We start from the raw sequence: 288358 nt of genomic DNA on the forward strand, positions 1-288358 counted from the left end.
AACCTCTGCCTCCTGGTTCAAGTGATTTTCGTGCCTCATGCTCCTGAGTAGCTGAGATTACAGGCACCCGCCACCACACCTGGCAAATTTTTGTGTTTTTAGTAGAGATGGGGTTTTGACATGTTGGCCAGGAAGGTCTCGAACTCCTGACCTCAAGTGATTCACTCACTTCAGTCTCTCAAAGTGCTGAGATTATAGGCATGAGCCACTGCGCCTGGCCTTATTATCCTCTACAAAGCTGTATGTTTTAAAATGTATCTTAATAAGAAGTTCTGAATATTCATATCCTCTCCCTTCATTGGGCCCATAGAGATGAACTGAGTTTTCCAGTTACTCAGCTAGTTGGTGGTACAGCTGGGATTCAAACTCTGTTTCTTTGCTTGACTCTTTCCACTAAGAGGATTGCGCTATTAACCTCTCTTAAATAAATGACTCTAAGAATCAGTGAATTAAAGACCAACTATTTTCTCTGAAAAATCTAAAGGGTAAATAACATAAAGAGAAATGAGCACAGATTGAGAAGATGGCAGAGCCAAGAGCCATCAGGGACACGTGGACACCCTCCCCAAAATCCCAGTGGCAGATAATTTGCAGTGAGCCATCCCCATTTGCTTCTCTCTAATATCACCTCACTTCATTCCTCTGAGCTTCATTCAGTTAAGCTGCGGTCTTCACTCTCCTCTCCCAGGACAGCGAGTCTCTGAGTCGACCTTTCCAATCTTTGGGAGTTGCCTTAAACTTAAACTCCTGAACTCTTCCATTCGCCAGAGCTGTTCTTGGGGTCACAGAGCTGGGAGGAAAAGCCATGCTGTGGGGAAACCTGCTTTACCACAGGCCAACATTTTCATCCAGGTGATAGGAGGATAAAATAAACATTCAGGACCTCAAAGGAAGAAGGATAATTCAATATGTCGAGACTACCTGATGTGCAAGGCTCTGAGCCAGGTGCTGTGTGTACATTCTTCTGTGTCATCAGTCCCATAAGATTGTGGAGAAGGTATCATTATGAATGAGCAATAAGGGGGAACACATGGCTTGTCAAGGGTAGAAAGAAGAGCAGGACTTGCATCAATGGCACCCCAAGGCTCACAGCTTCCTAGCTGACTTCACAACGGCAGCTGGAGGAGTTGAGAAGAGGGATCAAGAGGAGTCACATGTTGGCTGGGTGTGATGGCTCATGCCTGTAATCCTAGCACTTTGGGAGGCTGAAGTGGGTGGATCGCTAGAGCCCAGAGTTCAAGACCAACCTGGGTAACATGGTGAGACATCCCCACTGCCCCGCTTCTTTACAAAAAATACAAAAATTAGCTGAGCGTGATGGTGGTGCCTATAGTCTCAGCTACTCGGGAGGCTGAGGGGGAGGATCACTGAAGCCTGGGAGGTGGAGGTTGCAGTGAGCTGAGATTACGCCACTGCATGCCAGCCTGGGTGACCTGCCAGCCTGAGTGAGACCCTGTCTCAATAAATAAATAAATAAATAATAAATAAATAAATAATTAAATAAAAGTAGTCACACACATTTGAGCTTTCTCATGGGCAGGGGGGCCCAGGTCTTTGTTCTTAGCTCCATCCGGATGGGTTCTTTCTCCTTCCCAGCCCTCAGCATGTTCTCCTCCCTTCAGCACCCTGAACCAGGGACTCCCGTGGGGAGCATGATAGGATGAGACTGGAAGACACAGAATTTGGCAGTGACACTTTTGTAGAACGTAAAAAATAGAAAGGAGGTAAAAGTTCGTAGAAAATGGAGAGATACTGAAAATAGAAGAACTACAATCAGGTGTAACAGAAACTTGAAAAACTGGTTTGGGCTGGGCGCAGTAGCTCACGCCTGTAATCCCAGTACTTTGGGAGGCCGAGGCTGGTGGATCACGAGGTCAGGAGATTGAGACCATCCTGGCTAACACGGTGAAAACCAGTCTCTACTAAAAATACAAAAAATTAGCCGGGCGTGGTGGCAGGCGCCTGTGGTCCCAGCTACTCAGGAGGCTGAGGCAGGAGAATGATGTGAACCCGGGAGGCACAGCTTGCAGTGAGTCGAGATCGCGCCACTGCACTCCAGCCTGGGCGACAGAGCAAGACGCCGTCTCAAAAAAAGTTTTATTTTTCTCTTGGTACAAGAATTTCAGAGATGGCCACATGAAGGTATGATTCAAAGACTCACAGATGTCAGGGCCAAGTCCCAGTTCGTTCTTGGCATTTTTTTCATGGTTGTCCTGTGGTCACTTCCAAGTAGGAAGAATGGTCAAGGCCAAAAGGAGGGTCCAGCTAAATCCACCCACCTCTAAGGAGCACTCTGTGAAGTCCTGCCTGGTGATTTCCTCTTAGAGCTCACTGGCCAGAGCAGACACGTGGCCACTCCATCTTCAAGGGGAGCTGGGAAAGGTAATTTTATTTTTCAACTGGGACCTCCAACAAAATTGGATTCTGTTAGTAAAGAAGAAAGTGAATATAGTCTCAAGTGGTCTATACATTAGATTTGTTTTTTGAGACAGGGTCTCACTCTATTGCCCAGCTTGGAGTGCAGTGGCATGGTCAGAACTCAGTGTAGCCTTGACTTCTCAGGCTCAAGTGATCCTCCCACCACAGCCTCCTACATAGCTGGAACCATAGGCGCATGCCACCATGCCTGGCTAATTTTAATTTTTTAAATTATTTGTAGAAGTGGGTCTCATTATGCTGCCCAGGCTGGTCTTGAACTGCTGGGCTCAAGCGATCCTCCTGCCTTGACTTCCCAAACTGCTGGGATTAGTGTGGTGAGACACTGCACATGGCCCACAATTAGATTTTTAATTTTAAAAACAAATTCAAAATTTACATTCAATTTCATATCTGCTTGTTTTAAAATAAAACCAATGTTTCAAATTACGTATCATTTAAAGTAATTAACTCTTTCCTCCAGAAACTTTTAAGTAAAATTCATACTTCATGAAGATGTCTCAATATTGCAGCATTGTTTATAATTTCAAAGAAATGGGGGAAGGTGAGTTATCTAATAATGGGGAATTGGCTAAATAAATTATGATACATTTACTTCTTGGAATACATGCAGTCATTAAATATAATGTTTTTGATGCACATTTAAGGTATATATAATATACATATTTGCAAACATTTTATATTTTATGCTTTAGAGCTGCCCTTAGAGAAATGTAACTGTTCTAAAAACAGAGTGAAATGTTCTTGACAGAAGGACTTTTTTCCTGTAAGTTATTGATCTTCTTTAGTGTCAATATATACAGGAAACAACCACCCTCAATTGTAATAAGAGGATCTTGTGCAGGTATGACTGCAGGATTATCATCTACAGCAAAACAGCACGGCACAGACACTTTTAAAAACCTAAAAAGTTTATCTTCCTTCTTGCTTTGAAAAATCAACCAACCAGTAATGCAGTGAACACCAAGATTTGAGGAAAAATGAACTCATGAAACATTATATGAAAAAAAATCGTGTTACAGTTTGCATAGTGAGATCTCAATTTTATTTAAAAAACAAAAACTATATCCCTGTGTATGAAGATATATGTGTATGCAAAAACTGTCTGAAAAGAAATTCTTGTGTGTATTCCACAGCGGACCCAGCTGTTGATGACATCTCTGTTTTTGGGGACTTATAGTGGATGGAAAGACCAGAAAAACACATATGAAAAGCCAGACCATGACGTAGGGAGGAGTTAAACAGAGGACAGGAGTACTGGTATTTGGTGGTTAGGCACACTGCTTTCAATGCCTAACAGTCCCAGGTTCAAATCCAGATACTGTCACTTGCCAGATGAAACCTTGGGCAGGTTACTTCTCTCAGCTTAAATTTCTTCATCTGTAAGTATCATCTGAGCACAAATGTATTAATATTGTGAAGTGCTTAGTAAAGTGCTTCAGATCAGCTGGGTACAAATTTGGGGACTTCCACAAACGGGGGTCTTATAGAAAGAGCTCAGTAAATGGTATTTTTTAAATAAAAAATCTACTTCATTGAGATACTGAGGGGTACACACAGTAAAATGTACTGGGCCCCACAAATTATGTAGCTGTAGTTGGTTCTACCATCACCATAGGTTAGATTTGACTTTTCTATAGTTTCTATAAATGGGATCATATATATGTACTTCTTTCACTTGGCCTAATAGTTTTGAGATTCACCTAGGTTGTTGCATTTACCATCAGCTTTGTTCCTAACAGTCAAAACCTGGCAACACTCCAAATGTCCATCAGCAGGTGAATGGCATGTAGTGCAGAATTAACCAAACAGAGATCTGGTCTTTGTCTTGGGCCACTGGCAGGTGATCTCTAGGCCCCTGAAGTGTCCTGCAATAGGAGTGTCATTGTTTGCCTGGGGGCTTTGGCCAGCAAAAGCGTAATGACGTGATTTATGATGGGCCTTTGGAACACACAGTACACTCTGGCCTCTGGGAGGAGCTAGAGACTAAAGGTCAGTGGCTTGGGCAGTATGCGATTGAGCCCCAGTGAAAGCTCTGGGCACCAAAGCTCAGCCGAATTTCCAAGATCCACAGTACTCTGTGCGCATTGCCACATATTGATGGGAAGACAACATGTTCCTGCGGGTGTGGAAGCTTCATATTTGAAACTCTCCCAGATTCTGCCCTATGCAGTAGAAGCTTTGGCTATTTCTAATTTGTATTCTTTCACTGTAATAAAACTAATTGTAAGTATAGGGCTTTCCCAAGTTCTGTTAGTTGTTCTAGCAAATTTTCAAGCCTATGAGTGGTTGTGGAGACCTCTGAATTTGTAGCCAGCTGATCTGAAGTGAGGGTAACCCTGGGGACCCCCACACTTGGCTTCTGAGGAGAGGACAGTCTTATGGGGACTATTCGCCCAGACTTTGCAGTTTGGCAAGCTCATTGCAAATGGCTAAGCAAATTTTGGTTTATTCATGGAATACCATGGGTTATTACTTAGAGACTGAGAAAAGAGGAACAGGCTGCTGATGCATATGACCCAGAGATGAATCTCAAAAAGCATTGTGCTGAGGGAGTGTGATTTTTAATGCAGGAACTCAGCAACATATGATAAGAAACGCCATGCACTCATTGCACAAGAAATGCTGTTTTCATAGGAAACTGGAATCACCACGTTTACTCTTCTGTAAAGCAGAAGAGTGTCAGAGGGAAGTGAAACTTGCTCAGGGCCTGAGAGATAGAGATGGGGAGGTGAAGGGGGCGCTTTTTTCTTAGGGAGACAGAAGCTACCTTGGGAAGACAAGCCTGGCAGGAGCACGGGCATTGAGGAGTTATGGAAGGTGTGGCTGGAAAGGTGGAACATTGGAAGCTAATGGAAATTTGGATTTACGCTGTAGAGCATGTGAAACCCCAGAGTTTTCAGAGCTGGAAGGGGGTTTCCCTATGACAAAAATAGGTTTGGATGAATTTGTTTTATATCATTGTACCAGACTGAAAAATCTTTGAGACAAAATCTGCTTTTCTCTAATGGAGAATAATTGGAGTGGTTAGAAAAAAGGGTATTAGCTCTGGATATAGGAATAAACAATAAAACAATAAAGTGTTTTTCAAACTTTTCTTGACAGTGACCCAATCAAAAAGTACATTTTATATCAGTACTCAGTACACATGCACAAAAACACGTACACACATGTAAAAAAAATTTCGTGAGACAGTATTTCCTCTTCTTATGTGCAGTGCATCTGAAATGTTGTATTTCATTCTGCTGTGTTCTATTCTGTTATGTTCTATTCTATTTCTTTTTTAAACAATGCTAGTCATAGTTGACTAAACATATTCCCTGTCCTAATATGGCTCCCCCTCCAGAAGCCTGGGACACTCCCAGTTCTGCAGAAGCATGGCCACGGGTGTGGCAGAGAGCCTGGGATGAGGTGGGAGAGCAGGTGTGGGGACTGGCTCTGTCTTTCAGGTTACATGGCCTCAGGCGTAGCTCATCATCTCTGACCTCTGACCCCTGCTATGGGCCAAATGCGTATGTCCTTCTCCAAATTAATAAGTTGACACCTAATCCCCAGGGTGATGGTGTTAGGAGGTAGGGCCTTTGGGAAGTGGTTAAGCTATAAGGGTGGAGCCCTGATCAATGGGATTCATGCCTTTATAAAAGAGGCCCCAGAAAACAGCCTCCCTGCTTCCTCCATGGGAGGACAGAGCAAGAAAATGCCATCGATGAATCAGGAAGTTGACCCTTACTAGATACCAAACCTGTTGGCAGCTTGATCTTGGACTTCCCCGCTTCCAGAACTGCGAACAATAAGTGTTTGTTATTTACAAGGCATCCAATCTATGGTAGTTAGTGATAGCATCTCAAAAGAACTAAGACAGCCCCTTTGCCCACTCCTCGGAGGGGCTGACAAACTTGCTCAGACTTAGAGCAGCTTGGTGCCTTTGGGGGTAAGATCATGTATTTGAAAGGACATTGGGAATGGTTATGTACTACTTAAGGGAAAGAGACTGTGTCCCTGTTTTTGCTTGTCTCCCCACTGCCCCTTTTCACAGAAGTCTGGCACCCACTGCAGGTGATGCTTATCACAAAGTAGGCAAGTTGATGTCACCACATAAATAATTTTAAAAGTTCTGAGCATGCATTCTTAGCCAAGTGGTGTTACATGTTTAGATGCATGGTCTTTAAACCTCACTAAAATATTCTTAGCTGGAAATTGTTATCTTTATTGTATGGGTGAGGAAACAGAAACTCAGAGAGGGGGGCTACTTGCCTGTGGTCACAAGAGTGAGACAGATTTCAGAGCCCCATCTGTCTGCTTTTTATTCCAACTCCCCTGCCCACACCTGCCTCCACTATGTAGCCCCTCAGCGTCCAAAGGCCAGGCCCAGGATATTTAGGGGTGAGTTTTAGTACAGGTGTCCCTGTGGTGCACTCACTCCGGGCCCTGGATGCCCCACAACACTCTAAATGTTTTGTATGTGAAGGTCTTACTCTGGCATTGGAAGCTTGCTTTCCAAAATTATAATAAGGACAATCACTAACATTTAGAGAGCACCCCGGATCCCCAGTGAGGCTTTATACGAGCATTGCCTCAACCCCTTGAGGAAGGTATTGTCATCACGCCTGCAGTGCAAAAGGTGAGAGAACTCACCCAAGGTCACAGTGACCAAACAGCACAGCTGGAACTTGAGCTTGGCTTGTCCCTAAACCCGCCAGTGCTGTCAACCACTGTATTCTGGTAATTTGAGGAACAAGGAATAAGAAAGTGGCAGAGAGAAGACGATGCTCGAGTCTGGGGACATTCTGAACTCTTTCAGGGAGGCCCAATAAGAAAAGAGAAATGCAGACAAATGAAATAAAGCAGAGGCTGGGAAGCCAACTCCCACAACACGACCAAGACACCAAGTTCCCAAAGAAAGTGCTTTATTATTTTCAAAATAGCAATGTGTAAAAACGGCTTTTGCAAGAAAGAAGACAAAAAGGCTAACCTTTACTGCGCCCCCAATAATGCCAATTCCCTAGCCCTAGCTCAGCAGAAGCGTGGGCAAGCAGCCTTTGCTATATGTGTGTAGGCTTTCACTCAGGACAGGTAGATTTTTCATAAGACTTTGTTTTTAATCTAGGGAAGAGTGTAATATTGCACAGCAAGTCTTGGGGACTCTGACAGCCCAGTGGACCAGGAAGGAATCTCCATCCATCTCATCTCAGAGTCTCTGGGGTCACAGGGAGCCTACAAGCCAAGGGGAGACTGGGGAGGAGGGAGAGTGGCTGGAGAGATTTATATATAGTGCTGTTCTCCCCCTGTCTTGGAGTCACAGCACCATGAGAGGCTGTGAGGTTAAATGAAGAGCAGGCAGGGCCCTGGAGAAGCTAAAGCATCAGTGGGAACAGGGAGTGCAGCAGGTGATAAGCGGGAGATGCAGATTAACGATGATGCTGGCACATAGGTAGCCCCAGGAGGAGAGCAGAAGCCCTGGGGTGGGTGAGTTTGTGTGTGAGTGTGTTTGTGTGTGAGCGTGTGCGTGGGGGAAAGGGGGAGAGAGAGAGAGAGAGAGAGAGAGAGAGAGAGAGAGAGAGAGAGAGAGAGACCCATGATATCCATTTGTATTTTGACCCCATTCTTTTTTTTTTTTTTTTTTTTTGAGATTGAGTCTCGCTCTGTCGCCCAGGCTGGAGTGCAGTGGCCGATCTCGGCTCACTGCAAGCTCCGCCTCCCGGGTTCACGCCATTCTCCTGCCTCAGCCTCCCGAGTAGCTGGGACTACAGGCGCCCGCCACCTCGCCCGGCTAGTTTTTTTGTATTTTTTAGTAGAGACGGGGTTTCACCGGGTTAGCCAGGATGGTCTCGATCTCCTGACCTCGGGATCCGCCCGTCTTGGCCTCCCAAAGTGCTGGGATTACAGGCTTGAGCCACCGCGCCCGGCCGACCCCATTCTTTTTTTTAAACCTAATCAAATTGATTCTCCTCTCCTACATAGAGGTTTACATGCCCCACCCCCAACTCTCCTTGCCAATTCATCAATCCCTCATCCTCAAAATTTATCTAAACTACTTTATAGGAAATACTTCTTTACCTTTAAGCCCCTGCACCCCACTGGCCAGGTATGGAAGGATGATTAGACAGCCTGATCCTAAAGAAGGGGCACCAACAATGACTAGACCAGCTCTTCTAGGGAGGGTAAAGTCTCTGAGCTCTGCAGCGCCGGGGAGCCCCTCTCTGATCAGCCTCAACAAGTCAAGAAGATACGATGCAAATCCACTCCTTCCGAGTTGTGGCTGTGAGGGAGGAGACAACTCCAGGCGTTGTCTGGGGTAGGGAGCCCTCTTTGAAGGAGGGGTACTTTTTCTTTCAATGAGTTTAAGCATTTCCTTCACTAGCTTGACTCTGTAGCTGGTTCTTTGATCCAGCCTCCTCAGAGGTCCCCTTCTCTGCTGAAGCATCTCAGATCTTCCTGCTCCTTCTGCCTTCGGCCCGTCCGTGGCTCAGGCTGACCATAGGAACTACTATGCATGTTTGTCAGGCCCTTTTATTTTTAAATTTTTTTCTCTTACTTATAAATTACCACAAATGGGTTTTCTATCCAACATTGTTTTTGTTATTTTTGGCTTCTGTGTCTCAATGTCTTTCTTTCTTTCTTTTCTTTCTTTTTTTTTTTTTTTAAAGATGGGGTGTTGCCATGTGGCCCAGGCTGGTCTCCAACTCCTGGGCTCCAGTGATCTTCCCGCCTCAGCCTCCTGAAGCACTGGGGTTGCAGGTGTGAGCCACTGTGCCCAGCCTTTGTCAAGCCCTCTCAAGTCGATGTAGCATTTATTGAGCCCAGCAATGTGTTAGATACCAGGGAATGTTTAAGTCTGAGACACTGTCACTGTCTTCAAGAAACTTGGAGTCTGGTTGGTGACACAAGAATGACCATGAGGCAGAGAGACATATATGTAATAAGGTCCCTGAATGGGAGCAAGTCTGTGTGAGATCACTGTGTTCAGAGCACATCCAGCCCAAGGACCTCTATTACCAAATAAATGCACCATCAACCCCAGCCTCCCACCACACACTTTTCTTACTCCAATCCCTTGGTGGCTAAGCTGTGTGACCACAGTGGGATGAAGTTAAGACCTGCAGTCCGGGTGGATTTTCCCAAAAGCTTGCCATGTGACCTTGATAAATGGCATCACATGAGTGAAAGTCACAAAATAAACCAGTGGATCTTGCCCAGTGTCCACTGCAGCCACATGGGGAGGACACAGCCTGCTCCAGGACCTTTCCATCAATTTAATTCCAATTGAATCCAGCCTCTTTCTTTGTATGATTTTGAAAGTAGAGTTGGTTTTGTCTTCTTGCTTACTGCCCCCTTTCACTTGTTTAAATATTTACCTTACATTTTCCCTACTCTGACTAGGGGAGACATTTTGCTAACTTAAAATAGTTGAGCATCATTGTCCTTCACAGCCCCTTCTAGAGATGTGAATTTCCTTAAAACCCCTAAGATTGGGGTTTCAGCCATCTCTTCTGGAATTCTCTCATGGGGAGAGAATTAAGTTCAACTGTTCCTTCATACCAGGACCAGACACCAGTTGTTACAGAATTATGGAAAGCTATTCCAGAGAACATGTTGCCCACTTTTAGATATCTGCCTGAGCTACACAGATTCAGCCAGAGTCCATTTATATAATGCTAAATGAGAGTTTCCCACATACAGGGAACTCTAACATCCCCAGATAAATAGCTCTGCAAAGAGAAAATGCAAATTATGACTTAAAGTCAGCCTCTACCTTTGTGCAGTGCATACCAATGTGGCTTTACCCTTTAGCTAGGGCAATGGAGCTACTACTTCTTTTACGCAGATAGATGCCCTGCATGAATTTGTTTCCTGAGACTGTTGGAAAAATAAATAGACTATTAGCTACTTGGTTTCCTCTTTAGAAACCCAGCAGGCACAACAGGGAGAGACATTAGTCTTTAAGCACCAGGTCTACGAAACAACCACACCATACAGCACTTGGAGTGGAACCGAAAAAGATTAAAACACGTCCAGAGAAAGGGTGTGGGCAGTCAGTTTAGCAGATGCTAAGCTTGTGCCAGAGACTTTTATAATCAAGGCTTTTGCAATCGTGATTTTGTAACAAGTAAAGAATCCACACACATGAGGAGGAAGTGTAAGAAATCAATTAAAACTTCAGAGAATGAAACGTGGAAGGCATAAAGCACCACACACTAGGAGACAAGGGAAAGAATTAGTCACGGAAATAATCATGAGGAAAGTGCAACTGTGGGATCATATGAGCTGAGGATGCCTAGAGGGATCCCTGGATGTCTGTGAGCTATAAGGCGCAGGTGGATTCCTGCAGTGCTCAGCAAGCCTGGCCGGGCCCCATGTGCACAGGTGTGGGGTGAGACCATGTGGGAGGTGAGACTGAATGAGGTGGAATGAAATAGTTTGTTTTTTTTTTTTTGTTTGTTTTTTTTTGTTTTTTTTTCTTTTGAGACGGAGTCTCGCTCTGTCGCCCAGGCTGGAGTGCAGTGACCGGATCTCAGCTCACTGCAAGCTCCGCCTCCCGGGTTCCCGCCATTCTCCTGCCTCAGCCTCCCGAGTAGCTGGGACTACAGGCGCCCGCCACCTCGCCCGGCTAGCTTTTTGTATTTTTTAGTAGAGATGGGGTTTCACCGTGTTAGCCAGGATGGTCTCGAACTCCTGACCTTGTGATCCGCCCGTCTCGGCCTCCCAAAGTGCTGGGATTACAGGCTTGAGCCACCGCGCCCGGCGAAATAGTTTGAAATAGTTGCCAAATGATTCTGCTGCATCCAATAGACTCTTCCTCAGTCTTAGAAGAAAACAAAGGGGGAGGCTAGAAAAGGGAGCACAGGAAATCTAAGAGTGTGGGACAGAGGGAGGGAGAGGAAAATGGCACATGATGGGGAGTGCAAAGGAGACGGTGAAGGGAGAATGAACACTGGGGCCTGACAGTTTATACTAACATAAATGTAGTGTGTATATGGGGGTGTGCGTATAAAAATGTTTCCAGAACGATGGGATAGATGTACTACTCCCCTTTCCCCATGCTAAAAACAACTAGAAACTCTTGGTTGGTTTATATAAATAAAAATAAGAAGATTCTGAAAGGCAGAGAGGAGGTAAACCAGCCGGGAATTCTGGGACCTGAGGAATGACACAGTGATGAGCTTCCTGTTTCTTTTTGTTTTTGTTTTTGTTTTTGGCTCATATGCCCTGGGCCTGAAGCTGCAGAAGCCAGAAACAGGTGCAGAGAAAGAGAGAAATAATCAACAAAATACTGTTCTCTCTAGCTAAAGGATAAGGAAAGAGGCAGCCTAGCAAGGCAGAAGACTTTTAGACAATAACCATTATGCTCCAAACACTACAGTAAAAACTGTGGCCCCATCTCAGTCCATGCTAGCAAAGACCTGGTGGGGATCAGAGGCTTCCACCCTCATGAGGATGTGATGGGGTACTTCAACAACAGCTGCCAGAGTGGTGTCAGAAAAGACCAACTAGTGAGCCAAGGCTTTCATCTCCAGTAGCTGGTAACAAAGATTCTCCTGCTGCGGTGTGAGTTGAGACCACATGGAAACCTGGAACCCTAACTTTCACTCAGTAGTAACAAGGAGCCCTGCAGCTTGGGTGTCAATAGATGATAATTGTAGAACCTTGACGTCTACCCCACGAGGCAGCATCTAGGGGGTGCCTTCCCTCTCCTGCTCCAGGGCGCTGACACAGAAAGCCAGCTAAAACAGAAGGCTTACGAAAAATTCAGTCGCATAAAGTAATACAAAAACATCCAGGTTTCAATAAAAAATCAACCATCATGCCAAGAACCAGGAAGATCTCAAACTGAATGAACAAAGACATTCAACAGAGGCCAACACCGAGATGACAGAGATGTTAGGATCATCTGATGAAGATTTTAATGCAGGCACAATAAAAATACTTTAGTCAACAATTAGGAACACATTTTAAACAAATGAAAACATGGAAAGCCTCAGCAAAGAAATAGTAGATATAGAGAAGAAACAAATAAAAATTTTAGAACTGAAAAATACTGTAACTAAAAACAAAACAAAACAAAAACAAAAAGACCACAGAACTCAGTGGATGGTCTAGCAGAATGGAGGGGACAGAGGAAAGTGAACTGGAAGATAAGACATGAGAAATTATACAATCCAAATAGCAGAGAGAAAACAGACTGAGGAAAAAAAACAAACAAACAAAAAAAAAACAGAGCCTCAAACACCTTAATTTATGTCACAGGAGTACCAGAAAGAGGATGGGATGAAAATGTCATCAAAAAAACAGTGACTTAAAACTTTCCACATTTGGAAAGCAACATAAACCTATAGATTCAATAAGCTGAGAAAACCCCAAACAAGATAAAACCAAAAAATTTACACCCAATAGCATTATAATTCACTTTCAGAAAACTATCAACAAAGAAAAAGCCTTGAAGGCAGCCCGTGAAGACAGCAACTTTACCTGTAGGCGAGGAAAAATTCAAATGACAGCAAATTCCTTCTAAAAAACCACAGAGGCCAGAAAGAAGCAGGACAATATTTTTAAAGTGCTGGAAGAAAACAATTGTCAGTCCAGAATTCTATACCCAGAAAAAATATTATTTAGGATTGAAGGAGAAACCAAGACATTCTCAGATGAAGAAAAACTAGGAGAATTTGTCACTGGCAGATGTAGCCTAAAAGAACAACAAAAGGAAATTTTGATTTTGACTTGAAATCAATTTATAAAAATGGTAATTAATATGACATTGAAACACTCCTTTTTTTGGTGGCATCAGAACAATGTCTATTAATTTCAAATCAGCTCTAAATCATGCCCAGATTTGATCCAGTTGTGCCACTGTGTCATCAAGTCCTTAGTCATAGGAAATGTATCTTCTTCATTTGTGATCTCATCCTTTATCAGTGAATATGATTATTCCCTTTCTGTTATGCAAAATTTTAAACATAACCAGAAGTACAGAGAACGCTCTAATCAGCCCTCATGTACCCATCACCCGACTTGTATATGCAGCAACATATAACCAATCTCAATTTATTAGGTTAGTGCAAAAGTAATTGTGGCTTTTGACTGTGAATTTTAAATCATTATAACTAGGCTCAAACACATCTTTATTAATCAAAATAGAAACCATTACAATCAACACATTTTCGTCAACGAGAAGTAAGTTTGTTTCTTCCTGTAGCATAAAAAATCTATTCTTAAGGATTCAACAAACTCTTGGAAAGCAGTTTCTGAATCCTGCTGGCTGTGGAAGCATTTTCCCTGCAAAAAGTTGTTGAGATGCTTGAAGAAGTAGTAGTCAGTTGGTGAGAGGTCAGGTGAATATTGTGGATGAGGCAAAACTTCATAGCTCAATTCTTTCAACTTTTGAAGCATTGGTTGTGCGACATGAGGTTGGAGACTGTCATGGAGAAGAATTGGGCCCTTTCTGTTGACGAATACCAGCTGTAAGCACTGCAGTTTTTGGTGCATCTCACCGATTTGCTGGGCATACTTCTTAGATGTAATGGTTTCACCAGGATTCGGAAAGCTGTAGTGGATCAGAATGGCAGCAGACCACCAAACAATGACCATGACCTTTTTTTTGGTGCAAGTTTGGCTTTGGGAAGTGCTTTGGAGCTTTTTCTCTGTCCCAGCATTGAGCTGGTCGGTGCTGGTTGTCCACTTTTCATCTCATGTCACAATCCGATTGAGAAATGGTTCATTGTTGCTGCACAGAATAAAAGAAGACGACACTTCAAAATGACTTTTTTTTAATTTTATTTTTGGTCAGCGCATGAGGCACCCACTTATCGAGCTTTTTCACCTTCCAATTTGCTTCAAATGCGGAACCACTGTAGAATGGTTGATGTTGAGTTCTTAGGCAACTTCTCGTATAGTTGTAAGAGGATCCGCTTCGATGATTGCTCTCAATTGGTCATTGTCAATTTCCTATGGCCAGCCACTATGCTCCTCATCTTCAAGGCTCTCGTCTCCTTTGCAAAACTCCTTGAACCACCACTGCACTATATGTTCATTAGCAACTCCTGGGCCACATGCCTTCTTGATGTTGTGAGTTGTCTCTGCTGCTTTATGACTCATTTTGAACTTGAATAAGAAAATTGCTTGAATTTGCTTTTTGTCTAACATTATTTCCATAGTCTAAAATAAATACAATACAATAAACAGCAAGTAATAATTCATTAGCAAAAATTATAAAGCGAGAAATGCCCACATAACCACATTTATTTAACAATGTATTCCAATATCTGACAGCAAATTCCAACAAGGCAAAAACCGCAATTACTTTTACACTCACCTAATACTTGTTGACCCACACATTTTAGCCAGAGCATTTCAAAGCAAAACTCATAGATCAGGGTATTTTCACTGTAAATACTTGAGTGTGCTCCTCTGAGAAGACTTTTAAAATAATCATCACACTTTGAAAGTCAATAATTTCTTAATATGATATAAATATTTTGTTCACTTAATTGATTTGATTCTGCATCCCTCACAGTCTACGTACCGCATTAAGTTATGTCTTCTAAGTCTCCTTTGTTTTACAACAGTTGCTCCTCGTCTTATTTATTCCATTAACACGTACAATCAAATGTCCCACAGTCTGCGCTTGATTGATTACTCCCTCGTAGTGTACATGCAAACTTTCCTCCATTCCCTGTATGTCCTACAAACTGGCAGGTTTGGAGGACAAACTAAAGTCAGGCTCAAGTATTTGACAAATCCACTTCATATGTGATGTTTCTCACTTCCTACTGCTTCCCATCAAGGAGATGTCATGACATCCAGTTGCCTCATATTTAAGTATAAGATTTGTCAGTGGATTCAGGTGATGTTAGCCTGATCCTCATTATAAAATGTCCAATCACACTTTCCCCTAATGATTTTAGGATGCATTGTTGATTGTTGCCTAGACCCACTGTTTTATTCAGAGTTGCAAAATGTGATTTTGGGATTCTATCATCAATCTTTCATCTGTGTACTTACTAGCTAAATTCTTCTTCTTCTTCTTTTTTTTTTTTTTTTTTTTTTTTTGAGACAGAGTCTCACTCTCACCCAGGCTAGAGTGCAGTGGCACAATCACAGCTTACTGCTATTAGCTGAGTTCTTATAAAGAACTTTTCTCCTTTCAACTAGTTGTGTTCCATTAAAACATTTCTTATTGAGATAAAATATACATATATAATTTACCATCTTTACCAGTATATAGTTTAGTGCTAATAAATACATTTATATTATTTTTTCCCCTTCATCTCCCAACTTCCTGGCCTCTGCTAACCACCAAACCACCATTCTACTCTCTATTCATGACATACACGTTTTAATCTCCTGCATGTAAGTGAGAATATGCAATATTTGTCTTTTGGTGCTTGGTTTATTTCACTGAACGTAATGGCTTCCAATTGCTGCAAATGACAGGATTTCATTCTTTTTATGGCCAAATAATATTTCACTGTGTATATGTACCACATCTGAAGGGCACTTAGGTTGATTCCATATTTTCACGAATGTGAATAGTGCTTCAATAAACATGAGAGTGAAGCTATCTTTTTTATATATTAGTTTCTTTACTTTATTTATTTATTTTTTTTTGAGACAGGGTCTCACTATTTTGCCTAGGCTGGAAGACAGTGCCATGATCCTAGCTTACTGCAACCTCAAATTCCTGGGCTCAAGTTATTCTCCTGCCTCAGTCTCCTGATATGCTAGGACTATAGGCAGGCACACACCACAATGCCCAGTGAATTTTTCTATTATTTTTTGTAGAGATGGGGTCTTGCTATGTTGCCCAGGCTGGTCTCAAACTCCCAGGAGGGAGACTCAAGCAGTCCTCCTGCTTTGGTCTCCTGAAGTGCTGGGATTACAGGCATAAGCCACTGCACCCCACCCATTTCCTTTCTTTTGGATATATACCCACTAGTGGAATTGCTGGATCATATGGAAGTTCGGCTCAAAGAACATTTTTTAAACATAAAGAAAGTGATAAAAGAAACCTTAGAACCTTCAGAAGAAAGCAAAAACATGGATAAATACCATAGACTTTCCTTCTCTTATTGAGTTTTAAAAATTATGTTTGACAGTTGAAGCAAAATTATAACATTGCTTGATGTGGTTCTAAATTTATGTAAAGGAATATTTAAGACAATTATAAATAGGAGGAGAGGGGGAAGGGATACAAAAGGATGTAAGCTTTCTATATGTGATTTGAATTGGTAAAATGAAGACACCAGTAGACTGATAAGTTGTGAATATCTAATACAATACCCAGAGCAATCACTAAAAATGCTATACAAAGAGATACATCCAAAAGCACTATAGATAAACCAAAATGGAATTCTAAAAAATGTTTATGTGCCTGTAGTCCCAGCTACTTAGGAGGCTGAGGCATGAGAATTGCTTGAACCCAGGAGGTGGAGGTTGCAGTGAGCTGAGATTGTGCCATTGCACTGCAGCCTGGGTGACACAGCGAGACTCTGTCTCAAAAAAAAAAGTTTATGTAACCCACAGAAAGGCTGGAAAAGGAAAAAATAAATGAGAAACAGACCAAACAGAAAACAAAAAATAAAATGGCAGATTTAAGCCCTAAGACATCAATAAATACATTAGATATTTAAGGTCTAAACACACAATTAAAGACAGAGGTTGGTACAACAAATTAAAAAATATGACCTGCTACCCAAGTCTATGCTTCTATGAGAAACTCACGTCAAATACAATAATACAGGCAAGTTGAAAGTAAAAGGACGGAAAAATGTATAATGCAAATTTTAATTACAAGGAAGCAGGAGTGGTTATATAAATTTCAGATAAAGTAAACTTCAGAGGAAAGAAAATTACCAGAGACAGAAAGACTGTTTAATGTCAATAGGGTTAACCCTCCAAGAAGACGTAGCAATCCTAGATGTATATGCGCCAAACATTGGACCTGAAAATATGTAATATAAAAACAGAAAGAATTGAAAAGAAAAAGAGATAAATCAACAATAATAGTTGGAGATGTAACATACTTTTCTCATCCATTGATAGAACGATTAGACAGAAATCAACAGGACTATAGAAGAACTAACAATACTTCCAAGAAACAAGATTTAATGGACACGGTAGAACATTCCACCCTACAACAACAGAGTACACATTCTTTTCAAGATAGGCCATAAAATAAACCTCAGCAAATTAGTTTTCTGTTAGAATTGTTTTTCCAGGGATAGGATCTTGCTATGTTTCCCACGCTGGAGTGCAGTGACCATTGACAGGCATGATCACAGCACACTATAACCTCAAACTCCTGGGCTCAACGATCCTGAGTAGCTGGGACTACAGGTGGGTGCCACTGTGCCTGACCCTCAGCAAATTAAAAGGAAACTGATATCACACACAGTGTGATCTCTGACCACAGTGAAATCAAAGTAGAAATCAAGAACAGAAAGATTAGAGGAAGATTCCCAAATACTTGAAAACAAAATGACATATTTCAAAATAATCCATACATCAAAGAGGAAATCTCAAGGGAAATAAAAAATACATTAAACTGAATGAAAATGAAAATACAACAAATCAATTGTGGGACACATCTAAGCAGTGCTGAGACGAAAATTTATAGCACTAAGTGCACGCATTAGAAAAGAGGAAAAGTCTCAAATCAATAATTTAAGCCCCACCTCAAGAACCTAGGAAAAGAAAAGAAAAATAATCCCAGAAGAAGCAGAAGTAAAGAAATAATAAAGATAAGAATAGTCTGGGCACGATGACTTACACCTGCCATCCCAGCAGTTTGGTAGGCTGAGGCTGGAGGATCACTTGAAGCCAGGAGTTCGAGACCAGCCTGGGCAACATAGGGACACGCTGTCACTACTAAAAATTAAAAAAAAAAAAAAAAAAAAAAGAATTAGGTATGGTGGTGCACACCTGTAGTCCCAGCTACTTAGGAGGCTGAAGCAGGAAGATCACTAGAACCCAGAAGTTCAAGGTTACAGTGAGCTATGATCACACCACTAGCCTAGGCGACAGAGAGAGACTTTGATTCTTAAAAAGAAAGAAAGAAAAAGACAAGAGCAGAAATTAATAAAATTGAAAACATAAAATAATCAAGATTGTTGTGGTCTTGGTGGAGGAAGAGTCATACAGAACAGACAGAGAAGCCAAAAATAGATCCACACAAATGTGGCAATTAATTTGCAACAAAGGTGCAAAAGTAATTCAGTGGAGGAAAGACAGCCTTTCAACAAATGGTGCTGGAGCCATTGGACTTCCATAGGCAAAATGCATGCACCTCAACCTAATTCTCACACCTCATACAAAAATTAACATAAAATGGATCACAGACTTCAATGTAAAATTATAAAACAGAAAAAAAAAAAAAAAAAAAACATAGAGAAAATCTTTGGGCTCTAGGGCTAGTCAAGCAGTTAGACCTAAGATGAAAAGCATGACCCATAGAAGGAAAAACTGATAAATTGGACTTCATCAAGATTAGAAACTTTTTTTTTGAAAGACCCATTAAGATAATAAAAAGACAAGCTAGAGAGTAAGAGAAAATAGTGGCAAACCACATGTCCAACAAAAGACTAGTATCTAGAATATATAAAGAACTCTCAACACTTAACATTAAAAAGCAAACAATTCAATTAGAACGTGGGTGTAATAGGCTACATCATGGCCTGAAAGCTAGTCAGACACTAACCCATGGGACCTGGGAATGTTACCTTATATAATAGAATAAACTTTCCATATGCGATTCAGTTAAAGATCTTGAGACGGAGAGATTATCTTGGATTATCCAGGTGGCCCCTAAATGTAATCCTAAGTGTTCTAATAAAACAAAGGAAGAGGGAGATTTGACTCAGAAGGCAGAAAGCAATGTGATGATGAAAGCACAGAGAAATTGGAGGATGCTATGATGGCAGTATGAAAGATGGAGGAAAAGGGGTACAGGCCAAGGAACGCAACTCTAGAGGCTGGAAAACTGAAGTGGATTCTCCCCTAGAGCCTCTAGAGGGAGTGCAGCCCTGGCGACAACTTGGTTTGAGCCCAGTGAAGCTGTCTTTGGACTCTAGCCTCAAGAACTGTAAGTGAATGAATATGTGTGTGTTCATTTCTTTTGTTTTTGGAAACAGGGTCTTGCTCTGTCATCCAGGCTGGAGTGCAGTAGTCCAATCACGGCAATCTGGACCTCCAGAGCTCAAGCAATTCCCCCATCTCCTGAGTAGCTGGGACTACAGGTGCATGCCACCATGCCCAGCTAATTTTCTTATTTTTATGTATTTATTTATTTAGAGATAGGGTCTCACTATGTTGCCCAGTCTGGTCTCAAACTCCTGGGCACAAATGGTCCTCTGTCCTTGATTGGCCTCCCAAAGTGTTGAGATTATAGGCGTGAGCCATCATGCCAGGCCAAACATGTATTGTTTTTAAGCTACCAAGTTCACAGAAATTTGCTACTGCAGCAATGGGAAACTAAGAGAACGGGCAAGAGACACAGAGATGTTTTGCTGAAGAAGGTGTACAGGCAGAAATAAGCACATGAAAATATGTACATTTTCTTTTTCTTTTCTTTTCTTTCTTTTTTTGAGACAGAATTTCGCTCTTGTTGCCCAGGCTGAAGTGCGTGATCTCAGCTAACTGCAACCTCTGCCTCTCCGGCTCAAGCAATTCTCCTGCCTCAGCCTTCCGAGTAGCTGGGATTCTAGGCATGTGCCACCATACCCGGCTAATTTTGTATGTTTAGTGGAGACGGGGTTTCTCCATGTTGGTCAGGCTGGTCTTGAACTCCCCGACCTCAGGTGATCCGCCTGCCTTGGCCTCCCAAAGTGCTGGGATTACAGGCGTGAGCCACCGTGCCTGGACGAAAACATGTACATTTTCATTAGCCGTTAGGGAAATGAAAAATAAAAACCACAATGGGATCTCACCACACACCCATCAGCATGGACTAAAATAAAAAGTAGTGACAGCATCAAATGCCAGTTAGAATGTAGAGACACCAGATCACTCACACATTGCTGGTGGGAAGGTAATGGTGCAGCCATTCTAGAAAACTTGGGCAGTTTCTTTAAAAAACTAAACGTGCAACTACCACACAATCCAGAAACTGCACTCTGGGACATTTGTCCTAGAGAAATGAAGACTTATCTTATGTTCCTACAAAAGCCTGCACAAGAATGTTTATAGCAACTTCCTTCGTAATAGCTCAAGAACTGGAAACAATCCCCGTTTCCTTCAACAAGTCGGTAAATGATTAAGCACACTGGTTCATCCATACCGTGAAATACTACTCAGCCATGAGAAGAAACAGCCTTGATACACAAAGCAACCTGGATAAATCTCCAGAGAATTATCCTGAGTAGAAAAAGTCAATCCCCAAAGGCTGTTACATAGTCTGTGATTCCATTAGTTTAACATTCTTAGCATGTCAAAATTATAGAGATGGAGAGCAGGTTGGTGGTTGCAGGAGTTAAGGAGGAGGAGAGGGCGTTGCCAAGGGAAGGAAATGGGTATGTCTATAAAAAGGCAACTCCAGGACCCCTTGTGATGATGGAAAGGTTCTGTTTCTTAGCTGTATCAATGCCAGGGTCTTGGCTGTGATACCGTACTGTAGTTTTGCAAGATGTTACTATTGGGGGAAATTAGGTAAAGTGTGCATGGGATCTCTGCATTATTTCTTACAACTGCATGTGAATCCGTGATGATCTCAAAATAAGAAGTTTAAAACCATGAATGTGGGGAGGAGAGAGGCAGAAGTGTTTGAAAAGGCTAGAAGTTACCAAACAACAATTTTAAAATTCTACTCATAAACAAAGTAGAATTATTTGATTTCCCATTGTAAATAGAAAATGTGATTTTACATGCCCAGCACTACACATATGCTTAATAAATATTTGTTGAACAGATGGGGGTGGGGGTGGATGGATGGAAAGCAAATAGCTGCAAATCCTGTCAGCAGGCAGTGTGGGGCAGAGGATGAAGGAAAAAGAAAAGACAAAGAGAAAAAGAAGGAGGAGGAAGGAGGAAAAAGAGCAGAAGAAGAGAAAGCAGAAGAGAGAAAGGAGAAGAAGAGGAAGAGGAGGAAGAGGAAGAAGGGGAGGAAGGAAAAGGAAGAGAAAGAGAAATCAGGGGAGATGAGAAGCATGGTGCTTTATGGCTTGTTGACAGTGGGCAAGGCTGTGGATTTTTCTGAGCAGCACTTGTGTGGAGAAAGGACCTCCCAGGGTGCATGGCGCCCGCAGACACCCTGGCTTCATTGCCCTTTGTTGGGTAGAACTGCTCTCTCCCTCTGTGCTGGGCACTTCCTTTGTCCCCTGGTGGGTGGCTCCTGTATGGGTGTATGGGTGAGGTATTCCAGCTCTCTGAGCCCTTTCCTTCTCACCTTGTACCTGCACAGCTCCAGCACCAGGCCATGGTCACAGACACTCAGAATGTGTTGATGGAATTTTCCTGTTGACTTAAGCCAGTGAGACTTTGCTTGTCCTGGAAAAACTGGACATGAGAGAGGCAGGGGGAAGGGGAATTGCTTTCCAAGAATCTCCCTGATATGGGGTGCTCTGCAGGCCTCTTTTGTCATCCCCTTCTCCTTGGGAAGGGGTTCCTGGAAAGGCGCTGGTGCAGAAGGGCACTGGTACAGGTGGGGACTGGTGCAGGTGGGGACTGGTGCAGGTGGGGGCTGGTGCAGGTGGGGGGTGGTGCAGGTGGGGGTGGTGCAGGTGGGGGTTGGTGCGGGGGGGCTGGTGCAGGTGGGGGCTGGTGCAGGTGGGGGGTGGTGCAGGTGGGGGTGGTGCAGGTGGGGGTTGGTGCGGGGGGAGGCTGGTGCAGGTGGGGGCTGTTGCAGGTGGGAGCTGGTGCAGGTGGGGGCTGGTGCAGGTGGGGGCTGGTACAGGTGGGGGGTGGTGCAGGTTGGGGCTGGTGCATGTGGGGGTTGGTGCATGTGGGGGGGGCCGGTGACGGGTGGTGTGGGTGGATGCTGGTGCAGGTGGAGGCTGATACAGGTGGGCACTGTGACGGTTAGGGGCTGGTGCAGGTGGGGGCTGGTGCAGGTGGACCTGCCAACTGGGACTAGGTGTCAGCCACAGCCAAGCGAGGGGGAAGGGCAAGAGCTGTCCTGGCTGGGAGCTGGGATGCCAATTTGCAGGTGAGTCAGAAACCCCAAGACCAAACGTTTGATTGTGTGCATCACCTTTGTGTCACCTTTCAGTGCTGGACTTGTGTTCCCTGGAGACAGGGCCATGATCCTCTCTCTCCATGTGTCAAATCAGACAATGGACACTGATACACTGCACTGGGGCCTGAGGAGGAGGAAGAGGAACAGGATAAGGGCACACCCACCTCTCTCTGCCCAGAACAACTCAGGTGTGCCTCCTAGCAGCTGTGAAAACACTAAAGGATTTGCAAGGTTCCCGCTTATGTGGGTTTCGGACTCATTTCCACAGCTCTACCTATGAGTAAGAGAATCTATTTCGCAACATGACATCACGGGACAGCAAGAGTGACAGCTGCAGAGGTGCCAGAAGTTGTCCCATCTCTGTCTCATTGTGCTCTGGCTTTCTCTGGCCTCTCCTTTCTAACCCACCAACCCTGTCCAGCTGGGATGTAGGCCTGGTTCATAAGTGCCCTCCGCTATACTCCACCTTTGCCTCAGGTCTCTCATCCCTTTGGCTTCCGCCCGCCACCCACCTGGATTAGAAGCCTACCATGGGGGTTGTCTCTTGGCTGCTGAGCTCTCAGCAGGGCCCCTGTGGTCAGCAAATGCGTGATGTGGGAGTGTAGATGACATACCCTGGTTGGGCTTTTCCATGACAAAGTGGCATTGGGTATTTCTAAAATGACCCTAGTTTTCTATTGTTTTAAGTTTTCTAACCACAAAAATTTTGTGAGTTTCTCACCGTGGCAGATCAAATAGAAATATGATTCATGCTTCACAATTTAGGTAGCCAATATCATAGATATTTGGTAGTTCTATTATGTATCTGACAGGTACATATATTTTTTTCTGTAAGAGATTGTTCCGTGTAAATAGATAGAAACTACTTAAATACAATAAAGTCTGTTTATTACAGACCAAGAGCAAACAGTTTTCTACATGGAAAAATGCTGAAGTCATTTCTATTAATTCAAGAATACAATAAAGTCTGTTTATTACAGACCAAGAGCAAACAGCTTACTACATGGAAAAATGCTGAAGTCATTTCTATTAATTCAAGAATAAGACAGAGTGCCTGCTGTCATCACTATTGACTACACAGCATTGGTGGGTTTAACTAATAACAATAAGACAAAAATGAATTGGTTGGAATAAGCATTGGAAATGAAGACAGAAATGTCTTTATTTGCAGATGATTGAGAGTATACCTAGGCAACCTATAGAGCTTAATAAAATATTAAAATTATTAAGGGAATTTAGTAAGGTAGATAGGTAGATAAATATATAAATATAAAGCTTTGATCTATGGTAGCAATAAACATTTGAGAAGGGAAATGAAAAAAATAGCCCATTCATAATAACAGCAGGCACTATACAATTCCTAAGGACGCATTTAACAAGAAAAGGTAAACTATTTACAGAAGTAAAATGATAAAATTGTTTTGAAGGGAATTTTAAAAAACCCTCAGCAAATGGATATATACAAGCCATGTTTCTGGTGGAAAGATTTAACATAAAAAATTGCCAGTTCTTAAAAAACTAATATATTAAATTTAAGACATTACTATATAAATTTAATGCAATTGCAGTTAGAATTTTACTTCTAAGAACTGGATAAAGTAATTTTAGATTCTATGTAGATAAAATAATTGTAAAGTAAATGTAAAATAACTGTACATTTCAAATGTTCAGAGAAAAGTAGTGAAGAAAATGCAAATGCATGGGGACCAGTTCTAGCAGACAATAAAACTCAGACTCAAGCAACCAATACCAAAACAGTATGTTGCTGGCACTGGATCTGGCCAATGCATTAAGGAAACAGATCTGAGAGCCCAGAAATAGATGAGTAGAGAAATCTAAAATATGGTGGTGGCATTTTCAGTCAGAGAAAAAGGGTGGTTCCATCAATTGTTCAGGTACAAGTGTTTATCCAACTTTAAGAAAAGCAAAGAGATTCTACTTTAACCATATGTAGAAACAAATTCTAGGCGAATTAAATATTTAAGTGTCAAAATAAGACATTAGGATAGAATTTAGGGGCCTATTTCTATAATCATAGAGGGAGGGAGCTCTTTCTTTATTTATTTTCTTTTCTTTCTTTCTTTTTTTTTTTTTTTCTTTTTCAGATAGAGTTTCACTCTTGTTGCCCAGGCTAGAGTGTAATAGCAGGATTTTGGCTCACCGCAACGTCTGCCTCCCGGGTTCAAGCGATTCTTGTTCCTCAGCCTCCCGAGTAGCTGGGATTACAGGCAACCGCCACCATGCCTGGCTAATTTTGTATTTTTAGTAGAGGCAGGGTTTCTCCATGTTGGTCAGGCTGGTCTTGAACTCCCGACCTCTAGTGATCCGCCTGCCTCGGCCTCCCAAAGTGCTGGGATTACAGGCATGAGCCATCGCACCTGGCCAGAGGGAGCACTTTTTAAACAAGCTAGAAATCCCAGAAGCCATCAGCAAAGGGGGAGATATATGTTGACTACATGAAAATTAAACATTTTATAAGAGAAGAAATCCATGAGCAAAATCAAAGAGCAAACAACAGACTAGGAAATGTATTTCCACCACACGATCGATCTCTTAAACCATTGAAAACAGTGAATTAATTATACTTTTAAAAGATAAATTTAAAATGTAGTAAGAAAATGATAAAGAACTGTGAGCTGCTAATTTGCAGAAGAGGCAATCCAAGCACCCAGAAAACACATGTAAGGAGACTCAGAGAACACAAATTCAACAAATGAGGCAACAGGGCCACCTAAGGTTTTAGGGTGACGAACTTGTCCTTGTTTGCCCAGGAGTCTCCTGATTTTGAAACTCCTTAGTCCTGGGCAAACTGAGATTGCTGCCCTTGAGAGAAGAAGGAAAAGCCTGAATCAGGAATTTGAACTTCGAATGGACCAAGAATGTACTCAATGAGATTGAGTTAACCCCAAAAGACTTAAACCCCAGAGAGAGACTAAGTGGCCTTCAGTGAGCAGCTTTGTGTTTTCTTACCATTAAGGGATTAGGGGCTCCAGGACAAGGTGGCAGCAATTATTGGCAGTGAAGAAAGTTACTGACATGGCTGGAAAGTTTGTATACAAAGGTGGTTTAGGGTCACATGCGGGCTGAAACCCAGCTCATGCTCTGCTTGTAGAGCTGTGTCCTGCTGTTAGGCCGAGCCCGTCTGGACCAAGGGGTGCCCTTGACTCTGCACACAGGTGTGCATGGGTTAGAGGGACTCTGGTGATGGCCGTCCCGCCATCTGGGCTGCGTAAAGCCCAGGCCCAAAGCATGGTGACACTCAGAGGACACACTCCTGCATGGTCCAAGGCAGTGTTTCAGGGAAGAATCTGTCTGTGTGGAGACCTGGTGGGCTGGAGGGCTTGGAGGTGTCTGTGAGGTTGCCCTGCAGGCCCTGCCCTCTCCAGAGATTGTACTGAGGGAGTGCCAGTCCTCCTGGTTGTCTGACTGGCTGTGCCCCCACTGCCCCCCTCTCAGCCTACAGCCTCTTGCTCTTCACTCAGCCAGCTCCACAGAGACGTTTTTATATTCTGAGCTCAGCAGCTCTTCTTCCCCATGGCCAGGCCCCTGGCCCCTCCTCCCTGTAGCCCCCCTTGCCTAGGCTCTGAGAACCTGCCCTGACTGCAGAATGGGGACTTCGTTACTCTAGATGAGGGCTCAGGGGCTGAGCTTCAGGTCTCAGAATGTGCTTTCTAAGGTGGCCACCTTGAGACCCCCCATTCCATAAGCTCTTCTTACATTGTGTTGTTGACTTTCCTCCCATTGAGACGTGGGGGTCTGGGTTCCCTGCCTTTGAATTTGAGAGGGACTATGTCATACGACTATGACAAAAGTGACTGTCTTCATCTGTTGTTATAACAGAATAACACAGACTAGGTGATTGGTTTTTTTTTGTTTTTTTTTTTTTTGTTTGTTTGTTTTTGAGACAGGGTCTTGCTCTGTTGCCTAGCCTGGAGTGCAGTGGTTTGATCTTGACTCACTGCAACCTCCACCTCCTGGGTTCAAGTGTTCCTCCCACTTTAGCCTCTGGAGTCGCTGGGACTACTACGTGCACAGCACCACACCCAGCTAATTTGTGTATTTTTTGTAGAGATGGGGTTTCACCATGTTGTCCAGGCTGTTCTTGAACTCCTGGGCTCAAGTGATCCACCCACCTCAGCATCCCAAAGTGCTAGGATTATAGACATGAGCCACCACTGTGCCCACCCCAGACTGGGTGACTTATAAAAAAAATAAGAGTGTTTTTTTGGCTCACAGAGGCTGGAAAACCCAAGAGCATGGCACTGGCATCTGGTGAGGGCTTTCTTGCTGCAGCATCTCATGGTGGAAGGACAAGTGAACATGCCAGACAGAGAGAGAATGGAGGCTAAACTTAGACTTTTTATCAGGAATCCACTCCCATGATAACTAACCTGCTCCCACAATAATGGCCTGAATGCATTCATTAGAATGGTGTCCCTGTGATTTACTCACCTCTTAAAGGCTCCCTATCTTAATACTGTTACAATATCAATTAAATCTCAACAGAGCTTAGCAGAGGTCAAACATTCAAACTCGAACAGTGACATTATGTGAGGCTCATTCCTAAAAGGCAATACACCTTCTGCTTGGTTCTCTTGGGACACCTGGTCTTGGAATGCAGCCACCACGCTGTGAGGAAGCCCAAGCCTCCTGGAGAGGTCATGTGTGGCTCTTCTGACTGAACTGAAAACCAGATTGGTTATGGAAACTTCTGAGTTGGCTCCAGCCCCAGTTAACCTCGATTGTGTAAGAACCACCTAGCTGAACTCATTCAACCACCAGAACTGTGAGAGGTGATAATAAAAATATTGCTCATGTTTTAAGCCACCGTGTTTTGGGATGATTTGTAAACAGCAATAGATAACCGGTGCCACAATTTTGGCAGCAGAGCACTAAGACCAAAACCCTGTTAGAAGCTTCTGCTCTGATAATTCAACCCCTACCACTTTCCTGGGTGATCAGTCATTTGTTCAACTTGCACTGGGTGATCATTCACCTCTTGCCAGGCTCTGTGTCACACTGAGGGCCCAGTGAGGGGTGAACAAACAGACTTGGTGCTGGCATTCAGAGAAGTGACATCTGTTACTGGGGAGACCCTCATTCTCCTTATCACATGGGGTGAAGGGGATCTGGTCCCACCTGGCTTCTTCCCTCTTCCTTTCCCTGCAGCCAGTCTGGGCCTGGCAGTGTCCTAGCACCTGTCACTCCAGTGACTGAATTCTGGACATTATTATTGGCTTCCTGTGAGAACTGAAGAAGGGGCCCTTGAGGGATAAGATCAGATGAACAGGCTTGAACCAAAAGGGAGACAAAGCCTCCCCAAACTGAGAGGCAGGATGGAGTACAGGGAGACGTCCAGAAAGCAGGAACCTAATCTAGGATAGGGAGATTTGAAAGACAGGAGGAGGGTCTGTGCTGGTGGTTGGCATTGTTGGGGCGCCAAGGGGGTCACTCAGGGTGGTGTCTCTCATGTGGCCTTTGGTTCTTTCTCCAGAGAAGCTCATAGGCGAGGAGGCTGGGTCATGTTTCAGGGTTGTTAAAAATACAGCAGTAACTCACTGAGGGCCACCTTCTATGGGGTTGGCCTGGGGAGCTGTAAGGTATAAAGGGAAACCTCTTCCCCAGGTGCAAGGACCTGCTCCTGGCAGTTGATGGAGGAGCTGTGGGAGTGGTGATTGGCTGCTGTGAGGAGGCCTAGGAAGTGAGCTGTCACCTCACCACCCCAGGGGCCGGGGTGGGCTTGCAAGGGTGGGAGGGTCTCAGGTTCATTGCTGGGGCTTGGAGTCTATGAGGCATGGAGGGATGTAGTCGTCAGGTAGAGCTGCCATAATAAAGCACCAGCAACAGGGTGGCTTACACAACAGAAATGTATTGTCTCATAGTTCTGCAGACCAGAAGTCCAAGGTCAAGGGGTCAGCAGGGTTGTTCCTCCTGAGGGTTGGAAGGGAGAATCTGCTCCAGGCCTCTCCCCTGGTTTCTGGTGGTTGCCAGCAATCTTTGCCATTTCTTGGTTTGTAAAAGCATCACCTGATTTCTGCCTTGGTCTTCAGGTGATGTTCTCCCTGTCTGCATGCTTGTGTCTAAATTTCCCCTTTTTATAAGGACATCAGTCATATTGGATTAGGGCTCACCTTTCTCCAGTATTAGTGCATCTTAACTTGATTACTTCTGCGAAGATCTCTTCCCCAAGTGAAGTCACATTCTGAGGTACTGGTTAGGACTCCAGTGTATGGCTTTTGGAGGGACACAATCCACCCCATAACAGAAGATGATAATGTCAACCAGGCACCTAGTTCTATACTTGACTTCTTTATCTCAGGTAATGTGCTCAACAACTCTGTGATAAAAATACTATATATTTTTTCTAATTATTTATTATAAAATTTTAAAAACATACAGCAAAAATGAAAGAATTTTACAGCGAGCACCCTTCCCATATGCCCACTAGCTACATTCTGCTATTGACATTTTACCGTATTTGCTTTGTCACATAATCTATCCATCTATTCATCCTCAGTCCACCCATTAATCCACCTTATTTTCTGGTGCATTTCAGAGTAAATTGCAAACATCAATATGTTTTTCCCTAAATTCAGCAGTCAATCATTAACTAGAGTTCAATATTTTCCTTACAGATTTTTCTTTTGAGGTACAATGAAATGCTCAAATCTTAAGTATACATTTATTGACTTTTAAGAAAAGCAAACAGCTGTGTAATCCAAATGCCTAACAAGATATAGAACATTACCATCACCACGGAAATTTCCCTTGTGTCCTATCTCGATCTCTGCCTCCACCCCGCAGAGGCACCACCACTCTGATTTTTCCACTGTAGCTTAGTTTTGCCTGTTCTAGAACTTCATAAAAAATGGAATCAGATGCAATACACTTGTTCATTTAAGGCTTCTTCCACTGAGCGGTCATGTTGTCAAGCTTCATCCATGTTGAATGAATGTCGCGTCGGGTATCTGTAATTCATTCCTTCCTATTGCTGAGCAGTATCTCATTATATGGACGTGCCACACTTCTCCTGATGAGCCTCTGGGCTGTTTTCAGCTCTCAGCTACTAGGAATAATAATGTATTTGCATCTCCATTCTAGGGATAAGGAAGTGATGCTCAGGAAGTTTAAGTGGCTTGTTGAAGGTCATAGGTCGTGAGGGGCAGAACCAAGATTTGAACTCAGCCAGATCTGTCAGATGCCAGAGCCTAAAGCATTTTCTTTTTAATTCCTCTGTGATATGTCTGATTTCCCTGGTGTGGGGTGGCTTGGGAAGTAACGGATACCGTGGGATGTGTATTTTACCTTCAGCTGACTGATTTGCATTACAGTCAGGCAGTCTGCAGAGTGGCTTTGAGTCCCTGCTTCACCATTTACCAGCCGTGTGACCCTGGGCACATGACTAAACTTGCTTCTGTCTCTGCTTCCTAATCTGTAAAACGGGTAGATAATAGCATACATAGGGTTGTTGTGAGGATTAAATAATGAATTAATATATGAAAGCCCAGTGACTGTGCCAGGTGTATGGTAAGTGCCATATGAATGTGAGATATTTGACAATCATCTCTTGAGCACTATCTCCAGGCCACATCCACGTGGTAAGTATGCAAGGATGATGAAGGCATTGTATCGGGCCCCCCTTGTCCGCACCTCCCAACCCCTGGTTAGATCCTTCTTTTCCTGTGGCCATTGGTGAGGCCATCAGATTCCAGCAGGTGTACCTGTCAGCATCTTGCCTTGTCATGCCCTCCTCTCTATGAGGAACTGCCATATCCTTCTCTACCGCGGCTGCACCACTTTACATCCTAGCAACAGTGCACAGGGGTTCCTGTCTCCACATGCTTGCCAACATGTCTCCCTCCCTCTCTCCCTTCCTTCCTTCTTCCCTCCCTCCCTCCCTTTCTCCCTCCCTCCCTCCCTCCTTCCCTCTTTTCTTTTCTTTTCTTCTTTCTTTCTTTCTTTCTTTCTTTCTTTCTTTCTTTCTTTCTTTCTTTCTTTCTTTCTATGCCTTCCCTTATTTCCTACTTCATTCCTTACTTCCTTCCTTCAGTCTTCCTTCCCGTACTTCCTTCCTTCTTTCCTTCCTTCCCTTTTTTCCCTTCCTTCCTTTCCTCCTTCCTCTTCATTTCCTTCCTTCCTTCCTCCTTTCTTCCTTCTCCTTCCTCCTCCTCTCCATCTGCTGAACAGTATCTCATTGTATGGACGTGCCACACTTCTCCTGATGAGGCTCTGAGCTGTTTTCAGCTCTCGGCTGTCATTCTTTCTTAATATTAAATTTTTAGCTATGGAAAACAGTATGGCTATTTCTCAAAAAATTAAAAATAAAGTTGCCATATGATCCAGTAATACCTCTTCTGGGTGTATATCCAAAAGAATTGAAAGCAGGGTCTTGATATACTTGTACACCATGTTTATAGCAGCATTATTCACAATGGCCAAAAGCTGGAAGCAACCCAAGTGTCCATTGATGGATGACTAAATAAGCAAAATGTGGTCTGTCCATATAAAGGAATATTATTTGACTGTAAAAGGCAAGGACATTATGACACAAACTACAACTTACGTCAAGCTGCAACTTGCTGGATGAAACTTGAGGACAGTATGCTAAGTGAAATTAGCTAGACACAAAAAGACAAGCACCATATGCTTCCATTTCTTCGAGGTACGTGGAATAGTCAAAGTCATAGGGACAGGAAGTAGAATATGGTGGTTACTGGGGACTAGGGGTAGCAGGTAATGGGGAAATATGGTTTCATGGGTATAGGTTTTCACTTTTACCAGATGAACGGTTCTGGAAATGGATGGTGGTGATGGTTGTACAACAATGTGAGAGTACCTAATGCTGATGAAATATATACTTAAAAATGGTTAAGATGGTATTATGTTACAAAGTGCATATCAAAATTTTAAAAAATTTAGAAAATTTTAAAATTGGAAAAAAAAGTCTGTGTGAATTGTTTCCTTGTCTACTATTGAAGTCAAAATAAAAAGAAGTAGACATGAACCAAAATAAAAATAGAGAGATGAATCTCTAAATACAGCATTTTATTTGGGAAGAAAGAATTGAAATTCATGGCATACACACAGACAGAGTGGTCTTCCGAAGATGGTACACCTGAAGAACCAAGAGTAGTTTGGGGGTTTCATAAGAAAGGGAAACGTGACACGTGTTCTTGGGAGAAAGTTCACTGGTATTAGCAAAGCCCTGGGAACTGCAGGCTCTGACTGGTGCGCCATGAAGGTGGGCAAAAGCCATGAAGGTAGTCCCTGAGTTGCAGCAAGTTAGCTCAGCAGCTATGTATACAACTGGCCTCAGGTTACAACCAGCAGCTTCAGCAGCCAGACTTGTAGAGGTGTACATTCTTGGAGCAATGTGTCCTGAGTGCTTTCCCCTACTGGTTGTTTCTCCTCCTCCTCCTCCTCCTCCTCCTCCTCCTCTTCCTCCTCCTCCTCCCTCTTCCTCTTCCTCTTTCTCTTCTTCTTTTTTTTTTTTTTTTTTTACAGAGTCTTGCTGTCACCCAGGCTGGAGTGCAATGGTGTGATCTTGGCTCACTGCAGCCTCTACTTCCAGATTCAAGTGATTCTCCTGCCTCAGCCTCTCAAGTAGCTGGGACTACAGGCATGTGCCGGCACACCTGGCTAATTTTTGTATTTTTAGTAGAGACAGGGTTTCACCATGTTGGCCAGGCTGGTCTTGAACTCCTGGCCTCAAGTGATTTGCCTGCCTCAGCCTCCCAAAGAGCTTGGATTACAGGTGTGAGCCACGGTGCCCAGCCTCCCCTCCACCCCGGATTTCTTGACTGTTTTAGTTGGGTATGACAAGAATGATCCACTTCCTGTGATCAGCTTTCGCACTGCTGACACCTGGTTGCTGATCTAAATGACGCTCTCACTGTGCAAAAGGTTAGGCAGCAGCCAGGAGATATTTCTGGGCAAGAGAGAACATCATATAGCCCACTTCACCTGTGGGTCTGGATGGCCCTGCAAGAGGAGGAATGTGTGTGTCTTCCCAGGCCCTTCCTGGTAGCCGGTGAGAAGAGGACCCGCCTAGACAAGAAAGTGTAGCCCTGCCTTTCCAGGATAGGCAGGAAGTTCAGGCCACCTTTCTTTATTCCTTCTTTTCACCTGCTTGCTGTGTACTCCCTGGCTCAACACTCAATAGCCCATCCTTTTCATTTCTGTCAGGGGAGAAGCAGAAAGGCTCTACTACGTGGGCCTAAGTCACGCAGGCTCCGGAGATCCTGGATGACTGGTGCAGACTCCTCACTCAAAGCAGAGTGGGAAGGTAACCCCTTTCTGGAGAGGACAGACAGATCTTGGAATTGTTTGATGTGGTTATGTGATATCTGACTCAGTCTCCAGTGAGTCCCCAGATGGAAATTGAGTCTGGGGACTCAGGAAATTGTCATCATCTATGACAATTTCCACAAGTGTCTTGTTATTTGTAATAGATCCCTGGAAGCACACAATTACTTATTCATTCAAAGAGCATAAATGGGACCCCACAAGTATAGATCTGGTGGAAATTGACCTGGTGCTGCCTTCCAGCAGCTTCCAATCCAGAGGGGGAAACCAACATGGGACAAGCAGTGACACACAACAGGGAGGGCTCCAGGGACAGAGGGCAGGAGAGACATTTAGTGATGCATAAATTGAGACCTGAAGATTAAACAAAGTTGGCTAGGCAAACGGGGAAGTGGGGCAAAAGGATTCCAGGCAGAGGGACAGCATGTGCAATGCCTAGGGGTCTCCAGGGCAGGGAGCATTTGAGGAGCCCAGAGAGAGACGTAGAGTTTGGGCGGAGTGTGGAGTGTGAGGGAGGAGGGGTGAGAGCTGGGCCTGGCTGGGGAGGGCCTGTTGTGTGAAGTTTGGTGTGTTCCTTGGGTGACAGGAAGGCCCTGCAAGGTCTGAGGTAAGGCTGCTATGCAACTGGCTTGGACGTTCCATCCAGTGAGGGGACGCAGCCACAGCTGGTTGGCATTTGGCAGGTTGGCAGCCTGGGTTCTCAGTATCACCTAATGGGCAGCTGTCCAGCCTTGCTGCCTCCCTGTGCTGGCTTGCTCCCCTGTCCAGCCAGTCTGGGGAGGAAGAGGCTGTTTGAATTGCTTCATCATCCAGGGGCCTCTGAGCCCAGAGCCAGATGGTGACCTCAGCACCTGCTGTATGGAAGCATGTGGAATTCCAAGGGATTCTGACTTAGCTGACATCTGATTGCTTTGAGCAAGTCCACCTGGAGCAGCATCTCTGTGACCTGGTGTGGCAAAGTGTTCCCCAGGACCGTGTTCCTTTATGCTTTTGACTAAGACCCAGGGCTGATGAGAACATGAGGTCAGTGGAATTATGCTGGAGTCACTCCGCAGCCCACCATCCTCCCCGACGTATACACCCAAGATCCGGTCCACCTCAGAAGGTGGGCATGGCTGTCATGCTCTAAGGACTAAGAGGTTCTGCTTCTGTAAACAGCAGATGGTCCTTTGATGGGACTTGCAGACACGGCTTAGAGAGGGGAGTTCTGGGGCCAGGAGGGGCAACAGCGCTCATCTGTCTACTCCAGTGGTTCCCAGATGTCACTCATTTACCATGCTCACATCTTTGAATATGCTATTTTGCTGATTTTTTTCTTTACTTGATTCACTTAAAATTGTTTGAGATGATGGATATGTTAATAACACTGATCTGATCACTATATATTATATGGATCAAAACATCATCATGTACCCCATAAAATGTGTACAATTGTGTGTCAGTTTTAAAAATGTTAAATTAAATGTACTAATTTAAAAAAGACATTGTATTTATATGCAGTGAAAAATATTTTCACTTTTCATCAATGGAAGTAAAAAAATAAAGCCTAAATATTAAGGTTGCCCACATACCTTATAACATTATCTCATGTTCCACCAGCAGGAAGCCCACTTTGGGCTTTTGTTTGGATCCAAGAGCACTTGGGTGAAGCCCCTGACACTACATGGGGGAACCAGAGCCACACCCACATTCCCATACACAGCAGGGCTGATGCTGCCCTGAAGCTGCAGGAGTCCATGGTTGTGGCCTGGGGTGGTGGGCCCTAAAGAGGGCAGCCAACCAGCAGGTGAACTGGTCTGGGAAGACATCCAGGGAGTGGGGCTCCAGCGGCACCTAAGGACAGTGGGGTTATGCAGAGCTGAGAATATGCCTTGCTGAGGTGGGAACTGAGGGGCCTGGTGCCAGGGGGACTGGTGGGCATCTGGAGAAGCTGGCAAAAGGGCCACAAGGAACAAGGGACCTGGGAACCCTGGGGTCTGACCTTGGTCCCGGGGATGGAAAGTCTAGGATGGGTTTGAGTTTGGTGTGTTTGCCTCTTGGAAGGATGATTCTGATGAGAGGATGGGGATCAAGGGAGATGATCACTCTAGTGCAGATCCAGCTGAGGGCCGACAGGGTGAAGATGGGGGTCACAGGACCCACCATGAGTAAGTGGTCCAAGAGGGAGGGTTGCTAGATCTCCTGGCTCCCATCCAAGCAGCAGGGCTGTGAGAGGCCACTCATGAAAGCAGAGATGAGAAGGGCAGGGTGCAGGGGAGCCCTTTATGCGGGCAGTGCCTGCAGGAAAAAGTTACACTGCAATTTCAGAAACTTCGTAGAAATGACCTCTCCCATACCAGATACAATGACAAACTGTGGCTCTTCCTCTGTGGCCTTCTGCACTACAGGATGCTCCTCTACCTATCTCTGCCTCTGCCAGGTGACCCCCTGGTTCCTCTCCACCCTCTGAGCACTCTCTCCCAGCCCATGGATTGGATGATGTTCCTCAGGGCTCAGCGCCGCTGTCTACTCCTCTCAATCCCCACACCATGGCTGGGTCTTCCCGCCCTTCATCAGACCGAGATTTGCTCACCGATGACACGCTCTAAGGGCTAAGTGACTCCAGTTTTCCATGCAGCAGATGGTCTACTTATGGGCCATGGAGATGGAGAGGGTGGGAAATGGAGAGAGTGGGGGATGGAGAGAGTGGGAGATGGAGAGTGTGGGGGATGGAGAGGGGTGGGGGATGGAGAGGGTGGGGGATGGAGAGGGTGGGAGATGGAAAGGGTGGGAGATGAAGAGGGCAGGGGATGGAGAGGGTGGGAGATGGAGAGGGTGGGAGATGGAGAGGGTGGGGGATGGAGAGGGTGCGGGATGGAGAGGGTGGCAGATGGAGAGGGTGGGAGATGGAAAGGGTACCATGTCCATCTCCAGCCTGTCTTGCTCTTGTGCTTCACACCCATGGCCTCTTCTTATTCTCATTGCTAAGCCTTTCAGGTTCTTCAAACTCAAAATGCAAAGTGGCCACCCAAAGACTTGCTGCTCCCAATCACTGTGACTGATGCCCACCACCTACTGCTCCAGCCGTGCACTGGGAAAAACTCTTGGCCTGCTCCTCCGTGCCCGAAGGCATCAAGCAAAACAGCCCATCAGTGCTGCCTGAAGATTATCTTTTCAGTCCAGTCCCTTTCCCACGTGCCTTGCCCAGCCACAATGCCTCTCAGCACAGACCCCTCAAGGCTCCCCTTCCCCAGTCTTGCTTCATGCCACACTGTGCATTGGGGGAGCTCCCAAAACCCTCCCATGGTTCCGTGCTGCCCTAAAGATGAAGCCCACCCTCTTCAACATGGCCACAAGGCCCCCAGCAGGCAGCAGAACGCTTGGGGACCCTGTTGGAGCCTCCCAGGGCACACCGTTTGTCCCCTACCATCATGCATGGTATATGGCTGCATTTGCCCTGTGCTTGTCTCCTCTGCTCTCTAAGTGATCTAAGGGCTGTCCTTGTCACTCTCATTCACTCCGAACCCCTGTATTTCTCACAATGCCTGGCACACCAAAAATATTGTCAAATAAATACATGATCAAGGAGAGCTAACACAGGAGCCCTCTGCATCACCTCCTGTGCCCTGGTGCCAGGTGGGCATGACATGCCTTCCTCTAGGCGCCTTGGGAGCCCAGCCTGAGTTCAGCTTTATGAGGAAGACAGGACAGCTCAGACTTGCCAATTCACAGGAACTTTTGCCACTTTTAGCCGATTTAATGCTGACAGAGATGGGTCTAGAATCAGGAAAAGTTGAATTCAAGTACAGCAGGGTGGGTTTGACCCAGTCACAGGACCTCCAGTGACATTATTGGATCATTGGATTTTGCAAGATAGTGAATGTCAGGGAGTCCCACAGTGGCATCATGAGGAGTCAACCCACAGTTAATTCCTCCTCTCACTTTCTCTTTCTCAGCTCTTTGCAGACATAGTATCTTGTTCACACTGTTAAAATACTGCACTTTCGGCCGGGTGTGATAGCTCATGCCCGTAATCCCAGCACTGTGGGAGGCTGAGGCAGGTGGATCACTTGAGGTCAGGAGATTGAGACCAGCCTGGCCAACATGGTGAAAGCCCATCTCTACTAAAAATACAAAAATTAAATAATAAAAAATAAATAAAATACTGCACTTTCCAAATGGTTTGCTTTGACCATTTTACCAATGAGGAAACTAGCTTACGTAGGAGGGCTGGAGGCAAACCTTTTTTTTTGCCAACATCCAAGTGGGATGCCTCTTCCCAGAGCAACCCTGGATTTTCCCTCAGGCCATGGGAAGACCCAGTGTGATGGGCACTGGGCTGGTCCTACACTATGCCTGGCCGCCCCAGCTCAGCCGACACGTGACTCTTTCTCCATGCTGATCCTTCATGTTTCTTCATCATCACCCAGAGCTCCCAGACCTAACAGCTTGCTGCTAGTGGCACGCAGGTGTTCAGAGGCTCAGAAATTATACTTTGAGCTACTTTGGCCATGTTATGTTCCTTGTGCTCATATGGACCACACACTGAAGGAAGTAGAAGCAGAGAATGTCAGAGCCAGAGGGACCCTAGGAGCCATCAGTGTTCACTCTTCTTCTCTCCTGATGGGGAAACTGAGGCCCAGATAGCTGAACCAGGGTGGGAGTCTTTTCCTGACTCCCCCTCCCTTGCTCTTCCTGCGCCCGGGGTGCCTTCCTGGCTCCTTTATGAAGCACCAGATTGCCCTGGCCTGTGGGGTTGGGGAGAAGGAAAATCAATAGAGACAATAATGGGCCAGGCTCTTTCTGACCTCTGAGGAGTCCAGCAGGAGAGGGCTGTGTCTCTCTTTCCAGCCAAAGCAGCATTCAGAGGGAACTTGGCAGGGAATCAGCCTCCCAGCCATGCCGCCTGAGTCATGAAGCATGGTGCTGCCTTGGTGATCATGCTTGAGAACAGGGATTGACCAGCATGTTGAACAGGTGTGCAGGTGGCGAGGTGGGGGCCAGGGTACCTGTCTGTCCACTGTGAGACTGCCAGGTTGCAGGCCGCCCCTGGGGTGGTGGGGGCTCTTTCTCCTGCCAGGTTCCACCTCTTCACCATATACCACCTCCCCTTGCTTTTTCCCTCCTCCTCCAGCTTTGCCCTTTCCCCTCCCCCTCTGATCCCTCACTCTCCTTTCCTACTGCTCCCAGCCTGGGCTGTCCAGGTCATATGGAATTGCATTTAGGAGCCGCTGTCCTTTGGGGATTCCTCTGATACTCTTCATCGAGCATCTGCTCCTTTCTCCTGGGCGCAGGTTGTGCACTGGCCTTTGCCTCCTCCACTGTCTGAATGAGGAGCTCCAGGTGCGGCACGCTGTACTCCATTCCCCAGCACCATGGGGGGCTCTCCGAGTCCCTGGGCAGAGGCAGGGATGGGGAGGGGAGGGTGATGGGGAGCCTTCAGGAGTTGAAGCTAACGGAAGGAGTAGGAGTGGGGCAATGCGGTGATTTGGGAGGGAAGTGGGCCAGATGGGACCGTGGCCAGGCCCTGGCCAGCGGGTAGGTGTAAAGAATGGAGGCCCTAGGTAATGCAGCTCCTGGGCAGAGTGGGCACTCTGTGCTTGTGCGTGGGGGGGAGGAGTGGGAGGCAGACTCCCACAGGTGGTCAGAAGCCAGGCTCCTGGCTCAGGGCTCTGTCCATTTCCACCAGCTCTGGGCTCCCCAGGGCTGGCTCCATGGTGCAGATCCGCCTAACCGTCCTATAGCGCCTTATCAGCCCCTTGCCTGGGAGAGGGAGGAGAGAGCTTGGTCAGTTTGTTCATGCTGCTGTTGGCATTTCCGGAGCAAGCCTTGCAGGTGTCTGTGTCCCCTGGAGTCAGTTCACTGACTCCGCTGTCTCTGCTGAGGAAGAGTAGAGAGCCATGTGGTGCAACCTCAGCACTAACTGTGGCCCCGTGCCCAGTTCAGTCTGGCTCTGGATGCTTTCTCTCTGGGGTATGTCTCACCACACTGAGCACACAGCAGGCCTGGCAGGCAGGTACTGCTCCCAGTGAGCTGGTGCAAGGCGCCTTCTGAGGGCAGAGTGAGGTCATGCCCTGAAATATCTGCAGAGAGGGAGTTAGGGGTCCTCACTCTAGGGGCTGTTTCAGCTGGAAGTTATCCAGTCTCATCAAACTTGCTCATCCGGTGGGCCTGGGAGAGTGAGGGAGGTGAGGATGGGGGTCGGGGAGAGGAGTGAGAGAGGACTTAGGACCAGAGAGGGAGAAACTTGCATTTCATGACAGACCCAGGCCCGGAAACCAGGCCTCCTGGCCTCACCAGAGAATGCCCTTTGTCTAGTAAATAAACAAACTAGGTAAATACTGGCAACAGCTAACTGAGCACCTGGTGCCCTTGAGGCCATCGTGGGGGCCCAGAGGAGCCCAGGCTGAAAGCGGAGAGTGGGGACGGCACTAGCAAAGGCCAGAGGGACAGGTCAGGCCATGGAGAAAATGCAGCATGTTGATTTTATTACTCTCTCCCTTCCTTTTTTTTTTTTGAGACGGAGTCTCACTCTGTCACCCAGGCTGGAGTGCAGTGGCCAGATCTCAGCTCACTGCAAGCTCCGCCTCCCGGGTTTACGCCATTCTCCTGCCTCAGCCTCCCAAGTAGCTGGGACTACAGGCGCCCGCCACCTTGCCCGGCTAGTTTTTTGTATTTTTTAGTAGAGACGGGGTTTCACCATATTAGCCAGGATGGTCTCGATCTCCTGACCTCGTGATCCGCCCGTCTCGGCCTCCCAAAGTGCTGGGATTACAGGCTTGAGCCACCGCGCCTGGCCCCTTCCTTTTTTTTTTAAAAAAATGAATGTATTATTCAGGCCCGTGGCATATTTACAGACCTACCCCGGAGTTGTTAGGAGAGTTGGAGGAGATAATGGAATGAAAATGCTGTGAAAACGTGATAGACTCTACAAATGTTAGTCCTTATTATCACCTTATTATCAGGCTTATTATCCTCACACCTGGGTATTATCGAGGCTGATAAAATGACAGCACTGGAAGGAATCCCACAGGTCACCCAGACCATCCTTTGCCTCTCAGCCAGGGTTGGGTGGGGTGAGAACAGCATCTTGGAGGGAGGTCCTCTTTAAGAAAAAGAACGAAAACTACAAGCAACATTAATACAGAAACGAAGATTTATTCAGAATGAGAAATCACAACAAATTATACATTTCAAAAAGCTGAAAGTTGATATATAGACATCACAAAAACCCAGAAAAGAATAAAAATATATTTTATAAACAATTATTGATCCTCTGCTGGCACTCATCTACAATATTTTTACCTTGCATGTTTTGGCTGTATATTCTCTGATTTCTTCACAGGACAATAATTTTGTGTTATCATTTTCTATAGGGAGAAGAAAAGGTAATTCCATCTTTCTTGTAAACATGGTTGGTCCAAGTTTGGTTTTTCATCCTCAGTAGTTTGAAAACGTGCATCTTTTGGCTTCTTTGCTTGGCGTTGGTAATGTCACACCTCAGCCATTCTCTGTCCAGCTGTGTGAGCTCCTGATCAGCCTCCCAGGCCTTTGTCCCTCAATTCCCCCTCAGCCGCAGCAGCTCAGTCACAGCCTTGCCCACATGGGCACCTGCCCCTCGCCTGCCTCTGCTGCTCCAGTCCTGGGGTAGGGGATAGAGTGACCTCTGAGTGGGACGCTGAGCAGGGTCTTATTGGCTCTTTCTTCCTGGAGTTGAAGTGTGTGGAGCTTTGGTGAGTGAGGCCCCCCAGAAACACGTGGGAGACCTGCCATTGAAAGTGGGGTGCACCTGTAATCCAGGACCCTGCTGGGGAGTGGTGTGTCATCTTTGCTGGGGCAATATGCCCTGCTGAGGCCACTGTGGCCTCCCAGCCAGCTCTCAAGTATAATGCATTGAGGCACAGAAAGGCCAGTTTTGGGTGTAGGGCCATGAGGTGCGGGCTCTGGTGGCCTCATGGTCAGTCCCCCTCTGGTCCTGGGTTAGCATTTCCCAGAGGGGCCTGGGATGCCCTGTAAGAAGAGGCTCCCTGGTTGTCTTAGTTCAGGCTACAAAGTACCTTAGACTGGGTGGCTTATAAACAACAGTCATTGATTTCTCATAGCTTTGGCGGCTGGAAGTCTGAGCTGGAATGCCAGCACCATTGAGTTCTGGTGAGGGCTCTCTTCTGGGCTGCAGACAGCCAACTTCTTCTATCCTTGCATGGTGGAAAGAGGGCAACAGAGCTCTCTGGTCTCTTCTTAAAACGTTGGTAATCCCATTCACAAGGGCTCCACCCTCATGACCTAATCACCTCCCAGAGGCCTCACCGCCTAATGCCTTCATTTTGGGGATTAAATCTCAACATATAAATTGGGTAGTAGGGGACGCGATACATTCAGTCCATAACATGTGGGAGACTCTATATTACCATTACCATGTTAAATGCTCTGAGAAGCCCTTTGGTAAAGAAACCTGATTGGGTGAATGAAACTTTCCCCCAAAGTTTCCCACAGAACCCTTCTTTCATCCAACATGTATTAATATCTCGCATTTAAGAAAACACCATCACATAGAGACTTCCTGAGAGAGAAGTAAGGGTAATGAAGGTCCCAGACCCCACAGGAGACCCCACAACTGGTTTCCTCCTCGGGATATAAGACGTTTTTGTGGCACATCTTTCTCAGTGATGTTACATTCAACTCGGGCTAGAAGGAGCCTGACACTCACTGGACACGGGCTTGAATTGGATTTAATTTAACATAACCAGGCCAGGCATGGTGGTTCACGGCTGTAATCTCAGCACTTTAGGAGGCCAAGGTGGGAGGATTGCTTGAGCTCAAGAGTTCAAGACCAGCCTGGGCAATACAGTGAGACCCCCATGTCAATTAGAAGAAAAAAAAAAAAAAAAAAGAAGAAGAAGAAGGCCAGGCACGGTGGCTCACACCTGTAATTCCAGCACTTTGGGAGGCTGAGGTGGGCGGATCATGAGGTCAAGAGATGGAGACCATCCTGGCCAGCATGGTGAAACTCTGTCTCTACTAAAAATATGAAAATTACTTGGGCACGGTGGTACACGCCTGTAGTTCCAGCTACTCGGGAGGCTAAGGCAGGAGAACTGCTTGAACCCAGGAGGTGGTAGTTGTAGTGAGCCGGGATCGCGCCACTGCACTCCAGCCTGATGACAGAGCAAGACTCTGTCAAAACAAACAAACAAACAAAAAAAACGAAAATAATTTAACATAACTTTTCAAGTTAGTTAAAGAAAACCTAGCTAGGCCCATACGAGGAGTGGAGGGAGCTTGGGTAAACTGGGGCAAGAGGGGCATCCAAGCATGGAGGACAGGGATACTGTTCAGAGTTTAGAAAAACTGAAGACAGAAAATCAGAACTTGGGCTGGGTGAGGTGGCTCACACTTGTAATCTCAGCACTTTGGGAGACTGAGGTGGGCATATCACTTGAGGCCAAGAGTTCAAGACCAGCCTAGCCAACATGGCAAAACCTCATCTCTACTAAAAAATACAAAATTAGCTGGGCACGGTGGTGCATACCTGTAATCCCCACTACTTGGGAGGCTGAGGTGGGAGAATTGGTTGAACCCAGGAGGCCGAGGTTGCAACGAGCCGAGATTGCACCACTGCACTCCAGTCTGGGTGACAGAGGGAGACTCTGTCTCACCAAAAAAAAAAAAAAAAAAAAAAAAAAATAGAAACACTACCTAAAAACCAAACTGCTTCAAGCACAGGGCAGTCCATACAGCCTCAGACTTACCACTGAGAATCCGGACGAGCCATGCTTTGAGTGGCTGAGCTCCAGTCATAAACACTAGACCTTCCCAGAGGAAAGATGTGCAGGTATAGGAGACACACACAAGTTAACCTGTAGCTTTGGGGGTAAAAGGCCCTCTAGGGATTTATATGTGGATAACAGGAGAGGGGAAAGGAAGGATTGGTGCAGAATTCATGAAAAGCCGCTTGACCCGGTGTGAGAAATGGATGATGTGATGGACATCAAGCAGACACCACAGGTCGTTATTTTAGCTCTCTGGAATCTTGTAGAAAGTATTATTCAGCTCCTGACTTCCCTTAAGAATAACAATTACCCATGGTACATTTGCGCCTTTGGAAAGATCTGAACAAAATGGGCCTAATAAATGGCAGGTGGATAAAGTTGGTACATAGGGAACTGGTTAAACAAGTTCTAAAAAGCCTCCTGCTTCCCGCAGAGATAGCCATAGTTCATATAAATGGCCATCAGAAAGGAAACACTATAGAAGCTGTAGGGAACAGGCTTGCAGATGAAGCTGCTAAGCAAGGCTCTATGAAGGAAGAAGTTAAACCGTTTAGCCTAAACCCAGTATCCCTAAGGTGGCATTATAACTTCAGTTTTCTAAGGAGGAGGAGGAAAAACTGGGCAAAATAGGGGCCACTCAAACTAAGGATGGGAGGTGGATGCTCCCTGATGGGAGAGAAATAATAAGCAAACCCATAAGAGAATCAATGTCTATACTGCATAAGGAAGTCACTGGGGTCCCCAGACCATGTGTGATGCAATACTCAAGAATTAGGGGTGTATAGGGATTTATACCCCTGCTAAACAAGTGTGTGGGGGTTGTGTAAACTGCCAGAGAATGAACAAAATGGTAGTTAAAAAACAGACTACCGGGCTGGGCGCAGTGGCTCAAGCCTGTAATCCCAGCACTTTGGGAGGCCAAACGGGCGGATCACGAGGTCAGGAGATCGAGACCATCCTGGCTAACACGGTGAAACCCCGTCTCTACTAAAAAAATACAAAAAACTAGCCGGGTGAGGTGGCGGGTGCCTGTAGTCCCAGCTACTTGGGAGGCTGAGGCAGGAGAATGGCGTAAACGTGGGAGGCGGAGCTTGCATTGAGCTGAGATCCGGCCACTGCACTCCAGTCTGGGTGACAGAGCAAGACTCTGTCTCAAAAAAAAAAAAAAAACAAAAACAAAAAAACAGACTACCGGAAGAAGACCTCCTGGGTTAAGGCCATTTCAAAGCATTCCCATATTTAGGTAGGACAACTAACCTTCCTATTGTGGAAATCAAGAACCAATTTTTAAGAAATTATGTACTGGCCATATCCTCCACCCTGTCATCCCTTAGGTTAAAAGAACTTCTAACTCAAACCCTGCCTCTTAAGTTCACAGCTCACCACTTCCAGCCTGGCATCTCGGTGCTAATTAAGACTTGGAAAGAAGACCAGCTCCACCCAAGCTGGGAAGGCTCCTGTCAAGTGCTCCTGATCACTAAGACAGCCATAGGAACAGCTGAATGGGGGTAAACACATGACACTCAGTCAAAACACTGATAAAAGAACTCCCAGAAGGAAGGGGAAAGGGTAGATGGGAAGTGTATAAATCACCTAAGGAACGCTTAAAGCTAACTCTAAGGAAAACCTAGAAGGAAGCTATAAGCCGGCGCCATCACTGGGGGCGAAAATATTTACGATTAATCCTAACACAAGGGGTAAAAGGAGACCTAAAAATTAAATAGGGCCCAGTACTAGCGGTGAAAAATAGGGAATATCCAATCAAACTAATAGTCAACATGATTAGAACCTCTACCCCTAAGACCAGACAATAAAGTTCAATGCCTGCCAAATCTTACATTGAGGGAATTTAGGAAACCAAAGGCAGCTGTCACAAGCAAACAAATATCTATGTCCTGAAACAGGTCGCTATTAGGGAAAGCCCTGTGCTAGCTGGAGTGAGGTCTGATGGACCACCCAGTGTCAAGGCTGGGTAAGTCATTCTTCCAAAAACAAACTCTTAAAAAATAAAATACATTTGTATAAGGGCCCTACACCACCTAACTGTAGAAAATTAAAATGTGATCCTATATTAATTACCATAAACAACCCAGCTACTCTAGACCAGGGACTTTAGAGGTATGGATTAGGAATAAATATCTCAGGAAGGGATCCCGTGGGATGGTTAGCTTTTAGGCTAGTCACCAACTCCACTCCAAGCCCACTCAGGATTACTATAACCCCCTATCACACTACTTCCTTTAATTCACCAAACACTAACCCTAAAAAAGTAAAGATAATTAAGGTGATTAACTTAAGGCAAACTTCAGAAATTAAGACTGGATATGGGATGTAAATGCCTGGGTCGAATGGGTCAAATTTTCGGTACTAGCTCTTAATAAAGGTGACTGTTATGCATGCTCTGCTGGGCAGCTTCAGGCACAGGTAGTTCTGTTTCCACTTGGAAGGGATACCAGTCCCAAAGGAATGCGTTGTATGTTGGCTCTATACCAGGACAGGGATGCATGGAGTAATAAGATCTACAAAAGTCTACCACTGCTCTTTCCTGCATTGCGGAGGTCAGTTCCTAAAGCAATCCCCTCGTTCTCCATAGGAAATATAAACCATTCCTCTTGTCTCTCTAGGCAGGGTGCAGAATTCAACTCTCAACTTGTACTCACATTCTAAACGTTACTGGTAAGTCAAACAAAGGCAACTACTTGGCTCTTCATATAGCCCTGCTAATGTCTGGTGGTATTGTGGGAAAAGGAACCTCTGCGACCTGTTACTGTCCAATTGAACCGAGACTTGTGCCTTAGTTTAATTGGTCATTCCATTCACCTTGGCATTCCATAAAATTCCCAAAAATCCACATGGCCACCAAAGTTGGAGAGATCTAACAAATTCCTTTAATCCCAACATTTATATTAACTCAATAAGAGCCACTAAAGGAGTATCTAATGAATTTCAGGACCAAAGGACACAAAAATAAATGTGGAAATGGGACCAGTAGAGGTAAAAAGAAAAAGAGGAGGGAGGGAATTGAAGGAAATAATGCATACAGCCGTCCATTTCCAAAACAAAGTGCCTTAAACGGGCTTAGGATAGCAAACTACAAAAGAAACTGAATATACTAGGTCCCTGCTTGAATAGCCAATGCCTGCTTGTCAGCCTCCCCTTCCCCCTACCACCCCACTTAGTTGCCGTCACCGGAACCAGAATAGTTTGGTCTAAAATAAAAGTTTACTAGTCTGCAAAATAGCTCACTTTGTCTGTTCTTATCAGTCTGCCCAGCTACTTAGGTCATAAATCAAATACTTGAAGAGCCCCTGAGCTAACTAGGATTGCAATGCATTGTGGGCTGCAACAAAATGTAGCAAGACAACCCTAAAGAAAACACCTAAAGCCCCTGCCTAACAATCAATAGGTGGCATCTGTCTGGGAAAATCACAACCCTATAGTACTCAGCCTATGAAGAACGGCGGGGAAGGACCTGCAAGCTAGGGGATAAATTGCTTGTTAAAACTGTGCTGGGTGTGCCTGCGTGCCAAACACAGTCTTGCAAAGCTGTCATTAAAAGTCTCACTTTGCTGTTCTCTGGGTCTCTAAGTCCATTCTTTCAGTTTGAACAGTTAAGTTTGTTTCTCATAGTTTGTATGCTTATTTTTGTACTAAATGTTGTATTAGGTATCTTATGTTTGCTGCCTTATTTAATTCTCACAACAAACCTACAAAGCAGTGGTATTCTTTCCATTTCATGGATGAAGAAACTGAGGTTTGCAGAGGTTAAGCAACTAATGCAAGCCAAATGGGTAGTGGATGATGGAGTGGACTGTGAATTCAGGTTTTCTTGTATCACCTGACCACAGGCTAAATGACAAGGGCTACTCTGGGGCCAATGGCAGCTCATAAGAACCAGAACCCATGCACACCTGTCAGGGTAGAGAAATTGAGTCTGTTTGGAAGCCAACTTAAGCCTTAGGAATATAGCCTTTAGAGCAAATGGTTTTAACCCAGGTCAGCAGATGGAATTCATGGGGTCTATGAATTGGATGAGAAACACTTCCGTGTCATTTTCACTAACCTTTCACTGAATTTAGCACCTCCCTCACCTATCACATAGGCAATAAATCAGTGTTGGCCAGACCTGTAACTCTGCCATTGAAAGAAACTACAGATATCTGCATTTCACATTACAGTGTTTACCAGTATCTCAAAATACAGTTTATGCAATTTGTCATGACTTTGCATTTATAATGGTTATTAGACCTGCCGTAGACTTTGTTATTTGTTACTCATAATATACATATATATATAATTATGTTATGTATTAGTTTTCAAAAGTGTTTTGATAACTGTGGTTTAACATAATTCATTGGTCTTATTTTATGCACTTAAAAATATTCTTCTGGGAAAGCCTCCATACGCCCCACTAGACTGTCAGAGGACTCCAGCTACAGAACAGTTTCGATGCCCTGACTCAGCAAGAGTGGCTGAGCCAAATCCTGACTATATCATTTACCAGCTGGAGGACATTAAGTTCTGTAGCCTCATGGGATGTCTCTCCTAAATCAGGGTTCCTCAGCCTTGGCCCTGTTCATGTTAGGGCTGCATAGTTCTTCGCTGGGGATGGCATGGGGGTGGTTGGGGCTAGCCTGTGCGCTGTGGGATGTGTGATATTCCTGGCCTTGACCCACAAGATGCAATAGCACCCCATCCCCCAGTTGTGACAACCCATAATGTCTCCCCCAGACGTTGTCACATGCCCCTGTGGGCAAGATGGCCCAGCTGAGAATTGCTGTGCTAGATGTGCAATGTGATATTAGAGGATTCTTGGGAGTTCACTGCGATCATGCCTCCACGCCTGAGTGCTCAATGAGGTGCTCTATCCTGTTTTCGTTAGGACAGCAGATTTCAGTAAGGTCAGGGTCAAGAGGGACTGGTCTCTCAGCCTGAGAGTCCACAAGAAAGTCCCTCTGGAGTGTTGGCAGCCCGCACCATGGCGATTCCAACTGGGAGTCCAGGGGAGCCCAGTCCTGGCGAGCTGACGATGGGATGGAGAAGAACAGTGACTCATGGGTGCCTATGAGTGCCCCAGATCTGAAAGATAGAGAGCAGGGGCTAACCTCAGATAGGCAGGCGTGTGGAAGATGCCTTCTCCAACCTCAGGGGACTCTTGGTTCTTTCAGAGCCAGAAGAATAAAGATGGTAGGGCCGCAGGCTGCCCTAAAGGATGGTGCAGTGCTGCAGGAGATGAAGAGAAAGGGGCATGTTTAAATTTCTTTGGAGTACTGAAGGGGAAGTAACAGAATGGTGAGAGCAGCTCCTGGTTTTGAGTGCTGACACCATGCCAGGTGCCATTCTAAGCAGTCTGTGTCATCATGGTACTTAATTCTTACAGCTAACTAGGAGGTAGATGCTGTCAATGTCCTCATTTGGCAAGGCTCTGAGGCTTAAATGTCCACTGTCTTGCCTGACTTTGCTTCTGTAAACGACAGAACTGAAATTTAAGCCCAGGTGTGTCTAATTTCAGTGCCCATGAGTTAAACCAGTAGGTAGCACTGCCCAAGTGCCATTCCAGATACCCAGAAAACCCAAAGCTGATATTATTAAACATAGGTTAGGGGCCCGGGAGAAACTACAGAGGTCAGAGCACTCTTAAGAGACCGGAGGGGCTCATCTGGGACAGTGTTTGACAAAAATGGAGGAGAAGGTGGGCCTTCTGTGGACCTCCTGTGACCTATGGACTTGTGAATTCCTTGTCTTGTGAATTCCGTACTGATGTTAGACAAGCATCTGGATCAATTACTAAACCTATGTCTCATCAGCCCTTAGATGCCAAATGCATGGTTGATAAGAACATTGTAATTTTTTGACTTTTTAGTAATAGCCATTCTGACTGGTGTGAGATTGTTCTGTATTTTTATTCTAAACAAATATTCTTTTTATAACAACAACAAAAGAATCACTGTAAGATCATAAGTTAACAAAGAACAAATCGTGCCAGACCAACTTTGTTCTTCTTTATGGCTCTGCTCTCCTGATGGCTTGGGTGGGAGGTAGGGGTGGAGGGGAATCTGCAGATGGCTTTCCATAGAGCATCTGCTCCCAGCTGTCGTGAAATCCATGAGGATAGATTTGGAAACATGAGCTAGACAATACCAGGGCAGGCTGCTTTCTGGTGGGTTAAAGACCTGTGCTCCAAGGGAACTGATTAGCCAATAGGGGCTTAGAGGAATTCTCAGTGGCAAACTGGAGATGATTCAACAATCAGAATGAAAAATGTCACCGTGACATACTTGTGGAGAAAAGCAAACGGCACGAAGCAAGTAGATTTTCACTATATCTGAGATACCAGGGAGGGGAGCCAGTGTTACAAAATTGTCTGGATTTAATGATGATGATAATAGCTAACACCTTTAAGTATGTACTCTGTGCCAGGTGTGGTTCTAAGCACTTTACACAAATTAGTTCCTTTAGCACCTCCCAACAACCCTACGAAGTAGGTTATATTATTTTCCACACTTTACAGTTGAGGAAACCGAAGCAGAGAATGATTTCATAGCTACCAGATGCCTGAGATTTAGAGTCCCATTTAGTTCTGAGATTGTATTGGAAGATGGGGAAAGAGTGGCTTGGATGTGCACAAAAAGAAGATAGTCACGGTGTGCCAAGGGGCTCAGCTGTCCCTTTCTCTGGAAGATTTTCTCTACCTTCCAGGTGGAGTTAGCAGCCTCTCCTGTGTACTCGCAAGGCACCCCGTACATGGCGCTGTCCCTGTCCCTCCCCGAGGTCTATAATTTCCTATGTGCATGTCTGCCTCCCCTTTAGATTCATTTCATCCACACGGGACCCTCAGCTTTGAGCAGAGTGGCAATGCTGAGGTTTCCATAAGTGTTGGTAAGGGGATTGAAATGAATGTAAAGATTGTAGAGTATGAAGAAAAGATAGACGGCCCTGGAGTCAGGGGGCATGCGTGCGTGACAAAATCTCAACTAAACGCCACAGGAGATGGGAGGATAGAAGGAAGAAGTTGTCATCCCCTGGAACATGGTATTGAGGGAACCTGTGGGATGGTCTTTCCCCAAGTCCTCGATGGCCTCGGTGGGAGTGACCATGGTATAGAACCACTGGCCTCTCATAAGTTTCTCCAGCTGCACAAGCCAAGAAGCCTATGAAGTCTATGGAGTTTCAAGTTCTGCACACTGGGTCGCTCTCCTTTTCCTTTTACAGTAAAGAGATCAAGAAGACAAGGAGGAAATGTAAACATATATTGGAAAGTATGTGGTATATTGACTAAAGTCAGTAGTTTACATTAGGTTTGGCTCTTGACTTTAGTCAATATTATATACCACATGTTGGTTAATCAATTGTAACAGTTGTACCACACTAATGCAAGATGTTAAATTAAAAAAAGGTGTGTGTGTGTGTGAGACAGAGAGAGAAAGTGAAAGGCAGAGACAGATGAGGTGTATGGGATCTCTATTTTTTTGAGCAATTGTTCCATAAACCTAAAATTGTTCTAAAAAGTAAAATATATTAATACAGAGATCTCTGTGATCGCACCTAGAGCATACCCAGGAAATGCTGCTGATGCACTCACAGGAATCGGAGAACTATACAGAGAAGGGTGCCCTCCTCAGTCCTTGGGGTAGACAGACGTAGAAACAGGCTCAGCCAACATCAAATGTAACGTGTTCACTTTCTTTCCACTTCCCTCCAATAAGTATGCAGTAGGTGAACATGCTCCATAGAATGGGAAATGCTACACAATTATTAAAAACTTGTGGGCTAAATCAATCTAAGAGATTTATTTGGGCTTTTAGTTGCTTCAAGTCATTATACTCAAGTGTACTCCAGGAGGGGTAGCCTTGGCATCTGCTTCTTCTGGCCAAGGACTAAATGGATTGGGGTCCTGAGCACAGTCACAGGAGGCCAGAATGGCTGTAACTGGTGTCTCTTGTCCTGATCAGAGGGTGAGGGCGGCTTCAGAGTTTCTAGAGTGTGGACCCATCCTAAGGGGGCACTGGGATAGGGCTGCTCCTGAGCTGGGAGAAGGCAGTTGCTGAGGGGTAGAGGAGAAGGAGTGAGCAGCTGCTAAGAGAGCTGGCAGGAGTGGAGCTGGGTGATGTTTGACTCTGGATTACAAAAATTTTTTAAGCAAGCAAAGAGAATTTCCACCCTGCCAGAGCTGGGAGACCTTTGAGACCATCTCTTCCATCCTCTCACTCCATAGCTGAGAAAACGGGGCCTGGAGGGATCCCCCAGGGACCCAGTGGCAGTCCCATGCTAGGCTGGGCTGTCCCTGACTCGTAGGCTCATGCTTTGCAGACTGAATGGGCCTGCAAAACAGCTCTCAAGCCTGAGCACTTCTCCCATCTCACCCAAGTAACTCCTGCCTTGAGCCTTTTAATGGCTTCTCATTCTGAGAGGAACAACTTACCTCCCCTCCCATGGTATCTCAGGCCTTGACAGGCTGTCCTTCTCATCTCTCCAGTCCCATCTCTCTCCCCTTCTACCTACCTCCCCACCCCCACCCAGCCTCCTCTCCATCCCCAATCCCGAGGCCCTGGAAGCACTGAACACCCCTATGTTTCCCACCCACCCAGCTGTCCTTTGTCTCTGGGACAGGATGTGTGCTCTTCCACCCCCAGTTGGTCTCCCACTCTGCCTGCTACCAGCAGGGCTGCCATTTTCAGGACAGCCTTCCCTGAAAGTCCAGGTCTAGGTCAAGTGTCCTGTAGTCCCTCTATTGTAGCTGTCGGCCTACCAGCCCTTATTTCCCACTGGGCCAGAGAACACAGAAAGAGCCTGGCGCAGAGGAGGTGCTTCATAAATATTTATTGACTGAAACAGGGTCTATAAATACTTCTTATAGGCTACAAGCAGAAAGTATTAGTCTCAGTTCCCTCAGTCTCCCTCTCATCCCCTTCCCCCACCTCTCTATGCATCTGCTGGGGTTAGGTTCCTTTTCCCCATGGCCCTGGAGAACCAGTGGGACAGGGCACCAGGGGCAGCCACAGTGGCTCTGAACATGTGGATGGGATGAGGCTCTAAGTATGGCAGGTTCATGGCTCCTATTCAGGTAGCTGGACTACTTCCTTGGCCATTTAAAACAAGGCATGACTGGTTTTTATCCCTGTGTGGAGATGGTACAAAGGCTGCTACAGCAGCTGAGCACGGCTGGTGGATGCACACACACTCTGCATTAAGTTTTATGCTTTCAACACCACCATGCTCAGTGTCTGCCCTCCCTGACAAGTGACTGCTGCTCTCCGGGGCTCTGCTCTGCCTGCTAGACCAGTCATCTTTACTGTGGTCTTTCCCCTTTATTGCCTTGGGAATGTATGGGCATTACTTTTAATGCTTTAAATCTAAAATAGATAATAAAATTAGGGAAGCAGGTTAGTGTTAATCTACAGGGTTGCCTGTGGAAATAATCGGAGTCCTTCAGAGTCGTTGAGGGGATTTCTGAGGTTGTCCTCCCCTCCCTGAGCAAAACTTTCTGTAGCATGCAGAGAAGGGTTGTGGTTGGAAGGAGGTCAAATGCCCCATGAGCCAAGGAGTGAAAACTTCCCTTTGCATGGCAAACTCAGCACATAGAAGCCAGGGATGGGCTCTGGGAAGAGGAACCCAGAGGAATGGGGGTAGCACATGTCAGTCTGTCTGCTTTGGGCAGACCCAAATAAGCTTCACCTGCAAACACATTTGAGGGGAAAGGAACCAAGGCAGGCCACAGGTGCCTGGTATGCATATGGAGTTCATCAGCCACATAAATGCTCCCACACTCTCACACGGGGCAGCGGCTGTCATTTATCAAATGCCCACTTTGCACTGGGTGCTTGACTTACATTAGCTGTCATCTTTGCCACAGCCCAGTGAGGAAGGCAGAAGTAAACTTTCTCTAATTTCTACATGAAGACATTGAGATACACAGCCAGCTGGTAGCAGAGGTAAGTTTTGAAGCCAGGCAATGAGCCCGTTCTAAAGCCCACGCTCTCTCATGATTTTGCACTGCCTCTGCAGGAATTCCTAGAGATTAGGACCATATTAGGGGAGGGGGATGGGGTCTGCCTGCCAGGCACAGAGAGTACAAAGAAGTGGGAGAGGTACCTGGAGCTGGCAGGGCTGTAGCCCACCAGCCTTTGCATTTGACAGTCCTAGGCCTGCTGTGCGGCCAGGGGCAAACACTTCTGCAGGGACAGGACAGGCAGCTTTTGTCTGTGTGCCAGCTGCTGGGTAGGGTGTAATTAGGTGGGAAACGCTCTAAATGTTCCACATGGGCAAATCACAACCTTGCGATTAAAAAAAGCTACATGGAAGTGGAGTGTGAAGGCGCCTGTGACTTCTGCTGTGCTTGTCATGGGGAGCAAGTCAGCCAGAAAACTGCTGCTCTGCAGTTCCTTGGATCCAACACTGAGCTGAACCTCTCAGGCTGACTTGATGGCACACCCTTGGCTTTGCCACTGCACCCACTTGAACGCACTGCTGAGGGGCAGCCTTCTTGCCCTCTCCCAAAGTAGAGAGCACCATGCTGGGCATGGTTCTCTCACAACACACTGATAAGGCACAATACACAATACAGCCCCACCTGTTCCAAACCTCCTCATTCCTGAGCGCTGTGAGAGAGGCTGGCTCTGTTCAGTAGTATCCAGGAGGCCTCTGGGGATTTTTAAAAGAAAAGAAAATTGGGATCATGACATGCTTGGAATATCACGAGGATTTTTTCCTGCCATGTAAGTGCACTATAATGAGAAAAAACCACCACTGTAAACAATATTTGTGGGTGAGACTCTGATGTGACCCCAAAGTAGATGGATCTAGGGCAGAGGCCCAGTGACTTGATTAGACACTGTCTGATGCTGCAAGCAAGCAGGCTCTGCCTTCCTATCAGCCTCTGTTTTAGGACAATGCGGACACTAATACCTTGATGTATGTGGCACCAGTGTGCTGTAGTTTGGATGTTGGTCCTCTCTGAGTCTCATGTTGAAATGTGATCCCCAATGTTGGAAATGGGGCCTAATGGGAGGTGTTTGGGTCACAGGGTGGATCCCTCATAAATGGCCTGCTGCCAGTCTTGCAATGAGTGAGTTCTTGCTCTGTTAGTTCCCATGAAAGCTGTTTTTTTTTTTTTTTTTTTTTTTTTTTTTTGAGAAGGAGTTTCGCTTATTGCCCAGGCTGGAGTGCAATGGCACAATCTCAGCTCGCTGCAACTTCCACCTCACGGGTTCATGCGATTCTCCTGCTTCAGCCTCCTGAGTAGCTGGGATTACAGGCATGCATCACCACGCCCTACTAATTTTGTATTTTTAGTAGAGATGGGTTTCTCCATGTTGGTCAGGTGGGTCTCAAACTCCCGACATCAGGTGATCTGCTGGTCTTGGCCTCCCAAAGTGTTGGGATTACAGGCATGAGCCATTGTGCCTGGCCAAGAGCTCGTTGTTAAAAAGAACCTGGCACCTCCCTCCCTCTCTCTTGCCTCCCCTCACCATGTAATCTGTGCACATGCAGGCTCCCCTTCACCTTCTGCCATGAGTGGAAGCAGCCTGAGGCCCTCACCAGATGCAGATGCCAGTACCATGCTTCCTATACAGCCTACAGAAACTTGAGACAAATAAACATCTTTTCTTTATAAATTACCCAGCCTCAGATGTTTCTTTATAGTAACACAAAAGGACAAAGATAGAAAACTGGTGCCGAGGAGTAGGGCATCGCTATAAAGATACCTGAAAATGTAAAAGCGGCTTTGGAACTTCACCCAGTTATGGGTGAAGTTATGGGGAACTTCACCCAGTATGGGCCATACTGACAAGGTTTCAGATGGAAAAGAGGAACTTATTGGGAACTGGAGCAAAGACCAGCATTGTCATAAATTGGCAAATAACTTGGCGCCTTGTGTCCATGCCCTAGGGCTTTGTGCAAAGCTGAATTTGAGCGATGACCTGGCTGGGCGCAGTGGCTCATACCTGTAATCCCAGCACTTTGGGAGGCTGAGGTGGGCAGCTCATGAGGTCAGGAGTTCCAGACCAGCCTGGTCAACATGGTGAAACTCTGTCTCTACCAAAAATACAAAAATTAGCCAGGCATGGTGGTGCACACACCTGCAATACCAGCTACTTAGGAGGCTGAGAATCACTTGAATCCAGGAGGTGGAGGTTACAGTGGTCCGAGATCACACAGTGAGCCTGGGCAATAGAGTAAGACTCTGTCTGGGGGGAAAAAAAAGAGTGATGACCTAGGGTATCTGGGAGAAGAAATTTCTAAGCAGCAAAGCATTCAACAAGTGACATGGCTGCTTTTAACAGTTTATGGTCAGGTATGAGAGCAAAGGAATGACCTAAAGTTGAAATTTGTAGTTAAAAGAGAAGCAGAGCATTAAAACTTGAAAAGTTTGCAGCCTGGCTATGGTAGAAAAGGAAAGAGCATTTTCAGGAAAATAATCCAAGGCTAGAGAGATTAGCAAGGAGAAAGGGAGCTGGGGGCTAACAGTCAAAACAATTGGAAAAAAGGCCCCAAATGCATTCAGAAATCTTCAAGGCTGCCCCTCCCATCACAGGCCCAGGGGCCTAGGAGGACAGAATGGTTTCAGGGGACAGGGCCCTGATGTTGCTGCCCTTCACCACCTTGGGTTGCTTCTCCCTGCATCTCTGCATTCTGGCTCTAGCCAGGGCTCAAAAGGTCCCTGGTACTGCTTGGTTCTACTATAGAGATAGAAGCAGTAAGCCTTGGCAGCCTCCATGTGGTGCTAAATCTGCAACTGCACAGAATGCAAGAGGGGTGGAGGCTTGGCACCTTCCTCCTAGCTTTCAGAGGGTTTTGGAAAGCATGGGTGCCCAGGAAGAAACCCTCCTCAGGGGCAGAACCCCTGCAGGGAGACTCTGCTAGAGCAGTGCCTAGTGGAGCTGTGGAATGAGGCTGCCATGGATACCTCAGAATTACAGAGCCACCAGCAGCATGCAACCTCAGGCTGGAAAAGCTGCAGGCACTAGACTCCAATCTGCAAAAATGGCCACATGGGTTGTGCCCAGCAAAGCCATGGGGTCAGTGCTACCTGAAGCCTTGAGAGCTCACCCCTCATCTAGGATGCTGGACATGGAGTCAAGGGAGATTATTTTGGACCTTTAAGATTTAGTGTCTGCCTTGCTGAGTTTTGAACTTCTGTGAGTCCTCTTACCCCTTTGTTTTGGCTGATTTCTCCCTTTTGGAATGGGGATGTTTACCCAATGTCTGTCCCACTATTGTATCTTGGAAGTAAACAACTTGATTTTGATTTTATAGGCTCACAGCTATAAGGAAGTTCTCTTGAGTCTCAGATGAGATTATGGACTTCTGAGTTGATGCTGCAACAAGTTAAGACTTGGGGGATGAATTATTGTATTTTGCACTGAGAAAATCATGTGAGATTTGGAAGCCTAGGGGGTAGAATTCTACAGTTTGGTTTGTTTGATCCCTCCAAATCTCATGTTGAAATTTGATCCCTAGTGTTGAAACTGAGGCCTAATGGGAGGTGTTTGGGTCATGGGAAGGATCCCTCATGAATGGCTTGGTGCCAGTCTTGCAGTAATGAGTGAATTCTTGCTCTATTAGTTCCCACAAGAGCTGGCTGTTAAAGAAAAAAGCCTGGCCCCCTCCCCTTTCTCTGGCCTCCTGCCATGTGATCTCTGTACATGCCAACTCTCTCTTTCCTTTCTGCCATGAGTGCAAGCACCCTGAAGCCTTCATCAGAAGCAGATGCTGGTGCCATGCTTCCTATACAGCCTGCAGAGCTGTGAGCCAAATACACTTTTTTTCTTTATGCATTACCCAGCCTCAGATATTCTTTATAGCAACACAAGTGGACTAAGACACTGTAGTACCTGTCTCCCTAAGTGCTGTGGGCTGGAGAGGCATCCCTGTGCTTGGTCTGCCAGTCAGGCAGCTTGATGTTGCTGCTGTCTACTTTGTAGGGGAGACTATCAGAGAAAGCCCCTCATGCCTCTTCTGAATCGCCTGGTAGAAAATGAGGCACTTGCCCAGTGGTCTCTGAGACAACCTCTATTTAGACGGTGAGCACTGTCTGTGTGTTATCTCCTTCCATCTCTTGTTCTTAATCTTACCACTGAATCCCATCATCCATGATCACTGTCACCACCCTGCCCCTGCCCACCCGACTCTACTGCACTATTAAAGTCACACTTCAAACAGTCATTTTCTTTTTAATTTTTAATCAGTCTGTGTCAAGAAGAAACAGGACTTGATCAAGTTTCCAGCCCTCACCGCTCTATCAGCATAGCAATTTTATGGATCAGAGTTTTGTTTACATTTGTCTAAAACCAAGAGAAGGAAAGGAATCAACTCCACAGATCAGCATGTATTTGAAGAGACACTTCAGGACACTTTGGGAAATTTTTTAATCAATCAGTTTCTTAGGAACAACACCCAGTGGGCACCATGAGACCCTCAAAGTAGGAATGCAGGAATGATAGGCAGGTGAGGCGGCTGAGCTATCTGGGCTGGGAGGCCAGCCTTCTGGAATCTTAGGACAAATAAAAGGGGGAAAATCCAACCTCACACTTCTTTTGAAGGTGAGATATTTTTACAGAAACAATTTCTGTTTTGGAAAATAAATGTATGGTTGAATTTGGGGCTGGGGGAACAATGACAATTGTCAACTAGAGAGAGGCTCATGATTCTGAGATAAATGTTAAGTCTTTTCAAAATGCTGAAACAAAACATTACCTTGGTTACTGTCTCCATCATGAGATGTATTTAAATACATTCTGACCATGTGTAAAACCTCCCAGATTTACCCAATGCCATGGATCCATGTGCCACTCATGAATACAAACACTGATGATATGTTACCAGAAGACAGCACAGAGTTCACGAGCTCTACTTTGTGAAAAAATTTCCAGAAAGCAGAGTCTGCCCGTCTTTTTCCTTTCCTTTCTCACTGGAACTGCCACATCCTGCTTTCATCTTGCTTCGAGTAGAGTTGTCTGGATGAAGGAAGATTCTCCAAATGTCACACAAGGACCTTTCCTTTGGGAGCCGGCCCCTTGCTGAGGGTGCAGGAGGCTCTGCTATTCCTCCAGCAGCTCAACACAAACTTTATGCAGAGGCTGGCCCATCCAAATTTGGAGTCCAGAGCCAGTTGGAAGCAGGTTTTAGAAGCAAATTTACATAATGTGACATGCTTTCAAGGGGGCAGGGAGGACTTGTCAGCCAATGGGATGCGTGATGATTCGGTGGGATGTGCGTGGAATTGTCTCATGTTCCACAGCACGATACACATTTAACACCTCCATCCAAGACCGTGCAAGGGCTTCTCCGCTGCCCCTGGTTCCCCATGGGTCTTGGCGAATCCTCAAATCTCATTTAAAAGCACTGCCATTGCAGTTTGTCAGCCTCACTGTGGAGCCTGAGATGCACAATGTGAATTGCGGTCCCCATGTAGGTAAGTTAGACATTTTGCCCCCAAGCTCTATCCTTCTGTGATCTCACTCCAAGATACAAGGTCCTTTCCCCAAAGGAGGAAGAGAGTCATCTGGATCCTGCCCCATATTAGGGATCTTCTTCCATTAGAGGAATCTCTGTAAAAGAAGAGACGGTTATTAGCTTAACATAACCAGAAAACACCATGACAATCTGGAATTATATGCCTCATTAAAATATCTACAGTTTCTCAAATCAGTGAGGAGAAGAAAATGTTAAGTTTCACATACCAGTTAATAACCAAATAAATCAACCTCCTATACAACATCTTTCTGTAACAATTGTTTTTTGCCAGAAAACAATTATGATCTTATTTCCAGTTCATAAAAAATAAAATGTTAGATTTTAACCATAGGCCCTAATGGTCCTACAAGCCAGAAAGTTGCAAATTCAAGTATAGAAAGGCAGTGTGGTTTACAGAAAAGGAACACTGTGGTGGCCCAGGAGACCTCTGTTTCCATGTTGTTACTGCCATTTACTCTCAATGTAAGCCAGATTAGTGCTCTCATTTGCAAAGTGGCACTGGGGCTCCCCTTCTGTAGGAAACAGAGACCCAATCAATCTGACACATTTTCCCTATTTTACCATGAATCCACCCTTCCTTATGACAGGTACACATACATCTTTTACTTCACATCTGGTAAAAATAACTTCTATGCGCACAGAACTCTGGGGCTAGAACACACTGCTGGGCCCTAGTGCGTGCCTCTGGATCCTTCTTCCTGGCATGCATGTGCCATCCTGTCCCTAAACCCCACTTCCAGAAGTCCTACCTAATTAAGGAATAAAGAAGAAAAACATTCCGGATCATAAGGACACTACAAAAACAAAGCACCGGCCACTGTTGCCTTTCTACTCTGGATGGCTCACTGCCTTTTGGTGCCTCTTGAAATGTCCATTAATGGGCTCATTACTTGCAAGATGATGATCATTACTTGCAAGATGATGATCATTCCTTACAATAATTGGCCTTGCCCAAGGCCTCTACATGTAGAGAGAGCATGAAGCAATTTAAGCTGAGTGAGAGGTAAACAGATTGATTCGACTCTGTGCTGGAGGGTGGAGCGTGCGGAGCAAGGAGCTGGCTTGAAGATGCTGATGCGGAGGTGTTTGCAGGTGTGGCTTGGGCCTTGGGGCAAGCACTTACCATCTGCAATATCGATGCCTGGACTGGTGGATGCCACCTCCTCCACCGTGCTGGCAATTGTGTCAGGGTTGTCTGAAGAAGGATGGGTGCTCTCTTGGCACCTGGGAGGTGAATACAGACTCTGGAGCAGCTCAGAAGAGCCTGAGACTCTGTCACAGGCTTCTGACACCCCTGGGCCTGTGTCCATGTCCCCTGAGCCGGGGTATGCCGGGGGGCTCTGGTCGTCCACGGGTAAGGGGCAGCCCTGGCCTACAGAGGCCAGGTACCCGGGGCCTAAGGCACTCAAGCCACCACTCACAGCCTCGTCATAGGACGGGAGCATGACAGGCACGCCATCTACCACCACAAAGTCAGGGTCACTGCTGGAACTCCGGGGAGGCCCCCTGTGTAAAGGAAAGAAGTGCCAACATGTCAAAGCCATGCCACCCTGGGGATGAGGCCACCCACGCTCCTTCCTGCACTCGGGGTCTCAGGACCCACGATGGGCAGCAGAGCCTGGTATGGAGGATAATACGGAAGAACCAGCCTCCTTTCAGGGGCTCCTCCGGAAGATGATGCTGCCATCCCGGCTGCCAATGCTCCGGAGAGAGGAGGTTTTCTTTTGTCACTCTCTCATGTCCTCCTATCTCCTCATGCTTTTCCCTTGCTCCTCTGACCTGTGGGCTTTGGCCTTCTGACCATAAGCTCATGGGGCAGGGGACAACATAACCCTTTCTAACAGAGCATCCCAGCGCCCCTCTGCAGTGTCCTGTAGGATGGGATTGAAAGTGGGATAGCACTGTTAAAAGTATAGAAAATAGGCCAGGTGTGATGACTCACACCTGCAATCCCAGAACTTTGGGAGGTTTTGCTTGAGCCCAGGAGTTTGAGACCAGCCTGGGCAACATAGTGAAACCCTGTTTACACAAAAAATAAAAATGTTAGCCATGTGTGGTGGCACGTGCCTATAGCCCCAGCTATTCAGGAGGCTGAGGCAGGAGGATCCCTGGAGCCAAGGAGTTTGAGGCTGCAGTGAGCCATGATCGCACCACTGCACTCCAGCCTGGGTAACAGAACGAGACCTTATCTCTTAAAAAACAAACAAACAAACAAACAAACAACTGTAACTGTGGACTCTGAGTGCCCAGAGGGACTAGCTGGCCCTATGTTCATCATGTTTCTTTGTTGTTTTCTGCTACAGTATAAAAATCACTACATCTTAGTCTAGATAGAAAAAAACAAACAAAAAACTCAGGAAAGAAGGAAAAAAAAAGGAAAGCTGTAAGCACCATGTCACTACCCTGTTCGAGCTGCACAGGCTCACCTCCACCTCCTTCCTCCCACCACTCATCTAAGCAAGGCCTGGGCTGCTGCTGTGAGGGCTCCAGGAGCCGCGGCAAATCGAGTCTGCGTGTCTGCAGGGCTCCCTCGCGTGGGCGCGCACGCAGCTCCTGGCCTGCTCCCCTTGCTTCTCAGCACTCTGCACATTCAACACTGTCCGATTGGAGCCTGGGGCATCTGACGTCACAGCCTGGGCTCCGTGTGACCCCCACACTCTGCTCCTGGCCTCAAGAGGAACCCAGGGTGGCTAAGAAGTAGCCAATGGAACTTGGTTTCTTTCTTTTTTTTTTTTTTTTTTTTGAGATGGAGTCTTGCTCTGTCACCCAGGCTGGAGTGCAATGGCACGATCTCGGCTCATTGAAACCTCCGCCTCCCAGGCTCATGCGATTCTCCTGCCTCAGCCTCCTGAGTAGCTGGGATTACAGGCATGCGCCACCACCCCCAGCTAATTTTTGTATTTTTAGGAGAGACAAGGTTTCACCATGTTGGCTAGGCTGGTCTCGAACTCCTGACCTCAGGTGATCCATCCACCTGCCTCGGACTCCCAGAGTACTGGGATTATAGACATGAGACACCGTGCCCAGCTGGAACTTGGTTTCTTATTGTCTCTGCTGGGAACTGGTGCTGAGGGAGGAGGCCAAAGGTAAAATATCAGGAAGAGAAGACCCAGTTGGGTGGGCAGACCCTGAATCTCTAAGTGCTGGCAGCAGGGGCTCTAAACCCAAGAAAACGAAATGTCTGGGGATGGAGGGGAAGCAAAGGCTGTGTGTCTCTCTAATGCTCAAGTCCACTGACTTTTTGAAACATCTTGCAAAGGCTTGGAGATTATGGTGGTGGACTCCTTGTCCCAAAGCTCTTAAAAGCTGCCCAGAGAGGGCGGGAGACCACCAAGACCATGCTCTTCAGGGGGTAGAAGGCAGGAGGCGGGAGGAAAGGAGGAGCTTGCTCCGGAGCCAGACTGCTCTCCCTCCACAGCCACCACTAGTTACTGCATCCTTGACAATGATGCTCCCTTCCTCTCTGGCCACTTCGCTGTCTTGTGCTGGCCTCCTTCTCACTTGGGACTCCCTGCCTCCTCACTGTCCCTGGCACCTCCATGTTGTCTAGGCCCGGGTGAACAGACGCCTCTCTTCTCCATTCCTCACCCTAACATTCCACACCCAGGCTACAGCTCCCACAATCTGGCAGCTTCCCCTCCACATGTCCTCACCATGCAACTTAGCTCTCATACACCCCTCATCAACATCCCTGCAGGCTCTACTCTTGTGGAACCTGGAGAAAAAAAAGTCCATTCTTGGTTTGCCCTTGAGATTCTGGTCACGTATTTGGATTCATGTCATGTATTTGAAGCCAACCTTCCCAAAACAACTCAAGAATAATATAAGACAAAAGACTCAAGGGCTGAAGAACATCAGGTGAAAGGGTTTTCAGAACATTTAAAAAATAGTCTTAATACCTAGTGGATATCCTGGAAACTTTTCTTCCAACAATATGGAGAAAAATAGCTCTGAGGGCCCTTTTAAAGTACTCGAATGCACTGTCAATCACAACCCTGTGGGTTGGCTTTCTCTTTGTAATCCTTAGGCCTTCTTGAGATACTGTAATTGCTCAATGATAGAATACGGTCCCTTGATGAATATATAACAACGTGGAAGACAGAGAGTGGATGGCAGGTTGGAGAGGAAGGAAGGTTTCAGCATCATAGCAAGAGCTTGCTGTGGCACCAGGATGGCACTAACACACCTCTGGGCCTGGGGAGGGATGCAGGTGACACCCACATCTAGCACACATTTGTGGCTAGGGAAAGAGGGATGTGCCTGTGAGGTTGTGACCATGGGGAGTCCCTACTGCCAGGCAGGGAGGAATTGCTATGTGAGGAAGGCTGCCCTGTGGGGTGTGAGGTTAAGGGCGAAGGTGGGCAGGTGCTGTCTCCAGCAGCTCTGCCCGCTTCCTTCACTCCTCTCACAGCTGGAAGGTGTGAGAGACACACTGCATTTTCCTGGAAGGAAGAGAGAAGTGGTTGATTCCAGGAGCCTTCTCCTCCATGAGCAATAGTCCCTTTTTCAGGTACATATGACTCTGGGGACTAGGTTGTCCCTGTGGGCAAAAAAACAAATGCCCTTTTCTGAAGCATTAGGTTCTAAAATGAGAAGACTCTGACATGGCCACAGAAGGCAAGGAAAAGACAGCTTGTATCAGTGGCCCCTGGCTAGTGTTTTGCAGTGTTTTGCTGTCCTTACCTCCTCTTCTTAATACTCATAAACTTATCCTTTTGCTTTCTAAACTACTTCTCCCTCCAGGAACGATGACTGGCCAGCAGTAGTGCTGGGTGGCTCTTCTTTGTTCCTAAGGGTGCTGGTGCAGTTCTCGTTGGTGATGATGACTTGAGGCTGAAGATACCAACCCGAGCTGATTGGTGCAGCTGAGAAGGATGGAGAAGTGCCTTCCACATGTCCCACTTCAGGGGTTCAGATCAGACTTCATGGAAGACTCTCACTAGCCCTTTCCTGATTCTCCCTGGAATCAGGAAAGTCTTTTTTCCTTCCTGAGGCTTCTCAATGCCTAACACCTTTGTTCACACACCTCTGACCTGTGTCCCAGTCAGCTGTGTGCATGTCTTACCCTCCCTATGAACTGAGCTGCGTGGTGCCTCACTCCAGGGCCACATGCAGGGTGACCATGGTGGGAATGGTGCCCCTGGGTGGAGCAGTCCACAGCCTGCAGTCCTAACTCTGTGATCCCATTGCTTGCTCCCCATGATGCCCACCTGCGAATGGTCAACTGCAAGAAGGAAGGGGAGAGGTAGGAAAGAAAGAGGAAAATGAGGTCTGTCTCCACCTTGGTGCTCAAAATATCCCAGAACATGGTTTTTGCTCTCCCCTGTTTCCCTTAGGAGCTCCAACTTTTCACTCATCACATTCTCTCTGCTGCTAAGGGTGGCTGCATTGAGTCAGACCTCGAGCCACAGCTGCCAAGACATGACACTGACCTGGGGGGAAAGTGGGCCTTGAACTTGGTCTGGAACATCCTGGCCAGGATGACGAGCAGCAGCACCAGCAGCACACTGGTTGCCGTGAACGCCACAATCTTCCACGTGGTCAGGAGGGTCTCGTGGGTGCTGGGCCATGTTTGCTCTGCGTGAGGGAGAACAAAGCTGTATGTGAGGCTCCCAGACCATGAGAGGTGCCAAGGTTCCCCATGGGCTCATTTGCTGGATTTATTTGGCACAAGAGATGTACGCAAGGTGCCTCTGATCCCCAGCGCTCCCCGGAGATACCATGTGCCCCTGCAGCTCATGGAAATTGCATCAGGATCCACCCAACACTAAAAACCTGTCTCCGGCATGGGCTCTGCCAGGTTGCAGACCTGCATGCTCACATTCTAGTCCCAGGCGCAGGCCTGGCACAGGCTCAAATAACGCATCTGCCTCTTGAGAACAAAGGTGGGCATCCCTCTTGCCTGGAGAAGTTGCTCCGAAATGGACCAAGGGCTGGGGGAGTGGGAAGCTGGGCCCTTTGTGAGTGTTCTGGGATATGCTGTGGGATTGGGTAAAGCAAGAAACAGAGGGTAAAGAGGACCCCTGTTCCACAGTTCTGACGCCCTATCAGCTGTCTGCCAGGTCAGGGGCAGCAGGAGCAGACCCTTCCAGAAGAGACTCTTATCCTTTGGGCACAGTCCACCCTGTCTCTTAGACGCCTCCCTGCCTTGTCATGCCCACCCTCTTAGACACTCTCTCTGCACTTCTCCCCTCGCTGGCTCACAGGATCATGTGTGCGCCTCCAGAGACCCGGCATTAACAAGTACTTCCTTGTGTCCAGGGGAGACGCATGCAGTCATCAGCGCTGCTCAGGGCAGCATCCCCAGCCTGGAAAGGGCTGGGGAGAGTGGGAAGGAGACAGTGGGTGTATGCTGGTGCCCCAATCTCTATCCTGTGGTCACTACCCGGGTGCACTGAGGCCAGTGGGGAAGGTGGTTTGCAAGTAAGTCATTTGCTCTTAACTATGAAGCCCTGAAGCTTGCAAATGGCCTATAGTTTTATAAGTGAGATCAGGTGTCACCCACAGTATTATTTGTATTCTGATATGCGTCCTTGAATGGAAGAGAAAGGTAAAGTTATTCATCGCTTCGGTCCAGGGCAATGCATGTAATTCTGGTCACACCCATAGGCCTGTGTCCTTACCAGTGGAAAGGGATAAGGCTGGGAGAAAAAAGAGTGCAGAGGCTGGAGGTCCTTCCATGGATGCTAGGGGTCTAGGGACCCTGTTCAGAGGGTCAGCATTTTAACCTGGGAATGGCAGGTTAATACTCCTGACCCTCTGAACAGGGTCCCTAGACCCCTAGCCTCTATGGAAGGACCTCCAGCAGACAGGTTAATACTCTTGACCCTCTGAACAGGACCTATAAGCATCTGGCACAGAGCCCAACAGCAGCCCCATCGACCCGCAATGATATGTTTCGATATCCTGTTCATGACACTGGGCGTGGGAGGAGAGATACAGCTTGGTACATAGCCACTGCCCACTATGTGCAGATGGTCCAAGGAGGGTCCATATCATCAAGGGCGAGACCTTCAGACTTACCTGATTTGATGCAGTAGACTTGATAGGAAGGAAACCACTCTCCGTACTGGCAGGTGATATACTTGTAGTCGCTGGTGAGGCTGTAGCCAGGATCACAGTAAAACTCCACCACGGTTCCGTGGTTGTAGCGTTCACAAGGCCGTGGATGGCAGACGAAATCTCCGTGACTCACCATTGGAGGTAATGGACAAACTTGGGCAGTAGGGGAGAATAAGAGTTTCAGTATCACATGCTCACCTTTGTCTGAAGCCCTTAAGACAAAGAATGGCCTAGGAGAACTCAGTTAAAGATGTGCTTATGGATTAATCACGAGGCTACTGAGTTGTACTAGAGATGATCTCTTTTTTAGTATTTCATGGAAGGTGGAATGGAAGCCTGCTGTAATATTCTGAGCACGTGCTTTTGTGACAAGGCATTGTGAAGTACATCATAAAAGAGAGGTTCGTTTTACAATGCAAAGAGTATGCCTATTCAATAGAGAGTATTAAGCTACTCTATTAATAATGCATGCTATTATGTGCCAGATAACCTAGTAAATAAAATTAAGATATTTCTGGACAAAATCTTTACTGAAAGGCATAGTTATCCCAAGCCTGTTTCTGTGACGACAGTAGTAATTTGGGTCTATTAAAATCCAGGGCAGTGTCCCTAACCTGATCCCCTACAGCCCTGCTGAGGCTTGGCCAGTGATGAACATGGAGCAATTCTTCTAGCTCTGCCTGCAGAGCCGGGGCACAGCCTCCATGGTAACCAGAGTTAAGTGTTTTAGGCGTGAGGCTTGGTTCTGCCACCACACCACACTGCATGACCTTAAGCAGATCCCTTAACCTCTCTGAGCCTTGATTTTTCTCCTCTGTCAAATGGAAGCTTATTCTATCCTAGGATGATGCCTTAGGGTTCTGACTCGAATATTCCATCATGTTAGGGGAAGAAAAAGTTGTTTTTAGTGTCCTATCTTGGTACTGCATTCTAGGTTGCAAGGTAAGAATGGTTCCATCTCTGTCACCAGAAAGACGGCTTCAGTGGGAGTTCGGTGCCTTTTATGCCACAAGGAGCTCTTTCTTGGATGAGGACACAGAAATAAACAGTGCTGCCGCTTAAACATTCTTAAAAAAACAGTCAAACCACAGATTCTACCAATGCCAGCTTCAAACCCACACTCATGGAAACCAGTAAGAACTTTGGCCAAAAACAAACAAACAAACAAACGAACAAACAAAAAACCAACCAAAACCAAAAAGAGTTAACTTTTGATTCCCTTCCTTGGGGTAACCAAACACCCTGGCCAGTGCAGAACAGGCACTGCCCACCATACAGGCTAGAATTGGTGCCCTCTCCACACTAGCCACTGAAACTACTTATGGCAGCACTGGGTGCCCACTGAGGCTGGATAACAAGATGGCCCTCCCTGCAGAGCAGGCCACCCTGCTGGGGGTGTCCCGAGGTGTGTGAAGCAGGGTCAGAGGCACACTACAGGCACTCTCTCTAGTCCTGCAAACAAAACACTGCAGTGTAGATCTTGTTGGTTCTTTCGGAGAAGGGGAAACAGAAACTCACAGAAGCAACTAGAGTAGTGAGTAGAAGTCCAGGCATGCTCTAGACAGACCTAGGTCTGAATTCCAGCTGAACTACTCACCAGCTGAGTGACCCTAAACCAATCCCTGCTCATCTTTGAGCTTCAGGGTCCTCAGCTGTACAAGAGTCTCTGAGGGCTATTTTGAGAAATGCTGGTTCAGGGCTGACAAACTGTGATTATTCAGGGAAAACCAGGACTCGAGCATCTAAAGAGATGGAATTTAACGAGGTGATGGCAAAGTGGAGAAGCCAGCAGGAACACCCTGAGATTAGTAAGAGCAGGAAGACACCACCACTCCTGGGCTGGTGGGATGACGGGGTCTCGTTGCTGGGGTCCCTAGTGGAAGGTGGAACCATGGAGGTCTATCACGTGGGAACTGGAGCCCGGGGATACTCAGACCCTGTTGGAGATGCCCCCAGGGTAGGAACAGTGAGGGAGAAGTAGCCTGGTTCTCCACCTGCCCACCCTCCAGGCTCCCTCTGGACAAAGCCAGTGGGGAGCCAGGTGACAAGCGGATCTGGGAAACAGGGTCTGTGGCGGACAGCCTGTCTAGATCTGGTGCAGTGCAGGGAAGGTCCAGGGGAGATCTGAGGCTGGCAGGCCCAGGGTGTGCTCAGTAAATGGTGACTGTCAGGTGGCTGCTGTGCGGATCCCACAGGTGGACACTGGCAGAGATAGGCTTTGAACTCTAACTCTGAGGCCCAGGAGCTTTCTGCTGCCCTGCCCCAGGGTATCTCCTGGGCTGGCAAATGCAGTCACATAACCACTTGCATTTCCACAAACAGGGGCTCTTCTCAAATTTGCTACTACCAGGGTGCTCTGGGAGCATCCCCAGGAAATAAAGCAGAAGGAAGCAAAGGGAAGGACAGCTGATGAGGAAGAGGGAGAGAGAAAAAGGCACTGGCCGTGTTGTTGAACTGGTTCTGGGAGATCCAGAGACATGGCAGTAAGGGCTCTTCTCTCCTCAGAGGCCCTCCTCCATGCTGCTTCTCCTCTACTCAATTATTGGGAGAACACAAGGAAGGGGTCTCCAGTGGCCCCAGGACTGCCTGGGGACCCCCTTCCCTACACTGCTGAAGGGTTCCCCAGCACTGCTGTACGCTCAGGAGCGGCATCTTCTCTGGGACAGAAGCCCCTTTCTGTGGTCAAGGGTATGGCAAGTGTCCACTGACAGATGAATGGATAAAGAAAATATGGGCAATATACACCATAGAATATTATTCAGCCTTAAAAAAGAAGGAAATCCTGCCATTTAGGACACAATGGATAAACCTGGAGGACATTCCGCTAAGTGAAATGAACCAAGCACAGAAAGACAGATACTGCACGATTTCACTTATACGTGAAATCTAAAAAAGTTGAATACATAAAAACGGGGAGCAGAACAGTGGTTACCAGGGTCGGGGAGGTGGAGGAAATCAGAAGATGTAGGTCAAAGGGTAAAAGGGTGCAGTTCCATAGGATGAAGTCCAGAGCTCTGATGTATAGTATCCAGACTCCAGTTAATAATACTGTATTATACACTGGAAATTCACTAACAGAGTAGATTTCAGGAAATGGATTATGTTAACTTACTTGACTGTATTAATCATGTCACTGTGTAGATGTATCTCAAAACATCATGTTGTACACCTTAAATATCTTAACATTTTTATGAAAGAGAAAAAGGTACACAGAGCAGGAAGGCACTTCTCCTCAAAGGCTCTCTAAACAAGCCCCTGAGGGCCACTGTAGGATTAGAAAATTACCAAAACTGTTCTCAAAGCACAGAAAACGTCATGAAAGAGCCCACATAAATGTATGCAAGTATGTTATCAGCAGCATTTTTTTCTCACTGGGCCTAAAGGATGAATGACTGTTCAAATCACTGCATTCACTCCAAGGCAAATGGTCCCATGGTGTGCTCAAGAATTTCTGTACCATACAGATCAACCATTTGATCAATCATTTAATGAGCAAAGGCAGGCAGCACAGAGTGGCATATAGGGGCGTGGGCGTGGAGTTACCCAAATTTGTGTTCAAACCTCAGCTCTACCACTGATGAGCTTCAGGGTGTTAGGCAGCTTGTTTGACTTCGTGGGGTCTTAGCTTTCCCATCTGTCTAATGAGTGAAACAATTCCCAACTCCTCCAGTTGTTGCGAGGATTTGAAGATGTATGAAAACCGCATAACACAAATGCCAGGGACACAGTAGGCACTTAAGAAATAATAGCTATTAGTATCACTGGTCCAAACTTGCTGGGGTTCCCATGCTGCCCTTCCCATACTGGGGCACTACCAGGCTCTTTATGCAATTAGGATACCTGGGATTGCACCAGGGAGGCCCCAAACATTCAGAGAATGTGAACGCACCTCATCACCACATTTTCTCAGAGGCCAGATAAAAACCATCCATTGTAGAGGCTTTAACTCTGAGACTGTCATAATCGGCTGGTAATGGAGATGCATTTCTCCCCCAAGTAGAAACATTTATCTTCACACCTTGTAGTGTTTATAATGATTGCACCCGGCAGACCATTAGCTTTGTTGTAAAGGAAACTCCCGTGTGGTGTGGTGAGGGTAGAGGGTGGGAGCGTTTCTTTTAACTTGGAAAGAAACAACAACAAAAGTATTATTAATTATAAACTTTAGGGAGGTTTATTTTAAAATCCCAATATAAAAATACCCATGGCTTAGGGGACTTCCACCTCTCATCCAACGCAGCCTCTCACTATGGGGCTCAACTGAGTTCAGAGTTCTGCTACCACCTCCTCTCCACACCTTCCCTAACAGACAGACAGTTCCACACAGACAGACAGATAGATGGACGGACACACTCCCACACCCAGAGGCCTCAGACACGTGGCAAACAGCCCCGTGAACAACGGCCACGTGGCTGGCATTTCAAATAACCTGTGTGTTCCTAGAAATTCCAGTGAGTAAAAGTGGACCGGGCTATGGCACTTTTTCTGTTCTTATCTTAGAACTCCTTTAGGCTCAGCCTGTGACTCATATCCCGTCAGTTGCTAGTTCTAAGGAAAATACACCCGGGGAAAACCTGTGGGTGGCATGAAAAAAGATCCTTCTGCAACTCCATTTTTCTTAATGTTTCTTACTTTAGACATTATTAGCAACAGTTAGGGCTTTTGTGAGGCTTGGAGTCTGGACATTCAGTTACTGGCAGAATCCAAGCAAGGCTCTGCAGACACTCAGCCAGAAACGGATGATTCCTGTCCCAGTGTGGTCTCTGCTCCTTGTTTCATGACAGAGGGTAACGGCTCTTTTCAGATGAGGTGGAAAACTCCTACCTACACAAATGGCAGCAGAGTCCAGTTTTTACCATATTTAGTTTCTTACAGAACTTCCCAGAGGTGGGCTAGATGGGGGAGGCAGGACCAAAGGATGGGGTGCTGAGGCATGGGACCTGAAGTCTTCCCTGTGTTGGCCAAGAATGGCCTGAGCTAGGCTGGATGGAGCTGCTATAAGACTGCAATTTCCCCAGATAAGGCTTCCCTCCTGGTCCAGCCTCCTCTCAATTTAGTGTCCTTTCCTCACCCTCCCTCTGGCTATTTCCTCCTATGCAGATTTAATTCCAACACAAACACCAGCCACTTTGGGAAGCCTTCCCTGAGCGCACAGGCAGTGATCTTGGAGTTTCCGGGCATTTTGTGCATTTTACATGCCTAATACTTGTACAAATCCGTAAACTCTTTGAGAACAGGGGCCGTGTCTCTAGAGTTTTTCTAACTCCTATAACATCCAACATGATTCTTGATAAACATTTGCTATTTGAGTGAATGGAAATGTCAAAGTTTTCACAATAAACCAGAGGCGGTTCCCTGTCCGCTTCTCTCCTGTTGTCAATGAGCTGCAATTTTCATGCTGTGTCTGGTCTCATTTTTCAGTGGGGGAAAAAAGGTGAGACATGATAATAGTTTTTTCATAGCCTCATAGCTTCACCCGACAGACACCACACGCAAGAATCTGTGTACATTTTAGGGATGTCTTAGTGACGTGAAATAGAGCTTTGCCAGTCCCACCTCTGAGATACACACTAAAATAAAGAGGTCAACGTTTCTAACACCTTCAAAACAATGCCAGTTGGTTCTTCCCTTGATGTACTAACAGGTGTGCAGATGATGGTGAAATACGGTATACGATAAAAATGGAATGTTTAATTCAAACGTCCTTTATTGCAGGAGAACAACATTTAGAACAGAGATGTGGTGGTGCTAGTTGAGGAACAGGTAGGTGCTGGGGTGGGAGAGGACTTTAACACAGGGCAAAAATAAAGCATAGCAGCTGCCAACCTGATGTGTGGGAAATAAAGGACAGGGAAAAGATGTTCAGGTCTTCCTCCTGAAAAAAAGAAGTGTAAATATGAAAACATAAGAAGACTATTTCTCTTGATTGATTGAAAAAAAAAAAACCTTACAGCCCTTTTCTTTCTAAAAAAATAAAGACTTTATTTTTAAGAGCAGTTTTAGGTTCACAGCAATATTGAGCAGAAGGTACAGGAAGTTCCCGTATACTCCCTGCTCCCACGCAAGTACAGCCTTCCCCATTATCCACATCCCCACCAGAGTGGTGCATTTGTTACTGCTGATGAACCTACATTGACACATCATTATCACTTAGAGTCCAGAGTTTACATCAGGGTTCACTCTTGGTGTCATACATTCTATGGGTTTGGATAAATGTGTAGTGACATGTATCCACCATTCAAGTATCATGCAAAGTAGTTTCACTGGCCCCCTCCCCACCTCCGCCGCAAATCCTCTGTGCTCTGCCTGTTTGTTGCCCCACCCACCCCCAAACCCTGGCAATCACTGATCGTTTTGCTGTCATCACAGTTTTGCCTTTTCCAAAATGTCATATAGTTGAATAAGACAGTATATAGGCTTTTCAGATTGGTTATCTTTCACTTAGTAATACGCATTTAAAGTTCCTTCATATCTTTTCATGGTTTGAATGTTAATTTCTTTTTAGTGCTAAATAATATTCCATTGTCTGGATGTACCACAGTTGATTTATCCATTCACCTACTGAAGGACATCTTGGTTGCTTGTAAGTTTTGGCAATTATGAATAAAGCTGCTATAATGTTTGTGTGCAGGTTTTGCTGTGGACATAAGTTTTCAGTTTTTTCGGGTAAATATCAAGGAGAAAGATTGCTGGATCATACAAGAGTATGTTTCATTTTGTAAGAAGCCACCAAACTGTCTTCCAAAGTGGTTGTATCCCTTTGCATTCCTGCCAGCAACAAATGACAGTTCCTGTTGCTCCACATCCTCTTTAGCATTTGGTTTGTAAGTGTTCCAGATTTTGGTCATTTTAATAGGTAAGTAGTGATCTCTCGTTTAATTTGCATTTTCTGATGACATATGACATGAAGCATCTTTTCATATGCTGTTTGTCATCTGTATATCTTCTATGGTGTTAAGGTCTTTGGAACATTTTAAAATCAGGTTGTTTGTGTTCTTGCTGTAGACTTTTAATAGTTCTTCGTATATTTTGGATAACAGTCCTTTATCAGATGTGCCTTTTGCAAATATTTTCTACAAGTGTGTGGCTTGTCTTCTCATTCTGTTAACATTGTCTTTTGCAGAACAGAAGTTGTTAATTTTGACGAAGTCCAACTTATCAATTATTTCTTTCACACATCACGCTATTGGTGTTGTATCTAAAAAGACATCGCCATACACAAGGTCATCTGGATTTTCTTCCATGTTATACTCTAAGAGTTTTACAGTTTTGCATTTTACATTTAGGTATATGAGCTATTTTGAGTTAATTTTATGGAAGAGTGTAAGGTCTGTGTTTAGCTTTTTTTTGTTTGTATATGGATGCCCAATAGTTCCAGCATTATTTGTTGAAAAGTCTATCTTGTTCCATTATATTGCCTTTGATCCTGTGCCAAATATCAGTTGACTATATTTATGTAAGTCTACTTCTGGGCTCTCTATTCTGTTCCATTGATCTATTTGTCGATTATTTCACTGATACCACACTGTCTTGATTACTGTAGCATTATGGTATGTCTTGAGGTCAGGCAATGTCAGTCCTCCCACTTTGTTCTCCTTCAATATTGTGCTGGCTATTCTCAGTTTTTTGCTTCCCCATATAAACTTTAGAATTAGTTTAATAATACCAAAAAATAACTTGCTGGAATTTTGATTAGGAGTACATTGAATCTATAGAGCAAGTTGGGAAGAATGAACATTTGGGCAATATTGAGCATTCCTATCCATGAACATGGACTATCTCTCCATTTATTTAGTTCTTTGATTTCTTTCATAAGAGTTTTGTAGATTTCCTCATATAGATCTTGTACATATTTTGTTAGATTTTTGTCTAAGCATTTCATTTTAGGGGCAGCTAATGTAAATGGTATTGTGTTTTTAATTTCAAATTCCACTTGTTCATTGCTAGTATATAGGAATGTGATTAATCTTTGTATACTAACCTTGTATCCTGCAACCTTGCTATAATTGTTTATTAGTTATTGGAGGGTTTTTTGATTAATTATTTTGGATTTCTTACATAGATGATCATGTCACCTGTGAAAAAGATAGTTTTACTTCTTTCTTTCCAATCTGCATACCTTTAATTTCCTTTTCTTGACTTATTGCATTAACTGGAACTTCCAGTATGATATTGAAAAGGAGTGGTGAGAGAGAACATCCTTGCCTTGTCCCTGATCTTATGGGAAAGCTTCTAGTTTCTCTTCATTAAGTATGGTGTTAGCTGTAGGTTTTTTGTAGATATGCTTTATACAGTTGAGGATGTTGCCCTTTATTTCTAGTTTACTGAGAGTTTTTTTAAAATCATAAATTGGTTTGGGATTTTGTCAAATGCCTTTTCTGTATCTATTGAAATGATTTTTCTTTTTTAGTCAGTTGTTGTGATGAATTGCATTAATTGATTTTTAAATGCTGAACCAGCCTTGCATATCTGGGATAAATTCCACTTGGTCATGGTGTATAATCTTTTAATACTTTATTGGATTGGATTTGCTAACATTTTGTTGAGGATTTTTGCATCTATGTTCATGAAAGATATTGATCTGCAGTTTTCTTTTCTTGTAATGCCTTTGTCTGGTTTTGGTATTAGAGTAATGCTGGCCTCACAGAATGAGTCAGGAAGTATTCCTTCTGCTTCTATCCTCCAAAAGAGATTATAGAGAATTGGTATAATGTCTTCCTTATATGTTTGGTAGAATTCACCAGCAAATACATCTAGGCCTAGTGCTTTCTGTTGGGAAAAGTTATTAATTATTGATTCAACTTTTAAAATAGATATAGGCCTATTCAGATTGTCTATTTCTTCTTGTGTGAGTTTTGGCAGATTATGTCTTTCAAGGACTTGGCCCATTTCATCTAGGTTATCAAATATGTGAGCATACAGTTGTTCACAGCATTCCTTTATTATCCTTCTAATGACCATGAGATCTGTAGTGATGTCCACTCTTTCATTTCTGATGTTAGTAATTTATGTTTTTTCTCTTTTTACTTAGTTAGCCTGGTTAGTGGTTTATTGATTTTGTTAATCTTTTCAAATAACCAGCTTTTGGTTTTGTTGATTCTCTCTATTGAGTTCCTGTTTTCAACTTCATTGATTCCTGCTCTAATTCTTATTTCTTTTCTTCTGCTTACTTTGTATCTAATTTTCTCTTCTTTTACTAGTTTCCTAAGGTAAAAAGTTAGATTATTCATTTTAGATCTTTCTTCTTTTCTAACATACGCGTTCAATGCTAGAAATTTTCATTTAGGCACTACTTTCACTGCATCCCACAAATGTTGATAAGTTGTGTTTTCATTTCATTTAGTTGAAAACATTTTTAAAATTTCTCCTGAGATTTCTTCTTTGACTCATGTTATTCAGAAGTACACTGTTTGCATTTTGAGATTTTCCTATCATCTTTCTGGTGTTGATTTCTGTTTAATTCTACTGTGGTCTACAAGCAGACATTGTATTATTTCCATTCTTTTAAATTTGTTAAGGTATGTTTTATGCTTAGAATGTGGGCTATCTTGGTGAGTGTTCCATATGGACTTAGAAGAATGTGTTTTCTGCTGTTGTTAAATGAAGTAGTCTATGTATGTCAATTACTGTTTGATGATTGATGGTGCTGAAATCAATTATGTCCTTACTGATTTTCTGCCTGCTGGATATGTCCATTTCCAATAAAGGTGTGTTACAATAGAGTAAATAAATCCACTCTAATAGTGGATTTATCTATTTCTCCCTGCAGTTCTATCAATTTTTGCCTCATGTAGTTGGATGCTCTGTTAAATGCATACACATTAAAGATTGTTAGGTATTCTTGGGGAATTGACCCCTTTGTTTTTATGTAATGCTCTTCTTTATCATTGATAACTTTCCTTGCTATAAAATCTGTTCTGTTTGGAATAAATATACAGTAGTTACTCTTCCTTTCTTCTAATTACTGTTAGCAGGGTACATTTTTTCCATATACTTTCTTTTATTTTATATTAATTTGTCTTCATATTTAAAATGGGTTTCTTGTAAAAAACAGACAGTTGGATCATTTAAAAAAATCGACTCTGACCATCTCTGTCTTTTAATTGGTGCATTTAGACCATTGACATTCAAAGTTGTTATTGATATAGTTGAGTTATCTACCATATTTTTTATTGTTTTTTGTTTGGTGCCTTTGTTCTTTGTTGCTATTGTTATCTTCCACTTTTTCTTCCACTTCCAGCATTTCTTTTTAGTTTTAATTGAGCATTTTATCTGATTACATTTTCTCTCCTGTCTTAGCATATCAGTTATACTTCTTTTTTAACTTTTTTTAGTGGTTACCTTAGAGTTTGCAATTAACATTTACAATGAATCCAAGTCCACTTTCAAATATCACAATGCCACTTTGCAGGTAGTATGAGTACCTTATAATTACAAAATGATCCTAATTTGTCCTCTTTTCCATCCCTTGTATCATTGCTGTCATTCATGTCACTTATATATAAGCATAAATGTGTGTGTGTGTGTGTGTGTAATATACCTAAGTATATGTAATCAAGTACATTGTTACTATTGTTTTGATATTATTATTTTGAATAAACTGTTATCTACTAGATCAATCAAGAAAAAGAAGAGTTTTAATTTTACCTTCACTCATTCCTTCTTCAGTGTTCTTCCTTTCTTTACGTAGACCCAACTTTCTGACCTATATTACTTTCTTTATCTCTAAAGAACTTCTTTTAACATTTCTTGCAAGGCCTACTGGCAACAAACTTTCTACATTTTTGTTGGCCTAAGAAAGTCTTCCTTTCTCATTCGCTTCTGAACATTCATTTTTGCGGGGTATAGAATTCTAGGTTGGTGCGTTTTTTTCTCTCAACACTTTAAATGTTTCATTCTTCTCTTTTCTTGCTTGCATGGTTTCTGAGAAGAAGTCAGATATAATTCTTATCTTTGTTCCTCTATAAGTAAGGTGTTTTTCCTTTGGCTTCTTTAGAATTTTTTATTTTTGAGTTTTCTGTAGTTTGAAAATGATATTTATGGTTGCAGTTTAGTTTTTTTTGTTTGTTTGTTTTGCACGTATCCTGTCTGGTTTTCAGAGCTTTCTTGATTTGTGGTTTGGTGTCTGACATCAATTTGAGGAAATCCTCAGTCATTATTGTTTCACCTCTTTCTTTCTTTTCTTTCTCTCTTTCTGTCATCCCCATTACACATATGTTTCACCTTTGGTAGTTGTCCCACTGTCCTTGGATATTCTGTTCTTTTCTTTTTTTTTTTTTTTCTTCAGTCTTTGTTCTCTTTGCTTTTCAGTTTGGGAGGATTCTACTAACATATCCTCAAGCTCAGAGATTCTTTACTCAGCCATGTCCAGTCTACTAATAAGCCCATCAAAGGCATTCTTTGTTTCCATTACAGTGTTTTTGATATCTAGCATTTCTTTTTGACTCTTTCTTAGGATTTCCATCTTTCTGTTTACATTGCCCATTTTTTCGTACATGCTGAATATTCCCTCCATTAGAGCCCTTAGCATATTAATTATAGTTGTTTTAAATCCACTGTTTGCTAATCCCAACATTCCTGTCATGTCTGCTTCTGATGCTTTCTCTGTCTCTTCAAATTGTGTTTTTTGCCTTTTAATATCTCTTGTAGTTTCTTCTTGATAACTGGACAAGGTGTAGCAGGTAAAGGGGACTGCTGTAAGGAGGCTTTTGGTAATGTGGTGGTGCCATGCAGGGGAAGGAGAAGCACTCTGTAGTCATAAGAGTGGGTCTCAGTCTTTCAGTGAGCCAGAGCCTCTGCACTGTGAGCTTCACAAGTGCTTCTCAGTTTTGTTTTGTTTCCCTTCACTGCCTTAGGTAGTACAGGATGGCTAGAGGGGGCAGGAGTTGGGTATTCCCTTCCTCCAGGTCAGTTAGGCTCTTGACAACACCGCAGCAGTTTTAGCTGCGGTTAGCAAGTTTCTCTGGGGGACAGACCACGTTAAGAACAGACTGCTCCAGCGTAACTCAAAATGGCTCGTTCTCCTCCCCCTGCCAGAAGCATAAGGGGATTTCTGTGTGAGAAAAATGTTTACTGTGAGAACCTGGTAGAGCTCCTGGAGGTAAAACTCACATAGTATGGGGAGCCCCCATGACTGGGTCCCCCTAGAGCTTTTACCTCTAGAGTTGGCCACACTGAGGCTGCAACAATTCATCAATCTTACACCTTCCCCAATCACTGTCTAGTTTCCCTTGGTGGTTTTCACCTGTGAATCTCTGCTCAGGTAAGCCGTGACTCTCTGTGCTTTTCTGTCTCTCCATACTGAGAGCAGCAGTTTGCTCTGTGACCTTACTTCTCCTATGGATCCCTGAAGAGTTCTTGATTTTTCAGTCTGTTCAGTTTTTTACTCATTGTCAGGACAGACTGGTGACTTCCAAACTCCTTACATGCAGAACCAGAAACTGAAACTCCCCCCAAAGGCTTTTCAAGGGGTTACTGAAGTTTTTAGACCAGCGTTGGTTGTGGACAAGCAGTCCTCTCTGGACCGGGCCTGAGTCAATCTCTGACTTAGGAGCTAAGTGCTTGCCTGGCTGCTCTGTGTCTGAGCAGCGATTGAGAAGTAACTGCCATCCACTATCAAAGAAAGGAATGCCTTTCAGAGTCCTGGAAATTTGTTCCTTAGTCTTCTTGGGGAAGACAATCCTACCACCTCCCTTTTACAGGGGCCTGGGAAGCTAGTAATAATTAGAGTATGTATGTATGTATGTATGTATGTATGTATGTATGTATGAGACAGGACCTTGCTCTGTCACTCAGGCTGGAACACAGTGGCATGACCACGGCTCACTGCAGCCTCAACCTCCTGGGCTCAAGTGATCCTCCCAGCTCAGCCTCCCAAGTAGCTGGGATTACAAGCATACACCATTATGCCCAGCTAATTTTTGTATTTTTTGTAGAGACAGGGTTTCACCATGATGCTCAGCCTGGTCTTAAACTCCTAGACTCAAGAGATCCACCCACCTTGGCCTCCCAAAGTACTGGGATTACAGGCATGAGCCACCGAATCCAGCCAAAATTAGACTTCTTTCTTTATTTTATTTATTTAATTATTTGTTGAGACGGAGTCTTGCTCATCGCCCAGGCTGGAGTGCAGTGGCGCGATCTCGGCTCACTGCAAGTTCCACCTCCCAGGTTCACGCCATTCTCCTGTCTCAGCCTCCCGAGTAGCTGGGACCACAGGCGCCTGCCACCATGCCTGGCTAATTTTTTGTATTTTTAGCAGAGACGGGGTTTCACGGTGTTAGCCAGGATGGTATCAGTCTCCTGACATCATGATCCACCTGCCTCGGCCTCCCAAAATGCTGGGATTACAGGCATGAGTCACCGCGTCCGGCCAACTTCTTTCTTAATATTACATAGCATCTCAATGAACCCAGAAAAAGTAAGCATAAGGGTTTTAGCCTGCAGAGCTTCTCTGGTGGTGTGGTGGCATTCGGGCCAGGCACTCATTTCTTGTGTGGGACTGTCCGGTGCCCAGCATGCTGTGGGGGTTTAACAATACCTCTGTCTGCCCAGGAAATAATAGCAGCATCTCCAAGCCATTGGAACAACCCCAAATCCTCTACTGCCCCACCCTTGCTACGCTCCCAATGTCCCTGGAATCACCCCTTGAAATTTCTACTTGTTCCTCACTTTCATCCCTGGCCCAGGCCCATCCCTGTCCACCTGGCAGGATGCCTGGTAGTGACTGGGAGGCAGATGAGACAGGGTTTGAAGCCCAGCTCTGCCACTCATTGGCTGAATAATCACAGGCATGTTAGTTACCCCCTTTCATTCAGTTTCCCCATCTGTCTGATGAAGAAAATAATACCCACTCACTAGAGCTGTTGTGAGGGCTGCATGAGCTAAGGGCCTGAGCCAGTGGCTTGCTAAGGGAGGCTCACATCAGGTACCAATATTGGTTTGTTTTCTGGGAGGGGGACCCATGACCCCGACCCTGCCACATGGTGAAGCTGCTGGAAAGTGTGGGGAAAAGAAAGCATCTTCCAGTTGTCTGAGTCCCCAAATTCCTCACATCCCATTTTTAGCCTAGGCAAAAGTGTCTGACCCTGCTGCTTCTCTGTCTCAATAGAGATGCGACCGAAGGCAGATCCTCTCCTCGTCCCATGGTGTGGTCCAATTAAGTGTGTGAGCTAGAAAAGTGTCCCCCTGGCCAGATGCTCCCCATCATGGGCAGCCTGGTGACAGTGGCCACAGGGAACCCTGCAACGGGCTCCTCCCTGGAGCATAATGGCCAGCTCTGTGACCATTCCCACATGGAGACGCCACAGGATCTTCTCAGGGAGACAGAAGGTGCCTCGCTCCAAGGAGGCCTGCAAGGCACATCAGCCCCACGGGTTTAAGGAAGCAGGGCTGGGCAGCCTGCCTTGCCCTGGATGACCCTGGCTGGCTTCTTCTGGGAGGTGAACTACACCATCCTTTGGAGAGATGGGGCTTCCTGGGGACAGAGTCACCCAGCCTCCCTATGCACTGGCAGGGGACTCAGAGCCACTTTCTCCCACTGAAGTCACCCTTCTATCTGTCCAGCTCTGATCTTTTTCTGCAGGTAACTCCTGGCCCCTTTTGGTGAGTGCTGTTCACAACACTGAAGATGGGTGGCTCAGAGGGCCCACAGGGCCAGGCGGCAAAGGCCACCTTGTGATTTGGGGGTGTCAGCCGCAGAAGCCCATGCTGTCGCCACTACCAGCATGTGGCTGGAGCATTGTCATTTGCTTACAGGCAAATAAATCTCAAACACTTCTCTCCTGTCTTTAGGTACATCCAGGCCCCCATCGACACTGTCTGAGCTCAGGGAAGGGCAACTAATCCTATTGCCCAAAGCACAATGAAGCTAGAAAGCAAGGCCGATGCACTAAGTAGGAAGAAAGAATTCCTCCATCATCTCTTCCTGCTTTGCGTTATCAGCACTATGGCACCTCCTCCAGCATAGATAAGGGAGACTGTTATGCTTGGACAATTTGCATTTTGGACTTTCTGAAATAAGATCCTTTTTATTCACTTATCTAAGTATAGTAATTATGTTCTTCCACTCGTTTTAAAATTCACTTATTTAACAAATATTTTTTGGACAACCACGGATACTACCTCAGTCCCATCCTCAGATGACAAATAACTAAACACATAGATATTTACGTGGCTGGATAGGCCTTCTCCTCTATCTGCTGAGAAAAACATTAATAGCACAATCTCACACACACAGGAGTTGGGATGGAGCTCTCGGGCACCACCTCTCCCACCGGGGTTTGGAAGGCACCTGGACCAAAAGGAGGTAGATGTTCTTTTATGCACAGTAAGATCCAAAGTATATGCTGCTACTAGCAGATTAGATAACCAGGAGTCAGTAGGTTTAAAAAACTAAAGGCCAGCCCACCTTGCTTCCTCTGCAGTGGAGATGGGCCAGAGAGAACAGCTGCCATGTGCACCCCATGTGGGAGTCTCCAGACACAAGAGGAGGCCAGGAAAAGGGCTCGGGCCTCAGGAAGGTGAGAGGTGAGACTTCAAGGGGCCAGTGCAGCTGGGGAGCAATGGAAAAGAGAAAATAAACAGGAAGAAGGAGAGTCTGTGGGTGGAACAGTCTCTATCAAGAGAGGGCAGGTCACGTGGGGATGTCTCATGGTCTTGGTCCCTCAATGTAGATAATGCAGGGACCCTGCTGAGTCTCCAACCCCACCCTGATGCTACAGATTGGATTCTACCACTGAGAACTGGTGACTAAAATCTTCTTGAGTCTTGGTGTAGACTTGGGTGTTGTTTTCTGATGGAGGGTGGTACGGAATTGCTCTTTCCCCACAATCATAGACAGGTGCCCAAAGTACCTTCAACAGGGAATATGGGTGGTCAGAGAGGTAGAAGAAATTACTCATCAGCTAAGCAACAGACTGATTTCAAGATAAGAAACTGCTCACGTTACATCTAATCACAAATTCTCTGTGCCACACTGGAGACCAATAGGAGGTCCAGAAGAGAGACTAACAGCATTAGGTGTGTGTGCAAGACTCTGCTTTAGATGAGTTGTCCAGGAAAGTCCCTAAATAGATGACTTTTAAACTGAAATCTAGAACAGCCCTATTCACAGTGGGGTCCATAGACCACTGGTGCACCCTACTGGTACACCAACTGTTGGCTACAAATCCATGACAAATAAATAGAGAAATCAATTTGACCTTGTCACAACATCCATGTGTTTTCAATTTCTATTTTGATAGATATTTTCAATAACTAAATTGCATTTAAATAATGCAATTTGACTACAGTTGAATCTGATAGTTAAAAATGGGACTTGTATTATGTGTTTGTCTTTTTATTTTATCTAGAATCTGTTTTTATTGTGTATTATTGGTCTGCAACATATTGGAAAACAATAACCAAACCACTGGTCCCTTCACTACAGAGATGAGAGATCCTCATCCAATCATAAATGCATACAGGAATGCACGATGCATAAAGACTAGGAAGGACTTGGTCCAGGAAGTGCTGGAGGAGGACATGCCTGCCAGAGGGGATGGCACATGTGAAGGTGGGCTGGAGGCACTGAAGAGAGGCCTGGATGGTGGCTGAGTGTGCAGGAGACAGAGGGCTGCACAGCATGAGGGAGGGGAGGCAGGCACACACAGTGTGTGTGCAGCTGCATGGCACCACAGCAAGCAGTCGGGATTTTATCATAGTGTGAAGGGACACTGCAAAGAGTGGGGACTAGTATATTTTTTAAAAGCTAGCTGGGTGGAAAACAGGCTGTTGGAGAGCGGGGATAGACATGGCAGGACTGCCAGGATACAGCTGCCATGCCTGGAGAGATGGTGGCGGCCCAGACCAGGACAGTGACAGCCAATGTGGTGGGAAGAAGAGTGACTCAAATGTCCTTCCTCTGTTTCTACAACAGGGCTTGGTGATTAGAGGGCTAGGAGAAAAAGAATCAAGGATAACTCCCCGATTTCTGACCTGGCTCAATTGTGGTACTACTGACTATGCTAGGTTTCTGTTGGGTTTATTTGTTTCATGGCAAGGGAGTGGTACAGAGCTTGGTTTTGCACTGGTCGCGTTTGAGCTTCCAGTGGGAAAGTCATCCAGGTCAGTTAGGCAGCCAGAGAAAGAGTCTGGGATAAATGCAGAACTCAGAAATCATGAGCATAGAAATAATCTTTACAGCCATGGGACTGCATGCACTCACATGTGGGAGAGGGCAGACCCAGTCCAAACGCTGAGTCACCCTACAGGGATGAAAGAGATGGCAGAGGAGACTGGGGTGCATCACAGAAGCCGCGAGGGAAGACTGTCTCAAGGAAGAGGGAGCGGATCCTCACAAGCTGAGAAGGATGGAAAACGAAGAGTGGCCATTGGATTTGGCCATAGGGGAGTCAGTAGAGACCCTAAGAAAAGCAGCTTCGATAGAGTGGCAGAGGGAAAGCCATTCTGCAGTGAGTTGGAGAGTAAAAGAGGAGGGCAACCTTAGGTGACTCTTTAGAGAAGTTTGCTGCAGGGAAGCGGTAAAGTAGAGGCCAGAGGGCCCAGGGAGAGCCCCGCCCCCACCCCAGAGCTCTTGATCTTGTTAAGACGTTGGCAGGAGTGGTTCAATACAGGGTACAAGGTTGGTAATCCAGGCTGAGAGCAGTCTTTCAGGAGGAGAAAGATGTGATCTTCCACATGAGTGGAAGGAGGGGCTGGCCTTTGACAGGCGTAGGAGGGGCTGGAGGGAAGCATGAGTGCTGGACACAGGCCCCAGCAGATCGGTGGCCAGGGTGGTGGAGACATGAATAAGCTGCCCTCTCCGCTTTTCCGAATGAAGTGTGAGGCAAGGCCACTGCTCAGAAGTGGGAGGGAGGCTGAGTTGAGAACTGTGTATCACTTATCACAGTCCTTAACCCATGTATATGTTTCACTGCATGTAAAATAATAAAATGAGGCTTAAAACCAGTCTGTGTGCCTTCTAACTATCCATACAAATAATTCCAGGGCAGGGGTCGGGGGGAGGCAGATGAATGTAGAATATTTTAACCTACTAAATGGATATTTAGAATGTACAATGAATGAATACTAATGTAGTATTGTAGAATATTTTAACCTACTAAACCCTTCTGCGCCACTGAACCCAGGTGCTTTGACTGGGTATTTTCATTCTTACTTCTTCCAAAGGTCCATACAGCCCCCTGGGTGTTCTTCATGTAGGAAAGACTTGCCCCGTTAGTCTGTGCATTCACATCTACCCCACACAGCTGGCAAAGAGGCTGCTGGCTGCTCACCATAATCCATGTTCCACGTGCACCCAACTGGCCCATGCTGCCCACTGTCCCTTGTTTCTCTAAGTTCTAGCCAATGGAATATGAGGATAAATGATAACTACTACTTTCAGGCTTGATCCATGAAGCCCTTCCATGCTTCTGCCTGCCTAGAATGGAGATGATCCCTCCTAGGGGACCTCAGAAGCCCACCTTGAAGCCAGCAGAGCTTCCACTGTCCCCTGAATGACTGGGTGAAGAGGCACTGGTGGATCAATATTCACTCAATGCCACTACGTGAAAATAAACTTCCATTTTGTGAGCCATCACCCCTTTTTGGTAACCTTCTTACAGCAGCAGTCTACCATATACAGTTGGGATAAGGAAGAAATAACAGATGTGAATCTGCTTTGTGAAACAGCAAAACATGCACGCTCCAGATGTTTGTTGCTATTATTACTGCCACACTCACCTCCTTCTGCCATGTTAGTGCTGCATTTGAAGAGTGTAATAATGACTTAAGCCACTGCTTCCTCAACCCTGGCTGCACAGAATCACCTGGGGAGCTTTGCCTAATTGGTCTGGAGTGGGTCCTGGGCTTGGATAGGTCTCAAAGCCCCAGGGTGATTCTGACGGGTAGACAAAGTTGAGAAGCACTGCCCCCACAGTTGCAATGGTCAGGGGACGTCCTCCATCCCCTACGTGCTGAGGATGGATGGTGGAGCCAGTTTGCAAATTAAATTGTCATGGTATCTGGTCTGGGTCTTCACCTTTCACGGGACTCTTGCTCTATGAATTGCAGTCCAGGGACTGTCCATTTTGGGATCAGCTAAGTGCTTATTAGAAATTGGTAGTCTCTAGCAACACCTACTGAATCAGAAACTTTGTTTCAGCAAGATTCCCAGGTGATTCACATGCACAGTGCAGTTTGGGAAGTGCTGTTCCAGATCATGAGGAAACTCTGTAGCTGAGCTCAGTAGTAAAGCTGACTCTTCATGCTACAGTCTCAAGTCTCAAGTTGGCCTTGAAGAGCGTGGAGAAGTGGCAGGAAAGCCAGCGATCCTGTATACTGAGTGCAAAGGCATTGTCTCAAGACAGCCCAGCATGTTGTCTATGCGGCTCTGAGAGGTAATAGAAGGACAGGGACTCTGCTCCCATATCATACAGAACCACCCAACCTCTCCCTTCAGGAGTTCTGCTGAATTCTAATCATCAAAACTCTCATTGCACCAGCCGTTCCCAGTCCGACCTGAATTTGGATAATGATTCCAGGAAGTTGCACGGAACCCTCCGTACCAAAGTCCTGGCCGTCTCCAAGGCTACGTCTGAAACTTTGCTTTTAGCTCAGGGAAAATCAATAAACATTATACAGCACATTACATTTTCCACTTTTGTTCTGTTGTACAACACAGAAGGCCAATACATGTGTCTACTGAAGGAAGCCAATGATGATGAGGCTAGGGCTTTGCTTGTTTCTGAGCAGGATGGAGCATGGTGTTTACCCGTTCAGAGATGTGCTGACAGATCAAATTTAAGATCAATAGTACCCAGCAGTGCTGAGGGAGGGGCTCTCACCTGCTTTCCATCTCTGAGTCACTACGTTAGGATGTCCCTGAAGGAATACAAAATGCATGTGATGACAACTGTGAAACTTCAGTGAAAAAAAAAAAAGTTTCACATAAGAAATCTGAAGCGTGCCTGGTTTCGAAGCCACAAGGAAGCCACAGAGGAGCACACAGGTGAGGGAGCAGGTGTAAACCTGTGATTTCTTCTGGCAGCAGCGGGGAATGGCTGGTGCCAAAATCAAAAGCTGACACGTTTCTGTGTTCTGACAAGGTTGCTTGCTTTCTTTGCATTAATGGGAGCCCCGATGGCTACACTAAGGTCAGTCTTCACCACCACAAGGTGAAAATAAATCACAAGACATCCGTGGCGTCAGAGTGTTTTGACGCCTGTGAACCTTTCCAATACATGATCCCCCTACAGTCAGGACTCCTAAAGGTAATTGGGGCAACTGAATTTTTTGTAAGGGAAGGAAATCAGGGGAACAAGATTAAAATGGAATGTGTGTCCCACCATGTAACCTAGGAAGCCCACTGGTAAGGGAGCATTTAGAGTGGATCATTTCTGACCCTCTCTGCAATCAGCAAACCCTTCTATTATCAGAGATGACACTGAAGTTAAATGTACTAGTATATCCACAAACTGGATCAAAGTGCCACACAGACACACATACATTCATGTATTCAATTTTCTGAGCCTCCAGTATTCCTCCTATAGATTTTTAGGAAAATCCTTAGTGCCTTCTCATTCTTGTCTATTAGCAAGTTCTAATAGATGAGGAAATACATAATTGAGTAGTGCGTTAAGAAGAGTAGGAAGCAATTGGTCATGCTTTGTTCCTAGCTGTGCTTGAGTGTATGTGTGTATGCACTTATGGGTTCTATATTATAATTAGTTCTATAAGTTCTATATTATCCATAGAAAATAGCCACATTTTCCACTAGCAAAGGTAATTCTAAGGTTTACATGATAGAATTTTATCAGTATTTCTTAGTGTTCTGCAAAAAACAAAAAACGCATGCTATTCTGTGAAATGCACCATGCTTTTCTGACATCTGAACAAATTTAAGAAACACTGGCTTAGAAGACATGGACAGTGAAAAGAGAGGAAGAAAGGGAAAAGTCAGCTAGGAGAACAGAATAGGAGAAAGTGTGAGGGTGAGAACGTGAGAAAGGACAGGCTAAGAAAACATAAGAAAATCAGTGGATTAATGAGAGACTCTAGAGAGGCAGCTTTGCACTGCCTCTAGTGCAAAGGTGCAAGAGTGCAAAGGTGCACCTTCCTGGGTTTAAATCCTGGCTCAAACACTTAGTGGCCATGACCTTGGGCATTTTACTTTTTCATCTTATTTTCATTTTCATTCATTTTATTTTCATGTTCTTTCTGAGCTTTGGTTTCCATCATCTGTCAACAGAAATAGTAATATCTACATTGCAGGAAATTTATAAGAATTAGAAATAATACCTGTAAATCAGCAAGCACAAAGTGCCTGGCACAAAAGTAAATGCTCAATAAAAAGAGACAGCTATTACTAGCTACATTACGGGCCAGTAAGATGAAATGTGAGCAGTAACGACATTTCACAAGAACCTACTGTGAGGCAACATATGCACACTATTTTACTCAATCCTAACAACAATTTTGCAGAGCAGGTGTTACTATTGCCTCATTTGCAAAGATAAGGGAATTGAGGCTGAGAAAGGTGAAGTTATTTGCCCAAGGTCATCTAGTAAACTAATAGCGAGCTGGGACTGGACCTTATGTGCTGCTGACTCCAAAGCTGCCATCTCTCACTGAGTCATGCCATGGGGTTTTAAGTGAGCACAGGAGAAAGGGAGCATAGTGCCTCCCAAGAGCCAAGTGGAAGAGCAATGATTTCATTATCTGCTAAGACATGTGTTATGCACAATGGGATTAGAGTTCGGAAAAGCCTGAGGCCTCCAGAGGTAGAGGAAAAGAGAGCTGGAGGAACCCGGACAGATACAGGGAAGCCTCTGTTTGGCTCAGCTGGTATAAGCAAGGTGCGGCGTACTGGGCGAGAGGTAAGGTTAGCTCAGGAAAGGGCTGTGGGCAGGCCAAAGGATGCTGGCCAACTGGGGTTTGGGAAGATTCAAAGATAGTCCTTTAAACCTGGGAGCAAGAGCTAGAAGGAAGATGGAAGGGAGTTTGCTTCTTCCAAAGCTAAGGCAGGGACAGCATTTGCAGTGGATCAAATTGGGTACCCCCCAGATTCCTATGTTGAAATCCTGGTACCTGTGAATGTGGGCTTATTTGGAAATAGGGTAACTGCAGATGTAATTAAATTAAGACGAGATTACATTATAGTAGGGAGGGCCCTTAATCCAATATGACTGTTAGGTTATTCTGTTAATTGTGTTGCTATAATATAATACCCAAGAATGGGTAATTTATAAAGAAAAGAAGTGTAATTGGCTCATGGTTCTGCAGGCTGTAGCAGCATGGCTCTATCATCTGTTTTTGGCACAGGCTTCAGGAAACTTATAATCATGGCGGAAGGCAAAGAAGAACAGGCGTGTCACATGGCAAGAGTGCGTTCCAGACATGGGGCGGGGGGGAATGCCACATGATTTTAAACAACCAGATTTCATGTGAACTCAGAGCAAGAACTCACTCATCACCAAGGGGATGGCACTAAGCCCTTCATGAGGGATCCACCCCCATGATCCAGTCACCTCTCACCAGGCCACGCCTCCAACTCCAGAATCAAATTTCAACATGAGATGTGGAGGAAACAACATCCAAAACATATCAACTTGTGTCCTTATAAGAAGAAGAGACGAGACACACGGCCATGTGAAGACACAGACACCAGGGGAGAACTCCATGTGATGACCGAGGCAGAGGCTGGAGTGAAGTGGTGACAAGCCATTGAATGCCAAGGAATAAGGCAGCAGCAGAAACCAGACTGGGGATCCTTATGCTCCGGGGACAGTAGAGTCCCCCACAGCTAACCCCAAGGGCCACAGAGTCTTTAAAAATGTCAGGTAGAATGGTAGGCAAAGGTCCCTCTCGCATGCTGCTTTAGTCATGGTTGGCTATAGAATTCTTGGCTTCCCAGCTTCCTACAAATGAAATTCAATTCCCAATTCAAAATAATTTCCATCAGAATAATATACTTACAGTATGAAAATACAGACTGACATAAGCACAGGTGTTTACTTGCGATAGCTTGAACTAAGGACTAGTTTTAAAATCTGAATTTCAATATAATTGGCTTTTTAAAAATTTTATTTTTTATTTTAACTCCAGTCATGCTTCCCCTTTTTAAGGCCTGGACCAGTGAAATCCCTTCCCAGGAATGGAGAAGACGGGGTTAGAAAATACATTAGGGGCCAGGTGCAGAGGCTCATGCCTGTAATTCCAGCACTTTGGGAGGCCAAGGCAGGTGGATCGCCTGAGGTCAGGAATTTGAGACCAGCCTGGCCAACATGGTAAAAAACCCCATCTGTATTAAAAATACAAAATTAGCCAGGTATGGCAGTGCAGCCTGTAGTACCAGCTACTTGGGAGGCTGAGACAGGAGAATCACTTGAACCTGGGAGGCAGAGGTTACAGTGAGCTGAGATCACACCACTGCACTCCAGCCTGGGTGAGACAAAGAGTGAGGCTCCATTTCCAAAAAAAAGAAAAAAAAAAAAGAAAAAAAAAATGCATTAGGTTCTCATCCACCAAAGAACAAACCAGCCAGAATGTAAACAAAGTCCCAGACTTTTCTTCAGAAGCCACAAAAGATGTGCCATGGATGAAGGCACTGTCCTCTCTGCACACTCTAACTTTAGAGGAATGTGGGCACAGTTTAGAGTCCGGCATTATCTTTTTACAGAACCTAAGCCAAAAACAACAAAAACTTCCTTCAGCACAAAAAAAGAAAATGATCGTGAACATAGGCATGATGGTTACCATTTCTATGAAAAAAAATGAATGACATGAGACAAAAAGATGGGAATAGAAAGGTATGACTATCTTACCCACCCATCACTCCAAATGTCTCATTAATTTGGGAGAAAAGGCAGGGAATTACGGCAATGGTTTATGAAGGAAACTGGAGATGGGGGTGGGAACTGGGGTGGAGAAGGAAGAAAGGGAATGACTCCAAACAACCCGCCGAATATTGCCGAGTGACTCCCAGCCTGAAAAAGGCCCCTGAAGTGACTGAAGGGATTTATCACCTTCTGTGTTCCACCTGATTGCAAGAGGTTTTATTACTATGAAATACAAGTCATCTTACTTCCCAGAGAGGAAAGAAAGAAATAAATCCTGCCTGGAGCAGGAATGGAGAAGGTACTCTAGAGTTTAAGGACAAACACTGAGAATCTCCCATTTGTACCGGTCATCTATTTTCTGAGCATAATGAAGTCATGCTCGTGGCACAAGCTAGAGGCTCATACCCCTGGTCACAGCTTTGCTGTTGCTTAGCTCTGCACTTCCTTCAGTGACCTGACATTTAAGCATCACAAAATAAAAACCTCAGCTTGCACGTCTGTGGGTGTGCAAAAATAGGAGGGGATTACAGGGCAAAGGAGGATTATATTTTGGTGAGAACTGTGAACCTAGTGAAAGAAAGGGACATGTTCCCCATCCCCTGCTCCAAACAGGGAAGCCTTCCAGGCTCATGCAGGCCCCGGAACAGGCTACCTGCCCAGGTGAGAACCAAGGGATGGGGGCTTGGGTGCAGTTGGGCTTGAGCCTGGTGAGATCCCATCTCTGAATGGTGGGGAGAGGGGATTATCTGAGTCCTCCCTTGGGTGTTCTCTTCATTTCTTGATTTTGCGGGAGAAGTAGTTCAAACGAATGAAGCTTTCAGCTTTCTTTCCCCTTTGGTGGGAGAAGAATCACCTCTCTTCTTCCTTTGACCTCAGTCTAGATCTCTGCACTTACAAGAGATTAAAAAAAAGAGAGAGAGATAATTTAAGGAGTCCAGGAGAGACAAAGGGTTAATGGTTGTGTTTCCACCAAGGCTAAAAGGAAAGCAGGGTGCTGAGGCAGGAGCCTGCCAAGGGGCTTAAGCTAGTGAACAGCAGATTCGGAGAGAGAGGATGAGGACCATCGATCATGTTGGGAATCAGAAAACGCAAGAGAAAAACAGCCTAAAAAGTAACAGCAGGAATGCCTGAGAACTTGGATCTACTTGAAGAAAAGGAATAATGTCTCTTGGTTTTCTTAAGACAAAAAGATCAGTGTTTCTGGATTTGATAAATATAAAAAAAATAATAATAATGAAGCTTCTTATGCCATGGCACAATCTGTCTTGAGTACAAGAGAGATGTGTGACCAAGAAGAGGAAGAAGCTACAGTGGCAATTGCTTATTGTAAAAGAAGAAGAGAAAATTAAGCACAGTGATCCTTGAGAATGCTGTATGGCATGCAAGCAGCTATTTTCTGGTAATCACTCTGCTGTAATATACGAACAGTACATGGAAACGATATTAGAATAATTTACTATTGCTGGTGAACAATAAATTAACAGGATTGCTTGCTATTTTGCATTTCCCTCTAATAAAACACCCACCAGGGTCACAGGCAAGGTGATGGTAATACAAACAGCACCAGACACAGGGATTTTCACCGCCAGGGAACAAAATGGCAAAAGGGGATGGTATGTACTAACGTATGTGCCCAGGTTGCAGAATTCATTTTCAGTTCACAAAGGGACCTCTGTTCCAGACAGGGAGAAACACATGAGGGAAAGGGCCTGAGATTTTCTCTTTCCTAGGCCCAGGGAACGCACATTTATCTTCAAAGAGAACTGAAGATTCTTTTGTTTTTGAGAATAAGATCTAAAAATCCCAGAAGACTTTGACTGATGTAAGCTGGATTCCTAATTAGGATTATAAATTAGCCATCTACTTACATCCTCGAAGGCTGGGAGTCTAAAGAGATGGGCGGTGGGAGGTTTGTGTGACCTCCCACACAAACCTGTGGGAGGTTAATATGTAAATATATAAAACAGAGCCACTGGGGCTGGGGGAGCCTGGATCAAAGTTACCTGGGGCTTCCCAGGGAACTCCCAGGGCCTTAGAGCCTTATATTCCAGAACCCCTGGCCAAGCATTACCTAACCTTGTATTAGCTAGAGGAGGTGAGGGAAGGGCAGAGCCTAGGACAAGCAGATAAATCAGAAGCCCTCCCTCTACTGTCCCATGGAAAGAAGTCCCCCTGCTATATCAAGTAAAAAAAGGCATTTGCTGCCCTTTTCTTCCTTTTTTGCCAATTACATTTTATGCTGGGTCCAGCTGCTGGCAGGATCACGGATAAGTCTGCAGGGAGCTCGAGGGCCCAGGAGAGGCTAATCGGGACCACGCCTCTGGCCAGTGGGTTTATTCAGAACCATGGGAGGCTGAGTGGGTATTCAGTGTCCAGGTGGTCACTGCTATTATCATTTACAGAGAGGTGCACAAGACTTGAACCTCTAACAGCAATGGCCGCTTGGCACATTGTACATCCCTGGTTGGCACCAGAGCCTTACCTGGGAAGGAGGGAGGGAGGGAAGGAAGAAAGGAAAATTCCCCCATCGCTCACCATTGTATACAGTGTAGCTTGGGGCAGATCACATGGTATTTCCCTCTCCCTCCTCCAAAACCTTTTACAGGATAAAAATTCAGGTTCCTGAGAACACGAATGGAAAAGAAGTCATCAGTGGGTGGCTGTGCAGATTACTCAGGCGGCCGGGCTGGTCTCTCCCACGGAAGGCAGTGCAGCACAGGAGAAAGCACAGCCCAGGAGTCAGGTCAGGGCTGGTTTAGAATCTGGGCTCTGCAGCCCACTCCCTAAGGCCAGGGGGGTGTGACCAGGCCTGCTTCCTATCTGAAAAGAGAGGACAGTAATACCTGGAGTTGTGTAGAGGCCGACTAAAGATAGCAGGTGAAGCGCCTGCTACCAAGATGACCCTCAACCCACATCTCTTCCTTTCCTGCCACTCCCCTCCTGCAGATGGTTCCAGGCTCACAGGCTGACTATATAAACGTGAGTTTCAGGGAAACTCTGTTAGCCAGCGTCGGGGGGAGAAGCTCTCCTAGAGCCTCTCCCCTTCATTTTCCCACCTGCCTTCCAGAGCCAGCCAGGGACAGGGCAGCCTCTCTGGGAACAGTGTGAGTTCTGATTAAGAGCAGAATCAAAGAATGTGACCACCAGGAAGGAGCTTCTACGATCAACCCTTCCAACGCCTTTCCATTCTATCTGAGGAAATGGACACAGCTAGGATTAGAACCCAGATCAAAATTGCCAGCAGGTAGTCTGGGTCTTAGAAGGGCTAGAAGAGTAGTGTCAGTAGAAGGTGTAGGCTCAGGAGGCACAGGGCCAGGTTGCTGTGGACAGAGTGACCTTGGGGAAGGAGCAGCAGAGCTGTCTGAACCTCAGTTTCCTCATCTATAGGCTAGCACCACACTTGCTTCTCGTGACTGTTGTTAGAGGAGAGATCGTCAAATAAACTACCCGCAGGGTGCTTGGCATAGAGTAGGCATCCAAAAATGTCAAATTAATCAAAAGAAGTTTTAGTTATAACAGTTGCAATTTGTTGAATATAAAGCATGTGCCAGGGCTAGGAGTGCAGGGAGGAACAAGGCGCTTTCTGCCCTGGAGTCAGCTGTTCATAGGAGGAAGAAATTTGAAATATTATTTCTCCCTGTTCAAGGATGTAGATGAGGGGCTGGGTGCAGTGGTTCATGCCTGTAGTCCCAGCACATTGGGAGGCCGAGGTGGGAGGATTGCTTGAGGCCAGGAGTTTGAGACCAGCCTGGGAAACAAAGTGAGACCAAGTCTCTACAAGAACATTTTTACAATTAAAAAAAAAAAAAAAAAAAAAAAAAACCATAGGAAAGGAAGGGAGTGAAGATCAAGTGGCATGGGCCTTCCCTACTCAAGGCAGCCTGATGGTGCCAGAGCCCAGGGTGGATGCAGGACCTTGACTTGTTCTCCCAGGCTACCACTGTGGCCAAGCCCGCCACTCTCTGGCACTTTCCATTCATCTCTACGAGAATATACTGGGGTATGGCAGGTTGGCTTAGGAGAAAGGGAAATTGGTGATGTCTAAGCTCTGTATCCTATGACCAGTAATTCAAAATCAGTGGCATGAAATCCCCAATATGACTTTTCTTCTGTCATTTCCCATGTGCTACTTCAAATCCAATACAGAATAGTTTCAAGTTCATCAAAGGATGGACCCAAGCCCACGCTTTCTTATTGTGGATCACCAGGCAGGGAGCTGAGAGACCCTGCATCTCCCCCACTTGCTTGGGGACAGGTGGCAGGAGGAAGATAGGAACTCCATAGGGAGAACAGAGTGTCCCTGACTCGGGTCTGGGGAAGTGACCAAGGTGACACTGGGCCTCATCACGAACAGTAATTGACAACCTTATTGGGAACGGTGTGGACTCCTCTTTATGTCTGAAGTTTCCATTAGTAAAATGGGAGCAGCCTGTCCCAGGGTGGGCCCTCATCACATCCCCTTTGAGTGTCCCCTGCAGCCTGCCTCCAGGAGCAGGGTAGGCTCTGTCATCCAAGGAGGCCCGGATTCTCTGCTGTGTCTTTCCTGTTCCCTACACAGGATTCACTTTGAAGTTCTGAGGCACTTCTGAGTGAAGGCAGGATTCCTGGAGGGAGAAATCACTTCAGGCGTTTCTTATACCAGGCGCCTCTTGTCCCTGAACGTGTTTTGACTCAGGAACAAAGTACACTGCAAATGTAGCTTGAGAGCTGGGGAGCCCTCCACATCCAAGCTGGCTTTGAGTTTTGATCCCAAATTGGAACCTTTCAAGTCATTTCACATTTGGCCAAACAAGGTTCTTCAGTTTCTTATTCTTCCTCCTTTTCTTACAAAAGGATACAGAGCTAAAAGGACTCCTGGGCATTTGTAGGTTCTTAGGAAATCACACTGCCGCATTCCCTGTGATTGAATTGGACGCTGTCTGATGAAAACTCCATCTCTGTCTATGTGGGCTCTGAGATGAATGGGGCTGGGGGGAATCACTTGGGGCATTCTGGATTTGGGGACTGGGCAGATTTGAAAACCCAAACTTTCAGATGTTCGGCTTCCAATGGGGTCAGGTTTACTTGCTCCTGGGAGAAATGCCAGACACGAGGCTGAAAATGTCTTTTGAAAATGTCAGCATCAGGGAAGCCACCGCCCAAGTCGTTACAAATGAAACCTTAGGTACCTGCAGATCCTAGAGTGATTTATTCCCCTATTTGGGGAAAAGCAAACAAACAAGCAGACAAGACTCCCTGGGGTCTCTGGGACCATGCTCACTGCTTTCTCTGAAAACCTGGCTGCCTTCTGAAAGCAGACCAGGCATCACGTCTCAGAGCCAACCCCACACAGCAAAGAGTGACTCAGCAGCCTGACCCTCCCAGTTCTTTTGAAACCATGGAGACCTTGCTTTAGAACTCCTTCTAGGTGGCCTTCAGTGTAGGTAACAATCTTCTCTACCACAGGAGGCCCTGGATAACTTACAAATGGAATATTTAGAACTTAGCTCTGCCTGGGTGGAGAGTGCAATTTCAGGAATAGCAACACATGCTATGTGAGCCCCAGGGGTGCAGAGACTTTGCACAACTCGTTTGCCACTGTTTGCACTGGATCTTGCAAAATATTCAGCATATAGGCATAAAAATGTTGACTGAATGAATCCATACACCTCAGAGGCACTTATGTGAAATGGTATATACCACTGATTTTGGTTTCTTTCTTTTTAAACTCTAATATCCCTAAATGTTTGATTGGTCCTTTCTAAATTTGATTCCATCTTTTTATCTAGAGAGTTGTTGAAGGGAGGACTTCTGGATAAAGGATCCAGGATCCTAAGTCCTCTAATTTAGCACTTAGAGAAACAGGAATCTTTAAGTGGGTGGCAGCTACAATTAAGGACCCCAAATTCTAAGTTTTTGCTTCCATCATCTGTTCTTCTGACCCTTGCCATCATCTGTTCTTCTGACCCTTGCAACCTGCCTCAAAGAGGCACAGTGCTGTGATCTCTGCTGTTGAAAGAGCTGCCCCCAGAGATTTCTATAACTGGATACCTGGCACCTCCGTGCTGTTTCCAGGCTGTTTGAAAACCTGAATGTGAAGAGAATGTTCCAGATACTAACGGGTTGTGGGTGGTCCTATCCCCTGTAGAAAAGAGCCCTTTCTTGCAACCGCTTATAACCAGCAGCCCTCACAACCCCAAGCACACAGTGTCCAGGGGATTCTGGGCAGTTAGTGACTCTTCTTCCTAGACTTCCCGTGTGTGTCTGCGTCCGTCCCTGCAGCTATGTGCTACATGGTTGGTTCACTCACTTATTGTTATGCTCCTCAATATCCTTCCATATTCCCACCCTTCAAACCACTGGGCTGGAGCCTCTCACACATGCTAGGGCAGGCTGCGTCTACACCAGTGAGCTCCGCCAGGCTTCAAAATGCACAATCCTTCCCTAGGAGTGAGACGTTCAGACCTTTCTCTTTCCCCAAGGCTCAAGTGGAGACAGAAAAGACAGAAACATGCTATTATTTGGTCTCTGGGGAAAATAAACAAAAATGCCATAAATCCCTGGGTAGAAAATTTCATTTTACAACTGTGATATCACCCCCTGAAACTGCCCTTCTACCGTTTCCAAATGCAGAAGCCCCCGCGCGCCCCTTGGTAAAAGTAGCTGTGTGTGTATGTGGCTGCCATCTGTAACGATGTTATTCTCTAGGAAATGGACTTAGTCATCTTCTTCTCCCTCTAGACTGTAAACTCTTCAAAGTAAGGAATTATGTCCTTTCCTTTCTTTGTAATTCCCCAGTGCCCAATTTGGTGTTGCTCTGAGCCTAGCAGGTGTTCAACAATCACTGGTGACAACACAAACTGAGTTCTTAGCACTTAACAATGAGAAATTCCCCACATTTATTGTCAGAGCTTTTTTGCTTTTTAAAGATTTCTTGCATTCAGTGTGTGTATGTCTGTGCATGCACATGAAAGAGAAAGACAGAGGTGAGGGCCTCAGGGAGGAAGAGAACCCGAGAGTGGAAAGCACTAAGATACACATAGACGAGGCAAAGCGCACAGGCCCACAGCAAGACGGGGCCCACAGGGGCACACAGGGACACACAAAGCTCCTTCCAGCTCCAACTTTATACAGTCATTGATTTTAAAACATTATGGCCATCATTCTGGTTCAACGCTTTGAAATCTTGTGTGTTTTATCTGACAACACAGCAATAGGGACCCATATATACTCCAGAATCTTCCCACTATCCATGATAAGGCCTGCAATACCGCAGGCCTTAAAACATGCAACCCACACCTTCCTACTGGGCTTCGGAACTCTTGCCACCTTTGGTGAGGCTGCCAAAGTGTTTCCTTCCAAATTATCAACTCCTTCATGAAGCCAGGTATCAACTATGAGATTGTTGACATGTGAGTGTGACAGGTGTCACTCAAACATTGACCCTCACAAAGTGCTCCCCACTCCTCTAGGGAGAGGAGGTGCCGTGTGGCAGAGAGCACACACCAACAGTTGGAGGGTCGGGACAAGTCATGGCATTCTCCAAGCGGTCGTCTCCTCATCTGTAAAAGGAGGCCAACAACATCTGCCTGGCTCACTGGTTGCAGGGGGATTCCATGGCCATGTGGGAGACTAACAGGCACTGTGGGGCAGCAGCAGTAAGAGCCTGTGGCTATCCAGGGGGCAGCAGAGCCTCCCCCTGCTGCTGGGATTTCTCAGAGATGATAACAAAACTAGAAAGACAAATTCTTTCCTATGCAATAATTACTGTATTTTTTTGCTTTAAGAAAATGCCTATAAAAGTATCAAATTGCTTTCCCCCTGTTAGATTGTAATCAGAACATGTTAAATAGACAGTGTACCTTGGTGATTAAGAACATGAGCTTTGAAGTGACAAAGATCCATGCTACAGTCCCAGCTCCCCTCTTCCTAGCTGTGTGACTTTGAGCAAGTTACTGAACCTTTAGAAGGCTGGGTTTACTCAGCGGCTAAAGAGAGTTAGTAGTACCTGCTTCCAAATGGCAGTAAGAGGATTAAAGGAGACACTGTGTCAAACACTTTGAGTAGTAGCCTGACACCTATGTAGTAAGCTCTCAAAATTAATGGTGGCCGTTTTTATTGTTCAGTATTTTCTCTTGGTATCTGAGAGTCATCTTACATAGACACAGCTAAGAATATGCAAGTAACCAAAATAGCAGGTGAACAACCAAAATTGTGTGACAATATACATGTCTAAAAGCCTGGACACCGTATTCACAGAGAGTCATGCTAGATTCTCTCTTATTTATTGTGACTTTATATAAAACTCTAAGTGCATTAATAACAATGGACAAGTGATTGACCACATACTACGGGCTGGGCGCTTCATTAAATGGGTAGATTTATTATCTCACTGACTCTTCCCAGTCCCACAAGGCAAGTGGGACTCATTACCCCCATTTTACAGAGGAAGAAATGGAGGCTTAGAGAGGCTATGTGACTTGCCCCAGGTGAAGTGATTAAGTAGGATGCCAGGATGTGAAGCCAGTCCATCCGAGGTCAGCCTGCACTGGTAATTGATAGGCTACGCTCCCTCCATGATGAGCCTGGTGAACCTTTCTCCTGGCTTAGAGCAGGTTAGAAAAGAAATTGGGGGTGAGGGACAGCTGCAGCGACAGGTACTCTGAGTGTGACAGGCACACTGACAGCTGATGGATTGATAGTGAAAGAGGAATGGGAATGGGACAGAAAACTCAAACAGAAAGACTTCCACAGCAGAACTGTCCACACCATTACTGCAGGGGTCAGAGAGTTCTAATATATTCAAAAGCCCCTTAGACATCATAATTCCACAGCCCAGTGCAATAATTTTCACTGTGTCATCAAGAAAAATCAAATTGTGCAAATCGTGTGCTTAGGAAGACAGAAAGATGAGGAGTTAAAAGTGTGGGTGATCTATGAAAAGGGTCGATCCCCTTGTGACAGTTCATCTATGTTCAATACCCTATGACAATATTGCATAAATAAGGCAACGTCTTTTAAAAAGATGATACACAATTAAAGTGAGAATGAGAGAAATGCCAACCTCCAGGTACATCTGGGTAACTTTCTCATGAATCCTTACCTATTAGTTTAACCCACTGCTTAATTTAACCCAGTTGCTATCAAGTCTCAAAAAAAATAATCCTTTAGTCCCCTCTGTGCCTCTCAGTTTAGAATCACCGCTTTGTACCTTTAGCCAGTGTTGCATTGAAAGCGCTCACCAACAAATGCCATCAGATAATTTAAAGGGATGTCTATTAAAAATGGAGATGTAAACCTTATTAAAAAAACAAAAACCCTAGGGAACAAAGGCACTAAGTGGCCTTCCTGGCACAGGCAGCTGTCAGCCAGGGTTTTCCCATCTATCCATAGTGGAGGATGGCAGAGAAAAGGGGACATGTTAGACCAGAAGACTCATTTTCAACCCGAAGCCATTCTCAGCTCCCTGTTTATAACCTTAGATTTTGTTTTATGCCTATCCAATCATATTCTCTAGGCTCCATAAAGACTGCTTTTCAAACCCCAAAATAAAGCTTATCAGAACCCGACTGCTTGGAACACATTTAAACCAAATTTGAAAAGATTTGAAAACAAGCATTTCAAATTGATAAAATCATAATGACGGTACCTTTAAAGGGCCCTCTCTGTCTGGTTATCTGAGCTGGGAGAAGCCTCCAGAACTAGGGAAGAGCCCCTTCCATCAGAGGTCCACGGCCTACCAGCAGCATCCAGACAACAGGAAGGCTATTCCCACTGGAAGCAAAAGGGATGACCTTGTCCCTTGAGGCTAGGGTGACCAGATTTAGGAAACAAAATTCAAGACACTCAGTTATAAATATATTTGAATTTCAGATAAGCAAAGAATAATTTTTATACTAAGTATGTCCCATGTAATATTTGTGACATGCTCATATTAAAACATTATTTGTTTATCTGAAATTCAAATTTACCTGTGTATCCTACATTTTATCTGGCATCTCTAGGCTAGGCTCCAATTCCCTGGGGGATTTGGGATGGGTGGGAAGTGGAGTGAGGGGAGTTCTAATGACCAGTCTCAGACTATGACAAAACCAATGGGAAGGGCTGGCCTTCTCGCTCCCTGCCCTCCTTCCCCCACCCTTCTCCAAAGAGATTCCATGGCTCCAGCCAACCCCACTCCACATCCCTAGAGAGGCCGTCTCTGATCTTTCTGAGCAATAGTCATCCTCCATGACACACGTCCTGCCCTGACTTCCTCCCAGACAAAGGTGCACACTTGTAGAGATGCTGTAAACTTGTAAGAACTCATTTGCTTCCATATTCCATTGTTTTGCTTTGTTTCCCAAACAAGGCTGCAAATAGGCTTTGAAGGGGCTCCTGATTTGAGGATTCTTCACTTTTTTTCTTTCCCCATATAGACCCCTCCTATCCACTATACTCAGATGCCAAGAAACACATTGGTGTTTGTTCTCCTCAGGCATACTTTCAAGATCTGAGTTAAAGCAAGAGTTGAACCAGCATATCCAATTTGCCTAGCAGAAATGTTTATGGACTTTTCCCCTACAGACACTGCCTTGACTCTGCCAACGGAAGCCCCGTTCTCCTTACTACTTCATACTACTGATTAGTGGTCTTTAGTGAATCACAATCTATAGTCAAACAGATTTAACAAAAACAGGGAGGAAAAAAGCTCTTGCTTTCAGGCATCCAAGGGTGTGCTTGCAGCAAAACATTTACAGCTAAGCTATAAAGTGCATGGAAATATGGAAGAAACATCGACACAACAATAAAATGAGGGGTGAGATTAATGACATGATACAATCTGTTTTCATTTGGTGTAGAGAAAATTAATTTTTGAAGACATTTCATTTAACTTTGCAATATTTTGTAATTTAACCTTTGATGCTCACAACTTTTTCTTTTATCTGCTCTCCTCTTTAAGCCTAAGGATGAGGGAAGCAAGTTTTATGTCTAATTGTAAGTATGGCTTCATGGCAGCTGATCTCTGCTCTGGACAAAGGTGAGAAAGATGTACGCAGAGAAGAAAAGTTATTGCTGATCATAATTCGCAGCTCTTCCTCCTATTGATCTTCTTCCTCACTGTAATAATACAAAATACAACTTCCGAAAGAATAAGATGTGTTACCTTCCAGAGCAAGGCACCGGGGTGGGCTGGACGACCAGATGAGGTTGTGTAAGCACTCAAGATACGCAGATCCATCGAGTTTAAATCCGGGAAAGCAGCGATAGGAGATCACAGTCCCCACTGGGAAGGAGGTCTGGAACTCGGAGATGTTCACATAGCCATTAGTAGAGGCTAGAGGTCTCAGGCAGCCTGTGCAAGGTGAAAGAAAATGGGAAAGATTCCACTCTGTCATCTCTGTACATCGAAAAGTCACACCGAATGCTGGAACTTTTTAGGATTCCCCCACTGTTAAAATGGCACCACCTCTGAAGAATGAAGCACCTTGGTCTCAAATACTCAGGTTCCTTATTCTAATTATCATGTAGGTATTTGCTCTGCTATTTGCAAATGGCACCGAGAGGGTCAGAGGAGTAGCTAAGATGGATGGAGGGAAGGAAGGTGGTGAGTGTCTGACTGTGGGTTGTACACCCTCAGGCCGTGTGTTCTGGCTCTGACTGCATTTCAGCATCACCTGAGAAGCTTTTACAAAACACCAGTGCCCGGGCCCCATGCCCAGGCTCTGAGGAAAGCCTGGGGATCATTATCTTTTTTTAAAGCTCCCCAAGTAACCCTGATGTGCCGGCCAGGTTGAGAACCACCGAGGTGCTATAAGAGGAAAGAGACACAGACACCACCAATAGTTTCAGTGGTGGTGAGAGCAGCTTGGGAAGCTTGGGTTCCAAACTCAATTCCACTAGAGTGGATTTGGGGACAGAAATATGCCTGAGATGGTGACCTTAAATTTCTGAAAATCCAGTTGTGTTTTATATAAAATAGATGAGGAATCCCACAGTGTAGTAGTTCTCAAACTCAAGAATGATCCAGAGGGCTTGTTAGACACAGGCTGCTGGGCCCACCTGCAGAGCTTCTGTTTCAGCAGGTCTGGGGCAGAGGGAGCCTGACAACTGCACTGCCAACATCCAGGCACTGCTGCTGCTGCTGCCACTGCCAGTCTCGGGGCCACACTCAGAACCACTGTTGTCCTGAGTCTGTGCATCGAGCACAGCATGCTGTGTGCAATCAGCATGCAAGTGGGACCTGGATCCCACACTCCTTCTGTGGAACACTAAGCAGCCTGTTTGCCCTGAAGTCTGTGCAGCCCAGCAGAACACTCCTGGTGGCAGAGAATTCTATTGTGTGTGGCATCCCCTGTGATCAGGGCATTTCTTATTGCTTCAGCAATTTCACTGGAGGAAATAATGACACTGTAGAGCTGGTGTTCATCCAGGAGAGAACTAACTGTGTGTGAAGTAAATAATGTATAATGAAAATACCCACTTTCCCTTCCAAGTCACCAGATACAGATTATATGTGTCCCACGCACAGCAGCAGATGACTGAACCCTTCTCCTAAGCTGACTTTGTTGGACATTGTAAGTATCTTGAAGGGATCTCTCAGCAGATTGCTTTGGTTGAAACCCCAGTATATGGTGTCTGTGCATCAAAGCAGGTGAGGGTGAGGCGGGTGCAGAATTTGAGGCACTCACTGTCGGGGTTGGGCAGTGCTAATCCTGCACTGCTGTGTCCTGGGGCCATGGGGCTCTGCAGACCAAGGAGATCATAGCTTTGAACTGGCCAACATTTGGGATGCACCATACCCTAAAAGGTATGGAGCTCAGCCATCTTTGTAGACAGTCCCATAACCTTAGATTATTATTGTTTTTTTGAGCTGAAAACTGACAATGTTCATGGTAAAAGTGAAGTGTATGTGTGTTTATGTGGTGGGGAGGAAGTTGGGGATCAGGAATAAACAGACTCAATAATTGAGGAAAAAAAGAGAAGCACATTAACGTGAACAAGTGAGCACCTTAGAACCCTCAAGTGTAGTTCAAATGAGTTGGCACAAATGACTGTGCTCACTCTTCTTCCTAGGAAGGAATTGTAGTTCTAAACTACCCACACAGATAGCTGGTTTCTCTCAAATAAAAACTAACTCTGACTCAGAGTGGGGTTATAATTCGTGCAGTTAATCAGAGGAGAAGGAAAGATATGCTCACTCTTGGTTAGAGACAGCCTGTCCTAAATATAACAGTCGAAAACTGGCTTCAACTCAATAGTTCAATGTAATTTCCATTTGCACTTCTAGATAATAGAGAGAGGCCTCCTCAGGCTTTAGCTCCTGGATCTATAGGTGCAAATAAAAGTTGGAGAATGAAATGTCACTCTTAAGGCCAATTATATTCCCCCTGGGGGCTCAGAGGGGTGTCAGGCTGTCCAAAGCAACCTCAGTTCCTCATTTCCTATGGTGTGCCAGGCAAGCAGCCAGTGAGCAACACTGGAGCAGTGGCAGCTCCAGCAGGCAGGACCTATCTTTCTGTGCAGCAAGGCATGGGGTGCACTAGAGGGTAGGGCACAGGCCAGGGCACCCACCACCATCTGTGGGACAGAGGCCTCTGAGGAGGAGGGAGAGGTGGGCAGGGCTTGCATCGTTTGAAGAAGCATACCTCTTCAGGGTAACTGACTGGCTCTGTTGTTGCAGACCTAAAAAAGCTATGTCTTGACTGGGATTTGAGGAAGGGGAGGTGGAGTGGGGCAACAGTGGCCAGAAAAAGCAATAGGAAAGCCTGGGTCTAAAGCCTCAAAATGACACTTTGAGAGGCACACTAACACAGGGTATTTCTTTTTTTAATCACTGGGGAAAAAATAACTCCTAAAGGAGTATCCTGTATTTAAGTGACAGAAAAGGAAACAGAAAGGATGGGAGAGCAAAAGGTTATGTGGAAAACAGGAAGGGAAGAAGTGGCTGCAGTCTGGGGTGGTTTTCCTGGCCATCACTCTGATCGCGTCGGAGGAATGAAACAGATCAGCAGGTAATAAAGTTTGTTTGAATAAGTAGCCCAACTTAACAGCCAGCTGCTTGTTTTGTAGACATCTGAAAATGTAAATAAATCATGTCTCCTTAAAAATGCAGCAGAGAACATGCTCAGCAACACCGGCAGTTCCTGGGAGAGACCAGGGGAGTGTGATGGTCTGGGCTGCTTTCGTCCTTCTGATGCTCAAGCCTCTCTTCCTTCAAGGGGTCATGACTCTTAAGCTCTCATGTAAGGAAACTATTTATTTCCAAGAACAGGGCACCCAAAGCAATATCAGAGTCTGCCAGCTGTGATTTCCAAGCACAAAGTTAACATTCATCTCAGCTTGAGCACGCTGGTGCTTTTGGAGCAAATGAGATTGCTCTCCTTCTCTCTCAAATTATGAATTATGCATTGCCTTCTTGGTTCTTTGGTCAAAGTCACACGTCAAAAAATAAAATCAGAATTACTCTGAACTTGAGGGCTCATTTTCACAAACAGGGCCCTCTATGATGGCCCAGGCAAATTTAAAAAATGCAAAGGAATAAATATTCACCAGGTTGTTTGGATGAAATTTGAATTTGATAATTTTTCTGCTCTTCATACATTATATATATATATAAAAACACTATTAAGAGAAAACAGCCTCTGTTTAAGATTGGCTTTAACTATATTTTCACGACTGTTGACATAAGTATAAATGCTCTGTTATTTCCATTAAATATATAATAGTTCCTCATTGTGTTAGCAGCCCAGTTATAAGTCTCCTGATTCTTAAACTACTTTTGATATTTTGGAGTAAAGGAGACATCCAACATTCCAAGGAACAAGGTGTTTCCTGTTTATCCTTTAAAACTGGGTGTATGGAGCTGAGCAAGCTACAAGGAGTGGTGATGGAGAGTCTAAGAACAGAGCTTTGGCAATTGTAGTAAAGATGCAACTGGATCCATGTGGGTAGATGGCTTTGTTTATTTCCCCCATCATCACTATCACTTTATTAGATAAACATGTACACAGTCTACAATACAGTCCAAGAGAAGAACAGTCCAGCTGAGAACTGGAGCATCAGTTCTGTACCTTGACAGATGGGCAGATTATTCCACGTTCCATCATCGCGACATAATGAAAACATATTGTATAAGTCGGGGTACCGGATCTTGAATCCTTCATGACAAGTGATGATCAGCTTCTCTCCATGTCTATACGTCTTGTTATGAATCTCAGCATCTTCAATTTGAGGGATACGGCAATCTGCAATTTTGTAAAAGGTACACATTATTTTTGGAATTTTAAAACGGTTGTGGTTCACAGCTTCACGAGAAAGCTCTTATTTTCAGACTTGGTCTCAACCTACACAGCAATCTGATAAAAGGTACCTCATTTGTCACTGGGCTCAGGTGCCAATGACAAGCAGAAGAGCTGGCTTCATGGGAGTCATGAGAAGGTGGCTCAGAAAGAGGGACCCAGGGTGTGGGAATCCAACCACAAAAAGAACTTTACTTCCTGCCTGTGACACTTCAAACCGTACAGCTGATCTTATGAACAATTTTGAAAATAAGTGAAGAAAGAGAAGTGTTGAGGATTAGCCGGAACTATCTGGTTACATACTTACTGTGTTTGTGAACAGAACAGAACACAGTGTGGCCTGATGGGCTAGTCTCACAGCTGCCCAGCCATGCCACCACTGTCTATGGGTCCTGGCCCTGAGCCTGATAAGAAAATGTGCTTTGCAAAACAGCACAGGGTTTGAGCTGCAGCTGTGCTTGCCATTAGCATTTCCTGTCCACCTTATCTGTTTTAAAAGAGATAACAAATAGAGCAGCACATGCTATTGCCAATCTCACAAAGGCTCAGAGCAAGCCACTATACTGCCTCCTAAAAATGGAGTAAGAGCTAAAGGTACGTGTACAGGAGGAGAAGGGGCAAGGCTGGGGCTGGGGGCTGGGGGAGGAGAACGCCAGTGGAGGAATGAGGAGCCCATGCCATGCAGCAAATGATAAAAAGATCAAATAAAACGAACAAGTGATCATTACCCACTTCCGACTGCAGCTACTTCCAGTTTACTGTCCAGGCCACTCCACCCCTTGCTGCCTAGTTGGGATTCCACTTCCACCCTAAACACTGCCTAAGTCATCCCATCTGGTTTAAGGCACATTGATCGTGATGTATCTCTCTCCATCTCTTATGAGCACCTCTGTTTAATGTTTCTGGTTTTATATGCATACGTGTTTGTGAGCATGACCTACAGATGGGTTATGTTCCAAATGTGTTGATTCTTAACTTTTTAAAACAAGGCAAAAACCAAGAACAGCATTTTGTGCATCACAGAAATTTCCTCCAGAAATTTCTCAATTCTTTAAAAGATTGTAGGTCTCTTATCCATTCCCCAAATCCTACGAAATCCACAATATGGCCAGAACAGTACTAACAGGAACCCTCACCTTTAAGTTGCTCTAAGCTTTGAACTGTCAGATCTGAGGCACTGGGCCCTGGGAGCCCTGATGTGAGTGGAAGAGAAGGGAAAAGCTGTGGCTAGTGGGTGAGTGGGTGGCTCTGGTGGCTGGGAACTTTGGTGGCTTGAAAAAGGGAGCTACGAGGTGGGGTTGGGGCTGGGTTTACTGGGAGAAATGGGAAGTATGACACAACAGACTTCAGAAAATAGGATGTCAATGATGGGAAAGACTCAGGCAGACAGGGGCTTCCAAGTTAGGGGAGAGCCTGGCAGCTAGGGATGCAGGGGTGGTGACTATTCACTGCCTGCATGGGTCACCTGAAGTCAAATGCTTGTAAGTCCAGGTCTGCCCTTATCTCAGCCTTTGTTACCACCATTAGCTTGAGAGCAGGGACTGTGTTGCTCACTTCCTCTGACCCTCCTGCCATGCTTCTGACCTGTGCACACGCCTGGTGAAAGAGTGCTGAAAGGAGCTGTCTGAACCTCTGCCCAAGCTCGCTGTGAGTGCACAGCCCTCTGAAGCCCAGCTAACAGGCTTGGGGCACAGCCCTGCAGCTCAGCATTCCCTGAGGACACCTGTCATCAGGCCTTCTCTTTGTCCGTGATTTCAACAAAGAGAGTCTGGGCTGAAGAACTGTGTTCTGGTTTTGGTTTTACCTTTCATATTTGTGTTTCAGGCCATGAAAAGGCGTTTTCTTTTTCTTTTTAAGACGGAGTCTCACTCTGTCACCCAGGCTGGAGTGCAGTGGCACAATCTCGGCTCACTGCAACCTCCACCTCCCAGGGTTCCAGCGATTATTCTGCCTCAGCCTCCCAAGCAGCTGGGATTACAGGTGCATGCCACCACGCCCGGCTAATTTTGTATTTTTAGTAGAGACGGAGTTTCACCATATTGGCCAGGATGTTCTGGGACTCCTGACCTCATGATCTGCCTGCCTTGCATCCCAAAGTGCTGGGATTACAGGCGTGAGCCACCACGCCCAGCCTGAAAAGGGGTTTTCTAACTTCATGTTTAACCAACAGTTTTCCTGCTAGTGTAGTTGAATTTCCCCTGAATCATCCCCAGTCCCAGAATAATCCTAACTGGGGTCACAAGATCACTGACAACTCTTTGCACACTGCTGCTGCCTTCTTAATAGAAAATGTGAATTATGTTTTTTCAATGGCACTGTACAAAAATTATTCACAGCAAATAAAAACACATTTATCAAGGCATCCGTCTGTAAAATCTTGGCTGTAAATAGGTACTGCGGCAGTAATTTACACATCTAAACAACTATTTTCATGATTGATTTAAAACTTGTTCAACAATTAGCTGGTACATGCAGGAGGTGGCCAGCTATAGATAATACAGTCAATGGATAGAAGTGTTCCGTTGGGCATTATGGACACATGGACATTGGCTGGCTGGGAGCAGAAGCACCCAAGCCTTGTTTCTAAGAGTGATTTCTCATAGTGTTGTTATTGTAGGATGCTTTCAACTTCTAGTTAGAGCTAAAGTTTCCCCAAACATGGCATGGGGACTATTGCAGAATATAAGACACAGGGTTAGAGGGAATTCACAGCCTCCCGAATCCCAGTGATGATGTGCCCTGCTGAAAGAAGAGTCACCATAGGGAGTGATGCCAGGCCAATTTACTATGTGGGAGGAGCCACATATCAACTAGGGAGTAAGAAGTAGGGTTCAAATCCCAGCAAGGGGAAGAGGCCAGGAGGGGCAGTGCCCTAGGAATGAGTACAAAACAAACACAGATCAGCTGTATCAAAAAACTTAACCTTGACAGAGAAAACATTATCCAGAGCCTTTTTTATTTCTTTACCCACAAAGTCTGGCATCTGATCCTTCCCCTGAAGGAGGGTGAAGTAGGAAGAAGAAGGAATCCAGAAAAAAGTATGTGTCCAGTGAATTCTCTGTGGTAGTGAAAAACCACGGACCTTCTTTCTATAGAAAAAAAGAATCTAGGATCTTTAGTATCTGACAGTAAATGTCTAATATCCATCAATTCTGAAGTCTCAAACAGAAATAACACAATTTTCTATAGTATAAACTAATCTAGTCAATAGAAAGAATTTTGAAGGCAAATGGCTCACGCCTGTAATCCCAACACTTTGGGAGGCCAGGGCGGGTGGATCACCTGAGGTTAGGAGTTTGAGACCAGCCTGGCCAACATGGTGAAACCCCATCTCCACTAAAAATACAAAACTTAGCCAGGCGTGGTGGCACATGCCTGTAATCCCAGCTACTTGGGAGGCTGAGGCAGGAGAATCGCTTGAACCTGGGAGGTGGAGGTTGCAGTGAGCCAAGATCACACCACTGCACTCTATAAAAATATTTATCAATATCTGGTTCTGTCCTATTGAATCTGGTCAACAATTAGAACTTATGTATATGAGGCATAAATAGGCCTTTCAGGGTGTAACTTGAGGGATATCAAAGCCTTCCATTCTGGAAATCATCTTTCACCAGCCCAACACTGTCATTATTTCTATATCCTGCTTCCCATAACAATGGGAATGGGAATTCAATATAGTGAATAAATAAAAGAAGGAGTAAAAGATCCTAAGGCAGCATTGCATATTTATACCCAAGTACAAATTAATTTATCAGATTAGTTAGCAGAGAGCAGTGCCTAAGGGTTGGAGCAGAAATAGTAACAGTAAAAGAAATTTTAAAGAAAATGTGCCATACATAGGATTTACTACTCTTTATAAGTTAGTTATACTTGAAAATGAATCCAATTCCTTCAACATACCAAGTTTTGACATTAATACTCCCCCAAAACTGTTCCCAGGAACATGAATACATAATACACACTCAAGAGATTCACAATCCACAGAGTAGATTAAAGGCCTGGAAGATCTTACTGTAAAGAATTCTACTTAATTTTGCTTAAACCAGCATTTGTCAAGCTTGTTTATTCATCCAGCTGTTCATTCATCCATTTTGTGAATTACAAAGCACTCACTCTAGGTTCAGGGTGTCCTGGGTGCTGGGGATAAAGAGTCAAGGGCCTTACTCTTAACAGCACTTGCATGGAAGAAGACTGCAAATGGGCAAATTAACAGTTAAAGGTGCTAGAGAGTAGCAGGCAACACTCACTGCCATGATGAACACATAGCAAGGTGACATAATAGGGACTGACTCAGGGACTCTTTTAATTTGGGTAGATAGGAAAGGGACCCCTGAGGAAATGACATTTATTAAGCTGAGATCTGAATGACAAGAATAATTCAATTATGTGTGGCTCTTGGAGAAGAACATGTTAGGCAGTGGGAACGCTAGTGCAAAGGCCGGGAAAGAGCTCTGTGTCCTTAAAAACACTAAAGAAGACCTGCGTATTTAGAATATAGTGACCAAGAAGGGGAAGGACAGTCCAGATCACGCGAGACCTTGTAGACTAGGGCAGATAATTATTTTAGTGTGATAGGGGGGTTACTGGGGTTTGTTAAGCATGGGCCAAGGCATGATCTGATTTATATCCTCAAAGGATTTGCCATATGTATAGTAAAGGATTAACTTACCCAAGGAGAGGTTTAGACATGTGCCCTCAGCTCCTCAGAGGTAACCTTTAGCCCCTGGAATGTCTGGCCTGAGACGAGTGTCTTTGTTTGCCTGGAGGCCCTGGGCCACGCTAGACAGATTACGCCAACAGTATGCCGTATGGCAGGGGCCTTGGCCATGCCATGTGGTCCATGCTAACATGTGATTTAAGCTTTGGGCCATGGACCACACAGTATCAGCTCAACTTCTGGAGGAACAGGGAACTAAGATCAGCCACGCTGTGGTCAACCATGCCCACATGACTAAGCCCTGATTAAAACTCTGGACACTAAAGTTTGGTGAGTTTCCCTGGTTGTCAACACTGCGTGTATATTGTCATACACTGTTGCTGGAAAAAAGAGGTGCTGTCCATATAGCCCCACTGGAAGAGAACAACTGAAAGCTCATGTTTGGTGACTCCTGGACCCTGCCCTATGCACCTCTTCCCTTGGCTGATTTAATCTAAGTCCTTTCATTGTAAAAAGCCTTAGCCACAAGTAGAATTAGTTTTCCCAAGTTCTGTGAGTCTGAGTTCCTGAGTCCTAATGAATTTTTGAACCTGATGGTGGTCTTGGGGAGCCCAGACTTATAGCTGGTATCAGAAGTGAGGGTGATCTTGGGGACTCTGAACTTAGTACCATAGAATGCTTTTTTCACTTACTATCCACTAACATCCCTCAGGAGCACTGTTCAATATCAGTGCCGTTCCACACTTCTGCTGTTCTAAAGAACTGTCATTCCAGCACAGCTCAGAGAACACTGTCGCAACCACCAGTTTACTCAGGATCAGGCTGAAGAAGCTGAATGAAACCAATTGAGACAAATGATTTGACCATCAGCAATTAACAAAAGGCAGAGAAAATGAAGGGCAAGAATGGATGCTCTTCAGAGATGACTGGAGAGAGAGAATGCTTCATAGAATACGAGGCACTACCATGTGGGATAGTTTTGCTTTGGGAGCAGGGCTGGTCCAGGTTGTTTCTTTTACATTTAAAGCATATTGACTCTTTGAAACCTGAAGAAGCATTGGAACCAGACACTCAAGACCTTGTGGCTTGCAGCTGAATGTAGTTAGGCCCTGGTTTAAAACCACTGAGAAAAAGCCCCATGAAAGACACTTGGTCAAAGAAAAGTTATTATAATAAGCATGCTTCTTGTACTTAATGACTTTGTCTGGTGCATAGATTGGAATATTTTATTTATTTGTGGTTGACAAAGGCAACTAGTAGATTTGTATTTTATTATTTAAAGCATTCATTTCTATATTTAACACATTGAGGGCAATTATTTGTGGGTTCTTAGCTGTTCACTTGGAGGGACTGAGACTGCTACACATTCTTCTAAGCACACGTGGAACATTTACAAAAAATGACCATACCTGGGCAATAAAGAAAGTCTCAAAAAAATTTCAAAAGAATGAAATTATAGAGCTTTTTTTTTCTGGTCACAATGAAATTAAGATAGAAATGAATAATTAGAAAATCTCCATATGTTGGGAAACTGAGTAATACCTTTCTAAACAACCTATGAGTCCAAAAATAAATAATAAAAATGGAAAATATGTTGAACTGAGTAACAATACTACATACTGAAATATAGGCTATGCAGATAAAACTATAGCTATATTTCCCTATAAGCATAAATGTACATATTAGAAAAAGGAAAATATCTAAAAATCAAGAGTATATTGCAGTTGCTTAGGTCCACTTTGGAAATCACATTGTTCAAGTTTTCTAGATTCTTATTTCGTTTTTTAAATTTTTCCTGCTTGTTCCATAAATTTCTAAGGGAGGAGGGGTTAAAGTTCTCACTGTGATTATGGATTTGTCCTTAAAGTTTATTAACTTTTGCTTTATATATTTTGAAGTATATTATTAGATGTGTACAAATTTAGAATTATTATTAAGTATCAAAAATCAAGAATCTTGATAGAAAGTTAGAGAAAGGACAATTAAACTCAAAGAAAACACATGGAAATAAATCACAAAAACAACAGTGAGCATTAATGAAACAGAGAAGAAACATAGATGAGACAGGATCAACAAAACCAAAAGTTGGTTCTTTGAAATACAAAAAAAATTGATAAATCACTAGTGAAACTGATTAAGAAACAAAGAGAGATAAGCACACATAACCATGTAAGAATAAAAAAGGGACACCATTACAAATCCCATATTTAAAAAAATGAGAGAATGTTACAAAAACTTTGCACCAAGAAATAAGAAAATTTAAATGGAGTTAAATTCCTAAAACAAATAAACAAACAAAAACTGTATAATTTACCAGCATGGACACAAGAAGAAACAGAAAATAGTTGCACTCCTATAAAATGTTAAATAAACCAAATTCAAAATGAAAAGCCTTCCCACAAAGAAAACTCCAGGTCTAGGAGGCTTCTGAATGAATTTTACTAAATACTTAAGGAAGAAATAGCGCCAGTCTGATACAAACTCTTTCAGTGTTCTATTCTGAAGGACAACATCAATTTATTTTATGAGTGCAGCCTAACCTTGATTGTAAAGCCTGACAAGAACATTACAAAGAAAGAAAAATTTAGGCCAATCCATCTTAACATAGAAGCAAAACTTAAAATATTCACAAACAAAATCCTGCAACAAATAAAAAAGAAAATACATCACAAGTTGGATTTATTTCAAGAATGCTAAATTGGGTTAATGTTTGACAATCAATACGACTTGCTACATTAACAGAATAAAAAAAGTATCTTAATAGATGTGAAAAAGTATTTGACAAAATTTAACATTCATTCATATTTTAAAAAATCATAATGAGCTAGAAATTGAAAACACCCTTAACATAACAAAGAATGTATTTTTAAAGACTGTAACAAAAATATTGAAAGCATTCCATTTGAAATTGAAAAGAAGACTACGAAGTTCATTCTTCCTGCTTGCATCCAGCATCACACTGGAGTTCTTAACCAAAGCAGAAGTGTAATGAAAGGAAACATAAGGTATCACGATCAGAAAGAAATTAAACTTGTATTATTCACACATCACATGAATGGGTATGGAGTAAAACCCAAAAGAATTTACGCAGATAAACAGTAAAATGGTTTAGCATGTATGAATTTCTACATGTTAATTTAAAAACAAAATTTAAAATATTTATCAATGACATAAACAAATTTGAATTCCTAGGACATAAATCTAACAAAAGACATGTAAGACATTTGTTCAGAAAACTGGAAACATTATTGAGAAAAACTGTAAAGCCCTAAATAAATGGGGGAATATTCCATGTTCCCTGATTGAAAAACTCCATATTGTAAAGGCATTATTTCCCCTAATTCGGCCGTAAACTCGGTAAGTTATATTCAAAATTCAGATTTGTTCTGACAATTGACATGCTAATTCTAAAATTTATATGGAAATACAAAAGGCCAAGAAGAACCAAGACAGTCTGGAAGAAAACTTGCTCCACCAGAATTCAAGACTTATGATAAAGCTACAGTAATTAAAATGGTATGGAACTGATACAAAGATAGATAAAGACCAATGGACCAGAACAGAGTCCTGAAAAAGGAAATCTGTCTTATGACTGAGAGCAGTGGGAGAAGACAGATTTTTTAATAAATGGTGCTAGATTATATTACACACACAAATCAAGTCCAGATGGACTGCAGATCTAAACGTGAAAGTCATAATAATGATGTTCTGAGAAGATTGTATAGGAGAATGCCTTCATGAGGTCAGTATTGGAAAACATTGTTTAAAGAAGACAATAAAAAGACCAACATAGAGAAAAAGATTAATAAATTTGACTACATTAAAATTAAGGTCTTCTGCCCAATCAAAGACACTGAAGATGCAAGTAAAAACATAAAATCAGAAGATCAGCACCTGTCACCAACAAAGGATCTGTATTCAGTGTAGGTAAAAACTCCTAAAAATCAATAAGGAAAAGACAGATAACAGATAAATGGGCAAGTGAATTAAACAGGCACTTCAGAAGAGAGAGAGAGTAACAAGCTGGCCAAAAAACACAAAAAGATGCTCAACCTCATTATTCACCACGGAAATGTGCATTAAAACCAGGAGATACTACTACATACTTACCAGATGGCTAAAATATTGATAATACCAAGTGTTGGCAAGCAGTGTATTTTGCTGGTGAGGGTAAATTGGTACAACCACTTTGGAAAGAGGATAGTAGCTATTAACAAGGAACAAATGCATCTCCTACGCCTCAGCAAATCCACTCTTAGATGAATAGCCAATAGAAATGTGAGTGTGTATTCACCAAGAGGTGTATTCAAACATGCTCATAACAGCATTATTTGTAACAAAAGCCAATTGAAAAAAAACCCACAAATTTCCATTAACATCAGAATGTTCCAATTACGGTATATTCATGTAATAGAACACAATGCAGCAATGAAAATGATAAAATCACAGTTACCTGCATTAACATGCATAGATTTCATAAATGTCAAGTAATCCTTCCTCTATAATTTCATGTATATAAACTTAAAAATAAGGCAAAAGCACATTAAACTTAAAATAGTATCATGTTTAGAAACACATGCTTCTGGGCTAAGTAATTATCATAGGAAGTGACTCTTTTTTTTTTTTTTTTTTTTTGGGCTCTGCCACCCAGGCTGGAGTGCCGTGGCCGGCTCTCAGCTCACTGCAAGCTCCGCCTCCCGGGTTCACGCCATTCTCCTGTCTCAGCCTCCTGAGTAGCTGGGACTACAGGCGCCCGCCTCGTCGCCCGGCTAGTTTTTTGTATTTTTTTAGTAGAGACAGGGTTTCACCGTATTAGCCAGGATGGTCTCGATCTCCTGACCTCATGATCCGCCCGTCTCGGCCTCCCAAAGTGCTGGAATTACAGGCTTGAGCCACCGCGCCCGGCCGGAAGTGACTCTTGCTACTCTCTCCCTCTGAGAGGGAGAAGAGGCAGTGATCCAGTGGGGGCTTCTGGGGTACTAGCAATGTCCTATGTCTTCACCTGAATAATAGTGACAGTGGTGTTGCTTTGTGACAGTTCATTGGACTGTTCAGTGCTGTGTACACTTCTATATGTGTTTTATTTCATACATTTTTTAAAAGTTAAAACAACAATAAAATTTATCGAGAAAGAAGAACAAGGACATCACTGCCTATGTAGCTGTCTTTCCACCTCATCTGGAGCCTCTGGGCCTGGCAAGTAGAGAGTGCTGAACAGAATTTTGGGGAATTAACGACTAAACACATTGGGGGAGGTGCTGAAATTCTCAAAAGCAGAAAACCTCAAATATTTGCCAGAAAATTTTCAGAAGACAATTTGACCTCTGAATGTAGGTTATGTAGGTTGTTGGAGAAACTGGGTTTGATTCAGAGTTTTGTCCTAGAAGGCAAATCTAACCTGATTTCTTGCTTTTCTCTTAATAAACCCAATTTTAATTATTTTATCTTTAAAGAAACTTTAAGGTCACTTTCCACCTTCTGGAAAGTTCAACAACAAGGAAGTGACAGAAAGCACTTAGAGGCCAGAGGTGAACTCACAAGAAAAATAAAAGAAGGCAGTCAAATGCCCTTCTCATGGGCTGATGACTTCCAGAGGTTCTACCCCACGTCTTCATGCTCTGCTCATAGAGTGCACATGGTAAGCATCTCAAGGAATCCTCTAGGCTCAACAACATGAGAATCACCTGGAAATGCCTGGTAAATTCTGATTCTTTGTTGCATACAAGCATCTGAGCTTGGGGCCTGGAAATGTGCCTTTTTTTATGGCTCCCCGCCCCTCCCCTGGCAATTACCATGAAGTCAAACATTGAGAACCACCATGTGCTGGGATACGCAAAGTCAGTCTGGATGACCGAATAGACTGAAGAATAGCAATCAAAACTCAAAGGCTGGCTCGGAATTTAACAAGCCCTGGCCCATCTCTTAGCAGCTGTCTCCGACAAATGTAATAAAGAACAGAATCTAATCCGAGTAAGCTGGGACACCAAGGCACACCGAGGCCTCACACTCTTGCAGACCCAGCATGGGGTTCCATGGAGATCTGAATCAGTAAATAGGACTCACAAGATGCTGCCTGGAAGCCTCGGTCGGCCCCCAAACTGCTCAAAGACTGGTATGAGAGAAGATGAATTTCATCTGCAGTGGGTTTGGAAGGACCCCAGTGGGGGTAGGTCTGCATTTTTCATAAGTAGCCAACATAATTCTGGATAGTTTCAGTTGCAAGCTTGTGAAAAACTGCTTTCTGGGGAAATCCCCCATCAGTTTGGTGTTCAAGGTTGCTAACAGTCATTGCATGACCTTCCTACAGGATCTGACAAGGATCTGTGTATGCGCTGATGATGTTGTTGTTCTCCATTTGCCTGACAATTCTGGGATTCCAAGCAACTCCTTACCTCCACAGCCCTTGTACAGAAAGGGTGAGGTCTCGGCCGGGCGCGGTGGCTCAAGCCTGTAATCCCAGCACTTTGGGAGGCCGAGACGGGCGGATCATGAGGTCAGAAGATCGAGACCATCCTGGCTAACATGGTGAAACCCCGTCTCTACTAAAAAAAATACAAAAAACTAGCCGGGTGAGGTGGCGGGCGCCTGTAGTCCCAGCTACTCGGGAGGCTGAGGCAGGAGAATGGCGTAAACCCGGGAGGCGGAGCTTGCAGTGAGCTGAGATCCGGCCACTGAACTCCAGCCCGGGCGACAGAGCGAGACTCCGTCTCAAAAAAAAAAAAAAAAAAAAAAAAAAAAAAAAAAAAAAAAAAAAAAAGGGTGAGGTCTCAGCACTCATGTATGCAAGACTGCCTGAGGCAGCTGGTTCAGGAGTAACACTGCCAAGATCTGGACATTCCTTCTGTACTTACTGGGGGCTTGGTTGCACAGGCTTGAAAACCCTTGTCTGTGGCGGTCCACCTGTCATCTTGCAACCATGATAACTGGTCATTTCTGTCACTTATATTTGTGGGATCTACCTCGGCCTGACTTGATATTATTTCCTATGGATTTTTTTTTGCTTTCAAGTCTGGCCACATTTAAGTTAAATAAATCTTTCAGAAAACAAAAACTAAACTCACATGGAAGTCACAAGGGAGTGAGTACAGGAGAGCAGTGGCTTCTGTTAACAGCAGCATAAATAAGAAATGACAGTGGTCCTGGGGACAGGTAGAAGCATCCCTCTGCTCCTTCCCTTCTTAGGAGGTGGAAAATGAGGACAGAGTATCTTGGGGGAAGACATGCAAATACTTGCCCTTGTGGGCATAGGCTGTCGTTTCTGATAATTCACATCTGAGGCAACAAGAAAGAAATTTTAGATGATAGAGAATGCACATGAGGAAAAAAAAATCCTAAATAAAATATTTTTAAAGCATCTATCTGTTTTGATGAAGCCTCTGGAGCTGGAAGACAGCTCACTTAATATATGAGTAACTGCAAAACATGAGTATGACCACCCCACTTTTGAAAAATGTCTGCACCCCACAGTTCCAATGAATAAAGGAGTTATCTGCCAATTTTACTGCCAGCTTTAGCTTATGAGTCGAGCTGAATCTTTTAACTAAAAATTTATAATGTAATAATAATACTTAAACGCATATTGCACCTTTTCCCCGGGAAGCTCAAAGAAACTTCCTAACATCAAATTATTCATCTTTTATAGCAATCCTGGTCAGGTCTATGGGAGCCAAAATATTTTAGCGAGTACTTAAAAATAATGCTTGATGAATGAATGATTTTTTTTTTTCCTTTTTGCACTCTGCAAGAAACCGAGACAAAGAAGGGTTAAGCATGGAAACAGTGCAAACTGGAGCTGTGGCAGGAACAGCTCCTCCTTCCGTGCTCTATGCCACCATTAGCCACAATCAGGTAACCAGGGAGCCTGGGACAAAAAGCACAGTTGGAAGGGATACCTGGTTGCACACTGAAATTACCTTGGATCCCTTGAAAAGAGATCCCTGGTTGTGCCCAGGCACCAGTTGAAATACCTATGCCTGGGCTCCCACTACCCAGAACAACTAAAATAGAGTCACTTGAAGTGGATCTCAGGCACTTTTATTTTTAAAGGTTCTGCAAGTGATCCTGACAGGCAACCCGGGTTGCAGACCACCAGGATACAGAAAGAGCACTGGACAAGGACTCAAGACACTGGTCCAGTTCCCAGCTTTCCTGCTGTGTGACTTCTATAAGTCACTAAAGCTCTTATAGGCTTCAGTGTCTCCATTTGGAAAATGACAACACTGACATTTCTGATTCTAAGAATTAATCATCTCTAAGGATCTTTGTTGAACACTAGAGAAAATTATGTTATTCTCCCTTCTTACAAAGCAGTATCAGACCATATCCCTGAATCAGTGAGTCTCAAACATTTTTATGTGTAAGAATCAGCTGGGAGATTTTTTTTAAATGCAGATTCCTTGGCCCCACCCTTAGCATTCTAATGCAGAAGGTCTGAATATGTACTTTTCCTAAGTTCTGATGCAGATAGTCCTTGGCACATACTTTAAGAACCAGTCCCTTGCAGGAACAGATTCTCACCAAGTGTGTTGGTAATGAGATCCCTCCCTAAAGGGGTATGGGCCTGGGGCCATTATAATGTGTCACCTGCCTTCCCTCCCTTCCCCTCACCTGGGAAAAATCATGTTTGGTCAGGTGAGATGACCATACCGGAAAAAAAACTCAAATTTGAATCCCAACTCTGTCACTACCAAGGAGACTATGGGAAATTCACCCTCTCAGAGCCTTCACTTTCTCATCTGTAAAATAAGGTTGTAGAACCTACTTTGCAGGGTTGCTGCAGTAATTAAAGAAGATGATGTATATAGAGCATAAGCATGTTTATCGCAGCACTATTCACAATAGCCAAGATATGGAATCAACCTAGGTATTCAACAGTAGATGAATGGATAAAGAAAATGTGGTATATAAATGCCATGGAATACTATTCATCCATAAAAAAGGATAAAATGTTGTCATTCACGGCAACATGGATGGAACTGGGGGACATTATTTTAAGGCTTATTTTAATAAGCCAGGAATAGAAAGTTAAATACTGCATGTTCTCACTCATATGTGGAAGCTAACACAGATTGATCTCATACAAGTAAAAAATAGAAGAGGATATTAGAGGCTGGGAGGGATAGGGGAAAGGGTGGGAGAGATTTCTTAAAGAATATAAAGTCACAGCCAGATAGGGGGAATAAGTTCTAGAGTTCTATAGCTCTGTAGAATAACTATGGTCAACAATAACATGTTACATAGTTTCAAATCACAAGGAGGAAGATATTGAATGTTCCCAACACAAGGAAATAATAAATATTCGTGATGATGGACATGTGAATTGCCCTGATCTGACCATTACATGTATATGTATTAAAACACCACTATGTATGCCATAAATATGTATAATTATATGTCAATTTAAAAAATAAAATTAAAAATAAAACATAGGTACCTAAACCGTATGATAGACATCTCCTTAAAACACTGCAGTCTCGCCGGGGCAAGGAAAACAAGGGCAACATGCAGACCAGGAAGAGGGATACATGTTGGGGTGGGCAGGAACACCAAGGGAAGCTTTGCCTTCAGTGACTGGGGATGGGGCCAGGTTCTGGACAGATGTCTACGGATGTTCCTCCCTCTCCTTCAACTGCTGCCTCTCTGAATCCCTGTCCATCTTTGTCAGCATCCCCAAAATACATGACTTTGGACAGGCAACTCAATTCACAATGCCTCATAGAGAACTCAGATTCAACTGTACTGACAATATTAATCGTGGCCAAAGCAATTATAAGGTATGCACTAAGCCAATCAGAAATGTGGAAGGAAAGAGTACCCATTTGCTTTCCTTGTGTGTAAATGATTAACAATGGAACCCAAATGTCAGCAAAAGCAGTAAAAGGCCAGAAAACATGGTTCACATACACCATGAAATACTATGCAGCCATAAAAAAGAACAAGATCATGTTCTTTGCTGCAGTATGGATGGAGCTGGAGGCCATTATCCCAAGCAAACTAACACAGGAACAGAAAAACAAATACCTCATGTTCTCACTTACAAGTGAGCGCTAAACAATAACATGTGGACACAAAGTGGGGAATAGCACACACCAGGAATTACCTGAGGGTGAAGAGTGGGAGAGAGGAGAGGATCAAAAACTACCTATGGGGTACTAGGCTTGTTATGTAACAAAATAATCTGTATACCAAACCTCCAAGACACACAATTTATCTATATAACAAACCTGCACAGGTATCCTTGAACCTAAAATAAAAGTTAAAAACAAAAAGTCTGAAGAAAAAAATCAGCTAAAGGAACTCAGTGTGAATATCCATGGGCAAAGGCCCACCTGGGAGAAGATGGGACTACAGGTACACACCACCATGCCCAGCTAATTTTTTCTGTTTTCAGTAGAGACGGGGTTTTGCCATATTGGCCAGGCTGGTCTAGAACTTCTGGCTTCAAGTTGATCCACCTGCCTTGGCCTCCCAAAGCACTGGGATTATAGGCATGAGCCACTGCAGCCGGCCTGAGAAATGCAAATCTTAACCGGACCACCTGTCTAAAGGTTGTGGGGAGCATCAGGCAAAGACAGAGGCAATGGGCTCCAACACACTCATGGCCAAGTGACTAAAGAAGACAGGCAAGGAAAATGGAGCTGCCATTGGGCCTCCCTTTCATGGATGGGAATTGCCTGCTTGGATACGCAGGTAATAAATAATAACATTGAGCAAGTGCCTGGGGCTGGCCATCATATGTAGACTGTCTCAAGCGTGTCATTTGTGCCTACATCTCCCTTTCAGATAAAGGAACCTCTCCCTAGGGAAGCACTGCAAGGTTGGATGAGCTTGTTCTTTGCGTTGTTAGGTGAATCTCACGAAGACAAGCCATGTTTCCCTCCACTCCATGGCCACATCTTGAAGCCTTGCTCTTCTGGTTGTGTAGGTTGGATCCAGGATTTCGAGCCAGAGCCTGTGGCTACATTGGTGGGTGTCTGCTCTCAGAACAAGGAAAACCATCCCAGGGATGGGCTTGACTTACGGAGGTACCTTTTTTTGTTTGTTTTTGTTTTTGAGGCAGAGTCTTGTGCTGTAGCTCAGGCTGGAGTACAGTGGCACAATATCGGTTCACTGTAACCTCTGCCTCCTGGGTTCAAGCAATTCTCATGCCTTGGCCTCTCAGAGTAGCTGGGATCATGGGCGTGAGCCACCATACCTGGTTAATTTTTGTATTTTTAGTAAAGACGAGGTTTCACCATGTTGGCCAGGCTGGTCTCGAACTCCTGGCCTCCAGTGATGCGCCCGCCTCAGCCTGTCAAAGAGTTGAGATTACAGGCATGAGCCACTGCACCCAGCCCAGAGGTAGCTTTTGAAGGTACATTAAATGTGCAGTTTCAACAATCCTTCTGCTTGACCCCTCTGCTCCTCTCCCACTCAAAGGAATTGACTGGCCAACTACAGAGGAAGAATTTCCTGAGAAAGTCTTCTGTTTAGGCAGTTCATTTTAAAAGCAACTGCTGCTCTGTGGAGGCCCCATAAGTTCTCTTAAGGACCTTATGCTGGGATTAAGAGCCCTGCAGTGGTTTTAAGGTACTCTGGGAATCTATTTGTTTAAGACTCTCACTTAAACAAGCTGTCTGACAGACCTATGGGACTCCAGCTTCATGAAAATACTTTATTCGCTTAATATGGATTTATCTGAAGTTTACTTAAAACCAAGTGACCAATGCAACCAGTGACTATTCTCAAAACTGCTCAAGGAAAATGATTAGATAAAAAGAGGAAGGGTCTTCTTCCACCTTACAGAGAAAAGCTCTATTAAAAAGTCCTTCAACATTAAAATCTCATTTCATAAAAATTTAAGTCTGCAGCAGGCTCCAGTTTAGTCTCCAAAAGCACACTCCCCCTGCAAAGAGGAAACTCAAAGAAGAAAAGAGAGTTGTCTTTCTGCACAAGGAACATGTTGTCTATACCCAAAGGTGTTCAAGGAACACCCTGAATCTATCAAGGTGCTGAAGCCCTGCTAGAGGGATTTGGCTTTAAAAACGTCATAACCGCCTGATATGGTTTGGCTCTGTGTACCCACCCAAATTTCATCTAGAATTGTAATCCCCATGTGTTGAGGGAGAGACCTGGTGGGAGGTGATGGGATCAATGGAGCGGTTTCCCCCACGCTGTTCTCGTAGTAATGAGGGAGTGTTCATGAGATCTGATGGTTTTAAAAGCGGGGGTTTTCCCTGTGTGCTCTCTCTCTTCCTGCCACCATGTAAGATGTGCTTTGCTTCCCCTTTGCCTTCTGCCATGAGTGTAAGTTTTCTGAGGCCTCCCCAGCCATGAAGAACTGCGAGTCAATTAAACCTCTTTTCTTGATAAATTACCCAGTCTCAGGTAGTATCTTTATAGCAGTGTGAAAATGGACTAATACACCACCCTTCCCAGGAACTGAATCCTAAGGGAGGAGGAATTTGGGTGCTGTACAACATTATCTCATAGCCTACATAAGACTGTCACCCGAACCAAGAGCAGAGTGCAATCAGTTACTTGGTTCTCTATTTAAGAAACAAAACCAAAAACTCCTATCTAGCCAGTATAGCCAATGCCATAAGGGCTGAGATGAACTCTGTAGCCCAAAAGATGGTTAAATAAGGAAATATTTTCATCAATGATGACAGCGGATTTTGGCAAGACATAGGTTGATTCTTCTCTCCTTTCTCTCATATAGTAGTTGTTCACAATATAAATGAATCCTGAATTGATTCCATTTTAGTCTCTTTAAGATGTTTACTTTTTAAATGTGCTAATTATTTATGATGTACAAACCGAAGTTCATCACCACACAAAGTCTGACAGCTACTCTCTGCAGCAAGGGCTTCAGTGAGGATGCAGCATTTTTTATCTCCTGAGGATGTATGTGTTGAGTAAGTGCTTGTAAAGTGAATTCAGGAAAGGCAATCTTGCTTCACCTCTGTCTTTTCTTATGAAATGTAGGAAAGGGGTATGTTTACTCTGGAAAAGTATCCCCAAGTAGACATAATTGAGTTGGTTTTGGAAAGGAAGTGGCCCAAATGGTGGCCAGCACCCTGGCCTTTAGTCACTATACTTACTAGGTTAGCAGCCCTGTGCCCACAGGGTGTATTTTCAGTCCTTTGCCAATTCTAGGGTCTCCTCTCCACCATATATGTCACCTCCTCTGTTCCCTGGGCCATAGACATTTTCAACCATGCTTGGGGTCATGCAGGCTCCAGTCTTGCAGAAGCAGCTTGAAGAAGCACAGACATCTCTCAGGTTGGAGACTTTGGGGGCCATAAAGTGAATTCATTCAGTTCTGTAAATTCAGACCTCTATAAATTGAGTTCACTTGGAAGAAGCAATTTGAATTGGAAGGAGGAGGCCATGTGAAAAGGGGGAATGGCTGTACATGTAGCAAGATGATGCGGGAATAAAAGAGAGGGATCTGTGCGCACCCAGGAGAACAGTTGCCCAGTACCACCTTGCTTCTCTAGAGCACTTTACTGTCATAAAGCATTTTAATGGATATGAACTTAGTTTTTAAAAACTCTGCATCTCAGACAGGACTGACCCATGGCATGAAAGGAGTCCAGGTAACAGTGACAAGCCCGGGGGCTGCAAAAGGTCTTTCCCTAAATTGTCATTTAACTCTGGGAAGGCTCTTACCTTATTTGAGACTCAGTTTCTCTATAGGTCAAATAAAAACTAAATTGGAATGAGGGCTTGAATTATATGATTTCTCTGAGTTCCTTCAACTCCAAACCTGGATGATGTCATTTGTTGTAACAAGGTGCTCTTGTGTAACAGATTAGAGTGGGGCTGTTGTGTCATAAAGAAGCTTAGACTCAACCTTGTAGAGGAAAAACAATGCTGGTTTGGGATTAACTCTAGCCAGACTGCTTACTCATCAACTGTGTGACCTTAACAAAGTGAGTGAGCCTTTCTGAGCCTCAGTTTCCTAATCAGGAAACAATAAGACTAATTTGTAGAATTGTTGTGCATGAAACAATTGCGGATCTGAAAATTCACAAAAATGAAATAGTGAATCTGAAAGCACTTTTAAACTTTAATGACCTATAACAATGTGATAAATTATTATTGTTACTATTATTACCACCATTCCACAAATTCATTAGCCTTCTAAGAATTACTTGGCAAGGATAACAAATGAATTCAGCAGCCCTTACTATTTGCCCAGAATAAATCCTGAGCAGGGAGCATGGCAATTTACAAAGCAGTAAAAAGACATTCTGAAAGTTTAGCTTTTTCACTGCTATGTGACATCAGTGGTATAGACTTCTAGGTCTCCCTCCAGCCCCCTATAAACCACATAGAATAAAGAAAGCCTAGAGTGTTAACAATCATGACTTTCTCTACCATCAGGGCAACACAAACAATCTCTTTATACAGATCTTTCAAAGACCAACAAAATTACCATTCAAATTAAAAATAAATACACCATTGTACTTAGAAAGGCAGTATCTGCTCTTCCAAACTTCCAAAAACGATTGGAGCACATCATGACTGGAATGTCCTTTGGACACACGTGGTCTTATTTGCGGTTGCCTAATAAAAAAGCTAACTCCCTGCTGCCGTGCCTATGTAGAAGACCCTCCCTGCACATCTGGGGCTGAGTGTTAAGAACTATAAATGAATTCCATTAAATAAGTAGAGAAAAAAAGAAAAAAGAATGATACATGCAGACCAGTACAACAGAAGCCCCCTACTCTAAGGTGATTTCTCACTCCCTTTCTTGGAATGACTACATGGTACCTAGTTATGTATAGGGTTGGAAAGAAGCTTAACAGAAGGCCTTCATCTCTGGACAATATTTAAGAAGACTATTTTGGTTTTCTCTGTTCTCTGATGTTCCTAAGCTTGACTGTTTTTAAAGCACTGGGTAACGTAGGCCATAGGTGTTGGCAGGGAAGTCTATATATATATATATATATGAACCAAGTAAACTTTAAATAGAATCTCAGGGAAACCACAGCTTGCACAGGCTGCATGAAAGAGGAAAAAATGAACTTATTTTTAAAAACTTTAAGTCTTTATTATATTTATTATGGCTTTTTCTTATACCTTGAAAATAAAAGCAAAGATAGCAAGTACTTTAAGGGCAAGACACCATCTTATCCATCCTTTACAATTTCCAGAAGGAGGAGCAAAATAGGCACTTATAAAATGCTTATCATGGCTGGGTGCCATGGCTCATGCCTGTAATCCCAGCACTTTGGGAAGCGAGGCCGGTGGATTGCATGAGCTCAGGAGTTTGAGACTAACCTGGGCAACATGGTGAAACCTCATCTCTACAAAAAATACAAAAATTAGCTGGGCATGGTGGCGCATGCCTGTAGTCCCAACTACTTGGGAGACTGAGGTGGGAGGATCATTTGAGCCCGGTGGAGGTTGCAGTGAGCCGAGATCGTGCCACTGCACTCTAGCTTGGATGACAGAGGGAGACCTTATCTCAAAAAAAAAAAAAAAAAAAAGTTATTAAATTATTTAAAAAGTAAAAAGTTTCATAAAGGAAATATACACTAAATCATGACAATAGTTTCCATATTATTATAAAAACTCCATTCCAAAACAAAATCAGTGTTAAAAGAAACTGAAACTAATTTCTAATGAACTCAGTGAAATATAAGTTCTGTGCTACATGGAAATTTGGGACCAGAATTAATTCTTGATTCATGCCTATTCCAACTTTAGCCCTGCTGGTCTTCTGAGATTTTTCATCAACAATTTGACATTCTAATTAGTTAAACTCCATGCATTTTTTAAAAGTCTGAATGTATCTACATAAAGTAAAAACAAAAAAAGTATATAAAGTTGTTTCAACCAACAGATGTGGGGTAATTGCCAGAAGTAAATGAATATCTTGTCACTACCAATTCATTTAGGGATAATTGCTAGAAATAAATGTCTATCTTGTCAATCTGTCACTGCTTGTCACAGTTCCTTCTTTTCCTAAATGAATCACATCTAACACAGAACTGATAAGTAGTAATTGATTTAATCCTCTGAGCAACGCACATCTTCTGTATGACTAAATACAGTTTTTGCACAGTATATTTACTGCACATTTTATTGAGTAACATGAAAATGAGTGCTGAGTTGGCAGCCTAATAATAAATACCCCTAATGTTATCTGAGTTGCTCTCTTGCGTTGACAAAAATGGTGATAAATTAGATTGTAATTGAGATAGAGGAAAAAAGAGTATTACTTCTAATGCAGAGATAAATTAACCCTCTATCTCAGCCCTCATTACACACTCCTGCTTTCTGGTCAGCATGCAGATGCAGCCCTGCATCAGAGAGAAGAGCCCAGGGTATTGAGCTGTCACACAGCCCGGCACCCCTGTGGCCGTGCAACTTGAGCCAGGTAAGCGGCTTCCGTGGAGAGGTAGGCACTTTACCTGCTTGCACACAGATGGACTTATCACTTGGGATCCAGCCTAGGGTTCCATTAAAATACTTCATACACAGTCTCTTTGTAGCGCCTTTCAGCTTGAATCCGTCTTGGCAGTGAAATCGCGTTACAGAGCCTTCAAAGAAAACCCCTCCACTGGGGGTCCTGAAGCCATTCTCGGGAACGCCGGGGTCAGCACACACTTGAAGGTCATCGAACCCTACATCAACAAAGAGAGGAAAAGGTGCCTGTGAATATGTTCTTCCAATGCCAAGGGCCTTCCTACATAAATGGCAGACCCTGCATGATGTTATACGCCTTGGACACTCCAGTTACCCCACCAACAAAGCCAAGGCCATTTTAGTGCGCATTCCACTCTGCTGAGCTCTTTGCTCAGAAAAGCACTGAGTAGAGTTTTCTGCTCAATGGCCAAGTTAGCCTTTCAAAGAAGTTACAGTAGGAGGGAGAAGGAAACAGACAAAAAGGATTTCACATGACAAGGGCCATAAAAGATGTACAAAATGCTGAAGAGAGTTGAGGAGGGAAAAGTGGGTGGGAGAGATTCAAGGAGATGGCATCTGAGCCTGGCCTTGAGGAAGGGGTGAAATTTCAAGACAGAACTCTATGCAGGGAGGCATGGGTGGTTTTCTAATGGTGGAAATGGCATGAACAACGAATGGTTGGGGACTGGAAGATGGCAGGGTGTGTTTAGGGAGCAACAAGTGGAATGTAGTTATAACCCAGGGTATATGGTAGGGGTGGCTGGGAATGCCCTTCCTCTTTCTCTTACCCCTACCGCTATCTGCCAGGGGAACACTCACTCCTCAAGACCTATTCAAGTTTCCTCTCCACCCGGCTGCCTTTATTAATTCCACTCTTTGCCTGCCTCATCTCTACTTTGTTCCACTGCTGTAGCATGAACACAGCTCTGTGCTGAATTACCTGCAGAACAGCTGCCTCTCATCCCAGGCTGTAAGTCCTCCAAGAACAAGTCCTGTGACTCCATCTTGACATCCCCAGAATCTACCACAGTGTCCTCTCTATTCAGTGCTCCATACGAGTTTGCTGAATGAATAAATGAGGTTGGAGGACAGCAGCTTGAGGGACTGACTGAAAGAGAGAGAGCCCAGAAGCTCAGGCAGGAGAGCAAGCAAGGGTATGGGTAAGGGGTGATGGGCTGAGAGCAGTGGAGACACAAGGAGGATGCTGGTGTCTGGGACACCTGGGTTCTAGGCTCCCCTTGTCAACTGACTAGATGTTGGAGTGAGGAGGAGACTCAGGAAATTGTGTGCCCAGACAGCTGAGATGAATGCAGATAAGCAAACATGGATGTCATGAGCCATGGCTAGGGCCAAGGAAAAGGGAGGGTCTGCTATGTGCATAATGCTCCTAATGTGTCCTCACTCTAAATGCTCCAAACTTGGGACACTTGGGTTCCAGGCCCCAATTTTCAACTGACCAGATGTTGGGCTGAGTGAGGGATCTAAGAGATTTTGTGCCCAGATAGCTTAGATGAAGGCAGATCCCTGAAACAAACACAGATGTCATGAGCCACAGCGAGGGCCAGCGATAAAGGAGGGTCTGCTGTGTGCATAATGCTCTAACCGTGTCCTCAAAGGGAGGAATGCAAACTCCAGAACAAGAAACTCCTGAACCCTACAGAGGCATTCTACTCCATTCTCTTAGTCACAAAATCAATAGACAAATCCTTACTGAATGGGTACCAAGAACAAATATGCATAACTCTATGTAGATGGGGATTGGTGTGCCCATCCATCCCCACCCCCAGCACAGCCTGCTAGTGCCAGGTCAGGCTGGACACCATCAAGATGTAATGGGAAAGTCTCAACCCAGACCTTGGAGACAGTAAGTATCACTGGGGCTCTTGCAAGGTTTACCTGGTTTCCAGGTGATGCCCAGATATCGAACTCATAAGATACCTGGTTTTCTCTAACATACTGCACTTGCAAAAGTTCCTCAGCGGCAGGTGAATTCCCCCACCCCAGCTTTTATGTGCTTGTGTAGGATTCACTGGCTTCCCTCCCCACCTGACTTACGATGCTAGACCCTCTACCAGTGTTGCTGTGCTGAAAGCCACACAGCACAGGAGGCATGGCACTGGCAGGATGCCCAGAAGTCATTGTTACAGTGCTCACTTTGTGCAGAGGTGACAAAGAATTGGGGGGAGGGAAAAGCCATTTGAAGGCAGGCAGGAGGAGGGCACAACATCCACATCTGACACTTGTACTTACTAAGTAGGATCAGGTCTGATATTTTACCAAACTGATGATACTTTTACAAAGGAGACAGCACCCAGCCTTCTCAGCCCTCCTGCTGCTGCTCTGTTGGGACTGAATACCCCGGTAGCACAAGTTGTGTTGTAGCCCAGCAGAGGGGTATTTGAAAGTCATTAAATGATGGCTGCATGTGTTTAATTTGGGGGAAAGTATTCTAGATTATCAAGTGGTTCCTAAATGATGGATGTCAATCATTTCCTTCCATCTGGAAGGAAGGGCAATCTCATGCCCATTTTATTGCTGCTAGTTTTTCTACCTCAGTACCATCATGAATACTGAAACATGTATTTATGAATATCATGAATATTGAAATACATATTCATGATGGTACTGAGCCAGGGGTTTCAGGTTCCCCTTATCAACTGACTAGATGTTGGGGGGAGGAAGAGGTCTAAGACATTTTGTGCCCAGATAGGTGGGATGAAGGCAGATAAGCAAACATGGATGTCATGGGCTATAGCTAGGGCCAAGAATAAGGGAGGGCCTGCTGTGTACATATATTGAAACATATATTCGTGATGCTATTGAGGTGGAAAAATTAGCAGCAGTGGAATTCATGGTATTATATAGTTTAGAAGGCCTAGAAGCACAGCTATCCAGAGCCCTGAAACCTGGGTAATCTGGACGTTTCTGGCTGTCCATAGGTGAAAGTCATTCTCTCTCATACTAAGTCAAATAGAACCAGTGTCAGCTCTCATAATATTGGGGTAGGGCACATGTATCAGTCAATGGGTGGCAACAGAAGGACAAGATGAGTGTGCCATAACAGAGGATGGGAACTTCTGCAAGCATTGAGTGGGATCCTTGTGAAGAGTAGCCAGAAGGGAAGAAGGGTGCTGTGGGTACAGGTTGGAAGGTATGGAGGTGGGAAGCTGCCCAGCACCTGTTAGGAAAGAGGTGGTTCTGCCAGCTGGGGACAGGGTGCCTGCTAGGGGTGGGGCTGTGGGGATAAAGGAAGGGAAAGAGATGGAGGCAGACTGTGGAAGCTCTGTGTTAGCTCAGTGTTTGGATTCGATGTGGGAGAGAGGGGCACCGGGGTCAAGACTGAGAGTTTTGAGCAGGGAAGTGACTAGGATCAGATTCGCATTTTAGAATGATCTCTCTGGTGCCCATGTGAAGGACTGATGGCTACAGACCAGGAAAAGGGTGGGAAGATAATTTGAAATGGCTTCCAGGACACCAGCTGCGCCTCAGGGTCATTGGGCAGCTTTATCAAAGGCAGTTTGATCAATTGAGCCTGGCTCTCTCTGCATGGGGTGGGGTGAGGTTACTCTTGGACAGCCAGTCTAGCACTTGTCTGAGGGCAGACATTTGAGAACTGTGGAATTTCAAGGCTCCTGCAGTACTCCAGGTGAGTCAGAAACAAGGCAGAGACAGTGGAACCGAGAGGATTACAGAGACATTAAGGACACAGAGTCACAAAACCTGGTGACCTCCTGGATAGGGGAGTGACAGTGGGAGTGAGACAGGAGAGAGGCATCCAGGATACCTTCCTGGTTCTGGCATCAATGTCAGGGTAGACAGTGGTGCCATGCGCTCAGATTAACAGAACAAGATGAAGAGTGGGCCCAGGGAGAAGGGGGAAGAGTTCAGTGTGGAGTGTGGTGAGTCTAAGTTCTTGAGGATGCCAGGTATAGATGTCTAGCCATCAGCTGGAGCATGAGCCAGAAGTTCTGCATGCCCTGTGCTGTGCATCCACGTACAGGTAGCAGTCCAAGGCATGGGTGGGCATGCCCTCCTGGAACTAGCATAATGTGAAGGGAGGAGCAGCTGAGGACACACAAATAAGGGACACCCAGAAAGGACGATATAGTTTGGCTGTGTCCCCACCCAAATCTCATCTTGAACTGTAGTTCTCATAATCCCCACATGTGATGGGACGGACCAGGTAGGAAGTAATTGAATTATGGGGTGGTTACCTCCATGCTGTTCTTGTGATAGTGAGTGAGTTCTCATGAGATCTGATGGTTTTATAAGGGACTTTCCCCTCCTTGCTCTGCATTTCTTCTTCCCGCCGCCATGTGAAGAAGGACGCGTTTGCTTTCCCTTCTGCCATGGTTGTGAGTTTCCTGAGGCCACCCTGGTCCTGTGGAACTATGAATCAATGAAACCTCTTTCCTTTATAATTTATCAAGTCTCAGGTACGTCCTTATAGCAGTGTGAGAACGGACTAATATAAAGGGCATGGAAAATCCAGGACAATCAAGAAGAAAGACCTAACCAGTGTTCCCAAAGCAAGGAAAACAGTTTCAGGAAGGAAGAAATGGACAGCCACATCAATGTGACCCATTGGTCAACTAAGTAAAGATCTGAAAGCATCCACTAACTGAAGACACAGAACACTGGGACCACTGCCCAGGCAGCTGCAGGGACAGGAAAGGACTGTCCCTGGGGAGGAAGCCTGTCTGCCAACATGTGGAGAGGGAATGGTGACACAGTATGTAGGAAATGCTCTTTCAGGATGCTTACTGTGAACAGAAGAACATAGGGAGGCAGCTGTTCATGGACTAGGGCCAAGGGAGAGTTTTTATTATTGTTGTATTAAAATTTTAACATGAAAGAGATCTGAATGTGTCTCTACACAGCAGGAAGTAAAACACTGTAAAATAAAAGGCTGTGGATGAAGACAAGTGAGGGGGAGGCAGGTGGGGTAAGTTGTCCCCACCTGAATGTGGGCTGGAAGGTGACCCAGGCCCTGAATAAAGGGCTTGTCTCCCACTGAAGCAGGAAGGGAAGTCATGCCAGAACCTCTACCAAGGGAAAGTTTTCCCAATAATGTACTCATCATCCAGGACACAGCTGAAATAGTGTCTCTTCCAGAGAGCCTTCCAAACTCCCCTGCAGAGTCTGAATAGGAGGCCTCTCTTCTCATCAACACACCCTGGGCTCACCTCTCTCAGTGTTCGTCACTCTGACCATCATCACTGCTCTACTTAGTGGTCTCCCCCACTGGGCTGTGAACTCCTGGGGGGAAAGAGTACATCTTAGTCTTCACCTCCTCAGCATCTGGCATGTTTGTGTGGTATAAAGCAGACAGTCTACAAGTGTTGCTAATGAAGGATAAAGCCAGGGATGGATGGATGGATGGATGGATGGATGGATGGATGGATGGACAGATGGATGAATGGGTGGATACATGGGTGAATGGATAGATGAATAGATGAATGGCTGGCTGGTTGGCTAGGTGAATGGATAAATGGGTAGATGAATAGATGGATAAATGGATGGATGGGTGAATGGGTGGATATATGGGTGAATAAATGGGTGGATGGATGAATGAATAGATGAATGGCTGTCTGGATGGGTGAATAGATAAATGGATAGATAGATGAATGGATGCATCACTAGATGGATGGATGGACGAATGGATGGATGGATGGGTTGGACTGGATGGGTGGATAAACAGATAGATGAATGAATGGATGGATGGATGGATGGATGGATGGATGGATGGATGGATGGATGGGGCCTCATGCCAACTACCCTGTTGGACCCATCTGGAACCACCTCCACCCACCAAACAGTAACAACAATGGCACTGACAGTCCCAGGAGTTTATGATTTCTACAGACAAGGGAGATGTGAAATGCCCTCCTATAGCACAGACACACTCTCTCCTAACACCCTTTCACCTTTCTCTCTTCTCCCAACCTGAGTAGACTATATTCCTTAATTACTTTTTATAAACTTCTCCCAATCCACAGCTCCAAACACTTTAGGCCTCTTCCTCCCTCTCCAGTATGGGGGCCCAGAGGTGGGTCTATGTGAGGGATTTGACTGAGACATCTAAGTTCCCCAACACACACTTTTTGACCAGTCACCCTCTGCTAACAAACAAGGCATGCTGAAAACTACCTTGTTTGTTAGCAGCTTTCAGCATGCCTTTCAGCATACAGACTCCTCAGCTGGTTGTATCCCCCACTCTTTGCCATAAAGCTGTCCTCTCTCAGAGAAGGACAGACAATTCAAGGGAGAACTGAAGATCCAGCCCTGAATCCATCAGAAAAATGACTCCTACACTGATAAATAAATGATGAAAGTTTCATGGAAGTTACAACGTGACAGCTGCACAATTTCCTCATGAATTTAATTCTGTACTCTTTCTGTGCTTATTCCTTTCCCTTTAAAAGAACATTCCCATGCACTTCCTCTGTTTTCAAGTAAGCATAGTCAACCTCTGACTGTTTCTGTTCCTGACAGCACTGAGGATCAGGAATGCTGCCGGCCATGGGCTCCAATCGTTGGCACAGAACAGGGAATTAAGAATAAGTAGGGAAAAGAGAGCCATCAGAAGATAAGATGGTACAAGAAGAAAATATTCTTCATCTTGGTCAACTAATTCCATTGAGCAAGATAGTAATTTTCTAGGGCCTGCCAGAGCTTCAAATTCTACTTTTCAAATTATCCCCTAGCAGATCAATTCCCAGCCTGGGTCATTTTTCTGAAGAGCTGTTCTGACAGTGTCCTTCCATAATGATGATGATCAGCCCCCTCAAATAACATATCCATTAAGGAGTGGGCTGGTGTAGGTGTTAGGGAAGCAGAGTGGAAAATCATTTGTATGCAGGCCCATTCAAATCATCTTATCCTAGGAACCAGTATTCTCAAAGTCCCAACCTATTTCCTTCCCATTCTTCATATTCTGCTCACGCATAAGAACTAAGTAGTCACAGTTTGGAGAAGAGAAAAGAGTTCACAGAATGATTCCAATATGTTTGTTTTTGAGGGGAGTGGGAGGAGAAGAAAACATTCCATTTTAATCAGCCCTCAGAAGTGGCATCCTTTAGCAGTTCTTCCTAAATTTAATTCAGAGTGGAGCACTTATATATATAAGAGATAGCCTTTGTGATGGTTCATTTTATGTGTCAGTTTGACTGGGCCACAGGGTGCCCAGACATTAGTCAAACATGATTCTGGATGTATGTGTGAGGGTGTTTCTAGATGAGATGAATATTTGAATTGGTAGACGGAGATAGGCAGATTATCCTCCCTAAGGTGGGTGGGCCTCATCCAATTTGTCCAACGCCTCAATAGAACAAATGGCTGAGTAAGGGAGAATTCTCTTCTCTCTGCCTGACTGTCTTCAAGGACATTGATCTTCTTCTGTCTTTGGACTGGAGCTCAGACAGGAACTTACATCATTGGCTCTCCTGGGTCTCAGGCCTTTGGACTTAAGCTGGAACTGTACTACTGGCTCTCCTGGGTCTCCAAGGAGACATCTATCTGTCCTCCTACTGGTTCTGTTTTTCTGGAGAACCCAAACTCATACAGTTTCCCTAAAATACTAGAGTACTTTACAAATGTGAATGACACATATGCTGAATGTCCCTCCACCTAGAGGATGCTCTCTCTCTCTGGATCCCTGAGTTCCGGTAAGCAGTCATCTAGTGGGGAAAGCACCTGGGTCCTGGGGTCAGAGCAGCCCAGGGGCAGGGTCCTGGCCTGCAGTACTCCCTGGGGCTGACACACCCTCTCCATTACTGGCATCACCGTCACTGGCACCCATTTTCCTGCCCAGCATTTGTGACCTCTGGAACAAATCAGGGGCAGTATTGTAATTTGCACTCTGCTTTTCAATGAAGGCTGAAATCCCCTCTTTCTTTTCTCCTAACCAGAAACTGTGTGAATAACAGGGATTGAGAGTGCCCCTCTCTTCTCACGCAAAGAAACCCTCAGTTTCTTTATAAGATCTTGACACTTCTGGTTGGATTACTTTTGAGCCTGCTGAAACCCACCACCTTTACTGTGAGCAACATAAGAAGTCTTTAAAAATAATCATAAAAATGAAAGAGGTGTGAAAAGCAATCTTTTGGGTTATGATAACTGAAAAGTCATATTCTAGAGAGGAAGAGTGTATCAAATGTAGCCAAATCAATTTAGAACTAAGGCTGGGTTTCCATTTCTCTGTAAACTGCTATATGAGGCTTTGGAGGAAGAAACAGGATATACACACAAAAATTGATTTTGTATGCACTGACTTAGTGAGAGCAGGAGTAGCGAAAAAGGGCATCCCTGTGAAAGTTTAAACAGATGGGCTTGCAAATGCTCACTGGAATCAAGACCAACCCCAAAGCATGCCCATCCCCATCCCGCAATAGCACTATCAGTCACACAGTTGCCATTAAAGCCACTCTAGAGGTCATCTAGCTTGACCCCCCAGAAGAGGACACTGAGGCTGTGAACAACATAAGAAGTCTTTTAAAAGAATCATAAAAATGCAAGGTGTGAAAAGCAATCTTTTGGGTTATTCTAACTGAAAAATCACTCTAACAGCTAAGCATGGGGCTGGGACTAAACTCTGAGGCTTCTGACTTGCAGTCCAATGTTCTTGCTGCTAACGATGTTGTCTCTACTTAGCCTTTTCCTATCATATCTCAGTTTGTGAATGACTCAGATCTTCATGATATTATATAAACTCTTTAGGGAAAGAACAGTTTAAAATGTTTTTGAGTCTTTGTATCTGTTAAAACAGGGCTGAGCAAATAGCAATGCTGTAATATTTAATGATTCTATACAATACAATCCTCATGTTTCCCCCAAAGCCCACACCTCCTAGCACACAGTCTCAGTGTGATGGGGCCCAGGATCCTGACTTGTCACTTAAAACATCCCAGAATCCACGCAATCAGTTCTCAAACATCTATTGACCACAGCATGGTCTGTACCATATTCCTGGGGATGAATGGTGTTCTTGGGGAGAACACAACCTAAGTCAGATATTGGTTTCATGAAATAGAGCTAGTTCTAGAGATTGGAGTACGTATTGCCCCCAGCAGTAAAATAAAGAGAGAAGGACGTGATAAACTTGAAGAAGTCCCTTCTTGACCCACTTAAGGGCTTTCCCCTCCTTACTTTTAAACATTCTCATCTAGCTTCCCATAGACTAAGATCTGCCTTTTTCTCATCACCAGCAAAGCAGGTAAACCACCCAACTGGCAAAATATCTCTGTGCATCAATAACCCTTTATGCTGGGGAAGGAATCTTTCTGTCTCATGAGAGGAAAAACTTCAAAAAATCTTGCCTATTTTTAAAGACAAAGTTTAGTCATCTGGGCATGTTAGTAAAGGACACAAACTAAAATGAATCGTGTCGGCTCTGGAGGATCTATTGATGAGGGGCCTTTTAACCATCTCCTTACTGCCAACACACACCTCACCTTACACCACCTTGAGTTTCCCATCACCTCAAAATCCCTTGCTCTTAGAATGACCTGATATGGTTTGGCTCCATGTGGCCACCCAAATCTCATGTTGAACTATAATCCCCAGTGTTGGAGGTGGGGCCTGGTGGGAGGTGATTGGAACATAGGGGTGGTTTCTAATGGTTTAGCACCATCCCCCAGTGCTGTCTCCTGATAGAGTTCTCACAAGTTGTTTAAAAGTGTGTGGCACCTTCCCCTTTGCTTTCTCTTCCTGCTGCTCCAGCCATGTAAGACGCACCTGCTTCCCCTTTGCCTTCCACCATGATTGTAAGTTTCCTGAGGCCTACCCAGAAGCAGAAGCCTATACAGCCTGCAGAACTATGAGCACAATTAAACCTCTTTTCTTTATAAATTACCCAGTCTCAAGTATGTCTTTATAGCAGTGTGAGAACGGACTAATACAGACCTTAACTCATAAATGAACATGTCCAATGATAGCCTGACTTACCCAGAGTAAGACAAATGCCCAGCAACTATTTGAGCTAATATTGTATCTAGACCAAGGCATCAGCAATGACAAGAAGACGAAGAAAAGAGGCAACAATAAGGAAATCATATTAGGCAAAACCTATTAAACAAATAAACCAAGTCTCTAACACTAATATTTCAAAACACAGTGCTCCTGGCTGTTAGTGGTCTGACAACACAGAACTGTCTGGCATGCCAGAAATTTCCAGCCACTTTGCAGTCAACTGTACTTCAGGCTGATCCATGCTCTTGCCACCAATGTCCATCCTGACATTGCTTCCAGGTGTGTGTCTGTACCAACAATAGATGGAAGACTCCTCCTGAGCCTGAGTCTAGAGAAGTTCTACATGTTCTGGAGATTCACCCTAACCAAGGTCAGGCTCAAACATTCTGAGGGCCCCCTGCCCCAATGATAGGTAGCTCAGGGGCTGCCAAACATTTTCCAGAAAATGTTAGAAAGACTGACTAACCCAGACCCCAGGGCTGCCTGGGAATACCTCAACTGTCAAAGAGATGGAGCAGAAGAAAAGCACATCCAAACTAACCTGCCTCTGAAGGAGATGCTCGTGTGGCCCAGGAGAATAAGAGAATGTCCTAGAACCAGCAGGCACTAAAAACAGCAGGAGATACAGACACACTGTGAAAACTACAACTAACATCAATAAGGAAATGCGATTGCTTTATAAAAATTCATCACTTTGCTTAAGTCTAGGAGTTTCAGATCAGCCTCCGCAAACAAGACCACATCTCTAAATAAATAAATAAATAAAATTAAAATTATCTGGGCATGGTGGTATGCTCCCATAGTCCTAGCTACTCAGGAGGCTGAAGTGGGAAGATCACTTGAGCCCAGGAGTTCGAGGCTATCATGAGCTATGGTCTGATTTTGCCACTACACCCCAGCCTGGGCAACAGAGCAAGACCCTATCTCAAAAACATTGATAACACATATGTCCATAACAAGATCATTATTTAGTGTTCCTTGACAGCTGTTCCAGTCTAAACAATCTCTGTTTGGGAAAACTTCGGCTCTTGGTTTTTAAAAAGAAAAGGGAAGGAGACAAAATAATTTTAAAAAATAGAGATGAAGAAAGAAAAATTATAATCTGTTTATATATTCACTCCATCAACAAACAGTGCTGGGCACTGGGGGAAGGAGCAGAGAGGCATTCATTGAACCAACAATGGGAACCTGAGGCTTCCAAAGAGTGAGCTTACATCTAGGACATTCAATAGTTTTTTATCTGCAAACTGTGACCTTATAGTAGTATTGAGGGATCTGGCCAGCAGCCCGCAATGCAACGGGGCTCTTTCCTTGTTCCCAGGCAGATCAGCAGGTCGAGAAATAACAGACACACACAAGTTAGTGAAAGCTGGGTCCAGGGGGGTCACCTCCTTCTGGTCCCACGGTACTGCCAATGCACGGGATATACCAGCATTTATTATTAAGTTTAGTGAGGGCAGGGGTAGGTTAGTGAGGGATTTAGGGTCGTTTGATTATGAGGTGAGATGGTCACATGGGGATGAAGTAATTCTTTAACATAACATCTGTATGCAGAAGTACAGTATACGGAGATAGGAATTTACAATATAGTGTGTGCATCAGTAATTTCTAACAGAGCCTTAAAACAGAAACACCATCTTTCCATAACCTATGATTAGCAAGATATTTTAATCAGCAGTAACAGTTGCGGCAAAGGCTGGTTACAAACAATCCACAGTAACAGGACGTGAAGCTAGACAACCAGTTAGACCAGAAATTCTCAGAAGGGAGTATGTCTTAACCCTAAAGAGGCCTAGAAGAGCTGTGGCAAGATGAGGGCGTTTATAGCCTTAGCTTATCCATATGAACAGGTGCCCCTCATGTATCCATTTATAGGCTCTCCACAAGGGTCACATTCCATTCCCAGAGCTATGAACATCTGCTTTTTTGGGATAGGAATCCTGATGATGTGAAACCTCCCTGACTGCAGGTCCACTCATAGGCTCTCTGCAGGGGGAAGCACATCATGATGTTCCTGGGCACCCATGGGTCTAAGCAAGAGCAAAACCCAAGCACCAAATGGGAACACCAAGGATTCTAAGATTTATGGGGAAAGAGCTTGGAGCAAAAAAAGAGGCTGAAGACAAATTTTCTAACAAGAGACAATACAAAAAATTCAACAAAGAAATCAACGGTTCCCAAAATTGTCTTGTTTGTGAATTTAGTGCTATGTCATTCCTTAATTCAGTGTATTGTCAGTTACATATTTAAGATTTGGGAGGGGAAGTTGATTACTGTTACCATTTATTAGGCTAAATAGATTTTTCACTGCAAAAGCAGTGCCCCTTGGGAAATACAACAAAAGAAAACCAGAAAGCAAGACTGGGCTAGTTAGTATAGTGATACTTCTGCCATATAGCACGATATACTATTTATTATAGCAAATTTATACCAACAAGGCATATGCAAACCTAGTTTTCTGAAGACATGGGAATGAGTTGAGGGATGCAGAATTCATCTATGTGGGCTAAAGGCTTAGTATCAGGATTCTATTACACAGAAACCACATTGAACACTGCACTCATGATTGTAAACACAGTTGCAACTCTGAATATTTGGATGCTAATCAAATTAGGTAACTCTTGCCTAGAAATAGTGAGAATGCTTTAATGTTTCAAGAAATATTCAGAGATGAATATAAAGTCGGCTATGTCTGAACAAGTAAACGTCACAAAAATAAGTCTTAATAGCATAATTTAGACTTGATTAAAATGGATAAAGACCACAGATGTGGAAGTCATTGCAGTCCCCATTTGATGCCAGAACTGATATTTTCCCCCTCTTGATTTAATTCTCTTTGATTACCCAATTATTCCTAAATCCTTTCACTCAGTTTCAGCTCCAATAAAACTGATAACAATGCTAACTCATAATGTGATTTGCACTCCAGTCTCATGAAACTGCTCTATAAAAGCATGCCCAGCAACATCACAAAATTCTTCCAGATTGTGGTATTATATCATGGGAAAACAGAATAAACCTTCATCTATCCAAAATCAAGCAAGCACAGAAAACCACTCATCAGGAAGATCTGAGGATTCACTTCATCAACAGGAAGATGGCGGCAGGAAAGTCTTGCATTTGTAAGTTTTAAGATTATCAATTGTCAAAACATTTGAAGAAGGCATGGATAATTCTTTTGGGGATAGGGTCTCACTGTCACCCAGGCTGGAGTGCAGTGGCACAATCTCAGCTCACTGCAGCCTCCACCTCCTAGGCTCAAGCTATCCTCACACCTCATCCTCTTGAGTAGCTGGGACTACAGGTGTGTGCCACCATGCCTGGATATTTTTTTATATTTTTGGTAGAGACAGAATTTTGTCATATTGCCCAGGCTGGTCTTGAACTCCTGAGCTCAAGCGATCCGCCCATCTTGGCCTCCCAAAGTGCTGGGATTACAGGCATAAGCCAACAGATAATTTTTTTAACTGATTAATATGGTCAAAGATGTGGCTCTTTTCTAAAGCACATCCTTATTGAGTACAATGAAAGCTGCCTGTCTAGCTAGCCCTGTGATACTAGACAAGTAACTTGATCTTTCTGGGTGTTAATATCTTATCACTAAATGAAGCATATGTATGAGTTTTTTTGGGGGGGTCCATTCCACTTCTAACTTCTACAGTTTATAGTCTTTTCTTTTTAAAATTATTTTAATTATTTTTATTTTATTTTTATAGAGACAGGATCTCAACATGTTGCCTAGGCTGGTCTCTAACTCCAGAAGGTGGCTCCCTCCTTGGCCTCCCAAAGTGCCGGGATTACAGGCATGAGCCACCACATCCAGCCAGCCTCTTCTTGACAAAAATTGGTAAAAACCTCCCAAAGCACAAGCACTTAGACGGAAGCAGCCCAGAAGACAATGCATGGGACAATCTCAACATGCCTACGGCTATTTGTTTTGTTTTGTTTTGTTTTTTATGAAATCAAATTTCATTTCTTTTCTGTGAGCAACAGCTTTAGTGCAATACTAAAATATGTTTTCCACATGGATACACATGGGTTTTACACACACAATCTCATTTCATCCATGCAACAACCCCATGGGATCAATGACAGTTTGATAGGATTAGCTCTCACAGTTGCTTTATGAAAATCCAACTGTTAATCCCAGCACTTTGGGAGGCCGAGACGGGCGGATCACGAGGTCAGGAGATCGAGACCATCCTGGCTAACCCGGTGAAACCCCATCTCTACTAAAAAATACAAAAAAACTAGCTGGGCGAGGTGGTGGGCGCCTGTAGTCCCAGCTACTCGGGAGGCTGAGGCAGGAGAATGGCGTAAACCCAGGAGGCAGAGCTTGCAGTGAGCCAAGATCCGGTCACTGCACTCCAGCCTGGGCGACAGAGCGAGACTCCGCCTCAAAAAAAAAAAAAAAAAAAAAAAAAAGAAAATCCAACTGTTAATAGTAACAACTTTCAAACACTCTTTTTTTAGTGATACTGAATACTCCCTCCTCTACATAGCTCATTCGTAAACTAGAGTCCAGATCACATGTGAGGTTTTCAATCTCTATGCAGATTCTCAAGTGCCACTGGGACTTTTGCGGGAGGACTGGAGATGGGGAGGAAGAACAAGACACTATGTGAAATGGAAGATACCATGGGAAATAGAAAGCACTGGCTGACTTCAGAGGGTGTGTGCAAGAAGACTGTTCTTTCATTACCCGGCTTATCTGCAGTGCTTGTGACGGGTGAACCTCAGTACACGCTCAGTCAAGTAACAAGATTAGGGCTCTGGGTTTTGTTGTTGTTGTCGCTACTTTGTTTGTTTTAAAGATTAGCTTGAGGAAAATCTTGCTTCTATCACCTTTATAAATTTATCATAAAAAACTTTCCCAGATGTTCTGGTAGCCACCAGTTCTGTTCTTTCCCCCCATGCTGTCCTTGGACAACAGCAGCTACTTATTGATCAGTTATTGGGATCAGATCCCAATAAAGCAGATAAAGCAGATCCTTTATCTGAATATAGTGGGATAACTTATTTAAATAGTAACATATTTTAAATACAAAGTGTTTTCATCTTTTTCTCAAGGCTATTTAAATCAAATCGGATTTTTATAAGAAACTTCTGAAAACTATGTGATATGGTTTGGATCTGTATCCCCACCCAAGTTTCATGTTGAACTGTAATCTTCAGTGTTGGAGGTGGCGCCTGGTGAGAGGTGATTGGATCGTGGGGTTGGATTTCTCATGAATGGTTCAGCACATCCCCTTAGCGCTGTTCTTGTGATAGTGAGTGAGTTCTCTTGAGATCTGGTTGTTTTAAAGTGTATGGCACCTCCCCCGCCCTCTCGCTCCTGCTCCTACCATGCGAGACACCTGCTCCCCAACTTCGCCTTCCACCATGATTGTAAGTTCCCTGGGGCCTCCCCAGAAGCCCAGCAGATGCTAGCATCATGTTTCCTACACAGCCTGCAGACACGTAAGCTAATAAAACCTCTTTCCTTATAAATTACCCAGTCTCAGGTATTTCTTTATAATAATGCGAGAATGGCCTAATACATTAAGAAATAATATATAAGCATATATAAGCTGAAAGTGTTCAGGAATAATGAAATTACAGAATGTTATTGCTGGATAAAAATCTTAGAATTTACTTAAATAACTTCCCTCATTTTATAGTTGAGAAATTTGAGACCAAAAAATGTAAACAACTGTGCCAGCTCCCACAGCTCTGAGAAGAGGGACTAGAACCTGGGCGCCAGATCCCTAATCTGGGTTTCCTTCTATTCTGAGGGCAGCAAAACAATCCTCTGAGGTGGGCCTACAATACTTTGTCCCCTACTGGAATGGCATCTTGACCTGATGGCACATGTACTTCAGGCCACTACCAAAAGTTATCTCCCAGAAAATCACAAAGACCATGAAATATAAAGAATTCCCTCTAAACAAGGATGAAACATAAAGGATTTACTTATAAGGATGACTATATGAACTCGTCCAAAAAGACTTGTATAGAGTATGTCATTCTCTGACTATAAAAAATTGGGGAAACATTATTCTTCTGATGTAGAAAGAGAGTTGTTGTTTTTCTCCCTCTTCTAATCAACCATCTCCAAGCTTAACAGGATAAGACATAAAACAAAAACAAAAACACCTTGCTGTAACAAACCATAGGGATTCAAAGTAAAATTACAGAGGTAGCATAATTAAATATAAAGAGGTAACCCAGTACACACCCCAACTATCTTGGAGATATCTGCACACCACTACACATGGATCAGCCTCCTTCTTTTGAATGGCTGAGGATAAAAGGAGTGCACTTACACCTTCACTCTGCTGTCTACCTATTCATTATTGGTTATCTTTGTTAGCAGAAGAAAGCTTCTCGTGGGAGAAGCAGAATAGAGGACAGAGACCCTGGAGAGCTTCTCCAGGGATAAGAGGGGAGCAACAGGACCTCTCTAGGTTCTACTCGCAGGTCATAGCACCAGGCTTGAAGTGGTGCTCAGGACGGGGGAGGGGCTATCATGAGTAGGACCGAGTGCCTAAGGGGCAACCTGAGCCCTCTCAGAATAGGAGTGTCCAAGATGCTGGCTGGATCATATTTAATTTAGAGAAATACAGGACAGTAACATTTCTTGTCTCATTCTCCACACTAAGCATCAATCCTGGTGTGTAAGTTTGGTGTGAACAGGTATGAATCCTGGTGGCAGCTATTCCAGAATGCCTGAGGCCTGGATGAAAGGAATTCCTGAGGACAAGATGCATTCTACCAAAAGACTAGTCTTTTTGAATAACATCCCGACATATATTCGACTAGCAGAGACTTTTCTGATCCTATTTTACCACTCATAAATCATGGATAATTTGGTTTCTCCTGTGTGACCTCTGTGCTTAGAGAGTTCCACATCAACTCCACTGGAGTTGTGTCTCTGAATTCTAACATTTGGTTTACTCAAGAACTCCAGCACCGTGGCTGGACAGGACCAGGTTGTGCCTGGGACTGACAGGTGGGCTTCACTGATGGCCCATTGGTGATAAGTTGGACCTGGACACTTTCAGGTGCAGGCCTGAAAGGGCTGCTCATTTTATCTCTTACTGAGTCCCATGGTCCTGGAGCGCCATTTCTCTCCCTAAGCTGGACAGCCCTGGGACAGTGCTTTTAACCAGACAGAGAGGTCAGTGACCTGGATGCTGCTCTGCATGCAAGAACCAGCCTCTGAACCCAGTGCTGTGATTCTTATATAAGCACAGCTGTGATGCTATGACCTTGGGCTGCAGTAAGGATGTGGGCCCCCTGCTATCCCTCCACTGGAAAGGCTTTTATAAAATCTCATAGCACCCCGATTCCCAAGCAGGGTCAGACTTTCTCAGGAGCACCTCTTCATGAGGCACCTGAGCCAAAACAATTGCTAACCATCTATTCAGAAACCACTGAAACTATATTTTTGAAGATTCGCTAATTATTAGTGTTAATGATTACGGGACAATTCCCCATATACATGTTAACAAAACAACAACAAGAAAAGAAACACAATGCAAAAGTGTATATAGCATGATTCTTTTTTGAGTGAATACACAAAAACGATGTGTGCACATGGAAAAAAATGAAAAGAAATATACCTAAATATTAACCATGCTATTTAAGATTGAATGTTGATGGGTGATTTTTCTATTTTTCCTTACACATTTCTGTTTCTTCCAATTTTCTACAATGAACATTCATAATCAAGAAAAAAATGCTATTTTAAAAAATGAACTCTAATGGCACTGAATGTTAAATTGAGGGTGGGTCAGAAATGGCCCACGTGGACCTCTACAGACACAGTCTCAAAGATTCAAAACAAAGCAGTGAGGTGCCTCTAGAGGCATGTGGCACAGAGGACTAGCTGTGTTTTGGTGGGTATTAAATTCCACAGAGATGCCTGCAAATAACATAATGTCCCTTTAGTGGCCCCCCTAAATCATCTCCCTGCCTGAGGAGTGGTGTTTACTCTGAGTTGCCCAAGACTCTGAAGGTCTGCAGTGCTGACATGTAGAATGTGTGGGTGTGCTTTATAGCTCTCCTCCCCAAGAGGGTAACCTGCATGCTGCAAATAAATGGTGCTCACACTAGGCAGGTACCATGAGACGAGGAGAGAAATAACACAGACGGATGCCGTGGAAAAAGCAGCCGTCTGTTCAGGATTGATAATGAATCGTTACATCCTATCTGAAGCTACTTAATTTCCGAAACACTGTTCTATAAATACGCTGTCAATGGAGTTAGTCGGTTTGTAAAGAAAGGAAGTGAATCAGAAATGGGTTGATGAAATACCACCAGTTCCCAAAATAAATATGTTTCTCTCTGGTTTTAGCCTAAACACTACCTGGAGGATAAAAGGAAATGCTACATATGACATTAGTGCTCTCCAGGCAGCCTGTGCTGCTGCTGAACAGCTTTGCTTCCAAAATAATGATAATAATACTAATAATGATAATCACAGTCACTAAAGGGCATGGAGGCACTGGCCCTTTTTATCTGCAGATTTCTACCCTAATTTATGGTTTAAGTGGCATGTTACAGTAGTGATGGAGGCAGACAGTGTTTGTGAATAGTCAAATATGGGAATCAACTCATGTAAGATGAGTGCAAGGAACAAATTGCAAACAGATTCTTGTTTCTTCAGAAATAGGCTCAGATTTTTTGTTGTTTGTTTTTCTTACAAAACATTATAAATCCTCAAACCTCTACAACATAGAAGCAAATAAGTCTTCCTTTCTCTAGTGTCGAAATGCAAGCTGTACTATCATTATAGGGCAGAAAACAAAACAGAAAAATCCGCACTGAGAACTTAGGCGCAACAGGGGCTTGCATTGCATCTGTCTGTGTCCTTTCATTGCTGAGAGCAGTGTAGAACTTTATGCTCTAGGATTCAGCTGTTTGCTGATTTGCTCTAAACTCAATTCATTTTCTAATTTCATCTCTTTGATGTTATTCCAGTGAGAAGCCTGCAGGTAGTACCTCCACTAGGAAGATATTATTAATTAGCAGCCAACAGGGTGAGCAGAAATCACGTGCTCCATTTGTACAGCTAATGGTTCGGTTCATGAATGGTTCTCAAAATATTTTACACCAGCCAATCTGAAAAAAACATATGACTCTGGTTAAATTTAAGGATTCTTGGATCCTGCAGGCCCAGATATTCATACCTTGAGCAGCCATGCAAATGAGAGCATCATCATTTCAAAGTTCAATAGGAAGAAAATGAAGCAGCTGCTATTTAATTTTTTATGGAGCCTACAATTTGTCTCATTAGTGGGCAAATAGGATAGGCTAGGAACTAAAAGCTGTCCAGGCCTCAACCCCGCAGGACAGAAAAAAGTGATCTGTATCAAATCATTCAATTGGGCTCTCTGGGGATAGGGTTAGACTGGCTGGTGCTGGGGAAAGGGCGCCTGGCTCTAAATCCTGGCTGCTAGGCAGGTTCCATCACCTCACTGATACATGACCTTTGGCAAATTAGAGAAGCTTCCAGAGCCTCATGACCACATCTAAAAACAGAGGAATTTGGAATTAGCCTGTCCATCTCTCAGAGCTGTGGAGCACCTGGGAGGGAAGAATCCCTGGTGCTTTGAAAACTCCAAAAGGCTGTTCAAATGCAGTTTGAGAATGGCCTGGATACCTGGATTGTTAAACTGAGGCCCAAGGGCAGCAGATTTGACTGTAATTATGGAGGTACAGCCGTGAGGTTGGGCTCCCTCATTCCAAATTCAAGGAAAATCCCTACATTTTCCTCTCTCTCTACTGACAGTGTCACCCATCAGCCAGGGAGGCAGGTGAGGAAAGGGAGGCTGAAAGCCATTATGTTTCCCAGGCCATTTCCAGCATAGGAACACAGTGATGTTACCTGGTAACAAGTTGTGGCAACTTGCTGAGAGAAGTCAAGACACCAAGCAGAGCAAGTCTGGGGAAACAGGCAAGGGGAAAAGAGTAAATATAGCTCTACTATGTAACAAAGAATTTGGATGGCCTTGTCCCTGCTTCCTGAGCTTTGTCCAACCCTTGGAATTTCCTTATAGAAGTATCTTATTATTCATGGTGAGCCTTGATAGTTTATGCTCACAAGGCGACTGATGGCAATCTCCAGATAGTTTATGCTACAGAGGTGACTCAGGATGGGGGCTGGCCATCCATGTGATTAGAGGGTTGGGGCTTTGAGTCATGTGATATCAGCCTGACCTCTGACAAGGAGAGGGGGCACGCTGATTGAGTCCAACCACGTGGCTGATGACTTAATCAATCATGCCTATATAATGGAGGCTTGGTAGAAACTCTGGACACCAAAGCTTGGGTGAGCCTAGTGATATACGTGGATGTACCAGCAGGGTGATGCATTCTGAGGACATGAAAGATTTGCATGTGGGACCCTCCCAGACCTTACCCTATGTGTGTCTTCTTTGGGCTGGTTCTGATTTGTATCCTTTATATCCTATATATCCTTTATCTTCCTGAGTTCTGCCAGTTGTTCTAGTAAATTATCAAACCTGAGGGGGCAGTAGTGTCAGAGGCATTTGAACTAGGGTGACTCCATCTTGAATAGGAGCTGAGTAAATAAGACTGAGACCTACTGGACTGTATTCCCAGAAGGTTACACATTCTAAGTTACCGGATAAGAAAGGAGATCAGCACAATGTAAGGTCACAAAAACCTTGCTGATTAAAAGGATGCTGTAAAGAAGCTGATCAAAACCCACCAAAACCAAGATGGCCATGAAGGTGACCTCTGGTCATCCTCACTGCTCATTATTACACACTAATTATAAGACATTAATTAGCATGCTAAAAGACACTCCTGCCAGCACCATAGCAACTTACAAATGCCATGGCAACATCAGCAAGTTACCCTATATGGTCTAAAAAGGGGAGGAACCCTCAGTTCCAGGAATTGCCCACCTCTTTCCGGGAAAACTCACAAATAATCCACCCCTTATTTAGCATATAATTGAGAAATAACCATAAAAAATAGCAAAACAGCAGCCCTCAGAACTGCTCTATGGAGTAGCCATTCTTTATTCCTTTACTTTCTTAATAAACTTGCTCTCACTTTACTGTATGGATTTGCCTCGAATTCTTTCTTGCTTAACATCCAAGAACCCTCTCTTGGGGTCCAGATCAGTAACAGCTTTACTATCATTTAGTTTTGTGACTTTACACCTGTTACTAAACCTTTTCATCTCCCCAAACTCACTCTGGCAAAAGGGGAAAACAATACCTGACCCATGGAGTAATGAGGACTGAATGAAACACCACACCAAGTCCTGGATAAACATTCAGTGAGCAGAAATCTGACCTCAGCAGGGTGGGGGGAGCAGAGCTGAAAGTTACGTAGATCTACAACTTGCATCACATCTAAGACTCAGGGTAGGGTGCTCGTTGGTGAGCAGTGATGATGCCATGACCCACAGACCGAGGGAGACATGAGTGGGACAGAAAGATTTCAAAAATAGGAAGATGAGCTGAAAATGCTCCATAATAGGGTTTGGCTGTGTCCCCACCCAAATTTCATCTTGGATTGTAGCTCCCATAATTCCCACGTTGTGGGAGGGACCTGGTGGGAAGTCACTGAATCATGGGGGCGGGTCTTTCCCGTGCTATTCTCATGATAGTGAATAAGAGATCTCAAGAGAGATCTGATGGTTTATAAAGGGAGTTTCCCTGAACAAGCTCTCTTCTCCTGTCTGCCACCATGTGAGATGTCCCTTTCACCTTCTGCCATGATTGTGAGGCCTCCCCAGCCACGTGGCACTGTGAGTCCATTAAATGTCTTTCTTTTGTAAATTGCCCAGTCTCAGGTATGTCTTTAACAGAAGCATGAAAATGAACTAATACACTCCAGAAATCTTATCTGAGAGCGTTTGATGAGTTCTCTACCTGCCGAGAACTTTCTCCCCTAGAATAAAGGTTGTTTCTTTCAGGCTCTGCCTCAGATGGGAAAGAGGAGGCTGAGGGAGTGGAACTCTGAGACCACCACTTAATTTACGTTTTCTATACTAGAGTTCTATAACCACCTTTGCAAAATGATGACAGTAGAATAAATCTGTCATGGCTGACCCCATCTTGCTTCTAGCCTTACAGACTGGCTGTCTTTGCTCATTCGCGGGTGTAAGCCAAGCTACGTTTGGAAGACATTTAGTTTATAGTTTAAATGATAGCGGGTCTTCCCCCAAAGTTCAACTGCCTTTGCAGAGCTAATGAAGGGCCATCAGGTTAGGAGGATGTTAGAAGGTTGAATTCTGCTAAGGTGTAGACATAAACCATTACCAGCAATTATTCTGGAGGTCAGAAGATACGCAACTTCTCTAATTACTCCTGCAGATAATGTCACTATTGCAGAACCTAAGATTGGCCTTTTGAGATGTTTTTTCAGGTTTTTGCATTTCTGACTAACAATGGCTCCACCTGGACCTGCGGACTCCACCAACTGGTCTTGTGGCCCCACCCACAAGTGGACTCCCTGGCCCGCCAAACTATCCTTGAAAAACCCTAGCATCTGCATTTTCAGAGAGATTGATTTGAGTAATAACTCCATCTTCCATGTAGCACAGCTGGTCTTCTGTCTATTAAATGCTTTCTTTATTGCATTGCCATAGTCTGATTTTGTCTATGCAGGGGGCAGGAAGAATCCATCAGATGGCTACAATTCCAGGTAAAATTCATCTGAAAAAAAAAAATTTTCTGCTATTTCTCTTTAAGTTGGTCTCAGAGAACAGATCTGATTACTACGGCAGCTGCTCCTCAGTACCTGAGCCTGAGTTTCAAGAATTAAACATTAAAGTTAAAGTGACAAGCCCTTGGGAGGAAGAGACTGCTGATTAGAAGTCTTGATTGCAAGGGAAGGAGATGCTAGACATATACAGTCTGTCTTAAAAGCCTACACTTACAATGGCAGGTTTTCAAAAGGTCAAAGAAAAACAGTGCTGACTCTATAGTGTGACTCTAGAAGAAAAGGGGACGCACAAGTGTTGAGAAGCTCTGCCACCCAGGGAAAGTGGCTCAGATGTAAGACCTGCGTACGAAGCCTGCAAGGAAGGGCACCAAGGTGACCAAGGATGCAGAGAGGTGCAGCAGGGGCTTGCAAGGAGAATAACAGGGCAGAAGAGAGGCTGCAAGCCAAAATGACTTGGAAAAATCTTAAGCACCCAAAAAATGTAGGGGGATGGGGATGGAGAGAAACTTCACTGGCGCATTTATCCAGAAATCAGTCCCCGGCACAAGGCCAGCCACTTCTGGGGAGAAGTGAGGGAGCATATCTCTCCTTTTTATAGCATTCTGATGGGGGTGCCGAAATAATACTGCCTTGCTGCATCCCATGGCTTGCAGGGTTATCGCTAGGAATGGCTCATTCAGTCTTCAAGCTCCTCCCCACTCTCCTCCACACTCCTGGCCACATGGGAACCTGGAAGAAGGGGGTTGGAGCAAAGCCAGGACAGACACCAGGCAGGACTGGACGTCTCTCCTCACCCCTGACAACTGCCCCTGGAGAAGCCCGTCAATCTGCCTCCTCCTTCTCTGAAGATGAGTCTGTGCCAGAATGCTGCCCCATTCAAAAGGACTTCTTCCAGGTGTAGGATGGAACTACTAGGTCAGAACCATGCCCAGTGGAGGGCAAAAGGCAGACTGAGCTGGGGCTCACATTCACACACCCATTTTATAACCAAGGAGGCAGAGGCTCAGAGAAGTCGAGTAACTTGCCCAAGGTCCCTGAGTTAGTAGGTCACAGGGCAGGATCCAAATGCAGGTCTGTCTGGCCCCCTCCGCCTCCCTATACAACCATCCCTAGAGGCTGTAGGATCTGGTTGGCCAAAGAAGGCAAGCGAGGGTGTTTGAGGCAGGGAGATGCACCTAGGAGAGGAGGGGGGCCTTGGAGACGACAACGAGATGGGCAGCACGGACCTTGTAAAGGCATCATCAACCAGAGGTTAGGCTGATGGAAGTGTCAGAGGTATGTGAACCAGAGCAACTCCATCTTGAATAGGAGCTGGATAAAATGAGGCTGAAATCTACTGGGCTGCATTCCCAGATAGTTAAGGCATTGTAAGCCACAGGATAAGACAAGAGGTCAGCACAAGATATAGGTCACAAAGACCTTGCTGATAAAACAGGTGGCAGTAAAGAAGCCGGCTAAAACCCACCAAAACCAAGATGACGACGAGAGTGGCCTCTAGTCGTCCTCACTGCTACACTCCGACCAGCGCCATGACAGTTTACAAATGCCATGGCAACATCAGAAAGTTATCCTATATGGTCTTAAAAGGGGAAGCATGAATAATCCACCCCTTGTTTAGCATAAAATCAAGAAATAACCATAAAAATGGGCAACCAGCCCCTCTGGGCTGCTCTGTCTATGGAGTAGCCATTCTTTTTTCCTCTTGCTTTCACTTTATGGACTACTCTCCCTGAATTCTTTCTTGCATGAGACCCAAGAACCCTCTCTTGGGGTTTGGATTGGGACCCCTTTCCTGTAACAGACGAAGGCCGTCAGGTCAAGCAGCAGAGTCTTCGGATGTTCTTGTATCTCCACTTGGTCCTGGAAGTACTTTGTTTTGAAATTGCATTTAGTCTTTCAGAAAGTCCTCAAGAAACTTGGGTAAATGGTCTTTGCCAACAGTTCATATTTCTCCTTTACTCCCAAAAGGAAATTTACTATTATATTTGTTATTATTATTAAACTCAAATCAATGTCTCTCATGAGGCCAGGAAGCCCATTTGCCCCAGATTTGCTGTCCTGAGTTGCTGTGACTTCACTGGGAGCTCGTCAATGCTTGCCCTTCTTAATGTAAGATGAACGAGCCCAGCAGGCTCTGCCCCTCTCAGCAGGCTGGGTTAATAACCTGCTCACAATATACCCCCTTAATCCACTCCTGGGTCACCTGCATCTACCCAAAGTATACACTGAAAATTCACCAACACACCAACATGAGACAACAGGAAACACAAGACAGACTGGTTTTCACAGGTAGGAGGGGAATACAGCTGCTCTTTCAATAGGATCAGCTTCTTTTCTAGGGGCATGTTTCTTCTTGCTGAATTTTAATCCATGGTTTCTTTATGTTTGTCAATGAAATAAAAAGTTTCACACTGTCACTTCCAACTAACAAAGAAAGTAAAGCTTAGGAGCATGCTCCCCCTCCCTTACCTTTTTCATGGCACAAGTATTGGTGGGAGGGGTGGATGGTGGAAAAGGCAAGGGCTTGAAGCCAATTAGATCTGGGTTCAAATCCAGCCGTATCACTTATTAGGAAGGTGGTCTTGACTAGATAAGTTACTTTCCTCCTATGACTTCATTTTCTATTCAGCGAAGCCAGGTGAACACCCACTGCATTGTGATGAGGATTAAAAGAAGTGCTCCTAAGAGCTAGCACAATGCCTAATGCAGGGATACCTCCTAAGCCCTTCCGAAGCTTCCCTTTGTTCTTGCTCATCCAGGAGAGAGTTCTTTGTTAAATGATTTCTTCTGGGAGTTACACTTTTGTCCTTTGAAAAAAAAGTAGGTGAATGTAGAAAAAGCAATTTTATCTTCTCTCTCTCTGTCCCCAACATCTCAATAAATATTGCACATCTAAAAGAGACAGCAGTGCCTCATGCAGTATCTGCCCTGTTCTGTTTGTAATGTGACGACATCATCAGGGGAGGGAAGGTGGGAATGGAGTGGTCTTTAAGAAGCACTGTGCCTGTGAGCTGAAATGCACTCAGCATGTAGAACAAGACCAGGACACCAGGCACTCCCTCTGGGCCCGAGCTGGCTGCTCTCCTTCCACACAGGCATACCCTGGGTGGTTGTGTCCCTCTGCTTCTCAGGGTGTTGCACAGAGGCCCCTAAGGACATCTGGCTAAACACAAGTAGCAGGAATGCGGGCAATGGGTTTGTCTGCTAATATCAACATCTTCCTTGAGTGGAACAAAGCAAGGGGGCAGGAGACACACAGAAAGGGTTCCTACAAAAGAAAAAGGAAGCTGTGGGATCCAGTACCCTGTAGCTCACACAGGGAGAGTGACACCTCTCTTTAGTCTGAGACTCTCAGAGCGCTACTGTTACAAAAGTATGTTTTCTTGCTCAATGCCCTGAGTTCGGGAAGAGCTGTCCCAGGACAGTGCCTCATCTCCACAAGCCCCAAGATGAGGACCTGGCTCCACTAACAACTCTGTCATTCATAAATTTGCCCCGATCCTTTTTGAAACCAGTCAAATTGCACCTGGACTTCTGTGTGAAGTGGTATTTCCTTTAATTTTTTTCTAGATGTACTTCTTCCAAGTTTCAAAGGTACTAACCTCATTCTAACAGGCTCTCCTTCCACATGTGGCATGATCTTCTCAATTTCGATCCTGACCTCTCTCATGCCTCACCTGTCCAGACTAAAGAGTTCGAGTGTTTGCAGGTGTCTTTTCAGTGACAGCCCACTTCTCATCTGATCATCTCATCTAGTCCACAAGACGCGTCCACTCTCTGAAAGAAACGCTGACACTGCACAGCTACTGAAAAGCAGAGACAGGCCTGCTCCAGGCTCAGGTACCAGCCCCAAGGGCTCCTTCCTGCTTTTCTTCAGCATTTTGGGAGGTAGGACACGGCAAAGACAGATGCAGTGACCTGCATGCAATCCTGACTCAGTCCATTTCTAGCTGTGTGACTTAGGGCAAGTCAATAAACCTCTTTAGGTCTCAGTTTTCTCATCTATAAAATGGAGATAAGAAACTTAATCCTTATACGAAGATTAATTCATGATGGAATAGAGACTTAAATGTTAGACCTAATACCATAAAAACCCTAGAAGAAAATCTAGGTAGCACCATTCAGGACATAGGCATGGGCAAGGACTTCATGTCTAAAACACCAAAAGCAACGGCAGCAAAAGCCAAAATTGACAAATGGGATCTAATTAAACTAAAGAGCTTCTGCACAGCAAAAGAAACTACCATCAGAGTGAACAGGCAACCTACAGAATCGGAGAAAATTTTTGCAATCTACTCATCTGACAAAGGGCTAATATCCAGAATCTACAGAGAACTCAAACAAATATACAAGAAAAAAACAAACAACCCCATCAAAAAGTGGGCAAAGGATATGAACAGACATTTCTCAAAAGAAGACATTCATACAGCCAACAGACACATGAAAAAATGCTCATCATCACTCGCCATCAGAGAAATGCAAATCAAAACCACAATGAGATACCATCTCACACCAGCTAGAATGGCAATCATTAAAAAATCAGGAAACAACAGTTGTTGGAGAGGATGTGGAGAAATAGGAACACTTTTACACTGTTGGTGGGATTGTAAACCAGTTTGGAAAACAGTATGGCAATTCCTCAAGGATCTAGAACTAGATGTACCATATGACCCAGCCATCCCACTACTGGGTATATACCCAAAGGATTATAAATTATTCTACTACAAAGACACATGCACACGTATGTTTATTGCGGCACTATTCACAATAGCAAAGACTTGGAGTCAACCCAAATGTCCATCTGTGACAGACTGGATTAAGAAAATGTGGCACATATACACCATGGAATACTATGCAGCCATAAAAAAGGATGCGTTTGCGTCCTTTGTAGGGACATGGATGCAGCTGGAAACCATCATTCTTAGCAAACTGTCACAAGAAGAGAAAACCAAACACCGCCATGTTCTCACTCATAGGTGGGAACTGAACAATGAGATCACTTGGACTCGGGAAGGGGAACATCACACACTGGGGCCTATCATGGGGAGCGGGGAGGAGGGAGGGATTGCAGTGGGGAGTTATACATGATATAAATGATGAATTGATGGGTGCTGATGAGTTGATGGGTGCAGCACACCAACATGGCACAAATATACATATGTAACAAACCTGCACATTATGCACATGTACCCTAGAACTTAAAGTATAATAATAAAAAAAAAAAAAAAAAAAAAAAAAAAAGAAACTACTTACTGGCCAGGGCTGTTATGAGGTTTAAAGGAGATATTCTATGTAGCTCACGGAGAACTCTGCCTGGCACATGGTAAGTAATCAGCACCTGTTATTATCTTTACCATCATCCAGTGCCCTTAATCTCTTCTGGGGAGAATTTGCTGACTTCTCTGGGCAGCATGTGTTTCTTACTTTGCCTCTTTCTAATGTCATGTTTCTATCACTAGCCTAGAACTTACCTTGTTGCTGGAATCACGTGTTTGTTGATTCAATGAAACCTGGTATTCTAAACCTTTTTGAACCATGGCTGCCTTTGGCAATCTGGTAAAGCACATGGACCCTTTCAAAATAATGTTTTTAAATGCATAAAATAAAAAGCATAGTATTATGAAGGAAACTGATTATACTGAAATATAGTTATCAAAATATTTTTTTAAACAGATCTGTGATATGGCAGTATGTGTGCTTCTTTATTAAAACATCAAATAACAATGTTTACTTTGGGTCTAATATGGGTAGAATATCCCTTATCTAAAACTCCTGGGACCAGAAGTGTTTCAGACTTCAAATGTTTTCAGGTTTTGGAATATTTGCCATATAGTTACCAACTGAGCATCCCAAAACCCAAAATCCAAAATCCAAAACGCTCCAATGAGCATTTCCTTTGAGTATCAGGTCAGTACTCAAAACGTTTTGGATTTCAGAGCATTTTGGATTTAGGATTTCCAGACTGGAGATACTTAGCCTGTAATAACACTAATTGATAATATAAATGAGATTGTGAGATATTTATAACAACTGTAGGTGATACGAAAATATCCGTGACTCCTAGAGGTGACAAAGTCACAGGTGCTGCTCAGGTTACTCTGGTCAATTTCCTACTTCCAGAAGAAAAGGAAATGTTAAATTTCGATTAGAGATTAGTAAAATTAAAAGGTAAATTGTTTTCTCATTAAGCTCACAGACCTCTTGAATTCTGTTGAGAATCTTGATGTAGACTGTGAGTTTCTAAGCATTCATGTCCTATTTATCCAACTTCAGTGTCAAGCATAGAGCATGCTACACAGGAAAGACCTAACACATTGATTTTTTAATTAATGAATTTACGACACTGTGCCAGGTGCTACAAAACAGACAAGGCTCCTGCCCTCTAGAAGCTAAAATCTGTACACAAATAATTGTGATATAAGATAAGAGGTGGCAAATGCCATGATGTAGGAGATGAGAAGGGTAGGCAGCCCCAGGATGTGTGTGCGTGTATGGTGAGTGTGTGGCATGTGCATGTGTGTCTGTTGACATGTAGGTACATGTGTGTGTGTGCATGTGCATGTGAGGTGGGGAGTAGAAGACTGCACTGGAAATGGTGCAGTCACCAAATTATCTTGAAATTATTTGTCATGAATCTATCCCCTTGACTAGGGTAAGCTTTTCGTGGACAGAGACTATATTTTATTTATGCTTAGGCAACAGGCATGGTATTTTGAAAATATTAAACTGAAAAGTTTTTCATTCCCTTACAATCATGCTCCCTGTAGCCTTTACACAATTACAGCTAAGACTTTCCCCAAGGAAGAAGAGCAGAGCACCGAGGAGGGCCACAGAGGAGAGCAGGATATGATGGAGAAAGGGTGGCACCTGCCTCCACAGGCAGAGGAAGTAGACGGCCCTTCTGGTTTCGCCTTTAGGTAGAGACTGAAGGAAGAGAGAAAGGAGGAGCTGAAGAGCAGTGCTGGGGAGCGTGTTCCTGTTCCTCCTCTCCTAGGGGCTGATCTCACAATGAGGGAGGATGAAGGGAGTGAGGGAGAGTGACAAAAAGGAAGGAGGAAGGAAGGGAGGGTGGAAGGAAGGAGGAAAAGAAGGAAGGGAGAGAGGAAGGGATGGAGGGAAACAGGAAAAGAAGGAGAGAAAAAAAGGAAAAAAGGAAGACGAGAGGTTAAGCGAAGAAGCTAAAATCTGTTTTCTGCATCCCTTTGAGACTATGGGTGCATGAAACCACCATGCAACTGCCTCCACATCAACATGAGATGTCCCCAGTAGACAGAAAATGGTGCTGTATAGAGTTCTGATCTACAGGGACCCCAGAGAACATTCACAGGAATTACTTGCTTCCACGTGGCATGAAAGGATCCAATGAGAGACATGTAATGGAGCTGAGGACTGAGGGCAGGGGGTCCAGCCATGAAGCTGCCATGGAGAGAGGGATGGGGATTTCATAGCTAAATGGCAGGGTAGACCACCCAGGCCAGGGACAGGATGCAGGATGGGGCCAAGACTCAGAGGGTACAGACCAATCCGCCGGTGACTGTGCCAAGAGACCTCAAGACTGAGAGTCACAGCAGCTGTGAACTCCAGCCCTGAGTGCCAGCAGGATGCATGATGACAAAAGGGCAAGGACTCAGGAGAAGCACTCAAGATCAGCATGCCCTGGCCCACTGCTATGAGGACATCGAGGCTTCCTCTACTCCAGATGCCATTTAAGGAAGAAGGCAAAGGGAGAACATCTGAGAAGCAGAAACAACCCAGATAGAAAGTCTGAACCTGGAATCAATCTGCCCAAATATTTACCAAAAAGAGACCTTAACTGAAGCAGCTAATTTAGCTTACGGGAAATACATTTAAGGGGTCTTTCACCATCTGTGGATGTGAGGCTTCATTGTCACATGAAAGCCACAGGAAGTAAAGAGCACATCTATTTCTTATCTTTACTTTTTGGCACATCCAACTGAGCGCAATGCATAAGTTTCAACTTTCCTCCATCCCTCCACATCCCATTGTAATTCCAGTACATAGTATGGCATCAGACACACAGTGGGCATGCAGTAAATGCTTATGAAGATGAGCTCAGCTTAGGTACACAGGAAGCAATGACAAGTGACAGCTAACAGAGGGTCACAAAGAGAAAGGAAAACAAAACACAGAATCCAAGACATAAGGGCTGTGACAAAGGCAGAGTTTCTTGGGGCCATTGGGTGTATGGGCAAATGGCTGCTGAGACTGTCATCTATTGGCTGACAGAATCACCTCATAGTGACTGTTCACAATCAAGACCCAAGACATCAAGATTTCCATATTTAAGAAGGTAGGAAAATACATATTTACAAAGATTCCCATCCAAAATGGTTATTTTTAAAAAGGTATCTTAAAGGCTTAAAACATAGCTGATAATAATATTAATTTCCATGGAACCTACCACTCCTCCAAAGATGCTGGATCAATAAGACACAAACGCACTTTACTTCTCCTCTCTCAAGATCAGTCCAGAAACGCAGTTATCTCGCTTTCCAGGATCTATTTCCATGTGACCCTTCATGGATACCCAGCTCTATCCAGTAGGGCAGCAAACTTTCTTTAGAGGGACCTGCAGACTTCCTTTAGATGGACGAGATACCACCTACAACAGCGCTTGGGAAGGTAAAGGCTGAACCAGGTCCCTTCATGAACGAGGAAAGAGGAGGCAATGGACACTCATGGGTAGAAGCAGCAGGCAGAGCCTAACTCTAACTGCATGTGCTGTTCTCACTATCAGGGTCTTTATTTGTAAACACGTACTCACATTCCCCCCACCTCCTCCCTAATATCAATGCACTGTACTCCAGGAAGGGGTACTTTACTTGTGTTTGTCTCTGATACCCACTCCACAAAGGAGTTGAGATGGGCCTATGACTCTTCTGCCTTCATTTTGCCAAGCGGGGAAGAAACCAAGGCATTTGGAAATTCTTGTGATTTGGTTATGTCATATCCAGCCAGGACTGGAATGAAAGCCAGTTCTCATTACGTAGCTTGGCATCAGTATCCCTTCTCTCCTGTCTTCCCCAGAAGAAAAGAAACTCTTTCCAATGTGCTGAGGTCTTTATTTAAACAAAAAGCAAACAAAAAATAACCCCAAGCAAATTAAAAAATAAAAAATTCCAAATAATACCATCATTTTTTTCCCATGAGCCATGAGATGAAATTCAGAAAAGACATGATTCTAACAGAAATATATCAAGAGTGATAGGGAGATTAATTTTGGGAGTTATGGTAATTCTACCAAATTCCAAGGAAAGAAAATTCATAATTCATACCAAGTTTCATCAACACACACAATGTTCTGTAAACCAGGTTTAATTCATCCTATGGTTTCACTCATTCACCACAAAGAACAAGAGAAAATGACTTTCCCTAGAGACAGCAATTAGGCAAGAGAAAGAAAGGGCATCTAAACTGGAAAAGAGAAAGTCAAACTATCCCCATTTGCAGATGATATGATCATATATCTAGAAAACCCTAAAGACTCTTCCAAAAGACTCCTAGATTTGATAAACAAATTCAGTAAAGTCTCAGGTTACAAAATCAATGTACAAAAATCAGTAGCACTGCTATACACCAACAATGACCAAGCCGAGAATCAAATCAAGAACTCAATCCTTTTTACAGCAGCTGCAAACAACAACAAAACCTACAAATATACTTAACCAAGGAGGTGAAAGATCTCTCCAAGGAGAACTATAAAACACTGCTGAAAGAAATCATAGATAACATAAACAAATAGAAACATATCCCATACTCATGGATGGGAGGAATCAATACTGTGAAAATGACTACACTGCCCAAAGCAATCAACAGATTCTATGCAATTCCCACCAAAATACCAAAATCATTTTTCACAGAATTGGAAAAAACAACCCTAAAATTCATATAGTACCAAATAAAGAGTCCATATAGCCAAAACAATCCTGGCATAAAGAACAAATCTGGAGGCATAACATTACCGGACTTCAAATAATACTACAGGGGTGTAGTTACCAAAACAGCATGGTACTGGTATAAAAACAGGCACATAGACCAAGGGAACAGAATAGAGAACCTGGAAATAAAGCCAAATACGTACAGCTAACTGATCTTCAACAACAAAAACATAAGCTGGGGAATGGACACCATATTTGGTAAATGATGCTGGAAAAACTGGCAAGCCACATGTGGAAAAATGAAACTGGACACTTACCTCTTACCTTATACAAAAACCAACTCAAGATGGATTAAAGATTTAAAGACCTGAAATCATAAAAATTCTAGAAAACAACACGGGAAAAACTTTTCTAAACATCAGCCTACGCAAAGAATTCATGACTAAGACCCCAAAAGCAAATGCAACAAAAACAAAATTAAATAAATGGGACTTAATTAAACTAAAAAGCTTCTGTACAGCAAAAGAAATAATAACCAGAGTAAACAGACAACCCACAGAATGAAAGAAAATATTTGTAAACTATGCATCTGACAAAGGACTAGTAGCTAGAATCTACAAGAAACTCAAACAAATCCACAAGAAAAAAACAAATAATCCTATTAAAAAGTGGGCAAAGGACATGAATAGATATTTCTCAAAAGAAGATATACAAATAGTCAACAAACATGAAAAAATGCTAAACATCACCAATCATCAGGGAAATGCAAATTAAAATCACAATGAGATACCACCTTACTCCAGCAAGAATGGCCATTACTAAAAAGTCAAAAAACAATTGATGTTGGTGTGGATGTGGGGAAAAGGTAATGACATACTGCTGGTGAAAATGCAAATTAGTACAATCTCTATAGAAAACAGTATGGAGATGCCTTAAAGAGCTAAAAGTAGATCTACCATTCGATCCAGCAATCCCACTACTGGGCATCTACCCAAAGAAAAAGGAGTCATTATATGAAAGACACTTGTACATGTATGTTTATAGTAGCACAATTCACAATTGCAAAAATATTGAACCAACCTAAGTGTCCACTGATTAGATAAAGAAAATGTTGCATATATACACCATGGAATACTACTCCACCATAAAAAGGAACAAAATAATGTCTGCAGCAACTTGGATGGCGCTGGAGGCCATTATTCTAACTGAAGTAACATAGCAGTGGAAGACCAAAAACAGTATGTTCTCACTTATAAGTAGGAACTAAGCTATGAGTACTCAAAGGCATACATTGACATAATGGACTTTGGAGACTCAGAAGGGTGAGATTGGGAGTAGGGAAAAGGGATAAAAAGCTACATATTAGGTACAATGTACACGACTCAGCTGATGGGTGCACTAAAATAACAGAATTCACCACTATAAAACTCATCATGCAACAAAAGACCTACTTGTAACACAAAAGCTATTGAAATAAAAATGTTTAAAAAACAGAGAAAATGACATTCCTATTATATGATTCAAACCTGACTGTGTGACCCTGCTATGCTTGGGGCCACAAGGCTGAAGGAGCTGCTGGAGAAAGGCCCTAGATTCTGTGGACTCCATGGTTCTGATAACCCAGCAAATGGCACATGGCCACTTCCGGCCCATAGGGAGCCTTCAAGCATTTAGAAAAAGGCAGACACAATTCCAGGTCAGGATCCGGGAATGGCCCAGGCATAATGAGTAAAGCCTCTCCTTACCCGGCACCTTGGGCCAGGTGCCAACTGCATAACCCTATCACAGGCAGTTGTCACCTGCCTCAGAAATTCGCTAAGAGGTTGCATTTACATACAAAATCTCCTTGGTCAAACCCTCTAATCATCTGGAAAGCAGCAGTGCGCAGAAAATATATCTTCTTGAGGGATGATGTCTTGTTTGGCTCTGATCCCCAAGAAAGAGTACAGTAGGGAGACGAGAGTTCCCAACACCTGTCTCCAATCTCTTTAGCCACAAAGGCAACTTTTTCTTCCATACTCAAGAGTGGAGAAAGAGCACTACAGGGGTAATGTCATCTGTCATTCCTAATTAGTGTTCTCTAAAAAAAAAAAAAAAGTTTTTAAAAGATTATTGGCATTTTTCAACTCTGTTACCAGGCATAATAATCACAATATCAAGATGTCCAAGTGTGACTATTAGTAACAACATCTTACATTTGTTGGACTTGTGTTATATAAAGGGCTCTCCAGTATAGCGTCTCACTTAATCCTTCCTATTCGGTCCTTAAAGCCTCTACTTTAAAGATAAGGAAGCTGGGGCTCTGAGATGTTAAGTGGCTTGCTTAAGGTCTCACAGTAGGTGGCAGAGCCAGGACTAAGCCCCACCAGTCCCCTTCCTCCTCTCTGGCCATCCAACACTCAGGGCAGGTTTGCCTGAATTGCTCTGAAGAGAGAATACACCTATTCTGTTCCTGAGAAGTTCCCGATTCCTCTGGTGAGACTTACCAGTGACTTCTCCCTGTCAAAAGGTACCTCTGTGTTTATTTTTCCACCTGACTGCACACACCATTCAAGGACACAGTATTACCATCCAGGTGAAGAAAGACAATGCTCACTGTTGCCTCTGTTGCTCATCAAGCACCTCCGAAACCTCTCATTATTTCCCCAAGTTCTGATTTTAGGAGTGTCTGCAAAGCTCGCTAGCTTGTGTCGACCTGATTCAGCCAGTTCTACCAGACCCATGTGTCAGCAGCTACAGCTCACCGGCAGGCTCTGCTTCCTTGGCTGGTAGACCAGCAGGCGCCTCAGAATCCGTCAGGGTTTCTGCCACTAAGGGTCAAATTTGGTTCCCTGGTGGAGGCAAGTCCTGGCTGTATCTGCCCCTACCATGACTCCACAAACTTTAATTTTGGCCTGGAGTTTTATGACCATTAGCACCATCCGCCATCCACAAGATTTCCAAATCTCTCTGTCACTGGACAGCTTAGGGCCAAGAAAGCAAAAATTAGTCACTGTGTTCAGTCCTGCCCAATGACTTACAGTTGTGCAAAGCTGATGACCCCGTCCTAAGACTCGGATGTCCTAGTGCCTCCCTCCACCAGCATCTTCCCTTCCTCTCCAGCTCCCTGAACTCTCTGTGGGTAACTCACACTTCAATTTATAGCTTTATCAATGGGCATAGAGAAGAGGGAGAATGGGGGTTTTGAAGTCCAGTATTGTATTTATCATCATGGAGAAGGCTAAAACTCACATGCAGACAAAATATGGGATTATCAATGGCCTTAATTTTTACTCAAGTTGTCCTATTCTTGATCAATAATGAACAAGGATATATATAGCTGTAGGTTGTCTGCTCTGACTTGATACTTTATCATCTCATTCCAGAAACACTTTTGCCTGAAATTGCCCTGCCTTCCCCGATATGTGCACCTTCTAAGTGCAAGCCCAATGTCCCTTTTCCCAAAGTTCTAACTTTCCCTCCTCTAGCTTTTCCCAGCATTACACCTACATATTCCTTTTTGCTTTCTCTATTTTATAGTCATTTGTGTTCTGTGTTCATCTCTTCCTCTAAGCTCCTGAAAGGCACACACTCCTGATTTGGCTCCGCATCCCTAAAGTTCTCACTTCTGGGCCTTTCACAGGCGTGGAGCTCAGTGAAAGATAATTTAGTGAATGGACAGATGGACAGAACAATGGATGGATGAACATATGGACAGATGGATGGATGAATGACAGCACTGGAGTTCAGTGAAAATGATTTAGTGAATGGACAGATGAACAGAAGGATGGATGGATGAACAGATAGATGAATAGATAAATGGATGGATGGATGGATGGATGGATGGATGGATGGATGGATGGATGGCTGAATGGCAGTACAGATGAATGGGTGGATGAACAGATGGACAGATGGATGGATAAAAGGATGAATAGATGAACAAATGGAAAGACAGATGGATGAATGGACAGACGAATGTATGGATGGACAGGTGGATGAATGGCAGTATAGATGGATTGATGACAGGTGGATAGATGGAAGGAGGGAAGAAGGGACATTCCCTCATGCATGCTACTACAACCTCCTCTCCTTTTGTATTTCTTTGGAAAAGCAACTCACATTCATTCTCATTATCACATTCATTTGATTCCTAAGCACGTTCTCAGCTGGGGAGGTTTTGCGATTTCTCTACTGCCACCACTAAATTAAAAGCACGCTGGCATATTGTAGCAAGGGAAAGCTATAAAAGGTCCAAAACTTGAAGGGCTAGATTTCCAGCTAAACCACAATACACATATCACTGTTCTCACTCATATTTAGGAAATAAAAGTTTTCTGTTTGGAAAATTCCCCAGGCCTTCCTTCTCTCACCTGCTTAATATGCCTTCCAAGTTCTGCTGGAATATCTTTATTCTTCCCTAAAACTCTCATTGCCTACTTTCATCACATTTTAAGTCATAAGTAAGGAGATTCAGAAAACAACAAACGAGAAAATAAAGTCCACACGAAGAAAAATAAAATAGGTTAGTCGATGGCGAAAGGAATATCTGCCAATAACAACATCATTTGTCTTAGTTACTGCTTTTAACTTGCTCTCTCTCATGGCATTAATAGAAATAAAACTGTATGTCTCCAGCCTCATGCAGCTAATGTACAGTTAGCACCCCAGGCAACAGGAGCCACAGAGTTCAAGTACAGTGGAGACGAATTCAAGTAAACAGATTGTAGACACAATTGATTGCAGCATTTAGTGCCATGGCACTATTCACCATAGCTGGTGGGTTTCATGTAAAAACAAGGGAGTCCCATGGTGAGACAGCCCCACGTAGCCAGCTAGGGCCTCCACATCACAGAAATATTCACCCATCAGAACTAGAAGATGGAAGGATGGCAGAGAGAAGGGAACAGAATGAGGAGTGCTGTCAAATGGTGATTTGGGACATCTGTCCTAATAAAAATGCCTTGTACTTACAAACTCCTTTTGCTGCACCCTCCCTGCCCCCCTCAAACTGTCATAATCACTGGCAGAGGTACACTAGTTGTCTCATGGGTGAGGGCATTTCTCCATAGCAGGCCTACCAAGCCCTTCAGTGCATCCACTCAAAGGTCACCTACTAAACTTGTTTGTTTACGCTTTAACAGCAGATTCCTACTGTTTTCACTGATGGAATTAGCAATCATAACTGCTCAGGGTGGTGATGACTGCTAAGAATCAGAAGAGTAATAATCACAACTTAGATTCAATTTGGGGGCACTTGGAGTTCACAAGGTGTTTTCACATTCCAGCATCACAGAGAGACCTGCTCCTTAGCACAGAACATTGCCCTGGGCCACTGAGGTTACAACTGCAAGCCTTTCCTTTTTTCTTTATTCTTCTCATTCTCAGCCAGCTGTGAAACCTTGTGTGCCAACAAAGCTCTATCATTTCCAGCAAAAACACAGCTGAACCTGTGTTCCCATGTGGTTGGGGTTGAGCACAACTAAAAGGGCCTCCAAAAGCCAAATGCAAGCACAGCCTGGCAATCATAGACTTTCCACTCCACCTACTTAAAAGCCCTCGGTTGATCTCCAAGGCCTTTGATGCTATCTGCATAAATCAGAAAAGGAGGTGTTCAGGGCCTGAGACTTTTAAACAGCAACTTGCCTGACAAACTCACACATTTTTCGAGGCCTCAACTCACAGGATCTTTTGTCCCCTTCCTAACCAGAAGAGAGTGACTCCATCTGACCAAGCCGTCTGCTCCCAAAAGCAGGGCTCAAGGCTGCGCCCCAGCCTGGTGGTGTCAACTCAGAGATGCTAAGGGAGACATGTGTTCTCCTCTGCCTTCCCTAGAAATCACCCTGCAAACCCACTGAAGGCCAATGATGAAATGTCCAGGTTGTATTGGAAACAACAGCAAGAGAAAACTTTAATCCTAAAGGGATGGTTTGAAATCCCAGTTTCCCATCCTCCACACCATGCTGACCTCTCACCTGTGTTCTGCTTCATGAAATCCCAAGGTGGCATTTCTGGAGGGCTTTCTCGAACCCGTGCAGAGAAAGCTGAGTGATGGGGCACAGTGTGAGCCTGGTTACAAAGCCCCCTATCCTCCAGTTGCTGATTTCTAATCCTCTTGGGAAAATGCCAATTGCTAAGTGAAACAGCACTCAGGGTGGTGTGTCAGGAACGCTCTGTGTAGCCATAAAATACCTAAGATGTGGTTCGTAAAATATTTGGAGGGTGCTATTAGGAAGCATGGCTAGGCTACTTCAAAGCAACTTGTTTTATACATGCTCATATACACACATATCTACAGAAAATATCATAGTGTATATATAAATGGCATATCTATATTCAGACACAGTACCTGAATTTCCAACAAGCATCAAAAGGATTAAATTGCATTGGTGAGGTCTCTTACAAAAATTGGATATTTACCGCTGCTGGTATCCGTAACAATTTTCAGGCACTAGCATTACCTAACACCAGCTTTCCTAGTTCATTGCACAGAGATATATAAAGTTTCTTAGGATCTGTCCACTTAAACTAGAAGTCATTAGTTATTTTTAATGCTGTAATTTGGATTCAACATTTAAAAAATACATCTCAGGCACTGAAACATGGCCTGACCACACTGTAGCAAGTAATTCTGCAATTCTCAGTGACTGGGGGTAGCTGTGGGGAAACAGGCACCTCCTCGGACAAGTGACTCCTTCAGGGCATGTGTCACAGGGAAATTGAACCAGGGGTAAAATTCCTGCTGAGGCTTGGAGGTCTAAGGCTTGCTCCTTCTCTGTCCTGCCCCTGTCCTTTATGCCTCCCTCCAGCTAAGGGGGTACTGGGGAGGATGGGGACCATCCTGGGAGTGGCTCGCAATGGCCATCTTTCCATCTTCTGCCATGTTCTTTCTGGCGGAAGAAATGGCCACCTGCTCCTGACACTCTGCGTGGACACTGCCGTAACTGCACACCACACCCTCCTCTCCCACACAGTTGTCCTGGGGAAATCATGTCAGCACCAAGTGCAGGACCCTCAGACCCTCTTGGCCAAACTCTTTCCTTAGGCTTCTCCATACACAGCCCAGCATGGCCTTTCTTCCTAAAAGAAACCCGCCCACCCCAGGCACTGACTGTAACCTCCCCTGTTACAGTGATGATATAATGGTGCACACACCCACAGGTGCACAACCTCCTTCCTGAGAGGCAGTGTCGGGAGCAGGGCTTGCAGCTTAGATCTACGTGCATTTCAATCCACACTCCACCACTCACTACTCTGCATGGGAAGTTACTCAACCTCTCTCTGGCTACATTTCCACACCTGCAAACTGGGGCTTTCAGCACCTCCTGAGAGCAACAGTGAGGATTCTATGAGATTATACACAAACCACCAAGAAGAGTACCTAGTCCTATTAGTCAATTAAAAAAATTTTCTGAAACAAATTAAAACTAGGACTTCCCGTTGAACATGGTAGATTGAACATGTGATCATTTTCCTCTTCAAAGCTCCACTGACATAAGAAGAAATAATTAAATGGTATAAACCCCCAACAACACAAAAAGTAGGAGAAGCATCAATGCAAAAGATGTCTCTGCTTCTTTAGAAAATTAGAAGTGGATAAAGGAGTGAGCAGAACAGAGAAAGGTTAACTAGGGGGCACCCTTGCCGAGCCATGGAGTCCCAGAAAGGCTGGGGAATTGGAAGCACCAGGTTCTGCAGAAGTGGGAAGGGGTGCAGGGCTGAAAGCAGAGGGACTGGCTGAAATATATAAAGAGGTCATTCCACCCCAGGTCCTCTCTCCTGGCTGAGGCCTCCAGATGACCACCTCTTCCCCACTATAGCATGAGAGGAAAGGTTCACTCTGTGGAAGCCTCAGACTCAGAGAAAATGAAAAGCCTTAGAGAAAAGCCCTATAGATGTGGACATTAGAGAACCACCTCCCACATTTCCCTACCTCCTATCCCCAGTAAAATGGCCGAATCCCAGCCCAGTCAATTTTCAGGATTGCCCAGGAATAGACAAGACCCATCCATGAACACAGAGCTTCTCTGCTTGTCTCAGTCTTAACTGTAATGGTCAAGGAAGCTCCCCAATTTGAAAGGCAAACCATGAGAAGATACAAAACAATATAGAAAGAAAATACTATAATTAATATCCTCAGAGATACAAGACAATATAATGCATCTATGAAACAAGAACAGAATGCTGTTTTAAAAAGAAACAGAGGAATAGGTCCTTATAATTAAAATATGGTAGCTGAAAACATTCAACAGAAAAAACCTGGAAGAAAAGTTAGAGAAATCCCTCAGAAAAGACAGCAGAAAAGCACAGAGAAGGAAAACTGGAGAGAAAAGATAAGAACATTTAAGGATCAGGAAAGGAGTTCTAGCCTCCTACTTATAGAAAATCCAGAAAGAAAAGAGAAAAGTGAAGAGAAGGACATCATCAAAGAATATTTTTTAAATTCGCAGATATCAAAGGCATGAGTCTCCAAACTGACAAAGCTATAATAAATGAAGAGACCCCATACCATCTACCTTATTGGGGAATTTCAGAGAACCAAAGATAAAGAGAAAATCTGGGGAGAGACCCGGTCACATATAAAAGACTAGAATCAGGGTGACATCATACTTCTTATTAGCAAAACCAGAAGCTGGAAGGCTACAGAGTAATACCTTCGAAATTACGAGGGAAATGATCTTTTTTAAATTTTTTTATTTCCATAGGTTTTTGGAGAACAGGTAGTATTTGGTTACATGAGTAAGTTCTTTAGTGGTGATTTGTGAGATTTTGGTGCACCCATCACCCAAGCAGTATACACTGAACCCAACTTGTAGTCTTTTATCCCTCACCCCCTTCCTACTCTTTCCCCTTGAGTCCCTAAAGTCCTACCCTTTCTCCCTGGGTCCCCAAAGTCTCTTGTGTCATTCTAATGCCTTTGCATCCTCATAGCTTAGCTCCCACCTATGAGTGAGAACATACAATACTTGGTTTTCCATTCTTGAGTTACCTCACTTAGAATTACAGTCTCAATCCCACCCACGTTGCTGCAAATGCCATTAATTCATTCCTTTTTATGGCTGACTAGTACTCAATCATATATATATCCACAGTTTATTATCCACTTGTTGACTGATGGGCATTTGGGTTGGTTCCACATTTTTGCAATTGTGAATGTGCTGCTATAAACATGTGTGTGCAAGTATATTTTTCGTATAATGACTTCTTTTCCTCCGGGTAGATACCCAGTAGTGGGATTGCTGGATCAAATGGTAGTTCTACTTTTAGTTCTTTAAGGAATCTCCACACTGTTTTCCATAGTGGTTGTACTAGTTTACATTCCCACCAGCAGTGTAGAAGTGTTCTGAGGGAAATGATTTTTAACCTAAAATGCTATGCTTTGCCAAGTTATCAGTTCAGTGCAAACAAAAGGCATTTCGAACGGCCAAATCTCAAAATATTTACCCCATATCTCCTTTTCAGTCAATTTTCAGCAATACCCAGGAATAGACAAGACCCATCCATGAACGCAGAGCTTCTCTTCTTGTCTCAGTCTTAACAATGATGGTCAAGGAAGCCCCCAATTTGAAAGGCAAACCATGAAGAAATATAAAACAATACAGCAAGAACAAACAGTCATTAATATCCTCAGAGACACAAGAAGGCTAGTAAAAGATGTGCTCCATTGATTTAGGACATAATCCAAGCAATGAGAAGACACAGATTCAGAAAACAGGGAATCCAACACGGAGCAGTCAAGCATCAAGATAACGAGGCAGCAAACTTAGAGAAGAGTCAGTCCCAACTGAGACGGTGATTGGACGGCTCTGAGAAGAATGTCTGCAGGAAAAATGGAGATTTGCTAGATTACCGGTTGCATTTGACAAATAGAAAATGGTGTTAAGAAAAATTTTGAATTCTTTGGTCAATTTAGGGAAGAATTCATTATACTGCAGAAAGAAAATATTGCAAAGCAACAACACAGTGATTGTTAACTCCTGAAAGAACAAAAAGTTGTTTAAAAAAAAAAAAAAGAAAATGTCATTATAGTAGACTTTTTGGCCCAGCAGTGAAAAGTTATGTACAAAGCCAAGATGTAAATAATGAGTATCATTTTTTTTTTTTTTTTTTTTTGAGACCGAGTTTCGCTCTTGTTGCCCAGGCTGGAGTGCAGTGGCACGATTTTGGCTCAACACAACCTCTGCCTCCTGGGATCAAGCGATTCTCCTGCCTTAGCCTTCCTGAGTAGCTGGGATTACAGGCATGCACCACCACACCTGGCTAATTTTGTATTTTTAGTATAGACGGGGTTTCTCCATGTTGGTCAGGCTGGTCTCGAACTCCTGACCTCAGATGATCTGCCCGCCTCGGCCTCCCAAAGTGCTGGGATTACAGGCATGAGCCACTGCGCCCGACCAATAATGACTATCATTTTAAACAACAATTGGGAGACAACTACCTTGAGAGAAAGAAGAATGGGAAATGGAGAAGGAAACTGATGTCATCACCCATATTAAGAAATCAATAGGTAATAGCTAAAATTTTTAGTATCTAAATTTTATAAAGCAAGAAATATCAGTATAAGCAATTATCAAGAAATGTGAAGGTAGCCGCAAGACCAGTCAGAAGTATTGGAAGTGGCTGCCTCTGAGGCGTGACTAGCACTCAGGACTGGAAGGGCAGCATAGAGACTGCTCTTTCTCTTCTGAAATCTTTGCCCAGAGGTCATGGTGTCTCTGCTTAGTAGAATTCATGCCTGTGTCTTATTTAACAGGTTAAGAATTTTGGTAAATTCCTCTATGGACTTGTATGAACTGGTTTCATTTATGCAGTAGTATCTGGGTGACTGTAACAGAGTTTTAGTCCTTTTTTTTTTTCTTTTTTTAACGGACTTAACAAAATTCACAACGCTGATGTTCCAAGTGTGCCTGGAACCAAATCAAATGCTAATTCTATCTCACTGAGTCCTATCACAGCATCTGGCACCTTAGAGGTGTTCAAAGAGTATTTGGTGAAATGTGATGATTATGCTACACTCGTGACTCTAGCCCACCTTGAACAGCCCAGAAACTCTCCCTTGAAGTGCATGGAAACTGCTGAGAGCTGGCCACTAAGATGGTGGGAAAGAACACCACCACCAGCCTTCCCACAGGAAGTACTTTGTAAGTACTCTTCATGCTTTGTCATTAACTTGTTTTCTCCTACTGCACGCTGGATAAGGGTAGGAGCTGTATCTCTCATAGTCACCGTAATTGGTTCAGTTCTCAAATATAGCAGAATGCATGAATGAATGACATTTTGTAGAGATCAAGTATTAGCTGAATAAATTAATGAATGCCACTTTACAGAGTTCAAATGTTAGTAGAATGCATGAAGAAACAAATGCCACCTTGCAGAGCTCAAATGTCAGTAGAATGTGTCAAGGAATGAATGACGTCTTACATTGCTCAAATGTCAGTTGAATGCATGAAAGAATGAATGTCACCTTACAGAGCTCAAATGTTAGGACAATGCATGAATGAATGAATGAATGAATGAATGACACTTTATAGAGCCTATCCACAGACTGTGTTGAGTGGATGAAACTTTAGGCGTCTAAATTTAGCTTGAGGTGTGAGGGAGAAATATATCTAAGTAATGAACTCCTATAAATAGGGGTGGGGAGGTAATGGAAGTTCTTGCTGCAACTGGGTGTTAATACCTCTACTGCAACCTAACACCACGGGAGTAAGCCATCTGTTCAAAAGGTGGCAATTAGGACACCGCAGCCTGGAAGCCCAGACTCCAGTGCCTGCTTCTGTGAGCTGTGTACCAAATCGTCAGGATACATTGTCCCCTCCCTTGCTTGTGTCCACTGCATAGTCACCGACTACATGGTCAGTTTACAGAGCCATCCCTCAGTGTGGCTTTTGTTCTCAAGAGGAAGGGCGGTTGTTTTTAGTACAAACAGAGGCAAAAACAAGGGAGACTTAGAGGGAGAAAACGAGGCCAAAGCACACCAAACTCCTTAAGAAAGATAAGAGGAGCCCCTCAGAGTCTGACGACTGGAGGCCACCCAGCCCTCTGGGCAGAGCCTCTTTCTCAAGCAAGGCTCAATCTATTCTACTCAAGGTCTCTGGACTCCTAGGGAATAATTGAGCTATTTTTTATTTCTTTAAAAAGGTGAATGGAAATAGTACATTTATCCAGGACAGATCTGCACAGGCTAATGTAAAAATTCAGGTTTCTTTGATTGGATTGGAAACAGTGCACTGAAAAAACTTCCCCCGTGTTGAACACAGTGATATTTATGTAAACGTACATGTTTCACCAAAAATAGAGACACAAATTAACCATTGCTTCATAAAGGCAGTCAGGCTGTTTTAAAACAGGTCAGTGGACTGGAAATAATACAAGGGACCCCGAGGAGTGAGGCCATGAGCTGCTGTTCTCAGCCGAATTTCTGGGTCCTCTGCTTTGTCATCAGATCCACCAGGACTGCACAAGTACCCAGGGAACTTTCAGTCATTTAGAACAACTGAAAAAATCAGATAAACAAAATGAGGGAAATGTCTATGACTGAGGCAGGAGAGAGGCAGTGTGCGGGTCACAGAGGGCTTTGTGTGACATGCTTTGGAGTTTCTATCTCCCCCTGCATCAAGGGGCACTTAGCAGTAAAAGGATGCAATCAAATATGTGTTTTGGAACAACTCTGTTCACCACAAGAAGGATGAGCTGGAAGAGGGCAATGCCAGGGGCAGATAACTCACCAGGAAGCTTTTCCAGTGGGCCAGGAGTGGCTGGAAGAGAGGCTGGATAAGAGCATCGGGAGAAGGGATAATGCATTTATGGGAGGAAACTGCCAGGACAGGCTGCGCATGCAGCTGCAGGGTGGCTCCAGGCCTCTGATTTGTAGGATGAGGAAGATCTTAATGCCATTCACTGTGATGGGGAACTTGGAGGGAGAGGCAATTTGAGGGAAGAATATAACTCCGTTTTAGACAAGCTGAGGTATGTGGAGAACAACTCAGAGATGTCCAGTAAGCACTTACATCTATGTCCTCATCAGAGCCAGGAAAAAATCTGAGCAGGAGAACTACATCCAGTTCCAGGTGGTAATTCAAATCACAAAGGGAGATGAGGTCACGTGGGAAGACTGTGTGATGAGATGGGAAGTGGCCAAGACAGAACTCCGGGGAGAGCGTAGGAGGAAAAGCAAAGACCAGCAAGGACTGGTTAGAGGAAGAAAAAGCAGAAGGGAGTAATATCCTGACAGTCACAGGAGGAAACTGTTTCAAGAAAACGAAGTAGCCAAGTGCTACAAAGAGGCTGAGAAAGAGGAGAACTACAAGACCCATTGTGTACATGGGTTTGGTGTTTGCATGTCTCTGAAGGTGACATTTACCAGAGTAATTTCAGAGGAACGATGGGGGTGGAACCATATTGCTGTGGGCTGAAGAGTGAGTCGGAGATGAGGAAAGAGACTAAATGTGGACTATTATCTCTAGGAGCTCAGCTGTGGAGGGAGGAAAATGTCGGGGCAGGGGCAAGATCAAAGGAAAGTTTATTTGAGAGGGGAGAGGTTGTATACATTTGCCTGCAGAGCAGGAGTCAGCGGGGAGAGCGGGGAGGGGCAGGACAGAGGGACCCGTCCCTCCAACCCGCCATCTCCCTTCTCACCTGCCATGCTCCCAAAGGTCTAATCCCTCCCCCTGCCACGTCCCTGTCGGAGCTGGTGTGAGACTGAGGGAGTCACTGTAGCAGGGTTAGCAAACCTAGCGAGTCACCCATCAGAATCTCACGACACCTTTTAAAGGCATGATTTCTGTGATCCTCCCAGATCTACCTTCGCAGTGTCTATGGGGGCAAGGCCAAGGAATCATCTTTGCAGAAGTTCTCTGGAGATTTCTGAGGCATTCAGACACCACTAACATAACAAGCTTCATGTGTACACACCTGAAGCCCCATAGGAAGCAGAAGGCTGGGCCCCTGCTCCCCCAGGACTGGCCGGGCCTGAGGCCTGCCCACTTTTCCCCTTATACACACAGCCATTTCCAGCAGTCTGAAAGGCAGACACTAATTTGCCAAGTTGAAGAAAAGGGGGCTCTCATTCCACTGACTCCGCCCTGACAAAACCACGACACTCAACTCCTTATCTCCTTAAAGCCGTCTCCTTTACCCCACAGGCCAGGAAGAATTGTGGGGAATCGAGCCCTGGAAGCAGCTGCTCCAATCGCATTCCCTGACTATGACCATACGCAGCCAAATCCTGCAGAAGCATTGTGGCTGGCGCCATGGGCTTTCGTCTAGGTCCAGCACCCTGAAAAAAGCAGACCACCACCCAGAAGTTGAACACCCCACTGGCTGAGAACTAGGGAAGCTCATGTGTGCCCATCACTTCTTTGCTCAGACAGCTCAGCTCTTGTGAAATTGGTCCCATCTCCTGGAACAGACAAGAATTCAGGCAGTGGCTTGTCCATCCTTCTGAGGGGACAGAGGGCACAGATGGGCATCTGACAGATACAAAGGGATGCACTGACCCATTGAGGCCTCTGCTGGGGGTGCAGAGCTGGGCCAGCACTCCGTGCCGCAGCTGCGATGAAAAATGCGTCACCTTTGTGTTAGAGAAGAGACAGAAAAATTGTCCTGGAGAAGGGAAGGCTTTGAGAGCAGTGTGCCGCGGTCAAAGGTAAGGAAGGAGCTGTCCTTTCCATCCCCACTAATCCAAAGGCAGCTTCTGTCCGCAGTCATGATATTCAGCCTGCTTTGACGGCTGGGGAGCTGGATTTAGAGGCTCTGGGCAAAAGATCCAGGTAGAGGTCAGGTGAACTCTTCCCCATAAGAGGGGAAATGTGTCCCTTCTCAGCCCTGTGGACTAGTTAGACAGGTAGTCAGAGAGAACACATGCAAACAGGCCCTCACTGATAGAGAGTATGTCAAAGGCTGCTGAACTCCCCGGAGGAACATCTCTTAAATCTCTATTGTTTCAGAAATCTAGTAAGCGCTTAGCTGAAACTGACCTCTAGAAAAAGACACACTTGACCTCATCCACCTAATTCCCTGTGTGTTACACATATTCATTTAATGCGGTTTGCATGTTATGTGCCGATTGTTCTAATAGAATAAAAGCAACCTTGATTGCTAAAATATACATGTTTGATATGGAAAGTCCTAAAGCTTTCTTCCTCCTCTCGAAACAGATACTGTAATAATCTGGTGTTCTTTGGGGAGGTGTTTTTCTTTTTCTTTGTGTTGCTGCTGTTGTAAATTTTTTATAAAGCCCAAAGGTAACAAGAACTGTGATGGTGCTGGGCCTGCCTGGTACTCCTGTCATGGGGCGCCCATCTGTCCCCTACTATAACATGGAAACCCGAAATGCAGAACCAGATGCCTGTCTGGGTACTTGGCAGGCCACAGGCACTGCTGCAATTAGCAAGCTGGATCATGATTCAGCATCTGACGCGCGCAGCCTCCACCAGAGCATAGCGGACAGCTTAAAAATAGCAAAGCCACGGCTGCATCTCTCTAGCCCAGGCTCCACACGAGGCAGGGCAGCTGCCGCCAGCAGAGCCTGGAGAGGGTCCCACCTCCCACCCACCCCCTCTCTGTCCTCCCCAGATCCACCTTCCAGGTGTGAAGGCTGAGTGGGAAGCAGAAGGGGCCGGCTCTCATCAAGTGCCCCTACTCAGAACACCCGATGCAGAAATGCCTCCAGATCCACTGACAGGGCACCCACGTGTTCTCAGGTTCAGGTCTTGTTTTAAATATACAAATGGAGGGACAATCAGCATGGCTCCCCTATGCCCCAGGCACCAAAACAACTGCACATGCAGCTACACCCAAGGAGAGTGTTCCCAACTTTCCCTTCTCAGTTAGTGACCAGTGGTGAGGGTGAGTGAGTGTGTCACCCAGCCTCAAGAAGGGAATGGAAAGAGGCGGACTTTGTGCTCGGAGAGGCTTGGGTACAAACCCATTTCACCCGTCTGCCAACAGGGATCACCATGCCTCCTGCTCGCCTATCACCACCCAGTCTTCGCCAAGTTAAGTAACTTCTCGGGGCTTCAGAGTCTGGTATGAAACAGAGCTAATGATTGCCCATTTGCTGGTCATGTTGAGTGTAAATGAGGCAACACACAAAGCACTGAGGAGGGTGCCCAGCCTAGACAAGCCTCCAAAAATAAACATCCCTCGCCTTTCCTACTTCCTTCCTAGTCATGCCTGAGGTCTGCCCTGATGGACCACAGCCACAGTGAAACCAGGGGTGGGAGGATGGGCGAGGGGCCTGGGTACCCAAGATAGAGAACCGCAAAGGGCCCTCAGTGTCTTACTGTTTGTCTAGTGTTCACTGAGGTCATGTTCTCTGGGTCAGTGATATTTTCTACATGAAACTGCAGTGTCCTCAGGGCTGATGTTGTCTTTAAAAATGTTCTTTCTACTGAGAACCCAAAAGGAGATTTAAAATAATAGAGAGGGTTGCCATTTTTCTGAGACTACTGTTATTGAATAGATGTCCTTTCTCCCCAAATTAATCTACAAAATTAACAAAATGATTCCACAATTTATCTGGAAGAGTGATTTCATAGGACTAGCTGAGAACATTTTGAAAATGAAGAGTAATGAGTGGGGATTTGCTCTATCCGATTTTAAAAGGTACAAGTAGTAAAATAGTGTGGTTCTGGCACAGGAAGAGACATCAAATCAATGGAATATAACAGAAGGCCAAGAAACAGACCCAAATATCTATACAATGTTAGTATATTATGAAGGTGTTATTTCAAAACATTGGGAAAAGGATAGACTATTCAATAAATACTGTCAGTACAACTGGCTGACCATTTGGATAAAAATTAACAATATCCTTACATCTCCCAGGACACAAATTGACTAAATGTTTAAGTATAACAAATAAAATATGAAAAACACAGGTGGCTATTTAAACAACCTTGGGTTGGCAAAAACTTTCTAAGCATAATACCAAGTGGCAGAAACCATAGAGAAAAAAGTTGACTGCATTATCATCCATGCAATTAAAGGCCAGTAAAAACTGCAAGAATGATCATTGTTGATATGTGAAAGGTCAAATATTTGAAAAGAGTTTTTACAAATGAATAAGAAAAAGATTAAAAACATTAGCAGAAAAATGGACAAAGAACATGAATGGAATTCAAAACAATAAACACAAATAGCCAATTAAAAAGAGGAAGGCTCTCTACACTCCAGGCACACTGGCCTTCTTTCAGGTTCTTGAACATTCTATGCTACCTCCCAACAGAGGACCTATGTGCTGGCTGTTCCCTCCACTGAGAACACACTCTCCCTTGATCTTCACCTGGTTCAAATCTATCACCTCTCCATGCAAAGCTAACTTTCACAGGAAGCCTTCCTTGAGCACCTCACCCAGCTGGACCAAGTGAGCTTCTCCATCTTCTCCCTTATAAGCTCTTTCAACACTAAGTCGCTTTCCTTCATGGCACTTTTTACAGCTTGCACTTATTTTTGTGATTATTGGATTGTTTATCTCCCCCACTGGACAAACTGCTTCTGTTTTTGCTAACCAGTGCATGTGCAGCATGATGGTGAAATAAATTATAGGGTATGCACAAAATAGAATACAATACAGTGAGTTACAATGATGCTCTAAAAGATTTTTTTTTAAAGATTAATAAAAATATTATGATATATTGTTAAGTAATAAAAGTAGGTTACAAAACAATGTCTATATACTATTTGGGAGGAGAATGAAGATATATAGAAAAGAGACACACATCACTTTTCTAACAGAGGGTTAGTGTGACATTTACTTTGTTAATGTTGCTCATCCGTATTTCCTAAAAAATTCAACAACGAATACACATACTTCTGCATATATATAACTGCTTTTAGTAAGGGAAAAAGATTAAAACTAGCTATGGTTTCCCTCTGTAAACCGTGGAGTCCCTGTGCAACTGCTATAGGAACCACAGTGGGTTCCCTTTCCTTGTCTTCTCCCTGACCCTTCTCTACCCTTCCAGCTTTATTTCCACCACCAATAGAGTAAGAGAACATGGCCCAGATCCAAACCGACGTGTCAACCTCTGTTGAGCCACCTCCAAGTCCCAAGTTAGCCATTTTCAGGAAATAAAAACTAAATGTATGAGCACACAACACTTTAGGAAATCCTGAGATTTCCACTAAATAGCTAGATTCCCAAAAACAGTTAAAATGGAATGTGAGTCATAATTTTTCAGGAATCTGTCTATGCTTAGCCTTCAGAACTGTCTTCTCAATAAATATATGTAGACAGCCTGACCACCTAAGAAAATGGAGCAAGGGCATTTGCAGGTTTTAATACTGCACAGCAAAGATCATTCTGACAGTATTTCAAAGAGATGGGTGATATGATGTGTTTGGCATACATGGTGTACAAGATAAGCAAGACCTAGAGAGGCAACATTGTCAGCTGCTAGGGATAGAGTGGAAATGGCAACAAGCTTCTCAGGTGAGTGTCTCACACAAAAATAAATTTCGTGAGTGTTCGATTACCCCCACCCGCCTGGTGCAGTGAACATGGTAAGGCTGTGCTGATGTTACACTCTCCTGGGGGCCTCCTTTCCTGAGATTAACACTGGTCTGCTTATTTGTAGCTAAGGGAAGAGCCACTTTGCACTTAATGCACTGAAGGAATTGCTCAAGGATTGCTCACCCCCGAGAAAGGCTTAGCCTTGAAGGGCTGCCAAGGACAATGTTCACTTTCCCTATCAGTGTGGATTCAGTAGGTTCAGTCTGGTCAGAGTGAGACTCAAACTTCAAGCCCAGAAAAACTCTCCAACACTTCCCATGTTTTCCACACTCTGCAGCCCTCATTTAATCGGGATGGACATTTCCCACTGGGGACTGAGTGTGCTCTTCCTAAATCCAAGCAGGCCTCCCTAACACGTGTACATGTGGAGGGCAGGCAGATTGCTTTCTTGGGCCCATCTGGACAATTTTCCTGAGTTCAGAACATTTAGCACTCCTTATGTTCAAGGCTAGGAATTTGGAAACTAAAAGAAAAACAGATTCTGCAGAAATAATCAAAACTTCCTCTCTGGCCTCTCCTCACTTTCATTTATAACTTATCTACCCTTCTCTTACCCTCTCCTTCTCTATAGCTCATTGCTCTTACTTAAGGGAAAACTAAAGTTAATATGAGTAATTTGTTATTAAGTCTACATATACACTATTCCTGTCACACACTGTAAAGAAAATAGATAACTGGACATTGTGGTAACACCAGTGAGGATCACTTACATTGAAGTGGTGCTCACAAACCAACAATGAAAATGCTGTCCCCAAAGTCACTCGTGAGCTGAGAACACGAGGTGGTCTTTCATTCTCATGGATCCCCCCAACCCCTTCAGAGGTCCACACCGCTGACCCCCTCTCAGAAACCGTCACATCCCTGGCTTCGGTAATGCTGTATCTTGGCTCCCCACCAATCTCTGTGAATATTCTCTTGGTATCTTGTGAGGAAACTGAGGCAAAGAGCGGTTCAACGACATGTCCAAGATCATGTGCTTATTAAGAGATGCAGCCAGGATCCAGATCCAGCCCCTGACACTCCCTCTGATCATGTGCTTATTTAAGAGATGGAGGCAGAGTTCAGATCCAGGCTCTGCCGCTCCCTCTCCCGCATCCCTCAGGGGGATCCCTCACAGTCCCTGTGTCCCTCAGTCCTCTCCCAGGACCACTACTGAACACTGATTATAATTACCGCTGCCCATAAGACAGTTCCTACATCACATTTATAACGCCAACGTCTGGCTTTCTATCACTTATTCTCAAATGCCTGCTGGACAATTCCACCTGCATGTCAAAATTTAAATATCTTAAGACCAAACTCATCAACTTTCTAAAATAAGCTTTTCTTCCTGAAATCTCCATTGCAGTTAATGACTCCAGGCTTCTCTCCCATGCCTACACTAGAAACCCCTGGCCGCAACATCTTCCTTGGTCTGCCCTCTGCCCTCCAGAATTCAGTCTTTGAAACATGCACCCTGGCTTTCTCTGCTGCCAGTACCTCCTCCGGGCCTTCAGCACCTCTCACCTGGAGCTCTTCCTCCTGGCTACCAGCTTCCATGTCTCCCCTCAGCCTCCCCTGCATACTGCAGCCGCCAGGCCAATCACCCTAGGGCAGGGTTGCTCAGCCTCAGCCCTATGGACACTTGAGGCTGATCACTCTTTGTTGTAGAGGCCGTCCTACGCATTATAAGATGTTTCACAGCATCCCTGGGCTCCACCCTCTAGATACCAGTAGCACACACCCTCTATTCCATCCGCTTACCCCAGTTATGACAACCAAAATTGTCTCCAGACATTGCCAAATGTCCCCTGGGGGACAAAAATCACCCCATTTGAGAACCAAAACCCTAAAGTATGACTTAAAAACATGTTCCTCCATTCAGAAACTCTCAGTGACTCATCAATGGCCTCCTGAGGAATCGATAAGAAGAAAATCGTTTTCAAAGATTAGGAAATTCATTTTCCTATTTATGATTCCCTTTCTCTCGAGGTTCTGGGCTTAACCACATTTGGGCTAGGGTTCCAGGTGTACAGGAGAAAGAAGGTCTAAGAGGAAAAGCAGATGGCATTAGCTGGCAAATCCATCCATGGTCTTACATTCCAGGCTCCCATGGCTGAGTGCCCCCCAGCCTGGAAGCAGTGAGGCAAGGAGAGGTAAATATCTGGGCAGGCCCCAGGGCCAGACGGCTTGCATTTGGGACCCAGTCCCACCACTTCTAATTCTAGGACCCTCAACCTATCCTTTAGCCTGTCTCTGCCCCAGTTTCCTCCTATGAAAATAGGAATGAAAATGGTACCTAATTCATAGAGTTGTTGTGAGGCTCAGTGACTTAATATATGTAAAAAACCTCAAAAGTGCCTGGCATGAAGCAAGTAATTGATAAATGCTACCCATTCATATTATTAATATTGCTACTACATTTCCTGCTTTATTGCCAGTCTGTCTCCAAAACATGCTCTTGGTCCATGCCAAAGTCAGTCCTTCCCTGGCCATGAACCTACCTTATGCTTGCCCCAGCAAGGCCTATGTTCATGTTTTCTGCTAAATCCTCTGCAGTTCACTTCCTCCTGTTGAAATTGCACACATATTTTTTTTTCATTCAACAAATGTTTATTAAGCTCCTACTTTTTTTGTTTTGTTTTGTTTTCTGCGTGGATGCTATTTTTCTTTGTAAAAAAATGTTTTGTAATTTTTGTGGGTACTTAGCAGGTATATATATTTATGGGGTACATGAGATGTTTTGATACATGCATGCAATAAACAATAATCACATAATGGAAAATAGGGTATCCATCCCTTCAAGCATTTATCCTTGGTGTTATAAACCATCCAATTACACTCTTTTAGTTATTTTAAAATATACAATTAAATTATTTTTGACTATAGTCACCCTGTTGTGCTATAAAATACTAGGTCTCATTCATTCTTTCCAATAATAAATTTTATTTGTACCCATTAACCATCCCCACTTCCCTCCCACCCCACCTCCACTCCCCTCCCACCCCACCTCTACTCTCCTTCCCAGTGCACATGTCTTTCAAGGCCTAACTTAAATGTCATCTCTGTCACAAACTCTCCCCTCTTCAAACAAGTGAGAACAATCTTTCCTGTTCCTGAACCCCACAACCCTCTGATTATGTGCCCAACATCTTACGTCACAATTGTAGGTGACAGAATCACTTCCCAACTAAATAAATCCCAGCCCCTATGGTAGAAGCCCTATTTGGGGATCAGTAGATCCCCTACAGAACCTGGCACAGAATGCCTTAGATTAATTATTTCATGCATGCATTTAAGTGAGAATTACTAAGTACTTCCAAAGTACTTAGTAACTTAATGCTCAAATGCATCCATGAAATAATTAATCCAAGGTGCTATTTTACAATATTGTGATTTCTTGCCTGAGACAAGCATTTTAAGGCATATGAATATTGAACTTCTGCTGGACTAAGCCACATATTCTTGCTAACCTATATATGTAACAGAAAAGTTTTCAAACTTTCCCACTTGTTAAAGGTCTGAAACATGACAAATACCATTTCTCCACTTTTTAAAAGTATATAAGTGTTGCATTAATATTCTCACCTAAATCATTAACTGCTTCATCCTGCTTTTGCTTCTGAGTTGGCTTTGATGATTTCACCATAGTAAGGCATTGTAAAACCTCACAGTTTATGGTCATGAATGTGAGGTTTTGAGCATGAAGGTCCCTTGTTATGTCTGTTCCTACAAGACAGTCTGGCTCAGGAAAAACAGTTCACACTACACAGTGTTCATGAAACAATGGGCTCCTGGCCACCAGGGAACCCCAGAAAACAGCCTGAGAGTTTGGACCTCTGTCCTCTGGAGATAACAGAAACAGCTGTCAACAATGTTCTGGACAACATCAGAAAGGAACCTGTCACTCTGGCCTTGGGCCTGCCCACATGTCTGGGCAGCTGTTTGCCAGCGCTCCTCAGCCAAGCCGCAGGGGAACTGTAGAGCCCCAGCTGAGGGAGACTGAGACATACAGAAAAAATGAGGTGACAGAGGACGGGGAGTGACCTTCCTAAGGAGGTAAGTCTGAAGGACTAAAGCTTACTGAAACTCCACAAAAAAGTACAAGGCGTACCTGAGTGTTCCCTATAACCAGGGGACGCCATCTGAAGCCAGAAGAAAGGCAAATGCATTTGAGGGAATTGAAAGAAGTACTTAGTGGATCATACATATATGAAATACATTCACCAAGCAGCTACATGGGGGTGGGGAAGAGGCTATTCAAGAAGGGTTTATACAATGAGATCTCATCTTACCCCAGTCAGAATGGCTATAATGAAAAAGATTTTAAACAATCATAACAGATGTTAGCAAAGATGTGGAGAAAAGAGAACTCATACACTGTTGGTGGAATTGTAAATCAGAACAAACTCTATGGAAAACAGTATGGAGATTTCTCAAAGAACTAAAAGTAGAACTACCATTTGGATCCAGCAATCCCACTACCGGGTATCTACTCAAAGGAAAAGAAATCATTACATTAAAAAGACACGTGTACTTGTATGTTTATGGCAGTACTATTCACAATAGCAAAGATGTGGAATCAACCTAAGTGCCCATAACTGAATGACTCGATAAAGAAAATGTGGTATATATACACAGCAGAATACTACTCAGCCATAAAAAAGAAGAAAACCACGTCTTTTGCAGCAACTTGGATGAAACTGAAGGTCTTTATCTTAAGTGAAATAAGCCAGGCACAGAAAGACAAATATTACATGTTCTCATTCAGAAGTGGTTGCCAAAAAAGGAGTACACATGGACCTGGAGCATGGAATAACAGACTCTGGAGACTCAGAAAGGTGAGGGGGTGGGAAGTGGGTGCATGAGGAGAAATTACATAATGGGGTCAACGTACATTATTTGGGCGATGGAAACCCTAAAAGCCCTGACTTGACCACTCTGCATGCATCAAAATTGTACTTGTACCCCATACATTTATACAAATAAGTAAATAAGGGTTTCCATGAATTTAGGGAGAACAAGATTCACAGGCAGTAAGAATAATACAAGCATGTTGGCTAGCATTCACTGAGCTTGTGTTCTGAGTCATACCTATTGTAAGAACTTTTCCTTGTATTATCTCATTTAATCCACATAACCCTCAAGATGGTGGATCCTGTTGTGATGATTCCCAGTTGTCTGGAGGAAAGCAAATGATGTTACAGAGAAGTCCCATCTGAGAGAACATACTGGGGTCCCCGTCCCAGCTCTGCCACTAACCAGCTGTGAAACCAGCACCTCACTCTACTTTCTGGGCCTTTGTTTCCTCATCAGTTAAATAAGGCAACCTCTATGGCCCCTTCAGCTCTTACATGACAAACCCCAAGCCCAGACTGAGTGGACTACAGATCTAAACAACAGGAACATTCATTACACTTCTAATATTCAAACAGAAAAAAAAAAAAACTTTGTTCATATGCAATTAAACCATCCATTTAGAACACTAGAAGCAGTAGCATAATCACAGTTCTAAAGTCCATAATGCTTCAATATGTCATAACAACATGCTGAATTACAGAGATAACAGACAAAAGCGTCATTTTTGCCTATTTATTGGAATATTTCTCATTCTGCCCATATTTTCAGTGGGAAAAAAATAAATATGATTTTTTTCCACTCATAATTTTCTATAACTCAGGCTTTTGAATCTTACCTATCATTCATCTCTGACTCTCCTGTCCTGCCTAGCACAGTGCCTTGCATATAACAGACTCTACATACATTTGCTAATCAGTCTACCTGTTCTATATCTATTTATTCTTATGCCATGTAGACAGAAGCCACTTTGTAACAAGTTTCCAAGCCAGTTGTGGCAGGAAACTTTTCTAAATTGTAGGATGCTTTCAATTACCTTGGTGGGTGAAGGGTTAAGTTAAAGGGACAGCTCTAACACCTACCAGTCCAAATAGAGTTGCTGGCCAGCACTGCCCACTTTTTCTCTTTAGGCCTTCCTAGGATATACTACCAACCCTAGCCTAAAGGTACGTAAGCCCAAAACCTCAATCTCTTGAAACTGTTTCCTTCTCTTTGTGATCTGTATTAACAGTTTAGGTACAGACTCACTCTAAGCAGTTTGTTCTAAGCTTGTGATTTTTTTTAAAAGCTTGTTGGGTTAATGAACCCATCTGAGATTCTGCTGAAAGCTACAAACCCACTTCAGAGAAATGCACATACAAGTCTTCATACATGTTCAGATGTGGTGCTGGGGGACGGTTCAGAGACCTCCAGGAGCTGGTCCATGGGCAAGAAGCTAAGAAGTTCTGGGAGGTGCTAAGCAGAGAGGGGCAAGCAAAGAGACTGAGACCACAATAGACGCAGCCACCATGCTCTCCGCCAGGGAGCACGAGACTCCTTCTCTAACAAAAAGGCCTGCAGGTCTCATAACATGGGCCTGTTAGAACAGCACCAGCACCAAACCTGGACTCATGAATCATTCAGAGGTTTTAACTTTAAATATCAGAAAAAGAAAAAAGAACAAAGAAAATGTTTTGAGTAGGAGGGAAGAAAATGTTCCTTAAAAGATAAATTCAAAATGACTTAAAAAAATATATGTGATGGTCTCCAATTATGATGGATATTAACTCATCAGTTCTCTGCAGGATAGCTCCCCATAATAATTCAATATTTACCTGACCTAAACCAGGGTGGGCTCAACGGATGGCCTGGGGCGCCACTTGCAATTGATTTTTAGTGGCTAGCAGCTGTAATCGAATAATGTGAGTGTCTAGCAGTAGTTTGATTAGATTAGAGCAAATGTTATGGCCCTGTAATTTGGGAAATTCTGCAAATTTGAGTTTCCAGATCATCTCTGGACTCCATCATCAGTGCCCGCATGAATAGCAGACACTTAGGAAATGTTGATGAATGACTTAATGAAATGCATGAATAGGTAAGCTAATGGTTTGTAGCCCCTGTCACCTTCACCATATACAAACACTGGCAGTTTCATGTGGCTACACCTTTGCTCATGTTCTTTCCCCCTTCTTCACCTAACTGCCACTTCCTTCAGAACTGAGCTCCAGCATCATCTCCTCCTGGAAGCCTTTCCAGATTTCCCCTAGCTGGGATAAGAGCTCTGGGTTCCTTACAGTACCTTTTCATCAGCATTAACATTTGTCTTCCTTTGGTATCTGCTAAGAGCTGAATTGTGTCCCTCTAAATTCACACATTGAGGCCTTAACCCCCAATATGACTCTATTTGGAGACAGAGGTAATTTAAGAGGTAATTAAGGTTAAACGAAGTCATAAGGTGGGGCCCTAATCCAACATGGCCAGAGAGCACTCTCCCGTCCCCACTCCTGCACCCACACCAAGGAAAGGCCATGTGAAAACACAGCAAGAAGGCAGCTGTCTGCAAGCCAGGAGGAGAGCCTTCACCAGAACCCAGGCCTGCTGGCAGCTTGATCATGAACTTCCAGCCTCCAGAACAGTGACAAAATTAATTTCCACTGTTTAAGTCATCCAACATGGTATTTTGTTAAGGCAGCCCAAGCTGACGGAGACAGTATCCCACATAGGCTCGAGCTCCTAAGGGCCGGGACTGTACTGTGTTCTTATTTCTAGTCTTAGCACCTAAGGCAGCTCTTGAACATAGTTAAGTGCTCAATAAATTATTGTTGAACAAATGTAAGAGTGGATGAAGATAAGAAGCCGGAAAGACTTCCTCCCTTTTCCACCCTTAGGACTGACTGCAAAGCCATGTTTGGACCTTCATCACTGTCAGTGAAAACCTCAATACTCCAGGTGCTGTCACTCCCAAGAGAGGGGCAAGGCTCAAGTCAAGGCCAGACATCAACCCTCTCACTGTCCTCCCTGCCCATCACTGCAGATGTTGTTGCTGCACGACTCAGATGTCAGAAGCAAAGAGGAAAGGAGAGAGCGTTCAGAAATAATAAAACCCTTGGCTCATCGATGTCCTTTATTCACACAGTAGCAGGTCTTAGCTGTTCAACTTGGCTGTGGAGTCCTTCAACCCTTAATCGAGCTATGAGTACTCAACTGGGATTATGTACGTATGCTGTGGTTTGAGAGATAAACAAGAGGAAAAGTATAGTACCTGCCCTCGAGGAATCTGTAATGTGGCTGGAGAGGTCTGACATTAGGGTTTGCTCTCAGTCCTTCCCACATTTGTAAGTTGGTAGACAAAGGTTTACTGAGTATCTAGAACACGCAGGCCACAGTCAGGTGAAAAAAAGATGAATCGGCTGTGAAACCTAGCTTTAAGGAGCTTTCATAACTAAAAATATAACAATAACAATGAAGATACCAATATTTATTGAAATCTTACTACATAATACGCATTCTTCTGTATGTTTCTATAGATTTAACTTTAATCCCCACAACAGTTTTGTAACATGGGCACTATTATCCCCCATCTTACAGAAGAAGAAACGAAGGCAGAGGCAATTAAGCTGCTTACCCCACATATAAAGCCACCAAAGCAGTAGAGCAGGGATTCCAATCTACCCAGGATTGCCACATGGTGACAGGGCCCTTCTTTCCCTCATCTCTAGAATGATACAGCTGCACTATGTGCAAAATTTTCATATGTTGGTGAAAGGATATGAGGGGGCACATCGAAAGCAGGGGCACAGTCAGGTGGGAGCAGGTGGGTCCAGGGGCAGCTTGCTCAGCCAGGTGCCCTCAGTCCCCACTCTGTCCAGGAAGACCCTGAGGGGAGCAAGAGGCTCCTTGCAAATCCCAGCCCAGACCATCTCCTGGGCTCTCTCCAGCACCCCACACCATGATTCTAGTGCTCTGGGAGTTCTGAGAACACAGAGATTTCCTGGAGCTGGGGAGGAAGCCAAGGACCATCTGAGAGTCTCAGGAGGTTCTGGCAGTGAGATGGAAGCTGACAGAGAGATGCTCAGATGCAGGAACAGTTGTGGAAAGGCCAGCTGGAGGAGAGGGCGCAGAGGCTTAGGGTAGAGTCAATGAATGGGGTCAGCAGGGCTGACATGAAGGTTGCTCCATCCTTGCTTTCCCAAGTCCACGCATCATCCTGGGTGCATTCACTCATGTGAACATATGGCCATCTTACTCTTCAACCTTATGAAAGTGTGTGTAACTTAATCCAGTAATGGTACTGAAAGAATAGTTTCAATGTAAACTGAAGGTCCAGGAAGCAATGGGCTGGTACAGTCTTTTGCATTTCCATGGACGTTAGCTCAGACTACATCACCGAGAACATGACCCAGTTTAGCAACAACATCAACACAGCAGGCACCATAAGAAAATGCCAAGTATTAGAAGACCAAGGCACGTAGGCAGCAAGATGCACACAAAACATGTAGCAAAGTGAAGGTAGAGGCCAGTAGCCAACTCTGCTTTTGATTAAAGCCCCTGTTAACCACACTGCATGGAGGAAACTGAGAAACAGCAATTTTAATAGCAGCAATGACAGAGTAACAGGAGTTTACCCCTGAGTGTGGCTGCAGTATTCCACCCAAGACGCAAAGGCAACTGCTACAGAGATAGGGTAGGCTCACTCCCAGCTTTAGATACTCTGTGTGTTTGAAGAGCTCCCAAAGAACTGGGTCTTCCTTCATCTGGAGATGACAAGGGGCAAGAGCTCTCTGTGTGCTCATTTCCATGTAAATGAAAACTTCAGCAGCAGATTTTCAGCAAAGCCACTCTCGAGGGGATAGATAAATGCCCTTCTACCTCCTTAAACCATACAAGACCCTCCCTGATTAATTCAAAGCCCATTGCACAGACTGCACTTTAAGGAGCACTTCCCCAAATCAGGTCCTAGCATTCCAGGGGCCCACGTGTGGCAAAGATCTAGGAAGGTCTGGGGCCAAGAAGAGGCTGCAGCAAGGGACTCTCAGCAGGCTACCAGGTTGCTTTCCTGAAGGGCTCTGCGGCTGGACTGCAGAGGATTTCCAGGCATTCTCGCAAAGGACTAGGAATCCCAAGATCTCCAGCCCACAGACACCCAGAAGCAGCATCCTACCTGCAAAGCTATAAAGAGAATTCCCGAGAGTTAGAGATAGCAGGCAGCTGGAGGTGACAGGAGGCAGTCAACAACAAGGATAGGCATTTAGTGAGTCACTGGATTTAAATGCAACTGCCGGTTCACCCCACTGTCCTACCTGAGCCCATGGGGGCGAACTCACCATGCCCACACACTTCCAGCCACAGAAATAGCATGCTGGATGAGGGGGAGGCAGAGTGAGGTATGCATGGAACACCTCTCTCCCTCATGGACCTCTGGAGCATCTATAACAAATCATTTGCCTGCTTCACACGTTTAATTTCTTTTTCCTGAAGCTTCTGTGAGCACACAAAAGAAGCCGACTGGGCTTGGGCCAACAGCTATTGAGAAGTTCCTCTCAACGCCACAAGGACCTTCTCCATCTCCAGACGGCACCATTCACTGAACATGCCAGCAGCAGGCACTGAGAACAGACTGGCACATCCCATTTTGCAGCAAAACAGCTCCTCCAGCTGCCTGACATCATGTCCACACACAATGAGCTTTCACGGGGGTCAGGACCTGCACGTGGGAAGGCATTTACATGCTGTGTAGAGCATTCCTTACCCTCCCTTTGTACTCAGGGAGGCAAAAGGCAAAAACAGCCCTAGGTGCAGTGGAGAGATGTCTCCCTCCAGATGCGCAATAATTACTCTGTTTTGTATTTATCAAATGCCTCTGACACTGCCTCCTGTATACCAGCACACCCTATGTCCCTGTGAAGTCCAGAGGAACAAGCCTTATGGCCCCTGATTTACAGATAAAGAAACAAATGCGTGGCAAGGTTAAGGGACTTGCTTCAGAGACGACAGAGCTGGTCACAGGGGATGGGGTGACAGAGAGATCACTCTCTAACAATTGAATATTTTGAAGATGAGCTGACAGCCAGAGAAGACTGAATCTTTGAAAAACTCAAGGACATGGCTGCCAAAAAACTTGTGCAGGGAGAATCTGCATCCGGAACGCTGAGCATATTTTTAAAAATCCCAGTGCCCCAGGACAGAGGTAGGGGCAGCAGCAGGGATGACGCCCCCTGGCCACCATCACTGCAGTATTCAGGCGACAGACCCCTCTGCTCACTGTTCCCAGGAAGGGAAACACTCAAAGCCACTCATGGCCACACTGACCCTGCTGTACTCCTCCTCTTAGCTTTGTCCTCCCATTGAAAGCTAGAAAGCTACTCGGGAGGCTGAGGCAGGAAAATTGCTTGAGATGGGGAGGCAGAAGCTGCAGCGAGCCGAGATTGTGGCACTGCACTCCAGCCTGGGCAACAAGACTGAAACTCTGTCTCAAGAAAAAAAAAAGAAAGAAAAAGAAAAGGTTCTGGCTCTTCTGCAGCTGAGCCTTGGACAGTTCTGTGTGGATTCTCCACCCCCTCATCATAGGCTAGGGGGACAAAACAAAGCACTGCCCTCAGGAAATTTATATTCTAGTTTGGGCTACTTAGGAGACTCGCATTGACCTAGGAGGGTCAACTGACCTATGCGAAGGGTCGCATTAAGCTAGAACCCTTCTGGCTCTGTCAACTTTCTGTCCAGTTGATATGGGCATCCAGAATTCAGATTACTTAAACAGTAACCAAATAATATACAAATAAGTCTCCTGCCCCCAAATAAGAGGCGCAATCAATTGCCAGAATAAAGTGTTGTTGATTTCTTACAAATTCTTTTTTTTTAATTTATAATAACATAGTTTTAATTTTATTTCGTGACTGATTTTCTTTTATTTTTTATTATACTTTAAGTTCTAGGGTACATGTGCATAACATGCAGGTTTGTTACATATGTATACTTGTGCCATGTTGGTGTGCTGCACCCATCAACTCATCAGCACCCATCAATCCATTATTTATATCATGTATAACTCCCAATGCAATCCCTCCCCCCTCCCCCCTCCCCATGGTAGGCCCCAGTGTGTGATGTTCCCCTTCCCGAGTCCAAGTGATCTCATTGTTCAATTCCCACCTATGAGTGAGAACATGCGGTGTTTGGTTTTCAGTTCTTGTGACAGTTTGCTAAGAATGATGGTTTCCAGCTGCATCCATGTCCCTACAAAGGACGCAAACTCATCCTTTTTTATGGCTGCATAGTATTCCATGGTGTATATGTGCCACATTTTCTTAATCCAGTCTGTCACAGATGGACATATGGGTTGATTCCAAGTCTTTGCTATTGTGAATAGTGCCGCAATAAACATATGTGTGTATGTATCTTTGTAGTAGAATAATTTATAATCCTTTGGGCATATACCCAGTAGTGGGATGGCTGGGTCATATGGTACATCTAGTTCTAGATCCTTGAGGAATTCCCATACTGTTCTCCATAATGGTTGAACTAGTTTACAATCCCACCAACAGTGTAAAAGTGATCCTATTTCTCCACATCCTCTCCAACACATGTTGTTTCTTGACTTTTTAATGATTGCCATTCTAACTGGTGTGAGGTGGTATCTCATTGTGGTTTTGATTTGCATTTCTCTGATGGCGAGTGATGATGAGCATTTTTTCATGTGTCTGTTGGCTGTATGAATGTCTTCTTTTCAGAAATGTCTGTTCATATCCTTTGCCCACTTTTGGATGGGGTTGTTTGTTTTTTTCTTGTATATTTGTTTGAGTTCTTTGTAGATTCTGGATATTAGCCCTTTGTCAGATGAGTAGATTGCAAAAATTTTCTCCGATTCTGTAGGTTGCCTGTTCACTCTGATGGTAGTTTCTTTTGCTGTGCAGAAGCTCTTTAGTTTAATTAGATCCCATTTGTCAATTTTGGCTTTTGCTGCCGTTGCTTTTGGTGTTTTAGACATCAAGTCCTTGCCCATGCCTATTTCCTGAATGGTACTACCTAGATTTTCTTCTAGGGTTTTTATGGTATTAAGTCTAACATTTAAGTCTCTAATCCATCTTGAATTAATCTTCATATAAGGAGTAAGGAAAGGATCCAGTTTCAGCTTTCTACTTATGGCTAGCCAATTGTCCCAGCATCATATATTAAATAGGGAATCCTTTCCCCATTTCTTGTTTCTCTCAGGTTTGTCAAAGATCAGATGGCTGTAGATGTGTGGTATTATTTCTGAGGACTCTGTTCTGTTCCATTGGTCTATAGCTCTGTTTTGGTACCAGTACCATGCTGTTTTGGTTACTGTAGCCTTGTAGTATAGTTTGAAGTCAGGTAGCATGACACCTCCAGCTTTGTCCTTTTGACTTAGGATTGTCTTGGCAATGCGGGCTCTTTTTTGGTTCCATATGAACTTTAAAGCAGCTTTTTCCAATTCTGTGAAGAAACTCGTTGGTAGCTTGATGGGGATGGCATTGAATCTATAAATAACCTTGGGCAGTATGGCCATTTTCACCATATTGATTCTTCCTATCCATGAGCATGGTATGTTCTTCCATTTGTTTGTGTCCTCTTTTATTTCACTGAGCAGTGGTTTGTAGTTCTCCTTGAAGAGGTCCTTTACATCCCTTGTAAGTTGGATTCCTAGGTATTTTATTCTCTTTGAAGCAATTGTGAATGGAAGTTCATTCATGATTTGGCTCTCTGTTTGTCTGTTACTGGTGTCTAAGAATGCTTGTGATTTTTGCACATTAATTTTGTATCCTGAGACTTTGCTGAAGTTGCTTATCAGCTTAAGGAGATTTTGGGCTGAGACAATGGGGTTTTCTAAATATACAATCATGTCATCTGCAAACAGGGACAATTTGACTTCTTCTTTTCCTAACTGAATACCCTTGATTTCTTTCTCTTGCCTGATTGCCCTAGCCAGAACTTCCAACACTATGTTGAATAGGAGTGGTGAGAGAGGGCATCCCTGTCTTGTGCCAGTTTTCAAAGGGAATTTTTCCAGTTTTTGCCCATTCAGTATGATATTAGCTGTGGGTTTGTCATAAATAGCTCTTATTATTTCGAGGTACGTTCCATCAATACCGAACTTATTGAGCGTTTTTAGCATGAAGGGCTGTTGAATTTTGTCAAAAGCCTTTTCTGCATCTATTGAGATAATCATGTGGTTCTTGACTTTGGTTCTGTTTATATGCTGGATTACGTTTATTGATTTGCGAATGTTGAACCAGCCTTGCATCCCAGGGATGAAGCCCACTTGATCGTGGTGGATAAGCTTTTTGATGTGCTGCTGAATCTGGTTTGCCAGTATTTTATTGAGGATTTTTGCATCGATGTTCATCAGGGATATTGGTCTAAAATCTTCTTTTTTTGTTGTGTTTCTGCCAGGCTTTGGTATCAGGATGATGTTGGCCTCATAAAAAGAGTTAGGGAGGATTCCCTCTTTTTCTATTGATTGGAATAGTTTCAGAAGGAATGGTACCAGCTCCTCCTTGTACCTCTGGTAGAATTCAGCTGTGAATCTGTCTGGTCCTGGACTTTTTTTGGTGGGTAGGCTATTAATTATTGCCTCAATTTCAGAGCCTGCTATTGGTCTACTCAGGGATTCAACTTCTTCCTGGTTTAGTCTTGGGAGAGTGTAAGTGTCCAGGAAATTATCCATTTCTTCTAGATTTTCTAGTTGATTTGCATAGAGGTGTTTATAGTATTCTCTGATGGTAGTTTGTATTTCTGTGGGGTCGGTGGTGATATCCCCTTTATCATTTTTTATTGTGTCTATTTGATTCCTCTCTCTTTTCTTCTTTATTAGTCTTGCTAGCGGTCTGTCAATTTTGTTGATCTTTTCAAAAAACCAACTCCTGGATTCATTGATTTTTTGGAGGGTTTTTTGTGTCTCTATCTCCTTCAGATCTGCTCTGATCTTAGTTATTTCTTGTCTTCTGCTAGCTTTTGAATGTGTTTGCTCTTGCGTCTCTAGTTCTTTTAATTGTGATGTTAGAGTGTCAATTTTAGATCTTTCCTGCTTTCTCTTGTGGGCATTTAGTGCTATAAATTTCCCTCTACACACTGCTTTATATTTGTCCCAGAGATTCTGGTATGTTGTATCTTTGTTCTCATTGGTTTCAAAGAACATCTTTATTTCTGCCTTCATTTCATTATGTACCCAGTAGTCATTCAGGAGCAGATTGTTCAGTTTCCATGTAGTTGAGTGATTTTGATTGAGTTTCTTAGTCCTGAGTTCTAGTTTGATTGCACTGTGGTCTGAGAGACAGTTTGTTATAATTTCTGTTCTTTTACATTTGCTAAGGAGTGCTTTACTTCCAATTATGTGGTCAATTTTGGAATAAGTGTGATGTGGTGCTGAGAAGAATGTATATTCTGTTGATTTGGGGTGGAGAGTTCTATAGATGTCTATTAGGTCCGCTTGGTGCAGAGATGAGTTCAATTCCTGGATATCCTTGTTAACTTTCTGTCTCGTTGATCTGTCTAATGTTGACAGTGGAGTGTTGAAGTCTCCCATTATTATTGTATGGGAGTCTAAGTCTCTTTGTAAGTCTCTAAGGACTTGCTTTATGAATCTGGGTGCTCCTGTATTGGGTGCATATATATTTAGGATAGTTAGCTCTTCCTGTTGAATTGATCCCTTTACCATTATGGAATGGCCTTGTCTCTTTTGATCTTTGATGGTTTAAAGTATGTTTTATCAGAGACTAGGATTGCAACCCCTGCTTTTTTTTGTTCTCCATTTGCTTGGTAGATCTTCCTCCATCCCTTTATTTTGAGCCTATGTATGTTTCTGCATGTGAGATGGGTCTCCTGAATACAGCAGACTGATGGGTCTTGACTCTTTATCCAGTTTGCCAGTCTGTGTCTTTTAATTGGAGCATTTAGTCCATTAACATTTAAGGTTAATATTGTTATGTGTGAACTTGATCCTGCCATTATAATATCAACTGGTTATTTTGCTCGTTAGTTGATGTAGTTTCTTCCTAGCCTTGATGGTCTTTACATTTTGGCATGTTTTTGCAATGGCTGGTACCGGTTGTTCCTTTCCATGTTGAGGGCTTCCTTCAGGGTCTCTTGTAAGGCAGGCCTGGTAGTGACAAAATCTCTAAGCATTTGCTTATCTGTAAAGGATTTTATTTCTCCTTCACTGATGAAACTTAGTTTGGCTGGATATGAAATTCTGGGTTTAAAATTCTTTTCTTTAAGAACGTTGAATATTGGCCCCCACTCTCTTCTGGCTTGTAGAGTTTCTGCCGAGAGATCTGCTGTTAGTCTCATGGGCTTCCCTTTGTGGGTAACCCGACCTTTCTCTCTGGCTGCCCTTAAGATTTTTTCCTTCATTTCAACTTTGGTGAATCTGGCAATTATGTGTCTTGGAGTTGCTCTTCTGGAGGAGTATCTTTGTGGCGTTTTCTGTATTTCCTGAATTTGAATGTTGGCCTGCCCTACTAGGTTGGGGAAGTTCTCCTGGATGATATCCTGAAGAGTGTTTTCCAACTTGGTTCCATTTTCCCCCTCACTTTCAGGCACCCCAATCAGACGTAGATTTGGTCTTTTTACATAATCCCATACTTCTTGCAGGCTTTGTTCATTTCTTTTTCTTCTTTTTTCTTTTGGTTTCTCTTCTCTCTTCATTTCATTCAATTGATCCTCAATCGCTGATACTCTTTCTTCCAGTTGATCGAGTCGGTTACTGAAGCTTGTGCATTTGTCACGTATTTCTCATGTCATGGTTTTCATCTCTGTCATTTCGTTTATGACCTTCTCTGCATTAATTAGTCTAGCTGTCAATTCTTCCACTCTTTTTTCAAGATTTTTAGTTTCTTTGCGCTGGGTACGTAATTCCCCCTTTAGCTCTGAGAAGTTTGATGGACTGAAGCCTTCTTCTCTCATCTTGTCAAAGTCATTCTCTGACCAGCTTTGATCCGTTGTTGGCGATGGGCTGCGCTCCTTTCCAGGGGGAGATGCGCTCTTATTTTTTGAATTTCCAGCTTTTCTGCCCTGCTTTTTCCCCGTCTTTGTGGTTTTATCTGTCTCTGGTCTTTGATGATGGTGACGTACTGATGGGGTTTTGGTATAGGTGTCCTTCCTGTTTGATAGTTTTCCTTCTGACAGTCAGGACCCTCAGCTGTAGGTCTGTTGGAGATTGCTTGAGGTCCACTCCAGACCCTGTTTGCCTGGGTATCAGCAGCAGAGGTTGCAGAAGATAGAATATTGCTGAACAGCCAGTGTACCTGTCTGATTCTTACTTTGGAAGCTTCCTCTCAGGGGTGTACTCCACCCTGTGAGGTGTGGGGTGTCAGACTGCCCCTGGTGGGGGATGTCTCCCAGTTAGGCTACTCAGGGGTCAGGGACCCGCTTGAGCAGGCAGTCTGTCCCTTCTCAGATCTCAACCTCCGTTTGGGAGATCCACTGCTCTCTTCAAAGCTGTCAGACAGAGTCGTTTGCGTCTGCAGAGGTTCTGCTGCTTTGTTGTTGTTGTTTTTTATCTGTGCCCTGTCCCCAGAGGTGGAGTCTACAGAGACAGGCAGGTTTCCTTGAGCTGCTGTGAGCTCCACCCAGTTCGAGCTTCCCAGCGGCTTTGTTTACCTACTTAAGCCTCAGCAATGGCAGGCGCCCCTCCCCCAGCCTCGCTGCTGCCTTGCGGTTAGATTGTAGACTGCTGTGTTAGCAATGAGGGAGGCTCCGTGGGTGTGGGACCCTCCCGGCCAGGTGTGGGATATATTCTCCTGGTGTGCCCGTTTGCTTAAAACGCAGTATTGGGGTGGGAGTTACCTGATTTTCCAGCTGTTGTGTGTCTCAGATCCCCTGGCTAGTAAAAGGGATTCCCTTCCCCCTTGCGCTTCCCAGGTGAGGGGATGCCTCACCCTGCTTCAGCTCTCGCTGGTCGGGCTGCAGCAGCTGACCAGCACCGATTGTCTGGCACTCACTAGTGAGATGACCCCAGTACCTCAGTTGAAAATGCAGAAATCACCGGTCTTCTGTGTCACTCGCGCTGGGAGTTGGAGACTGGAGCTGTTCCTATTCGGCCATCTTGCTCCGCCCCCCACAAATTCTTATTATGACCAATGCTGATGGTCAGCATAACTCCTCAGCCTCCTTACTGGCTTCTCTTGACACTTAAAATGTGTCCCCTGTGCTTCATCTTCAAATTCTCCTATCTGCTCATTCTACCCTCACTTCCTGTGAAACCCAGCTCCCCCTGCAGCTCTAGCGACCCTGTCAATGTAGATGACAAATTTTCATTATCAGTCCCAATCCCTCCCCTGAACACCAAACTGAGTTTTCAGCTGTTTGATAGATGGTGCCCAAATGGATGTCCTGCAGGTGACACAAGTTTCCTCATCCAGAATGAACTCATTGGCTTTCCCTCCGAATGACCACTGCTGGAGCTCTGCTAGTGGCTCCTCCTGCTCCTCCATCCTCATGTCCAGCCAGCTGTCCAGCCTCAGTGAATTCTCCCTCTCTGTGTCTTTTACCTCCATTTATTGTTCTCCAGTGAAAGCTCTCATCACGTCCCTTCTAGGTCAATGTGAGAGTTTCCTAAATAGCCCACACTGGAATATAAATCTCCTGAGGGCAGCCCTTTGTTTTGTTCCCCCAGTGTATCCTCTATCTGTTCACTAATAGATGCACAATAAGCACTCAATGAGCAAAGGTCTCTCTACTTCTTTTCCACTCCCACATTGTTAAAGCATTATTTTCTAAAACAAAGATCAGATCACTCCATGCCCCTGAAGACATATCTTGTAGGCTCCCAGCTGTTATCGTATAAAGTTCAAATTCCTAAACATTGTAGTTAGCTGGGCATGTGAGGCCAACCTGCTTTTCTGGCCTCTTCTCTTCTCAATCTAATGGCCCTTTACTGAAGCTGCCTTGAGCTACTCCTTGTCTCCAGTACACATTATTTCTCATTCAAATCTCTGCTGTCCCAATCCTCTCTCCTGAAAAATATCACCTTCTGACACCTTCTCTGCCTGGAAAATTATTTTATTGTTCAAAGCTTAGCTCAAATGACATATTCCTTGGTAAGCCTTCCCCTACTCCTCCCTCTCCCCAGAGTCTCTGAAATAAACCTCCACTATAGGACCTACTATACCAAATCATGACAGTTAGTCCTATAGGACTATTGAGGCCAACAATCACTTCATCTATTCCACGGGTCTACTTTGGCCTGTGCCATTGGGTATTGGGATACATTGTTATGCTATACCCCTTCAGGACAAAGGAAGCTCCTGGTAGGGCTAACTCCAGCACAGTGAATGTAGCAAGAGTGCATTACAAGTTCGTTGGTGGTGATGTTGGTATCTCAAACAGTTATGATACTTCCCTCAATGATGCCCCTGATTCTCACAACCATGGAAGGCAGATGGTCCAAGTATTGTTGTCTTTTCACAGATAATGAAACTCAGGCAGTAATTAGGTTACTGTCACTCAGCCAGTTGGTGACAACAGCATGGAAAACTGGCCCTATGTGCTTTCTACAAGACCCTATACTTCTTCAAGTCTTTGCCTCAAAAAAACTTAAGTCATTATTAAAAGCAAATGATTATGCTTGTAATCCCAGCACTTTGGGAGGCCAAGGTGGTTGGACTACTTGTGGTCAGGAGTTCACCTGGCCAACATGGTGAAACCCTGTCTGTCCCCAAAAATTAAAAAAGTAGCCAGGTGTTATGGCACACACCTGTAATCCCAGATGCTCGGGAGGCTGAGGCAGGAGAATTGCTTGAACCCAGGAGGCAGAGGTTGCAGTGAGCCAAGATTGCACCATTGCACTCCAGCCTGGGCAACAGAGCAAGACTCTGCCTCAAAAAAAAAAAAAAAAAAAAAGCAAATGAGCACCTCCCATCTACAAAACAATGCTGTAAACAGAAGAATGATAAAAAAAAAAAAAAAAAAAAAAAGCCTAGTCCACCACTTAACAGTTAAGGGGAATAATCTGGGCAAGACTTTTAAATGTTACAGAGCAATTCAGACCATATTGTTCTAAATCAGAGGAACTGTACATTTCTAAAATATTACACCCCCTTTTTGTGTAAGTATAATTTAAACACTTAGGCCGGGCGCAGTGGGTCACGCCTATAATCCCAGCACTTTGGGAGTCCAAGGCAGCCAGATCACGAGGTCAGGAGATTGAGACCATCCTGGCTAACACGGTGAAACCCCGTCTCTACTAAAAATACAAAAATTAGCCGGGAGTGGTGGTGGGTGCCTGTAGTCCCAGCTACTCAGAGGCTGAGGCAGGAGAATGGCGTGAACCCGGGAGGCGGAGCTTGCAGTGAGCCGAAATCACGCCACTGCACTCCAGCCTGGGCGACAAAGCGAGACTCTGTCTCAAAAAATAAATAAATAAATAAATAATAATAATAATTTAAACACTGAGGTAGCCTTCATCAGCCACCGAGTATATGCTGTCATGCTATAACCAAAATGTACAGACGAGCCCCCCAACACACACACAAAATGTTAACTGAAAATGCATCCTTGGGTTGGATTCTAACATTGACACTCAGAGTTGGTTAACAGTGGTAGCTTAAAAGGACTGTTGAGAGCCTTTCACAAGATTAATTCTAAACCTATTACATTTTTACAAAACAAGCAGATCCTATTGTTTCCTGCCTGGAGAAAATCAGAATCTAGGTTTAAGTATTTAGGGAAGTCTGAAGCATTCTTCTACGTATTGAGAATCTGAATTTGAAACTAGTTAGAACAGCAACAATGCTGTGGATACAAAGATGTTAAAGAATCCACCATAAGAATGTATTTTTGTTTTGTTTTGTTTTTGAGACAAGCTCTTACTCTGTCCCCTAGGCTAGAGGGCAGTGGCTTGATTTCAGCTCACTGCACTTCTGCTGGGACTACAAACATGTGCCACCACACTCGGCTATTTTGTTGTTTGGTATTTTTTTCAGATGGAGTCTTGCTCCGTCACCCAGGCTGGCGTTCAGTGGCACGATCTCGGCTCACTGTAACCCCCACCTCCCGGGTTCAAGCGATTCTCCTGTTTCAGCCTCCCGGGTAGCTGGGATTACAGGTACATGCCACCATGCACAGTTAATTTTTGTATTTTTAGTAGAGATAGGGTTTTGCCACATTGGCCAGGCTGATCTCAAACTCCTGACCTCAAATGATCCACCCACCTCGGCCTCCCAAAGTGCTGGGATAACAGATGTGAGCCACCGCACCGTGCCCATTTTCTTTCTTTCTTAAAAAGAATCTCTCTCTTACTGATTCACCCAATTCAACCACATGTCTTTTATAAATGCAATCAGACCCAAAAAATAAGGTCTTTTTATATTTTGTTATTCTGAGAAAAAAACGAATATAATGCATGAGTGATCCTCCTTGCTCATCTCCACTTCCACGCTGGTAATTCTGGGAGACAAAAGTCACAAATTTCCAATAGAAACATGAGATAACCAGGCTACACCTTCACTTGCAAAGAACGTCATCCTTACTCATCCTCTCTTGAAAACTCAATGGATTGGGATGATAACGAAATGATCACTGATCAGGTTTACCAGGTTCTGCAATTCTTCTTACTCCTAAGAACCAAAACCTATTCCTGGAGACTGGGTGTGCACTCTTGGGTACACAGATAGGGTCATGTGTCTGTCTGCCTGCAGGCCCCGACCTGCTGTCGCCTGCACATGCCTCTGTTACACAGAGGAGGTTCATCTATAATGGCACTCCCAAACTTATTGTCCTTTCCAAATAATATCAAGAATTATTTTGACTTCTCTGATGTTCCCAGTTTACCTTAAGATTAATAAAGCAATTACAATACTCTCAATTAAGAAGCTATTTGAGCAACTCACTTAATTATTTCTATTTTTTTTTTTTTTTTCTTAAGTGGATAGTTTTCTTCTCTCTTAGGGCAGTACAGCATCCTTCTTCTGAGAAAAGAAGAAATGTTGGGCCAAATTCTTTCCTAAAACACAGCATCTTAAGCTCATACCATCTAACATGACTTTCTGAGTAAGTGACTCTCAGATCTCACAAACTATCAAACGTTATTTTCACTTCAAATTTAACCTTTTAGGGGGAACTTTTACACACATTCACAAACCTCAGATTTCTTTTTCTTTTTTTTTCAGTGACAGGGTCTTGCTCTGTTGCCCAGACTGGAGTGTCCTGGCACGATCATAGCTCGCTGCAGCCTCAAATTCCTGGGCTCAAGTGATTCTCCCACTTCAGCCTCCCAAAGTGCTGGGATTACAGGCATGAGCCACTGCGCCTGGCCAGATTTTGTTTTTTGTTTACCTTTTGACATATACTAACTAGATTTTCATCTACATCATACAGTTGAAAAGATAAGTTCAAAGTCTGGACCAAAATGATGAGGAAACAAAGAGGAAAGTCTTGACCAATAGAAGATATCACTCCTAATCAGGCTTTGTCGGATATCCGTGGAACCCTGGGACAGCAACCTCACTGAGGACGTCTCTTGAAATTTAACAAACAACAACAAAAAAAGGCAGAAATCAAAAAAGAGAGAGAGAGAAATACTCAAAATCTCTTCCTTATCTTACTAGGTTGTTAAGAAAATTAAAGGTGGCGATGCAACTAAAAACATCTTGCAAACTGTATACTTGTCAAGTGCTTATCCAAATTACATGAAAAAGAACCACTCTTAGGAAGGCTCTCATTAAGGTAGCAACAGAGCGCAGAGAACCATCAGAAGGGAATGGTGATGGCAGTGACAGTCACTAGCAGAAGGCCCCAGAAACCAGCCACTTGTTTACTCACCTTTGGCAGAGCAGGTAAGGGTCAGGCACAACCCATTCTGACTACCTTCTTCCAACAGGCACAAAAGGACAGGCACATGGGTTTCTGTCCTCTTACTATTCACCATTCAGAGCCCAAGATTCAGGCACTCTGGCCTTCACTTTGTCTTGAGTTGTGGGATTTTCTTGTTGTTGTTGTTGTTAATGATTTGTTTACATGTTTTCTGCTTTTTGCTCACAATACAAAAGATTTCCCTTCTCTCAGGGCAGGGGGTGTTCCAAAATATTTGGTAACTCAGCTTAAAGAAAAATGTTTGAGTCAAATACAATATGAAGAAAAAATGTATTTATGGATTGGGATTTCCAAGCCCTGGCATACTAAAAGAAAGATTATCATTAAAAGAAATCTGGGTCACCATGCCCCACTTGTAAGCTAGGTGATCTTGGACAAGTTGCTTAATCTTTCCATGCCTTCCTTTTCTTCTTCTGTATAATAAGGACAAATAACAAAATCTACTTTATACAGTTGTGAGGAATTAAATGAGTTAGTATACACGAAGTGTGGAAAACTGAGTTGGTATGTAATAAGCACTCTTCAATTATTATTGAAGTATTATTAACAATTTGGAAACTTTTATCAATCACCCAAATGTTGGCCAATTTAAAATTGTGTCCCTTTTCCCAATCTCCCATGGTTAACAATAGTTGAACAGCTCATTCTTATGAGAATGGACCAATAAATCAATAAAATATATAAGAATATACATCTATCCATCAGTCCTAGATACTGTGATTGGTTTTGGTGAAGGAGGACCATATTTGTATACAAATTTGAAAGCCTATCCTTTTGCCCCTTTCTTTCCCTCAATTCAGAGGCAATGATCCCAATGATCTATTTAGACATACTGTTACTATGTGTGGTTATTTCAATTGTCAAACAGCAAATAAGCTTTCAAAGCAGGGCAAGGATAAAGAGGAGCAGTCTGCAAAATCACTTTTCTCATCAGAATCAATAGAAAACACTAACATGAAATTTTAAATCAAATTTAAAATGTGTGAAAAAATAATTTTATGCATGCTTTTTGCATTTAAACTTTTGAGAAAACACCAACCCTTACTTGTATGTTTTCTCAGCAGCAAGAACTGTATCCCCTTAACTGTGTATCCCCAGGATATACAACAGACATTGGAAAAAGATGGATGGGTGGGTGGGAAAAAGAGAGCCGGCTTTACCCAGATTTTAGAATCCATCAAATTCCTGTAATCGCAGAATCGAATATTAGTGATATGAAAGGAACTGAGTCAAGGGGAAGTCACACCACTTGACCAAAGCTAGGTGGCAATTTAAGGACAGATGCTGAACTTGAGTTCTATCCATCCTATAAAGAATGCAGAGCTCTTGCTTATACCACAGCTTCCCATCTAAAGGTAAGCCTCCTTGGTCTTTTGCAAGCTTTGGAAATATGTCTCTGAAACCAGGAACAGAATAATTCAGGTGCTTTTCTTCACGTATCTAATCAGTACTTACTGGAGACAGGTCTTCACCTACATTCTTCATTACATTCAAAAATTAAAGAACCACTGATTCTCTGACTTGCCTCTTCAGGCCTCTGAGACAAGAGATTTGCTACTTGTTATACGAAATCATTCTGCCTCCAAAAGCTTTCAGATTTCACCCACTGGATAAATCAAAAGAGTTTCCATGCTGCTTATATTAAGGTAGCCTTTTGTTGAAGAAACATACGTTAGAGTTAGAGGAGCTGGGACTTTGTGTACAGATTAAGTGCAGTTCGAAATTGTGAATTTTAGATGTAGCATTGAATGAAAAGCTTTCAGTCTACCATGTAAGAAAGTGTTTCTCAATAAAACCAAGGGACTTAACATCTACAAATCAGTAAGTCAGTCAGAAAGCATCTGTTTCTACCTGCTGGCACACAGCACAGCACTATAGTGACATGAACCAAATGACAACTCCAGGAGCTCAATTTAGCTGCACTAGGACCATGACTTGGGTATGCAGAAAGGGCAGCTAGACTGGGGGTCTGCATGAGTCAGAGACCTAGAAACAGAGAAAGGAAGACAAGCCAAGCTCAGATGATATTTTGCTCCTGCTCTCCACCCTTCAGTGGGTTCCCCACTGCCTGCTGTGACTTTCAGAACCCCTCTTAGAGCTTCTAGGACTTTTACAATAAGGTTCTAACCTATTTTTCCTTCTACCCTACTGATTCCTTGCAGGTATACTATATTCTAGATTAAAGAGACTATTTTCTGCTCCCTGAAGAGTCCAATCACATAACCACCTCCACACCTTTGCACGAGCTATCCCTCCAACTGAGATGCAACCTCCCTCCCCACCATCCTATCCTAAGTGCCACCTCTTCTGTAGAGCCTTTCCTGATTTTCCTTCCAACCTCACAGACTACCATTAATTGGATGTGGCCCCAGCTATCATGAAACTTTTGCACTTTTGTAAAAAGTAACTCACTCATGGTAATTATTTTCTTAATGGTATGGCAGTAATTTGGGAATCTTTTTTCTTGCTTTCAATCAAAATTAGCTGAACATCTACCGTGTGTCAGATGTTGTGCTGGGTGCCTGAGACACAAAAATGAATAAAGTCGAGGTTCTTGCCCTCAGTGGGTTTGTGGTCTAGTATACAAGACAATATTATGATAGAGGGTTGCAGCTAGTGCAATGGAAACCCAGGTAAGGGAAGAACTTACTGACTAAGGAAATATGAGAGAGGTTATGGCATTTAAAAGTTGGGGATAGAGAGAAATTGGAGAAAATTTGCTCACTTAGGGAAAAAATGAGTAAGAGAGAGTTCTAGATAAAAATAACATTTATGCAATAGTGCTTGGCTCAGGACAGGGGATAGGCACTCAATGTTTATTGAATGAATAAAGCAAAGGTCTCCAAAATTATGGCATTGTCTCAGCCCCCTCCTCCCTGCTATTACTTACATTTACTAAGTGCCTACATGTCTTCCATCCTTCACACCAACCTCATAAATTAGGCACCATCATCCTCATTTTATAGATGAGGAAGCTAAGGCTCCCAAGTCCTGAGACCCCAAAGCTATCAAGTGGCAGAGCCTGATTGAGTTATTTATTATATAGAAACGTGCTAAAGTTATTTAAGTTATTTATAATATAGAGTTATTTATAATATAGAAATATAGCTAAAGTATTGAGTTATTTATAATATAGAAACATGCTAAAGAATTCACCTTAAAGGAGTCATTTGTTGAACAAACTCTTGGCTGTCTTCCTTGAAGCCTGGGGGTGAGGGGTACTCTGGGCATCCTTCAAAGCCCAGCAGATCTCTGGTCAAATGTACTGGGGCAGAAAGGAGAGAAATGGCTGAAGCCATGCTCCATGCAGATTCCACGCATGGCAGGGTCCTATATGTCCCCACGAACCTAATATGAGTTCTTGCACAGCATTTGGTCTCAGTGGCCCCAAATGAGGGCCCTCTTCCTTAATGACAAAAGACAACCTGAAGAGAGTCACTCAAACATCACCTCAGGACAAGTCAGGCTTATAAAAGCTTCCCTAGGGTTCAAAGAACTGAATTGGAGCTCTGGCATTCTAAGACAAAGCATTTCATTTTTGACGGAGTTCTTGTTCCTACTTTTCTCTTTCTAATCATTTTCTCAATTTCTGCCTTTCTAGCTCAGGCTTTTTCTTCAATACTTGTACTGGGCACATGCTTTTTTTTTTTTCTCCTAGCTGAGATGATTATATCTTGCCATTGTGGTGTTCCTTTTCCATTGAAAGCAATCAAAAATGAAAATCCACATTTCAGAAGAGTGTCTATTAAATATATACCATTTTGTGTATGCAAAAAAGCACTCTCTGAGGGCTGATTTCCAGCTCTGTGTATCACCTGAAGATTAGATATTGGGTGAGACTTCTGCTCCTCACAGGCCATTTGCATTTAGTAATTGAGAATGATGGCAGAAAGTCTGGAGTAGAAGCAACTTATTTTAAGGAATGCCTTGGTCTCAAGCATTGCTAATCAAAGTGTGGTCCTTGGATCAGTGGTAACTGCTTCACCTGGGAGCTTATTAGAAATGCAGAATCTCAGGCCCCACTTCAGACCAAATGAATCAGAATCTGCCTTTTAACAAGATCCCAGGTGATTTGTATGCACATTAAAGTTTTAGAAGCACAGGTCTAGAGCTAAGGTGTATTTGCTTTTATTGCCTTACTGGAGCCTCCATGTGCATTTCTTTCCTAAGAAAAAAAATCTCTGTATAGTAAACTCCATAGGACATCCCCCACCACCCTTGCCTGCCCAAAAGGTTTATTCACAGAGAAACTGTGAAGTGATAAATATTCCTCCAGAAATCACACTCTCAGCCTGAAGGAGTTCAAAGTGAAACAAAGCTGATGGCTAGCTTCCTGCAGCATATGAGTGCCTAAAAGAAAGAGCTCTGAGACTGACAGGTGACAGGAAACCCTTACTCCTATCCTCTTCTCCAAGGCTCTGGATATTTTTGCCTGGCATGATCCCCCACCCCACCCCCCGCCCCGCCGCAGGAAGGCAGGGAAAAAAGACATGCTATAGGAACCTGAGAGGTACTGTCATAAGACCAAGGTGGCCATGACGTACACTGAGCTCTGAAATGTCGAGGAGGATGCTCTGTAAACACGACCGAGCAGAACCAAGAGCACAAAACAAATCTCAGCTGTGCTCAGACCTCACCCATCCAATAACAATAGTCAAGACAAATGTAAATGAACCTTGATTCACTAGTCTGTCATCTACAGAAGATAAATGGACCAAGAAGATGGAAAATCACGTGGACCTGGTTTGAGAGAATGAAAGCTAGAACTGGGAGGCAAAAGCAGAGAGGAGGGGAGGAAATGATCCAGATTCACCCAATACTGTTCTGCCCGTCTATTCTCACTCATCTGTAAAGCAGAGCTGGTGTCTACGGCAGATCAGAGGCTGTGACCAGAGCCCTGGCAGGCCACACAGGTGCTGGCCTGGCCTCACACTTGACCTTTTCCTCCATGAAGAGGAAGCCTACCTCAGAGAAATCTCTATGAAAACTACAAGCACCCAAAAAGTTATTCCTTCTTAAAACAAATATACAAAAATGAAAATAAAAACCAATGTTCACCCAAAGCAAGTGTTTTCTCACTAATTTTGATACATATGCATATTGCAATAAACACCTTTATACTCTGGGCATCTTTCAGATGTCTAAGTTGGAATGCCTGGGTTATTGATTACTCTATGTTAAAGCCCAACATGTTACACCTCTCCTCCACTTTTACTAATTTTTCACTCATTTTTTTTTCCATTTTCACCTTGGAATTCTCTGAAACAGCAATATTTTAAAACGCTAAAATGGTTTATTTATAGCAATCAATACTTGCTTTTCAACCGATTATAATTTATTTATATATTAACAGTATCTCAGCTCCTTTTAATGTCTATATCAACAAGCTCTAGAGAACGTTTGCAATGGACAGTAATGATGGACAGCAATGAGCAGTGGAGGCAGGGAGACTAGGCTCTGAAATTCAGACAGGAACTCCATCTGTCTTCCTCTACCACAACCAAAAGATACCCCTCCCCCAGAACCAAATATGTTATAGATTAGCCGCCCACGGAGGCTGAGGCTATCAATTTTATTTCAGCTAACTTCTACTTCATAGAAAAGCGATTCACTTTATTCCCCGAAATCAGACCTCGAAGACCAAAGCAAACTGTCAGAGGCACACCTGAAAGAACACCTCTGCACCTCCTCCCCGCCCCCAACATGCACAGACACGCTGCACATGCAGGGAAAGGGAAAGTTAACTTTCAAATAAACCTGCCACTCAGCCAGTCTGACCACGTTTCCAGACCCTTCACATTCTCAAAGGTGGTTCTTACAACTCTTGCTTAAATCCAGAGGCTGAAATCTGACTTCTATCTGCTGAAGGCATTGACAAGGGTCAGAGGTCCACAAATACATCACTCCCCCGCCCCCCCTTTCTTGGCCAAAGTGGTAATAATGGGCCAGGCTTTATTGTCTTTCCTTGGGGGAAGCCAGGCCCGGAGGCTGGTGGGAAGCTCCAGACAGAATGTGGGTGTGTAAATCTGTGCGGGCTCCACAGGGGAATTTTCAGGGAACTCCAGCGGTTTCGGAGAAGGACGGCCATAGGCTGGGACGCAGGCACCCTCGCGTTGTCAGATCCTCCTGAAGTCTGGGTGTATGGGGGAGGGGTGCAAGGCTGTCCTGGCAGCTAAGCTCTCTCTCCCCTCTGGGCCATCCCTAGGCCCTCCCAACACAGCTGGGTCACTCACCGCCCGTTAGCTGTGCAGGGCCGAAGCACAGCGCCAGCTGAAACCACAGGATCACGGCCAAGAGTCTCTGGGGGGACTGAGGTTGCTGCTGCTGCTGCTGCTCTAGAAATCCATCTCCAATGCTCGGGTTCATTCCATGATACATCTTTCATCCACAGAGGGCATCCAGCTTGCAAGGGTCTGCAACCAGAAGCGGAACACGACAATAAGCCAGACTGTCCGGGCTTAGGGGGCACGCTCTCCCTCCTCCGCTCTGGGACCCGACGCCTCGGCTTCCCAGGCTCCATCCTGGTTCCTCCCCCGCGCGGCCCCCGCCCCCTTTCCCACGGCGAGGTCCCCCGCCTTCCCCCGAGCCGGGTGCACTGAGTAACAGCCGCCGTGGGATGCTGCGCGTGCTGGGGGATGGAGGACAGGAGGGAGGGCAGGGGTTAGCGCACATTGGCTCCGCGCCGGTCCCCGGGATTCAGCAGCTGTGCCCACCACAGGAAAGTCTAAAGCCTCCCCGCGTCTCGGGGCCGAGAGGACACTTTTCCCTGGGCCTATACATTTCACTCTGGGAATCTAACAATGTGGCACCGTCTCCCCCAGCTACTTCTCTGGTTTTCCTCAGGATTGGGATGGATCCTACTGCCCCAGTCCCCACTGAGATTTCAATGCGCTGTCAAAAAAAAAAAAAAGAATTTCTCCCTTGGGGAGCAGCACCAGGCACCAACTCCTCCTCCCCGGCTTGCGAGCGCCTCTCCGGGACGGAAGCCCCTTTCGGGGCTTTCGGTCTTACCTGTGGGTCTCATGCATGCAGCTTCCTTCCCTCCTCCGCCTCCTCCCCCCGCCAGTCTAACCCGCATCTGTGCGCGACCTCTGCTGCCGCCGCTGCGCGAGCGAACGAGACGGAAGCTTCGGCGGCGGCGCCCGGCTCCAGCTCCCCCGCCCGCGCGCTCCCTCCCCAGGCGCCCCCGAGCGGGCGGGTGCGGGGGGAGGACGGGAGCCCGGCCGCGCGCCCCCGCGGAGGCGCCCGCGCGCCCGCTACCTGAACTCGCGAGCGCGCGGCGGCGACGGCGCGGAGAGAGGGAGGGGGCGGGGACGGGGTGAGGTGGGGGGCGGGGACGGGGCGAAGGGTGCGCGGGCGCGCGAGCACGCGCCTCTGCCAACCCAGCCGGCGCCGCGGCAGGGCCGGCGACCGGCGAGGGCGGGGACGGGTAAGAGGCCGCCGCCGCGACCAATGGGAAGCCCGCGCGCCTGCACCTGTCGGGGCGCGAGGCGCCGGCTGCTGCTCTCGCACAAGCACGCAGTTGGGTCACCCCTTCCCCGGCGCTGGACTGCGGTCCCTGCCCCGGCTGCGCGCCAGCTCAGGTGCCCACCCCGGCCTCCGCGCTGCCTCTGGTGCCCCTAGCCCGCGGCGTGGCTTGGCGCGGGAGAGCGCTCCGCCCTAGAACTGCCGCCGCGGCGGTGGCTCCAGACCCAGGACGAGTGCGCAGCCGGCCGCTCCCATCCACAGAACGCTCGCCACGGACTCGGTTAACTTGAGCACCGCCAGTTGCTCAAGTCTCTTAATTTCCAGCTGTAACCCCTCCCCGCTCCCACCTCCGCCGAGGCTCTGCGCGTCCCCGGGGAGACCGAAGGACGACCTGCGGCAGCTGAGAGACACCCTCCCGCTCCCCCGCACCCTTGGTATTTTCCCTCTGCCAGCCGCAGGCGTTATGAGTGAGGACCCCTGTCCGGTCTTGGAGATGAGCGGGCCCCTCGGAGCTTCGGCCTGGGAGGCGCTCCCCTGGGCGGGGAGGCGGGGGTGGCGGGTGATCGGTGACGCGCAGGTTGGGTATCTGGAGGAGGGGAAGCTTCCGGGGTCTTAGATCGGAAGCCAAGGGGTCGGTGGTAATTGCCCTCCCAGCCCCAAGTGGAGAGAGTTGGCCTGGTCGGTTCCTTCTCTCTGCGCCGGTTCTTTTGTCGGAGCTCAGCCCGCAGTGGTTGCAGCTCTCACTCCGTGCCGGCTCTGACCGCCCGCGGTCGGTTTCAAGATAGGGAAGCCCACATTCCAGCCGCAGTGATTAAGAGGAGTCAGGTAATGAGGTGGCGTCCACCCGCCGCACTTTAGAACCAGTGACACTCCATGACTGTGTAGCAATTTATGGATATGAAAACTATGTGCCTGATACAGCTACCAAATCATCCCTTGCTTCTGTCGACTTTCCCAAAATCTCACATACTGATGGTAGTTGCGAAATTACAGCTTTTACTGTGTCAACTCTCACTGGGAGTAATTTTAACACATTCTTTCAGGATAGATTAGCTTTTAGTAGATAAGTCAAGCTCCGTTATTTTGTTTTTTGTTTTTGCGTGTGTATGAACTTGAGATGGCAGCTTTACACAAAATAAAGAAGATTTTGACTAGCACAAGTCCAGTTTTGGTACAGCTTGTACTTTGGGACCCCAAAATATTAGTAGGGGACCTTCCACCTTCCCAAGGTCCTGTGACTGTCCTCCACAGTTTGAATATTTATTCCATTTTTCTTTCTTAGTAAATTTTCTAAATCTTATAAAATATCCACCAAATCAATGACGGTCAGAAATATTTGTTGACCATGCACATGTTCTTAACCATTGTAAGAGGTATATCCAAGAGCTGTTGAAATCTATTCTTTGGCTGGAGTACAATCTATTTTTACAGAGAATGTTGGGACTGAAAGGAACATTCAAGTTTATCTGATCCAAACATGGGATCTATGCTTGAGTCTCCTCTCTGACATTTCTAATAAGTGGTCATTCAGCCTCATTGAATACTTATCAAGGTAGCCTGTTTATATTTGCCAGCAGGTCTCTTAGAAAAGTCTTTCTTACATTGAACGGAAATCTACTTCCCTGAAACCTTTACCCACTGATTTTGTCTCTCCCCTGTGGGCCCACGCAGCTAAATAGAATTCCTCTTTCTTAAGAGAGCATCTCATGGCTTTGGAGATGGCTTCGTGTTCCCTTGAGTCTTCTCTTCTCTGGGTCACGCATAGCCATTTCCTTCAGTGCAGCAATTCCCAGACTTTTCACCAGCCTGTGGCCTTTCTCTGACCCAGTTTCTCAATGATCATCCACCCCCAACAATCAAAGTTTGTTTCCAGAAAGAGGCCCTACTTTCCTTCTGTGGATTCTGACCAGTACAGGCCAGTATTGTTGCTTTCTGTATTTTAAACAACTTGCTTCTATTAATTCAACTGAAGAAGACAAGCATTTGGAGGGCAACTACAGCATAACTTATTGTTATTAGTATTACATATGTTATTATTATTAATCATTTTCTACATTATCCCATGTATTATTTTTGTAGGGCTGCCAAAACAAAATACCACAGGCTGGGTGGCGTAAACAACAGACATTTATTTTCTGACAGTCCTGGAGGCTGGAGGTCCAAGATCAAGGTGCCGGCAGGGTTTGTTCCTTCTGAGGTCCCTGTACATTGCTTGCAGATTACCATCTTCTCCGTGTGTGATCACATGGTCTTTCCTCTGTTGTGTCTGTGTCCTCTTCTCCTCTTTTTATAAAGATAGCAGTCACATTCGATTAGGGAACACCCTAACGACCCCATTCTAACTTCATTGCCCTTTTAAAGACCCTGTCTCCAAATATGTTCATGCTCTGAAGTACTGGGGGTTAGGGATTCAACCTATAAATTTTGGGGGGGGACACAATTGAACCTGTAACATCCCACAACAAAAATACAGTATATTTTTTAAAGTGTAAAATATAAAACAAAAACATACTCATCATGGGTGAGGATGGTGAAGACAAAGGAGGTCAATCCATTTTTTTGGAGACCATCTAGCCAATGAAAGCCTCAGATTTGAAGTTAAGACAGTTCAGGCCGGGCGCGGTGGCTCACGCCTGTAATCCCAGCACTTTGGGAGGCCGAGGGCGGATCACAAGGTCAGGAGATCGAGACCATCCTGGCTAACACGGTGAAACCCCGTCTCTACTAAAAATACAAGAAAGTTAGCCGGGCATGGTAGCCGGCGCCTGTAGTCCCAGCTACTGGGGAGGCTGAGGCAGGAGAATGGCGTGAACCCGGGAGGTGGAGCTTACAGTGAGCCAAGATGGGGCCACTGCACTCCAGCCTGGTGACAGAGCAAAGACTCCGTCTCAAAAAAAAAAAGACAGTTCAACTTCTTCCTAATAGTTTTTCTGCCATTCCACAGCTATTTCTATGAATACCTTCTACCTAAGGAAGTTTACAAAATGAGTCATCTTGAATTTATTTTGTTATATATTTTTCTGAAGAAGAGGAAGGAAATGAGGGTAGATGGAATGTAGAAGAGAATATGGTTTACTTCCTATTAAGTGGGAGCAGGTACGGAAACCTGACTTTATCTCTCTTCCTCTCTCAACTCCAGAACCAATACCAGTGGGGACAGAAACTAAAGCAAAACCTCAGAGTCCTCCTCCCAAAGACAGGAGAGCACCGGGGGCTTTTTTTCTTAGAGACTCTGCCCCTCCTCTGATTACATGCCTTCTCTCTACCCTCCATGCATGAAGTTCCCCACTGTTTTCACTCTTCTTTCCTCGTGGTATATATTATGATTTCACTTTTGGTGGCCAATAATAGTTCACTTTATATATATTTGTTGAGCACTTACTATGAACTGGACAGTCTTCTAGATGCTGGGAGTTCAACAGTGAACAAAGACAAAAACCCCTGCCTTCAGCTTTGTGCAGTAGCAGTATCATAGCCAATGAAGTTTATCTGAGGTGATTATTGCTAATTGAAAAAAACCCTGCCTTCCAGGAACTATTCTAGTTAAGGAAGACAGATGAGAAGAAAAGAAGGAAAACATTTTCTATGCTAGATGGTGTTAAGCGCTAAGCAGAATAATAAATTTGGGAAGAGGTAGAAGAAAAATGTAGGTTACAGTATGGGCTAAGTTGTAACAAAGTGTTCCAAATATATAGTAAATTAAATGGAAGTTTATTTCTCACATATGTAAATTTCTTACCATTGGAGGTACAGGGCATGGTAAAATGTCTGGGGCATGTCTGCTCCAGAGTCATTCAGGGACCTAGGTTCCTTCTCTCATTACTCTGTTGTTCCCTGAGGTCTTCATTTGCATCATTGAAGCTGGATCATTGGCATTTCTGGGGTCTGGCCCAAAGGAAAGCCATTGGGGAGTGGTTGGAGAGAAAGAAAAGAAAAGTATAAGGTAACAATTTTCTTTCAGGCAAATGAGGAAGAAGTTACATAAATTAGTTCTCTCACATATCATTACTGAGAACCTAGTCACATGGCCATACCTAGCTGCAAGGGAAGTTGGGAAATGTAGTCTTTATTGGACAGCCTGGAGACCAGAAAGAAGAGAATGGATTGGAGGGGACATGGGAAACTGGCAGTCTATGGCACCTTATGTATGAAGATAGAGATGGTGACTTATTTTTCTTAGTCAATATTCAAAGGAAAATAAATCATTTGCACCAATCTCTTACTGACATTGAAAACCAAACTGGAGCCAGTTGTTCTTCTCTTCTGGCTTTCCTCAATCCTGCACACCCAGGAATACACACAATCAACCACAAACCCTTTAATGAGCCCAGAACATACCAGAACATGAGCCTAGCATGGTACCAAATGCTGTGTTTGGGTGTAAATCTAGAATTTTCAAAGCATCTGATTCACCCGTTGCCTCTGCCTTGGAGAGACTACACACTCAGCAAGGAGACTACACACTCAGCTTCAGGGGCTGGAGTGTGGAACAGGATAAATAAGCTCATTCAGTCACACTCCCATCCATTCTTCCTTCCATTCGAAGTGCACTTAAACTGTGTACCCAGCATATTTCAGTCATTGTGCCAGGTATGGAGAATACAAAAACAAAAACACAATCCTTACCTTTAACAAGTTTATAATCTATGGGGAGAGTTGAAAGACAAACCTGCAATTATACAGTCATGGGGTAATTGCTGTAATTGGAAAGTACTTAGAGAAGGTGGTAGGAAAAGGGTCCTGGAGGTGACCTCATATGTCATATGAGGGTGTCTGTGTGTGTGTGTGTGTGTATGTGTGTCAGAAATGAAGGGGAAAGGATATACAGTGAGTTTTCTAGGCAGAAGGAATAGCTTGTGCAAAGGTCAGGAGGGAAGGGTTGGGGACAGAGACCAAGGTTAGAATTTAGAATGCAAGTTGGAAAATGCCAAGAGATAAAACTTCTGAGAAGCACTTGGACCATATCAAGAAGGGCTTAGAAAGCCATACAGAAAAGTGTAGCTTGTGTCTGCAGACCAAGGGAGAAGACCATGGAGGGGTGGGAAGAAACTGGAGAGGTGAACCAGAAAGGAACTATTGCCCATTGGCCCATAGATATGTGAAAGGTGCTCAATATCATTAATTAATTGGGGAATGCCAATTAAGACAAGAGACACTGTTTTCACCCATCAGATGGATTACAAATACTATGTTTGATAATATCAGGTGTTTGGTGATAATGCAGGGAAAAGGGAGTTCCAATATTCTGCTGTTAGGAGTATAAATTTCTGTGTATTGACTACGTCTTTTATTTTCTGTATTTTGATGCTTTGACATTTGGGATGTTGGTGACCCTCAAGGGGCTGCCCTTCCCAGAACTAGACAATTCCTAGAGATGGTAGACTACACCCACTCCCACCCTCCTCTATGAGCTGTCACACTCAGGACCACTATTCTCTGGCCCTTATCACCCCAGGTCCAGGTACCAGACAACTAGGCACAGCCCCTATGCCCCAGAGTCCACTGAAGCCATTCAAACTAGTCCGCTGAAGCCATTCAAACTAGCCCATCTTAAATCTGTTTACACTGCCTCACCTATTCCTTCCCGTGAAAGTACAATAAAGGCTCTTGTCCATGTTCCCCACCACAATCTCACTCCTTCTGCCTCTAGACCTACCTGGTGCTTCCCCACGTGGCCCTGCATGGTGTGCCATGCCCCTGCCTCTAGGCATCTCTGACTCTAAAAACTTTTTCCTTCATGACATTATATATAATGTATATATGCATATAATCATTTCTATGTCTGTGTGTCTTAACATACCTAATTAAAACAAATCCCAGGCACTTTTAGAACAGGCCACCACTAGCAAGGAGGGGAGGCTGGGCGCAGTGGCTCACGCCTGTAATCCCAGCACTTTGGGAGGCCAAGGCGGGTGGATCACAAGGTCAAGAGATCAAGACCATCCTGGCCAACATAGTGAAACCCCATCTCTACTAAAAATACAAAAATTAGCTGGGTGTGGCAGCACACACCTGTAGTCCCAGCTACCCGGGAAGCTGAGGCAGGAGAATTGTTTGAACCCAGGAGGCAGAGGTTGCAGTGAGTCGAGATCGTACCACTGCACTCCAGCCTGGCAAAAGGGTGAGAATCCATCTCAAAAAAAAAAAAAAAAAAAAGAAAAGAAGAAAAAGAGGAGAAAGTGATCCTGCAATTGCACTGTTCAGCATCTACCCCTAAAGAAACCCTGATGCATTCACTTGGATACTTCGTCTACTAAATAGAGATGGTGTCAGTACTTACTTCACACAACCATTGAGGGGAATGGCATTATTCCTGAAGAGCAGTTAGCACATAGTAAGTGCTCAGGAAAGTAGATCCAAAGATATTCACTACAGGCATTTTTCTAAAAGTGGAAAACTGGAAATAAGCTGAATGATGGAATGACTAAATAAATTGTGGTCTAGTCATACTAAGGAACACTATGTAGCCATTAGGAATAAATTAGATTTCCACCTAAGAACAGGAGAGCTCTGTGAAACATTGTTGCTGAGCAAAAGAAGCAAATTGTAGAACACAATGTACAGCAAGATACAATTTATGGAAAGGCAATACCATAGATTTTCTATGGATTTATATGAACACAAAAGAAAAAAGTCTGAAATGATTCACCGCAGTGGGGTTACATCCAGGTTAGCGTGAGCAGATTGAATTGTTTGGGAAGGGTGGTCAAAAATACTTTAGTTTTATTGCTATGACTTTTATTATTTCGGGAGTGGTGAGGAGATTATGTAATACTAGGGTAATTAGGAACTAATTTGAAATTCACAGGATGTGAGAAAAAAGATAAACAAAGGTTAGAAAGTGAGAATGAACTTGGGGCTTAATGAGATAGAGTTAACTTTGAGAATACCATGAAAAATAGAAATAATAAGATCTGTCTCATAAGGAGTTCTTTGACTTAAGGCTTTCCCTTGGACGAGGAAGGGAGGGATGTGCAATAATATTAACTGCTAAACTCCTTTGCCATTTTGTTAAAGATCAACCTTGAGCTCCCCTCCAGAGCTTCCCCTCCTCATAGGAGGTGGGATAAGAGCCCCCTCTGTCCCTCCCTGGAAGTTTCCTCATCCCACACTGTATCCTTAGCTGCGAGTTGGCTGATTTCCTGTGATAATTAGGGTGGGTTAAACTGCTATAACAGATAAGGCAAAACATGTAATGACTCCAATGTAATAGAAGTTTCTTTCTCTCTCATAGGACAGTCCAGGGTGATGAGGGAGGGACACAAATTGGGGAGTTGAAGATGAGTGGAGTTGGGGCACGGCAGTCCTTCAGGAACCCAGGCAGAAAGCAACTTTGTTCCAGTCAACACATGGTTTCCAAGAGTTTCTGGTCTTTGCCATTTCAGCTGTTTTATAAGATTTAAAGATGGCTGGACACATCACAGTGGCATCTGGATAGATGAAAGGTAGAATTATTTGTTACTTACAGCTCCAAACAAGAAAAGACTGCCACACAGGACCACACAGAGATTGCGCCAGGACTGTTTGGGCCAGTTTATGTACGGCAAGTGGAATGGGGTTAGCTAGGTTTTTAGACTCCCTGTGAACTGTCTGATTTGAGTAATTTGAGTAATTTCAGGGAGCTGTGAAGCATAGTGGTTACCTCTGGTTGTCTGGTACTCGGGGCAATCAGGGCAGTGGCCCCATATGAGTGCCCAAAAAGGGAATTGGTTGAGTGATTGGGGTTGTGGACTCAATCAGCTAATCAAGAAGCAGAACTGACCAGCCTTAAGCCAGGGCCTCAAAACTTGGGTCAAGACAATATTATATTTATATAATATGTAAATAGATATGTGTACATATAATATATGTTATCTATATTACAGTATACATATTTATATGTGTGTTACATATATTACACTATATATAATTATCTATTATATAATATGTAATATATTGCATAATATATAATTATGTATATTATATAACTACCTATTCTATAATATGCAATATAATATAATTAATTATATATAATTATAAAATTATATAATCAATTATAATTAATATAAAATGTATAATTAAAATATAACATAATATATAATTTTGTATGTTATATATTATATAATTTTACATAAAATTAAAATTATATATTTTATATAATTATATGTGATATATAATAATGTATTATATATTATATAATATAAATATATATTATACCTTATATAATACAAATATATATTATACATAAATATTTATATAATTAGATATAATACATATCATTATATATAATATATTATATGCGTATAATTATTTTTCTTACATCAGCCCATGGGTAGAAAGGATAAGGCATATATGGGCCAGGCCCCAAAGAGGCCCACATCTATTCTGCCCTCATTCCATTGACCATAATGAGGTCACATGGACAGCTAGTCACATGGTCTCACATAAGTGCAAAATGACCTGGGAAGTGTAGTCTCAAAGGGACAACTGTTCCTAAGGTTGAAAGGAAGTTCAGATTTCAATGGGCAACTAGCTGACTCTACCAAAGGGCTGTAAATTAATCTACACTCATAATTTATTTGCTTTTTTTTTCTTGCTTTGTTCATATTTGTTTCAGCTGCTTACATGGTAAGCTCCTTTAGGGCAAGGACTATGATGTTCTCTTGCTTTTGATGCTTTCCCCAGCAATTAATTCTGTATCCAGTGGGGTTCTTAATGGATAAGCTTCTCATTAAACAAGCCCCAAGTAATTTCAATATGCCAAGGTAACTGCCACTTCAGAGTTGGTGTAAATGTCTGATACTCAGAATATGATTTCAGCTAGTTAAATTTATATCATTGGGGTAAAAAAACAACAACAGAAATATTCTCTCAGCCTTTCACTTTTTTATTTAATCCTGAATTAGATAAAATACTTCCAATAACTTTAAGCTTTGGACTCTGTATAGCAATATTTGGTTCTTGGATTAAATTAAACAAATATTGCTAATGAGATGGTTCAACATCATCACCACCTATTGTCATGTTTTCCATTTCAGTTGACTACCAGGTAAAGGTAAATCAGTGCTTTCAAAAATACTTTCAGTAGTTAATTACATTTTAAAATGTTATTTTCCTGACCTTTTTCTTTCATCTCATTTTCTGTCACACTGCCTTCATTTTCTACCATACTGCCCTTTTTTTTTTTTTTTTTTTTTTTTTTTTTTTTTTTTTTTTTTTTTTTTGGTTTCTTAAAGACTCTTACCTTTAAAACCACTGTCATGGACATTTTCTTCAGGAGGGTTAATACTTAACGACACCAAGAAAAGGGGTGAGAAGAAAACAAACCTCAGCTATGAAATCACTTACTCAACTTTCATCCAGAATTTATTGAGTGCATAAAATATGCTGAACATAATGCAAATCCATAAAAATGCAAATAGACATCATCTCAGCCTTAGAGCTCATAGTCATAAACCCAGGCCTATGTTTCTTTTATATATATTTTTAAAATTCAGGCACCTATTCATTCAACAAATATGTATTGAGTTCTACTATGTGCCAGGCACTGCTTTGTATGCTAGAAATATACAACTAAACAAAGCAAAGATTCCCATCTTCCTGGAGCTTATATACAAGTGGAGAGAGATAGGCAATAATTTATCTCCACTCCCTACATCTCCAATCCAGAAGTGATTTTTTTAACCTGTGAAGTTCTCTGATATTTTAGCATCTTTCCTTTGGCAACTGCTACTATCTAGAAGGTGTATCCAAATTGAAAAAGAACAAGGACTGGATCTTAATCTTTATATCTACCACTATGGCTAGGACAGGGTTAATAAATGCTCACTGGCTCAATGAATGAATGAATTTGTCTTTTCACAAAAGCGTAACCAGTGTAGACAAAGCAAATGAAGACTCACAGGATGCTGAATGGGCTTTTTAAATTTCCATTATCTGAAGGTATACTAGTCCATTTTCATACTGCTATGGAGAAATACCCAAGACTGGATAATTTATAAAGAAAAATCCGTTTAATGGACTTACAGTTCCACATGACTGGGGAGGCCTCACAATCATGGTGGAAGGCAAAGGAAGAGCAAGGCATGTCTTACATGGAGGCAGGCAAGAAGGCGTGTGCAGGGGAACTGCCCTTTATAAAACCACAAGGTCTCATGAGACTTATTTTCTTTTTCTTTTCATTTTTTTTTTTTAAACAGAGTTTTGCTCTTGTCGCCCAGGCTGGAGTGCAATGGTGTGATCTTGGCTCACTGCAACCTCCGCCTCCCAGGTTCAAGCGATTCTCCTTTCTCCTCCCTCGGCCTCCTGAGTAGGGGGATTACAGGCGCCCACCATCACACCTGGCTAATTTTTATATTTTTAGTAGAGGCGGGATTTCACCAGATTTGCCAGGCTGGTCTCAAACTCCTGACCTCAGGTGATCCGCCTGCCTCAGCCTCCCAAAGTGCTGGGATTACAGACGTGAGCCACCGCACCTGGCCAAGACTTATTTTCTATCATGAAAACAGCATGGGAAAACCCGCCTCCATGATTCAATTATCTCTCACTGGGTCCCTCCGATGACACTTGGGGATTATGGGAGCAACAATTCAAGATGAGATTTGGGTGGGGACACAGAACCAAACAATATCAGAAGGCAACAAAGTAGCCAGAAGCCGGATGGGATTTGCTTCCACACCCCTACCCTGCCTTCTCCCTGCCTGGTTTTGGGGGCTGGGATGGAAGGGCACAGGAGCAGACTACATCTACCATTGTAGATTGCATTGCAAGTAAATTTTGCAATGGGCTTTATATCATGACTTTTTATTCTCAAGGGAGATTTTAATTATATAGTTAACATAACAGTATGAGAAAAATCTGGAAAACTTCAAGGCATGCCTGGGACATTGTGGACAACCCTTTGTGCCTAGGGAGCCTGTGTGTTTAGGGGTGGATTGCAAGGTGGTTGTTAGAAATACAGATGGAACTTCTTATTGGGGTCACACCAAAAACATTGAACTTTATCAAAAGACAGTGGGAAGCCATCAAGTGATTTTTTTTAAGTTCCAGGGTACATAGGCAAGTTTGCTGCACCTATCAACCCATCACCTAGTTATTAAGCCCAGCATGCATTAGCTGTTTTTCCTAATGCTCTCCCTTCCCCAGCACCCCACCCCTGACAGGCCCCAGTGTGTGTTATTCCCTTCCCTGTGTCCATGTGTTCTCATTGTTCAGCTCCCATGTATAAGTGAGAACATGTGGTGTTTGGTTTTCGTTCCTGTGTGAGTTTGCTGAGGATAATGGCTTCCAGCTCCATTCATGCCCCTGCAAAGGACATGATCTTGTTCCTCTTTATAGCCACATAGTATTCCGTGATGTATATGTATCACATAGATGCTGGTGAGGCTGCAGATAAATAGGAATGCTATTAGTTCAACCATTGTGGAAGATGGTGTGGCGATTCCTCAAAGATCTAGAACCAGAAATACCATTTGACCTAGCAATCTCATTACTGGATGTAAACCCAAAGCAATATAAATCATTCTATTACAAAGACACATGCACGCATATGTTCATTGCAGCACTATTCACAATAGCAACATGGAATTAACCCAAATGCCCATTAATGATAGACTGCATCAAAGGATTTTGAGTGAGGAAGTATCATGATCAGTTGAACCAGATACTAGTCTTTTAGGAAGCATGAAGTCTGGATGGGAAAAGAATAGGACAAGGAGACAATGAGGAAGCTTCCCAACCATCCAGGTAAGGGATAATGAGGTATGAACAAGAGCAATAGCAGCAGCCAAGGGAGGTTCTGAAGAGGGGCAATGGTAAGATCTCAGGGACCCCTATGTATTGAGGGTGAGGGAAAAAGATAATGCAAAGATGACATCAAGACTTAGAGTCTAAGAGACTGAGCTATAAACCTGCTAACAAAAGCAGGGAATACAAACAAAAAGGAGATTTTGTGAGGATGGTTATGAATTCAGTGTTGGAAATGTTGGGTTTGAGTTGCCAGAAAAAAGTCCATATGGAGATACCCAGTAAGTGGTTGGAAACTCAGTCTCATGAGCTTTGTAGAGGGCTCCAAGGAAGAGAAGCAGGTCCCTGAGCTGCTCCAAGGCTGTCGGCTAAAGCCACAGAATAGATGCACTTGCATAAGGAGTGCACGATGAAAAGGGAGGAGGCCCTGGAGAGAACTTTTGGGACCTGTGCTATAGGAGAAAGAAGAAATGGAGTGAGGGAGGGAGGGAGAACAGTCAGTGAAAACAAAAAAAAGGGCAGTGAGTCTTAAACCGTAGAGAGTAGAAAAAGTACCCAGAAATGTTAATGCAGACTGTAAGGCCATCCTGAGGCTGTCTCAGGGGAAACAGATTCAGTAGGCCTGGAATGGGGTCTAGGGACATGCAACTTAAAGCACATGCCTGCTTCCTTTTCTATTGATGTAATTACCCCCAAATTCAGCATCTTAAAAAACAAGGAAATATTTTTGATCTCATGGTTTCTATAAATCAGGAATCTGGCTCCAGGCCTCTGGCGAGGTTGCAGTCAAGTAGTCGGCTGGGCTGCAGTGATCTAAAGACTTAACTTGGGTAAAGGATCTGAACGAAGATGAGTGTCCTCATAACATGGCATCTGGCTCCCCAGGAGCAAATGATCCATGAAAGTAAGGCAGAGACCACAAGATCTTTTACGACAAAGCCTCATAAGTCACACTTGTCATGTCTGCAAAATCCTATTGTTTACATAGATGAGTTGAATTCAGTGTGGGAGGAGAGGTCACAAGGGTGACAGGAGACACAATCAGGAGGCCCACCTTGAAGAATAAACATGTTCTTTACACCTCTAGACTGATTTTGATACCAATGGCTCTTGGAGGGCTGGGTGCTGTGGCTCACACCTGTAATCCCAGCAGGTGATTGTGAGGCCAAGGCAGTAGGATGTCTTGAGCTCAGGAGTTTGAGGCCAACCTGGGAAACAGTGAGACCCTGTCTCTACAAACATTTTAAAAGTTAGCTGGGTGTGTTGGCATGTGCCTGTAGTCCAAGCTACTCAGGAGGCTGAGGCAGGAGGATTTTTTGAGCCTGGGAGGTCAAGGCTACAGTAAGTCATAATCCAACCACTGCACTCCAGTCTGGGCAACAAAGTGAGACTCTTTTTTAAGAAAAAGAATCCAAGTGACCCTTGGAGAAACACTGGGATGGAGAGAAGAAAAAGTAAGCAAAGCAAGTCAAGGAAGGAAAGAAATTCAGTCGAATAGAAGATGGACCTCAGTGCCAAATAGGACCAAGAAATCAAGATGAGACTGAGAAGAGACCACTGGATTTGGCCTCTAGAACATAGTCTTGACCTTCTAAACTCTAAAACAACACTTCTAGAGAAACACAACTTTTTTAGAAAATGCAACCTATGGTAAGAAATATATTTTACTTCAACACCTGGTACATAGTTCACCCATAGATAGAAACAAACATTTCATGACTTCATATCTACCTCTACTACATGAGAAGCACTCATATTTCTTATTGTATTATAAAGTATGTCTTTTTGGCTGGGCGCGGTGGCTCAAGCCTGTAATCCCAGCACTTTGGGAGGCCCAGACGGGCGGATCATGAGGTCAGGAGATCGAGACCATCCTGGCTAATACGGTGAAACCCCGTCTCTACTAAAAAATAGAAAAAACTAGGCGGGCGATGAGGCGGGTGCCTGTAGTCCCAGCTACTCGGGAGGCTGAGACAGGAGAATGGCGTGAACCCGGGAGGCGGAGCTTGCAGTGAGCTGAGAGCCGGCCACTGCACTCCAGCCTGGGCGGCAGAGCAAGACTCCGTCTCCAAAAAAAAAAAATAATAAAGTATGTCTTTTTAAAAAATGCTAGCCAAAGTCCACTAAATTGATGTTGTTGATTGTTAACACATCCTGAGCTGAAGTTTGAAAAAACAATGTGAACATGTCTAAATAACAAAGATGATGATGATGATGACAAGTACAAGAAGCACATTTTGAGTGTTTATGCTAGGAGTATACACTATCTGTTTAATGTAATGATACGAATTATCTCATTCATGACAACCCTATACTTCAGTACTACTATCACAACTTTAGATGAAAAAGTTGAATACTTAAAGAACTTAAGTAAATTGCCCAAGGTCATATGATTCAGAGATCAAAACTATAATTTATTTTAATCTAAGCAATATGACTTCAGAGCTCACATTTTAGAACTCTGCTGTCCAATATGGAGGGCACCAGCCACACGTGCCTCTTTTAATTTTAATAAGTTAGAATCAAATAAAATTAAAAGTCTGTTTCCTCAGTCATGTCAGTCATATTTCATGTGCTCAGCAACTTCCTGTGGGCTCCATATTGGATAGCACAGATGCAGAGCATTTCCCTTATCTCAGAAAGTTCTGTTGGACAGCGCTGCCCGGAGAGCTAAACTATAAGGGTCATGGGAGATGGAAGTCACCTGAGCATAGCTGTAAGGAGAGAGAGAAAAGAAGGAAGAGGAGTCAAAATAGGGGATGCAGGAGGCAGCAAGGGCCTAGGGAAGATGGAGGGACAGAATCAGAGTAGGGGGAATGGGCTTTGGCAAGAGACAGGGTCAATTTACACCCTGTGTCAGAAAGAAGGAGACAATGGATGAAGACCCAGCGGAAGGGGAAGTTGAGGAAGTTTGCTTTGATGACCTTGAACTTGTTTAAAATGTAGGGGCTGAGAACAGGAGCAAAGAGTGAGTGGGCAAAGGTGTGGTCAGGGGCTTGAGTCAGATAGAAAAGATTAGAAATCATCCCTGCACTAGGGGCACATATACAAATAGAGGCACTGATACCTACCACTGACTGGCTTAGCAGTGTTAGACACTGGTAATTTTTATTTATTTTTTCTTTTTTTTTTTTTTTTTTTTTTTGAGACAGAGTCTCATTCTGTCACTTAGGCTGGAGTGCAGTGGTGCAATCTCTGCTCACTGCAACCTCTGCCTCCCGGGTTCAAGCAACTCTCCTGCCTCAGCCTCCCGAATAGCTGGGATTACAGGTGCCTGCCACCATGCCCCTAGGTAATTGTTGTATTTTTAGTAGAGATGGGGGTTTCAGCATGTTGGCCAAGCTGGTCTCGAACTTCTGACCTCAAGTGATCCTCCCACCTCGGCCTCCCAAAGTGCTAGGATTACAGGCGTGAGCCACCGTACCCAACGTTTAGACACTGAATTTTTCTTTTTCTTTTTTTTTTTTTTTTGAGGCAGAATCTCACTCTGTCACCCAGGCTGGAGTACAGTGGTGCAATCTCGGCTCACTGCAACCTCTGCCTCCTGGGTTCAAGTGATTCTCCTACCTCAGCCTCCAGAGTACCTGGGACTACAGGCATGTGCCACCACACCCAGCTAATTTTTTGTATTTTTAGTAGAGACAGGGTTTCACCGTGTTAGCCAAGATGGTCTGAATCTCCTGACCTCGTGATCCACCTGCCTTGGCCTCCCAAAGTGCTGGGATTACAGGCATGAGCCACTGTGAATTTTTAGTGCAGTCAATCATTTATTTCATTCATTCAACAAATATTTATCAAGTTCCTGGGTGGGAGTGAAAAAAGCAGGTGAGATCCTTTCTCCCGTAGAACTTACTGGAGGATGACTTGGTTAATCAAATCTTCACAGAACTCTCAAGTGTAGGCCTACAATGAACACACCCACCAAGGCGAGAAGCTGCTACTCTAAAGGAGCTGTGAGAGTGTATAGTAGAGGATTTAATCTGTTCAGGGATGGCTTTCCCTGAACCAAGACTTCAAGAAGGAACCTCATTCCATAAAAAGGGAGAACAGTTAATGACTCTCCCCAGAGGTATGGCCAAGCAGAGACCCAGGTAGGTGGCTGAAGGTGCTTTCAAAAGGTTCTTGTGGACAGAAGTGGTTGCTGAATGCACAGACAGGGCCACCCACAGTTGCTGAATTCTACTCCAGCCCCATGTGTGGGTGGCTTTGAGTGAAAAGAACACTATGAGTTGCCCACTGAAAATTCTTTCATAGTATAATAAACCTGGTCGATGCAGAGGTTGGAATTTAAGTGGGCTGAGGGTGCCCTGCCTTACCTAACATCAGCCAAGGATTCACAATGCACAGCATATTACAATACATGCACAGTCAGCAGTCACGGCAAACCATCCATCACCAGACTTCTATTGCAGTGCTATATTCCCTTACTTCTAGCTTTCTGAAAAACAAATTTCATTTAAGGTTGAAAATTTCATGCTCAATTTTAGCAAAAACAGAAAAAATTTTTTAAAGTGGAACTTTAAAAGTTTCACACATTTTTTTTAAAGTTTCAACAAAACACATTTTTAAAATAAAAAATGAAATTATTCAATGTAATGCCTATGTGATGCTGAGGATTAAAGAACTCCAAATTGGATACATTATTAAGTGAGACTCTTTCCTCAAGTTTCCACTGGGTCAATGTCTTCCTATGTTTTAACACTACAAACTATTTGTAATAACATTTCAAAAATCAGCAACTTTATCACACCGTTGTGTGTTTCTGTGTCAGTGTTAAGTGATCCAGTAACTGCAGCTCAGTCCTGTTATCTCCCTGTGGAATTGAACTCACTGTCAACTCTAAGCATACTTATTTCGAGTTCTTCCCTTCTTCATAAGAATTGGTTAATTATCTCCTGCTTTTAATTGCATGACGGTTACAAATGTGAAAAACATTAAAATCCTAAGATGCAGCAAAACTAGAAGTATTTAAAATACTCTTCTGCTCTCCAGGCTACACGTGATTTTCTCTGGCTGTAATTATGCAGTCCTAGCACAGAAGGCCATCCGGTGTGAGGCTGAGGTGAGGGACTGGGGTCCGATCCTGACTCCACTGCCGACTAATTTCGTGATCTTGAGCAGTTCTCTCTTAGAAAGAACAGTTGGCTCAGAAAGAACAGTTCCTACTTCGCATAGTTGTGGTAGGGTTTGCACATAAAGCACTTCGAGCAGTGCTCTAACACCCGCTCAATATGTATCTGCCATCATTTTTATACATATAACCTCTCATACACATGGAATATTTGCATTGTGGGTAAGTGATTGTTTCCATGGTAACAACTTTCCTATTTCTAGGCCCTTATCCCACTATTTTCTTTTTTTAAAAAAGAAGTTTATAGGCTACAATTTTCACTCTTAGCACTACATTAGCACGAGTTTTTCATTTCTTGCCCTGGGTGTTTGCATACTTTTTTTTGTTTTGTTTTTACAGTTTTGCGGGTCTGCTATTTTTAATGAGTCCCTATCTCATAGGCTCATGTAGAGAGTGGTCCTGTACTGTATTCTCAGATACTGTTACTTAGGGAAAAAATGGAGGTGGGCATAAAATAACAGAAATCCTGTGAAATTGTACTGCAAAACTGATTTTTTGAAAATTAATAATTGCTGGGTGAGGTAGCTCATGCTTGTAATCCAAGCACTTTGGGAGGCTGAAACAGGTGGATCACTTGAGCCTGGGAGTTTGAGAGCAGCCTGGACAACATGGTGAAACTCCATCTCTACAAAAAATACAACAATTAGCTGGGCATCGTGCTGCATGCCTGTAGTCCTAGCTACTCAAGAGGTTGAGGTGGGAGGATCACTTGAGCCTGGGAGGTCGAAGCTGCAGTGAGCTGAGATCACACCACTGCACTCCCACCTGGTGACAGAGTGAGACTCTGTCTAAAAAAAGGAGTGGGGAGAGAGAGAGAGAAAGAAAACGGGCCAGACACGGTGGCTCATGCCTGTAATCCCAGCACTTTGGAAGGTCAAGGTGGGCAGATCACATGAGGTCAGGAGTTCGAGACCAGCCTGGCCAACATGATGAAAACCCATCTCTACTAAAAATACAAAAATTACCTGGGCATGGTGATGCACACCTATAGTCCCAGTTTCTTGGGAGGCTGAGGCAGGAGAATCACTTGAACCCGGGAGGCGGAGGTTGCAGTGGGCCAAGATTGCGCCACTGCACTCCCGCCTGGGCGACAGAGTGAGACTGTCTCAAAAACAAAACAAAAAGGAAATTAATAATTTACCCTATCATCCAGCCATTAAGGAAAAAAAAAACTTTCCACATAAATATTATCCTCTTAGTAAAGGTGGTTTCAAAGCAATACATTTATACAGAATAAAAATTACCTAAATGTTAACAGCTTCTGCTTACTACATGAATATTGGGGAACCTCAATTAATCTACAGCAGCTCTGTCCGAAGGACATATACTGTGATATCTATTGCATATGCACCTGTGCAGTTTTTATTAGTAGCCCCTTTAATATAAGTAACAAGAAATATGAAATTAATTTCAATAATACATTTAATCTAGTCTAATGCGTTCAAAATACTATCATCTCAACCTGTAACCAATACAAAATAAGTATTGAGATATTTTACATTTTTTCATACTGCTTTTGAGATCCAGTGTGTATTTTATACTTACAGCACACATCAATTCAAATTATTCATGCTCAAGGGCACATCTCATGTGTGAGTATGGGCTGCCATATTAGACAGAGTAGCTACAGCTTTTTTCTCCCGTTTGTCCCATCCAAGAATTAGACGCTCTGCTAAGAGATCAAATTTGAAGTCACCACGACAACTAACAATCTGTTCTGAGGAAGGGCATGGAACGCATTTCAATTCCACAGATGAATTTGAATTGTGGGGTCAGAGCACATTTTGCCATGTTTTCTAAGTCTCCAACAAATTAGGAGGCCCAGGTCTTCATTTGGCAGAAGGCTCACGTTCTAAGGCATCCGGCGAAATACATTGAGGATTTTTTTTTTCTGCCAAATAAAAATGATTGTTCTTAGTATCCAGGGAATGCTTGGCAGTGTAGCATTTGCAAAACATCTCTTTCATCTACCCCAGGAAGGAGCTGACTGTAGCTTCCAGCCTGGGATCCTCTGAGGGGTCTCCTTAAGATGCTACAGATTCAGGTGAGGAAGATTTTCTTGGCTCTGACAATGTGCCAAGGCTTGGAGCTTCCCCACCAGGCCCCTCAAAGGAAAGGGTTTCTCTTTCGAGTTTTGGTGGTTTACTCCAGACATTCTATTTGCTGTTCTGTGTGGGGTTCACTTGTTATTACAACTTCTTTTACCAAATTTCCAAGATTGTTGTCTTCAAGATCACCTAGACTGGAGATCTGCTATCACTACCACTTGGGTTAGAAACTCTCCTTCTCCATATCAAAGCATCCCAATGACAGGAACCCTCAAACTCTGACCTGTGCCTCCAATCCATCCTTTCCTGTCCCCTGGCTATTGCCCTGGTTTACATTTCCTTGTTGCCCACCCAGACTGCTGAACCAGCCTACTAATTGATCATGCACGCTGCTGCCAGGATGAGCTTTCTAAAATCTAGATCCCATTGGGTTACTTTCCTGGTTTCAAGACTTTTCTTGACTCCTTGCTGTGATCTATACAGTGGATTTCAACTCTCATAAAAAAGGATTGAAACAGGAGAACCCCAAATTTTTTCAGTGAAGTGTTACAAGGAGCCCCAAGATATAAAACAGATAAAGTCTAAGCTGCCCTGGGTAAAGCAAGGACAAAGGCCTCAGAGCCTGCCCTAAAGTCCTCCAGCCCTGCCCCTCTGGGCCCAGTGCAGCTCTGGGGGAATCTTGGAGCGCTTCTGGACACAGCTGGGATGCTGCAGCCCAGTGGGAGGACGTCTATGCTTCCTGGCTTGGCATAGCAGGCCCTACAGAATCTGGCCCAGCCCACCTTTCTGGCTTCATCACCTGCCACTTAACTCGCACACACTGCCCATGCCCCTGCTACACAAATCACACATGACCCCAATGTGCCAGGCATTTGAGGCTCCACACTGCAGCCCAAGCAGCTTCCTCGGCCTGGTGTCTTCCTGCTCATTCCTGTCTCGACAATCCTAATCGTCCTTCCAGGTTTCACCCCAGTATCATCCTGTATGGAGCCCTCTCTTATAAACAATTCAGACAGAGCACACCCCCACTCTCCCCTGGGAACTCTGTTAAGGTAAACTATTTAACCACGTACAACATCTGCTACCTAGAACTGTTTCTCTTAGCAATATCATGTTTTTAATCCTGGCCCAGATTATCAATAAATTTGTGTGACATTACGAAGTGAAGACTCTGTCCTTTATTCCATTGTCAGCAGAGGTGAGTGAGCCATACACAATTCCCTGAGGAATCCTGAGAACCTTCAGAGGAAGCAAGAAGTCAAAGAGCCCCAAACTGGAAATCTAAGCCCTTGGGTTCTCATTCTGGCTCCATTCCAAACTAAGTCTTTAAATTCAGCTCTACGCTGCCATGGTTTTAGTGCTCTTGGCATAATGATAATGATTATTCTAATGGCTAATATTTATAAGGCAGCTACCACATGCAGACAGACACTGCTGTAAGCGTTTTTCGTGGATTAACTCATTTTTGCTTTACAGAACAAAGGCTGAAGCATTTACTAGATTGAACCCTTTCTCCAGCTGCATTTGGGACTGAAAGAGACTTTACAGGGATGAGGAAACCAAGACATAGGTGAAATGACTGCTCAGGTGACTCAGCTGGTAGCAGAACTGGCTGGTGGCAGGTCTCCTGGTTTTCAGGTGGGTATACTTTCACCCACATAACACTGCTCTGTGGGAGTAGCCTGGGTATTGACCAGAGCCACACCTGTTCCTCCAAAATGTTTTACAAAGCTTCAACAGAGAGATATGACACTCAGCTATCAGTACAACTCAGTACATGTAAAAATATTTCCTAACTTCAAAAGTTAAATGATTCCATTCAAATTTGGCTTACTTTTGAAATTACCATCTAGTAAGGGCTATATTCACATAAAATAATTTATTTAACAGGATACAAATGGTGCCAATAAAATCTAGGGTAGAAAACTTCTTATCCCCAGCTATAGACGTGCTGGTGAGATCCTAACCAGGCAGAGTGGCTCCTTCCACTGTAGTTAAGGTTGCTACCACATGGCTTCAAGGACGTGGTGTCCATGACCTTCTGCTGTACATCAGATCATAATTTTCCTAAAAGCATGGCTCAATTTATAGTGCATTCCCCGAGAGGCAGGCAGCACGCTATCATAGAAAGAGAAGTAAATCTGAAGTCAAAACTCCTGCCATTGACCAAGTGACTCTGGGGAAATCAGTTAATATGGCCAAGTCTTAGATTTGTCCAGTGGAAAATATTATCAAGACTATTGGTCCTTCCTAGCTGGGGTTGCTGTGATGCTTCAAGGAGACGTGAATGAAGAGGATTGGTGTGGGTAAATACTCATTTTTCTTCTTTAAGGAATGGTCATACTTGGAGAATGCTATCCAGAACTGTTTCCTCATTGCAACCCTGCCTTAGTCTCTTCCGGATGCTATTAACAAAATACCACAGATCTGGTGGCATATAAATGAATGAAATTTATTTCTCACCATTTTGAAGGCTAAGAAGCCCAAGATCAAGACATCAGATTTGGTGTCTGGTGAGGGTCTTCTCCCTGGTTCAGAGATGGCCATCTTTCCACTGTGTCCTCACATGACAGAAGGGATGAGGGAGTTCTCTGGGACTCCTTTTATAAGGGCACTAATCCCACTGATGAGGGCTCCACCTGTATGACCTAATCACCTCCCAAAGGTCCCACCTCCTAAAACCATCACCTTAAGGGTTAGAATTTTAACTTATGAATTTGGGGGAAATACAAACCTTCGGACCATAGCAACCCCAGAGAAGGGAAGTGACTTAGCCAGGATCCACAGTATGGTGTGAACATGACAGAGCTTGGAGTCACCCCTTTCTAGCACTCTATCCTTTACTTAAACTATTTTAAGATTACATTAATTGCATTATTTCCTTAAGCTAGAAATCTGCAGAAATATTTGTAAATTCATATATTACTTTAAGTCTTAACACTTTGTTTTTGAGACAAAGTCTCACTCTATTGCCCAGACTGGGGTGCAGTGACATAATCATGGCTCACTGCAGCCTCAAATTCCTGGACTCAAGCAATCCTTCCACCTCGGCCTCCAGAATAGCTGGGACTACAAATGCACACACATGTTTAGCTAATATTTAAAATGTTTATATAGAGGCAGAGTCTCTCTATGTTGCCCAGACTGGTCTAAGTCCTGGGCTCAAGGGATCCTCCTGCCTTGCCTTCCCCACGTGCTAGGATTACAGGCATGAACCACCACCCAACCCAATTCTTAAAACTTTTAACTGACGCTTAGCATGGCACCAAAATGATATTTATTGAATGTATTCTGGTGCCAAACTCTGGATGCGTCATTTCATCTGACCCTCACAACAGTCCTGCAACGCTGGTATGATGAGGCCCGGCTTCCCACTCCATCTTGCTGGAACTGGAGGTCGTGGAAACTTAAGGAATTTGCCCAAGAGCCCATGAGTGAAGAGTGGTAGAGGAGATTCAAATTCTTTTTCTCTACCAGATCCAGTGCTTTTCCCATTAGCCAAGGGTGCCTCAACAAGGAACAAGAATCCCACAAAATTCGAGGAAAAGGGGGAAAAACGTGATTTCAACATGGTGTTCACAGAGGCTATTTCAGAAGTGTGCACGCAGCATTCATATTTTGACAAAAGCAGTAATTACCATACTAGAAAAGAGAGTCGTCTTCTTCCTTTTCTAAAAATCTTTAAAAGTTAACATTAAAGCATACTTTGGGCTTGCTAATTTAAAACGGCAAATGGATGGTGTCGCGTATTAATGTGCGTCCACAGCCGCTCTATTTGACCACGTTGCGGAGGTACACACGTGCAGGACGGTGATTCTGCCGCTGAGGGTATCTCCTCCCTGAAACTTTACCTCGGCCCTTCTCCCCACCCCTTTTATTCTGAGGGTGACGCCTTCACCCGGGCTCTCTTAAAATCCTGCTGTTTGTGTGCAAATGTGAGTTCAAATTTCTCCCTGAAACACTGGTGGGGGGTCACTATGCACCCTCATCTTTAAATGTCATCCTGATTTCCTACATATTCCCTCCTCCAACCTGCAACCCCTTTCTCCCCCACCCGACCACCACCACCACCCCCATCCCCAGCCTCCTGTCCTTCCCATTCCAGGTGCTCCGGGTGCTAGCAAAGCTGGGGTGGGCGGCGCCGGGCAAGGGCTGAAGACTGCGGGGACCCAGCTGCCAGGCGCATTGTGAAGTGGCGGGAGCGTCACAGGCGATCCCGACTTCGGGACCGGGGGGCGGGGCGGGTGTCTGCAGCGTCCTCTGGAGGTCTCAGACCCCTTGCGCAGACTCTGCGCGTGCCCAGAGGGAGGGATGGCAGGCTTCAGCCACTTCTCCCAGCCGCCCTACCGGGACCTCTGGGAACCCCCGCGGCCCGGCGGAGAGCGAGAGTCCACGCAACGGCTGGGCGGGCAGAGGTCCGGAGCCGACTCCCCCGCGTGCTCCCGGGCCGAGACTACGGGTGCGGAGAGCGAAGCTGGGGCGTGGGGGCTGCACCCGCACTGTTCGTTCACGCCGCGGCCTCACAGGCGCGGGTGCTCAGACTCACCGCGGGGCAGCCGAAGCCTGAGCGATGTGGCCCGCAGGCCCCTGGATCGCTCCAGGAAGCACGGGCTCCGCAGCAGGCGCCTAGAAGATGCCTGGGGAGAGACAGGAACCAAGCCCCGCCCGGCTTGGCAGCCGCAGACCCAGCTGCCACCCCAGCGGCCGCAGCCATGCCCGCATTACCCACTGGCCCAGGGAGACTCGCCCCCGCCTTACTCCGGAGGAGCTGGCACTCCCCTGAGTGGCACATTCAGGGTAGAAAAGGCACAGGGTGGAGACCAGTGGGTAGTGCCGCTCAGCAGACATCTAGGTCGCTGGTCCCCTTCATCAGTTCCCTCGGAGCGGTCTTCTGTGCCCTCCCAAAAGTTCAGGAGGCACTCAGCCTGCGTGTGCGCCCAAAAGAGAGACAGCAGCGACCAGGTTGAGTCATTAGCCAGCCGGGACTCCCAGCCCTCGGCTTCTAGCAAAGAGATGCGGCGCCCCCACACCCAGGTCCTGAAGAGCAAGCTGGAAGAGGCAGTGGTGTCCTCCCAGGACCAGCAGATTGTGGCCCTCGTGTTGACCCGTCTCAAGAAGGCCCAGAGGATGCGGGAGCTGCAGCAGCAGGCGGCTGAGGCCTGGGAGGAGTTGAAGCGCTCGGATCAGAAGGTCCAGATGACCCTGGAGCGGGAACGCCGGCGGCTGCTGCAGCAGAGCCAGGAGCAGTGGCAGGAGAAGGAGCAGCGCAAGACCCTCCAAAGCCCTGAGCAGCGCTGCCGGCGGCGGGACAGCCAGAGGAAGAACGTGCCCATGGGGGAAAGCCGGTGGAAGGAGCAAACAGAAGACCAGGAAAGCCCGCGCCAGGAGAAGCTGGAGAAGGCGCGCGCCCAGGCAGAGCACCGAAAGCAGTGCCAGGTGCGGCGCCTGCGGGAGCAGGAGAAGATGCTACGGAACCTCCGGGAGCAACACACCCTGCAGCTACAGAGGAGGCTGGTGGAGGCCTGTCGCAAGAGGCATCTGCATGCCGTGGAGGGACAGAAGAAGGTCCAGGACACCAACCTGAGCTCTCTCATCAATTACCAGGCCCGGAAGGTCCTCATGGACTGCCAGGCCAAGGCTGAGGAGCTCCTTAGGCAGCTGTCCCTGGAACAAAGTTTCCAGCGGTCCCAAGAGATACACCAGGGCCGGACGAAGGAGCGGCACCGCGAGCTGAGGGAGAAGGCCCAGAAGGAGGAAGAGCAGTTGCAGCAGGCCAGGTGGCGTGCAGGGGAGTCAGAGGAGCAGAGGAAGATGCGCAAAAGGATTCTGGTGGAGCTGGCAGATGAGAAGATTCGACAGGCCAGGAATCACGTGCACAAGACCACTAGGGACAAGGTGCAGCACCTCCGGGAGCTCAGCCACCTGAGGGAGAAAAACCACCACATCCTGAAACTGAAAGCCGAGAAGGAGGAAAAGTGCCACATTGAAGGGATCAAGGAGGCCATTAAGAAAAAGGAGCAGAGGGTGCGGCACATTACCCAAGGGAAAGACCCAAACTTCCAGGAGTTCCAGAAGCTCCCTCAGGCCTCCAAGAGAGAGGAGAGAGCGCCTCCCAACAGCTCCCTTGATCAGATAGTACTAGAGGCCCAGCTCCGTGCCTGTCAGCAGAACAGGGATTACTGAGAACCAAGGACGCCTGACTTACAGCGCCAGCCAGAAGGAGATGTGGCAATGTGATTCCTTTTGTAATCTGATTATAATTGAACATTGATTTTAAAAAAGCATATAAAATAGCTGCAATTTCCTCTCATACACTGGTTTATTGATTCACTTGGATAGTTTAGAGGGTCGGGGAGAAAATTTTGGGAATTTCTATGAAAATGACTTGGCTTTGTGAATTTCGATTTGAATACAAAATATTCATTTAGCTCTCAAGTAATCTGAGAAACACACACAGGCACATTTTGGAGACACCAGAGAAAAACCTATAGTTAGGGATACAGTTCTGTGACATGTCTTAAGTCTTTTCCTGTCCCAGAACTTATGAAAGGGTGAAGTATAAAGTATCCATCACAAGAAATCTCCAAGACAAAAAGAAATTTTAAAAAGGGTGAAGTGGGAGGATTCCTGTGAACGAGTAGATTTGGGAACCCTGCATACTATATCCTCTCTTGGGAGTTCATAATGCACTTTAATATTTTAAAGACATGCAGTAAAGAAACTTAATGTTTAATGCCCCTCACCCCTTTTTTTTCTCAGATAATTTTATGGAATTGATGTTGTGTGAAATATTTTTGAAAATGGCACTCTATAGTTCTTATCTGATTATGAACTTCTTTGGCCTTCCCTCCCTGTATTGATAGGAAGTATTTATAATTCCATCAGCACTATTTCTTGACTGTTCCACCACAGCCACGCCATCTGATATAGTTTGGCTGTGTCCCCACCCAAATCTCATCTTGAGCTATATGGCTCCCATAATTCCCACGTGTTGTAGGAGAGGCCTTGGGAGATAATTGAATCATGGGGGTGGGGGTTTCCCCCATACTGTTCTGATGGTAGTGAATAAGTCTAAAGAGATCTGATTGTTTCAATAGGGGAAACCCTTTTCACTTGATTCTCATTCTCTCTGGTCTTTCACCTTCCACCATGATTGTAAGGCCTCCCTAGCCACATGGAATGAGTCCATTAAATCTCTTTTTCTGTATAAATTACCCACTCTTGGGTATGTGTTTATCAGCAGCGTGAAAACAGACTAATACATCTTCTAAGAGCTCATTGGAATCTATTTGGTCTGCTTCTTTTTTTGGTCAGTCCTATCCAGTCTTACAGAATAAAATTCTACTGGAATCCTTCTCTTCTCCTCTATTTCTCCTCTGTCTCTTTTGAAGGAGGTATGTGATGTCATTCTGTCTACTCACATTGTGTCTAATCAACCTAACCAGGCCCTGAGTCAATGACTAAGCATGACTCAGTAATATGACATTTTAAAAATAAGGAGCCAAAAGTTAAATAGAAATTAACCCATCATATCTCAGAGTCTTTATTGAACTCTCTAAATGTTTTCTTTAAAAAGCCCCTAGTGTCACATTAGAGACAGAGAGAGAGAGAGAAATAGAATAAGCTCCATTGGGAGATTTATATCTTATTAGTAATTCTAAAACAACATTAAAGGTAACCTGACAAAGGATTTTGTGCAAAGGTCAGTTGGAGGTCCACTTTCTTGGCTCTTATGGAAACCAGGCCCTCTTCCCCATTCCATTTTCTTCTCTTGCCCCAGATCACTTCTGCCTGGTATCACCAAAGAGGCCTACGGTAGGACCCTTATTCTTCTCCTCAAAAATGTTCAGGGACAGCTGCCTTGCTCAAAATGGAAGGGCTTTCATATCTTCCCTAGTTTCCAACTTATTCTCTTACCCTTGCCCAAGTTAATCCTCTGTTCAAGCCAAATGCCATGTGCAACCCAAGTATTCAAGAGTAATGCTTAAGACATTTCAGACAGACTTTGTTATGAATCCTAGCTCTTCCTCTTGATACAGTTGTGTGAAGCTGGAGAAGTTACCTTTTTGAGCCTGTTTTCTTGTTTGTAAAATGGAAAATAATTCGCACTTCAAAGGCAGGTTGCAAAGGACGATAAAAACTACTCCACGTAAAGTGTTCAGCACAGTGCCCAGAAGCTGATACATACCATATAGTTAAACACTGTGGGGTGTTTTGGTTAATAACCCTGACCTTGCACCTGTGTCAGTTCCATTCTCCCTACTTTGGTGCCTTTTCTCCAGCTGCCCCCTTCCACCATATCCATGCCTGGGTTTTCTCCGCTTAGTTGACATTCTATCTCTTCCCTGGCTGTGCCATCTTGACATCACTCTTCACTGACAAACTGCATGGCCCATGGAGTACTTAGCAGTTACCGCTTGTATGGCATACCTATTTTGCAATCCACATCTTGGCTTCCTAACTAACCTACATGCTACTTGAAGCCAGGATCATTGTCTTAGACTTCTTTATACTGTACTTAACATGGTGGTCAATACATAGTCAAAATAAAGGCCATAAAACAGGATGTTTTGACTTCACCTCCATAACCCATGCGTTTTTCCCGAATGTTCTTTGCTTTTTGCTCCAAGAAATAAATACAGACTTGTATTTTTTCCAATTCATTCTGAATATTACTGGTAGAACTAATCTATACAAAATGAATTTAACAGAAATGGAGTAGACTTACTTTTTCTTATTTTTCCCTTAAGTACAACCAAAAGCCCTCAACATCATATATAAAACAAACATGAGAACACTGAAAGGTGGAGAGCTGACAGACCAGCTAGGGACTTCAGGACCCAAGGAGCCACACAGTGGTAAATTTCCTGGGCTTTTTTTTTTTTTTTTTTTTTTTTTTTTTTTTTTTTTTTTTTTTTTGCCTCATATATCCCAGACCAGGAGCCAAAGAAAGGAATAACCCCAAGACACCAAGTGCAGACAAAAAAACCCCAACACAAATCAGCTCTTTCCAGTCAAAGGACCAACAAAGGGCAGTCTAACAAGAAAAATAATTCAGACAATAACCACTTTACTCCAACAAACTCCACCCTTACCCATGCCAGCAAAGACTGAGGGAGGAACCTAGACTTTTACCCTCACAAACTGAAACAAGGAGTTCCCTCTTCCTGCCCTAGCAATGCCAGCAGAGACCACAGGGAGCCCAGACTTTCAACCACTGCCTCCTCAGGCATCTCTCCACACCTCCACGCTAGATGGTGTCAAAGGAAGATGAGTGGAATTAGGACTTGTATCAGCATCCAGCAGGAACAAGGTTGAATACCCCTTTTTTGGCCCCCAACCCCTGCCACCCTGTAAAGGCCACATAGGAAGAAGTAATGAGGCATTCCTACACCTCCCAGCCAGGGAGGTATCAGTAGAGGCCTGAAGGGAAGCCAAGACTCCCACCCCCACCAGCAGTAATAAAAGTACACATACACACACACACCTCAGGTGACAATGGAAGTTGAGTAGGGGCCTGGATTTCTGTCCCCAGCCGGTAGCAATAAGGCAGTGGTCCCCTTTCTCTTCTGGAGTGGTGTCAAAGGAAGCCAGATAAAACAGAAGGTTTAAATAAGTTCTAGTCTTATAATACTCAAGATGTCTAGGTTTCAACTGAGAATCACACTTTATACCAAGAATCAAGGATATCTCAAACTGAATGAAAAGATAATCAATAGATGCCAACATGAGAACAAATGTTAGACTTACCTTAAAAAGAATTTAAAGCCACCATAATAAAAATGTCTCAACAAGCAATTGTGAACACATTGAAACAAACAAAAAAGAAAATTTCTGCAAATAGAAAGTCTCAGCAAATAAAAAAAGAAGTATAAAGAACACTGAAATGAAAATTTTAGAACTGGCAAATACAATAACAAAAACCAAAAGCTCAGTGGATGGACTCAATAGCTGAATAAAGGGAAAAAGGAGAGAATCCATGAACTGGAAGACACAACAATAAAAGTTACCCAAACAGAGAAACAAAATGTATTGGGAAAATAATGAGTAAAGTCTTATGGGCCTATGTGACTATAACAAAAGATCTAACATTCATGGTATGGGAATCCAGGAGAAAGGTACAATAAGGAGAAGGCTGGAAAAGTACTCAAGGAAACGGCTGAAAACTTTTCAAATGTGATAAAGTATGAAACTCTAAAAGGATAAACCCATAGAAATCCATAAGATACAACATAAACTTCTAAAACTAAAGACAAAGAAATTATTGATCAAGAGAGTGAGAAAATAAGCCATAAACTGAGACAATATTTGCAAAAGAGTGATTATATTAAAATTAAATAAAGTATACTTCAGAGCAAAGAAAATTACCAGAAACAGACAGGAATATTATAAATGTATAATAGGGTCAATCCACCAAGAAGACATAGCAATTCTAGACATGTATCCAACAACAGAGCTACAAAACATGTAAAGCAAAAACTAATATAACTGTAGCTGGGCATGCTGGCATGTGCCTGTGGTTCCAGCTACTCAGGAGGCTGACGTGGGAGGATCACTTGAGTCTGAGAGGCAGAGATCACAAAGTGAGGCAAGATCATGCCACTGCAATCCAGCCTGGGTGGCAGAGTGAGACCCCATCTCAAAAAAAATTAAATCAATAAAAGAAAAAATAACTAATAGAACTGGAAATCCAAATAGATAAATCCACAATTATAGCTGAAGATTTCAATAAGCAGAAAATCAGCAAGGATGCAGAAGAATACAAAACCACTATCAACTAACAAGATCTAATCAACATTTACAGAAGACTCAAACAACAGTAGAATATGCATTTTTTTTTCCAGGCCATGGAGCATATACAAAGATAGAACATATCCTGGGCCATGAAACAAGCTCAACACATTTTTAAAAACTGAAATCATACAAAATGTGTTCTCCAATCACAATAGAATCAAAATTATAAATAAATAACAAAAGAAGAAAACATCTAGTGCTTGGAAATTAAACACTTCTAAATAATCCATAAATCAAACTGGAAGTCTCAAGGAAAATAAAAAATTCACATTGAACCGAATGAAAAATAAAATGTCAAATTCATGAGACACAACTAAAGCAGTGTTGTGAGGGAAATTTATAGCATTAGGTGCATACTTAGGAAAGAGGAAAGGTCTCAAAGCAATCAAGGTTCTTCCACTTAAGAACCTTGAGCAAAATAAACCCAAGGCAAGCAGAAGAAAGAAAATAATAAAGAGCAGAAAACAAAGCAAAAATAAAAAACAATAGAGAAAATTGGTGAAACAAAGATCTGGATCTTTGAAAAGTTCAATAAAATTGACAACCCTCTAGAAAAACTGATGAAGAAAAAAAGGATGACACAAATTACCAATACAATGAGCAAAACAGGTATATCACTACCGACCCTGCAGACATCAAAAGGATAATAAGGAAATACCGTGAACAACTTTACATACATAAATTTGACAACTTATGTGAATGGACCAAACACAAATTACCACAACTCACCCAATATGAAATAGATCATTGAATATTCCCACAACTATTAATAAAATTAAGTTCACAATTTAAAAACTCCCTCCAAAAATCTCTAGCCCAAGAGCACTTTCCAATTCATTTCAGAAAGCTAGTATTACCCTAATTCCAAGCCAGGCAAAGAATGAATGAAATAAACAAAAACTACAAATTAATGTCCTTCATGAACATAAACATGAAATCCCTAGTAAAACATTAGCAAATTGCATTCAACAATATACAAAAAGAATTATATGCCACAATCAAGTGGAGTTGATTCCAAGAATTCAATTTAGATTCCAAATTCAATATTCTAAAATCAATCATCATATTAATAAGCCACGATATTAACAAGCTAAAAAAGAAAAATCACATGAACATATCAATTGATGCAGAAAAAGCATATGATAAAACTCAGCACCCATTCATGGATAATACTTTCAGAAAAGTAAGAATAGAAGGAAACTTTCTCAGCTTGATAAAGAGTATCTACAAAAGAAAAAAAGAAAAGAAAAGAAAAAGAGAACAAAACAAAAACCTGCAGCAAACATCATACCTAATAGTGAAAGCCTGAATGCTTTCCCCGAAAAATTATAAACAAGGCAAGGACTTTGATACTCACCACTCTTGTTCAACATAGGGCTGGAAGGCGAGAAAAGGAAATAAAACCCATACATATTAATAAGAAAGAAATAAAACTACCCCATTTGCAAATAATAGGATGGCTTATGTAGAAAATGTTAAGGCATCTACATAAACCTTCTAGAATGAATGAGTTCAGCAAGGTAGAAAGATACAAGATCAACATTTTAAAAATCAATAGTATTTATATATATTATCAATGAACATATGTTGCCAAAATTTTGAAATACAATACCATTTGCAATCACTAAAAAAAAGAAATACCTAGATGTAAACCTAAGAATATATATGTATATATATATATAAGTCTTGTCTGCTGAAAATGATAAAATGCTGCTGAAAGAAATAAAAGACCTTAATAAATGGAGAAACACACTGTTCGTAGATCAGAAGACTACATATAGAAGATCAACATAATAAACATGTCAGTTTCCCCCAAACTAACACACAGATTTATTGCAATTTCTATCAAAATCCCAGCCAGATTTTTATAAATATAGAAGATTCTTCTAAAATATATCTGGAAAAGCAAAGGAACTAGAATAGTTAAAACAATTTTGAAAAAGAAAAGTGGGAGGAATTTTATGACTTTTTCTATAGCTACCATAATCAAGACTGTGTGGTACTGGTAGAGGGACACATACATCAGAGGAACATAAAAGAGAAACCAGAAATAGACCCATGTAAATGTGTCTGATTAATTTTCAACAAAGATGCAAAAGCAATTTGATGGAGAGAGATAACCTGTTCAACAAATGATGCTGGAACAAGTGGATATCTCTGAGGTGTGGGGAAGCACAGGGGAAGTCTCACATCTTATACAAAAATGAACTCAAAATGGATCATGGACTTAAATGTAAATTGTAGTACCACAAAACTTTTAGAAAAAAATACAAGAACATCTTCAGGATCCAGGGTTAGGCAAAAAGTTCTTAAACTTGACACGGAAAGTTCAATCGACTTAAAAAAACCTGATAAATCGGACGTTATGAGAATTAAAAATGTTTACTCCGTGAAAGACTCTGTTAAAAGGATAAAATGACAAGCTGCAGTGTGGGAAAATGCAAATTAAAACCACAGTGTAATATCACTATTCACCTGTCAGAATGGCTAAAATAAGAAATAGTGACAACATCAATTGCTGACAAGAATGCAGAGAAACTGGATCACTCGTGCATTGCTGATGGGAATGTAAAGTGGTACAGCCACTCTGGGAAACAGTGTAGCAGTTTCTTCGAAAACTAAAGATTTAACTACCATACAACCCAGTGATAGGACTTGTGAGCATTTATCCCACAGAAATTAAGACTTACATTCTCACAAAAACCTGTACGTAAATATATATAACAGCTTTATTTGTAATAGCCAAAAACAGGGTTAACCTAGGTGTCCTTCAATTGCTGAAGGTTAAACAAACTGTAGTACATCCAGACCATGGAATACCACTCAGCAATAAAAAGAAATCAACTTTTTTTTTTTTTTTTTTTTTTGACAGAGTTTCGCTCTTGTTGCCAAGGCTGGAGTGCAATGGTGCGGGCTCGGCTCACTGCAACCTCTGCCTCCCGGGTTCAAGGATTCTCCTGCCTCAGCCTCCCAAGTAGCTGGGATTACAAACTCCCACCACCATGCCAGGCTAATTTTTGTATTTTTAGTAGAGATGGGGTTTTGCTGTGTTTGCCAGGCTGCTCTCGAACTCCCGACCTCAGGTGATCCGCCCACCTCGGCCTCCCAAAGTGCTGGGATTACAGGTGTGAGCCACCACACCTGGCCCCAAATACTGATTCATCCAATAGCTTAGATAAATCTCCAGAGAATTATGCTGAGGAAAAAAAAAAAAAAGTCAATCCCAAAAAGTTACATAATGTGTGATTCTAGTTATATAGCATTATTGAAATAACAAAATTGCAGAGAACAGATTAGTGGGTTTCAGGGATTATAAACGAGTGGAAATGGAGGAAAGTGGGTGTGGTTATAAAATCAAAACATGAGGGATCCTTCAGGTGTTGGAAATGTTTTGCATCCTAACTTTATCAACGTCAATATCTTAGATGTGACATTGTATTGTAGTTTACAAGATGCTATCATTGGGAGAAACCAGGTTAACAGTCATGTAGGATCTCTGTATTATTTCCTAAAACTGCATGTGAAACCATAATTATCTCAAAATAAAAAGTTTATGAAAACCAAATAAAACTGACATTACTAAAACTGCACATTGTATATTGCTTGGGGAAAATGGCAGAAAGAAATAACATTTTGTTGTCAACAATAACAACCTCAAAAGTTGACACCAGAAAAACTAGGTTTGGTAGAAATTTATTAGCACGAAGTAAACTCAGTGATGGCTAAAACTGCAAATAGTAACATTTGTGATACACTAAAATTGAATGATGGAACCAAAGTTTTTATAACACTTTCATAAGTGGAATTCAACCTGGGATAGTTGAACCCGGAAGAAATAATTGCCACAAAGGAAAGCCCACAATGACAGAGGCTATAATTGGTCACATTTGATATTGCCAAAAACACTAATAAAGAAGTGCAATTGATCTTAACCCAAAGAAGTTTTTGTAAATTGAAAACAAAAATTAAAAAATTGGAAGCAGAGACTATACCATTAAAAAAACTGATCACAGAATTGAATTGGCTTAAAGGGATTTGTGGTTGAAAAATATTCTATCAATGCTCAATGAAAATGTAATAGCCTTGGTTTTCTGACTTAAACATTTGTATTTAAGTACATATCAGATCAAAGCTACGAGATCAAAACATCCTACCCTCTTATAGCCAAACCTTATCAAAGGTCTCCTATATGCCAGGCACTTGACACATACTAGGCTCTTTTACATTCGTTTATCTCCCTTAATTTCATAACCTCTCTGTGGCATACATACTACAGTATTTCACAGATAAGGAACTAAGGCTTAGCAGTGAGGTTGAGCAAGATTTCTGATATGCTCCTGCTAGTAAATGACAGAGCTGGAATTTGAGCCTCAGGTTTTTCTGACTCCCATTGCAATCTTCATACATTATGTGGCCTTTCAACAATTAAAAGGAAGTAGGACACAATGGTTAAAACACAAGCTCTGAAGCCACACTGCTCACGTTAAAATCCAAGATTCATTCCTTAACTAATCAGTCACTTTGGGCAAGGTTCTTAACCCGTCCATGCATCAGTTTCTTTTTCCAACTAAAGGAGAGAAAGTGCTGTGTATAACTCACAGGGTTGTGATGATTAAACGAATTAATACATGTAAGGAATTTAGAACAGTGCCTAACACATGATAAGAATTCCATGTTGGTTTTTATTATGTAATTTTTTCTTGAGTCTAGTGCCGGACACAAATTTTTATTTTAAAAAAATCTGAATTGCAAGTGCACTCAGAATTTGGGAGGAATGAATGGCAAATTAACCTAACTCTTGTCAAATATTAAAATATATATGTTTTTTATGGTAGAAATTTCAAGACTGACAGTTATCTTGGTTGCATTTAAACTTACAGACCTCAGAATTTTCAAAGAAGTTACTTGAGGCCGGGCATGGTGGCTCAAGCCTGTAATCCCAGCACTTTGGGAGGCCGAGACGGGCGGATCACGAGGTCAGGAGATGGAGACCATCCTGGCTAACACGGTGAAACACCATCTCTACTAAAAAATACAAAAAAACTAGCCGGGCGAGGTGGCGGGCACCTGTAGTCCCAGCTACTCCGGAGGCTGAGGCAGGAGAATGGCGTAAACCCGGGAGGCGGAGCTTGCAGTGAGCTGAGATCTGGCCACTGCACTCCAGCCTGGGCGACAGAGCGAGACTCCGTCTCAAAAAAAAAAAAAAAGAAGAAGAAGAAGTTACTTGAATTAGCCGAGCATGGTGGCACATGCCTGTAATCCCAGCTACTTAGGGGGCTGAGGCAGTAGAGTTGCTTGAACCCGGGAGGTGGGGTTGTGGTGAGCCGAGATCGCACCACTGCACTCCAGCCTGGGTCACAGAGCAAGACTCTGTCTCAAAAAAATAAATAAATAAAATAACAAAAAGAAGTTACTTGTGACGTTAGGGGATGTAGGTGCTTCTCCCCTGACTGTATAACTGAATTACTCTACATTGGAACAGTCTTTGTTAATGTTCTCCCTCCATCCTAATCCTAAAGCAGCAGTTCTGCATTGGTTGGGGGGAAATGCTGACCCAACTGAGTGTTCTCAGGCATTAATCCTTCCTTCCTAGGTCTGGAATGTCATTAAAATTATCTGGAGCTGCATTCTTCTCCTTTTTGTATATCTTACATAATCCAAGAGTCTTTCAATAATAGGCTTTTAAAAATTATTTTTGAAACATCAAACACTTGCCAATTGATCTTGCCTTTTTCAGAAGTCAGAAAGTTCTGGGTATTTTCCAATTCTATGTCTAGTTATAACTAGACCCATTTCCCTTCTAATAGCACTTGAAACCAGAATAGTTCTGTTTCCAACTAATTTTCCTGTGCTTCAGAAGGAGTTATTGTTTCACTTTGATGTTGCAGATGTTCTAACTCAAAGGAACAAGGAAGTCAGATTCACTGGCAAGTTTATATTTTTATGGTTTAAGTAGAAGTGAGCTAATTCTCAAAAAAGAGGGAGCCACTCCAAAAGGTTCTAAGTCTTATTTTCTGCATTGGCCTAATTGTCACTTGCATTGTGTGGATGATGGCACTTGCTAAAAGTCATATCTCTTTTACCGACTTGAAGGTGGCAAAGGGGCAGAAGGTTTAGGTCCCAATTGTTGCACAGTAAGGAAGCCCTCCTGTAGCCCTCTGAATGTATGTACTGTCAGTGAATAACCCTCCTTCTTTATAATCATTTTTAAAATATCTTCCTTACAGTCTCAGCTCAGAAAGAGACCCATGTGTTAATCAAGGCTAAAGATGGACACTCTCCATGTGGCATGGAAGATGGCCACCAAAAACCTCAGGCTTACGTGCATCCCATTTGCAATGCAAGAAGAGAGACTTCTTTGCCTCTGATATGGAGAATTCCAGAAGAAGACTTGAATGGGGCAAGCTTTGGTCACAAGCCCTTCCCTTGTACCTGTGTCCATTATAGTATTATAACTTATAGCATTATACTTGGTCTAGTGTGCAAATTGGGTCATGGGGACTGTTACCAGAATGGGGTAGAATTGGCAAGGATGTTATTGGACAGCTTTGTACACACAAGAGAGCATGAGAACAATCATAAGATGAGATGTAGGAAACTATGTGCCACAAACAATAACTAACATTTATTTGGGGTGGCTTTAATGGCAATGAAATGTTTCCATGTTTCCTTGGATTTTCATACTCCCTCTCCATTTAATGCAAAAACAGGCCCAAACCTCTACTTCCCACAATGTGAGGGATTCGCTGTCTTGAGGGCCCTCCTGCTTTCAAACAGCTATCTGCTTCCTAAAATATAATTTATTGGCATTGCTAGGATTTTGGAAGTAAGGGAAACTTCCACAGGGACTTCACACATACACACACACACACACACACACAATCTGTACACATAAAGGCAGAATTCCTTCTCTGAGGACAAACAACAATATAGCAAAAAGGATAAGCTCACTCTGAGATTCCCAGTTTAGACTAGAGACCCTGAAAGGAGATGACGTTTGTCCAGGGTAATTGTGTCCCTGGCTCCTGACAGAAGCAAACACAAATCCACTCTTGAGGCAAGCATCCTCAATTTAAGCTCTCAAGTTTTCCACAGATTAAGATGAGTCAAATATGAGTTCACAAAGATCATTCACACAAATAAACAAATTGTAATGAGTGATAATCAACAGAAATAAAAAATTAAAACCCATGCAGACTTTGAATATTAGAATTATCAGAATCAGAAGAGAGAAAAACCGCATATAAATTGTTTAAGAAAAAATATAATCATAAAAATGGGCAAGCAGAAGGGAATGGCATATATGACTATTCATATTTGAAAAAGAAATACAACTCTTGGAAACAAAAAATATAGTTTGTTTTTTTTTTTTGCTATTTCAAAAACCACAAAGGGTGGCAGTAAATAGCATACTAAACACAGCTGAAGAGAGAATTAGAGAACTTGAAGATAGATCCATAGAAATTTCCCAGAATACAGCACAGAGAAACAATATATAAAATGTGAAAGAGATGTTAAGAGATGCAGAAGATAAAATAAGAAGTTTCAACAGCAAATCAGGGTCCAGGAGGAAGGAATAGAGAAAAGGGGAGAGAGAACAAATTAAAAGATTTCTTTCTAGAACTGATGAAAAATGAGTACATTGACACAGTAAGCATCATGACAGTCTCTAGAAAATACAAAGACAGTAAATCCAACTGTAGGCACATTGAAAGTAGCATGCTGAACACCAAAAACAAACAGAATCTCTTAAAGGCATTTTAAAAAGAAAATGTATCACCTACAAAGGAATGATGGTTAGACTGGCAGCAACTTTCTCAACAGCAAAAACCAAAGCCAAGAGACAGTGAAATAATACCTTCTAAGTGCCAAGAGAAAATAACATTCTAGAATTGTCCGCCCAGCAAAAATATCTTCACTCATGAGAGTAAAATAAAAACATTTTCGGAGAAACAGAAACAGAATTTACTACTAGCAGACCCAAACCAAAGAAACATTTATAAAATGCACTCTGGAAAGAAAAAAAAAATGATCCTGCAAAATAAATAAATAAATAAATATTAACAAACATTGACTATAAAAATGATATCTAATTTCCACATCTAATTTATGGAAATACAAATGTTTAAAGGACAAAATCAAAATACAAACAATAGAATGAAAGTTGGAAGAAGAAATAAGGTTGAGTGGCCTCTACTCACATATAAGTGGGAGCTAAGCTATGGGTATGCAGAGGCGTTCAGAATGGTATTATGGACACAGAAGACTCAAAAGTGAGGAGGGTGGGTGAGGCATGAGAGATAAAAAATTACTCACTGAGTACAATGTACACTACTTGAGTGACAGGCACACTAAAACCCCAGACGTCACTACTATACAATTCATCCATGTAACCAAAAACCTCTTGTACCCCTAAAGCAGTTGAAATAAAAAAAGAAAAAGAAATTATTAAATGGTTTGATAGGAGGGTTGAGATTCTAATGTTAGAGTTTAGTAGATTTGCATGGTAAAATTTCGAGGGAAACCACAAAATAACAGAAATAGAATATAGCATAACTTCCAGACAAGTAGAAGAAAAAATGGAATAAGAAAGCAACCAAAATTCAAAGTTTTAATAGTCAAGAAGAAGAAAATAGGCATAGTAAAAATGGAATAAATAAGATGCAAAAAGTAACAAATAGACAAAGGAATACAGATGCATTAGTCACCACAATGAATGAAAAAGACTAAATTCATCACATAATAGACCAATATTGTCACACTAGATATTTTTAAAATTCAGTTATGCTATTCACAAAGGACACATTTAAACATAAGGAAAAGGAAATGTTGGAAGTAAAATATACATGAAACAAATATAACCAAAAGAAAGCTTTCTGCTGTCAGGGAATAAAGACCTTAATAGAGAAAGCGCTATATAGACAGAGAGGACCATTGTATAATAACAAAATGATTGATCTGGAAGATGAAGCAATTCTAGAAAATCTTACATATATGTAAAGCAAAATCAATAGAACACATAGAGGAATTAAACTCATCATCAGAGTGAGAGATGTTCAAAGACACCTCTTTTATTTATTGATAAACAAAAAAGTCAAAATATAAAAAATCGGAAAGCTCGGTTTATTGGACATATGTAAAGTCCATATAACAATGAAATATTTGCCAGGTGCGGTGGCTCACACCTATAATCCCAGCACTTTGGGAGGCTGAGGCAGGTGGATCACCTGACATCGGGAGTTCAAGACCAGCCTGACCAACATGGAGAAACCCCATCTCTACTAAAAATACAAAATTAGCCAGGCATGGTGGCACATGCCTGTAATCCCAGCTACTCGGGAGGCTGAGGCGGGAGAATTGCTTGAACCTGGGAGGCGGAGGTTGCGGTGAGCTGAGATTATGCCATTGCACTCCAGCCTGGGCAAAAAGAGCAAAACCCCATCTCAAAAAAAAAAAAAAAAAATGAAATATTTACAAAAATTGACCATGGGATAGGCCATAAGAGAAGTATCAAGATTTTCAAATATTCAATGTCCTATAGATATAGTTATCTAATGACAATGCAGTTAAATTGGAACTCAAAAACATAAGGTTAGAATTTTAAAATCTCATTTTAAAATGCTCTGTGGATTAAAACATCATTAATAGAAATGTTAAAGTATTTAGAACAGGACAATAATAAAAATACCATATACCAAGGCTTACGGCATGCAGCGAAAAAGTTAATACAAGAGAAATGTAGAGACTCAAATGCTTATTAACATAAGAGAAGAAAAGCTAAAAATTAATGAGCTAAGCAACCGACTTAAGAAATTAGAAAAAGAACAACAGAATACATACAAGAAAGTAAAAGAAAGATAACTATAAATACAGGCATTCATAAAATAGAAAGCAAAGGTATGACAAAGTTGATTAACAAAACCAAAAATTGGTTCTTTGGAAACACAAATAAAATGACTAAACTTCTAACAGGATTGTTAGATAGCTATGGTTTTTAATCAGTGTTATCAATATTATTCTTCATGGGGCTCTCTATTAAGAATCTAGTTGCTTGTAGCTGGGCATGGTGGCTTATGCCTATAGTCTCAGCACTTTGGGAGGCTGAGACTGCTTGAGCCCAGGAGTTCAAAACGAGTTTGGGCACATGTTTACCTATGTAACAAACCTGCACATCTTGCACATGTACCCTTGAACTTAAAGTTGAAAAAAAGATTTTTTTAAAAATTAGCTGTGTGTGGTGGCTCATGGCTGTAATCTCAGCTACTCAGAAGGCTGAGGCAGGAGGATTGTTTGAGCTTGTGAGGTCATGGCTGCAGTGAGCTATGTTTGCCCCACTGCATTCCAGCCTGGGTGACAGAGTGAGGCCTTGGAGAGAGAGAGAGAGAGAGAGAGAGAGAGAGGAGAGAGAGAGAGAGATGAGAAGGAAGGAGGGAGGGAGGGTGATGGAGGGGAGGGGAGGGAGGGGGGAGGGAGGGAGGGAGGGGGAGGGGAGGGAGGGAGGGAGGGGAGGGAGGGGGGAGGGAGAGAGGGAGGGATGGAGGAGGGAGGAGGGAGGGGGAGAGAGAGGAGGAAGATAGATAAAGAAGAAAGAAAGAAAGAAAAAAGAAAGCAAAGAAAAAAAAAGAAATCAAAAACATACAAGAAAAACAAAAACGAAAGAAAGACACCAATCCCTCCAGCTCCCCCCGAAAACAGAGGACGGAAGAAAGAAAGAAAGGAAGGAAGGAGAAAAAAGAGATTCACAATGTTAAAAATAAAAAGAGGGATATACAGAGAGATCCAGCAGAGACTATAAAGATAATAGTGTACTATTAAAAACTATATCCCAAAAAATGCATAAAGAAGCAGAAGCTTAGAAGAAACACACATTCTTTTAAAAATAACCAACTGAAAAAAAATATCGAAGTCCAAATAACTCATAACCATTAAAACAAGTGAATTGATTGTCTAATTTTCCCACAAAGAGAATTACTGGGCACAGATGATTTTACAGGTAAGTTCTACCAACCATTCACAGAGTATATCATCTAATCTTATGCAAACTCTTTGAGAATACAGTGGCTCACACCTGTAATCCCAGCACTTTGGGAGGCCAAGACAAGTAGATTGCTTGAGCTCAGGAACTTGAGACCAGCCTGGGCAACATAGTGAGACTGTCTCTACAAAAAATACACAAATTAGCCAGGCATAATGGTAGGCACCTGTAATCTTAGCTACTCAGAAGGCTGAGGTGGGAGGATTGTTTGGGCCCAGGCAGCAGAGGTTGCAATGAGCCGAGATTGCTCCCACTGCACTCCAGCCTGGGCGACAGAGCCAGAACCTGTCCCCCACCCGAAAAAAAAGTTAAAAAAAAGAAAAATAATGCTCCCCAACTTTTTATATGAGTGCACTGTACTTTGATACAAAAACCCAAAAAATCCAGCAAAGAAAAGTGATAGGAAAACTTCATTCATGAATATACAGGCTATAATCCTACACAAATATGAGCAAAACGCATCCTGTAGTTTATGAAAAAAAAAATACTGTACATCAGGACTAAGCCGGGGTTATTCCAAGAATATAAGGCTTAACTTCAGGAAAACCGTGACTATCATTCACCACATTAGCATATTAAAAGAAGGAAACAATATTGTTTTTCAATAGATGGAGAAAACACATCTGACAAAATTCAAAATATCTATTCATTTATTTTTAATTAACTATCTCAGATTAAAAAGAGATTTCCTTAATCTGATAAAGGGAATCTACCAAAAACCTACAGTAAACATTATTTTTAATGATAAAACAGCGAAGGGTTTTAAAATCAGGAAGGAAAAAGAAAGGAGGCCAGGTGCGGTGGCTCATGCCTGTGATCCCAGCACATTGGGAGGCCCAGGTGGGTGGATCACTTGAGACTAGGGCTTCGAGACTAGACTGGACAAAAAGGTGAAACCCCCTCTTTACTAAAAATACAAAAAAAATACCCGTGCTTCCTAGCATGCACCTGTAGTCCCAGCTATTCAGGAGGCTGAGGCAAGAGAATCACTTGAACCTGGGATATGGAGGTTGCAGTGAGCTGCAATTCCACCACAGCACTCCAGCCTGGACAAGAGAGCAAGACTCTGTCAGAAAAAAAAAAAAAGAGAAAGGAAGAAATGAAGGGAGGGAGGGAGGGAGGCAGAGAGAGAGAGAGAGGGAAGGAAGGAAGGAAAGAAAGAAGGAGGGAAGGAAGGAAGGAAGGGAGGGAGGGAGGGAGGGAGGAAGGAAGGGAGGGAAGGAAAGAGAGAGAGAGAGGGGGAGGGAGGAAATAAAAGGTATAATGTTTGGAAAGGAGAAAAAACCCTTAAAACCTCATTCACAGATGATATGATTTCTACATAGGTGATGTGATTTTATCTACAATCTTAAAAGTTTATATGTTATATTCATAAAAGCACTTTTTGTGATAGCCAAGAACTGGAAACCATGCAATGTCCATCAATGGTAGAATGGATAAATAAATTGAGACATAGTCACACACTGAAATTCTATACAGCAAAGAGCATGGTCGACAACCATATTCCATCACGTGGGTGAATCTCACAAATTTCATGTTGAGTGAAAGATGCAGGCCACAAAAGATCACCCACTGTGTGAGTTCATTTATATAAAGTACAAACAGGCATAACTAATCTCTGCATGGAAATCAGGTTAGTGGTTACCCTTGGATGAGGGACTAGCAGACAGAAGTGGCACAGGAATGTGGTGTGCAGTAAGTATGGAATTTGGAGTCAAGCAGTGTTTGGTTTAAATATTAGCTCTGCTGTTTACCAATTGACCGACCTTTCACAAGGGACATCACCACTGGGGGACTCAGTTTTCTCAACTAGAAAATGAACGTAGTAATGCTGCTCAGCTCACCGGATTGGTGTGAAGTGAATAAGATAGCATATGTGAAACATTCGGCTCAGAAAGTTCTGAAAAATGGCAGCTATTGTTGTTATCAGTTTTATTATTCCTCATGGTCCTCTCCATTAAGAATCTAGTGACTTGTAGCCATGAACAGTGGCTCACACCTATAATCCCAGCGCTTTAGGAAGCCAAGGTGGGTGGATCACTTGAGCTCAGGAATTTGAGACCAGCTTGGCCAACACAGTAAAACCCCACCTCTACAAAAAATACAAAAATTAGCTGGGTATGGTGGTGTGTGCCTGTAGTCTTGGCTACTCAGGAGGCTGAGTTGGGAGGATCACCTGAGCCAGGGAGATTGAGGCTGCAGTGAGATATGATCACACCATTACTTTCCATCCTGGGCAACAGAATGAATCCCTCTCTCTCTCTCTCAAAAAAAAAAAAAAAAAAAAAAAAAAATCTAGTGACTTGTGAGTAGAAAACAAAGGTAACAAATAAAGAGTAACTCAGCAGATGGCTTTACATTTCAATATATTTCCTCCAAAGATGCTTTGGGAACACTCCACACCCCAGACATGGCTCGTTCAGCATGCACTGATATTGTCTTGTCATTGAAACTCCTGCCAAGGTCACATGCACCAGTGCCAAATTTCAGCACGGGGAGGGGCAGAGGCCTCCAGAGACGTTAAGTCAACTGCTGACTTTACTCTGTTTCCTGCAAATCTGAGAACCAGCACAAGTGACCTTTCATTCTTATCTTTATAGTAAGAGCTGCTTGAGTCTAGGGCATTCTGGTTTGGAGCTGAAAGAGGCTGTGGAATGCCTTCTCAGTCCATTAGGGACTAGTCAGACAGCCTCCCGAGCCCACCCTCACCCCTGCCCACTGGGGACACAGGCATTTCTCATGAAAAGAATGTAGCACCTGCTTCCCCCAACCCCTGTCAGATTTCCTATTTTTTTCTAAAAGCTTCCAAAATAGATTTTGGATTGTAGCGTTTTCCTCCAACATTTCTGCAAAGTGTTTCCTGAATAATTATTTGTGCTTAGTGTTTGAAAAATAATCTTGCTCAAAGAGAAGAAATATAATGAATCTATTTGATATAATCTACATTAATGGGAGCAGCCCCAAGCAAAGGAGATAAAGAGGCAACACGAGGAGGATCAACATTTGGGCTCTTGGAAGGGAGCCCTTAGAAACATCATCAGCCAGACTTTAGTGATCAGTGCTCACTGAGCCTTCCTCATTAGACAGGGCAACTGGAGAGCACAACCAATATACACACAGGTGCATGTGGACACACACACAAGAGACATAGGAATGAGCAATTAGTCCAAGCCTCCTACCAACGTGACTTCTGCTTCACCCCTACATGAATTTAAGTAGTGTGGAAAGTAGGAAATGCTCCTGTAGTTCAGGAAATAAAGCAAGAAAAGAGCTTCCAGCGAGGTGCACTGGGCAGGACAGCCACCCAAAGCCCAAAATAGAAACAGCGCCTCATCAACCCCGAAGAAAAGGCATCCTACTCCCTGCCCAGGCTGAAGAAGACACCATCCAGAACATTAATCCTGACACACTTTAGTGCATCCAGAGTTTTGCAGCAGAAAAAGTCCTGGTAGAAGTAATTGTTGCACATTGAACAAAAAAGAATACGCTTTGAAACAGATGGGATCGAAGATAATAGATGTGAAGGTGCTCCGGAAAGTTAAAGGGGTTACACAAAGGTAAGAGATCACTGTTATTAGTGTTGTGTTTGCTTCGAAGATGCTGGAGTATTTCTTCTCAATCAATGATCTTGACATTACAAGGGCCAATTCTGTCAGGACAAGGAGAGCATTGAGCCTGGAGTCAGAAGGGCCAGAGTCCAGCGCAGCTGTACCGCTGATGAACCACCAATCACCAGCAAGCCCCTCAACTCTCTGGCCTTGCGATGCCATCTCTGTAAATGGGGCCTAATCATAGGGCTGATGGAACGTCACAGAGATGAAAGCGTCCAGTACTCAGGAGGCACTTAAAGCAGCTACTGTTTACTGAGCTCTGTTTACTTTGCTCTAAACACCATGCCAGCACTGTGTCTCCATTCTCTCACTAATCTTCACAAGAAACTACCAGGTAAGAACTGCTGTTTTCCAGTTACGAGGAAGACACAGAAGTGCCAAGAGGTCAGGCAGACTGCCCTAAGTGACAGGATTTCAGAGCCCAACACAAACCCAGTGATTCCAGTCCCGGGCTCTGTTCACTCGCTACCATGTTTTCCTCAATATTGGTTGAATCCCGAGTAGGTTATCCATCCTTTGACGGCAGGTACTGTTTGTTCTTCCTGAACCCTCATCGCAGAGCATCTGCTCCCGTGCTGGCTGCCAATACAATTTACTGAAATTGAAATGTTACAGCTCTGTGAGAAGGGCCCTGCTGGCCAGGTCAGGGCTCTCTGACAGCTGTTTGGTGAGCTCCACATGACTCCCCGATCCAGGTGGGATGACTTCTGCATGAGGGGGCCTGGGAGGCCCTCACATATACAACTTCCAGGGGTGACAGATCAGCTCACTGTGCCCATCACTGACCTGTAAAGAGGGAACCACCTCTGGTACACTATAGGTGGCCAGACAAGTGTCTGAGATACTGGGACACTATCCAGCCCTGCTACAGGAGTGCAGTTTTAGCTTATCTCAAAGTGTCAAGAAAATAACTTCAGAAGTAACATTTGAGAGCATGGCTAGCCTGCTTTGTAAATCTTGGCATGTTTTCGAAAGCTTGATGTAAAGACTGTATTATATAAAACACTGTACCACTAGCAACTTCCAGGCAAAAATGGCTAAAGCATAAACAATGAAAAATGCACCCAGCATTTCAAATGAAGGCTTCTGAATGTCATATCTCTTCATTCTTTTTTTTTATTATTATACTTTAAGTTCTAGGGCACATGTGCATAACGTGCAGGTTTGTTACATATGTATACTTGTGCCATGTTGGTGTGCTGCACCCATCAACTCGTCAGCACCCATGAATTCGTCATTTCTATCAGGTATAACTCCCAATGCAATCCCTCCCCCCTCCCCCCCCCCATGGTAGGCCCCGATGTGTGATGTTCCCCTTCCCAAGTCCAAGTGATGTCATTGTTCAGTCCCCACCTATGAGTGAGAACATGCAGTGTTTGGTTTTCTCTTCTTGTGATAGTTTGCTAAGAATGATGGTTTCCAGCTGCATCCATGTCCCTACAAAGGACGCAAACTCATCCTTTTTTATGGCTGCATAGTATTCCATGGTGTATATGTGCCACATTTTCTTAATCCAGTCTGTCACAGATGGACATTTGGGTTGATTCCAAGTCTTTGCTATTGTGAATAGTGCTGCAATAAACATACGTGTGCACGTGTCTTCATAGCAGCATGATTTATAATCCTTTGGGTATATCCCCAGTAGTGGGATGGCTGGGTCATATGGTACATCTAGTTCTAGATCCTTGAGGAATCGCCATACTGTTTTCCATAATGGTTGAACTAGTTTACAATCCCACCAACAGTGTAAAAGTGTTCCTATTTCTCCACATCCTCTCCAACACCTGTTGTTTCCTGACTTTTTAATGATTGCCATTCTAACTGGTGTGAGATGGTATCTCATTGTGGTTTTGATTTGCAATTCTCTGATGGCAAGTGATGATGAGCATTTTTTCATGTGTCTGTTGGCTGTATGAATGTCTTCTATTGAGAAATGTCTGTTCATATTCTTTGCCCACTTTTTGATGGGGTTGTTTGTTTTTTTCTTGTAAATTTGTTTGAGTTCTTTGTAGATTCTGGATATTAGCCCTTTGTCAGATGAGTAGATTGCAAAAATTTTCTCCCATTCTGTAGGTTGCCTGTTCACTCTGATGGTAGTTTCTTTTGCTGTGCAGAAGCTCTTTAGTTTAATTAGATTCCATTTGTCAATTTTGGCTTTTGCTACCGTTGCTTTTGGTGTTTTAGACATGAAGTCCTTGCCCGTGCCTATGTCCTGAATGGTACTACCTAGGTTTTCTTCTAGGGTTTTTATTGTATTAGGTCTAACATTTAAGTCTCTAATCCATCTTGAATTAATTTTCGTATAAGGAGTAAGGAAAGGATCCAGTTTCAGCTTTCTACTTATGGCTAGCCAATTTTTCCAACACCATGTATTAAATAGGGAATCCTTTCCCCATTTCTTGTTTCTCTCAGGTTTGTCAAAGATCAGATGGCTGTAGATGTGTGGCATTATTTCTGAGGACTCTGTTCTGTTCCATTGGTCTATATCTCTGTTTTGGTACCAGTACCATGCTGTTTTGGTTACTGTAGCCTTGTAGTATAGTTTGAAGTCAGGTAGCGTGATGCCTCCAGCTTTGTTCTTATGACTTAGGATTGTCTTGGCAATGCGGGCTCTTTTTTGGTTCCATATGAACTTTAAAGCCGTTTTTTTCCAATTCTGTGAAGAAACTGATTGGTAGCTTGATGGGGATGGCATTGAATCTATAAATTACCTTGGGCAGTATGGCCATTTTCACGATATTGATTCTTCCTATCCATGAGCATGGTATGTTCTTCCATTTGTTTGTGTCCTCTTTTATTTCGCTGAGCAGTGGTTTGTAGTTCTCCTTGAAGAGGTCCTTTACATCCCTTGTAAGTTGGATTCCTAGGTATTTTATTCTCTTTGAAGCAATTGTGAATGGAAGTTCATTCATGATTTGGCTCTCTGTTTGTCTGATACTGGTGTATAAGAATGCTTGTGATTTTTGCACATTAATTTTGTATCCTGAGACTTTGCTGAAGTTGCTTATCAGCTTAAGGAGATTTTGGGCTGAGACAATGGGCTTTTCTAAATATACAATCATGTCATCTGCAAACAGGGACAATTTGACTTCTTCTTTTCCTAACTGGATACCCTTGATTTCTTTCTCTTGCCTGATTGCCCTAGCCAGAACTTCCAACACTATGTTGAATAGGACTGGTGAGAGAGGGCATCCCTGTCTTGTGCCAGTTTTCAAAGGGAATTTTTCCAGTTTTTGCCCACTTCAGTATGATATTGGCGGTGGGTTTGTCATAAATAGCTCTTATTATTTTGAGGTACGTTCCATCAATACCGAATTTATTGAGCGTTTTTAGCATGAAGGGCTGTTGAATTTTGTCAAAAGCCTTTTCTGCATCTATTGAGACAATCATGTGGTTCTTGACTTTGGTTCTGTTTATATGCTGGATTACGTTTATTGATTTGCGAATGTTGAACCAGCCTTGCATCCCAGGGATGAAGCCCACTTGATCATGGTGGATAAGCTTTTTGATGTGCTGCTGAATCTGGTTTGCCAGTATTTTATTGAGGATTTTTGCATCAATGTTCATCAGGGATATTGGTCTAAAATTCTCTTTTTTTGTTGTGTCTCTGCCAGGCTTTGGTATCAGGATGATGTTGGCCTCATAAAAAGAGTTAGGGAGGATTCCCTCTTTTTCTATTGATTGGAATAGTTTCAGAAGGAATGGTACCAGCTCCTCCTTGTACCTCTGGTAGAATTCAGCTGTGAATCCATCTGGTCCTGGACTTTTTTTGGTTGTTAGGCTATTAATTATTGCCTCAATTTCAGAGCCTGCTATTGGTCTATTCAGGGATTCAACTTCTTCCTGGTTTAGTCTTGGAAGAGTGTAAGTGTCCAGGAAATTATCCATTTCTTCTAGATTTTCTAGTTGATTTGCATAGAGGTGTTTATAGTATTCTCTGATGGTAGTTTGTATTTCTGTGGGGTCCGTGGTGATATCCCCTTTATCATTTTTTATTGCGTCTATTTGATTCTTCTCTCTTTTCCTCTTTATTAGTCCTGCTAGCGGTCTGTCAATTTTGTTGATCTTTTCAAAAAACCAACTCCTGGATTCATTGATTTTTTGGAGGGTTTTTTGTGTCTCTATCTCCTTCAGTTCTGCTCTGATCTTAGTTATTTCTTGCCTTCTGCTAGCTTTTGAATGTGTTTGCTCTTGCTTCTCCAGTTCTTTTAATTGTGATGTTAGAGTGTCAATTTTAGATCTTTCCTGCTTTCTCTTGTGGGCATTTAGTGCTATAAATTTCCCTCTACACACTGCTTTAAATGTGTCCCAGAGATTCTGGTATGTTGTATCTTTGTTCTCATTGGTTTCAAAGAACATCTTTATTTCTGCCTTCATTTCGTTATGTACCCAGTAGTCATTCAGGAGCAGGTTGTTCAGTTTCCATGTAGTTGAGTGGTTTTGATTGAGTTTCTTAGTCCTGAGTTCTAGTTTGATTGCACTGTGGTCTGAGAGACAGTTTGTTATAATTTCTGTTCTTTTACAATTGCTAAGGAGTGCTTTACTTCCATTTATGTGGTCAATTTTGGAATAAGTGTGATGTGGTACTGAGAAGAATGTATATTCTGTTTTTTGGGGTGGAGAGTTCTATAGATGTCTATTAGGTCCTCTTGGTGCAGAGATGAGTTCAATTCCTGGATATCCTTGTTAACTTTCTGTCTCATTGATCTGTCTAATGTTGACAGTGGAGTGAAGTCTCCCATTATTATTGTATGGGAGTCTAAGTCTCTTTGTAAGTCTCTAAGGACTTGCTTTATGAATTTGGGTGCTCCTGTATTGGATGCATATATATTTAGGATAGTTAGCTCTTCCTGTTGAATTGATCCCTTTACCATTATGGAATGGCCTTCTTTGTCTCTTTTGATCTTTGATGGTTTAAAGTCTATTTTATCAGAGACTAGGATTGCAACCCCTGCTTTTTTTTGTTCTCCATTTGCTTGGTAGATCTTCCTCCATCCCTTTATTTTGAGCCTATGTATGTCTCTGCATGTGAGATGGGTCTCCTGAATACAGCAGACTGATGGGTCTTGACTCTTTATCCAATTTGCCAGTCTGTGTCTTTTAATTGGAGCATTTAGTCCATTCACATTTAAGGTTAATATTGTTATGTGTGAACTTGATCCTGCCATTATGATATTAACTGGTTATTTTGCTCGTTAGTTGATGCAGTTTCTTCCTAGCCTCGATGGTCTTTACATTTTGGCATGTTTTTGTGATGGCTGGTACCGGTTGTTCCTTTCCATGTTTAGGGCTTCCTTCAGGGTCTCTTGTAAGGCAGGCCTGGTGGTGACAAAATCTCTAAGCATTTGCTTATCTGTAAAGGATTTTATTTCTCCTTCACTTATGAAACTTAGTTTGGCTGGATATGAAATTCTGGGTTTAAAATTCTTTTCTTTAAGAACGTTGATATTGCCCCCCACTTTCTTCTGGCTTGTAGAGTTTCTGCCGAGAGGTCTGCTGTTAGTCTGATGGGCTTCCCTTTGTGGGTAACCCGACCTTTCTCTCTGGCTGCCCTTAAGATTTTTTCCTTCATTTCAACTTTGGTGAATCTGGCAATTATGTGTCTTGGAGTTGCTCTTCTCGAGGAGTATCTTTGTGGTGTTCTCTGTATTTCCTGAATTTGAATGTTGGCCTCCCCTACTAGGTTGGGGAAGTTCTCCTGGATGATATCCTGAAGAGTGTTTTCCAACTTGGTTCCATTTTCCCCCTCACTTTCAGGCACCCCAATCAGACGTAGATTTGGTCTTTTTACATAATCCCATACTTCTTGCAGGCTTTGTTCATTTCTTTTTCTTCTTTTTTCGTTTGGTTTCTCTTCTCGCTTCATTTCATTCATTTGATCCTCAATCACTGATACTCTTTCTTCCAGTTGATCGAGTCGGTTACTGAAGCTTGTGCATTTGTCACGTATTTCTCGTGTCATGGTTTTCATCTCTGTCATTTCATTTGTGACCTTCTCTGCATTAATTATTCTAGCTGTCAATTCTTCCACTCTTTTTTCAAGATTTTTAGTTTCTTTGCGCTGGGTACGTAATTCCTCCTTTAGCTCTGAGAAGTTTGATGGACTGAAGCCTTCTTCTCTCATCTTGTCAAAGTCATTCTCTGATCAGCTTTGATCCGTTGCTGGCGATGAGCTGTGCTCCTTTGCAGGGGGAGATGCGCTCTTATTTCTTGAACTTCCAGCTTTTCTACCCTGCTTCTTCCCCGTCTTTGTGGTTTTATTTGCCTCTGGTCTTTGATGATGGTGACGTACTGATGGGGTTTTGGTATAGGTGTTCTTCCTGTTTGATAGTTTTCCTTCTGACAGTCAGGACCCTCAGCTGTAGGTCTGTTGGAGATTGCTTGAGGTCCACTCCAGACCCCGTTTGCCTGGGTATCAGCAGCAGAGGTTGCAGAAGATAGAATATTGCTGAACAGCAAGTGTACCTGTCTGATTCTTACTTTGGAAGCTTCCTCTCAGGGGTGTACTCCACCCTGTGAGGAGTGGGGTGTCAGACTGCCCCTAGTGGGGGATGTCTCCCAGTTAGGCTACTCAGGGGTCAGGGACCCACTTGAGCAGCAGTCTGTCCGTTCTCAGATCTCAACCTCCGTGTTGGGAGATCCACTGCTCTCTTCAAAGCTGTCAGACAGAGTCGTTTGCGTCTGCAGAGGTTCTGCTGCTTTGTTGTTGTTGTTTTTTATCTGTGCCCTGTCCCCAGAGGTGGAGTCTACAGAGACAGGCAGGTTTCCTTGAGCTGCTGTGAGCTCCACCCAGTTTGAGCTTCCCAGCAGCTTTGTTTACCTACTTAAGCCTCAGCAATGGCGGGCGCCCCTCCCCCAGCCTCGCTGCTGTGTTTCGGTTAGATCGCAGACTGCTGTGCTAGCAATGAGGGAGGCTCCGTGGCTGTGAGACCCTCCCGGCCAGGTGTGGGTATAATCTCCTGGTGTGCCCGTTTGCTTAAAGCGCAGTATTGGGGTGGGAATTACCCGATTTTCCAGGTGTTGTGTGTCTCAGTTCCCCTGGCTAGGAAAAGGGATTCCCTTCCCCCTTGCACTTCCCAGGTGAGGCGATGCCTCGCCCTGCTTCAGCTCTCGCTGGTTGGGCTGCAGCAGCTGACCAGCTCCAATTGTCCGGCACTCCCTAGTGAGATGACCCCAGTACCTCAGTTGAAAATGCAGAAATCACCGGTCTTCTGTGTCACTCGCGCTGGGAGTTGGAGACTGGAGCTGTTCCTATTCGGCCATCTTGCTCCGCCCCCCTCTTCATTCTTAAAGACAGGTGCACTGGGCTTGATTTGATGTGATACCCAAATACAATGGAAGTGTAATTTAGGGAGCTCAAGTTATGTCTGAATCAATGATAAATTAATACTATTGTTAATTTTCTTTTGGATACCTTCTTCACATGCCAGAGATAATAATGTTCTGGTCTTCAATTAAATGAAAGATGGGATTAAATAATTCCCTGGGGAGCTAACTGGTGGATTTGGTGAAGCTGCTTTTCTCATGCAACCACATAGCCTCATGCTCTCTTCCTTGGGTATTTTCTTTGACACAAGTCTTTTTATACATTTGTCACTCTATGCAAGAGCTTAGCTCAGAATTGCTTCCTTTGGGGTATATGTAGTACTGTAGGAGAAGGATTGTTGCTGTGCCATGCAAAATCCAAGGAAGGACCCATGAATGAGCAGGACACAACCAAATTGTGTTGACAAGCATGGGAGGCTGGCAGATGGTGCCACTTACCAACTTGGCACCATGCTCTGAATCAAACCCAAGCCCTGCCTCTATTTTGATTAGTTAAAATTTTCAAGGACTATCTGCCAGGTCAAAGCACAGTATGGATCAGAATTTATGTCCCATGGTGTCTCCAGCCTCTAGCATGAAATACCCCTCAACTTTAATTGGCTTTGGTCTCAGCCTGCTCACATGGGATCTTAGGCTCCTGCAAAGTTGCCCCTGGAAGTGCGCAGAGGAGGCCCCCGTTTTCATAAACTGGATAGTGGGTGCAGCCTTCATGATGGACATGTGGGCCATGTTCTGCCTCTCTCCTACTCCCATTCTCCGGCTGTCATGGCTGGAGTGAGCCCCCAATGCCCCTGTTCCCCTGCACTACCACAGCCACTGGTTTCATATGTTCTACAGTACAAGGTGCTGTGTTTCCAGAATATGTATAATGAACACTGCTGTCCCCCACAGTGAGTCCTACTTTGTCATAGGGACACACATGCCTGCTGATCATATTCTTAGACTCAGTCTTTCATGCCAGTGTCTTCAGCCTTCGCCTGCTGCCGTCTCAGCCCTGCTCCTGGTCCAGAAACCCAACACAAATTTCCCTCAGCCACACTCAGGGCTCCAGTGCAATTCACATCTTGCAAAATGACTCCTCTCACCAGCCCACCAGCTCACCAGACAGGCCTGGACAAGTTTACTCTCACTGAAGGATTGAGGAAAAATGCTCACACCAGGATTAATTTTATGCTGACAGTTTTGTTTTTTAAATATGAGGGAATAAATTCATAAATAAATAAATGAATAAACAAGATAGCTTTTCCTTACAGTAGAAAGTCAACAAATAGATGTAAAAGGAATGATATAAAAAAAAAAAAACAGCATTTGACAACCATCATCATTATCATACATTCAGGCCAGAACCATCAATGGATGCTAAAACTAGTGAGTAAAATTTGAAGGAACATATATGTAATCTCACAGTACCTTCCCACAAGATGCTTATTAATTACAAAGTAAGTTTGCAAAGTAAAATAACATTATTATTTTAGAAAGTAATATTACCGTGGAGAAACTTGGCTGATACTACCTGTCAACGAAAAGAGTCGAACTCGGTAAAATATTTGAAGAGATTTATTCTGAGCCAAATATGAGTTACCATGGCCCGTGACATGACCCTCAGGAGGTCCTGAGAACATGTGCCCAAGGTGGTCAGGGTCCAGCTTGGTTTTACATATTTTAGGGAGGCATGAGACATCAATCAAATACATTTAAGAAATACATTGGCTTGGTTCAGAAAGGCGGGACAACTCAAAGCCAGGGGCTTCCAGGCTATTGGTAAATTTAAACATTTTCTGGTTGACAATTGGTTGAGTTTATCTGAAGACCTGGGATTAATGGAAAAGAATGTTCAGGTTAAGATAAAGGATTGTGGCAACCAAGTTTTACTGTGCAGAGGAATCTCTCAGCAGACTCCAGAGACAGAGAGAGGAGGTTGTAAAATGTTTCTTTTCAGACCTAAAAGGGTGCCTGGCTCTTAGTTGATTATCTCCTGAATCAGGAAGGAAAGGAAGGAAAACAAAGGGTGGAGGGGATTCTCTATAGAATGTGGATTTTTCCCACAAGAGGCTTTGCAGGGCAATTTCAAGGCATGGCAAGGAGATATATTTTGGGGTTAAATATTTTCTTCCTTGTCTCATAATGTTATGCCAGAGTCAGATTGAAAAGCAAGTCACAATATACAGGGTCAAGTAAAACCCATCTGATGAGAATCCATGGTTTGCAGGGCATGACTCCCTAGATCCCTTAGAGAGGAATTTGGGCAAGATAAAAAATCAGAGCTTAGTCCTCATACCTTAACCAAAGGATCAAAATTCACATTACTAGTAATGAGACAAGGGTTCAGCAGGTGCCTCCTGATAAGTTGCACCGAGAGGAACTCAGCACCACTTCTACAGCATTGCATTGCCACCCAAAGCACACAACCCAAATGCAATCACAAGGAAACATTGGACAAACCCTAATTAAGGGACATTCTACAAAATAACTGGCTGGTACTATGAAGAAAAGTCAACATCATTGATATGAAGAGAGACTCAAGAACAGTTCCATATTAAAGGAGACTAAAGAGATGTAACAATTGAATACATAGTCCAGGCTTTCTTTTGCTATAAAGGAAATTATCAGAAAAAACTGGTGACATTTGAATAAAGTCTATAGACTGGAAAATAACACTGCAGCAATCTTATCAGTCATTACATCAATAATCAATAGATATGGTGAGAGGGAAAAGGATAAGACAAATGTAGTAAAATGTTAGCATTTGAGGCATTTGAGTAAAATGTTTTCCACTATTTTTGTAACTTCTCTCTAAACTGAAAATTTATGTCAAAACTAAATTAAAAAAAATAATCTGGGCTATTCTTTGAGTTATCTAAAGACATGTATATATATTTCCAAACCAGAGTTGGGGGCTGGGAATGTTTGCTACTTTTCAAGCAATGGCCAAGTCTGGTCTTCTTAGACATGAGAACACTGCTGGCTTCTGAGACCTTTGTAAGCCACATCACCAAGTGACCTGAATTTGAGCCAGTTCTAAACCTTTTCTGGTTGTTTCAAAATAGCTTAGGAAGAAATTGGTGATGATGGGGAATGGTGGCGAGGAGTGGCTGCATTTCTAAGAGAACACATGCCCTATACACCCCTGCCCAGTCACCCCATAGGATAGTCTTGGCTTCTGAGAGGGAGAAATCAGAAAGTCAAGGACCACGTGCTCCTGTCTCTAAGCCTGTTCAGTGATGGCTGAGCCAGAGACTCAAGCCTTAGGAGCTGACTTGTTATGGCCCTAAAAATAATTCAGAAGTAGCCCGAAGCTAGTGACTCATCTGACACCCTGAGGGCTCTCTTGCTGGCATTAGGAAACTCTGAGAAATCTAATTAAACTTTTATTCAACCCTCTCTCTGAGAGCACAGACTAGTGGAGAGCAAGTGACAATGGTCTGATTCAGCTTGGGTGTCTCCTGAAGGTGGGGGGACGGAGACAATCCCAGTGACAGAGCGTTGGCAGTGCGAAGACCCTGCAACGTGATCTCCCCGAGGCTGGATCCCAGGAAGAACAGGCTCCTTTTTCCACTTCATGTCAGGGGCCAAGTGTTCCATGTCCATACATTTTCTCTGAGCCTGCTTAGTTACTGGTGAATCAAATAAATAAAATCAAGACAATATTTAATATTCATTGAGTACTTATTGTGTGCCCATCACTGTGTTAACCACCCTAATAGACAATCTCATTTAATCCTATGCAGAAGGTCTTATTAGTCTCATTTTAGAGTCAAGGGTACTGAAGCTAAGAGAGGTAAAGCAATTTATCAAGCCTCCTTTGAGAGAGTGGAGGAGCAACCAAGTTTACCATTAAACAGGGAAGTCAAGTATAAATAACCACATGAAATATGAAATAGCAATGAAAGAGCCATCTTAGAAAAGGCTGTCTTCATGGACTTTTCATCAATGACCTCATCCAATCTCAAGGCTCCAAACATCTCCTCCATGAGGGGATCCTTAGATCTCTAGCTCTTGGCCCAGTCTCTCTCTTGAGCTACATAAACTCCTTATTTTTAGCTGTGGGCCTGACCTTTTCTCTAGGCAGCTCTGTCTGGATCTCACATTCAGCCTGGCCAAAACTGAGCTCATGTCATTTTTCTTTTCTTCGCAAACGAACCCCACATTCGATGTTTCTATTTCTGGCCCAATGACACCATTCTCTTAAGGACTAAGGTTTGAAATCTTGAGTTTTTTCATTCCTGTTCCATTATATGCTGCCTAATATACTTTTTTTTTTTTATCCTTTTACTTCCTTCTCCATGCCTTCCCCATTCTACCACCACCCTACCCTACCCCACATGCCCGCACATCTATCTAAGGAAACTTGGGCTCTCTTAGCAGAGAAATACGATATAAATCCTTCCTTATCCATCCCTCAGGGCACATGCTACAAAACTGGCCCAGAATAATATTTTGAAAGTTGGTGAATCAGAGAACGAAAAGGTCAAATCCTGGACATTCACTTTGTGTAGATCTGATTTTTAATGGCTCATATGAATACTTTTATTTCCAAAAAAATGAGATGGAGGATACTCAGAGTTTTTAAAAATAGTATTTCCTTAGAATCTACCATGAGCTGAGCCTTGTGCTAGTATCTTTCACACACATTATCTAATTTAATTCTTATCAAAACTTTGCAAGATAGGTAGTAAAAAACTTGCTGTAGACAAGTTCAAAATCAAGGTCATTTTGAGAAGCTAAATAACATGCTGAACTCACACAGCTAGTAAGTTCACATCTCCTTAAGCAGTCTTTCCCTAAGTGATTTCCTCCAGATTTAAAACCCATCCATAAACTGCTCAGATTCAGATCTACAGCTCTGTGTTCCAGACTCCACAAAAGCACCTCCTCACATCTCCAATTAGAGGGCTGATCCACCCAGATGTCTTTACATGTCCAAAACATAAGCCTTGATTTTTCCCTCCTCACTGAAATAGGTCCTTCCTTCTCCCCATATTTCCCACCCAGTCAGTGGCATCATCATTGCTTGGGCCAAAAACCTAGAAGTCATCCTTGATTTGCCTCTTTCCTCCTTCATGAACACTTAGATAGTTTGGCAAGGCTTTTGGGCTCTATTTCCAAAGCAGGCCTTTTGTCCGAATACCTCTCTCCATCTCCACAGTCGAAACCCTAAACCAAGCACCTGCTGTCTCTGGGCTAGTTGACTCCAGTGGTCTTCCAACCCTGCCTGCCTCCACTCCTGCTACCCACCTTCCTACTCCATAGCACATCCTCCCCACAGCAGTATGAGTGATCCGTTGACAGCAGAGATTAGGTCATCTTGCGCTCCTGCTTAAAGCCCTCCCTGACGTCCCATCACCATGGCCTCCAAGGCCTGCTGAATTTCCTGCCTCATCTGCACCGCTCCCTCCTCTGCCTTCCAACCCCTGGCAACTGCTGATCTTTTCGAAAGCTGATCAATCAGATCAATTTGCCTTTTCTAGAATGTCATAGAGTTGAAATCATGCAGTATGTAGCCTTTTCGGATTAGCTTATTTCACTTCAAAATATGCATTTAAGGGTCCTCCCTGTCCTTTCATGGCTTAATAGCAAGTTCCTAGGGATACATAGCTTTATTCCACCCTTTGCAGTCAGTTTGACCCCAGGCAAGATAAGTTAAGGTGGATGGTGGGGAATAAGCAGGGGTCTGAGGTCTGCTATAGTGCTCCACAGTCAGTCCCACCTTGAATGATCCAAGCTTCCATGGCAGGGTGGATATTGCGGCACGGATCCAAACCCCCGATTTCACCCTGCTGTAGATGCTACTGTCTGCCTTCTCAACAGGTATTCCCTTCTTCCTAAGATGCCAAATTTTATCCAAGGATAAAATTTATCTCCCCTCTTCAGCTTACCATGTCCTTTATGGAAGGCACATCCCCAGTCCCAAAGGTCCATACGAGTCTTAGCCAATCATAGTGGTCCCATTCCCCTTGCCTGTGTCTGGTTTAGGCATGACCAGGGCTTGCATCTCTGGCCAAGGACATATCATGGGAAATCTGTGGGGCTTCTGTGAAAGATCCCCTCACTTGCCCACAAAAAGACACAAGGAAGGACAGTTTCTCTTCTTCTGCAGAAATAGTGCGTCATTGTGTCTGGGTGTGACACATGGAACTAGGGCAGTCATCTTGACCTAAGAATAAAGCTCACCTGTGGGAGAGGGCAGAGCAGAAGAAAGAAAAGAAACTGGAACCTTGCTGGCATACTAAGACACTGAGTTAGCTAATCCCTGAAGCCCTACCTCAAGGCTTTTTTTTTTTTTTTTTAATGTGAGAAAATACATTGTGCTTCTTGTCCAAACCACTCTGAGCTGAAGTTTCTGTTCTTACAGCCAAAAGCAGTCTCAAGGAGACATGCCCTGTTGAAGCTTCATCAATGCACTTCTTGGCTTAGCTTCAGCCTTGTATTAGTCAATCTCAAAAGGTGCTCCAAGTCAAATTGTTGCTGCCTTCAGCAACAAAGTGATCTGCATTTGGATTTCCTTGGTCTTGAACTGTTCTCACTACATGGAATCCTTCCAGATAGAGAAAGGCCATGTGCAATGAATAACAATTTTGACATATCTATTGCACTTTGCATTTTATAGAATTTTCCATCTTTCCTTCAATAAACAGTTCTTAAGCATCTACTATCCTCCAAGCACAGGTAAGAATGATGCAGTAATGAACAAAACAGACAAGGTCACTGTCTTTGTGAAGCTTATAAGGAAACAAGTACAAGATTGTGGTGAATGACAGGAAGGAAATAAATAAAACAAAGAAAGAGTAAATAAGGAACTGTGGTGTGGTGAATTCTTTAAATTAGATGGTCAGGGAAAGCCTCTCTGGGAAGGTAATTTGTATTTTTCTGCTATAATTAAACATTTTTTATTATTGCAAAGTATACATAACATAAAATGTGTCACTGTAACCATTTTTAAGCATACAGTTCAGTGCCATTAAGTACCTTCACTTTATTGAGCAACCATCGCCACCATTCATTTCCAGAACTTTTTCATCGTCCCAAACCAAAAATCAGTAACTGAAAATCAATAAATATTAACTCCCCATTCCCCTTTCCTTCCAGACTCTGAAACCACAATTCTACTTTTTTTCTCTATGAATTTGACTGCTTTAGATATCTCATATAAGTGGAATTACACAGTGTTTGTCTTTTTGTCACTGGCTTCCTTCACTTAGCATAACATCCTCAGTGTTCATCCATGTTGTAGCATGCGTCAGAATTCCCTTCCTTTTTAAGGCAGAACAATATTCCATTGTATGTTTATACCACATTTTAAAACATCCAGTGTTTGTCAATGGACACTTGGGTTTGGGGAAGTGACATGTGAAATGCGAGTTTAAAGGATGAGAAGACCCAGTCACAGGAACTGCTGAAAGGGGTGTTTCTTGGCAAATGGAACAGTGGTTTCTTGGCAGACAGAAAGATAAAGGCCTGGGCAACTCTTAAGCTTTCCTTAAGACCCAATGCCAATGCCAGCACATTACTTTTCTTTTCTTTTCTTTTTTTTTTTTATTATACTTTAAGTTCTAGGGTACATGTGCATAACGTGCAGGTTTGTTACATATGTATACTTATGCCATGTTGGTGTGCTGCACCCATCAACTCGTCAGCACCCATCAATTCATCATTTATATCATGTATAACTCCCCAATGCAATCCCTCCCTCCTCCCCCCTCCCCCCTCCCCATGATAGGCCCCAGTGCGTGATGTTCCCCTTCCCGAGTCCAAGTGATCTCATTGTTCAGATCCCACCTATGAGTGAGAACATGCGGTGTTTGGTTTTCTCTTCTTGTGATAGTTTGCTAAGAATAATGGTTTCCAGCTGCATCCATGTCCCTACAAAGGACGCAAACTCATCCTTTTTTATGGCTGCATAGTATTCCATGGTGTATATGTGCCACATTTTCTTAATCCAGTCTGTCACTGATGGACATATGGGTTGATTCCAAGTCTTTGCTATTGTGAATAGTGCCACAATAAACATACGTGTACATGTGTCTTTGTAGTAGAATAATGTATAATCCTTTGGGTATATCCCCAGTAGTGGGATGGCTGGGTCATATGGTACATCTAGTTCTAGATCCTTGAGGAATTGCCATACTGTTTTCCATAATGGTTGAACTAGTTTACAATCCCACCAACAGTGTGAAAGTGTTCCTATTTCTCCACATCCTCTCCAACACCTGTTGTTTCCTGACTTCTTAATGATTGCCATTCTAACTGGTGTGAGATGGTATCTCATTGTGGTTTTGATTTGCAATTCTCTGATGGCAAGTGATGATGAGCATTTTTTCATGTGTTTGTTGGCTGTATGAATATCTTCTTTTGAGAAATGTCTGTTCATATCCTTTCCCCACTTTTTGATGGGGTTGTTTGTTTTTTTCTCGTATATTTGTTTGAGTTCTTTGTAGATTCTGGATATTAGCCCTTTGTCAGATGAGTAGGTTGCAAAAATTTTCTCCGATTCTGTAGGTTGCCTGTTCACTCTGATGGTAGTTTCTTTTGCTGTGCAGAAGCTCTTTAGTTTAATTAGATCCCATTTGTCAATTTTGGCTTTTGCTGCCGTTGCTTTTGGTGTTTTAGACATGAAGTCCTTGCCCATGCCTATGTTCTGAATGGTACTACCTAGATTTTCTTCTAGGGTTTTTATGGTATTAGGTCTAACATTTAAGTCTCTAATCCATCTTGAATTAATCTTCGTATAAGGGGTAAGGAAAGGATCCAGTTTCAGCTTTCTACTTATGGCTAGCCAATTTTCCCAGCACCATGTATTAAGTAGGGAATCCTTTCCCCATTTCTTGTTTTTCTCAGGTTTGTCAAAGATCAGATGGCTGTAGATGTGCGGTATTATTTCTGAGGACTCTGTTCTGTTCCATTGGTCTATATCTCTGTTTTGGTACCAGTACCATGCTGTTTTGGTTACTGTAGCCTTGTAGTATAGTTTGAAGTCAGGTAGCGTGACGCCTCCAGCTTTGTCCTTTTGACTTAGGATTGTCTTGACAATGCGGGCTCTTTTTTGGTTCCATATGAACTTTAAAGCAGTTTTTTCCAATTCTGTGAAGAAACTCATTGGTAGCTTGATGGGGATGGCATTGAATCTATAAATAACCTTGGGGAGTATGACCATTTTCACGATATTGATTCTTCCTATCCATGAGCATGGTATGTTCTTCCATTTGTTTGTGTCCTCTTTTATTTCACTAAGCAGTGGTTTGTAGTTCTCCTTGAAGAGGTCCTTTACATCCCTTGTATGTTGGATTCCTAGGTATTTTATTCTCTTTGAAGCAATTGTGAATGGAAGTTCATTCCTGATTTGGCTCTCTGCTTGTCTGTTACTGGTGTATAAGAATGCTTGTGATTTTTGCACATTAATTTTGTATCCTGAGACTTTGCTGAAGTTGCTTATCAGCTTAAGGAGATTTTGGGCTGAGACAATGGGGTTTTCTAAATATACAATCATGTCATCTGCAAACAGGGACAATTTGACTTCTTCTTTTCCTAACTGGATACCCTTGATTTCTTTCTCTTGCCTGATTGCCCTAGCCAGAACTTCCAACACTATGTTGAATAGGAGTGGTGAGAGAGGGCATCCCTGTCTTGTGCCCGTTTTCAAAGGGAATTTTTCCAGTTTTTGCCCATTCACTATGATATTAGCTGTGGGTTTGTCATAAATAGCTCTTATTATTTTGAGGTACGTTCCATCAATACCGAATTTATTGAGCGTTTTTAGCATGAAGGGCTGTTGAATTTTGTCAAAAGCCTTTTCTGCATCTATTGAGACAATCATGTGGTTCTTGTCTTTGGTTCTGTTTATATGCTGGATTATGTTTATTGATTTGCGAATGTTGAACCAGCCTTGCATCCCAGGGATGAAGCCCACTTGATCATGGTGGATAAGCTTTTTGATGTGCTGCTGAATCCGGTTTGTCCAGTATTTTATTGAGAATTTTTGCATCAATGTTCATCAGGGATATTGGTCTAAAATTCTCTTTTTTTGTTGTGTCTCTGCCAGGCTTTGGTATCAGGATGATGTTGGCCTCATAAAATGAGTTAGGGAGGATTCCCTCTTTTTCTATTGATTGGAATAGTTTCAGAAGGAATGGTACCAGCTCCTCCTTGTACCTCTGGTAGAATTCAGCCGTGAATCCATCTGGTCCTGGACTTTTTTTGGTGGGTAGGCTATTAATTATTGCCTCAATTTCAGAGCCTGCTATTGGTCTATTCAGGGATTCAACTTCTTCCTGGTTTAGCCTTAGGAGAGTGTAAGTGTCCAGGAAATTATCCATTTCTTCTAGATTTTCTAGTTGATTTGCGTAGAGGCGTTTATAGTATTCTCTGATGGTAGTTTGTATTTCTGTGGGGTCAGTGGTGATATCCCCCTTATCATTTTTTATTGCATCTATTTGATTCCTCTCTCTTTTCTTCTTTATTAGCCTTGCTAGCGGTCTGTCAATTTTCTTGATCTTTTCAAAAAACCAACTACTGGATTCATTGATTTTTTGGAGGGTTTTTTGTGTCTCTATCTCCTTCAATTCTGCTCTGATCTTAGTTATTTCTTGCCTTCTGCTAGCTTTTGAATGTGTTTGCTCTTGCCTCTCTAGTTCTTTTAATTGTGATGTTAGAGTGTCCATTTTAGATCTTTCCTGCTTTCTCTTGTGGGCATTTAGTGCTATAAATTTCCCTCTACACACTGCTTTAAATGTGTCCCAGAGATTCTGGTATGTTGTATCTTTGTTCTCATTGGTTTCAAAGAACATCTTTATTTCTGCTTTCATTTCGTTATGTACCCAGTAGTCATTCAGGAGCAGGTTATTCAGTTTCCATGTAGTTGAGCAGTTTTGATTGAGTTTCTTAGTCCTGAGTTCTAGTTTGATTGCACTGTGGTCTGAGAGACAGTTTGTTATAATTTCTGTTCTTTTACATTTGCTGAGGAGTGCTTTACTTCCAATTATGTGGTCAATTTTGGAATAAGTGCGATGTGGTGCTGAGAAGAATGTATATTCTGTTGATTTGGGGTGGAGAGTTCTATAGATGTCTATTAGGTCCACTTGGTGCAGAGATGAGTTCAATTCCTGGATATCCTTGTTAACTTTCTGTCTCGTTGATCTGTCTAATGTTGACAGTGGAGTGAAGTCTCCCATTATTATTGTATGGGAGTCTAAGTCTCTTTGTAAGTCTCTAAGGACTTGCTTTATGAATCTGGGTGCTCCTGTATTGGGTGCATATATATTTAGGAGAGTTAGCTCTTCCTGTTGAATTGATCCCTTTACCATTATATAATGGCCTTCTTTGTCTCTTTTGATCTTTGATGGTTTAAAGTCTGTTTTATCAGAGACAAGGATTGCAACCCCTGCTTTTTTTTGTTCTCCATTTGCTTGGTAGATCTTCCTCCATCCCTTTATTTTGAGCCTATGTATGTCTCTGCATGTGAGATGGGTCTCCTGAGTACAGCAGACTGATGGGTCTTGACTCTTTATCCAGTTTGCCAGTCTGTGTCTTTTAATTGGAGCATTTAGTCCATTAACATTTAAGGTTAATATTGTTATGTGTGAACTTGATCCTGCCATTATGATATTAACTGGTTATTTTGCTCGTTAGTTGATGCAGTTTCTTCCTAGCCTCGATGGTCTTTACATTTTGGCATGTTTTTGTGATGGCTGGTACCGGTTGTTCCTTTCCATGTTTAGGGCTTCCTTCAGGGTCTCTTGTAAGGCAGGCCTGGTGGTGACAAAATCTCTAAGCATTTGCTTATCTGTAAAGGATTTTATTTCTCCTTCACTGATGAAACTTAGTTTGGCTGGATATGAAATTCTGGGTTTAAAATTCTTTTCTTTAAGAACGTTGAATATTGGCGCCCACTCTCTTCTGGCTTGTAGAGTTTCTGCCGAGAGATCTGCTGTTAGTCTGATGGGCTTCACTTTGTGGGTAACCCGACCTTTCTCTCTGGCTGCCCTTAAGATTTTTTCCTTCATTTCAACTTTGGTGAATCTGGCAATTATGTGTCTTGGAGTTGCTCTTCTGGAGGAGTATCTTTGTGGCGTTCTCTGTATTTCCTGAATTTGAATGTTGGCCTGCCCTACTAGGTTGGGGAAGTTCTCCTGGATGATATCCTGAAGAGTGTTTTCCAACTTGGTTCCATTTTCCCCCTCACTTTCAGGCACCCCAATCAGACGTAGATTTGGTCTTTTTACATAATCCCATACTTCTTGCAGGATTTGCTCATTTCTTTTTCTTCTTTTTTCTTTTGGTTTCTCTTCTCGCTTCATTTCATTCATTTGATCTTCAATCGCTGATACTCTTTCTTCCAGTTGATCGAGTCGGTTACTGAAGCTTGTGCATTTGTCACGTATTTCTCGTGTCATGGTTTTCATCTCTGTCATTTCGTTTATGATCTTCTCTGCATTAATTAGTCTAGCTGTCAATTCTTCCACTCTTTTTTCAAGATTTTTAGTTTCTTGGCGCTGGGTACGTAATTCCTCCTTTAGCTCTGAGAAGTTTGATGGACTGAAGCCTTCTTCTCTCCTCTTGTCCAAGTCATTCTCTGACCAGCTTTGATCCGTTGCTGGCGATGGGCTGCGCTCCTTTGCAGGGGGAGATGCGCTCTTATTTTTTGAATTTCCAGCTTTTCTGCCCTGCTTCTTCCCCATCTTTGTGGTTTTATCTGTCTCCGGTCTTTGATGGTGGTGACGTACTGATGGGGTTTTGGTATAGGTGTCCTTCCTGTTTGATAGTTTTCCTTCTGACAGTCAGAAGGACTGTCTGTTGGTCTGTTGGAGATTGCTTGAGGTCCACTCCAGACCCTGTTTGCCTGGGTATCAGCAGCAGAGGTTGCCGAAGAGAGAATATTGCTGAACAGCGAGTGTACCTGTCTGATTCTTCCTTTGGAAGTTTCCTCTCAGGGGTGTACTCCACCCTGTGAGGTGTGGGGTGTCAGACTGCCCCTAGTGGGGGATTTCTCCCAGCTAGGCTACTCAGGGGTCAGGGACACACCTGAGCATGCAGTCTGTCCGTTCTCAGATCTCAACCTCCGAGTTGGGAGATCCACAGCTCTCCCCAAAGCTGTCAGACAGAGTCGTTTGCGTCTGCACCGGCCCCCGCTGTTTCCCCTGTTGGTCTTCAGCTGTGCGCTGTCCCCAGAGGTGGAGTCTACAGAGACAGGCAGGCTTCCTTGAGCTGCTGTGAGCTCCACCCAATTCGAGCTTCCCAGCGGCTTTGTTTACCTACTTAAGCCTCAGCAATGGCGGGCGCCCCTCCCCCAGCCTCGCTGCTGCCTTGCCGATAGATCGTGGCAGACTGCTGTGTTAGCAGTGAGGGAGGCTCCGTGGGCGTGGGACCCTCCCGGCCAGGCGTGGGATACATTCTCCTGGTGTGCCTCTTTGCTTAAAGCGCCGTATTGGGGTGGGAGTTACCCGATTTTCCAGGTGTTGTGTGTCTCAGTTCCCCTGGCTAGGAAAACGGATTCCCTTCCCCCTTGCACTTCCAGGTGAGGCGATGCCTCGCCCTGCTTCAGCTCTCGCTGGTCAGGCTGCAGCAGCTGACCAGCACCGATTGTCCAGCACTCCCTAGTGAGATGACCCCAGTACCTCAGTTGAAAATGCAGAAATCACCGGTCTTCTGTGTCGCTCGCGCTGGGAGTTGGAGACTGGAGCTGTTCCTATTCGGCCATAGCACATTACTTTTCAAAGTCTTCTCTTCCTTTCCTGAGCAGTTTGTCATTTTCTGTCTATGCTTCTAAGAAACTTTATCTATATTTATTCCATCGCATTGTTGTCTCCCCTACCAGGCTGTGGTTGTGTCTTAGCTGTTTTGTGTCACTGTAACAGAATACCAGAGACTGGGTAATTTATAAGCAATAGAAATTGATTTGGCTTATGATTCTGGAGGCTGGGAAGTCCAAGAGCATGACACAGCATCCCATGAGGACCTTTGTGGTGCATCATCCCGTGGCAGAAGGTGAAAGGGCAAGACAGTGTGAGAGCAAGGGAGCAGGACGGGGCTGAACTTGCTCTTATAATAAGCCCAGTCTCTTGATAACTAACCTACTCCATCAATAACAACATTCATCCATTCATGAGGGCTGTGCCCTCATGACCTAATCACCTCCTATTGAGTCCCACCTCCCAACACTGTTGCATTGAGGATTAAGTTCCCAACACATGAACTTCGGGAGATACATTCAAACCATAGCAAGTTCCATCACCCCTCCCCAACAAACCTTTTTCTAGCAGGTGCAAACAAACTACAAAACTGGTGAATTAGAGCTTCCAATAAACTGCAAAAATGATGGATTTGAGTTTTTCCTTACCCTTAGTCCCATAAGGCAGAAGAGATCAGGAACAAGGTGAAATACCAAATGCAGGCAGCAAAGGAAAATAAGTAAAGGGTTTTCATCATCTGGTAGTTAAGCCCTGAATTTAGAACCATAGCTTCCAGGAGCTGGAAAGGATATTAAGGGATATTGGAGATCACCTAATACAATGCATTTGCTTGGTCCTGGGGTGAAATGTTTTATGCAAGCCCCCGGAATTTATAGATGGGTTGGAAGCAAAGAAGGTTCTCAACAGTCCTGAGAGGTGCTTAAAGTGAGTTTTCAAATGCCCCTTTATATCCTCCCAATGCCCCCCAATAGCTGGACCCCCTTATATTACTCCAGGATTGGATGCCAGGATGATGGAACAAAGGGGTCCTTGCAGAGCCCCACAACTCATACCAGCAAGTGCTACAAACAGTCCCTGGGAGACATGATTTACTCTGGGCCTTTGCTGGGAGGGAGGGTGGAGAACAGTGGTAAATGCGACTGTCCCAGAAATGATGGATCCCAGAAAGTGGGGTAGAGCTGGGCTTTCTCTAAAGGACCCCTCTCTGTAAGCAGAAATGGGCTGAGAGAGGGTAGCTGGTGTTGCCGAGGCCTCTGGTGCATTCTGGTGGTAGATGGGTGGACAGAATCCTGGAAATGACTTGTCATAGCCCACTCTTGACTCATCCAAATGGGCCTGAAATTGCCAGGGCTGTGACTGTGCTTTGCATGAGCTTGCCCTCTGCAGCCCAAAATATCCTTCTCTGATTCTGTGCCATGAGTTGATTAACAGTCTCTCTTGGAATAATTCCCAGGCCCCTCAATCCTTTTCAGAATCTATTTTCTCACTTTACATGGGGCACCCTGTAAATGGGGACAGGATAATATAAAATAGTGCCAATGCTGGATTCTCAGAAAACAGCTAGGTATTAGATCTGTATTTATTAAGCCCTCACATAGAAATAGGAAGACATTTACCTTTAATTTATAGTTCATCCATCCAAAAATTATCCAGAACCTACAGTGTGCTCAGAACTAAGCATTTTGGAGGAGAAAGTATAGCATATATAGCCTGACATGATCCTGGCCCTTCACAGATTTATCAGCTTCCTTGAAATGACTAATATATGTGAAATAATGAGAAAAAAAAAACAATGCTATGGTATGTGGCCCTGACTCTTTGTGTATAACTAATGGGCTGCCATCCACCCCTGAGAGGGACTTCCTTTCTAAGGGATAGGGCTCCCCTGGAATATTTTTGCAGGTTAACTAGGCACTGTTCTTCCAAACATGGCATTCCTTCCAAATGCTCTAACATATTGTTATATGAATAAATTTCATCAACAAGTGACACTCTATAATACTTAGTGCAAACACCAAGTATGGACACTGTATATAAACTCTGAGGACTGGGAGAATGTCTCAGTGACAGTTTATAACTTGACCCTGGAAAGCCAAGATGCCAACACCCCCACCAGATGCCAGCTTGGGCCACTTTCCCTCTTTCCTTTAAGACTTCCCAGTGTCCTGGTTCTGGGTTTCTCCAAACAACCGTGTGTTGTGGCTTCAGCAGGCATGATTGCCACTTGTTTCCTGGAGCTGGATCTTATAAACTTCACACCCTTGTCCTCTGTGTTACAGAGAATGTCCTTTGGGTTTGTCCATCTGAACTGCCATCTCTTTGCAATGGCCACATGCCATATTCCTCTTCCTCTCTTTTTGTTCAAATCACAAGTTTTAGGGGAAAAAAAATTAGAAGCAATTCCTCTCTGAGAAATTCTACACTTGGTTAGTTCCTGCCCCATGTGATGGGATCAAGCCAAGTCACCAGGTTTGTCCAAAATATTACAAGTGCAAAGGAACCCAAAAGAGGGAGAAGTCACTGTGGGATGAAATGTGCTGAGAGGGAGGCATGGAGGAGGTATGAATGCTAATGGAAGGAATGAGGACCCCAGGAGGGTGAGGAACTGATGCAGACCTGCACAGGCTAGGTGGGGCCAGCTGAGGGTGACACACTGGGCCAGAGGGGATGGGGTGACCAGAGGAGGTGAATAAAGTCCATTCAGCAGCTAAGAGTGATAGAATGGTTAATTTTGTGTGTCAACTTGACTGGCCTAAGGGATGCCCAGACAGATGATAGACATTATTTCTAGGTCTTTCTGGGAGAGAACCAGTGTGCCTTGTAAAGGAGATTGCCCTCCCCAATGTGAATGGGCACCATCCCATCCATTGAGGGCTTGAATAGAGCAAATCGTGGAGGAAGGGCAAATTGTGTCTCCCTGTCCTTGAGCGGGGACATCTACCTTCTCCTGCCCCCAGACATCAAAGCTCTTGCTTCTGGAGCATTTGGACTCCAGGATTTATGCCAGCAACCCCATCCACACCCCTTCCCTTCCCTGGTTCTCAGGCCTTTGGCCTCAGACTCATTTACACCACCGGTTTTCCTGGACCTTCAGTTTGCAAATGGCATTTGACTTCCATAATCATGTGAACCAATTCCCATAATGTGTCTACTCTTATAGATAGCTATACATATCCTGTTGGCTGTGTTTCTCTGGAGAGCCCTGGCTAATACGAGTGAGCATCTACTATGTGCAGGCACTGAGCTGGGGCCTGAGAACACAGCGGGAGACAAGATGGACAAACCTCTCTGTCCACTATACCAAAATGTAATGGAGTGTACATTCTGGTGGGCAGAGACATGTAATAAATAAAATAATAAGTAAACTGTACATTATTCAGAACCTGATAAGTGCTATGGAGGAGAAAAAAGCAAGGAAGATGAAAGGGCAACCTTTTATCATATAAATATGATGTTTATATGTATAGAAATATTTATGGTTACATGAGAAATATAATGGTTATATTTCTCAGGCCAACTGAGAAAGTGGCATTTGAGCAAGGAGTTGAAGGAGTTGACAGAGTGTGCTATCTGAAGACCCAAAGGAGGAATGATCCAGGCAGATGAACTAGCAAGGGCAAAGGCCCTGAGGTCGGAGCTAAATCTGCATATCTTCAGAAGCAAGAAGAGACTGGTTGATCAAGTTGATGAGGTAATGGGGAGACACTGTATATGGCCTGATAGGCCACTGAAAGGACTTTCTGTCTGGGTGTTGTGGCTCACCCCTATAATTCCAGCACTTTGGGAGGCTGACGGGGGCAGATCACATAAGGTCAGAAGTTTAAGACCAGTCTGGCCAATTGGTGAAACCCTGTCTCTAATAAAAATCCAAAAATTAGCCGGACGTGGTGGTGCATGCCTGTAATCCCAGCTACTTGGGAGGCTGAGGCAGGAGAATCACTTGAACCCGGGAGGCAGAGGTTGCAGTGAGCCAAGGTCACACCACTGCACTCCAGCCTGGGTGACAGCCTGGGTGAGACTCCATCTCAAATAATAATAATAATAATAATAAAATAAAAAGAAAGGACTTTTTTTGCCTTTTACTCTGAGTGACATGAGGAGAGCTTCAGCAGTCTCTCTCTGGCTACTGGGCTGCCACTAGGGAGGCAGCAGGAAGTCAGGTCAGGAGAGAATCTAAGTACCCAGGTAAATGAACATGATGGCAGGACCAGCAGGGTGGCTATGAAGTTGAGAAGTAGGGGAGGCTGAGCATGTTTTTAAGATGGTCTCAACAGGTTGACAGTTGCCTAGGATACAGCCTGGGATGTAAGAGAAAGAAAGCACTCAAGGAAGACTCCAGCATTTTTGGCCTAAATAGCTGGAAGAAAGGAGGTTGCATTAAAGGAGGTGGTTGGATGGTGGGGTGGGGGGAGGACTTGGCAAGGAAAGTGGGGTTTCAAGTGTAAAGACTCTGGATTTTGCCCTGTAGGCAACAGGAAGGATTTAGACTCCTGAGCAGATGAATTCGTGTTTGTGATTGCATTAGTGTTGTAGAAAGGCAAATCTGGCCTTTAAGTTTGGAAACTCTGTCTTAATCTAGACGTGAAGTGGTAGTCATGGGAATGGAAACTGGAAAAATCTAACTCTACTGCAAACGTGCAATGGAGTCACATTTGGGATTCAGTAAAAATACATTCAACCCTCCTATATCCCCCCAGGAAGCCCTACGGCCTCCCTGGCATCTCTATGATTGCAAAGGCTTATGTGTGCACAGCCATTTCTCATGCCGTTTGTTTGAACTCATGCTCTCACTCTGTCTCACTTCTTGTTTGTTTGTTTGTTTGTTTGTGATGGAGTCTCATTCCATCACCCAGGCTGGAGTGCAGTGGCACAATCTTGGTTCACTGCAACCTCTGCCTCCTGGGTTCAAGTGATTCTCCCACCTCAGCCTCCCAAGTAGCTGAGATCACAGGTGCATACCACCACACTCAGCTAAGTTTTTTTTGTATTTTTTGGTAGAGTTGGGGTTTCAGCATGTTGTTCAGGCTGTTCTCAAATTCTGACCTCAAGTGATCTTCCCACCTTGGCTTCCCAAAGTGCTGGGATTACAGGCGTGAGCCACTGCACCTGGCCTATTTCTTGGAGCTGGTTTCTTCTCTCTGACTCAAGTGGAACATATCCAGAAGTTGCCTTGGCCACTTCCACATGTCTACCACTGGCTACAACTGGGGCAAAAGTTCATCTTTAGTTGCAAAGGGGACTAGGATTTGCCATCTTTCTTCTGGGAAGTCCTGTGCCCAAATTTGGGAATTTCTTTTCTTCTTTTTTTTTTTCTTTAAATAGAGGAATAAGTGAAGTGGGGACTGGGGAATAAGGCCCCCTCCTTTCAGCTGTCTCACCTCTCAGGACTTTCACTCCCCAGCCTACTCCAGCCATACCCGGAGGGCCTTGTTTTCCAACCAGACACACCCTTTTAAAAAATAATAATAATAAATTTAATTAATTAATTAATTTAATTAATTTATTTTTTACTGCTTCTTGTGGAGCAGGGTTACCCTATAGGCAGTGTGCCCAGAGTATCCCAGACATACCCTTAAACTGAACTTCTAAACAATACTGTTCTCTCCCTGAGAAGGGCTCTATGCCAGCCTCTTAAAGTAATGCTTTTTCTTCCAACCCACAGAAGAATGACCATTTGAAGGAATGACATTTTAATGACAGGACTTGGTGATGATGAAGAGAGAAAATTTAGATTTCTGTCTTTGGGAGCTGGAAAAATTGGAGCTGCACTATTAGAAATAATGTAATTAGGAAGGAAGAAAGAGTGTAAATAAAAATAGATGGCAGGGGTCGGGTGCAGTGGCTCATGCTTGTAATCCCAGCACTTTGGGAGGCTGAGATGGGAGGATCACTTGAGGCCAGGAGTTCAAGGCCAGCTTGATCAACAGAGCGAGATCCCATCTTTATTTTATATAGAGAGAGATATATACATAAAATGTATATCATAAAATGTATATAAAATGAATAGATAGATAGATAGATAGATAGATAGATAGATAGATAGATAGATAGATAGATAGTGGGGAGGTGTGACAGAGATGGGAAGAGAATGTATTTTAGGAGGAAATGATTATGTGAGGTTTGGACATGATACATTAGAGGTAAGGGTGGGCATTAAGGTGAAAATGTACTCTAAGCTCTTGAAAACATAGAAAACATGTCTGGTTATAAAGTCAGGGCTGAAGAATGGATATCATCTCTGTGTGCCTCAGTTTTCTCAAAGTCAGGGTAGTAATAGAACTTTCAAAAAATTAATTAATTAAAAAATTTTTTTTAGAGACAAGGTCTTGCTCTGTCGCCCAAGCTGGAGTTCAGTGGTGCTATCGTGGCTCACTGCAGCTTCAAACTCCTGGGCTCAAGGGATCCTCCTACCTCAGCCTCCCCAAAGGCTGGGACTACAGGTGTGGGCCACCACTTCTGACCTAATGGAACCTATTAAATGGCACAGAGCACGTGTTAATGATGTAGACACACAGAATAGAAACAGCATATCAGAAACATATTAGAAACTGCAGCAGCCAAGACCACAGGGGATAAAGAAAGACATGCATGGGTACAAAGTGAAGGCAAGGGCAGAACTGGACCCTCAATGGCCACCGAAACACAGCGACTAGGTTGGAGGGAGCCACAGAGACAGAAGGCTGGGAATCTGCTCAGGTCTGTGGGAGAGGGGAACCAACCCAGGTGGAACCCTGGGGCTCCCACCACGGCAACCTCATCTCTAAGGGTAGCAAGTCCCAAGAGAAGGTTAGATGTGCTGAGCACAGGCCCAGCTCATAAACAAGTCCTCTCTACACCTCTAACATTCTCGATTCTATGAGCAGGATAATTTTGAGGGCTGGCCTGCTAATCTGAGAGAGACATGTGCTCTTGTGGGCGTTTCGGTGCCATTTTCATGTAAATGTGCCACAGGGAAGTACATTCAGAATTCTTTGGTGCTTTCTGCCTACGTGGGTATCCCTAGCTCATTCCCTTCACAATTTTCTCATCACGTAGGGACTTAAGCAATACGGTGATGCAACCTGGCCAAAGAGCCCTATTATTTGTTTTCCTCTCTTTGGTATTTTAGGGGTGATGACTAAGAATCTGTCATATTGTTTACAGTAAAATGCCACACATACAATCCCTTTGACATTCACATCTGGACTTAAATACCATGAAACACGCATGCCCTCCTTAAAGGATTGCTTCTCTGAAAGCATGTAATTCATCGTTATCTCTACATGACCAGGTGTAATTTGCGGGAGCAGAAGATTCATTTTCCTATTTAAAACAATGAAGGGGGTTGAGATCCTGATTTGTATGGTAGCTGCTTTAGGCTGCCAGCTCTAGATATTTTCATCTTTGATCTAGGCTGGTGTCTGTTTCAGAGCAAAAACAGCCAGGAGCAGTCAGAAAGATAAGCACACACCAAGCGGGAACTTTTGCCAAGAGGGAAAATCTTATCTAACCCCAGTGGCACAAAGATGTGCTTGTCCCCTAGCCCAAATTGAGAAGAGTCTTGAGGTCAAGGAGGAAGGTGGAAATGGCCTGGAGGTCACACAGCCCTTGCCTCTGTCATAACAATGGGTCGTACTATCAAAGAGTTGTTTGGGATTGTGTTAGTCCAGGTCCTCTGGGAAGCAGATGGCAAGAGATTTACTGGGGGAAATGTCAGAAGTATAAAGAGGAAGAAGCAGGAGAAGGGAGGAAAGCCTTCAGACTGTGATGGCAGCCTGGGCCCTGCAGAGGAGAGAGAGAAGGAAGGATGATTGATTGGGCTGGAAGAGTTGTAGAAGTTAGTGCTGTTCTAAGAAAGATTGGACCAGGCCCATGAGGAATCTCCCAAATCAAAGTGGCTCCTCAAAGGAGGCCCCCATCCTGCAGGAATGGATCTGTTTTAGCACCTCCACCTTGTTCAGTCATTGACTGGGACCAGCCTGGGGGAAGCCTGGCCTCGGTGCCAGTACAGCGATGGGCCCAGCTGCGGCACCAGTCGGCCTCGCTCCATGCAGTGGAAGATCCAAGTGGCACATTCTCAGGCTGCCCCAAGGATGATTTGCAAGATGTCATGTCTAAAAAGCCTGATAAAGATCCTTGTGAAAATGTTCATGACTCAGTTACCAATAGCAATGAATTCTACTCAAACTGACCCTGCTCATTTAAATGGTTCTGAAAGTCAAGGGACAAAAGTGGGGATCCTTACATGTGGGGACTGAGCAGAGAATGAATCTGGCTCTAGGTTTTGAGCCGTGTCCTGTCCTATGAACTGTTCTTATGACACCACTCCTGACACCAACTGGTTGGGATTTTACCAACTAATTCTCTGACTCTTCAGACACTAACTGGGTGTCCTACATTTCAATTCAGTTCTGACACTAACCACCTGGAGTTAGTGCAGACCCCACAGGTTCTGGGGCTCAGTTCCACAAGACTGCCCTTCAACTTCAGGCAGCCACAAGTCCTGGGCCTCTCATACTCTTGGCAAACTGGCTATAAAGTTGGGAGTTCCCATGACTCCCCCTCAGGTCCAATAATTTGCTAAAATGGCTCACAAAACTCAAGGAAACATTTTACTTACGTTATAAAGGATGTAGCTCAGGAACAGCCAACTGGAGCAGATGTGTAAGGGCAAGAGATGGGGATGGGGGTGCATTGAGCTTCCATGCCCACTCTGGTGCTCCACTCTCTCAGCACCTCTGTATGTTTACCAACCTGGAAGCTCTCGTAGCTCTATCATTTAGGGGTTTTCAGTGGAGGTTTCATCACATAGGCATGATTAATGAAAGCATTGGCCATTGATGATGAGCTCAATCTCCCAACTGCCCCCTTCCCAGGATGCTGGGGTTGTGGCTGAGAGTTCCCACCCTCTAACCATGGCTTGGTCTTTCTGGTGACAAGCCCCCAGCCTGAAGCTATCAAGGGACCCAACAACAGTGGTCTCATTAGAACAAAAAAGACACTGTTATCATGCAGAAAATCCCAAGGGATTTAAGAGCTCTGGTGCCAGGAACCAGAGACAAAGAACAAAGTCATATTTTTTTATTATATCACACACACATACTGTCAGTGTGTCACTGAGTTTATTGTAGTAATAATAGTAATAATAATCACTACAACCTCTACAAAGGACAGAACTGGGTTCTCGTGCTTGCTAAGAGTGATGCTTACCATAAAAAGCCACAGCAGAATTTTCTTATTCTCATGTATAATTTCCAAACCCTTCCAAATGAGGATAACAGCCTGTGCCCAAGGCATCCTTTAATAAGAGAGGGACAGGGCAGCTGGTCAGGAGGGGAAGGAAGGCTCACTGGCCAGAGAGGCATATGGGAGAAGCTGACACAGTGTGCAAAACCAGCAACTGACAACCGAGGGACTCAAGGACCTCCATGACCTGCCCACCCTTCTGTCCCACACACTCTGTGGATAGCTTCCTCCAAGATTTCACCCAGGCAGCCTCCCACCACTCTCTTCCCATCTCTCCCCTACTACCCTAGACTGGCCCTGGCTTTCTTTCTGAAGGAGCCTCTGGTTAGGAGAGGACAACTTAAGGTTTGCAGGTTTACTACATACTAATTTGACCAATTAATTGCTATTTAGCCTTTTGTATCTGCCAGGATCCTTTTAAACACAAACTGGTTAATTCTTACATCTCTTTGGTTTTCCCTCTGGGCCTAGGCTCATGCTATGAACATATTAGATGCTCTGTGCATACTTATTGACCAGTTTGTTAATTCTATGAATGAATACTATCCAAAGAGCGGTAAGATCCCTTGCAGCACAGTGATTGCATCACAGAACCCATCGCTGGTTACAGATTGCCTTTATCTAGAAGGCTTCAGTTATGAAAATATTGTCTTCCAACTGGACCAGAAGGAACTTAAGGTCAGGAAGAAGTGCAGATTGATCCACCATCTTTTTTCCTGCAACTCTAGAAACCAAAAAGCTCTGAGAATGAATGTGGTTTTGTTCAAAGTTTGAGGTGAACTCCTTTGGCGGTAAAACATGACATGAACTATGTGAGACTATAGTCTTCGTTTATCCTTCTAGAATGAATATTCATACATTCCACTGCAAATATTAGTTTGTTGCTTGCAGAGTGCTGGCCCAGACCCCACTTGTGGCATTACGTAATATATAGTAGGGGAGCTGAATTACCTTTTGCTATGGTCTAAATGTCCCCCAACATTCATGTGTTGAACTTAATTGCCAGTGTGACAATATGAAGAGACGGGGCCTTTAGGAGGTGATTAAGTGATGCGGGCAGAGCCCTGATTAAAAAAAAAAACTCGAGGGAATTAGCAAGCCCCTTTGCCCTTCAGGCTTCCTCAAGTGAGGATACAGCAACAAGGCACCATCATGGAAGCAGAGACCCCTCAACAAGCATCCAACCTGCCTGCATCTTTCTCTTGGACATCCCAGCCTCCAGAACTGTAAGAAATAAATTCCTAGTCTTTATAAGTTACCCAGGCTGTGGTGTTTGTTATGGCAGCAGGAACAAACTAAGGTACCTTTCTAAATCTGAAAAATTCTGACTTAGAAACATGTCTGGCTCTAGGGATTTTGCATAAAAGTTTGTAGTCCTGAATTCTGCATCAATCAATATAGTCACAGATGCAAGTAACTGATAGTTCCACTCAAATTGGCTTAAATAATAAAAAGAATGCATTGACTCACACAACTAAAAAGTCTAGAAATTGCGTGGCTTTCAGGCATGGTTTAATCCAGAGGTTCAAAGTTATTGAAGCCCTACATCCTCTGTCTCCAATATTCTTGCCTTTACCCTCCTTTGTCTTTTGGCTTTATCCTAGATTGTCTTTACAAATTGTAGCAAAAATGATTGCAGTAGTTCCACACCTTGCAGGGGTGCCCCACGTGGCTCAGAAGAAGAAAGAACATCTTTGTCCCGGCACTCCAAGAAAAAGGTCCCATGGCCATACCTGAATGGCCACACTAGATGTGTTGGGGTGGGGTGGGGTAGGGGGTAAATTGGGGTGATTAGCTTTGCCTAAGACAAGCATACTACTTCTAGGGCTAGGGCAAAATTAGTTGACCTGAAACCACATGGATCTCCAAACAAAAACCAGGAATGATAGGGAAGGGGAAGGACAAATGAATATTGTGGAGGTAACAACCACCTCATAGCCTTTTACTCTGTAGTCAACACACTCCTGAGCATATTAAAGACACTTAACGTAAACTGGCCTGTGTTCAACTCAAACCTGATCCCCAACAGTCAAAAAGGATTCTGTTTTCTTTATATTATTAGCTTCCTTTCTCTTCTTTCTTTCTTTTCTTTCTTTCTTTCTTCTTTCTTTCTTCTCTTTCTTTCTTTCTTTTCTTTCTTTCTTTCCTTCTCTTCCTTCCTTTCTTTCTTTCTTTCTCTCTCTCTCTCTCTTTCTTTCTTTCTTTCTTTCCTTCCTTCCTTCCTTCCTTCGTTCCTTCCTTCCTTCCTTCCTTCCTTCAGACAGAGTCTTGCTCTGTCTTCATTCAGGCTGGAGTGCAATGCCACGATCATAGCTCACTGCAGCCTCCAACTCCTGGGCTCAGGTAATCCTCCTGCCTCAGCCTCCCAAAGTGTTGGAATTACACGCATGAGCAACCGTGTCTGGCCTCTTTGTATCATTCGCTTTCTACTCTCCTTTATGATCCTATGCAGCTTCCCAGGTGCTTATCTTACAGTATTTATTTTATTTATTATATTCTACCTTGTATTAGTCATTTGTGTAAATATAATCTACCTTACTGAACTCTAAGCTCCTTTAGGTGGGGTCTAGCTTTAGGTGGGGTTCTAGCTTGGTTCCGTGCTTAGTATATGTCTTGCAATGACAAACATTCAATGAGTGTTGGTTGAACCAAGTCTATTCCCCACCTCAGATCAAGGTATTAGCAATGTAAAGAACTCAGCAAAGCAGGGAGGATGGGGTAGAGATGGATGGAGAGAGAATGATGCTGTCTTTACATGTTTTTCATTGGGAACCTACCTAAAAGCTCCATACATATTACACTAAGGCAAAGTGATTTGGGGAGCAAGAAACAGAAAACCTAGATTGAACTGCCTTGAATAATAAAGGTGACATATTAGTTCACAAACTGGAAACTTTTGAGCCAGGGCAAGCTTTGGACCCAGCAACTCAAGATTGTGAACATAAACCCAGTTATTTTCCTTTCTCCAAGACTAACTTCCTCATGGTCACCAAATGGCTGCAAGCAGTTCCAGGCATCTCATTTACACACCACACTGTCTAGAACGCATGCACTGCTTGAATGAAAAGGTGGCCAGTGGAGGGGGAAGCTAGACAAAACTTATCTTTGGAAACAGGGATGGGTCAGCTTTTCCCTAAGAATTGCATGATGTGTTCGTTTGCTAGTGCTGTCTTAACGAAGTACCACAAACTGGGTGGCTTAAACAACAGAAATTGATCGCCTTGTACTTCTGGAGGCTTGAAGTTCAAAATCAAGGTTTCCACAGGATTGGTTCCTTTTGAGGGCTGTGAGGGGAGGATCTGCTCCAGACCCCTCTCTCTCTGGCTTTTAGATGGTCATCTTCTCCCTGTGCCTCTTCACAGTGTCTTTTTTCTATGCATGACTGTCACTGTGTCCAAATTTTCCCTTCTATAAGGACATCAGTCATATTGGATTGGGGGCTTGCCCTACTCCAGTATGGCCTCACTGCAACTTAATTAGCTACATGTACAATGACCTTATTTCCAAATAAGGTATAGAAGGTACCGAGGTTAGGGCTTCATTATATGAATGTGTTGGGGGTGGAGGGGAACATTTCAACCTCTAACACATGGGATGGAGGAGTGGATGGGCTAGCTAAATGAAAATCAGGATTCTGTTAGGGAGAAGAGACAAGGAAATGGGTTCTGCGTCAGCAATGGTAAAGGTCTCATAGTGAACTCTTTCTACAACAAAAAAGTAGAGATGAGGCTTTCAGGGACAGTGATTGTGGAAAATCATTTTCCCTCCCGCTAGCACATGGTAGATGATGGGTGAGATGACAATAAGCCCTAAGAGACGGGTTCTTCCGTCACACTGTCTTCCACCTCTGTGGTTTTACTGGATAGTCTCTCTCTGGCAATCATGTGTTATTTAGCCCTAAGAAGCTCTGAGATGCTTTTGAACATTACCCAGTTAATCCACACAATGCCTGCTGGGATTTCTCTTAGAAAAGAGACTCTCAAGGAGATTTATGGCAGAAATGCCCAGAAATGACAATCCTGAAGCCACCCCACAGTCCCAAGCATTTCTCTTGGCCCAGAATATTCAGCGTTAAAGAGTGAAGACCACATTTTCAGCTTTGGTAGTGTCTGGACGCCCTGGTGAGGAGAGATAGCCTCACTGTGGTGTCCGCAGGAATGTGGAAGTGAAGATGCCTCTCCGTACAGTGCAGACACTTTATCTCATCTCAGGCAGGGCTCTATGGAGGAATGGGCTGGAAAAGAATGAAGGTCACAGGGGGACCTGGGCTATGCAGAGGTGCCTGGAACACTCAAAGGAATCCCTTTAACCTGGGAAAGAGAAAACGCTACCACTTTGGAGCCCAAGTTATGTAGAGCATCTTGTTCAGAAAAACTCAGTTAAGATCAAGTATGACACAGCCTTATTACTTTCTATTAAAAAGGCCGACATTAACTGTAAGGGGAAGTTATATGGGATACATGGTTCTTTTATATTGTTTTAGTTTCTAAGAGCTTCTTTGGGATATGATTGGCATACTATAAATTGCAAGAATTTGAAGTGTACAATTTGATAATTTGTGATGTATGTATACAACTGTGACAGCATCACCATTATCAAGATAATGAACATATGCATCACCACAAAAAGCCTCCTCCTACTCCTCTCCCACCATGCCCCATCCCTTTCCTTAGGCAACCACCATTCTCCTTTCTGTTGCTGTAGATTAGTTTGCTTTATTGAGACTTCTATATAAACGGAATCATACAGTATGTACCCTTGTTTTGGTCTGCCTTTCTTCACTCAGTAATCATTGAGATTACTGAGTGAAGATCTACAGTGATCTAGATCTACAGTGCTGTGTGCATCAATGTTTATTCCTTTTCATTTTTGAGGAGCAGTCCATGATCTGCATATTCATTGACCACAATTTGTTTATCCAGTCACCTGTTGATGGATATTTGGATTGTTTTCCATTTCTGGCTATTTTATAAGTCAAGCTGCTGTGAACATTCATGGGAAAGTCTTTGGACCTGAGGTACGCATTCAGTGGTGGCACAGGCTTAGTGGGGCTGGTTTTACTTTCTGCATGTGGGTATGTGCAAGTAGTTCTGGCAAGATCCCTGTGCTCAGCAGAGACTGGCCTGCTGTGGCTGCCATCTAAGGCCATCTTTAGGGTCCTCGTCGTCTTCCGCAGGGCATTATCCCTGGCTTTTGCTTTGTTTTCCTTCCTTTCCCAGCCCCTACTGCTGCCGTAATTGGTGACTAGACTGGAACATAGGGAAAATAGACTTCTGGAGAAGAAGTACTTTTAAGAGGATCTGGGATTTACTTTCTTTTTTTTTTTTTTTGTAATTTAAATTTCTTTTTTTTTTTTAATTTTTTTTTATTATACTTTAAGTTCTAAAGTACATGTGCATGACGTGCAGGTTTGTTACATCTGTACACTTGTGCCATGTTGGTGTGCTGCACCCATCAACTCGTCAGCACCCATCAATTCGTCATTTCTATCAGGTATAACTCCCAGTGCAATCCCTCCCCCCTCCCCTTTTCCCATGATAGGCCCCGATGTGTGATGTTCCCCTTCCCGAGTCCAAGTGATCTCATTGTTCAGTTCCCACCTATGAGTGAGAACATGCGGTGTTTGGTTTTCTGTTCTTGTGATAGTTTGCTAAGAATGATGGTTTCCAGCTGCATCCATGTCCCTACAAAGGACACAAACTCATCCTTTTTTATGGCTGCATAATATTCCATGGTGTATATGTGCCACATTTTCTTAATCCAGTCTGTCACAGATGGACATTTGGGTTGATTCCAAGTCTTTGCTATTGTGAATAGTGCCACAATAAACATACGTGTGCATGTGTCTTTATAGCAGCATGATTTATAATCCTTTGGGTATATACCCAGTAGTGGGATGGCTGGGTCATATGGTACATCTAGTTCTAGATCCTTGAGGAATCGCCATACTGTTTTCCATAATGGTTGAACTAGTTTACAATCCCACCAACAGTGTAAAAGTGTTCCTACTTCTCCTGACTTTTTAATGATTGCCATTCTAACTGGTGTGAGATGTTTCCTGACTTTTTAATGATTGCCATTCTAACTGGTGTGAGATGGTATCTCATTGTGGTTTTGATTTGCATTTCTCTGATGGTGAGTGATGATGAGCATTTTTTCATGTGTCTGTTGGCTGTATGAATGTCTTCTTTTGAGAAATGTCGGTTCATATCCTTTGCCCACTTTTTGATGGGGTTGTTTGCTTTTTTCTTGTAAATTTGTTTGAGTTATTTGTAGGTTCTGGATATTAGCCTTTGTCAGATGAGTAGATTGCAAAAATTTTCTCCCATTCTGTAGGTTGCCTGTTCACTCTGATGGTAGTTTCTTTTGCTGTGCAGAAGCTCTTTAGTTTAATTAGATCCCATTTGTCAATTTTGGCTTTTGCTGCCATTGCTTTTGGTGTTTTAGACATGAAGTCCTTGCCCATGCCTATGTCCTGAATGTACTACCTAGGTTTTCTTCTAGGGTTTTTATGGTATTAGGTCTAACATTTAAGTCTCTAATCCATCTTGAATTAATTTTTCTATAAGGAGTAAGGAAAGGATCCAGTTTCAGCTTTCTACTTATGGCTAGCCAATTTTCCCAGCACCATGTATTAAATAGGGAATCCTTTCCCCATTTCTTGTTTCTCTCAGGTTTGTCAAAGATCAGATGGCTGTAGATGTGTGGTATTATTTCTGAGGACTCTGTTCTGTTCCATTGGTCTATATCTCTGTTTTGGTACCAGTACCAGTACCATGCTGTTTTGGTTACTGTAGCCTTGTAGTATAGTTTGAAGTCAGGTAGCGTGACGCCTCCAGCTTTGCTCTTTTGACTTAGGATTGTCTTGGCAATGCGGGCTCTTTTTTGGCTCCATATGAACTTTAAAGCCGTTTTTTCCAATTCTGTGAAGAAACTCATTGGTAGCTTGATGGGGATGGCATTGAATCTATAAATTACCTTGGGCAGTATGGCCATTTTCACGTTATTGATTCTTCCTATCCATGAGCATGGTATGTTCTTCCATTTGTTTGTGTCCTCTTTTATTTCGCTGAGCAGTGGTTTGTAGTTCTCCTTGAAGAGGTCCTTTACATCCCTTGTAAGTTGGATTCCTAGGTATTTTATTCTCTTTGAAGCAATTGTGAATGGAAGTTCATTCATGATTTGGCTCTCTGTTTGTCTGTTACTGGTGTATAAGAATGCTTGTGATTTTTGCACATTAATTTTGTATCCTGAGACTTTGCTGAAGTTGCTTATCAGCTTAAGGAGATTTTGGGCTGA

At 43.7% G+C, this 288358-nt stretch overlaps 2 protein-coding genes across 7 annotated transcripts; one reads left to right on the forward strand and one right to left on the reverse strand.

The window, feature by feature from the left end:
- Window positions 1-56813: 56813 nt before the first annotated feature.
- SUSD4 (sushi domain containing 4) lies at window positions 56814-206237 on the reverse strand. Of its 6 annotated transcripts, none has more exons than XM_030936814.1 (9): window positions 206028-206235; window positions 205250-205429; window positions 125333-125545; window positions 104042-104215; window positions 100135-100323; window positions 65152-65349; window positions 63561-63705; window positions 59252-59634; window positions 56814-58202 (listed from the first exon to the last, which is right to left on the reverse strand). In XM_030936814.1, the coding sequence occupies exons 2-9, from the start codon at window positions 205392-205394 to the stop codon at window positions 58174-58176; spliced, it is 1476 nt and encodes a 491-aa protein (XP_030792674.1). In that variant the 5' UTR covers window positions 205395-205429; window positions 206028-206235; the 3' UTR covers window positions 56814-58173. The 6 variants fall into 6 exon arrangements, with proteins under 6 accessions (XP_030792674.1, XP_010366849.1, XP_030792675.1 ...); XM_010368547.2 differs by having other exon boundaries at window positions 65152-65343; window positions 206028-206234; XM_030936815.1 differs by lacking the exon at window positions 206028-206235 and adding an exon at window positions 205816-205902.
- Window positions 206238-229642: 23405 nt separating this feature from the next.
- Window positions 229643-231691, forward strand: CCDC185 (coiled-coil domain containing 185). The gene has a single exon (XM_010368546.2). The coding sequence runs from the start codon at window positions 229698-229700 to the stop codon at window positions 231567-231569; it is 1872 nt and encodes a 623-aa protein (XP_010366848.2). The 5' UTR covers window positions 229643-229697; the 3' UTR covers window positions 231570-231691.
- Window positions 231692-288358: the final 56667 nt, after the last annotated feature.

The sequence above is a fragment of the Rhinopithecus roxellana genome, chromosome 8, assembly GCF_007565055.1.
Source record: "Rhinopithecus roxellana isolate Shanxi Qingling chromosome 8, ASM756505v1, whole genome shotgun sequence".
Taxonomy (NCBI): domain Eukaryota; kingdom Metazoa; phylum Chordata; class Mammalia; order Primates; family Cercopithecidae; genus Rhinopithecus; species Rhinopithecus roxellana.

Bases quoted from the DNA above. Each gene is read 5' to 3' on its own strand.
- SUSD4 (XM_030936814.1), bottom strand. From the start codon at position 205,394: ATGTATCATGGAATGAACCCGAGCATTGGAGATGGATTTCTAGAGCAG. The intron at 104,216-125,332 runs GTAAAGTGCCTA...ACAAAATTGCAG, and splicing joins GTCCATCTGTGTGCAAGCAG to ATTGCCGTATCCCTCAAATT. The intron at 59,635-63,560 runs GTCAGTGTCATG...TCCTTTACACAG, and splicing joins AAGGCCCACTTTCCCCCCAG to GGGGCCTCCCCGGAGTTCCA.
- CCDC185 (XM_010368546.2), top strand. From the start codon at position 229,698: ATGGCAGGCTTCAGCCACTTCTCCCAGCCGCCCTACCGGGACCTCTGG.